Source organism: Microcaecilia unicolor, chromosome 10, assembly GCF_901765095.1.
Source record: "Microcaecilia unicolor chromosome 10, aMicUni1.1, whole genome shotgun sequence".
Classification (NCBI taxonomy): domain Eukaryota; kingdom Metazoa; phylum Chordata; class Amphibia; order Gymnophiona; family Siphonopidae; genus Microcaecilia; species Microcaecilia unicolor.
In genome coordinates, this window is record NC_044040.1 from 22787915 (window position 1) to 23055111 (window position 267197).

Sequence of the window (267197 nt, forward strand, 5' to 3'; positions counted from 1 at the left end):
GCTGCCTGTGCCTGAAGTGGGAATCGAACTCATTTCCACCGCTGGGAACTATCTTTGTTATTTTGATTCTGAACCTTGCCATTTTTAACTTTGATCATTGCATTGGTCATTCCACATTATGCTAATAAGAAGACATACGTTATTGTGCAGTAGGTCAGTGGCTTTGAATAAAAAAAAATCTTGAAATAAAGAAGAAGGTGTAAGGACCTGATCATTTTGGGACTGATTCATTAAGGCGTCTTCCCCATTCTGTGGCTACAGAAAAAGTCCTTAATGAATCACATGTACGAACTGCCACACTAGTAATATTCCTCAAATCTAAACTTTAGAGGAAAAGAACGGGTTTGACGGGGAGAAAAAGAAGAGAAAGAAGCACACGCATGAGAGAGGGACATGAAAGCGACAGACGCACACTGTAACACTAGTGAGGCAGAATTAGGTTGTACAGGGCCAGTTTTTGCATGACGCTCAGAGTCTGCGCAGGGTAAGAGAAACATGCACAGACGCACGCACGCGCACACACACACATACAGACAAAGAGACAGAGACGCACGCACGCTGAAAGATAGCAAAGCAGGCGCAGCAGGCTTGTTTATGTGCTCAGAGCTGGTGCATGAGCAGAGAGAGAGCGAGAGAGAGAGCAGAGGATACACAGTATACCAGTACCTGATCGGCATTAGAAGGATGTCTCTGCCCACCAGCACCAGAGCAGGGCCACTATAACAACCAGTCCTATGAGGGGAAGGGAAAGAAGAGGGGGGTCAGAAACAGAGGGGATCTAAGAACAGGAAGAAGTGTGTCAAAAAAAGAGAGAGGCAGAATGACAAAGGGCATGCGGGAAGGAAATGTGCAGAGAGACAGAAACAAGGAGTGTGGAAACCCGAAGCAAGTCAAGATGCAAAAGTACACGGGGCAAGGAGGGAAGAACAGAGAAGGCAGCCCAGAGCATGGCAGGGCAGAGAAAGCCAGCCAGAAGAGACACAGAGGACAGAGATGCAGGACGGGTTGGGGAGGCATCGCGTGGAGGAAGCAGCAGAATAAGCAAAGGGAGGACAAGAATTATTAATAACGTGAGTAGTAATAATTCAGGGGGATTCGAGGAGGAAGCCAATGAAAAAACAGAAGCAGAGGAAAATGGGCAAAAAAGGAGACAAAAAAAGAGAAAGAGATTGTGGTTAAATAAGACTCCAAATGAAACCCACTTTCAGCATTTTGGTGTATTAAATGAAGACCATGTCCTGTGTACACTATGCAGTATTTCATAAGCATATCCAGCAGGCAACAATACTCCATTTTGGCATAATTTATGAATTCTGGGGGCAGGACCTAATGAAATGGAATCCAATTGGTTCATGCACTCATGACCTCATAGCAAGGGTAGACGGACCACTCTGATATGGTATGTGTATATGTAATGCAACTGGTGACTGTTTTGCTGTCATGGCTGCTCCTAGGCTGTAGGGGTCTCACAGTTTAAACATGTTAGAACTAAGGATTTCCCAGCAGTCTTTAACGGGTAGAAGATGGGTATTACTAGCTGTCATATATATAGGACACTGAGGGAGTCTTCTCTTTCCTGCTCTCCACTGTCACTGTCACTGTGCCTGCAGTTCCTGGGATAGTACACACAGGGGTTCAACTTTCTGCTTTCCCTGTTGGCACAGACACAAGACAGGTAGAGCTGCACCTTCCACATACTCTACTGGGGTTGAGGAGAAAACCAATGACTCTTCCACAGCCCCACGATTAGGGATTTTGCCTTCAGGTCATCCGCTTCCTGTTACATTTGAACTTCTGAATCTGGCCATTTTCGAAACCAAAAGTTGGACGTATTCTGGGTTGAAAATGGCCACGTTTGTTACTGGACTTTTGGCTGTTGTTCGCAAAAACATCCCAAATCAGATTTAGACATCATATCCAATGCTCCTTCATATGTGTATACATCTTGGACTTTGAGGAAAATCCCTTCCTCCCCATTGAAAAAAACACTACAGGAGGTGAGAATAAATGCTACTGAGTGAAGAGAAAAGACCGGAGAAAAGAAAATGAACCCAGGAAAGGGGGTTAACAATAATATAAATCATTTTACCATGTGCAAACTCATGTACATGAAAACAGAAATTCCTTAGGGGTCTTTTGTTTGTTTGTTTGTTTTATCAATTTCAAAATTTACAGTCACATTATTACAACTAATGAAATAAGTGAAAGCAGACAATATACCTTCAAATATCATGGAAATGTTGATCAGTCCACAATTATTAGGTAATGGAACCAAGAGTAACGAAATACATAACAGAGTAGATGCCACAATCAAGACTATCCTGAGCTGGCCTAACAATATTTCCATAAACTGCAAGAACTTTCAATTCCTCTTTAGGAACCACAAATTCTAACATTTGCTTAGGATCAGTAAAGATATAGGAATTATTCTGAAAAGTAAATCAGCAAGTACAAGGAAACTGAAGCAAAAACTGTATACTGAGAGCTGACGCCCTCGGAATTCCTGGCATCTCCTCTGGGTATTCTTCGATAAGTCAGGAAAAAAAAATCTGATCTTAGATCCCAAAGAATCTGAGCGAATTGGGCTTCTTCTAAATATTTGCCAAGTTCATATTATTTTTGTGTATATAAAAGTCTTGACTGAACAGAGTGGTGGTTTCGGTCTGTCCTGACCTGGGCAGACATCCATCCATGTATTTCCCACCTGTACGCACACCCAACCACTCACTATATCACATATGTGCGCACCAGGGGCGTAGCTACTATGGGGCCACGGGGGCCTCGGCCCCCGTAAATTTGGCTCAACTCCCCCTCCCACCGTCAACCCGCCGTCGCCGTCTGCTACCTTTGTTGGCGGGGGACCCCAACCCCCGCCAGCCAACGTCTTCTTCCTTCATTTGGTTTCTGAGTCTAACGTCCTGTACGTACAACGTGCAGGACGTCAGACTCACAGAAACAGAACGAAGCCCTGCAGATCGCAGGACATCAGACTCAGAAACTAAACGAAGGAAGAAGACTTCGGCTGGCGGGGGTTGGGGGTCCCCCGCCAGCAAAGGTAGGCGGCGGCGGGGGGGGGGGTCGAGAGGGTCGTCGGCGGGGGGGGGTCAAAGTTGTTGTTGGTGGTGCTGGCGGCGGCGGGGGGTGTCGGAAATGGCTGGGTCGGCAATGGTGCCGGGGGGGTCGGTGGCGCCGGGGGAGGGCTAAAATGTGCCCCCTCACCTCGGGCTCTGGACCCCCCTCCCGCCGAAGTCTGGCTATGCCCCTGGTGTGCACTGCCAACGTGTACATGCCTGACTGCACATCGCCCCACCTATATGTACACCATCAGTCGGCACATGCCTGACCACATTCTGCCCATCTGCACACACATCACCAACTTGTGCAAACAGCTGACTGCACACCACCCCATCTAAGCATGTGCTGAAATCTTGCGTGTGCACTTAACCATTCAGAAACCACTCACCTATGTGCATACCGCCAACATGTGTGCATACCAGGCTGCACACTGCTCTTCGACCAGCATGTATGCGCCACCTATGATAACACACCTGACTGTATCCCACCCAATCAACTTGCACACACAAACACACCAGGACACATACAATTATGCCACCATAAATACAAACACAATCCATAATAACATACACTCTAGTATTATCAGATGTAACTGACGTAAAAACAGTATCATGGCTGACATTCATGCTAAATTGGAGTTCAGTTAAATAGACTGTTACTGCAGAGGCTTAAATGTAGCACGTTGTAAACGTTTGCGAGACTAGAGATGTTGCAATGAATTTCTCAAACTTTAATTCTTTTTACTTTTACTGCAATGATCCTGGAAATTTGGAGGGAAGATTGCAGCAGTACCTGCCCCTCATGGAATTTCCGTACCTGCCGGAATCTTCACAAAGGACTCACAGCATGCAAAGAAAGATAAATGCCACCTATGGACATAAAGGACTAAGACATTGTTAGACACCACTTTTGATCCATGATGGTTTTCCTGTATATATGAGCACATATCTATTGAAATCTTGTTACATATATTTTTTTTTAATTTCAATACCCTTAGAAGTTAGCCGTATAGTGGAGCATATCTGACACCGTGGGTTATATATTTTTCCTGGGACATGTACTTTCTCTCCATTGTACTTTGAATAACCTTTACCCCAGTTTTGGTTTTGGTACTCCTATTCTTTGGTCAGAAAATTTCCTTATTTTTTTCTCCTTGTCCCTACGTCAATCTCTACTACTTCCACTGCAAGTTGGTCCCCTACATAGGGATTTTTATTTATTTTAGTTACATTTGTACCCCGCGCTTTCCCACTCATGGAAGGCTCGATGCGGCTCGACACGGAAGGAAGGAGTGGCCTGCCCTGCTGCTGCTTGCTGCGAAGGTGAAAGGAGGCGTTTAAGGTTAGTTCCGGGAGCGACGGAGGGCGGGCGGGCCAACCCCGATCCAACCCCAATGTTTCCCCGAAAAATAAGACAGCCCCTGAAAATAAGACCTAGTGCATTTTGGGGGGCAAAAATTAATATAAGACAGTGTCTTATTTTTGGGGAAACATGGTATTCCACTAGCAACATTCCATGTAGAAGTCGGCCCTTGCAGATCACCAATGTGGCCGCGCAGGCTTCTGCTTCTGTGAGTCTGACGTCCTGCACGTACGTGCAGGACATTAGACTCACAGAAACAGAAGCCTGTGCAGCCTTCTACATGGAATAGCAACATTCCATGTAGAATCTCCAATAGTATCTATTTTATTTTTGTTACATTTGTACCCTGCGCTTTCCCACTCATGGCAGGCTCAATGCGGCTTACATGGGGCAATGGAGGGTTAAGTGACTTGCCCAGAGTGACAAGGAGCTGCCTGTGCCTGAAGTGGGAATCGAACTCAGTTCCTCAGGACCAGAGTCCACCACCCTAACCACTAGGCCACCCTTCAACTATCCCTGTGCTTTCTGTCTCATTTCCCACAAACTTCTTGGCCCTCCCACTAGCCTTTCAGGCATCCTTTTGGACACCTGTTTACGTTCAGCAGTAGAATCAATTTCCCTCTCTGTATTCATCTGCTACAGCCCACAAGCCTGGCACCAAGGGGATTTGAGATTGACCGAGCATCAATTGCATTGGTCTGAGAGGAATTAGCGGCACTCTTATTCTTCTGCTGATTTCTCTACATATCATGAAATGCTTCACTTACACCGCTTGCAAGTGAAGTCTGCCGGCCAATGTTATTATACTGGGCTTATCTGCAATTGCAGACTGTACTAAGACATTATTCAATGTCTTATCTCATCTTTCCTCCCTTGGACTTCGCTGGCCCATCCCTCATTCATTGACAGTGACTACCTTTGCTACGTTTTTTGTGACAAATTGATATCTAGTAGGTTGATTCGTCTACCTCTCCTGCTACAGAATACGATCTTTTAGCTCTGTCTTGTGGGGTCCCTAAAGGGTCTATATTATCTCCCCTCCCTTTTAATATATTTTTATCTACACTGGTAGCCCTAATACAGGAGGCAGGGCATCCGATTTCATATTTATAAGTAATGCCATACTGGGAAAAGACCAAGGGTCCATCGAGCCCAGCATCCTGTCCACAACAGCGGCCAATCTAGGCCAAGGGCACCTGGCGAGCTTCCCAAATGTACAAACATTCTATACATGTTATTCCCGGAATTGTGCATTTTTCCCAAGTCCATTTAGTAGCGGTTTATGGACTTGTCCTTTAGGAAACCGTCTAACCCCCTTTTAAATTCTACCAAGCTAACCGCCTTCACCACGTTCTCCGGCAACGAATTCCAGAGTTTAATTACACGTTGAGTGAAGAAAAATTTTCTCCGATTTGTTTTAAATTTACTACACTGTAGTTTCATCGCATGCCCCCTAGTCCTAGTATTTTTGGAAAACGTGAACAGACGCTTCACATCCACCTGTTCCACTCCACTCATTATTTTATATACCTCTATCATGTCTCCCCTCAGCCGAAGATGACCTTCTGTTGGTCTCGACATAGGACCCCTACAGTTTGGCCCTTTCTGTTCTTCAGAGTTGTCTTAACTCAGTTGATCACTGGATTTCAACTAATTGGTTAAAGCTCCACCCTTCCAAATCTGTAGCACTATGGATAACTGGCCATGCCTTCCATCCTGCAGCTGTCCCCTCATTAAGGAGTGTTCCTGTTTCTTTGGTGGAATCTCTTAAATATTTGGGAGTCGTTCTTTATTCTCAGCTTTCTTTCTTGCCTCAAATTTCTTCTGTGGTGCGCTCCTGTTTTCTGTCCCTATGGATTATCCGTTCAGTTTGCTCATTTATTGATACTGAGGCTTGTGTCATTCTTCTCCATGCTTTTGTTATATCTAAACTTGATTACTGCAATATAGCCTATGCCGGTCTACCTCAGGCTCTTATCAAGAAGCTTCAATCAGTTCAAAATATGGTGGTTCGTGTTCTATCTGGGGCATGGCGCTTTGATCACGTCATACCATCTCTAATGCAGTTTCATTGGCTTCCGTTACCTTATCGTGTTCACTTTAGCACATAAGGCCCTCTATACAGGGACCCCATCTTATCTGGCTTCGCTCCTTATCCCCTATAGGCCTTTTTGCCTATTATGCTCTCTGCAAATCAGTTGTCCATCCCTCCTGCAGTATGCTCTAGGATTGAATTCGCAAGACGCATTCCATTTTTTTTCACTGCCTCATCGTTCTGGAATTCCCTTCCACCTGAGCTGCAGACTGAGTTCTTTTCCATGTTTTAAAGCCTCTCTCAAGATTAACTTAATTTCTTTGGCATTTGGGCATGTCACGTAGCTTGGCTGGCCTGTATCCAGTGATGCAGTGGTGCTCACCCCTTCCCCTCCCCCCTTTTTTTATTTCCCAGTCTTCACTCTTCGCTTTTCGTTAATTAATTGGGGTTCTTTTCATGCGCTCATGTTTTGCAACTGTTGTTTAATTTTTTTTAATTTTGTAAACTGCTCTGATTTATATTTTGTAGGGTGGGATATCAAATACTACTACTACTACTACTATTTAGCATTTCTATAGCGCTACAAAGCGTACGCAGCACTGCACAAACATAGAAGAAAGACAGTCCCTGCTCAAAGAGCTTACAATCTAATAGACAAAAATAAAGCAAGCAAATCAATTAATGTGTAGAGGAAAGAGGAGAGGAGGGTAGGTGGAGGCGAGTGGATACAAGTGGTTACGAGTCAAAAGCAATGTTAAAGAGGTGGGCTTTCAATCTAGATTTAAAGATGGTCAAGGATGGGGAAGACGTAGGGGTTCAGGAAGTCTATTCCAGGCATAGGGCGCAGCAAGACAGAAGGAGCAAAGTCTGGAGTTGGCAGTAGCGGAGAAGGAAACAGATAAGAAGGATTTATCCAGGGAACGGAGTGCACGGGAAGGGGTGTAGGGAAGGACGAGTGTGGAGAGATACTGGGGAGCAGCAGAGTGAGTACATTTATAGGTTAGTAGAAGAAGTTTGAACAGGATGCGAAAACGGATAGGGAGCCAGTGAAGCGACTTGAGGAGAGGGGTAGTATGATATCAAATGCCAATCGATTAAACTAAACTTACAAACAAGACTTTTTGATTTCTTATTCTTAAGTACTTTAAAACTATAGAGTATGTCGTGTAGATCAGTGAAACAAACTCCTAATTTAATTAATTTTTATCTGTATTTTTTGGACAGCACAATGTGCAAAATATACAAAGGTGTGAAACTTTGGAATACCGTGCATACTTTATGTCAGCTTCAGGGAAGACAGTTTTGAAACAGCCACTTTGCCCAGATAAAGGGCTTTAAGAATTGCTCTCTTGATGAATGAGGTACTGAAGACTGTATTATTACAGGTACTTAACTATGAATGTGAGTAATAATAGCCAGTCTCAATAGATCTGCTTTATATTTTAATCCTGACAGGATGGTGGTGGGAGAAGATTGATAAACCCTCATTAAGAACAGACTATCTTGCATGGTCCATATTTCTTCCATACTCATGTTGACTGTGCCTATTAAACAGAAATTAATTTTAAATCATGTTTTCTCCTCGTCTACCTCCAGTTAGGACTCTTAAAGAAGTTAATATTCTGGCTTGGGTTCTATCTTAAATCCATTCTCAGTGCAGTGCAGGACAGTAAACAAATGTGGGCCTGACATTCATAAGCAAATAACCATAAAGGAGGCAATTCTATAATTGAGCATCACAAATTAGGCCCCTAGATGCTCCTGCTTATGTTATTCCCAGTTCTAAAATGGCTGCCATGGGAAGTCCCGCCCACCATTTTGGAGTATGGAGCCAACGGGGACAGGAGCAACATGGGATGCTCCTGCCCTGAAGAAGCAACTAGACCACCAGGGCCTTTAGAAGGTAGGCCCAGGGAAGAGGAGGGAGAGTTGGTGGGTGGTCCAAGGAAGTGGGCTGGTGGTGGTAGGTCACGTTTTTGGTTCTGACTGAAAATGACGATTTTAAAGGCTGATAGAGGAGGGACTACTACTGTACAACCGACTACTCCGTATTTGCAAGAAGCAGCTCATCTATTAAGTGCTGTATTGACTTATCTAACTTTACAGGAGGATCCCCTACCTAAACTACAGGAGGAAATATTGTGAGTGATTGGAGAAGCATTTTGCAGAAATATACTCATTGCTAAAGAGATGACATTTCTTTATAAAAAAAATGTCCCTGCACCCCTCAAATTTATTTTGTCCCCAAGGTTCACAAAAATGTTAATAATCCACTGCGCCATATTGTGGCATATTGTACTAGAACCTTTAAGGAAATTTGTAGATTATGTTTTGGCTCCTCAAGCGAGATGGGTTCACTCTTATTTGCAAGACACTACTGATTTTTTTTTTTTTACTTTATCTTTATTAAGCTTTTTAACAAACATAATTTCACATTTATGAGTGATAATACACAACTTAGAAATAAATTATATAGACAAGCAAATATTTTTTAAGTTTCAAATAGTTATCGACCACAAGAATAAGAAATCAATCCAAGATGTAAGATTAATAATATAATCTAAAGGAAATAAACATACTTTTGTAAATTATAATAATGAAGCGTCACGTCCCGAGTGATTCACTCCAAGGCTGTTAAACAGTGTACATATGGGATTAAACCACTACATTAACCTCTTCCCTACTGATTAGAAATTCCTCTAGCTGTTTGGGGTCAAAAAATTGAAACTGTTTAGATTGAAACACTATTCTGCATACACAAGGAAATTTCAATAGGAAGGTAGCTCCTATTGCCACAGTTCTTGTGCGTAAAGCCAAAAAGGCTTTACGCCTCTTCTGAGTCTCTCTTGATAAGTCTGGGTATATTCTTATTTTTGACCCCAAAAAAACTGAATCCAGATGTCTTAAAGAAAGTCTCAGTACTGCATCCCGATCCATCTCCAAGGCAAATGAGACTAATAATGTTGCTCTTTTCGTTATAACATCTAATGATGACTCCAAAAAGGTAGTCAGATTCATCACTGCACCGCCTTGAGGAAATTTTTCTGATTCCATTCTAGAACCAGTTGGCAAATAAAACGCTCTAGTTATTGGTGGTAGTGAATTTTCTGGCATACCCAATATTTCCACAAGATATTTTTTTACCATTTGTACAGGGGCAATAAGAGGTGAACTAGGAAAATTTATTAGTCTCAGATTAAGTCTCTTAGACTGATTTTCCAGATATTCCAGCCTTCGGGAAGTAAAGTTCTTATCTTTAATCAATGTTTGACCCACAAGTTCCATTTTTTGAGTTCTTTCAGTAAGAGATTTTACTTCTATAGCTTGTTTTTCAGTCTTTTGCAATTGAATTAATGCAGTTTCTGATAAAGTCTTAATAATTGTAGCATTTTTTGTTACCACAGATTGTAGGGAGGAGTGTGCAGTAAAGGTTAAGTCCCATAGTGACTCTAATGTCACTACAGCTGGTTTTTCCATTTTCTCCAATGTTAATTCAGGAAGAGGTGCTTTGGCAGCATTTTCCAGAATACTCACTGTCTCTGAAAACAATACAGGAGCTGATGTCGCTTCTGGAGCTCCCAAGCTGTCGTCCCTCTGATCTCCCCTTGTCTCCAAAGGGCTCCCTCCCTGCAGACTCTGCTCTCGGCTAGGGGTTAGACCTGCAGGGCTCCTCTGGAGATGCTGACTTCCTGGTTGTGGAGGAGCTGCACGTTCGATGGGGCTGAGAGAAGCCCCTTCTACACTGTCGGCCGATGCAGAAGCCCCAGCCTCAGCTACAGGAGAAGAAATCTGCCCGGGACCCAGTGCGACTGCAAAATCTTCCATCTTAGCCTGCCGAAGTTTACTTGTCCCGTCAGGGAGAGAGGGAATCTCTCTGACTTTGCCTCTCCTTTTCCCCATTCCGGGGTTCAGGTAAGGAGCAACTTGCTGGCGTTTGCAAAGAAGAGTGAGACGCGTCTGGTAACACTTCTCATACCGTCGCCATCTTGGATCCTCCATAAAGTCCACTACTGATTTTTTAAGAACTATTTAGCACATGCAGTTGTCAGAAGACACATTACTAGTATCCCTGAATGTGACAGCTTTGTATACTCCTATTCCTCAGCAGGAAGTATTGGATATGATCCACAGAGTTTAAAGTGCTCAGGAAAATTCGCATAGAATACCTACTGGGTTTTGATGAAATTGGCAAAGCTAGTGATCCAATGTAATTGTTTTAGGTTTCATGGTCATTTTTATCTACCAGTTCGAGGAGTGGCGATGGGTGCCTCTTTGGCCCCTTCAGTAGCCACCCTTTATGTTGGGATGCTAGAAGATGAGTGGCTTTACACCTCTCATTGGTTCAGTTCCGTTAGTTTATGGAAGCACTTTCTTGATGATATTTTTTTCCTATGGGAAGGAAGAGAAGCATCTTTACATGATTTTCTACATTTTCTACATTGGTTGAATTCTATAAATAAAATCCTTAAGTTTACAATGATCTACAGTGAGGACCAATTGGATTTTCTTGGTGGCCATCTCATAATATAATGTAATTGAAAATAAATGGCTAAAAGAAACTTTATTGCATTTCCAAAGTTATCATCCATAACATTTACGATCGAACCTCCCTATCAGCCAGTTTTGAGAATCCGTAGGATTTGTTCAACTCAAGAAGCATTTGAAGTCCAAGCCACAGAGATGACATCATGTTTTTTGGCACACGGCTATCCAGAAAAATTATTTGTAAAGCATTGTTTGAGACCACATTTCGCACAAAGAGATTTATTGTTACAATACAAAGCGGAAACTGATTTGGAGAGAATAGTAGCTGTATTAACATTCACTCATATGAGTAATATTGTGGCCATCTTTGATACGGAAATGTTGGCAAGTGCTGATTGTTCACGCTTGTTTTCAAGAATATCCTAGGTCGCCTCCTAGAGGCTAAAGGTTTGCAGTCTTTTATATACGACGACGATGTGACTATTTATCTTCCTTTTCACACTCAAATTCAGGATATCCTCTCCAACATTCAATTAATCTTAGATCTCATGGAGAATTTGGCAACATCCTTCCATCTAAAATTAAATAAGGAGAAAACTAAATTTCTCATTATTTCTAGTCCTAACAACTTCACAATCCTATCAAACCAGAGTTACCATCAATCAGACAAACTATCCACTGGAACATAATTTGAAAATTCTTGGGATCATCATTGACCAAGACCAATTCCTATCGTGTGAAGATCAAGTTAATTCAGTAGTAACCAAAACCTTTAGAACTTTATGGAAGCTGAAAAGAATCAGATCTTTCTTCCCATTTTCTACTTTCCATTCCCTTGTGCAAACATTAGTCATTTCACAATTGGATTACTGCAACTCAGTCTATTTAGGGAATAAGGAATCTCTCATTAAAAAAAAAAAAACTTCAAACTATCCTAAATACTGCTGCTAGACTCCTATGCAAAGCTTCAAAATTTGATAGGGCATCCCCACTATTATCTAAATTACACTGGCTACCAATCAAAGCCAGAATCATCTTTAAAACATGCACATTCATCTACAAAATTATCTATGGCACGAGCCCAGATTACATAATAAAGCTGATAGATTTACCTACCTTCAATATGTCTACTAGATCTATCTCATACTACATTTTCCTAACTATAAAAACATCAGATATAAATCCATATTGAACAGAGATTTCTCACATACAAGTTCCAAATGGTGGAACTCCATCCTTAATGAGATGAAAAGGATTACCAGCTATCACAAATTTCTCAAGGCAATCTGCAGCCCCCCATTACCTCTCTACCCTCCTCTCCCCGTATGTTCCCACCCGTAACCTCCGCTCTCAGGACAAATCACTCCTATCTGTACCCTTCTCTACCACCGCTAACTCCAGACTCCGCCCCTTCTGCCTCGCATCACCTCATGCCTGGAACAGACTTCCCGAGCCCATACGCCATGCGCCCTCCCTGCCCATCTTCAAGTCCTTACTCAAAGCCCATCTCTTCTCCCTTGCCTTTGGCGCCTAACCACCTTCTCCATTCATGTTACCTACACTGACTACATAGTTTGTAACCTTTAGATTGTAACTGTCCTCCCCCATGTTAAACTTGTTCAGCGCTGCGTAACCCTGGCAGCGCTATAGAAATGCTAAGTAGTAGCATTCCTTTTAACAAATTTTTGCATTGTTAGACAATGAACTAAACAGCAAATGTTATGATATCTTCATTTGTTCGTTCTTTTCAAAATCTCACTGTTTGTTTTCTTCATATTTGTAAAAATATATTGCATGCATTTCTAGTCTTAATTATTGTAAGCCACGTAGAACTGACTAATTAACCTTCAGATTATGTGGGATATAAGCACCAAAAAATAAATAAATAAGTAAAACCACACTACTAAGACTCTTCTCTCATTCGTGGGTTTGTGTTGGAAGACTCATCCATCGACCTTACTGTTGCCTTATTCTATGGCATTCGTAAGGTACCCTCATCCTTCTGCTTCAATGGTTTTCTTCCCTTACAACTTCCTGGATAGTACCATTGAATATCCTTACCAACTGCCTCGGATAGTGCCGAGTTGGTGCATGACTGGAACAGCACATTATCCAAAGAATGGTGATATTCATACTGCTATCCAGATAAATATGACAGGTTTTTTTTTACTACAAATAAACAATCTGCAACGAGTGTGTAGTTATAACAAAGAAACTATCAAACACATCACTCCAATAAAGTGTCACACTGGGGATTCAGATCTGAAGGATAAAATATATTAAATTAAAAAAAAAAATAGCCTCAGTATAACAGGGAGCCTGACTTTTATGCTCCACTGTAAATATTACCATCACAGGCTTCCACCACCTTCCGGAAAAAAAAACCACAGAGAAAAACTCCCAGAGTATTTCAAAAATTGTAAAGAAGTGGCAGAAAAGTCTGTGTTTAAAAAAACAGAAGGGAGAGTAACACAATTTAACACAATACAGATCCAAATACCCACAACACTAAATCTCACTATGAATATAAATCACCCAAATAGACACTAATTAGCAATCCCTCACTAGACTAAACTCCTCATTCAAACAGAGAAGCCTTCCTGCAAGTAAAGAAAACTCAAAATAGAGCAAAAACTCTTATAACATTGCTAGAATTGCTTAAACTTCCATCCTTACTAATGAATGGATTCTAATTCTGACAAAAAGTAAACTTTACTTAGCTCAGAACATCCAAATTGTCCTGACAGAAGTGCAGCCTCATAGGATTTTCACAGTCTGTGGGGTTTCTCCAAAATTAAAGTGTCCAATTTATATTATCCTTCTGGCAAAAAATGTCCAATTTCCTTGTTTCTCGACAGTAGGAAATCCTTCTGTTTCGCTATCTTCATCAGGAGAAATACATAGCAGTGCATAAAAACTGCTTTACAAATTATTCATAGCAAACAATGTGCTCACAATGGCTAACGTTTGTATGGAGTGATGTGTTTGATAGGTTTTTTTTTTACTGTCATAAATTTATCCAACTAGCTATCCAGAAAGCAGTCTGAATGTTGCCACTCTCCGCTCGAACCAGATATTTGGCACTGCTTACTATCTGGCTACTGAATATCCATGATTTATTTAAATGCCACAGTTGGTGTCTAAAACACCATCGACTACAGAGTTTAAATATCAACACGAGCATTTTTATGAAGAAAATCTAGAGAAGGTGAGATTCTGCTAGAGGCAGCCAGTTCTGTGCTTGGTTCGCACTAAGAGTGTATTATTTGAGTAGGTGATTCCCTGCAACCGATTATAAATGCTGAGCAGTGAGTTACCTGTGAGCCGGAGCCCTTTAGTCTGTGGATCTCTTCCCTGCAGTGTTTCAGCTCCTCCTGCAGCTTCTCCTGTTCATCCCGGCTAATGCGATGCCGCAGCTGTAACTCCTGGAACTCATTCAGTAACCCCTCACACTGCAGGAAGAGTAACCAATTTAGTATATAATCCATCACATTGCAGGAGAATAGTGGCTACAACTATTCACTATCTTCCAAATTCTATAAATGGCACCACATGGCCAAATTGCGTGCACAAATTAATTGATTAACAAGCCAAGCCGGTGGTGGGAGGTGGGGCTGGTGTTTGGGAGGCAGGGATAGTGCTGGGCAGACTTATACGGTCTGTTCCCTGAAGAACACAGGTACAAATCAAAGTAAGGTATACACAAAATTAGCACATATGAGTTATCTTGTTGGGCAGACTGGATGGACCGTGCAGGTCTTTTTCTGCCGTCATCTACTATGATGATTGGTAGTTAACAACTGTCAAGAAACACCTAGCCACCTGCCTGGGGTTACTCTGCGGCCACTTAGAGGGTCTATCACCAGCACAGCTCAGGTCTGTCTGCACCTGCCGCTTGTGCTCTACACTAGCACCCTCCTCCCACTGGCTGGATCACAACCGCCTCTGGACAAGTCTCCTGCTCTCAAATTATCTCCAGTGATTTCTAGGTTACTGGATCCACAATCCCAGTGGTCCCACAGTTCCCAGAAAGCACTCACAGACCCAACATACAAACCACCAGGATTCTTTATCAGGCAGGGCGAACAAACAAATGCGTTTATTCTCAGAACTTCAACAGTGGACAGGAAATGTGCAATCAGCAAACAATAACAGGTAACTGAAAATGGATCAATTAGAAAACTAACTAAACATTTGTTTACTTTCTAAAAAGTAACTAGGAAGATCAGGGCATATAATTGTTCACTGAGCCTCAGCAAAGAGATCCTGCTCTCTTTTCTTCCTGGCTAAGACTGGAGGCAAAATCAGTACACTCTAAAGGAAATGAGTTCCTGGGCCAATCAGAGCCCAGTCAACAAGATTAAAAAGTATACTGCTGCTTGCTTCCTACGTGTGTTAAAGAAAAAGAATATTCAGTTCCCTGTAACAGCTTTACAGCAAAGAAGCACCACCTGCTGGCCAAATAGTGTAGAAATACACTTCAGGACATAATTAAGGCAGGAAAATATCCAATACATTTTACAGGCTTAAAACACACTGTTTCTTCACAACAACCAATTAGTGGCACTAATTGGCTTTAATTAGATTTCATGCACACAACTTTCTAGGCATAGTCTATAATGTGGTGTGTGTAAATTCTGATATGTGCAGCTGAAAAGGGGGTGTGGCCATGCGCATGGAATGGGTGGGTCATGGGCCTTTCAAAAACCTATGCACACTATTATAGAATACACCTGATCTGTGCTTAAATTAGGCGCAGGCATTTAGGCCTGGTTTTAGTGGCCTAAATGGATGCGCCTAAATTTTAATTACAAGAACAGCCACTAAGTATATTCTATAGATTACACCTAACTTTAGGCATAGTTTATTGAATCGCAAATAAGCGCATGGTTTTTCGGTGCCGATTTTTAAGGCGCCATTTATAGAATTTGGCACTGTATAACCCCTCTCCCTGCAGTAACAGTACAGTATAGAGCACACCCATTCACTACATAACCCCTCTCACTGACCCATTCACTATATAAACCCTTGCACCGCATGGACAACAGAGAGTACACCCATTCACTATGTAATTCTTCTCAGTGGAGGGAGAACAGAGTGCACACCCAACACATTCCATCTGAATATCCAATATTGTTCTTTTCCAAGCAGGGGCATAGCCAGGCTTCGGCGGGAGGGGGGTCCAGAGCCCAAAGTGAGGGGGCACATTTTAGCCCTCCCCCGGTGCCACCGACCCCCCCCCCCCCATTGCCGACTTTGCCCCCCTCCCGCCGCCGACCCTCTCGACCCCCCCCTCCCGCCGCCAACCCACCATCGCCTACCTTTGCTGGCGGGGGACCCCAACCCCCGCCAGCCGAGGTCCTCTTCTTCTCGCAAAAGGCTTCCTTCTGTTTCTGACGTACTGCACGTTGTACATTGTACGTTGTACATGCAGGACGTCAGAAACAGAAGGAAGCCTTTTGCGAGAAGAAGAGGACCTCGGCTGGCGGGGGTTGAGGTCCCCCACTAGCAAAGGCAGGCAACGGCGAGAGCGGGTTGGTGGGGGGGTCGGGGGGGTCGGGCGGGTCGGCGGCAGAGGGGTCCAGGGCCAAATCTACGGGGGCCCAGGCCCCCCCCAGGCCCCACGTAGCTACGCCACTGTTTCCAAGCAAAACACAAGAAACATTTGCACCTCGCTCCTGTCCTTTGTGCTCTGAGTTGGGGATGGCCACTAACCTACTCTTCTTTCTCCTTTACTGTTTATTATTCATGGAATTCCTTTCAGCTCTCTGATTATACAGGATGATGCAAAAAAAAAATAAGTAACCCCCTACAGTCTTTTGCTGTTTTCTCAGCAACTGCTTTGAATTTCAGTGAGAAATTTTATGTATTTAGTCATCATACTTACATATTACTATTAAATAACGTTTATTTACCTTAACCTATGTTGATGTTACTACTGACATTTTAGCATTACTACCTAGTGATTTTTGCTTGTTAAAAATGTCTGAGCAAAACCACAGTAAAATAACATCATTCAAATAACACAATTAACAATTTGTCAGAATTTCACATTCGCTGTGAATGCTGAAAGTGTCCACCCCCAACTTCAACACAGGCCTTCAGTTGCTTTGTGAAGTTCTAAACAGCCTTGTCAATCGGTCCCTGTGGCAGGCTGTCACAGATCATCTGCAACGCTTCCTCCAGTTCGAAGATCGTTTGCAGCTCTGGGTGGAGCTTGTGATAGACCTCTAACACAGTGGTGTAGCCACAGGTGGGCCTGGGTGGGCTGGGGCCAACCATTTAGTGCTCAGGCCCACCCAACAGTAGCACACATTTAGCGGTAGCTGATGGGGATCTCAAGCTCGGCCAGCTGAAGACTTCCCCCTGATGGTAACAAAAAACACACCTCTCCACGATACTGGCACCTGCACACGCTCCATTTTCAGCGCATGCCTGCTGCTTACTGTCAAGGTGGAAAGAAGCATTTTCCCGCCAGCTGAAATTTTTTTTGGTGGTGGTTGGGAGGGGGGAGAACACTTGGTGCCCACCCACTTCTTGCCTAGGCCCACCCAAAATTTGTTCTCTGGCTACGCCCCTGCTCTAACATTGCTCCTAGACATGGTAGTCCAAAGGGTTTAGGTCCAGCGAATTTGTTCACGAAAGTCTACCTCATTGTGACATCATTAACAGTAAGCTGGTACCCATTCCTCCCCCCCCAAATAATGGTAGTTTTATATTACAAACAACAACAACGGAGGTGACAAGAGTGGCTGGGGAGCTTTAACGGCAATTCATCAATATGACTCGACACAGCCATGTTTTGGCGATAGGCCCTGCGTCGGAAATCTGCTAATTTCACAGGAAAGATATAGGTTCAAAATTGCCTTTAAAGCTCTCCGGTCACTCTCGTCGCCTCTGACGTTGCTCTTTGCTGGTTGACATGGTGTGGAGTATGTACTCTTGTGAGTTTTACAGTGCAAATATTTTTGAACGTGCAAAAATCCCATTCCACTTGGCACATAAATATAGATAGTAACAACAAATAAAGCTATCATACAGTTTTTATTTTAACTACGTTTAGGTCAGTGTTCATTGTCAGCCAGGACCCTATTCTTTTTAACGTGAGCTGCAGCATTTTAAAAAATACGTATATTCAGCGTCACCATATGGATAGGCATAGCACTGATATTCAGCACCTATACATATAACGATATGGTTTAATTTGGGATAGCTTTTTTCTAACCTGAATTAAACTGCTTAGCTGTGCAGAAAGTGGCAGAATATACTGTAATTGGGTATTCCACCCTCACTCCACCCCAGGAGAGTCACTTAAAACCCATGAGAGTCACTAAACAGATAAATACTTTTGAATGCTGACGTATTTATGTATTACATTGGCAATCCCATATAATAATTTCTCAATCTGCGTCTCTGGACAGCTGGCTGGCTAGGTTCGTGACCATATGCAAATGAGCTACTACATAATTGGCTCGCCTCCAGTCTTCACTTTCCTTCCCTCTCAGTGTCCCGCCGTCACGGAAAGAGGAAATTACGTCAGAGGAGGGCGGGACACTGAGAGGGAAGGAAAGGAAAGGCTAGAGGCGAGCCAAGCCTGCCGCCGCTGCGATTTGAGGTAAAATAAAAGTTTTAAGGCAGGGTGGCAGGAAGGAAAGGAGGGCTGTTGTGGGAAAAGAGGGCGGACAGGTGAGGGCTTGGGTTGAACTGGAACTTGGGTGCTTAAAAGGGGGGCAGGTGGGGGCTGGGGCGAGTCACTGGACATAGATGGGAGGGGAAGGAAGGCAGAGGAGAATCGCTAGACATGGAGGGGAGGGGAGAATCGCTGGACATGGAGGAGAGGGCAGGGGAGAGAGGAGACATCGCTGGACATGGATGGGAGGGGGGCAGGGGATAATCGCTAGACATGGATGGGAGGGGAGGGGAGACAAGAAATCGCTGGACATGGATGGGAGGGCAGGGGAGAAAGTCGCTGGACACGGAGGGGAGGGCAAGGGAGAGAGGAGAATTGCTGGATATGGATGGAGGAGAAGGCAGGGAAGAGAGATTTAAAACATAATTGCGATTAGATGATAGCCTTGCTAGGGCCCGTTTCATTTTTCATGAAAAGGGCTTTTTTGCTTGTGTGTATATAATTTATAGTGTTATTAATCACATTTATAGGATCTGAATCTGAGGAAAGGGTAAGTTGCTCAGTATCCCTTCACACAGCAATAGAGGGAGAGGGTAAGTCGTTTACAGGCTTATTTTCAAAAGAGAAGGGTGCCCATCTTTCGACACAAATCGAGAGATGGGCGTCCTTCTCCCAGGGTCGCCGAATTGGCATAATCGAAAGCTGATTTTGGGCATCCCCAACTGCTTTCCGTTGCGGGGACGACCAAAGTTCACAGGGGCGTGTCAGAGGCGTAGCGAAGGTGGGACTTGGGCGTGCCTAACACATGGGCATCCTCGACCCATAATGGAAAAAAGAAGGCCGTCCCTGACGAGCACTTGGCCGACTTTACTTGGTCCCTTTTTTCTTAAGACCAAGCCTCAAAAAGGTGCCCGAACTGACCAGATGACCACTGGAGGGAATTGGGGATGACCTCCCCTGACTCCCCCAATGGTCACTAACCCCCCCCCCCCTCAAAAAACAACTTTAAAAATATTTTGTGCCAGCCTCAAATGTCATACTCAGGTCCATCGCAGCAGTATGCAGGTCCCTGGAGCAGTTTTAATGGGTGCAGTGCACTTCAGGCAGGTGGACCCAGGCCCATCCCCCCCCACACTACCTGTTACACTTGTGGTGGTAAATGTGAGCCCTTCAAAACCTTCCAGAAACCCACTGTACCCACATCTAGGTGCCCCCCTTCACCCCTAAGTGCTATGGTACTGGTGTACAGTTGTGGGTAGTGGGTTTTGGGGAGGGAGGGTTAGGGGGCTGAGCACACAAGGTAAGGGAGCTATGCACTTGGGAGCAATTTGTGAAGTCCACTGCAGTGCCCCCTAGGGTGCCCGGTTGATGTCCTGGCATGTCAGGGGGACCAGTGCACTACGAATGCTTGCTCCTCCCACAACCAAATGGCTTGGATTTGGTCGTTTCTGAGATGGGCGTCCTCGGTTTCCATTATCGCCGAAAATTAGAAACGACCAAGTCTAAGGACGACCATCTCTAAGGTCGACCTAAATTTCAGGATTTGGGCATTCCCGACCGTAATATCGAAACGAAAGATGGACGCCCATCTTGTTTCGATAATACGGGTTTCCCCGTCCCTTCACAGGGCCGTCCTGCGAGGACCTCCCCAGGAAAACTTGGGCGTCCCTTTCAATTATGCCCCTCTTAGTATCACTACACACAGCAATGAAGGGAGAGGGTAAGTCGCTCAGTATCCCTGCACACAGCAGTGAGGGAAGAAAGTTGCTTATTCAATCTCCCTTCACACAGCACAAATGAGAGATAGTAACCTGCTCAGAAAACCTTTGAAAAAGAAGCCAGAAGTTGTGTTTTGGCAAGTAAGCTATGGAAGTACTGGAGGGGTTGTTATTACTGTTATCGTACCTCACTTTGAGCTAGCTGAACCTTCTCCTCTGCACTCTGCAGCTGCTGCCGAAGACCCACATTTCCACCATTTTTCAGTGTCCTTGGACTCTCTTCGATTTGGCTGTTGCCGGCTGATGCCTCAAAGGCAGATGGAGGAACACCTTGCACTTTCCTCCCTCCCAAATTATGAAGGGGAACCATCTCCTCCAAAGGGAGGGGAGAGTCCTGCAGTCCCCTCAGGTCTTCCAATGGATCCTCTGCTTGTTCTACTCCGAGTACCGTTCTCTCCTCCGTAATCTCTTCAAGTTCCTCTGCTGTAGCTTCAGTCTTCTGAGAATGATCAGATGCCCTGTAAGCATAACTCACATCAAAATAGGAACTTAACAGCTTTGCCAGTGCAAAACTGCTTCAGCTCCCTAAAGCTGTGGAAGATGAAGCAGTGTTCGTTTCCACTGACTGGGGAGGTACACTGAGGCAGGGGCGTAGCCAGACCTCAAGGTGGGAGGGGTTCAGAGCCCAAGGTGGGGAGGGCACATTTTGGTCACCACCCCACCACCGCCCCCCCTACTCCGCCATCTCCCCCCCCACTACCTCGCCACCTCCCCCCTTTGCTACCTCCCCCCTCCACCACCCACTGCCACTGCTGTAACATCTTGGCTGGTGGGGGTCCCCAACCTCCGCCAGCTGAAGACTTCTTCCAGTGCCGGTCTCTGGCGCCACTGCATTGCCTGCCCTGCTCTCTCTTCCCCTCAAGTCCGGCATACTTCTTTTAATGCTCACTAAAAGGAGCGTGCCCGACGTGAGAGGAAGAGAGAGCAGGGCAGGCAATGCGGCGGTGCCACCCGCAGACCAGCGCTGGATGAAGTCTTCAGCTGGCGGGGGTTGGGGACCTCCGCCAGCCAACCAGGGGCCCAGAGCAAATTTAGGAGGGGGCCCAGGCCCTTGTGGCCCCACCTAGCTACGCCAAAGCACTGAGATCTGTGTCAGGTAACATATCCCATGTCAAACAAGTAGGTTTGACCTCAGTGGCTAGGGTTGAGGGGCTACTAAGATATTAACAGAAAAGCTTTGTGAACAGTATGGACATCCGTAGAGTCACATGTTGTAGATACAGATTTGTTTTAAGTCTGGTGTTGATCTCCACCCTCGCACCCCTGCTCTACCTCTCACTCCTCCCCATTTGTCTAGTCAGCTTTGGGGCCCAGCTGGAAACTGCAGCAAAAGCTAAACAAACCGCATAGAAAGCAAGAACAGAGAAGAAAATGTCAGAAAATCACAGATGTTTGAAACCTATATACAACCCATTTATATTCACCCAAAAATAACTTATTTTGCTTAATAAGTCAAATGAGGGAACATCATGCCAGACTGTATCTTTACACCCAATATCAAACATATAAACGGCGAGTGACCGTACTCACTCGCAAATGCGCAGTAGAGACTTCCCTGTCTGTCCCGCCCCCGCGTCAATACGTGATGACGGGGGAGGGCGGGACAGAGAGGGAAACTGCGCGAAGGGGAGGGAACCGCCGAGGTCGCCGCCACTGGTACCCCCCCCCCCGGAGTCGCCGCTGCCGCCACCCCTCCACCCAGCCCGTCTCTTCGCTATTCAACTTATATCTCGGCAGCAGGCAGAGATCAGCTGAGCTGCCGTTGGCCTTCCTTCCCTGCCTGTGTCCCGCCCTCGCTGACGTTACGTCACACGAGGGCGGGACACAGGCAGAGAAGGAAGGCCAACGGGAGCTCAGCTGATCTCTGCCTGCTGCGGAGATGTAAGTTGAATAGCGAAGAGACGGGCCGGGTAGAGGGGCGGCGGCGACCCACCAGCCCGTTTTAACGGGCTCAACGGCTAGTTTATATATATATTTTTTTTTAATGAAACCTCAATAGCCCAGGGATAAGTCACAGACTTTTTAACAAACCATACGCAGGGCTACGCTATCAGAGGTCTCAAATTGAAAACCGGAAAAAAAGAGAAGTGGAAAACAACTCCCAAAAACTCTTCTGCAGGAGAAAAAAAAACTGATTTAAAAAAAAAAAACAGAATCAGTTAAATCTACAATACAAGATTAGCATAATGTGCCCTCAAACTGACAAACCTACACTCGGCAATTTCTCCTTACAAAAGGTTTCAAATACTGTGCACAAGAAAAATAAAGAAATGCTCTCCACTACTTATCTGAACAAAGCAGGTAAAATATTTTCCACAGTGTTGGAAACATTCAAAGTCCCAGACGGTTTTCTTCCAAGACAAACTTGTGTCGCACAGAATTTTAATCCCATTTATATTACTCAACTCTAAGGCAGGGGTGTAGCTACATGGGGCCACGGGGGCATGGACCCCCACAGATTATGCCTGGCCCCCTCTACATTTGACCCCCGCCTGCCCTGCCGCTGCATCATCAGGTACCTTGTTTGCTGGCGGGGGTCCCCAATCCCCGCCAGCCGAAGAGTCTTCTTCAGAGCCGGTTGACTCCGGCGCCTTCGTTGTGTGATCATCTGTTTCTGACACCTTACGTCCTGCACGGGGCTACATGCACGGTGCAGGACGTAAGGCGTCAGAAACAGATGATCACAAAACGAAGGCGCCGGAGTCAACCGGCACTGAAGAAGACTCTTCGGCTGGCGGGGATTGGGGACCCCCGCCACAAACAAGGTACCTGATGCGGCAGCGGGGCAGGGGGCGGGTGGTGCGGTGACGGCAGGGGGGGTTGTGGTTGCAGCGGTGGGGAGGGTCCAAAGTGACGGGGGGGGCGGCGGCGGCGGGGGAAGGCGGCTGAACAGTGCCTCCCCACCTCTGGCCCCCCTCCCACCGAGGTCTGGCTACGCCCCTGCTCTAAGGGCCCTGTTTACTAAGCAGCATTATAGGCACGTTCATGTTTTTAACAAGCTTTAACCATGTACGCGCGTTAACCATGTACCTGCCTATAATATCCCTATAGGTGCCTACATGGTTAGAGTGCTCGCTAAGTGTAGGCATGCTAAAAACACTAACGCACCTTAGTAAACGGCCCTAAGTGAGGGACAGACTCCAAACAGAAATAATTCAAACACATGCAATGCAAGTAATAAAATCAACTTGAAATCAAATAAAACAAATCACAAAAAATAAAAATCCTATCACATACAGTGGTGGAAATAAGTATTTGATCCCTTGCTGATTTTGTAAGTTTGCCCACTGACAAAGACATGAGCAGCCCATAATTGAAGGGTAGGTTATTGGTAACAGTGAGAGATAGCACATCACAAATTAAATCCGGAAAATCACATTGTGGAAAGTATATGAATTTATTTGCATTCTGCAGAGGGAAATAAGTATTTAATCCCTCTGGCAAACAATACCTAATACTTGGTGGCAAAACCCTTGTTGGCAAGCACAGCGGTCAGACGTCTTCTGTAGTTGATGATGAGGTTTGCACACATGTCAGGAGGAATTTTGGTCCACTCCTCTTTGCAGATCATCTCTAAATCATTAAGAGTTCTGGGCTGTCGCTTGGCAACTCGCAGCTTCAGCTCCCTCCATAAGTTTTCAATGGGATTAAGGTCTGGTGACTGGCTAGGCCACTCCATGACCCTAATGTGCTTCTTCCTGAGCCACTCCTTTGTTGCCTTGGCTGTATGTTTTGGGTCATTGTCGTGCTGGAAGACCCAGCCACGACCCATTTTTAAGGCCCTGGCGGAGGGAAGGAGGTTGTCACTCAGAATTGTACGGTACAAGGCCCCATCCATTCTCCCATTGATGCGGTGAAGTAGTCCTGTGCCCTTAGCAGAGAAACACCCCCAAAACATAACATTTCCACCTCCATGCTTGACAGTGGGGACGGTGTTCTTTGGGTCATAGGCAGCATTTCTCTTCCTCCAAACACGGCGAGTTGAGTTCATGCCAAAGAGCTCAATTTTTGTCTCATCTGACCACAGCACCTTCTCCCAATCACTCTCGGCATCATCCAGGTGTTCACTGGCAAACTTCAGACGGGCCGTCACATGTGCCTTCCGGAGCAGGGGGACCTTGCGGGCACTGCAGGATTGCAATCCGTTATGTCGTAATGTGTTACCAATGGTTTTCGTGGTGACAGTGGTCCCAGCTGCCTTGAGATCATTGACAAGTTCCCCCCTTGTAGTTGTAGGCTGATTTCTAACCTTCCTCATGATCAAGGATACCCCACGAGGTGAGATTTTGCGTGGAGCCCCAGATCTTTGTCGATTGACAGTCATTTTGTACTTCTTCCATTTTCTTACTATGGCACCAACAGTTGTCTCCTTCTCGCCCAGCGTCTTACTGATGGTTTTGTAGCCCATTCCAGCCTTGTGCAGGTGTATGATCTTGTCCCTGACATCCTTAGACAGCTCCTTGCTCTTGGCCATTTTGTAGAGGTTAGAGTCTGACTGATTCACTGAGTCTGTGGACAGGTGTCTTTCATACAGGTGACCATTGCCGACAGCTGTCTGTCATGCAGGTAACGAGTTGATTTGGAGCATCTACCTGGTCTGTAGGGGCCAGATCTCTTACTGGTTGGTGGGGGATCAAATACTTATTTCCCTCTGCAGAATGCAAATAAATTCATATACTTTCCACAATGTGATTTTCCGGATTTAATTTGTGATGTGCTATCTCTCACTGTTACCAATAACCTACCCTTCAATTATGGGCTGCTCATGTCTTTGTCAGTGGGCAAACTTACAAAATCAGCAAGGGATCAAATACTTATTTCCACCACTGTATAACACAGTCTTGATTATCCGCTAATCTAACCATCCAGCATATCCAACAGACCCCCTACGATGACATCATCACGTTTATTTCTATTAAAAATCTTTGTTTTAGAACAAGCACAGGTACAGTAATTATGTTTTAGTGCTCCAACTGAGAACCCATACCTTTGTTTATGTATTGTTTGAGGGGTTACCATTGTTTTCCGTAATATCCGACTTTTCACTTATCTGATAACAGGTCAGTCTCGTTTACGTCACATAATCGAGACTGTACTATACTATATAAAGACAGGGGCTGATATTTAGCAGAAGATAACAGGGCAGGAGGGGGTCTTACCCAGTTATCTTCCACTGACCAGATCACACCCAGATATCCAGGGACAGCGTTGCAGAACTATCTGGTTAGTGCCAGAGCAGTCCAGAGCCAGAGCAGGAGTTACCCGGTTAGTGGCTATTTTCAGTCTGCTAACCAGGTAAGTCTTCAGATAAAGTCATAACAACAAAAATCTGTCCTGACTTTATCTGGATTGTTATCCAGGAACTGGTCTGAATGTCGGCCGACATCCGAATAACTTCCAGCGGCCGCTGATGACTCAATTATTCAATACTGGACTAGGCCCGGCATTGAAACTCCTGGTCATTTCCTGCCTGTGGTACTCAGCTTTGCTCACTGACTGCTATAGGCTCAATATCGGGCCCACAATATAATTATATAACTCTAAAAACTCCATAACTGTCCCTATTTCAGCTCACCCTCCAAACCAGTGCGCAAGGGGCACACTCTGCTTCAAAGCCGGTGCCCATCTAGCTGAGGAACACTGGATTATCAGGCCAAAATATATCAAAGGCAGATGCTCACAGGAATAAAACAGTCAGCAGTTAAAAACCTGCTCCAAAAGCCAGGCTTTCAAACATTTTTGAAAGGCCAAGAGATCCTGAGCACAGCTCATTTCTCTCAGACATTGATTCTAAAGAGAAAGGCCGATCAGAGAGAAAGCTCTATTGCGTGTATCGTATGAGGTTCCTAACCTTTTTAGGGATCTCTTTTCAAAATCCAATGGAGATCCCCATCCTGTCCCGATCCCTTCCCACGGCATCTCCTCTCTATTCTCCCTCTCACCTATACCAATATCTGTCTGTCTGTCTCAGGGGCGTAGCCAGGCAACAGATTTTGGGTGGGCCTAGGCAAGAAGTGAGTGGGCATCAAGTGTTCTCTCCCCACCCCCACCACCACCACCAGCACCAAAAATATATCTCAGCTGGCAGGAAAATGCTTCTTTCCACCTTGGCAGTCTGCAGCAGGCATGCGCTGAAAACTGAGCATACACAAGTGCCGGTATCATGGAAAGTAGCGTTTTCGTTACCACCAGGGGGAAGTCTTCAGCTAGCGGAGCTTGGAATCCCCACCAGCTACCGCTAAACGTGTGCTACTGTTGGGTGGGCCTGAGCTCTAAGTGGGTGGGCCCTGGCCCAGCCAGGCCCACCTGTGGCTACGCCACTGGTCTGTCTGTCTCTCTCTCTCTCTCTCTCCCAGCCCATCTCCACCAGTCTTTCCCCAGACTCATCTCTCCTCCATTCACTGGTCACTTACCTCTTCTTCTGTCCCTCCATCTGCATGAGCAGCTGCCCCTTCAGCAAGCTGTTACTCTCTTGAAGAATCTGACGCTCATCCGTCAGGTGGTGACACTGATCACGGAGACACTCCAGTTCATCTGGCAGAGAGGAAGAAGAAAGGTACCTGAATCCCCATGTTTACAGGGGTTAAGCTGGAACTCAACAGGGAAACTATGACAGCCTAGTCATGAAGAGAGAAGTGTGAGGGTAGGTGCGACTGCAGACCTCTGAAATATCTGATCACAGAGGGAACAGTGTGAAGCAAGGAGAGACTGTGATTCTCCGAAATATCTGACAAGAATAGCATGAGAGAAGGAAATACTTTTGTCTTTCATATTATCTTATCATAGAGGGAACTACACGAGGGAAGGAGAGACTCAGAAACCTGACCATAGCAGGAGCAACTTGAAGCAAGGAGAGACTGCTGGACCTTTTCTTTACCAAGTCACATAGAGACTAGTGTGAAGGACTGCTGACCTCCAAGACACCTTTCCACGGAAGGAGCAGTATGAGGAAGTCTGCTCATGCATCCTGATGTCCCACAGTTGTAGCATGCTAGCAGAAAGGGCTCACTGGAATCCAAGTTTACATTTCAGAGGCTCCCTGTGAAAACCTCAAGTGGCTACACTAAAGGGAAAGAATGGAGACCCAAAATATACTATCACAGCTAAAGGAAACCCTCCAATGGAGTAATCTCTCGCTCATCCCTGCTGCCTGCCAGCAGCAAGCCACAAGTGTGACAGTTCCAATAGCAGATCCTAAATGGAGAGAAGTTGCCAGTGCCACCCCTTCAAAGGAGTAATGGAGTACCAAAATTAAAGTATCGACTGAATAAATGGTTCTTCAGTACAAACAGGGTTAGATTTCGACTTCCACACACCTTCCTTTGCCCTGGCCTTCAGCTCCCTCTGAACTTTTTCTGGATTCCCTGACATCCAAAGACCCAGTGAGCTCCCAGATGCCCAGAACCCACCTTACACTCACTTGTCCTCCTCCAGTATCTACCAAACTCCCTATCAAACATCTGCTGGGAGTCTTTGCCCTTTTCACCATGCAGTAAATTTAACCCGGTCCTCTGGACTACCAGAAGAACCATCAAATGACTCTTTGGCGGGATCCTCCGCACCCATCACAGGGCACTACAGAGAAAATGACCTCTTAGCTCCAACTTCACACAGAGACAAGAGACTTCATTTCTCTTTCCTCAATCTTGGGAGCTTCAGGTGTCAAGTTTCACGTTTATTCAGAACTTTCTACCCCGCCTACGGGAAAAACCATTGAGGCAGCTTACAAGCTAATTTAAAAGGGAAAGTATTCTGTAGACAAAACGGTAAACAATAAGAAGGGGGTAGAACTACAATATAGATAGGAAAGAGTGGGGGGGTCAAAATAAGAAGGGGTGTTGCACTTGTATTCAGAGTCACAGCGGAACCAAAAGATCCCAAAAAACAAGTGGCATCCTTAAAAAGAAAAGTTTTTAAATCAGTTTGGGAGGAGTGGCCTAGTGGTTAGAGTACCAGTCTTGCACTCCAGAAGTGGCCGGTTCAAATCCCACTGCTGCTCCTTGTGATCTTGGGCAAGTCACTTAACCCTCCATTGCTTCAGCTACAAACTTAGATTGTGAGCCCTCCTGGGACAGAGAAATATCCAGTGTACCAGAATGTAACTCACCTTGAGCTACTACTGGAAAAGGTGTGAGCAAAATCCTAATAAATAAATATCTAAGGAGTGGAGTGGCATTGCCTTAAGTGAATGGGTAACAAGTTCTGGAGCTTGAACTGAAAATATGCTGTGTCTACTATGTTGATGTATTTCCCTGTAAGTAGGTACAATAAGATGATGCGTTGCTCTAAAGGGACACGAGGGAACCTACAGTACTAAGTAGAGTAGTAGATATAGTAGTTCATTGGAAGTACATGTTTTAAATACTAGCAGTAAAATTTATATGTAATGTGGTGTGTAATTGGTAACCAGTGGTCATTTTTCAAGGATGGTGTTATATGCATATTTTTTTAATTCCTTAATGATCTTGATAGGTGTATTTTTGATGACTTGTAATCGCTGACGATCTTTAACACGGAGATCATGTATAAAGAATTACAGTAATCTAATTGGCTTATGACCGACTTTCCAAGGCACTCCGCTGGAATCTCTCTACAAGATCCCATCTGGCACGTAATTCTCCAGTGCACCTCTTAAGACTCTCCCAGAATGCTGATCAAGTCTCCTCCTGGACAACATCCCAATCCATGTGGACCTGTCCATTGTGGTCACACTTGTGGGGCAGTACCATAGCAAAATGGTTCCATTCTTTCTTTCAACCAACTTTAATCATACAGCCTGGGGCTAAAGTAAGTATTTACATTTATTTACCCCTCTAAGGGTCTCAGAATAAAGCGGCAGCAATTCAAAACAACAAAAAACATGGCCACAAGCACAGCCAAAAGTTGGAAGGGAAGGCAGACAGCCTCGGGAGCCCTGGGGATTACGGCAGCACCTGTGGTGCAAGCATACAAATAGAGATAGGGTATGGCGCACGTCAGCTCATTTACAGTATTTGTTAGGCCATCAAAAAAGTACAATTGGCTAAAACACCAGGGCCAGATGGTTTAGGGCCAGAGTTTTATAACATTTTGCATGACACCATTGTTAATCCCTTGCAACAGCTGTTTATGTGTTTGCTGTCAGATTCAGATCATGATCCTATGTGCAACCAGGCACATGTAGTGTGATCTTACTGAAACATGGGATGGCACCAGACCAGCTGAGCTCATATCAGCCAATTTCCCTCCTCAACCAAGATAACAAATTACTGGCTTACCACATTCATCCAGATCAAGTAGATTTTGTTCCGGGCTGCTGTGCTTCCATGACTTTATTGAAAGTTCTGACCGTATTACAAACAAACTCCGGGGATAGAGCCTTGATAGCAAGCCTAGATGTTAAGAAGGCTTTTGATATGGTCTCATGGCACCATCTGTTCTGGATGGGAAAATTTGGAATCTCTGGAGGTTTTGTGTCCTGAATAAAGACTGTATACTAATCCTAGCACTCAACTTATAGTCAATGGATGTCTATCTGCTGCCTTTGATCTGCAAAGGGGCAGGAGACAGGACATCCTTTGTGTAGAGCTCCAAGTGCCAGCAAGCATTTGATGAACTGAAAAAAAAGAGGCTAACTAGTGCCCCTGTATTGTCATATCCTGATTTTGACTTGCTGTACTGACAACAGCATGACTGAGCTCAGGCCATTTTTTTTTTTAATTTGTAATTTTACTGAAAGTTTTATGAACCAACAGAAAAACGACCCATATACCCTCCTTCCTCTCTTTCCCCCCACACTACTACAGGTTTATACTGTATCCAGATAGTCTTGCTTCAGTCCCCACCACTCTTCAGACTGGTCCTTTTGGTTGTGTCAAAGGGCTTCATCAAGACCACACGATGCAGTCTTTGTCTCCTCTGTGGAATATTCGGCTTCAGATTGGATTTCCACAGCTCGGCAATCTTGCATTGTGCAGCTATAAAACAGTTGGCAATACTGTTTGATCAGAACGGTCTAGTTCAGAAACTCCCATGCTTAATATTCTATTATATTCTACAAAAGCTTTGTATACCAATTGAATTCACATCCTAAGAGCCTCCACAATACAGGAATATACAAACTCAGATCTCTAACATAAACGTACATTTGCATTTGAGCATCTCAATGTAAGTCAAAGAGGTAGGTTTTCAGCACTTTCCGAAAGCAATAATAAGAAGGTGAACATTTTATCTCCCATGGTAACCCATTCCAAACTCTTGCACCTTAAAGAGAGAAGGGACAATCATAAACAGGTTTGAAGCGAATACTCTTAAAAGAAGGAAAACCAATTTGCAACGTCTGAAAAAAACCACATAGAATGTCCTGATGAAGGGATCTGAAGCAATTCTTTAAGCCCTTCCGAGATCTGGCCGAATAAGAACTTGTACACCAGGCACGCTAATTTAAAGCTAATGCGTTTCTGAATTGGTAACCAATGGAGAATCCTCATATATGGGGTAACACTATCAAACCTCCCCAGCGAACTTCTAGCGAAAAAGAGCTCAGGCCATTTGAAGCCAGGAACAAGAAGGGCAAGATCATGTAATAGCCTTTGCTATCTGAGGGTTGAGGATATCTGAACATAATGACAATTATAGCCCTTTTAGACTGAACTTCTTGCCCTGAAGTGATAGATTACTGGAAAATTCAGAGACTACCTACTGTACAAACCATTTGTTGTAAGGACAGGTCACAATTCATTTAGGTAGCTGAACACTGCAAACATTCAAGCTATGATCCAGCTCTGCCTGGCACAGTTGGCTGAATTTGACATCAAAGTACAGTACAAGCCATGATGGATGACTATCAATGTGGACATCCTATCCCTTTTTACCAGTAGAGGCGAAATCTGAAGTACAACCTGAATGACTTTTTCCAAATCTGGAGCTCAGCTGCAGAGTCAAGGGCGGTAGCTACTCCAGAATAAAGCTTGCCACAAATCATATTGTTACAGTCCAAGAATCTGACTCCATATAATATGATCTGCCCTTGACCCTGACAGAGCTAAGATCATTACAAAGGCAAGATCCAATATTAGAGCCTATAATAACTGCCCTTCAAAAGGATGGAGGCCTGACCTAAACCACTACTCTGCAGAAAGTAAAAAATATTGAAATCAGTAGAATCCGCCCCAGTTGAGGGACAGGTTGCTATACCAATGCATTTAAGGTTCAAGGGATCTTGAGGAAACACAGCTACTAATAATACTTGCTAGTCTACAGTGAGAACTTAAATTGAAATGTATTATTTCTAACCTGCCCTTTTCAAGGGCGGGGTACAAAAGAAACACACATAATCAATAAAAAATCAAAGCATACATGTAGAATATAAAAAAGAACAATATACAATATAGAATTCCAGCAAGGAGTCCCATACATGTCCATCACTTTATCCTTCAAACAGAATTATGATAAGCCTGATATAACAAGAAGTCCCTCAAACCCTTCTTAAAGCTGGGCAAGGAGGTTTTGCTTTTGAGTCCCAAGGGCAGTCTGCTCCATTCAATGGGTCCATACACAGAAAACGTACCAGACCGTGTAACCTCCAATTGAATTGCTCGAAAGCAAGCATGACCATGGAGGTCTTCTGACAGAAGACAATGTCCTGAAAATGGCATATAGAGTCTATTACTGGCACAATATACAAAAAGGTGTCCATAACTGGATCCAGATATATACTAGGTATTTGCCATCCAAAGATGTATGGCCTAAAGAGAAGACAAAATCCAAAATATAGAACAGGAAAAGTTCTCTACGATGACGAATCACAGAAGGCAAAAGTAGAGACTAATAGACGATTCACCACTGGAGACGTGAGTCCAACAGTCTTTATTATATCAGAGATAACGACCCAACACAGGCCGTGTTTCGACGCTAAAAAGCGTCTGCATCAGGGGTCAATAAATACACCAAGTAATGAATGCAAAACGAAGAGTCCTACTTGTATATGTGTTGTCAACTCACTGATCACGTAGCACCAAACAGAATATGCTGGATACAAACTATCAGAGCAAGACACCATTAAAGTGTTTTCACACCTCATTTCCCTTGGAGGTGTTGGCTATAGGTTTTACAACAAGGGAATCAGAGTCTACCATGACTGATTTGTCCAAGGGTTTGATATTCAGCAGCATTATCCACAGATATTCAATACCAGGCCATTTCTGGGCACTGGCACTGAATATGCAGGTTTAAGTAGCCAGCTATCTCTTATGTGGTTAAGTGCAATATTCAGCCACCACATAAAGATAGGAATGACTTTTATGTAATCTGATTTAACCACAAAACTTTAGCGGTTAAGTGCTGAATATTGGCACTTAACCACATAAAGTGCCAACTCTGCCCTCAGACTACCCCCAGCTTTGAGTTTAGCACTCTGTGGTGATATTCAGTGGCACTAACTGGTTAAGTGTCACTGAATATCCGTGGATAGCCCCAAAGAACCATTTTAACTGGACAGCAGCCTTTTCTGGCCAGTTAAATCACTTTGAATATTGTTCCCAAAATATACTGTCGTAGTCTCTACCTGACATCATACAGCCAAAACCATGGTAAAAGCCATTTTCAAACACTGAATAGTGCCAGAGGAAAAACTTTGAATCTGAACTGATGAAAGAATTATGTCAACTCTGTGGTATCAAGAAAAGTTGAACAACTCCTTATCAGCCCCAGGGAATACTTAGTGTGAGCATTTTAATTCCACCCTTCGTGAAATGATATGGACTCTTATGCCCAAGAAGAAGAGACTGTGAGTTGACTACTTTCCTTAAATGATAATGGCAGCCTGCTTCCTAATGTTCAGAAGGGATCCATGGTTACCGTTTTGATCTCTCAAGTGTCCAGGGAGAAGATCTTGGAGCTTCAAATCTAGATGAATGGATACTATAGCATCAATAAAGATTAACACAGGCATTCACAGTTGCCAAGATGATATCTTAGCATGTGGGAAGGGTCTGCCAAAGAAATTATGATCCTCGTCCCTGAGTTATGTTGATCAAGGTCATAGCCCTGTGTTGCTTAACGTGGGGAGTTTCCACAACCATAATAAAATCGGAGACTTGTGAGAGTCAGATCCATCTATAGTAGATAGTATATTCCAGTATTAATACACTTGACCTGAAGTGGGAGGAATCCTTTTGTGGTACATTGAAACCATGTCAAACTCTCATTATTTCCTGTCATTCATCCTGAAGTGATTTCAAAGACTGAGGAATTGTTGAAGCACAAAGATACTCCAAATGGCAAAGTTAATGATACAGATATCCTGTATGAATGGTAAGAGTGTTCTACTGATGAAGAAATGCAGGACCCTGATATTATAGATCCAGTCATTGATGAGGTAGTAGATTCTGCCTCTATAGATTCATTGGAGATTGAACCTTATTCCCTCAAAAAGGCTTTTTGGAAGAATAAGAGAATCTGTCTGTCCAAATAACTGAGGGAGATCTACTACCTCTTTTGATGTTTCTTGTAATGTGTGAAGAGTGATTTCTATCAGGTTCTTCGCCAAATAACTAAAATGGTATGAGTAGATGTAATTTATAAAAGCCCAATGTGCATGACTGTCATAAAATATTGTATAATTTCCCCTATTATGGATGGGAAGCAGTTAAGTTTGGCCTAATGTGACTGTGTATTAAACAGTATCCCATATGACTGTGAACGATTGATTGAATATTGAGATCAACATCCATCTTTCAGTGAGCAGATGTAAATCCTGGGCCAAAGAAAGTAAATATTTAAATGTACTTATCCCTCTAGGAGTCCCAGAAGCAAGCAGCAGCAGCAAATTTAAAAAAAAACAACAACAATAGCAAAACGTAACTGCAAAGGCAGCCGCAAGCCACGGGGCAAGGCAAAGGAAAGCTGTGACTGGCAGCAGCTACAAGAGAAAGGACATACAGCAACGGGAGCCCAGTGAGGGGACAACAGGAGAAAGCAGCCAATGAAAACAGCCAAGTGGGTGGCAGAAGCATAGCCACTGCAGTCTGCAGCTGCCTGAAGCACCCAAATGGTTGCTGCAGAAGTTGCTAAAGGACAGAGCACAGCAGCAGCGGCATCAGAACCATGGGAGCCCCATAGGAAAAGGCAAGACCAGCAGGAACAGCAAGAAACCGGGGCTATGTAAGGAAACCTTACAGGAGCCAGACCCCACAGAGATAGATCCTGGCTGTGAAGGGGAATCCCTCCAGCATAGCCCTTGAAAAAGGCTGAAGAGACCTTTCCCTGGAGGCAAAGAATAATTGCAGGCTGCAGCATAGAAGACAGGGAGAGGAAAACAAATAGAATATCATGGAGCCTTCCTGCTGCTGAAGAAAAGCTCAAGGATCTGCATGCTGATGGTAAGAAGCCCACGGAGGAGGAGGAGTTAAACCAGAGGGCATAAGAGAAGGGCCCACAACAAATGGAAGTGGCAGTCACATAGGAGCTGTGGACCAGCGAGACTGCAGGAGAGGCTGTGCTGAACCCAAGATTCCCCCAGAGAAGCAGAGGAGGTGATCAGAGTCCAGTAGCAGCAGGAGAAGGCGACCAGAGCCAGCCGAGAGGACCAGTGGAGCAGAGTCATCAGGAGGAGCTGGAGCAGAGGCATTGCAGGAGACTGTGGTGACCCTGAGAGATGCTGCAAAGGGAACCAGAACCCAGCAGAAGTGAGAGGGGAAGATGAAGGAGAGATAAGAATGAGCCTGCTGATTGTGAGAGCTGCATGGAACCATGGTGAAGAGAATCCAGCTGGAGTGGAACAGAGCAGATACAGCCAAGAGAGCTGCAGACAGCAAAGCTGCTGGTAGAGCTGAGGGAAGCGGAGAAAGAGCGAAAAGTGAGTGTGAGCTGAGAAAAGATCTAAGGCAGAGCAGCTGTTTGTGAGAGACAGTGTGGAAAGAGCAAATCCTGAGGAGACCACAGGAGCAAATTTGAGTATTTTAAGACACTGTGGGAGTGACACTGCTGAAAGCATGCTGTCGGAGACTGAAAATTGGAACAGGGACCTGGAGCAAGAGAGAGAGAGAGAGACTGCCTGCTGAAGCTGAATACAGAGGAAGGAGTGCAGCCTTTAAAGCAGAGCCAATGTGAAGTCAGCCAAGCCAGGAGTGCTCAGATATCCTGAGGTGGCTCCTGAAAGTGGCAGCAGCTCCTGTGCAAGGAAAGCCATATGCATGTGAGTAGGTGTAACAAGTGTGCAAGTACCCTTTGCCCTTTTCTTTAGAAAGGAATCCCGAACTGTTGTTTTCTTTTACTAGTTAGGTTTCTATTGTCACTGGGGCTACACAGACATTCAGCCAGAGCCATGTCCTACACCTCCCCCCCTCCCCCCCACCCCCATTAGTAGGTTTCCTTCTCTTTTTATTAAATCAGGTTAGAGAGTCAAGAAACTCATGTCTAAAATTTGCCTGTTATCCTGATTTGATTTGAACTTAAACACCATATAGAATAAATGTGTTCTAATTCTTCCTTGGTCTATTTCTTGAATAAGCAACCTTTTTCTTTTCTGCCCTAGCCCCTCCTCCCTGCCAGGGCCGCCGAGAGGGGGGGCATGGGGGGACAAAATTCCCCGGGCCCGGGTCTCCAAGGGGGGCCTAGCGCCGGGATCAGGCCGCCGGTGCTGCAGTCCCCGGTCTCACCTGCCTGCCTCCACAGCTCCGGGCCCCCTGCATTCAAAGCTGCAGTCGCAGATCACCTCTCTTCTGGCCTTCCCTCCCTATTTCCCACCCTCGTGGAAACCGGAAGTTACATCTGACAAGGGCGGGACACAGGGAGGGAAGGCCAGAAGAGACGCGTTCTGTGACTGCCGCTTTGAATGAAGGGGGCCCGGAGCCGTGGAGGCAGGCAGGTGAGACCGCGGACTGCAGCGGTGGGGGGAGTGATGGGGGGCAGCAGCGGCAGGGGGGCGGAGGTGGATCGGCCTTGCCCCGGGCCCGGCCTAGTCTCTCGGCGGCCCTGCTCCCTGCCTCCAAAAGATGCTTTAACAGAGTAGATAGACTATACCCATTGTTTGAGTAACTTGGTTGGAGGGATAGGATTGTGGGGAAGAGAGGTAGGGTCTTCCCTATCAATTAATGTGGTGCTTCAGTTGACATGGGCACAACTTGGAACGGTACTGTGAAGCGGGAGTCTCCTATGCCCCTGGGGTGTTACATTGGTATGGAAGGAGGACAGACTCAGCGAAGGGAGCAAAGTCCCCTCACACTTAGAAAAACTTACACAGAAAAAAATCGGTGCCCAAAAAAAACCACACTAAGCACTATTCTATAGACCTCACCTAATGTGCACTATTCTATAAACCTCACCTAATGTTAAGCACGGTTTATAGAATGCATGTAGCGGCCGTCCCACAACTAAAATTTAGGTGCAGACATTTACACCAACTAAAACCTGGTGTAAATACCCATGCCTTAATTAGGTGCAGATCGGGCATATCCTGTAACAGTGCATGTAAATTTTTAGGAACGCCCATGGCCCGCCCATGGCTACATCCCCCTTTGTGATCCATGCATTAGAATTCATGTGCATAACTTTACATAATACGCTTAGAAAGTTGCGCATGCAAATTCTAATTAGTGGCAATTAATGCCGATAATTGCTTGTTAGTGGCCAATTCGGGGGATAACACATACAAATTGTTTGTGGATGTAAAAACACTCGTATAACACACACGTGAAAATACACTTCGTCTCCCCAGAGTCTTCCGCTGTGTTCTGCCAGTGTCTCCTCCTCTCCTCAGCTTTCCCGCATCTTCCTGCTTAGGCCAACAATGGGGTTGCTGCCTTCAGGCTCCCCCTTGCCCGGAGTCCTCCGTGCACCAGTGTATCTTCCTCCCCTCGGCTGCCTTCAGGCTCCCCCTTCCCCGGAGTCCTCTGTGCACCAGTGCATCTTCTTCCCCTCGGCTGCCTTCAGGCTCCCCCTTCCCTGGAGTTCTCCGTGCACCAGTGCCTCGTTATCCCCTTGGCTCCACTCCAGTAGGGACTCTCACAGGCAGTCTTGGGGCATCATCGGGGGCCTTTCCTCCTCTGACACAACTCATGTGTACGCGTCAGAGGAGGAAAGACCCCTGATGATGCCCATGACTGCCTGTAACAGTCCCTGCTGAAGTGGTTTACTGAAACAAGTAAGAAAGACTGCAGAGAGGAGAATGGACAGCAGGGAACCTGAAAGCAGCTAAGGGGAGGAGGAGATGCTGGCGCGCGAGGGACTCTGGGGAGGGGGGAGCGCGAGGGACTCTGGGGATGGGGGAGCGCGAAGGCAGCAGCTATGTCAAAAAAACTTTTGTATAGCGTGCTCATACATATAGTGTATGTATGAGGGCGCAGGTTGTAAAAACACATATAATGCGCGTTATACTTGTGAAAATACGGTAATCATTTTCCCACAAACATAATTTTAGGTGGTCTTTAAATTTGACTCTTGAAGTCTCTCCTTCAACAAAACTAGTAAAATCTGTTTCCTACAGCCTGAGCAGATCTCTCCTGTGGTGTGAAATGACGAGGTCCCCTGTGACATGCCTTTAGTGTCCAGTGATATATTGATACAGTATAATTAACACCACCACTCTCTGTGTAAATGGCTTGAGGCCTTTGAAAGGGGCGTAGGTATGTTTTTTTTTTTGTGTAAGGACAGTATCTATAAGAGTGGTAGTACAGGGTCATGTGTGAGCAAGGGCAGCGTTTGTGAGCGCTGAAATGGAAAGCAATGAATACAGCCATGTGTGGAGGCCCCGGCCTGGCTGCTCTCCGGCAGTACCTTGTAGCTGGGCCAATTCTACCGCCGTGCTCTCCTGGGTCCCCCAGCTCTTCATGTGGATCTCAGCTCGGAGGCTGGTAATCTCCAGTTCATACTCCTGCCTCATCTGCTCCAGCTTCAGCAGCTCAGCCCGCAGACGACACAGCTCCTCCTGCAGCGTAGCTATGTCATTCTCCCGCTCAGCCGCCACCTCCTCGGCTGCCTGCCGCAGTGCCTGCACCTCTTCCTGTGCTGAACGCAGCTCCTCCTCCACCTCCTGCAGCTCACTCTCCTTCTCCTCCTCCAGACTGTCAATCTCCTCCTGCACGGAGCGCAGCTGTGCTACAGCGGGCACACAGTCAATAAGAGAGCACTGGAAAGTGTTAGGCAAAGGCATGAACAGGCAGTTAGTGCATTCTCAGGAGCAGTGGCGGACTGACAGGATTCTGGGCCCCCCAGGCAGTAAGAGGGTCCTGGGCCCCTGAGTCCCATATCCCTCCCCCTCCACCCCTGGGTCCCACATCTCTCCTCCCTGCCCAGATCCGACATCTTTCTCCCCTCCCCCCAGGTGCAACATCTCTCCCTCTCATTCTTTCTCCCTCCCCTCGATACACCACCTCTGCCCCCTCCCTCCATTCCCCGGGGCCAATTTTTCTCCCCCTTCCTGCGGCCAATATCTCCCCCTCTCTCCTCTCTGTCCCTGGATCTGGCTCTCTCCCTTCGCTTTTACCTCAAAAGTCCCTTTCCCCCTTGCAGGGCCCTGGCTGTCTGCCGCTGACCAAAACCTTTCTGCCACAGCCCACCCTTGCAGAAGCAGAAAGTTACCTCAGAAAGTGGCAGAGACGTTTCAGTCAGCGGCAGACAGCCACAGCCCTATATGGAGAAAGGGACTTTTAAGGTAAATGGGGGGGGGGAGGGGGGGGGGAGGGAGGGTTGAGAGAAGGGGAGAGGAGAGAGATGTCAGATATGTGGGGGGGAGGTACTGGGCCCTCAGGCACTGCCTGGTTGCCCAAAGGGTCAGTCTGCCCCTGCTCAGGAGCAACCCATCCAAGGCATTATGGGGGCAATTCTATAAGCTGATGCCTCCTTTTAAGTCCCTTTGCTGTGCGGTGAAAGGCTGTCCCATAACAGCATCTGGGCACCCAGATTCCATTATAGATATTAGCATAACCCAGTATCGAACCACCTAACATTTAGTCACCCACAGTTACACCAGAATAGACCTGGAGGAATTGTGGCTCCTAAACGCAGCAAAGGCACACGTAACTTACCGCATTCTGTAAGCTGTGCGCACACGTAGCAGCCAGGGTCACCAAAAGACAGAGCAGAGCCACAGCAGCCACCACCCTTCCCCACCCCACCCCACTCAGGACGCAGCTGCTGCCACCGACCCTCACTAGCTTGCTTGGGCCACCACTGCCCCCACCCCCCTATCTTCCTGCATCAGTGCGTCTGCTCCATCCCAGCCTCCAAAGGGTCCAGGCGCCGGGGTCTGTCTGTCTCCTGCTCCTGTGTGCCGGGATCAGGTTATCGAATTGCCACAATCACCCATGTCCCGACAGGAGCAGGAGAGAGACAAACAACACCCCCCCACCCCCCTTGGAGGCCAGGCCCAGGAAATTTTGCCTCCCCTGCCCCCCCCTCTCGGCGGCCCAGCCCATGTCCCTCCCATTTTCTGCACTATGGTTCTTAATGTGCGTCCTTACAGAATAGCGCTTATGTGCATGTGTCGCTTTTTCTCCGCACTTACACATGCAAGTGGCGCATATCTGTAAGGGCCCTGTTATAGAAGTGCCCTTTAAGTGCCAGTAGTTGCCTTTTGGAGAAAAAGAAATAAGGAATAAGTTTTCTGAGAAATCACAATGTATATCTGCATCGGTCAATAAAATATCTCCTCCATATTTAACAGTTTCACATGTTAATGTGTTTTTTTCATATATATGGTCCTGTTAAAATAATTCTAATCTAAATTTGTGGCAGAATTTGTCTCTTTTATTGACTCTAGACCCTAAGGTGCATGGCTAAGGAAGCCCAAAAGGACACGGGCCTGAGAGGATTGAAGGTTCAGCAGTGCTTCACAGGTCAAGGGTCACCAGAGCCTGAGTAGTGCTGACACAGGCCTGAGAGAATCAAAGGTTCAGCAGTGTTGACACAGGCCAAGAGGCTCCAGTGCCTGAGCAGTGCTGACACAGGCCTGAGAGAACTGAAGGTTCAGCAGTGCAGGCACAGGCTGAGAGACGCCAGGGCCTGAGCAGTGCTGGCCTACTGAACTCAGGAATATTGGTCTCATTTTATGCATTGTCCAAGCCTTAGTGAAAACAGAGCTTCCAATGTGTTCAGCACAGGAGTGACATCACAGTACCAGCTTCATCACCCAATCATACTTTGAACTTTTACCCATCAGCCTATTCCTTGTTTCAATAGAAATTTGGGAATAGGTGCCACAGCAGCCCTGACTCTGTAATACCTAAATAAAGCCAAGCCAGAGCTCCCTCGGGCTCCCTCTCCATGCTGTACAGCAGGACACACTGACTGTGTTACCCATCCCCTCTCTTCAGGTTTCTGGATTTACCTTGCAGCCGCTGGATTTGTCGGGTGAAATTCTCCGCTTGCTGGGCACTGGCTAGTCTCTCGTCCTCCAACACACCTGCAAAAAAAGGTCAGATTTCTCACCAGAACAAATACTCAGAGTTGCAGCAGAGTTCTGGTCACTGTACCGCTCGCCAGGCTCCTTCCACTTCATTCTCTTCATGTTGCCCAATAGCTCTCTCTACATTGTAATGCGAGGAAAGGTGAGGGAAAAAAAACCCTGTGTCCCCAGAAACAATTCCTTCCTGATCCCAAATATGACGCTCCACTTAACTGTTTGAGGAAGCATTTGTCCCCCCAAAAATCTGTTTTCCTGACCTCAAAATGAAAGTGGTTTAAAATAACACAGTGCATGCTCGACTATCTCATCAAATACATCATACTTGATTCATACTTGCCCATCCACAAAGGCTCAATATAGTTTACACCTCTAGGGGGCAGCAAAGAGCAGGCTGCAGTCAAAGCAAAACAATTGGCCCTAACAATGTGTCTTTTTATCTGCAGGAAGAACGGGCAGGTGACAACTTTTGGAAATTGTCCTCAATGTGTACATACATAGAAATCAATGTTTAATATTTAAAATTATGATGTCCAATTAAATGGGTAAAGAATCATGGATTTGATATACCTCCTTTATGTGGTACAATCAAAGCAGTTCACATATGTTCAGTGCATTTTTTCTAGCAAAAAAGGTGCCGGTACTCAAATGTCAGGCTACCCTTCAGGGGTGGGGTGATCACTGAGGGACCCAACCCACAATAGCCAGTCCCCCCCCCCCCCCCCCCCCCCCCGCAACCAGTCACAAAATCTATGACAAGGCAGAATTGGTGTGTAGAGCCTGAGCTCTTTCATTAAAACTTGGGGTCCATGGGTCAATTTTAGCAGACAATGGAAAAGGTGTCAATACTCACTACCCCCAAGTACCCCCTCAAAAAAAGCCCTGCACATATTATATGCAGGTACACAATTATGTGTTTTTACAGGAATTGTTTTGGGAATGGTGATGTTGGGGTAATCATAGCTTAATTATCAAAGTCTTAGGGGGATATCTAAGAGTCTGAAAGTTAATTGAAGAGGGATGAAAGACTGGAGGTTCATCCAGAGCACCTAACACCATTCCACTGGCTCTGTGTAAAGCCCTGCACCTCAGACTTCATATTTTTATATATAAATTTGCTCATACAGTATAACCTCAGGAAGTTCTCCTCATGCTTCACAAAGAACTCCCTGGCCCTGGCCCTCAGAACTTCAAAAGGGTCCCAGGACCTATACTCTGACCTGCACTCCATGGCCTTACTGGGTCCCTAGCTCTCTATTTCTGAGACCCAGTAGGATTCCAAAGACCATCACCTGATCCAAAGCCATATCCTCACCAGTATGTTCTGTACCTCAGAACAACAGAGATTCCTCATACCCTGTAACTTATTCTCCTTATCCTCCAAAGCAAGCTTCCTAGTCCTGTAACTCAATGTACAAGCAGGGTACAAGGCCATAACCTTTGAATACCAGCAGAGTGCAACACACTGTACCTCAGGGCATCAGAAGATCCCTGTGGCTGTACCTCAGAGCCCTTGGAGAACCTAATGCCCTGCAAATCTGGAAAGTTCTTCTCATACTTCAAAGTGAGTTTCCAGGCCCTGTACCTCAGAGCTCTGGTGAGTTTCAAGGGACTATGCCTCAGAGCCCCATAGATTCTTCATACCCTGTAACTCCAGGAAGTTTTCCTCATGCTTCTGAGCAAGCTCCCGGGTCTCCTGAAGTTCTGCCAGCAGCTGTAGGACCTGTGATTTCAGAATGTTTGTGTCCTCACTCAAATGCAGGTCTCCTACTCTCTGAGGTGGAGAATCTGAGGTATCCACGCATGCCTCCTCTGAGTCCAGGGATGAAGGATTGACATCATATAAATCTAAAGAAATAGTATAAATGGCAATGTTTATCAGCTCAAGAACAACAATGGGAATTATCCAGTTCTTATACTGAAAAGGAGATTAATCCCCACATTGCTCATATATCATCCCATACCAGGGCTTAAATCCTGGGGGAATGGCCTGGAATACAGTCCTGTCACTTTTTTTGGACCCCAGAACAGTAGTAGTATTCTGATCCAGCCCCTCCCTTCCAGGCAGCCTACAGGGAAGAGAAGAGGAAGGGCTGAGCCTGGAGCACAGCAGAAAATAGACTCTGTACTTCCTAATCCAGCCCGTTTTCTTCTTCTGATCTACCTGTCCCCTCCCCTAGCTCCACAGCTCCACTTTCTTTTTGTCTACAAATTAATCCCTATCCCATACTCTCCAAAATGAATTTGTTATTCAGAAGGAACACCATATAGCAACTACAGCTGGGCCCTTCAACTCTGGGAACACAGGTGCTTATTTTTGTAGCTATTTTGTATTTGTGTTCCTCTTTGAAGCCTGTCCCCATGTGCTGACTCAAGTCCCCCTTCCCATCTTTCTCAACTGCCTGTTGCCACTGTTGCTTTGAAATGGCTTTCAAGATCTCCCAAGGCAGCTATATTGAGATTGGCACTGGCATAAGTGAGAGTGATCTCCAGTCTCAATATGGCTGTAGGGACCTCCCACAGCAGTCTCAGCAACCATTTCAAAGCGGTGGCGACAGCAATGGGCCAATCAGTGGGCAGGAAAGAGTGGGAGGTTTTCCTGCCCCCAAAGAGGCCACTAGACCACCAGGGCTTGTTAAATTAGGCCTGGGGAGGGCCTACTGATGCTAGGAGGGGCTCGGGGATGGAGGCGGGCAGGGATTCATTCTCTGGGAGGGACGCAGGGGGTTGTGTCTTCCACCAGGGGGGCGAGGGGGTAGGCACGACTTTTCAGTTTTGGTTTCGGTAAGAACCCAAACCACCGATTTCAGTTGGCCTCTAGTCCCATTTAATACAATGAGATCTAGCTACAAATAATGCGCTTCTAAGGCATCAGCACGTGGGATCTAGCTAGTAATAATGTTCTTCAGTGGCATCAGCACATGGGATTAAGCTATGGGATCTAGCTACTAATAATGCACTTCAGTGGCACTGTACATGGGATCTAGCTAGTAATAATGGGCATGTGGAATCTAGCTAGTAATAATGTGCTTCAGTGGCATCAGGACATGGGATCTAGCTACTAATAATGTTCTTCAGTGGTATCACCACATGGGATCTTGCTACTAATAATGGGCATGTGGAATCTAGCTAGTAATAATGTGCTTCAGTGGCATCAGAACATGGGATCTAGCTACTAATAATGCACTTCAATGGCACTGCACATGGGATCTAGCTACTAATAAAGCACTTCAATGGCATCAGAATGTGGAATCTAGCTAGTAATAATGCGCTTCAGTGGCATCAGCACATGGGATCTAGCTAGTAATAATGTTCTTCAGTGGCATCAGCACATAGGATCTAGCCATGAGATCTAGCTACTAATAATGCACTTCAGTGGCATCAGCACATGGGATCTAGCTACTAATAATGGGCATGTGGGATCTAGCTACTAATAATGTAATTCAGTGGCATCAGCACATTGGATCTAGCTACTAATAATGGGCACGTGGGATCTAGCTAGTAATAATGCGCTTCAGTGGCATCAGCACATGGGATCTAGCTACTAATAATGCACTTCAGTGGCACTGCACATGAGATCTAGCTACTAGTAAAGCACTTCAATGGCATCAGAATGTGGGATCTAGCTACAAATAATGCGCTTCGAAGGCATCAGCACGTGGGATCTAGCTAGTAATAATGTTCTTCAGTGGCATCAGCACATGGGATCTAGCCATGAGATCTAGCTACTAATAATGCACTTCAGTGGCATCAGCACATGGGATCTAGCTACTAATAATGGGCACGTGGGATCTAGCTACTAATAATGTAATTCAGTGGCATCAGCACATTGGATCTAGCTACTAATAATGGGCACGTGGGATCTAGCTAGTAATAATGCACTTCAGTGGCATCAGCACATGGGATCTAGCTACTAATAATGGGCATGTGGGATCTAGCTAGTAATAATGCGCTTCAGTGGCATCAGCACATGGGATCTAGCTACTAATAATGCACTTCAGTGGCACTGCACATGAGATCTAGCTACTAGTAAATGGCATCAGAATGTGGGATCTAGCTACAAATAATGCGCTTCGAAGGCATCAGCACGTGGGATCTAGCTAGTAATAATGTTCTTCAGTGGCATCAGCACATAGGATCTAGCCATGAGATCTAACTACTAATAATGCACTTCAGTGGCATCAGCACATGGGATCTAGCTACTAATAATGGGCACATGGGATCTAGCTAGTAATAATGTGCTTCAGTGGAATCAGCACATGGGATCTAGCTACTAATAATGTAATTCAGTGGCATCAGCACATTGGATCTAGCTACTAATAATGGGCATGTGGGATCTAGCTAGTAATAATGCGCATCATTGGCATCAGCACATGGGATCTAGCTACTAATAATGGGCATGTGGGATCTAGTTAGTAATAATGTGCTTCAGTGGCATCAGCACATGGGATCTAGCTACTAATAATGCACTTCAATGGCACTGCACATGGGATCTAGCTACTAGTAAAGCACTTCAATGGCATCAGAATGTGGGATCTAGCTACTAATAATGCACTTCAATGGCATCAGCACGTGGGATCTAGCTAGTAATAATGTTCTTCAGTGGCATCAGCACATGGGATCTAGCTAGTAATAATGAGCATGTGGGATCTAGCTAATAATAATGTTCTTCAGTGGCATCAGCACATGGGATCTAGCCATGAGATCTAGCTACTAATAATGCGCTTCAGTGGCATCAGCACATGATATCTAGCTACTAATAATGCGCTTCAGTGGCACTGCACATGGGAACTAGCTAGTAATAATGTTCTTCAGTGGCATCAGCACATGGGATCTAGCCATGAGATTTAGCTACTAATAATGCGCTTCAGTGGCATCAGCACATGATATCTAGCTAGTAACAATGTGCTTCAGTGGCATCAGCACATGGGATCTAGCTAGTAATAATGTTCTTCAGTGGCATCAGCACATGGTATCTAGCCATGGGATCTAACTACTAATGAACTTCAGTGGCATCATCATATAGGATCTAGCTACTATTAATGGGCACATGGGATCTAGCAAGTAAAAATGTGCTTCAGTGGCATCAGGACATGGGATCTAGCTACTAATAATGCACTTCAATGCCATCAGAATGTGGGATCTAAGTAGTAATAATGCGCTTCAGTGGCATCAGCACATGGGATCTAGCTACTAATAATGCACTTCAATGGCATCAGCACATGGGATCTAAGTAGTAATAATGCACTTCAGTGGCATCAGCACATGGGATCTAGCTAGTAATAATGTTCTTCAGTGGCATCAGCACATGGTATCTATCCATGGGATCTAGCTACTAATAATGTGCTTCAGTGGCATCAGCACATAGCATCTAGCTACTAATAATGGACACGTGGGATCTAGCTAGTAATAATGTGCTTCAGTGGCATCAGCACGTGGGATCTAGCTACTAATAATGCACTTCAGTGGCACTGCACATGGGATCTAGCTACTAATAAAGCACTTCAAGGGCATCAGAATGTGGAATCTAGCTAGTAACAATGTGCTTCAGTGGCATCAGAATATGGGATCTAGCCACGGGATCTAGCTACTAATAATGAGCATGTGGGATCTAGCTAGTAATAATGTTCTTCAGTGGCATCAGCACATGGTATCTAGCCATGGGATCTAACTACTAATGCACTTCAGTGGCATCATCATATAGGATCTAGCTACTAATAATGGGCACGTGGGATCTAGCAAGTAAAAATGTGCTTCAGTGGCATCAGGACATGGGATCTAGCTACTAATAATTAGCACGTGGGATCTAGCTAGTTATAATGCACTTCAGTGGCATCAGCACGTGAGATCTAGCTAGTAATAATGTGTTTTGGTAGCATCAGCACGTGGTAACTTCGACCATCATGGTAATTGGACTAAACTATTTTCCATCTTCAAGGAGGTGGCTAACAATATAAGGGCTAAAAAGGTAGCGTTCACAAAGTGCAAAGGATTACAGAAGGAGGAACATTGAGAAGAATATCAGGGAAAATTATGGGGCCCTTTTACTGAGCTGCATTAAACAACTAACAACAGATTTTACCACATCATAGTCATTAGAACAGGCCTACGCTAAGAAGCAGCCACTATGTTAGCTGCTTAACATAGGAGTGGGTGAGAGATGAGCGTGACATGGGCAGGCGGAGGAGTGCCCTGCTGTGACACAGGTTGGTACTGCCTGCGAGCTACCGCAACTGCCAATAGCACAGCTGAACTTATCGCCATCTCAGGAGGGCGTGGCAAGTGCAGTTTCACTACTGGCAGTTCTTTCCTTTTTCCATTCTTCCTCATCCCCCCCCCCCAACATAGTAAGCACAACCCTGAACCCCCTCCCCCCAAATCCCATACTGTGGTAAGCCCCTCCCACTCCTTACATATGCCCCTCCCAAATATTTCAAAGCAAGCCCACACCCCACCTATAGTGGCCTGGGACAGGAGCGATCCCCCTCCTTTCTCTCCCGGTCCAACTCCAGGAATCAGAATGTCTGCCATTACCTCCGGCAGCAGTCTCACAGTTTCATGATACTATCACTAGGGACATCCTTCTATGTAAGGAGATTGTCTTCTTCTATAGAAGGATGCCACTAGTGATAGTACCATGAAGCTACTAGGGGTCACTGTGGTCATTTTGATTCTCAGCGGCTAGAGTCAATAAAGAGACATCCATTGGAAGACACATGAGAAGAGACTGGAGGTTTTACAATATGTAGACCGTAGAGGAGAGGAGGGACATAGAGGGTATAATGCAGTCTAGAGAATGACATGGGGGGTGAGGACACATGGTTAACTGCAGGGACAAAGCCCATGGGAAAAGGACTGGGACAGAGCCTATGGGAAACAGAATGAGGACAGAGCCCGCGGGGACGATGACAAACGTTGTCCCTGTGTCATTCTCTAAAATCTTGAGACTAGCCTTAAACAGTAAAATGCTAGTATCAATATGTAAAAACTTAACACTTCTTAGACAACTGGCAACTGAATTCAATGTTTAAAAAAACTGGATTTAATTGAAGCACTGTTAAATGACATCATTTGTGTCTTGTCTGCCTCAGATGTGGCAACGAGAGTCTTGTCTGCTGATCAGACTCCTACCATCTGCAACGTCCTTCCATCACATGCCCAGTTGCTCAAACATCTTACTGTTATTGCAAGATTCATCCATAGTTGCTGGCATCAAAGAACATTTCCAACACATAATTGACTCTTATTTTCCTGTTCATCAACTACACAGTGTTGGTTTTCTTCTACACCCACGTCTGAAAGACAATCCAATTAACTTCCCAGATGATGTAAAAACACAGGCAACCAAATGTTTGAGAAGGTTGTACCAAAACCAAATTGAAATGGAAGGCTCCAGTCCATCGACATCAACAACTCAGGATCCTTCACATTCCCAGAAAGCATTACATCTGTGGAAGAGCCCCCACCCCACCCCCAAAAGATTAAAAATGGATGTTAGCAGTTATCTTAGCATATTTGATTGAACAATGCCTCCTTTGAAGGCTATTGTTAATGAATTGGACAGGTATTTCTGTATGAGTGATGCAGATGACGATGTTTTCATTTTTTAGAAAAACAAGCAAAAGTGCTGGCCAAAACTGGCAAAACTTGCACAGGGGAGCCTATGCATTCCTGCTACCAGCATGTCTTCTGAGAAGACATTTTCTATTGCAGGAAGGAAGACAAGAGAGCTAGACTGAATGCTGAGATTGTTGATGACTTATTATTCATCTACAGATTAACAAATCGTAATTGTGCTTCATAGGGCATATTTCTCCCCCACTAGGGCATAGAGAGCAGGTTGTATTTTATCCCCCTGGACATTTTAACAGGGTGGAGTAGGATTCCTCGGGGTGGTAGAAGTCAGATATTGTTGGGGTTGGAAGGGGAGAGGGTGCCGAGGGGGAGGGTTATTTCAGTTGCTCATTGTTTTCTATTTGTGATTTATAAACAACAGTTGTACAGAATAATATCCCTTTTTAAACTTTAATAAAAATATTTTAAATATGAAATCATAAGTGTTTGAGGCGTGTGCAGATGGGGACAGAGCCCAGGAGACGGGCAGAGCTGGAGACAAACTTTGTCCTCATGTCATTCTCTACTGCAGACCTACAAAAACTTGAATTACTGAACAAATAAGCCTTTTCCAAATGAGAAGACGCTCGTAGAACTTGAGGATATAATATGAAGCTACAGGGAAGTAGTTTTAGAAGCAACATCAGGAAATATTTTTGTCATGGAAAGAGTGATGGATGCCTGGAATGCCATCCCAAAAGAGGTGATGCAAGCAATAATGTTGCTGGAATTAAGAAAAAAATGGAATATGCACCGTTGGTCCCTAAAAGGCAAGAGGAAGTAAACCAAGTAATGAGTTTTGCCTTCTAAGATATCAAGGGGAAGTACCTTCAACTGCACAGCAACCTCCCTGGACAGAGTGGTCTTTCCCTACTGCCATTTACTATCCTGTCAGTATTTAGCCATTGGCTGAATTGGTCCCCAATATTCAGTTCTAGATATAATCCACCTTCCGGCATTGAATATCCCAGATTTTTGCAGCCACTGGAAGTTATCTGGGTCTCGCTGATTATTCAATGCCGGTATCCAGAAAACTATCTGAGCAAGTTAAAACTCTGCAGTCCTACTTGCCCGGGTAGTTAGTCCAGGCACTGGCGCTGAAAATTGGCCATGCCTGCATAACTTCTGACTCAGCCCCAACTCCCCTCCCCCCTTCTGACCACCATGGCACAAGCTGGAGAGTAGCGTGGCAGTCAGAACAGATAACTCGGCATTTTCCAATTAAGTGCACTGAATGTTGGCTCCTATGTAACAATGTTTTGGATTGTTTCAGAATGGTACTATAGTCCTTAGTTCTGACACATCTGGACTACTGCAACTATTATTCAGCTGAATATGAATATTCCCAGATTCTATATAGTGCAAATTGATTTGCGTTGTGCGCACAACTTAATTATCTTAACAAGGCAATCAGCCCTGATAATTGCCAATTAGCAAGCAATCGTTTACACTAATTGGCTTTAATTAGAATTTACACACACAAACTAGGAGTGGCCTAGTGGTTAGAGCACTGGTCTTGCAATCCAGAGGTGCCCGGTTCAGATCCCATTGCTGCTCCTTGTGATCTTGGGCAAGTCACTTAACCCTCCATTGCCTCAGGTACAGACTTAGATTGTGAGCCCTCCTGGGACAGAGAAATATCCAGAGTACCTGAATGTAACTCACCTTGAGCTACTACTGAAAAAGGTGTGAGCAAAATCTAAATAAATATTTGAGATTCTACATGGAATGTTGCTACTATTTGAGATTCTACATGGAATGTTGCTCTTCCACTAGCAACATTCCATATAGAAGCCTGCCCTTGCAGATCAGCAACGCGGCCGCGCAGGCTTCTGTTTCTGTGAGACTGACGTCCTGCAGGACGTCAGTCTCACAGAAACAGAAGCCTGCGCGGCCGCGTTGCTGATCTGCAAGGGCAGGCTTCTATATGGAATGTTGGCTTCTACATGGAATGTTGCTAGTGGAGGAGTAGCCCAGTGGTTAGTGCAGTGGAACATCGAACGTTGCTACTATTTGAGATTCTACATGGAATGTTGCTGAGTGGAGGAGTGGGCCTAGTGGTTAGCACACTGGTCTTGCAATCCAGAGGTGGCCAGTTCAAATCCCACTGCTGCTCCTTGTGATCTTGGGCAAGTCACTTAACCCTCCATTGCCTCAGGTACAGACTTAGATTGGGAGCCCTCCTGAGACAGAGAAATACCCTGAATGTAACTCACCTTTTGAGCAAAATCTAAATAAATAAATAAACTTGCTAAGCATATTCTATAGAATGACATACATACATTCTAATGTGTGCTGCTTAGAATGGGCAGATTGTGGGTGTTTTTATAAATTATGCACACTGTATAGAATGCATCCGTTTCATGCCTAACTTAGTCGCTGGCATTTGCACCAAATTTTACTAGATTTAGTCATGTGAACAAGCCCTAGGCATTTTCTATAAACCATGCCTAACTTTAGGCGTGTTTTTTTTTCAGGGCCGATTTTTAAGGGGCCATATATAGAATCTAGCCAATAATGGACATTGACCTTTAACATAACAAATGATAAAAGTAGCAATGAGAAATCCGAGATCACGTGCTCATTTCAGTAGGATTTAGCACAGTACTGCCCCAGATTATTTGTATTTGAATTTATTTAAATCACTATTCGGCTGAATACAAATAATGGATTTGTGGCGCTGTTCGGGGCCGAATCAAGTCGAATACGAATATTCAGTACAGCCCTACTATTTATATTGGCATTCCAGATCACTTTTTAAGTGTACTGCAGCCAGTACAGAATGCAGCAGCCAGGCAGCTGACCCGTGCTGCTCCATTTCATCTTACGACGCATTGCTTACCTATATGACGTATCTGTTGCTCGTTGACTAAATGAATAAATGACCCCAGCTGTACTGCAGGGATTTTGTTAATCTGGCTGCTTTTGTTCCATCATTGAGCTGAGATAACTCGGCATTTTCCAATTAAGTGCACTGAATGTTGGCTCCTATGTAACAATGTTTTGGATTGTTTCAGAATGGTACTATAGTCCTTAGTTCTGACACATCTGGACTACTGCAACTATTATTCAGCTGAATATGAATATTCCCAGATTCTATATAGTGCAAATTGTGCGCACAACTTAATTATCTTAACAAGGCAATCAGCCCTGATAATTGCCAATTAGCAAGCAATCGTTTACACTAATTGGCTTTAATTAGAATTTACACACACAAACTAGGAGTGGCCTAGTGGTTAGAGCACTGGTCTTGCAATCCAGAGGTGCCCGGTTCAGATCCCATTGCTGCTCCTTGTGATCTTGGGCAAGTCACTTAACCCTCCATTGCCTCAGGTACAGACTTAGATTGTGAGCCCTCCTGGGACAGAGAAATATCCAGAGTACCTGAATGTAACTCACCTTGAGCTACTACTGAAAAAGGTGTGAGCAAAATCTAAATAAATATTTGAGATTCTACATGGAATGTTGCTACTATTTGAGATTCTACATGGAATGTTGCTCTTCCACTAGCAACATTCCATATAGAAGCCTGCCCTTGCAGATCAGCAACGCGGCCGCGCAGGCTTCTGTTTCTGTGAGACTGACGTCCTGCAGGACGTCAGACTCACAGAAACAGAAGCCTGCGTGGCCGCGTTGCTGATCTGCAAGGGCAGGCTTCTACATGGAATGTTGGCTTCTACATGGAATGTTGCTAGTGGAGGAGTAGCCCAGTGGTTAGTGCAGTGGAACATCGAACGTTGCTACTATTTGAGATTCTACATGGAATGTTGCTGAGTGGAGGAGTGGCCTAGTGGTTAGCACACTGGTCTTGCAATCCAGAGGTGGCCAGTTCAAATCCCACTGCTGCTCCTTGTGATCTTGGGCAAGTCACTTAACCCTCCATTGCCTCAGGTACAGACTTAGATTGGGAGCCCTCCTGAGACAGAGAAATACCCTGAATGTAACTCACCTTTTGAGCAAAATCTAAATAAATAAATAAACTTGCTAAGCATATTCTATAGAATGACATACATACATTCTAATGTGTGCTGCTTAGAATGGGCAGATTGTGGGTGTTTTTATAAATTATGCACACTGTATAGAATGCATCCGTTTCATGCCTAACTTAGTCGCTGGCATTTGCACCAAATTTTACTAGATTTAGTCATGTGAACAAGCCCTAGGCATTTTCTATAAACCATGCCTAACTTTAGGCGTGTTTTTTTTTTCAGGGCCGATTTTTAAGGGGCCATATATAGAATCTAGCCAATAATGGACATTGACCTTTAACATAACAAATGATAAAAGTAGCAATGAGAAATCCGAGATCACGTGCTCATTTCAGTAGGATTTAGCACAGTACTGCCCCAGATTATTTGTATTTGAATTTATTTAAATCACTATTCGGCTGAATACAAATAATGGATTTGTGGCGCTGTTCGGGGCCGAATCAAGTCGAATACGAATATTCAGTACAGCCCTACTATTTATATTGGCATTCCAGATCACTTTTTAAGTGTACTGCAGCCAGTACAGAATGCAGCAGCCAGGCAGCTGACCCGTGCTGCTCCATTTCATCTTACGACGCATTGCTTACCTATATGACGTATCTGTTGCTCGTTGACTAAATGAATAAATGACCCCAGCTGTACTGCAGGGATTTTGTTAATCTGGCTGCTTTTGTTCCATCATTGAGCTGAGACTAGTATCTTTACAAATTCCAACTATAAACTGCGCTTGCTTATCATAGACCTGCAGCGATCGACTGGTCCTAGGCTGTGGATTTGTTTTTTTCAGTAGAAATGAAGACTGAGCTGAATTATTTAACATTTTGACAAAAATTGGATATTTTCCACTGCTATTTTCAGCGAGCCACTGATTCGTTTATATTTAATGTCTGACTTGTTGTATACATGTTAAATTGTGATCCTCTCTAAACTCAGGATTGTAAGAGAAGCAGAATATATGTTAAATACAAATAAAAAATACATACACTTTGAGTGTATTTATTTTCCTCTCCCAAACCTAATCACTCTCTGGGAATACTCTTCCTAATCTAAGTGCACCAGGCTCAGGAGGGTAATTGTCCGTCCCACAGCACAGTCTTTGGTTGCATTATGCCAAAATGACTTTGAAAATCTTCCCCATAGAGAGTTTATTTGAAACTCCTTTGGGGCTTGCAGTCTTGTGGATAAAATGTGAGCTCATTCTGAAAGGGAACCCCATGGGGAGGGTGGGTACCTTTTGAAAAGGGGGCTCCCACTTCAGAACATACATTTTGTATCTGCTCTGAAGTAGATACAGATATTCCCACTGAAAGTAGCACAGCCCACTGCATACCCTTCCTCTCCCTAATCTTATCCCTTTTAGCCGCACTGTGTGGGGGGGGGGCGGTAATTTTCAGGTAATCTCTTTCTATGGGTAAACAAACATCTGGAAAAAGCTTTGACACTTGCCCTCCTCATGTATAAAATAACAAGCATTCAGGTCCTGCAGTCTATCCCAAAGAAAAAAAAATGGGGGGGGGGGAGAAGAAAAGGACAGCCCCCGACAGACAGCAAGAGAGACAAAGACCCCTGTGCAGAGAAAGGCAGTCAGAGAGAGACCAAGGAAATAGACAGACAGGGAGGAAGAAAGACCAGACAGGAATAGAGACAAGCATCTGGGGATCAAGAGATGAAAGACAAAGACAGAGATAGCCACACAGCAATTCAGAGATGGACAGACAGATACAAGGCAAGAAAGAGGGAGGCTGATACAGAGTATGTCACAAAGCCAACCAGAGAAAAAGTGGGGAGAGGGACAGAAACAACCAAAGAGATACTAGGGGGGGAGACATAGAGACACACAGGGAAATGGCAGGAGGCCTGACTGACCTGCAAGCTGCTGTATTCTGGCTGCTGCCTGTCTCTCAGTCTCTTCCATGATTGCTAAGAGTTAGCAGCACTGCTGAGAGAAGCAAGGATGGGGGACAGGAGGAGGGAGGGAGGGACAGAAGAGAGGGAGCCAACCAAGAAGGAGTGATGCAGCTCAGAAAGGAGGGAGGAGATCTCTCTCTTTCAAGTGGAAGTCATTGCAGTAGGGCAGTGAGCAAGGACTAAGATGCCCTAATCCAGTGGATCAGCCCTGCTGCAGATAGATGAGCAGACAGACACAAAACAGATCTACATAACCACACACTGACAACAAGATTTAATCACACATGAGCAGATACAGAGAATCACCCACACTGATAACAGTTTCACATAGTCACTCTCACACACAAACATAGGCATACACAGAGAATCACAAAGACACAGACAGTAACACGTAGTCATACACATGCATGCATGCATACAAACAAGACAGACAAGCACAGGCAAACCAGAAAACCACATACAAAGACACAGACTGGCATGATAGACTTTCACATAGGCAGATGCATGCATACAGAGTCACACATACAGATAGCGAAGCTAGAGGAATGGACCAATATTTAGCAACTAAGGTTTAATCCCAAAAAATGCAGGGTCATGCACTTGGGTCGCAAAACTCCGAGGGAACAGTACAGTATAGGGGGTGTAGTGCTTCAGTGTGCAAAGGACGAGTGGGACTTGGGGGTGATTGTGTCTGACGACCTTAAAGCTTTCAAACAGGTAGAAAAAGCGATGGCCAAAGCAAGAAGGATGTTTGGGTGCATAAAGAGAGGAATGACCAGCAGGAAAATGGAGATGATAGTGCCGTTGTATAAGTCTCTGGTGAGGCCTCATTTGGAGTACTGCGTGCAGTTCTGGAGACCGCACCTACGGAAAGATATAAACAGGATGGAGTCGGTCCAGAGGGCGGCTACGAAATTAGTAAGCGGTCTTGAATGCAAAAATTATAAGGATAGGCTTATGAACCTCAACATGTATACGCTGGAAGAGAGGAGGGAGAGAGGAGACATGATAGAAACCTCTAAATATCTCAAGGGCAATTATGTACAGGAAGACAGCCTTTTTCAAATGAAGGAGAGCTCTGGAATGAGGGGGTATACGTCAAACGCATCTCTGGTATTACGTAAGCCACATTGAGTCTGCAAATAGGTGGGAAATTGTGGGATACAAATGTAACAAATAAATAAAGTTGAAGGAATAGGCTTAGGAGTAACCTAAGGAAGTATTATTTCACAAAAAGGGTGGTGGAGGCATGGAATGGCCTCCTGGCGGAGGTGGTGGAGTCAAGGATTGTTTCAGAATTTAAAAAGTCATGGGATAAGCATGTGGGATCACTTAAGAACAGGAAGAATAAGGGGTTACAGAGGATGGGCAGACTGGATGGGTCATATGGCCTTTATCTGCCATCATGTTTCTATGTTTGGGAGAAGAAGGGCGCGGCGTCCGAGGAGATGGTCTCTGAGAGTGGCGCTGAGCAGAGCGTTCCAGTGACCTTTCTTGAAACCATATGTCGATACGGACGCAGAGGGTGATCAGAACATCCAAAGCATTCGGAAGTTCCCGGCCTGCCAGTTCATCTTTGATCTGGTCGTTGAGTCCAAGGGCCTTTTGGTTCCATCTTACCTCTGAAGCTAGGGTTCGAAAGTGAACGGCATAGGCACCAACAAAACAATTGCCTTGTTGAATTCGTAGAAGTTCTGCGGCTGCAGAGGAGGGCCATCCTGGCGCATCAAAAACTAACCGGAAGCAGCGAAGAAATTCTCCAAGATCAGTGAGTAAAGGGTCCCGTTGCTCCCAGAGAGGAGAGTCCCAAGCCAAGGAGGATCCAGAAAGTAGAGAGATGATATAGGTTATCTTGAGTCTATCCGTAGAAAAGGCTGCTGGTTGCATTTCAAACAGCATAAGACATTGGTTGAGGAACCCTCGGCAAGCAGAAGGGGTGCCTCTGAACTGGGGAGGTTCAGGAAGCCGCAACCCTGGAGTAGGTAACACGGATCCGGACAATGCAGCAGGAGGCTGTCGTTGGGACTGAAGGGTTGACATCTGGGAACACACATCCTGTAGAACTCCGGACAAACGGTTTAGCTGGGCCTGTTGCTGCTGAAGAACCTGGGCCAACTTAGACAGGTCGGGTTTGTCCGGCGAACTCATGGCTTTGGCTTACTGTCAGACTTGTGAGTTCTTGTACCAAGTAGAGCACTGCTGAGCCCAGTACTCAGACCAAGTTCTGCTTGGACAACCCTGGGTTTCATCTGCGCTGACCGCTGTTCCCCAGAGGTTGAGCCCCTAGGTGCGGGCGGCCTGCAGGACTTACGAAACGGAACTGGAAGTGGGGTGGTGAACGTATCGGCCAGGCAGGCAGCAGGCAAGAGAGTGATCCAGGTACAGGCAAAGTCAATAGGCAGGCAGCAGGCAGGGGAGTAATCCAGGAACAGGCAATGTCAACGGGCAAGCAGCAGGCAGGGATGTAATCCAGGTACAGGCAATGTCAATAGGCAAACAATAGACAAGAGAGTAGGCCAGGTACAGGTAAAGTCAGTAGGAAGGCAGCAGGTCAAGAGAGTAATCCAGGTACAGGCAAAGTCAGTAGGCAGGCAGCAGGCAAGAGAGTGATCCAGGTACAGGCAAAGTCAACAACGAGAGACAAGTAGATAAGAAGCAAACTACTGAGCAAGTAACACCTACCAAAGTAGAAGCCGAAGCATGGAATACAGGAAGAGCTCAGTTGATAAAGTGCTGGTGTCTGACATCAGCAGGAATCAGCAAGGAGAAGGAGCACAGCCATTGAACAAGAGCAGGGGAAAGAGGAACTGGAAGACCAATAGGAGAGAAGCAAGGGAAGCCAGGCAGAGGGAGAGCAGACACAGGTGGGTGGAAACAAAGCAATCAAGGAGCCTGGAAGCCAGGCAGAGAGAGAGAGCAGACACAGGTGCATGGAAGCAAAGCAATTAAAGAGCCTGCAACCACCACTCTCTGAACAAACCCAGAGAAGAACTACAAACACATGGCTCAGGGCAGTGCCAGTCAAGTGTACGTGTTGACAGGACCCCACGCAGCCCGAGGATGCCGCTTGCATTGAGGTAGAGGACATGACACGGTCCCAGAACAGACCCCTGTGGAACCCCACTATTTACTCTTCTCCTTTGAGAATACTGATCATTTAACCCTACTCTCTGTTTTCTATCTTTTAATCAGTTCTTAATCCACAATAGGACATTATCTCCTATCCCATGGTAAAACATTTTGGAACAGCTGCTCCCAATGCCATCTTTGACTCTCATCCATGTACAATTTTATATTTAAATATTTGTGTGTAAGAATTGACAAGTGTCACAATTCTATTCTCTGTAGCTATCCAGCTTATTTTCGAAGAAGATCACTGGCCATCTTCTGACACAAATCAGGAGATGGCCGGCGATCTCCTGAAGTTCTGAACCCGGCCAAATCGGTATAATCGAAAGCAAATTTTGGCCGGCACCAACTGCTTTCCATCGCGGAGCCGGCCAAACTTCAAGGGGGTGTGTCAGTAGGGTAGCAAAGGCGGGACAGGGGCGTGCTCACGAGATGGCCGGCTTCGCCCAATAATGGAAAAAAGAAAGCCGGCCCTGACGAGTATTTCGCCGGCTTCACTTGGTCCTATTTTTTTCAGGACCAAGCTTCAAAAAGGTGCCCCAACTGACCAAATGACCACTGGAGGGAATCAAGGATGACTTCCCGTTACTCCCCCAGTGGTTATCAACCCCCTCCCACCCCAAAAAAATTTTTTTTTTTTTTTGCCAGCCTCTATGCCAGCCTCAAATGTCATACCCAGCTCCCTGACAGCAGTATTCAGGTCCCTGGAGCAGTTTTTAATGGGTGCAGTGCACTTCAGGCAGGTGGACCCAGGCTCACCCCCCCCTACCTGTTACACTTGTGGTGGTAATTGGGAGCCCTCCAAACCCCCCCAAACCCATTGTACCCACATGTAGGTGCCCCCCTTCATCCCTAAGGGCTATGGTAGTGTTGTACAGTTATGGGGAGTGGGTTTGGTGGGCTCAGCACACAAGGTAAGGGAACTATGCACCTGGGAGCTATTTTTGAAGTCCACTGTAGTGCCCGGTTGGTGTCCTGGCATGTCAGAGGGACCAGTGCACTACAAATGCTGGCTCCTCCCACGACCAAATGCCTTGGATTTGGCCGGGTTTCAGATCGCCGGCATTAGTTTCCATTATCAGCGAAAACCGATGCCGGCCATCTCAAACCCGGCCTTCTCTGACATTTGGCCGGCCCCAACCATATTATTGAAACGAAGGATGGACAGCCATCTTTTTCGACGCTGTTCGATTATGCCCCTCCACGTCTCCTGTACTGCAGTGATCACTGCTTTTATTTTTTTGTTTGCTGGGCACCGTGGGCAAAAAAAATCCAGATAGACAATGGCAGTATCCCGATAGTGGCCTCTCCTGAATAGTGCAGTGACGGTCTGGCACTATCCAGCTGCTATCTGGATAGATTTAGGACAGCTGGATCGCGCTGATGCAATCCATAAAGATATTCATTGGCATTGTTCTAATAGTTCCTCTGAATATTTGTCTCAATGAGACTTATCTAGGTGATAAATCCTTTTAAATATCAATCCCTAAGTTTTTACAATCATGGAAATACCAAATGCAGTTCATGTACCTAATGCAGCTCTTTGGGAATGTCTGGAGGATCTTAAAGCACAAGACACCGAGATCTTCACAGTATCTAATGCAGATGTCTAGAAATGTATTCAATTATTTGACTGTTTCACACATTAGCTGTTTGATTGCCTCATTATCGAAACACATATTTACATTAAGAGGTAGCTGGTTCAAAATTTAGAACCCCAAAATTAAGAAAGCCAGATGGAAACTGGAGAGTCATTGGATCGGAGGCAGTGTATTATTATGGATTAAGAGCTGGTTAAAAGACAGGAAGCAGAGAGTAGGGTTGAATGGTCAGTATTCTCGAAGGAGAAGGGTAGTTAGTGGGGTCCCTCAGGGGTCTGTGCTGGGACCGCTGCTTTTTAACATATTTATAAATGACCTTGAGATGGGAGTAACTAGTGAGGTAATTAAATTCGCAGATGGCATAAAGTTATCCAGGGTCGTCTCGTCGCGGGAGGAGTGTGAAAGATTACAAGAGGACCTTGTGAGACTGGGGGATTGGGCGTCCAAATGGCAGATGAAGTTCAACGTTGACAAGTGCAAAGTGATGCACGTGGGAAGGAGGAACCCGAATTACGGCTAAGTCATGCAAGGTTCCGTTTTAGGAGTTACGGACCGAGAAAGGGATCTGGGAGTCATCGTGGATAGAACGTTGAAATCTTCCGCTCAATGTGCTGCGGCGGCTAAGAAGGCGAACAGAATGTTGAGTATTATTAGAAAAAGGATGGAAAACAAGCATGAGGATGTTATAATGCCGTTATATCGCTCCATGGTGCGACCACACCTGGAGTATTGTGTTCAGTTCTGGTCACCTCAACTCAAAAAAGATATAAAGGAATTGGAGAAGGTGCAGAGAAGGGCAATGAAAATGATAAAAGGGATGGGACGACTACCTTATGAGGAGAGGTTAAGACGGCTAGGACTCTTTAGCCTGGAGAAAAGGCGGCTGAGGGGTGATATGATAGAGGTCTACAAAATAATGAGTGGGGTAGAGCGGACAGATGTGAAGTGTTTGTTTATGCTTTCTAACAATAATAGAACCAGGGGACACAAGATGAAATTAGAATGTGGTAGGTTTAAAACAAATTGGAGAAAGTTTTTCTTTAGACTCTGGAACTCATTGCCAGAGAAGGTAGTGACGGCAGCTGGCCTTGCTGAGTTCAAAGGGGGTCTGGACAGATTCCTGAAGGAAAAGTCCATTGATCGTTATTAAATTCTGGGTTTTTGCCAGGTTCTTGGGGCCTGGATTGGCCGCTGTCGGAGACAGAGTGCTGGGCTTGATGGACCTTTGGTCTTTTCCCAGCATGGCAGTGCTTATGTACTTATGGTGGCAGAAAGACCAAGGTGTGGGGAGCAGAGCAGAAAGACCACTTGAGAAATAACGACGAAGAGAGGCTAAAGGTGCACAAAGAGAAGTCTTATGCAATTTAACAGAGCTGGGTCTTAGGGAGCACATAGCACGGAGCTTGAAGGGACAGAAAGGCACTGCAGGAAAGCCTATGGAGGGAAAGATATGGACTGGCAGACTTGATAGGCTATATGGTCATTTTGCCATCAGTTTTATGAAAGCAGATCATAGGGGTGACATGTTTTATAAGAGGTGATGCCAGGTGAAGAATTGACGTAAGAACATACAAATAGCCACGCTGGGTCAGTCCAATGGTCCATCTAGCCCAGTATCCTGCTTCCAACAGTGGCCAATCCAGGTCACAAGTACAAGGCAGAAACCCAATTAGTAGCAACATTCCACGTAGAATCTCAAAGAATAGCAAGATTCCAGAATCCTAAAGAGTAACAAGATTCTGGAACCCCAAATAGTAGCAACATTCCATGCCACCAATCCCAGGGCAAGCAGTGGCTTCCCCCATGTCCATCTCAATAACAGACTATGGACTTTTCCTCCAGGAGCCTGTTCAAACCTTTTTTTAAACCCAGATATGCTAACCGTTGTTACCACATCTTCCGGCAACGAATTCCAGACCTTAACTATCCTTTTTTTCCTATTTGTTTTTAAAGTATTTCCATGTAATTTCATTGAGTGTTTCCTAGTCTTTGTACTTTTTGAAAGAGTGAAAAATCAATTCACTTCTACCCATTCTATACCACTAAGGATTTTATAGTCCTCAATCATATCCCCCTTCAACTGTCTCTTTTCCAAACTGAAGAGCCCTAACCTCTTTAGTCTTTCCTCATATTGGGGGGGGGGGGGGTCCAGCCCCTTTATCATTTTGGTAGCTGTTCTTTCAACCTTTTCTAATTCTGCTACATCTTTTTTGAGATACGGTGACCAGAATTGAACACAATACTCAAGGTGCGGTCGCACCATGAAGCAATACAGAGGCATTATAATATTCTTGGTCTTATCTTGCATCCCTTTCCTAATAATTCCTAGCATCCTGTTTGCTTTTTTGGCCGCCAATGCACACTGGACAGATTTCAACGTATTGTCTACATTGATACCTAGATCTTTTTCTTGAGTGCTGACTCCTAAAGTGGACCCTCGCATCAGGTAACTATGATTCGGATTATCTATCCCAAAGTGCTTCACTTTACATTTGTCCACATTTAATTTCATCTGCCATTTGGATGCTCTGTCTTCCAGTTTCCTAAGATCTTCCTGCAATTTTACAAAATCTGCATGTTTTTGGCAGCTCTGAATAGTTTTATGCCACCTGCAAATTTAATCACCTCACTCATCATTTATTTATTTATTTGTTACATTTGTATCCCACGTTTTCCCACCTATTTGCAGGCTCAATGTGGCTTACATAGTACCGTAAAGGCATTCGCCTAGTTCAGTAGGGAAACAAGTACAAGGTGATGTTGTGGTCGGATAAAGGTACATGTGTGTCAGGTACAATGGGGGTCGAAGAGAAGAAAGGTTGTATAGTGTCCATTACCAGCTTTGGTTTTGCTGAGTTGCAGAATGTAGGCATTTATGTTGGGTTGGTGGGGTATGCCTTTTTGAACAGATTGTTTATAAATATGTTAAATAGCCCCAGTCCCAGCTCAGATCCCTGTGGCACTCCACTATTCACCCTCCTCCATTAAGGAAACTTAGCTATTGAACCCTACTGTCTGTTTTTCACGGAGAGGGTGGTGGATGCTTGGAATGCCCTCCCGCGGGAGGTGGTGGAGATGAAAACGGTAACGGAATTCAAACATGCGTGGGATATGCATAAAGGAATCCTGTGCAGAAGGAATGGATCCTCAGAAGCTAGCTGAAATTGGGTGGCGGAGCAGTTGGGGGGAAGAGGGGGTGGTGGTTGGGAGGCGAGGATAGGGGAGGGCAGACTTATACGGTCTGTGCCAGAGCCGGTGATGGGAGGCGGGACTGGTGGTTGGGAGGCGGGGAATACTGCTGGGCAGACTTGTACGGTCTGTGCCCTGAAAAAGGCAGGTACAAATCAAGGTAAGGTATACACATATGAGTTTATCTTGTTGGGCAGACTGGATGGACCATGCAGGTCTTTTTCTGCCGTCATCTACTATGTTACTATGTTTTCTGTCCACTAACCAATTCCTAATCCACAGGAGGAGATTGCCTCCTATCCCATGACTTTTTAATTATCTCAGGCATCTCTCATGAGGAGCTTTCTCAAAAGCTTTCTGAAAATCTATGTACACCAGCTCAGATGAATTCAGTTTAAGCAACCTTTCCTATTATATTCCTCTGGACACCCTAAACTTCAAATGACTATTTAACCTCTAGAAGAAAAGATTTTCAGAAATAAATAATTTTCTTTTTGAAAATGTAGATACACTACAGCAACCAGTTCAGATTAATTCATCTTTAGCAACCTTTCCATTATATTCTTACAGGCACCCTAAACTTCAAAGGACTGTTTAACCTCTAGAAGAAAAGGTTTCCAGAAATAAATGGTACTTCAAAAAAACATAGAGGGCTCGTCCGGGATTTGAACCCGGGACCTCTCGCACCCTAAGCGAGAATCATACCCCTAGACCAACGAGCCAGATAAATATACTCTTTGGAGAACACTATCTGAAAATACAGATGTTGTCTTGCCTGCCACATCAGCAGGGAAGAAGAAGAAATACTGAATTACATTACACTGCCCTCTAGTCACTGTTGGCAGACTGTAAGCACAAACAGCAAAGTGCTTGCCTGTATCACTTACTTTTCCCTGTTACAGTTCACAGAAAGCCCATGAGAGCTGGGAAGTTTTTAGCCCTTTTGAGCACAGGATGCTGTCTGTGAAAACAGAAAGACTTTCAGTCTATAAAAGTAGCTGAAGGACAATTTTGGCAGAAGTGTACATGATATACCTGGTATATTTTGAGTCCTGGCTAACCGCAGAAGGGGGCCAAATACCACTTGGTAAGAATGCTGTCAGCTGAAACTGTGATGAGCACAGACTGCTCTAAATTTCAAACACAATCTGGAATGACTCCATTGCCCAGAATGACAAAGAAGAAAAACGAACTCTTGCACTAATGCGGACAGACGTTGAGATTCAACAGAGGTGTGAGCCCAGAGCTGTCTGTATCTCCAGTGAGAATCGTATCAGTAGACAAAAAAAAAAAAAAAAAAAAAAAAAGACACACCTCTATGTGGTTCTCTGGAAGTTCTTGGATGCTTCATCAAGGTTGAAAAAGTACGTGCTGTAAAAACACTTTCATAAATCTGGACATAGGAGTAGCAAAAACTGTAAATCCAAAACCTTGAGAAAGGGTTTTGGACACAAAGTTATCAAAGGGTGGGCTCACTTTGGATTCAAACCCTAGATCTCGCATACCCTAAGCGAGGGTCATTCCACTAGACCAACACGCCAGAATTTAACCACTCAATTAATTAAATAAGAAAGAAAGATACTCAAGATTTTCTCTAAGAGCATAGATTTTTTTCCCTGTCACCTTATATTTAGATACAAGTATATTGCTTTGCATTAATATCTGATAAGTTCTCCCAATTTTTAAATAAACCATTTGCATGGGGGCAATTTTATGAAGGATTCTTTACACATAAATCCTGCTATATGTGTGTAAAACACTAGAAGGCACATATTTTTAAATGGCCTGAGGTGACTAAAGTAGTGGATTAAATGCTGAGACTGTTTGATTTTTCTTGTCATGGGTCCACAAGCAGTCTGAAAAAGTTACATATTTGAACTTCTGTAACTTTTTAATTTTTTCTCATAAAAGGATGGAGTTTGGGCTGTTGTATTACAAATTGTTTGCTGTAACAGAATTAATTGAAACCATGGGCGTAGTTTGATTGTTTCATTTGGGGGGGGGGGCAAAGGATGGGGCGGAGCATATTAGCATATCATTTGCATATATACATATGCAAATAAATATGCTAATATGGAGGAAGGAAACATAGTAACATAGTAGATGACGGCAGAAAAAGACCTGCACAGTCCATCCAGTCTGCCCAACAAGACAACTCATGTGTACTACTTTTGTGTATACCCTACTTTGATTTGTACCTGTGCTCTTCAGGGCATAGACCATATAAGTCTGCCCAGCTCTAGCCCCGCCTCCCACCACCGGCTCTGGCACAGACCGTATAAGTCTGCCCAGCGCTATCCCTGCCTCCCAACCTCCAGTCCCACCTCCCACCACTGGCTCTGGCACAGACCGTATAAGTCTGCCCCGCACTATCCCCGCCTCCCAACCTCCAGCCCCGCCTCCCACTACCGGCTCTGCTATCCAATCTTGGTTAAGCTCCTGAGGATCCTTTCCTTCTGAACAGGATTCCTTTATGTTTATCCCACGCATGTTTGAATTCCGTTACCGTTTTCCTCTCCACCACCTAGAAGGGAAAAAGAGCTGACCACCTAGAATAAGCAAGAGTTTCCATCTGTCTCCCGCTCCCCCTATACAGCTCCTTTCCTTCACAATACAGAAAATATGCAATTCTACTATCCAGAAAGTGGGCAGCAGCTTTGCATGCTGGGAACTGCGAGTTCCCCTATTTCCTCCTGTAAGAGCTATCTGAACCTCTCACCTCTTAGGAGCTGTGGCGTCTCTTTACTTTCTCTGCATTTTGCAGCTCCCTTTGCACAAACGTCTGACCAAATGGCTTCCTTCCTTACAGTGGACTAGACAGGACTCAGAAGCCAGCACTTCCACTCCAGCGGTGAACGGATGGGCGGGCGAGCAAGCAGGGGTTGTAAAAGCAGCAAGCAGGCACGCTCGTCTCCGTCCACTTCCCTGCCCTTTCTGCGTCCCGTCTTCCTCTGATGTCATTTCCTTGCGGGCGGGACGCTGAGAGGGCAGGGAAGCGGACGGAGACGAGCGTGCCTACTTGTTGCTTTTACTACTGGCGCCCCGCCCGCCAGTTCACCGAAGCATCTTCGGGTAAGTCGTTGCCGTTTGGGGGGCACTGCCCCCCCTCGCGCCCCCCCCCCCCCAGTCTACGCCCATGATTGAAACCCGATTTCATGTTTCTGGTGAATTTTCCCAGAGATGGTCATATATAGGTAAGTACTTTTAGCCTTGATTTTGGCTGACTTTGTAATGCTATTTTGAGACACATGGAGGGGCATTTTCGAGAGAGACATCCACGTTTCGATTTGGACGTCCTTCCAAAACGTCCCGATCCAGGGGTGGGGAAACCCGTATTTTTGAAACAAGATGGACATCCATCTTTTGTTTCGAAAATTCCGTCAGGGACATACAAATCCTTAAATGTGGTCGTCCTTAGAGATGGATGTCCCTAGACATGGTCGTTTCTGATTTTCAGCGATTTTCGAAACCAAGGATATCCATCTCAAAAATGACCAAATGCAAGCCATTTGGTTGTAGGCAGCATTTCTAGTCCACTGGTCCCCCTGACATGCCAGGACACCAACCGGGCACCCTAGGGGGCACTGCAGTGGACTTCATAAATTGCTCCCAGGTACATAGCTCCCTTACCTTGTGTGCCGAGCCCCCCCAAAACCCACTACCCCCAACTGTACACCACTACCATAGCCCTTATGGGTGAAGGGGGGGCACCTAGATGTGGGTACAGTGGGTTTCTGGTGGGTTTTGGAGGGCTCGCGGTTTCCTCCACAAACATAACAGGTAGGGAGGATGGGCCTGGGTCCTCCTGTCTGAAGTGCACTCACCCACTAACACTGCTCCAGGAACCTGCATACTGCTGTCATGGACCTGAGTATGAAATCTGAGGCTGGCATAGAGGCTGGCACAACATATTTTGAAAGATGTTTTTTGAGGGTGGGAGGGGGTTAGTGACCACTGAGGGAGTAACAAGAGGTCATCCCCGATTCTCTCCGGTGGTCATCTGGTCAGTTCAGGCACCTTTTTGTGCCTTAATCGTAAGAAAAACAGGTCCGGGTGGAAAAAGTCCAAGTGTTCATCAGGGACGTCCTTTTTTTCGATTATGGGTCAAAGACGTCCAAGTGTTAGGCACGCCCAAATCCCACCTTTGCTACGCCTCCGACACACCCCCTTAAACTTTGGCCGTCCCTGCGACGGAGTGCAGTTGGGGACATCCAAAATTGGCTTTCGATTATACCGATTTGGACAACCCTAGGAGAAGGACGTCCATCTTCTGATTTATGTCGAACGATGGGCGTCCTTCTCTTTCGAAAATGAGCCCAATAGGCACAAAGTGGACCTGGTTTGGTGAGATGACTAGTAGTATCCTTTGTGCCAATATTAATGAGCAGCATCAGATAATAATCAGTAGGGTTGATGAGTCTCAGTAAACTCTCTGCAATGTCTTGGATTGTGGTCTTAGATTGTGGCAACAGGTATTCTGCACACCTCCTGCTGGGACATTTCCAGTCCTGCCCCAACACAAATAGAAAGTCTGTGTTGGATGGGGTGGGAGCAGATGGAGTACAGCATGCAGAGGTTCAGGGGCCCTGCACCACTCTGCTTTGTTTTTTGTTTTATTACCATTGCCACTTTTCGCTGAAGGTCCCAGGGAGATATGGCAGCAGCCCAACAGCAGTAATAGAGGGGTTGGGAAATTGGAAGCCACCACTGCAAAGGTCTTTGGGGGACATATTTGCTGCCTTCCCCCCCCCCCCCCCCCCCCAGCCCTACCATCCCCTACACAGCTAACATAGTAACATAGTAAATGACGGCAGATAAAGACCTGTACGGTCCATCCAGGCTGCCCAACAAGATAAACTCATTTTACATAGTATGTGATACTTTATACCCGAGTTTGATTGATTTGTCCTTACCATTCTCAGGGCACAGACCGTAGAAGTCTGCCCAGCACTTTTCTTGTACTAAGTTCTGAAGCTAACGTTGAAACTCCTTAAAATTTACACTCCAGCCCATCCATATCTATTCAATCACGATCAGGGGGTAGACCGTAGAAGTCTGCCCAGCACTGGTTTCACTTCCCAATTACCGGCATCGCCACCTAATCTCCGCTAAAATTTCGTAGATCCATTTCTTCTAAACAGAATTCCTTTGTGTTTATCCCATACACATTTGAATTCCATTACCGTTTTCATCTCCACCACCTCCCGTGGGAGGGCATGCCACATGTCCACCACCCTCTCTGTGAAAAAAATACTTCCTGGCATTACTCCTGAGTCTGTCCCCCTTCAACCTCAATTCATGTCCTCTAGTTCTACCGCCTTCCCGTCTCCGAAAAAGATTCGTGTGCAGATTAACACCTTACAAATATTTGAACGTCTGTATCATATTGCCCCTGTTTCTCCTTTCCTCCAAGGTATACATGTTCAGGTCGGCAAGTTGCTTTCCCATTGCTCTCGTGGGCTTAGATGGTGCAGTGTTCAAACTCCCATGTGAGTCTCATGCTCATGGGAACAGCATGGGAGTTCACACATTTTACAGCTCAAACTGAGATTGAAATAACTTTAATGCAATGAGAATTTTACATGGGTGCCAAAGTAATATATTTAGAGGTTAAGGTAAATGACATAATGCAGGAGGGGGATAATATACAAAAATCTAATAGTGAAGTAAAATTACAGTGTACAGAGGGGTCAATAATAAGGACAATTCCCCAGTTCTGACGCTGGCCCATATCACTCCTTTCCTTCCTCCAGGTGCATAGCCTACCACCCCCCCCCCCCCCCCCCCCCCCCCCAAGCATCTCTCCTTTATATTTCTCCAGGCTACATTTTTGCTTTGTGGCAGGATACAGCATTTTGCTTCTAAAACTGCTATAACATAGTAAATGATGGCAGATAAAGACCTGAACGGTCCATCCAGTCTGCCCAACAAGACAAACTCATTTTCCATGGTATGTAATACTTTATATGTATATCCGAGTTTGATTTCTCCTTGCCTTTCTCAGGGCACAGACCATAGAAGTCCGCCTTACACCGGTTTTATTCACCAAATACCAGCGTCACCACCCAATGTCCAGTAAGATTCTATAGATCCATTCCTTCTGAACAGGATTCCTTTGTGTTTATCCCACGCATGTTTGAATTCCATTACCGTTTTCATCTCCACATATCCACCACCCTCTCCGTGAAAAAATACTTCCTGACATTACTTCTGAGGCTGCCCACCTTCAACTTCAATTCATGTCCTCTAGTTCTACCACCTTCCCATCTCCGGAAAAGGTTGATATGCGGATTACTACCTTTCAAATATTTGAACGTCTGTATCTTGTCACCCCTGTTTCTCCTTTCCTCCAAGGTATACATGTTCAGGTCAGCAAGTCTCTCCTCGTACGGTTTGCAACACAAATCCCATACCATTTTTGTAGCTTTTCTTTGCACCGCTTCCAGTCTTTTTACATCTTTAGCCAGATACGGCCTCCAAAACTGAGCACAATACTCCAAGTGGGGCCTCACCAACAACTTGTAGAGGCAGGGCCGCTGAGAGGAGGGGGCAGGGGGAACAAAATTCCCCAGGCCCAGACCTCCAAGGGGGACCTGGCGCCGGGGTCAGGTCACCAGCGCTGTAGTCCCCGGTCTTACCTGCCTGCCCTTGGCTCTGTCGACAGCCCCCCTCTGTCCGCCACCGGGCCCCCTGCATTAAAATCGGCAGTGCCTCAGCTCCATTCGGAAAGGCAGATATATTAACCATATATCCCCCCCCCCCCCCCCCGTCTGACAAATGCACTGCTTCAAGATAAATTGAATTAATATATACAGTTTAAAACACAATAATATTTAACTTAACCTCTAGTGGCCTAGTGGTTAGAGCACAGATCTTGCAGTCCAAAGGTGGCTGGTTCAAATCTCACTGCTACAGGAAAGGAGCATTGGGAAGGGAAGGAAAGATGTTGGTCACTGAGGGGTAGGAAAGGGAGATGCTGGACACCTAGCAAGGGAAGGGGATATGCTGGACACCTGGAGTGGTAAGGGAAAAGAGGGGGAGATGCTGGACACTGTACAGGGGGAAGGGAAGAGGTGGCCAATTCACATCAAAAGTATTGAAAAGGATCCCACTATCACAAACCAAATCAGCAAAATCAAAACCTTGAACCTACTCAAGGTATGACTCCATTTTAGTTCCTCTTGCAAAACTTGTCCAAAGGTATCTATGCTTATTTATTTAATTGATTTTTTTTTTAATTTTTCAAAAATATATTTAAAATGTCTTCACATTTATACAGAGCAGGTATTTCAGTTCCATGCCTTCTCTCTTCTGACTGTCTGATCCTTCCAGTATAGATCTCTGTTTAATATGATTTTATCCCAGTGGTGGGACATATCATTGAACTAATGACAGCAGCAGTATTAAGGTGGAGTTTGTGCTTTAGGTGCAAATAAAGAAAGACTAAAGAGTCTGGCTTTGTGATGCCTCCTGTTCATTTTTCATTTTTTCTTTACACATTTTGTGGTCACTTATTTTGTATTTATTGAGGCTGTATTTGTGTTCTGTATATATGTGACTGAGGTTAGGTAGTCTGCTGACCTGTAGTTTGCTTAAAGAATCCTGCTTGTTCTGTTTTCCCAGTGAGGTGGTGTAATCCTGTAGCTGGTAGCAGGGGGTGTGGTACAGGGGGGGCAGGGCCACACAGCTACCCTGCCCCTAAGGTTGGCCGTGTGAGAGTGCTGGCACCTTTTATACTCTGGGCATGTTCTTTTGCACTGTGCAAAAGACAACATTTCAGAGATATATATTTCTGAAAGCCATGATGTGAGGAAGGCAACATGCTGTCTGGGAAATGAGCTTTAGGACACAATCCGGCCATAAACCCTATATGCAACTAACTAGCAAAACCTGGATGGTAAACAGTAGGACGATTATATGTTCCCATTGAAGTAACCTCATCCCTAGTTCATATTATGTTGTTCTGGCAAAGGGGCATTTGTTTTGAAAATTGTCACAAAGTTAAGCCAACAAAAATGTAGTATCTACAACTTGTTTGCTGCAAAGTTTTATTTCTGCTTTTAAAAAGAAAAAAAAAAAAAAGGAGGGCTCGTCCGGGATTTGAACCCGGGACCTCTCGCACCCAAAGCGAGAATCATACCCCTAGACCAACGAGCCAGTTGATTCAACAGCTTTAAAATGCCAACATAGCATTTCGCCAGCTCAAGTTACACAGCTTACTTGTAAATTTCTCTGAGGCACCAATTACACTGCTTCGTTTCACTTTAATGGTGAAAGCAAACCACATGTAAACGAGGCACGCTCTGTAATTTAAAAACTGATTGCTGAGGGGACACCACCTCTCCCTTCAACCCAAAAGCCCTTTCAGTTGCCAAACAGCAGGCAGGGTAAAGAAGCTGTTCAAAAGTCAGTAGAAAGCAGATCACTGGAACAAGACAGGAGCCTCTGCCCTGCAACGTCAGGCTGAGCAAATTCCTCATGCAGATCAAATAACATCACGGACCAAGGACCAGTAAGCAAAACAGAAAGATATTTAATTAAGCCAGAATGCGGCCTTGTCCAATGAGGAGCAATTATTCAAAATATTCAAAGACCCGCATTCAAATTCAAAGATGCATGCCTTAGAAAGAAAATGCAGAGCAGGAATTCAGTGTATAAAAGGTTAAGACGGAGAGGCCAGTGTATTATTCTTTACTCCACCAGTTTATTCAAGCTCTTCCCACTGTTACTACCGATGCATTTTCAACAGGTAAAGAACAACGTGGCCCCATGTAGACTACCAAGTAAAGTTGTAACTGCTGCTGCTCCGCGCCCCTTACCCTTTCTTTTAAGATTATAATTACCCCACCCCATGCTTTTTAGTAGCGTGTGAAAGGCACTTATTGTCCCTTTGAGTGGAAATAATGAGAAAGTCTTTAGTAAAACCACTGCACAGCGGGTATGCAAAAACTTGCTCCCGATGTCAATAAACCTGCACTAACGCCCTTGTCTCCCAACTTTAAAGATGTGCTTGGTGGATTCTGGGGAGGAATGGGGGGTGGGGAAGGATCCACTTAGGCCCCCAGGGTATTTTTGGTAGGGTTGGGGGTTCCACCAGCCAACACAGACATCTTTGCACTGGGGCGGGGGGGCTTTTGGGTCCCCGTTAATTTTTGTGGAGTATGGAGGGCAGGGCCGTTGAGGGGGGGGGGGCAGGGGGGACAAAATTCCCCAGGCCCCACGCTGCAGTCCCGTCCACCCGTCCACCACCGGGCCAGGCCCCCCTGCAATCAAATCATAGCACCTCACCTCGACCTCGCTCCGTGTGAAAGAAGCGCAGCAACGGCAGTGGGAGGCGGGGATAGTGCTGGACAGACTTGTACGGTCTGTGCCGGAGCCGGGGTTGGGAGGTGGGGTTTGGTGCTGGGCAGACTTGTGTGGTCTGTGCCGGAGCCGGTGGTTGGGAGGAGGGGCGGGTGGTTGGGAGGCGGGGATAATGCTGGGCAGACTTATACGGTCTGTGCCCTGAAGAGCACAGGTACAAATCAAAGTAGGGTATACACAAAAAGCAGCAAATATGAGTTATCTTGTTGGGCAGACTGGATGGACCGTGCAGGTCTTTTTCTGCCGTCATCTACTATGTTACTATGTTTGCAGATCGCCTCCCTTCGGGCCTTCCCTCCCTGTGTCCCGCCCTCATGCAAGTTACATCAGAAGAGGGCGGGACACAGGGAGGGAAGGCCCGAAGGGAGGCGATCTGCAGACTGCCGCTGCTGCGCTTCTTTCACACGGAGCGAGGTCTAGGTGAGGCGCTATGATTTGAATTCAGGGGGGCACGGCCCGGTGGTGGACGGAGGGGGGGCGGCGACGATGACAACTTCGGGGGGGGGGCAGGAGTGGCAGGGCCCAGCCCAGTCTCTCGGCGGCCCTGGTGGAGGGACTCAGGGCTGCCTACCAGGGAACAGAACTCGAGTGAGGAGGTCCAAGGATTTCAGTATATCACTCTTCCTGTCAAACGTATGAGCCAATCTCAGTGATCTGAGACAGGAAGGGAGATATTTTTACTCACATTGCAGCAAACTGCTACATCTTACTAAAGTGGTGTGCACTGTCTTTTTTTTTTTTCCAGATGGCGCACACTTTTTAATGTAGTAATTAATTTTCATGCTATTGGTTACAACATTGGGGGTAAAACTATGTCTCTATGTTTAAAACACTGCATATTTAGCATACACAACAGAGCCTGGAAATCATATAGAATCACCCAAATAGTATCTAAGACAGAATATATATAATAATTAAAATAATAAAAGATCATATTTTATCTCCAAGGAAAATAGCCTCTGCACACATGGACCTCAGCTAATGAAAACTGAACCTACAAAAGCCACAATGCTTTCACAGTGGCTGGCTATGCGCCACATTTGGATTGACAGCTGATGTCATATCTCCACAGCGAGGCTAATTCCTAAACAGCTTATCATCCCAAATTTAGACTTAAGGGGTCTTTTACTAAGGTGCACTAGTGCTTTAAGCTCGCACTAAAAAACAGCTACACCAAGAAGCCCATTATGTTCCCAGCCAGACTTCTGTCACGGAAGATCAAGGGTGTTGCTGGTGCATGCAAACCGGTGGAAGGGATAGGCGCTCCGCAAGACTGAATATAGCATCCTTGAGACCTGGAGGTAAGATGAGGTGTGGGTGGGAGGCACAGCCCAGGGCCAAGAGAATGCCAGTGAAAGAAAAAACATTTGCTCCCTAATGCCGTAAACAAGCTGTGTGCAAAAGAAAATGTATGCCAACATGGGAAAGAATGCTGGACATGTGACTGAGTCTGCTCTAGCAGTAGCTGTATTTTGAGCACAAAATAATTGTATTTAGCATACATCCGCAGAACGCACAGGAGAGGGGGCTGCAATACCAGCCATACTTATTCACACATGGAGTTGCATGTTGTACGAGAATGCTATTCCATGCATGACCTTAACCCTCCATTGCCTCAGGTACAAACGTATATTGTGGGCCCTCCAGGGACAGGGCAATACCCAGTGTACAAGAATGCAACTCACCTTGAGCTACTCCTGAAAAAGTGTGAGCAAAATCCAAGTGGCTTCAGTGTGACCATCCCACTCTTGGTTGTGTGCAGCAGGTACATAAGTAATGCCACACTGGGAAAAGACCAAGGGTCCATCGAGCCCAGCATCCTGTCCACGACAGCGGCCCATCCAGGCCAAGGGCACCTGGCAAGCTTCCCATACAAACATTCTATACATGTTATTCCTGGAATTGTGGATTTTTCCCAAGTACATTTAGTAGCGGTTTATGGACTTGTCCTTTAAGAAACCGTCTAACCCCTTTTTAAACTCTGCCAAGCTAACCGCCTTCACCACTTTCTCCGGCAACAAATTCCAGAGTTTAATTACGCGTTGGGTGAAGAAAAATTTTTTCTCCGATTTGTTTTAAATTTACTACACTGTAGTTTCATCGCATGCCCCCTAGTCCTAGTATTTTTGGAAAGCATGAACAGACGCTTCACATCCACCTGTTCCACTCCACTCATTATTTTATATACCTCTATCACGTCTCCCCTCAGCCGTCTTCTCCAAGCTGAAAAGCCCTAGCCTCCTTAGTCTTTCTTCATAGGGAAGTCGTCCCATCCCCGCTATCATTTTAGTCGCCCTTCGCAGTACCTTTTCCAATTCCACTATATCTTTCTTGAGATGCGGCGACCAGAATTGGACACAATACTCAAGGTGCGGTCGCACCATGGAGCGATATAACGGCATTATAACATCTGTTGCTGATGCTATGATAGCCCAGTGAATCAAAGCAAACAAGCTGATGATGTGAGACCCAGGGGGCAAGGGGAATGGCACAAAAAAAAGAGACATCAAATTTAAATCTTATCAACAGGGCTGTGTTGTGGCTCAGTGCTCCTTAGGTCATTTCCTGCTGGTATGGTTCTTTGCTCACAGAGTGGGTTTCTTACTCTTTTGATGCTTCGCATGTTGGGTGGGTTGCCTACTCGAGTCTTTTGGCATTTGAGTAGTTGTCCTTAGTTTTGATGCACTTTCCCCATTTCACTCTTTTCTTTAATATTCTGTTTCAGGTATGGTGCAGGACTCCAGTGCTCCTGTGGGCCTTAGTGGTACCCAGTGGGGACAAAGTATAAGAGTGAATATTATACCTGGTTTGTTCAAGAGTTTCTGGTACTCAGGGAGACAACCAAAGGTCAAATAAATATAAAAATTTGAACTCTTAGATTATTAAATTAATTCGAGTACTGTAAGAGTAATATTGATAAAAAAAATTCTGTCTAGCGTTGCTTTCAAAATCAATTTGAATGTTTAAAGTGATCATCATCCATATCTTTGTAAGCCACAGTTTAATATATATATATATTTTAAAATTTTTAAATACTTTTTTAGCATTGTTTTATATGCACTTGTATACTTTCAGTGAAGGCATCAAACGTTTCATGGATTTTATATATTATGTGTCTGTCCCTTCTCCATCTGTGGTTCACTTTAATAAGTGTCGCTTGCTTAAAAAAATACACTTCTATAAAGGACGTGCTATAAAGTGGTATGTGGCTATGTGTCGCGCTTCACAATATGACGCTGGTCGAAGTGTCACTTGCTCATCTGTTGTACAATCAATTTTAAATCAAATAATTTTATATACCTTAGAACATCTAGAACAAAACAACAGTATACTTTACTGCTGTGACCATATGACAACAGAAATGAACAGTAGACCAATACAAACTGCACCAGACTTACTTGAATGTAAACTGTTTTATTGAGAAATAAATCTGTTTGCCATACAGAATACAAAACTGTTTACACTCTTACCATTTCCTCCCCACCCCGAAAAACACAAACTATAGAAAGAAAAGGGAGCGGAGGCAGGTGGTATTCACGGAAGGCGGCTATGTGTACATACACGAGATGGCCTGTCTGCACTAAAGAAAAACAAAAAACTTGGATGGTATAAAAGGCCACCTCCAACACATCACCCCTCACCCCCACTACTCCATGTATCTGACTTTTCATTCTTCTTTGTAGTAAGTGCACCCAGACATACTTGCCTTGTCAATATCATGCCAGTATGTGAATATCTGAATGCTGAAGAAGATCCATAAAAAACTGATGAACACATCACAAAGAACCTTTTGTGGGTACAAATTCTACGGTGTTATTTAAGAAAATACATGAAAAAGGTGAGTGTCCTCAAGGACCAAACACCTAAAGGTGCCTGTCTACTAATGGATTTAGTGATTAAGGAAAAAAACAGATTACCCGTTTTCCTCAAACTACATAAGGCCTTGGCTCCATTACAGCCAAATAGCTAAGAGTTACACACATCACTTTAGCCAGCAAGACCTCATCAGGGCATCCAAAACCTGCCCTGATGATCCCAAAGCCAGCCAGGTTTTTAGGATATCCAAAATTAATAAAACATAATTTTTCATACACACTGGATCACCAATGTATGCAAATCTCTTTTATGTATATTCATTGTGAATAGCCTGAGAATCCAACTGGTATGGGATTCCCAGGGCAAGTCTATGACACTAATGCTTTAGGAAGCTGTTAGAAGTTCATTTTCTGTTGTCACAAATTAATCTATGTTTATTACAAAAACTGCAGTTACACAGCACACTTTACCATTTTACAGATTTGGCAATTAACCTGTATAACTTCTAAAAGGGAATGGGAAAGAAGCAACAAAAGTTACCATTATAGCTAAGAGGAGAGCTGAGGGGTAGAAAGGATAACGTTAACTTGCCCAATATGGCAGACTTGCACTGAAAGTACAATTTAAACTCAAGGATATTAAGTTCACACATCTAAGTCTCTAATCACACCTAACCCCTGGGCATCCCTATCCTGCTCAACTGTACACAGGTTAAAGTAAAAAATTTTGACTTTATACCTGTGGTTTTAATTTATTTAAAAGTCCCATCCTCAGTCATTCCCTTGATATCACATAAAACAGCCAGGGAACAGTGAGCTTGTGACATCTTAACAGATGTAAACCACTGACTGTACTTACAGAAAGGCTATATCACGTGTGGAACAAACAAATATGATATCATAAGCAGAGTCCACAGGTTGAGCCAACTCTGAAACCATGACATCAGTCGCTTCTCCCAGGTTGATTCAATCACGACAAGCCCAACACGTAATCTTTTCTGTGTTCTAGGTCAGTTCCCACCTGGACAATTCCCACCTAGGACAATTCCCACCACACGACGTGATACAAGAATGAAACAAAGGTAGAAAGAAAAAAAAGGATAGGGAGGGTGGGAAAGACCATGGGGGGGGGGGGGGGGGTAAGTCCTAGGTGGGAATTGTCTCCCTTAGGTGGGAAATGTCCAGGGAGGGAATTGGTGGGCGGGAACTGTCCAGGTGGCTACTTGCTAGATATCCTTTTCTGAGAGGGGTGTGAAGACCAAATGGCTTATTTTTATTTTAAATATGATTCCACAGTCATATATAGGTAAATAAAAAATACAGTTACAGTAAGTCAATCTTTCACTGAATGTCAGAGGAAAGTAAAATATAGACAATCCAGTAAACTGAGCATATGAGCTTGGAAAATCTCTCAATCACCAGGCCTCATTCACACAGATTTTACTAACAGGCTGTACTAGATAAAGTTTTCAAAATATGAGCTTTTCAAAATTGGCCACTACCACCTTTTTGAACCTTCTGTTAGGTTTAAATGGCCAGCCCCGGATACTAACTCTACTTTCTTGTTGTTCTGGAAGTCAACAGAATAAGATCGGTTTTGAAAAGAAAGAAATAATTTGTTCAAATCCATTTTTGTCACACTCTTGGTATTGTTTTGAGAGCCCTTTTTGTACAAGTTTTGGAAGCACATGAACTCTAAACAGGTTACTGCAAAGTCCTGATATACAGAGAAACACCAAACTTTCTCTCTTAATTGCAGCCAAAAGTGCTATTATAGCCAGGGTAATTTCAATATCTTCACTTGGAGATGGGCAGGAAAGCAAGATGTAGAAGCCTTGCATTGAGCAGCCTTAGAAGAGAGGGCTTAGTACATTTAGGCACAGCTTTTGTAGGGTCACCCATTTACTACTACTACTTCTTATCATTTCTGAAGCGCTACTAGATGTACGCAGCACTGTACACTTGAACATGAAGAGACAGTCCCTGCTCGACAGAGCTTACAATCTAATTAAGACGAACAGGACAAATAAGGGATAAGGACAAAGATTAGCAAGATTCCGGAATCCCAAAGAGTAGCAAGATTCCATGCAGAATCCTAAAGAGTAGCAAGATTCCAGAACCCCAAAGACTACTACAACTTATCACTTCTATAGCGCTACTAGACGTACGCAGCGCTGTACACTTGAACATGAAGAGACAGTCCCTGCTCGACAGAGCTTACAATCTAATTAAGACAAACAGGACGAATAAGGGATAAGGACAAAGAGTAGCAAGATTCCGGAATCCCAAGACTACTACTACTTATAATTTCTAAAGCGCTACTTGACGTACGCAGCGCTGTACACTTGAACATGAAGAGACAGTCCCTGCTCGACAGAGCTTACAATCTAATTAAGACGAACAGGACAAATAAGGGATAAGGACAAAGATTAGCAAGATTCCGGAATCCCAAAGAGTAGCAAGATTCCATGCAGAATCCTAAAGAGTAGCAAGATTCCAGAACCCCAAAGACTACTACAACTTATCACTTCTATAGCGCTACTAGACGTACGCAGCGCTGTACACTTGAACATGAAGAGACAGTCCCTGCTCGACAGAGCTTACAATCTAATTAAGACAAACAGGACGAATAAGGGATAAGGACAAAGAGTAGCAAGATTCCGGAATCCCAAGACTACTACTACTTATAATTTCTAAAGCGCTACTTGACGTACGCAGCGCTGTACACTTGAACATGAAGAGACAGTCCCTGCTCGACAGAGCTTACAATCTAATTACGACAGACATACAAGACAAACAAGAGATAAGGGAATATTAAAGTGAGGATGATAAAATAAGGGTTAGGAGTTAAAAGCAGCATCAAAAAGGTGGGCTTTTAGCTTAGATTTGAAGACGGCTAGAGATGGAGCTTGACGTACCGGCTCAGGAAGTCTATTCCAGGCATATGGTGCAGCAAGCTAAAAGGAACGGAGTCTGGAGTTAGCGGTGGAGGAGAAGAGTGCAGATAAGAGAGATTTACCCAGTGAACGGAGTTCCCGGGGAGGAATGTAGGGAGAGATGAGAGTGGAGAGGTACTGAGGAGCTGCAGAGTGAATGCACTTATAGGTCAATAAAAGGAGTTTGAACTGTATACGGAAACGGATAGGAAGCCAGTGAAGTGACTCGAGGAGAGGGCTAATATGAGCATAACGACACTTGCAGAATATTAGTTGTGCAGCAGAATTTTGAACAGATTGAAGAGAGAGATGGCTAAGTGGGAGACCTGTGAGAAGCAAGTTGCAATAGTCTAAGCGAGAGGTGATAAGAGTGTGGATGAGGGTTCTGGTACTGTGCTCAGAAAGGAAAGGGCGAATTTTGCAGATATTATAGAAAAAGAAACGACAGGTTTTAGCAGTCTGCTGAATATGTGCAGAGAAGGAGAGGGAGGAGCAAAAGATGACCCCAAGTTTACGAGCTGATGAGACAGGAAGGATGAGAGTGTTATCCACAGAAATAGAGAATGGGGGAGGAGAGGTTGGTTTAGCGGGAAAGATGAGAAGCTCAGTCTTGGTCATGTTTAGTTTCAGATGGCGCTGAGACATCCAGGCAGCAATGTCAGACAGGCAGGCTGATACTTTGGCCTGGATTCCTGCTAAGATTTCTGGTGTGGAGAGGTAGATCTGGGAGTCATCAGCGTAAAGATGATACTGAAAACCATGGGATGAGAACAGAGTACCAAGGGAAGAAGTATAGATGGAGAAAAGAAGAGGTCCCAGGACAGATCCCTGAGGTACATTAACTGACAGTGGGATAGAAGTAGAGGAGGATCCACTAGAGTATACGCTAAAGGTACACTGGGAGAGATAAGAAGAAAACCAGGAAAGCTCACAATTTCCACCACAAGGTAAGGAGGTATGGGTCTGGGTCCACCTGTATAAAGTGCACTGTACCCACTACTATGGGGACCTGCATGCTGCACTAATGGACCTGGCTATAACATCTGAGGCTGTCATACAGGCTGGGGAGTACTATTTTTATTCACATTTTTGGGGGGTGAGAAGGGGTCAGTGACCTCTGGGGAGTAAGCAGGGGTCATCCCTGATTCCCTCCAGTGGTCATCTGGTCATTTAGGTCATCTTTCTATGCCTTATTCGTTATAAAAACAGGTCTAGATCAAAACGTTGAAGTTTTCTTAGATGTTTTTGCTTTGTTCCATTATGATTGTAAAACGTCCAGGTGTTAGGCACGCCCTAATTTTGCCTTCAAAATGTCCCTGACACACCCCCTTGTGATTGGATGTATTGCAGACAAAATGCACAGATAAACATCTGTAAAACATAAGTACATAAGTAATGCCACACTGAGAAAAGACCAAGGGTCCATCGAGGCCAGCATCCTGTCCACGACAGCGGCCAATCCAGGCCAAGGGCACCTGGCGAGCTTCCCAAATGTACAAAACAGATTTTGAAAATATCGATTTGGACGTTTTGAGAAGAAATCCGTCCAAATGGTGCTTTTTGACACTTTTTGGATGTTTTTCTCTTTCGAAAATGAGCCCCAATATATACACTGAAAAACCTTCAACACACAATAACTGGCAGTTAAGTCCAGCCGGAACAACTGAGAGGTGTTAAATTGGAAGTTAACACTGTTACAATTATCAGCAATCAGGAGTTTGCCTTCCTACGGATCATTATACAAATTAGCTGTAACATTTTCAGATGGACTTATTTCTGATCACTATTCAAGCCAACCACTTATGTAACTCATTTTGGGGATATGCACACAATGTAACGTTTTTCCTGCAAAGCCATTTTTCAGCAAAGATAAAAGGGTCTCCTTTTCTGAGCAGTAAAGTTTCTGATGGCCAATCAGAGAGATGTGTGATTCCACACTTGCTGTTACCTTATTGTGTAGCTCTCTCTCCTCTGAATCTGACCGAGTCCATCTCTCCCATTAACTGTTACATCTGCATGCTTGTAGGTAAAGGCACTTTAATGAAATATAATAGGGAGAAAGGGAAATGGGACTTGATATACCGGCTTTCTGAGGTTTTTGCAACTACATTCAAAGCGGTTTACATATATTCAGGTACTTATTTTGTACCAGGGGCAATGGAGGGTTAAGTGACTTGCCCAGAGTCACAAGGAGCTGCAGTGGGAATCGAACTCAGTTCCCCAGGATCAAAGTCCACTGCACTAACCACTAGGCTACTCCTCCACTAGCAACATTCCATGTAGAATCTCAAATAGTAGCAACCACTAGGCTACTGTTCCACTCCTTGGGATTCCGGAATCTTGCTATGCTTTGGGGTTCTACACGGAATGTTGCCACTCTTTGAGATTCAGCATGGAATCTTGTTAATGGGACTTGTTATACTGCCTTTCTGAGGTTTTTGCAACTACATTCAAAGCGGTTTACATATATTCAGGTACTTATTTTGTACCAGGGGCAATGGAGGGTTAAGTGACTTGCCCAGAGTCACAAGGAGCTGCGGTGGGAATCGAACTCAGTTCCCCAGGATCAAAGTCCACTGCACTAAGCACTAGGCTAGAACCTGCTTGTGCCTGGTTTTGGCTCCCAGCAGTTTCTTAACTTCAATAACCAAGCAACCGCTGCCACACACATTACGACATAACAGCTATTCAAGACTACTGTAAAGATTATTTTTATGCAAAAAAAAAAAAAAAGAAATCAGGAAAGCACTACAGGGTATCCCCAGACATTGTAATCCTGGGCTGTGCATACTGGGGTCCTCCCTTCCTCATCATACTACCTTTTCCTGGACAGGCATGAGGAAAGTGACTGGCTGTCTTTAGATAGAGGCTACACACACAGCAAAAAACAGCAAACCGAGAGGCCCACATTGTGTTAACACCCAAAGGCAGCAGGCTCTCCTCTTTTGTGTGACTGCCAAACACCGATCTGAAATGAAAAACCTAAACTAATTAAATCCATAAATCTGTGCAATATACTACAGTACAACTTGTGTACTGAGAGCAGCACTGCATGCCAGGGATTATACCCTTTCACAGGGAAGAAAAGCATGCAAACAATATAACCAGGCTAAAAAAATAAAAAAAACCATGATGGTGACTAGATTACATAAGAGTCTCTTGCAGCCGACTCTCTACAGAGCACAGATTGTGTGTGAGCCGGCAGAAGTTTAACACACCCACACAGACAGCTCTGAAACTGCCTTCTCAACTTGATCCAACAATTCACAAGCTTGTCACGTCAAGCTACTAAAGTGTATGTAAAACTCAGCGATGGTCTGGTGGTTATTTATCGTTCTCCTACTTTATGAACATTCACTAAAATCATAATGTAAAAACAAACCAAAATATTGATGGGTCTATGAGATATAGTGTAATAATATGCATTCTCCAAATTACACTCAATTTTCTCTTTCCCCTCCCCCAAAACATATATATACAAAAATAAACAGACTTGTGATACACAACCCAAGTAAGGTAGCCCTAAAAATAATTCCACAACGGTTATCATGGCTGCATGATTTCTTTGCTGAAATGCTGCCAGCTCCTGGGCTCCCATGTGCAGGAAGAAAATGAATGTGATCCCCATCTTCCCTCCACAGGGCTGGGAACAGCAGTCTCGAGAGCAGTCTGGTGTTACAAGTAGAAGCTGTAAAAAAATAAATAAATGTTCCAAGGCAAGTGTGACACCTCAGAACTCATCATGCCGCACCAAGGCCTCGCCAAAGTCCGTGGCCTGGCTGCCCACAAACAGATCGTATTTGTCCACTATCTCCTCCCGTGTCAGTTTGCCATCCTTAAAAAGAACACAAAGAAAATTTTTAAAAACATTAGCATGGCCAGCTGAGCAACAAGAAAGAAGAGGTGATAAATGCTACTTTTGTACAACTTTGAGCCTGCAAATAGGTGGGAAAATGTGGGATACAAATGGTAAAAATAAATACAGATTTCAAATGAACCATTTCTTCTCTCAAGCCAGTCCATCTTGCCTCCTTATTCCTCTACAAATATTTCTATTTAATACTCCTCAGTGCCTTGCAGGGTTTTAAATTAGACTCTGGAATTCGTTGCCGGAGAACGTGGTACGGGCGGTTAGCTTGACGGAGTTTAAAAAGGGGTTAGATAGATTCCTAAAGGACAAGTCCATAGACCGCTATTAAATGGACTTGGAAAAATTCCGCATTTTTAGCTATAACTTGTCTGGAATGTTTTTACGTTGGGGAGCGTGCCAGGTGCCCTTGACCTGGATTGGCCACTGTCGGTGACAGGATGCTGGGCTAGATGGACCTTTGGTCTTTCCCAGTATGGCACTACTTATGTACTTATGTACTTATGTAACTCCTTCTCATGAAAAAGCACAAATTAGAGATGATAGTAAAGATCATTACATCCATAGTCACTGTATTATCAGTGAGCTTATTCAGATGTCACCTTCCCTTTCAGTGAAAGCATCTACAAGTCTGTCTCTCAAATAGCTGAGCCCAGCAGTTTTCTCCTGCTCCTTTGAGCTTTTAGCTAAATAGGTATCAGGGCCAACACTGATCTGTCATTTATAACTACTCAAGGCTTTCTCTATTTTATAACCCCATCCAGCTCATTTAAACACACACAATGCAACAACAATCCTTAGCTGGGGTCATGGGCCAGGTTACCAAGTCTGGTCAGCAAATGTTAACTTTGAACAATTGCTTCCTCCTCTTCAAAGGCTATAAATGCTGGATCTCCAACCCAACTATGGAACAGAAGACCTGACCCAGGAATCAATCCAGGAGCCTCTGAACACTGCACAGCATCAGGCTAACCCATTTTCTATGTTTGGATGATCTGTAAGAATATCATAATTTCTTACAAGTCTCATACTAGCTCATCTACCCCATGAAATCACTTGCATACTTTCTTCCTGTTCAGCTAGGGCTAGTCTCACACATCCACAGTATGGCTCTAACGAGAAGTGAACTGAGATTAGCTATTGGCTGGTGTGATAAAGTGTGACGAACAGCCTTACCTTGTTCTGGTCAGACTCATAGACGAGGTGGCGTGCTTCAGCCTCAGCATGATCATAGTCAGAGGGTAGAATCCAATCCTTGGTCTCCTCTTTATCCATTTTCCCATCACGATTTTTGTCTCGAAATTCAACAAACTGCTCTCGCTCTGTCTTCACCCACTCAGGTTCCTCGGAATCACCATCATGGCTATACATGTCACCTGCAAAACACCAGTAATCAATCTCATCTCTCTCAGGAGCCTGTCATACTGTACATACCAGCACCATGGGGAGAAACATCTCAAGAGATCAATACCTAAGGAGTTAGGCACCTACATCCTTGGGAATCAAACTTGCCTCAAATAGACCAGCAAAATATAGCTCTACAGTTTTACAAGGTTACAGCAGGTGTTCCTTGGAGGGGGCAGCAAGATTCAGAGGGAAACAATTTTTAATTATATGCACGTAGTTTCTTCCTGGAATCAGGGCCATCACGTGCAAAGTTCATGAATCCTTTAAACCCCTGTACCTTTAGCCAATTTTAAACATTAGTGAGAAGTACATGGTACAAGAGCACCTGCACCATTTTTGCACCATGCAACTTACTGAAATTTGTCCCTCCAATCTCAAATGCCTTTGGTGCCCCATCAGACTGTATACCCTACCTGCAGAATGTTACCACGGACCTCCAATGTCACAACTTTGCTTGGCACTGTTCCATATCTTTGTCCTTTGATGCACGCAAGTCCAAATGACTACCATTAAATACAACCCCTTCATCATTGTGGATTCAAGAACACTTAACCAGACAGGTCAACTGGGATTTTTACCTTCCTGAACTACAAAATTCAAACAGCTGACGTGCTGCAAGGAAAGAAAGGAGTTGCTTACCAATGTACTCTTCTAAGTCAATGACACCATCACCATTCTTGTCAATGTCTTCCATGGTTTCCTAAGGAAACAAAAAATACAAATATAAAACTGATTTATTACAAAGGAAAATTTAGCAGTCCATGGAAAGTTATATGGAGAAAGGGGAAGGAGTTGATCGTTGTGCAAATGACACACCTAGCAACTAATTTAACATTATGAGGTTCCTGAAGGAGCTCCGATGGGCAACCCTGGCTGAGAAATGTTACTACACATACAACATTAGACTCCTAAATAAATGTAGATAGCGTCAAATATGAATTATACTTTACTACTACTTAGCATTTCTATAGCGCTGCCAGGGTTACGCAGCGCTGTACAAGTTTAACATGGGGAAGGACCGTCCCTGCTCAAAACAGCTTACAATCTAAAGGTTACAAACTATGTAGTCAGTGTAGGTATCATGAGTGGGGAAGGTGGTTATGCGCCAAAAGCAAGGGAATTATACTTTAATTATAGAGGAAAAGTCTCAATCCTGGCAAGTGCTCCTTGTGTTGTTATACAACGTTAGGGAGCACTGCCTCAAAAACCTCTATTAAGTATCCCCCTTATATTCTCTTGTTTTAATCAAATTAAGGTTTCATGGGTACTTAGCTGGCTGCTAGAAACATTTCTGGGCAGTCTCACAAACGGAATACAGTCATATAAACCCCGTCCACGGGGGGAAAGATTTGACTGCCTATTGCTCTGTTGGGATTATCATGAGAAATGTTATTGCAATAGCTAAATTAACTGATTTGTTAGGGGATATAAAAACAGAGAAAAAAAAACCCCAATATCAGAGTAGCTATGAATAAAGAGTTATGATACATGACCCCAGATTTGATCTCATTAAGTTGGACACCCAAAAGAGGAGGAGGAAACTTCCATGCCAAAAAAGAAAATACAAGTGGGAAAAGCATGCGGAGCATGGATTATGGAATTATTTTCAACATGCGTGTGGCAAATTTGTATGTGCAAGACCAGGAAGGAAGGGGAAGTGATTGTTTGAATGAAGTGGTTCCCAAACATTCCTTTGAGGTGAAAAAATAGTATAAATGAAACCCATTATACAGCTAACCATTAAATGTCCCTTTAAAAGATTTCAAAGCATTCATTCTATAGCTGTACCACAGGGTGATGCTGTACCAGGGCAACAGGTAACACAGTGCATCTCCACCACTAGGAACCAGTAGCAAAATTTCATCCCAATCATTAGGTATCAAATTCGTAGAAACCATTTAAAAAAAGCTACACAATTCATTCACTAGGTGTCACAGTTGTCTTTAAAACAAAGAAAATCAAATATACTTTAGATGCACTAAGGGAGGTGTTTGCAAATGAGTATTATGTTTCATTGTTTTAGTCTGCAGCTGCTGAATTGCCTCTCCCACAGAAATGTACTAGGCCATTTGGGGGATGGGAGCTATTTTTCTGGAACCACCAGCCTGAAAAAAAGGTCGTTTTCAAACTTGATAGGTTATTTCTCTGGTTCATTTCCCATGCCAAATCTGCCACATTCTATTCATCCACTGTTTCTTTCTCCCTGAAAGGTTTTATTCTCATCTTTTTTTTCCTCCTCTTAATAATTTTATTTCCCTAACATTACAGGAATAAAGCTGAATACTCAGGGTCATGGGAGAGAGTAAAACTGGAAAACCCTCAAGTTACCACTGGCAGGGGCCATGCAAGGATCTGCGCTAGCACATCACGCCAATCACAAGCCATGTGGGCTCTGGCTCAGGAAGCAGGGGCGTAACCAGACTTCGGCAGGAGGGGGTTCCAGAGCCTGAGGTTAGGGGGCACACTTTAGCCCCCCCCCCACACACACTTTTGACGCCCCCCCCCCCACACACACTTTTGACGCCCCCCCACACACACTTTTGACACCCCCCCCCCGGCACCACTGCTCCTCCCCCGCCCCTTTCAACCCCCCTCCCACCACCGCTAATCCTCCCCCGCCACTGCCAGGTACCTTTGCTGGCGGAGGTTGAAGACCCCCGCCAGCCAAAGTCCCCTTCAACGCCAGTCTCCAAGTCCAGTGCGTTCGCTGATCTGGATTCTGTGAGTCCTGACATCCTGCACGTTCCTAAGTGCAGGAAGTCAGGACTCACGGAAACAGAATCGATCAGCAACGCGCCGGAGACCGGTGCTGAAGAGGACTTCAGCTTGCGGGGGGTTGGGGACCCCCGCCAGCAAAGGTACCTGACGGCGGGGGAGGGTTGGCGGTGGCGGGGTCGAATGTGGCGGGGGAGGGTTGGCGGTGACAGGAGGGGGGGTCAAATGTGGCGGGGGAGGGTCGACAGGGGGGATGAAAGCAGGGAGGCCAGGGCTAAATCTGTGGGGGGCCCGTGGCCCCACCTAGCTACGCCCATTTGGAAGAATGAACCTCTCCAGGCTCAATAAGGGGTAAGGACCATAATGCAAACCTTGGGAGGAACATTGGCCAAGGGATTTAATTGAATAGGATGCAGGCCATGGACTGCACTCCAGTCCAACTAATGCCATCTGCTGGAGGTAGAGAAAATACAAGAGATCTAGACTACACCAGCCCTTATACTGGTGAAGTCACTGGAAGAGTTCAGTATCTCCACTGCTGGTAAGGGGTCACAACCCATTAGTCTGACTGGTCTAACAGGATAAAACACTAAACATTCCTAGTCACCTTTCTTAGGCAAACTCTTGTTTTCTCCACTTTCAATCCAGTCTCCTCATCCACCTAGTATCCTACCTTCCATCAACAAGTCCAGCATGCTATCGTATCCCTATTTTTTTCCCTCCCACCTCTCCTCTAAATAGTTATTTCAAATCCTTCATCCATTTTCTCTTTCAGTCATCCCTAATTATCTGTTTGGTGTGTGCCTCCCACCCCTCCCCACCTCCTACACTGCCTGTTCCGTTAGTTCTATTCAGTATTTTATTCTGCCTCTTTCCTGCTCCCTACCATGCCCACCACTGCCCATTCTCAGTATTTCCCCAGCAAAGGCCTTCATCCTTAAAACTTAATGTGGTGCACATTTAAAAATTGAAGGCTGAAAGAATTAACAGCATACTTCGCATATATGTTCCCCTCCGCCAACACCAACTACCAATTTATGTATCCAAGTCAGTTCTCTACATGGTGTGGTGTGAAGGTATCAAAATGGTAGTGCTCATTTGCCCTCAAGATTTTGAGGTAATACCACCCACCAAGACCACAATATCCTTCATGTAATCAAACTCCTCTGGATGCAAGAAGGCTGTAAATTCTTCCTTTGAGGCAACATGGTTTCCATCCTTGTCAGCCATTTTAAATCTCCGTTCGTCCCTCATCATCATTTGCTTATAGTTAAATCCATCGTCAGGGTCAGGATCATCTGTATAGAACAGAAACGGGTTAAGAGTTATGCAAGACAATGCAAACAAAACCACAGTCTCTCAACAAGGAAGCTTATGCATGGGCTATGCTGGCAACATTGAACGTGTTCTCATACTGTCTTTTTAATCCAATGCTATAAGGTTAGAAAGTGGATATCTCCCTTTAGGTAGATTCTTCCTGCATGTCAGAAAGACCAACTGGCCCATCTAATCTTTCCATCTGCACTTGTGGCTGTCACAGATTCTACTTGGTCACCGGTCCCTTTCCACCCTTGTCCTCCCATACTGCTTCTTAATCCTCTCCTAGAGGAACACCTAGCCAGTCAGGTTGCTGGAATCTGAAAACAATGAATATGCATGAGACAAACCTGCATAACTCTAGACACCCAATATATGCAAATCTATTTCATGCATATTCATTGTGGTAATCCTGTAAACCTCACTGGCTACGTATGCTTCCAGGAAAGGGTTGAGAAGCACTGCTTTAAGTCCTTTTGTATCTTATACATGCTTGAATTTTCCCCCTTGTTTTGACTCCTCTAACCTTTGCCCATCACCATCTCAATAAAAAAATATTCTTCTATTTCAGTTTACAAACGGAGAGAATGTATCTGATGTCACAGTGGGAGACTATTTGGCATCTAGTGATCTCCGAATGGTGTGGTTCAATATTAAGACAGAGGAGAGGGCTTATTCGAGATTGAAGGTTCTGGATTTCAAAAGAACTAACTTGGCTGAGATGACAGAATTCCTCAAGAAAGAGTTAATAGGACGGAACAAATGAAGGAAATAGGACAGCAGTGGACAAGACTGAAAGGAGCTATTTTTTAAAGGCAACTAACCTTTATGTTAATAAATTACATAAAGAAAAGAGGAAAAGAAGGCCGCTCTGGTTCTCAAACGTAGTAGCCAAAAAGGTTAAGACAACGGAGGTTAGCCTTCACATGTTATAAGACGACTCAGAAAGAAGAGGCCACGCAAGAATACCTGGATAAGCTAAGAGAAGCTGGAAACGCTGTCAGGAAAGTGAAGAGGCAAATGGAAGAAAAGATAGCTAATATCAGTGGTGTGCTGGAACAGGCTCTCACAGGCTCGCAAGAGCCGGTTGTTAAGTTTTTAAGAATTTTGGGAGCCGGTTGTTAAAGTAGGGCCCTCCATGGCTACTTTAACAACTGGCTTCCAAAATGTGGGCTTGGGCCCCCTGCTGAATTCTCTTTTACTTTGCTGGTGGGGATGATGAGCCCTGCCAGCCAAGTAAATGGACTGCTGCTGCTCCCCGCTCCTTGTTTCCAGCTCTGAGCAGCAGGCTGGGACTTCTCCAGCATGTGTGAGAAGTTTCAGCATGCTGCTCAGAGCAAGACGTTGGGAGTGGTGGCAGTCCATTTATTGGCTGCCAGCAAAGATATGCCTAGCATGCCCGCACGAAGGGAGGGAGGAGAGAGAGGCAAGTGTTGCTCCCCCCCCCCCCCCCCCCCCCAGCCTTCCAACTGCAGAGCTGGCTCTGTCCGGAGAAAGAGCCTGTTAAAAATTTACCAGCACACCCCTGGCTAATATGGTAAAATTGGGTGATAAGACCGTTTCAGATGTGTAAGCGACAGGAAGAAGGACCCTAATAGCATTGTGAGGCTCAAAACTGAGGGGGAGGAATATGTGGAAGCTGATAAGGATAAAGCTGAAGTGCTTAACAACTATTTCTGTCCTGTATTCACAGACGAAAGGCCGGAGGTAGGACCGCAGAAAACAAAAGCAAATGGGGATGGATGTATAGTAGACCAAGATCTGTTCTCAGAAAACTGTGTTCGTGAGGAGCTAGCTAAAACAAAAACAGACAAAGTGATGAGGCCTGATGAGATATATCAGAGGGTGCTTATGGAGAAGTTCTGGTGGCTCCACTGATGGACCTCGTCAATGCTTCAGAGTCCGGAGTGGTCCCAGAGGACTGGAGAAGGGCGGATGTGGTCCCCTTTGCACAAGAGTGGAAGTAAGGAGGAGGTTGGGAATTACAGACCGGTCAGTCTGACCTTGGTGGTGAGTAAACTAATGGAAATGCTTTTAAAGCAGAGGACTGTGAGGTTTCTCAAACTGAATGGAATGCAGGACCCGAGGCAGCATGGCGTCACTAGAGGCAGGTCGTGTCAGACGAATCTGATTGATTTCTTTGACTGGGTGACCAAACAGTTGGACATGGGAGGGGCACTAGATATGGTGTACTTAGATTTCAGCAAAGGTTTCGACATGATTCCGCACACATGACTCATAAATAAACAGAGTACTCTTGGTATGGGACCTAGACTAACTGACTGGGTTAAAAATTGGTTTAATGGAAGGAGGCAGAGAGGAGTAGTGGTAAATGGAGCTTGCTCTGATGATAGGGATGTTATCAGTGGAGTACCGCAGGGATCAGTAACTAGGACTGTCTCTTTTTAAATATCTTTGTGAGCGATATTGCGGAAGGGCTGTCTGGTAAGGTTGGTCTCTTTGCGGATGATACCAAACTCTGCAACAGGGTGGACACCCCGGAAGGTATGAATGACACGAGGAAGGACCTAGTGAAGCTTGAAGAATGGTCCAATATTTGGCAACTAAGATTTCATGCTAAAAAATGCAGGGTCATGCACTTGGATCACAAGAATCCGAAGGAACGGTACAATATAGGGGGTGAAGCGCTTCTGTGTACAAAGGAAGAGTGGGACTTGGGGGTTATTGTGTCTGATGACCTTAAAGTTTCCAAACAGAAAGAAAAAGCGACGGTCATAGGCAGAAGGATGCTTGGGTGCATAAGGAGAGAGATGACCAGCAGGAATAAAGAGGTAATAGTGTCCTTGTATAAGTCCCTGGTGAGGCCCCATATAGAGTACTGTGTGCAATTCTGGAGATTGCACCTACAGAAAGATATAAACTGGATGGAGTCGGTCCGGAGGGCAGCTAGGAAAATTGGTAAGTGGTATTAGACATAAAAAAAACATATAGGGACAGGCTTATGAACCTCAACATGTATATGCTGGAAGAGAGGAGGGATGGATAAATTAGGTCTTACCTGATAGAGACGTTTAAATATCTCAGGGGCATTAATGTACAAGTGAGTCTTTTTCAAATGAAGGAAAACTCTGGAATGAGGGGGAATATGATGAAGTTAAGAGGAAATAGGCTTAGGAGAAATCTAAGAAAGTATTCATTCACAGGAAGGGTGGTGGAAGCATGGAATGGCCTCCCAGCGGAGGTCGTGGAGATAAGGACTGTGTCAGAATTTAAGAAAGCATGGGTCAGGCACATGGGAATCCTTAGGAAAAGGAAGAATTAGTGGTTATGGAGGATAGGTAGAATGGATGGGCCATTTGGCCTTTATCTGCCATCATGTTTCTAGGTTTTCCCCTTCAGAACTATATGGCAAGCTGTTGCCTCTGAGCTTTTCATTTGATAGAAAAAGCTTCCTTCTGGTACCTTATTAAAGCTAGCTCTTCCTTTCTTTTAGACAGCAAATCTCTAGGGCTATGTGAAACATAGCTTTTCATGGCACTCTTCTGAATTGCCACCACCACCTCATCAATGCCCTTTTGTAGATGATGTTTCCAGAACTGGGCAAAATACAATGCGGCATCTTCACATTTTCTTCTTTAGTAGGGATGGGCAAAAGCAAATAATTTTTACGTTTGTTTCTGGATTTTCAGACTTTTTCATTTCATTCATACACTTAAAAAAGTATAATGTGCACAAATCAAATCAACTGTATGCATGTTAAAATCAATTGTGTGCACTACATTTTTTAATGAAGCAAGTGCACACTAAGGCACATCTCTAGTCCTTATGTACCTGAACATCTGGTTAACCTTCCCCGACCACCCTGAAGTCAAAGATGCTACTGCTGACTCCCCCGTCTCTCCCTCCTGTTTAATGCCTATTAATCCTTCCACTCCCAAACAATACGTGAACATTGGATTTCTGAACCCTAAAATAAGGGAATCTGAATTAATCAGGATTAAACAAATAGTGTCCCTTGATTATTCTTTTTTTTGTCCTAGCTGTTTCCTCTTTTTCCTTTTGGCATCCCAGTTCAACTGGAAGAGAGGCTGGGATCTGGTGCTACGAGCTTTCTTTCACAGCTACCTAGGGATCTGGCCCTTATTTTATATCCCCTTCCTAGTTCCTTACCCGAGAAGCAATAATCTCAAGGATGGGAGACCATGCATCAGCACTTCCTTCCTGCATTCATAAACCCTAAATCCAGTCACTAGTCACTGGGCATCACTGCTGTGCAATCACTGAAACTTCTCCCTGGGCCCGCTGAGGCTGGGAGTATTCACAGCTCTTGAGGTGAAAAGATCTGATCAGGGAAAGAAACCAGGTTTGCTAGACATAGCACACAGCACTTGCCACTGAGCTGGACTCTTCCAATTTTCTATCCCCCTGCAGTGCTTGGCCCCCATGGAAGGCCTTTGATCAAAGAGACCCAGATTCCTCTTACAGGGCTTTTTTTACCAGCTGGATCAAACATTTGCAATTTTACAGGCAATGAGCTTCAGCCACCACAAAAAAAAAAAAAAGGACACTCATGGATCTCTGCCAGATGGCAAAATTTAAAAGCAGGAAAATCAAATAAGCTAGAACCAGTAGAGCACAATGATCTCGAAGGATCAAAGATCTTAAGAGAAGAACAAATGCTCAATGGCACATTCATTACAGAGCCTTATAAATGATCATCAAATCTTGAATCGCACTTTATAGGATTGAAACCAATACAATGCACGTTATCCCCCAGATTCTATATAGCATGACTTAAGTTGCATGTGCAAATCCAGCCACAACTACATTAAACAGAAATACATAGTAACATAGTAGATGACGGCAGAAAAAGACCTGCACGGTCCATCCAGTCTGCCCAACAAGATAACTCATATGTGCTACTTTTTGTGTATAGCTTACCTTGATTTGTATCTGTCTTTTTCAGGGCACAGACCGTATAAGTCTGCCCAGCACTAACCCCGCCTCCCAACCACGAGCGCCGCCTCTCTGCTTCCTATCTTTCAACCAGTTCCCAATCCACAGTAATACCCTACCTCCGATCTCATGACTCTCCAGTTTCCCCTGGAGTCCCCCATGAGGCACCCAGCCAAACACCCCCTGAAAGTCCAGACAAACAACATCCACCGGCTCCTGACTTCTGCAAATCAGGAAGTACAGACACAGAGAGGCTGGTGGAGATGCACACGAACCTATCACAATGAAGCAACTTTCCAGTGGCTTTTGACATTAGCTGAAGCATCTGTACTTAAGAGGGTTTTGCAGGCTCTCCCACACCATCAGGAAATTGGAGGTATGCTTGGGACAGATGTGGAGAGTAGTGGTGGGAAAAGGATTGAGGAAAGTTAAAATGCAGGAGGTGGGCACTGATGTCGGGCTGAAAATGGATGTCTACCAAAAGTGGATGGATCTCAACTGGGCAGACTGGATGCTCATTTTTGGTCTTTGCAGCTAGCACATGGCACGCACTAACCATCACTTCTGCAGTTAGCACCTCCTATTTATAGCTGCAGTAACTGCAAAATCTACTGCACTTTAGTAACTTATTCCATTACTCCTAAACATTCAAGTAAATCTGTTACAGAATGAATAAAGAGGAAACTTTGTGTTTTTGATTAGTCAAACCCTACTGAAATGTTTGGCAAGACCTGGAGTTATTCATGCAAGTAAATTTTCAACTGTCAAAGAGTTGGAACTTTTATTATTATTATTTTTACAAAAGATTAACCAGAATTCCATTTTCAATGATATGGGGAAAATCCACTGCTTATTTCTGGGACGAGCAGCATAAAATGTATTTTATGGGATCTTGCCAGGTATCTGTGACCTGGACAGGCCAATGTTGGAAACATGACGCTGAGCTTGATGGACCTTTGGTCTGTCCCAGTGTGGCAATACTTATGTACTTATGAGAAACTGATCAATAGTTACAGGAACCATTTAGTTGAAGTTACTGCTGCTCACGGAGGCATCACCAGTTGCTAAATAAAGGATCCACATATCCTTGTGTTAAAGTATTTATTCAACAAAAATTGGAAAAAAAATTAAAATGAATTATTTTTCTCCAAGTTATTCTGTCAGTGGAGTTATCTAATTATGTTTTGAGTATAAACTGTGCTAAAATGCAGACCACCTCAGCTCTGCATCTCACTAAATTCTATGGGAAGGGACTTACTGTTCCTAAATAATGCTGCAAACATTTGTTTCCTCTTAAATTAAGCAGAAGTCCTCCACCTACAGAGCTGCCATTAGGGGGTGCTGTTTCATTATCACATTTTCAATAGTGAGGGACAGACAAGCCCTGCAGGACTCCAGGGAACCTACCTCTCCCTGGTGATTGAAGTTGCCAGATGGGTGGTTTTCCCGGCCAACTGGGCGGCTTTCCACGACTTGCTGCGGCTTTTTCATGCCGTTTGCGGGTTGCGGTTTTTTGGGCGGCTTTCGTTTTGGCTGGGCGGGTTTTTTTTCTTGTCCGAGTGCGGTTTTTCGACCCGCAGAGGCAGGGTTGATGACGGCGGGGGCGAGGTGTGTGGTTTTGGGAGGGGAAAATTATTTAAATCTGGCAACCTTGGATTGAAACAGTGTTGAAGCACCACCCCTCACCACTGGTAGCAATGCAGTTGGAGGCCTCCCGATCAGCTTAGAGTGGCTGTAAGTCATCTTGTGCATTCTTTGTAAAGGTGATCTAAAGAACATTCATATAACTGGATTACAATTAATCACTGTCTGCCATTTGAAGCAACAACCCCTCACCTATGGAATGATTTGTAATCTGAGCAGAAATCCTCCAAGAAAAATTATAGACCAGCCTGAAAACACAAGTTATTTCACGTTGGCCTTTTCACTCTGGATGTCTTTTGTTAAGATGCCTGTTTCCTTATACAAAAAGGTTATCAATAGAAATCAAACAAAATAAAACATGGAAAAGAAAATAAGATGATACCTTTTTTATTGGACATAACTTAATACATTTCTTGATTAGCTTTCGAAGGTTGCCCTTCTTCGTCAGATCGGAAATAAGCAAATGTGCTAGCTGACAGTGTATATAAGTGAAAACATTCAAGCATTACTATGACAGTCTGACAGGGTGGGAGGGTGGGGGTGGGTAGGAGGTATGCATGGGGACATCAAAGCATATCATTGATATTCTAACAGGATGGGTGATCAACAGAGAATTACAGCTTTATGGTTTATAATGGGCTAGGAAACCCAAATCCTTGTTAAGTCCTTTCTGTTGGGTGTTAAAATATTCAATCATTCTGACTTCAAAGGTCTTACGTTCTTGTATGTTTTTCACTTATATACATTGTCAGCTAGCACATTTGCTTATTTCCGATCTGACGAAGAAGGGCAACCTTCGAAAGCTAATCAAGAAATGTATTAAGTTATGTCCAATAAAAAAAGGTATCATCTTATTTTCTTTTCCATGTTTTATTTTGTTTGATTTCTATTGATAACCTTAAGAGTGGACAAACACAGCTACCACACTCCTCTACTTATACAAAAAAAATCCTGTGCCCATCGCCCTTAGTAACTTCCTGCCTAGGACCCTTGTACATTCTGGTGTATCAGGTTGTAAGAAGCCCTGGGAACATGCAAACTATCTTGCTTATTTGTCTCCAAGTTACTCTATGATTGCCTATACATAATGTTTTTTTTTTTAATTTTTACTTTAATACTGTTCAATTATTTTACTTTCATGGCACTTTTCCCACTTATGAGATCAAAGGGGTTTAACCAAGCAGGAAAGGCTCCTGCCCAATTAAAACCCACCGAGCTGGCCGGCCACCGATATCCAAGTGGCACTTAACCAGGTAGTGCCACTGAATTTCAGCTCTACAGCCATTGAGAACCCGACTAAGTTGGGGGCGGAATTTGAGTGGAGCTGCTACTTAGCATCAGTATTCAATCCTAACGTTATTTAACTAAGTATTATTATTCAGTATTCAGCTAATTAAGCAGGACAGCAAAAAAACTGTCCTAACGTTACCCACTGAGTAACCGAGCACCAGTCTGAATATCAGTCGGCGCCTAGTTAACTTCTTGGTTGCCACAGTAACCCTGATAAAGCCACGAGGAGCTCAAACCACTTACTGCTAGGGGTTGAATAACAGGCCCTATATTTTTCATTTTTAAGCTGTTTAGAAAAAAGTATAAACGTCTCTCAAGAATGGAACAAGTGTGCTTTATTAGTGACCCTATACGGGTCGTGTTTCAGAGTAACAAAGGCCTGCCTCAGGGGTCAATTTAATTCCTCTGTTTTTCACCATAGACCCTGTGCGGGGTTCAGCTTCCACCAGTCCTTGCAGTTCAGTCCCTCCTACCTGTGAGAAGGCTTCTGTTCACAGGAAGGAGGGACTGAGCTGCAAGGGCTATGGTGGAACCTAAGCCCCACACAGGGTCTATGGCGAAAAACAGTGGAACACGGCCCATGTCGGGACACTAATAAAGCACACTTGTTCCATTCTTGACAGCCCTATACACTTTTTTTCTGGACTGCTTGTACCGTGTACTTTGACCCTCTCCGTTGTATACTAATTTAAGCAGTAAACTGCTAAGAAGGTTGTGATTGGTGGTATATAACCCACCTGGATAATATGACTGACCTACAGTATATCAAATAAACCTAAAACTTGGAAAATTTAATTAGTTTTTTTTTGTGGTTGTTGTTACATTTGTACCCCCGCGCTTTCCCACTCATGGCAGGCTCAATGCGGCTTACATGGGGCAATGGAGGGTTAAGTGACTTGCCCAGAGTCACAAGGAGCTGCCTGTGCCTGAAGTGGGAATCAGTTCCTCAGTTCCCCAGGACCAAAGTCCACCACCCTAACCACTAGGCCACTCCTCCACTGTTGCTACTATTTGAGATTCTACATGGAATGTTGCTATTCCACTAGCAACATTCCATGTAGAAGTCGGCCCTTGCAGATCACCAATGTGGACGCGCAGGCTTCTGCTTCTGTGAGTCTGACGTCCTGCACGTACTCACAGAAACAGAAGCCTGCGCAGCCTTCTACATGGAATGTTGCTAGTGGAATAGCAACATTCCATGTAGAATCTCCAATAGTAGCAACATTCCATGTAGAATCTCCAATAGTATCTATTTTATTTTTGTTACATTTGTACCCTGCGCTTTCCCACTCATGGCAGGCTCAATGCGGCTTACATGGGGCAATGGAGGGTTAAGTGACTTGCCCAGAGTCACAAGGAGCTGCCTGTGCCTGAAGTGGGAATTGAACTCAGTTCCTCAGTTCCCTAGGACCAAAGTCCACCACCCTAACCAGGCCACTCCTCCACTAGCCCTGAATTATTTGTAACATATGAGACCTTTTGCTAGATCAATATAGTACAAGCAGACCTTTTGCTAGATCAATATAGGACTTGTACAAGCAGAACTTGTGTCATCTAAAACTTAGGTACATTGCCATTTCTGGATAACAGCTTTTAAGATTGTAACAAGGGACCTGTACAATGAATTTATGTGATTTCAAAATCTCATCACAAATTATATATGTAACAAACTTGTCTAACAGAAAAAAAAATTCATCAACTTTGAGTTTCCATTTTGTTAAAATAGACACTGGCTGTTCTATGTCACCTCAGGCTTGCTAAATTTCATACAAGGCCATAAGGCTACCTCAACTCTCCCTTCTCCCTCATATAACCCGCACTACTGACTTGAAAGCACTGCTGTCTGTCAATCACCTCCCCCCTTACCCAGGTAAGTGCCATAGGTCACGTTTCTGTACTCATCCCAGGAGATGATGTCGTCTTGATTCAAGTCAAACTCGTGCCACTGGCGCGCCACATTGTCAAATATGTACTTCTTCTGGGCCTTCTTAATCCAGGCTTTCAGTTCCCCCTCCGTCACAAACCCATCCTTATCCGCGTCTATTTTACCTACAATCATTCTACAAAGACAAAACAGCAGGTTTCAAGGCACCGGAGGCACAGCAGGGACCTACCTAAGATGTAGCCGTAGGTGGCGTTTCTATACTCCTCCCAGGAGATGAGGCCGTCCTCATTGAGGTCGTGCCCCTTCCACTGGCGCTCTACGTCCTCATAAATCCAACGCTTTTGGGCATGTTTTATCCAGTCTCTCAGCTCCTCCACAGTTACATACCCGTCCTTGTCTTCATCTATTTTAATTACAATCTTTCTGTAGAAAATGCAGAAAATCCAGCAAAAGGTTAAAAGAAAAGAGCTCTACCACTAACATTTGGAGCTTGAGTATTCTCCCTATAGACAAGGTGGCTGCTTTATGGAGGAGTTTTCTAGGAAAAAAAATAAATGGGCCAAAACAACCCAAATGGTTATCAGAATGTAAAACAAATTTAGGTTTAGATTTTCCTCATTTGGCTCCACTACTGCCCTGCTAGATGCATCCATTCCACATTAGGTCAGGCCAACAGCTGGAGTTCAGTTAGAACTCCCCCTCCCCCCCCTCCCAAAAAGTGTGTGTAACATAGTAGATGACGGCAGAAAAAGACCTGCACGGTCCATCCAGTCTGCCCAACAAGACAACTCATGTGTGCTACTTTTTGTGTATACCCTACTTTGATTTGTACCTGTGCTCTTCAGGGCACAGACCGTATAAGTCTGCCCAGCACTATCCCCGCCTCCCAACCACCAGCCCCTCCTCCCATCACCGGCTCTGGCACAGACCGTATAAGTCTGCCCAGCACTATCCCCGCCTCCCATGTCCTATGTGCCTCTAAAGTGAAGCTGCAATAGCCTTAACACCCCTGCTTCCACTGGCAAAGCTCAGGAGCCACCCCAGGCAGTTTTTTAGAAGGAGCTGAACAAGCTGCAACCACCCTGCTTGGGGAGATAATACTGAAGAGGCAGTGGAGCTAGCTGGCCAAGAGCTACTATGGTTTTTGAGTGCTCTCTATCTCCCCCTGCTGGTTGATGGACACAACCCATTCGTAATGGCTTCATCTGCTTGATGACAAGGAAATATATATATACTAGTAAAAAAGCCCCGTTTCTGATGCAAATGAAACGGGGGCTAGCAAGGTTTTCTTCAGAGTGTGCATGTGGGAGTGTGTGTGTCCCTGCCCTCTGCCCTCTCTCTCTCCCCCTCCCCCCTTGGAGTCCAGTCCTTCAGTGTTAAGTTTCCTGCTGTTCTGTGTTACAGAGAGAGTGAGGGCATCTCTCTCCCCTCCCCCTCTGAGTCCTTCACTGTTACAGAGAGAGGGATTTCGTGCTGTGCTGTTTTCCTTCACTCATGGGGAAACCGGATATCTCTGGCGCTTCACACTTCCGGCTGGAGGCTTCAGAACGTTGGTCTTGCCTTTTATATATAGATATATATATATATATACATACATACACACACACACATACACATACACCCTTTAGAGGGATGGGATAGGGGAGGAAAAACTGCAAAAATACTAAGAGCCATGAATGACAGTTCCTTCAAGAGGAAGATACAATTTTGGGAGACAGATTTGACAATTATACTGGTTTATGTTCAATTTTATGTCATCTGTATGTTTTATATTGTTGTAACGTTCATTGATGCAATGGATGTTAAAGGCAGTATATAACATGTAATAAATGAAAATTAAACTACTAAATCTTGGTAAAATCTGGGGAGAGAAAATAAATCAACCTTGGGTTTTATTTCTAAGACTAAATTTCTGAAGTTGAAATCCTATACCCCATATAACAGCCTCCTTGCCTATAGTAGTCATGCTTGCCCTAAGCATTCTTTGCATTCACTGGTGCAATTATATTAAGAATACATAGAGGAAACTGTAAATCAATTTTAACCATCTCCTACCTATATTTGCATTTTTCAACTTTTGCCATTTTTAAAAAATTCCAAGCTGTTAAAATTAAGGACAGCATTACCCTTTATTTTGTGCTTTTTAAACACTGCACCAGTAAAGGCTTGCTAAGAGAAAATACTCATACCAAGCTGAGGCCAAGCAACAAAATGAAGACATAGCACAGCAAAATGAAATCTACTCCCAAAGAGCAGAGGAGGGGATTTTCAGGGAATAGCTTAAAGAAGGTGGGATTGTTCACCATCAGGGAAGTAAGACAGAAAATCACTTCCAAAAGTAGAAATTAGCAACAGCTTTTATCCCATCCTGATATCCCTTAGTAAAGCAATGGTCCTGAAGCCGTGAGGGAAAGCTGACTTAACAAAAGCATTGCTAAGATGAGACATCAGGGAGCCAGGCAGCAGTTATGCCATTCTTTATCTACTTTCTGTAAGATTTTTTTTTTTTTTTTTTTTTTGGGGGGGGGGGGGGGGGGGATGTTTCCCTCTCCCCCCACCCCATCCTTCAAAAGAACAACTAATTTTTCAAATCAATGACGGCATGAAAGAAAGAAATTCTTTTGAATATTTGTTCTTGGCTAAAATAGGCCTGGCATTGTGGCATCCATATTTTGGATCATCTCAGCAGTGATATGGTGCCTCTACATGGATGTAGAAAAAAAAAAAAAAAGTGAGGATGAACCAAGGAGGAATACCAAACAAATTTATTAAAGATTTTCAAAAAACGACCCGACTCGTTTTTTTAACGGACAATACTCCATTTTCTACGGAGAAGAGATTGAAGAAGGCACTGTATTGTTCAATAATTCAGCATATACTTTCCTTGGTGTATTTATTTTACACTGCTACACCCAAGATTGTTCAAGACCCCTGAGGCAGGCCTTTGGGCCGAAACATGGCCGTGTCGGGTCGTTTTTTGAAAATCTTTAATAAATTTGTTTGGTATTCCTCCTTGGTTCATCCTCACTTTTTTTTTCTACATCTCACGGTGCGTGAGGTCTTTCACCTCATTTTTTGCTGATTTTGAGCCTGTACATGGATGTCATTATAAAGCAATGCAAAAGTTAAAGAGCGAAGGGCAGGTAGACAGAAGCGGGAAAAAAAAGAGAAAGAGCATTATTTGAACATTTCTCTCCTTGAGTGCTACATGTGCAAATAAACATCTAGTTGTACATTATTCTCTGACACTCACTTATACCTTCAAGTTCTTGACCCGACCCCATGCCAGTAATGTAAACAATACAACAGAACTCTACAGTGAAGAGCAGGGCAATTACTATTACTACTACTTAGCATTTCTATAGCGCTGCCAGGGTTACGCAGCGCTGTACAACTTTAACATGGGAAAGGACCGTCCCTGCTCAAAAGAGCTTACAATCTAACAATACAATAATCAGATCAGGAAGGAAGGAAAGAGTAGCCACAAGAGAACACCTACCCCATGCAGCTGCAGCAATTCCAGTGAAGGGCCCCCAAACAACATACTGAAAAGGGTCCACAGAACTGGAGGGACCCACCTAAGAAGATATAGGAGCAACTACATGGGCTCCCCGCCTTCCCTGCAGGGACAGTTGTTCAATGGGCCATGCAGCTCTGAAAAGCAGTTGTGATAGCAGCCAAGTGCGATGAGGATTTCAGTGGAGGCTTTAACTTCCTGCTTACTGACAGTACCTTCATCTCCATTTTGGTTCGGTCATCATATACACACAGCAGCATGGGTCTTATGCTAACTCCATTTCACAGCCTTCCTTGCAACTCATGGTCACAGACGACGATTTGCTATTATCAGTGGCAGCACTACCATAAGGCCGAGGCAGGGGCCTCAGGCAGCACTCTTCAGGAAGTGGCATATTCCCCCACACCAGCCACAGTCTGGCATCTCCCCCCTTCCTTCTTCAATCCCCTTCCCCGAGCCTACCTTTGTTTATTAAAAGTCGGCGGTGGCAGCGATTACCATTGACTGCCCTATCGCCGGGCACTGGCCTCTTCTCTCTACTACAGCCCGATCCCCTGACATAAATTCCTGTTTCTTCAGAGACGGGCTGCAGTAGAGAGAAGAGGCCAGTGCTGGCGGCAGGGCAGCCCATGGAATTTGCTGCTTTTTGGAAAGCAAAGGTAAGCTGAAGGAAAGGGGTTGAAGAAGAAAGGAGGGAGATGCCAGACTGTGGCCGAGGGGGGGGGGGGGGAGGGCATCTCAGCCCTCGCCTCAGGCAGCCAATTGCCTTGGGCCACACCCCTGGCTATTACACCCCATTTTCTTAAATCATTTTACAGCAGAGTAATCAAGCCAGGCCTCAGGACACACCAAGCTAGTCTGGTTTTCAAGATATCCACAGTGAATAGCACTAGGTTGAGAGCCCCTGGTTTACAGTGGGCTTTACATGAGGATATGGCTGACTGGTGCCAGAACGTAACATCTTCCACAAGGGAAGCAACCCCAAATTGTGTTGTGGCACAGACCCCTGTTTCCAGTGACAGATTTTTCAATGTTCTGCAGCAATTGTGTGACAAACTTTTATAAATTTGTATATTATGTAATTTTTAAAAATGTTATAAAATGGTCATTCTTGGGTATTCCTTGTGCACCCAATTTATTTGGTCCATTACTGGAGTGAAAGGAAGAGAGGAAAGCCAGAGTGAACAGGAGAAGCAGATCTAGGGGATGGATCTGGATTTAACTTATGCCTTTTCAGCAGCAATTCAAAGCGAGTTACATCCTTGTATAGTAAAGACAAGAAGGGGGAAATTCTGTGGAAGGAAATGGAAAAGGAATCGTAGGCAGAGGGAGTGAGGGGATGAAGACGTATGGTAATGCTCAGGGAGATAAAATTACTAGATGTAATAAATGACTGCTTCTTGGAGCAACTGGTACAGGAACCAAAAAGAGGTGGAGCCATTTTAGATCTAGTCCTTAGAGGAATGCTGAGCATAGTATGAGAGGTTAACAGTGCTGGATCCGCTGGGAAACAGTGATCATAACACGATCAAGTTTGAGCTACTATCTGGTGTGAAGCCACAAAGGAAATGTACTGTAGCAGCATTTAATTTTCAAAAGGGCAATTTTGATAAAATAAGGAACATGGTTAAAAAGAAGCTAAAAGGATTGGCTGCAAAGGTTAGGACATTAAATCAGGCATGCACGTAGTTTAAAAATACCATCATGGAAGCCCAGACCAGATGCATTCCACATATTTACAAAAGGTGGAAAGAAGAGAAAATGACAGACAGCATGGTTAAAACGTGAAGTAAAAGAGGCTATTAAAGCCAAAAGAACATTCCTTCAAAGAATGGAAAAAGGACCCAAATAAAGAAAATAAGAAGCAACATAAACACTGGCAAGTTAGATTCAAAGCATTGATAAAGAAGGCTAAAAGAGAATATGAGGTCTACAAAATCAACGAGTAGAAGTGAATCAATTTTTTACTCTCTCAAACAGTAGAAAGACCAGGGGACACTCAATGAAGTTACACATAAATACTTTCAACACAAATAGGAGGAAATATTTTTTTCACTGAAAGAATAGTTAAGCTGTGGAACTCTTTGCCACAGAATGTAGTAACAGCAGTTAATGTATCTAGGAATGTCAATAAAATATCCTTAAAAAAAAAAGTTTGGACAAGTTCCTGAATGAAAAGTCCATAGTGTGCTATTGAGACAAACTATGGACTGCTTGCCCTGGGATTGGTAGCATGGAATGTTGCTACTATTTGGGTTTCTGCCAGGTACTTGTGACCTGGATTGGCCTCTGTAGCAAACAGGATACTGGGCTATATGGACCATTGGTCTGAACCAGTATGATTATTCTTATGTTCTTATGAAGTCGGGAGGAGCACAGCAAGGAATCACAGAAGGATAGAAGGGAAAGAGGGGATCCTGGAGAAGGAATGATCCCTTCAGACCTCACATTCTCCTACGATCACCTCATTCACACCCCAATGCCCCTCTGATCCCCTCTTCCCACTCCAACCTCAGATTCCTTCACTCACTCACTCCATCCACCCTCCCACACTCACTTTGATCCCTTCCTCCCTGCATCCCTCTTGAATTCTCCTTTTTACCTCTTCTTCATGCACTCTTGCCATGATATTCCCTCAGTCATTATCGCTTCACTCTGTCCACTCCCCAGTTACCTGTATGAAGACTCCTGCACCATGTCCACCACACTCACGTTACTCTAGATACTCTCTTTCCTCACCCCTCCCCTTTTCCTAACACCATCACAGATCTCTCCCACCTCCACAGTTTTGGTGCTAGAGGAGGGCAGTAGGTAGTACCAAAACAATGCAGCAGGCCAAGTTCTCCTCCTTTCCTGCTCAAATGTCAAACTTTATGTATGTGTACAAAGCACAATATTCAGGCCTTGGGCAGGCCAGGAGGATGTGGCATGAGAATATTGTGGCGAGGGAGGGGAGGGGAGTAGAAAAGAGAAAGAGGGTTGTCTTTGCTGTCAACCACCAATGCCGCTGTATTTTTGGCCCAGTCCCGAAAGATTCTGTAAGAGACTGGGCTAGTTCTGCAGCCCTACAATAGCATCACTGTAGACCAGGGGCCCAGTGTCGAGAGGCCTGTCAAGAAATGTTACCCAAAACATGGCCAGAGCAGGACTGGTGCTTCTGTCATTAGTTTACTATGATTTATTTGGTTTGGCTTCCTGTTCCTTTATACTTCCAACTCGAGTCAGGGCCATGGACCTTCTTTTCCAAATTAGATATATGGGTTTTACCCCTATTTTTATAGTTCATTTCCTTATCAGTTTAACCATCACAGGAACAGTGCTTAACCAAGAGACACAAATGGCATCTCACTCTAGAATCCAGCTGATCTGAACCCCAAGTCTGGCCACTAGTATCATCTTTGAGAATTGGCCAAGATTTCCTTTTTTTTCTGGAGGGCTCTGAACATTCTCTCTGCAGCATTCGTAGCCAGTGTAGAACACAGAAGGCCTCTCCACATGGCAGCACCTGCCATTGAGTCTGGAGGCCATCCCCTTCTGTCACAGGTCTTAATGGGCAGAAGAAGCTGTAAAGGTCAAATTCTTCATTCAAAAACTGGAAGAAATTGGAGGAACAGGTACAAACCATAAAAAAGTATTTATACAACCACATCCTTTGTGCCACAGTCCACCTGCTTGTTAGGGTTTTATTATTGCTTTATTATGGTCATTTGCCTATTTTCTTTACAACTAAACTTGATATTGAACCACACGCTGAGCGGGGGTGCTATATATATATTTTTTTAATTAACAAAGTACCCACACAACGAGCATTACTTTCCTAACACTCTACTGCACATTTTGAATGCACTAAAGCCTGGCAGACCAAAAATAACCATGGATAGATAGCAAACAGATTCCTGACGGTGCAGCCTTACCCCAGTCTCTCTTTACTCTCCTCAGGTGTCAGCTGGTCAAAGGTTTTTGCCTCTTCAGCACCAAGGAACGCATCATGATCATACTCAAAGTTCTGAGCATCATCATGAACCTTATTGCTGAGCTCAGGGTCGTGGTGCACTCGTTCTTTCTTTTCAGTCGGTTTGCTCAATGCACAGATTGTGCAAAGGGACATATACATAAGAAACTGCACAACATCCATGACCTAGATGAACCCTGAGAGAGAAACAAAGCAATAAGATTTATTCACAGCAACATTTGGTCATTTTGCATCCAGTAAAAGTCGTCTGCACATCTCAATGACTCAGGACTATACACCACAGTGCAGTCAGCATCCTACGATAAAACTCCTTAACATCACAAAAGGAAAACCCCCAAAATAATTATGCGGAATAAGTGCCCTTTAAGACTCAAAAGATTTGTTCTACTACACACAACTGTTTGCATTTCACTGGCTTTGCATTATACATATTCAAATTGCATCCCTTCTGACTGCCACTTGGCATCTGTTCCACTACTGAAATAGAGCAGGTGACAGTGCAGAGATCTGGCCACAGCACTGCTAGGAGAGGCTCAGGGGTTGATCGAGAAAGCCGCACATTCCAGCCACTGGCTATAAGGCTTCTACTGCAAGCTTTCAGCAAAAAGTTACCCATGGGATGCAGTATTCAATGAACATGCAAATTACTGTCACATTAAAAACACAGTAAGGGGGGGGGGGGTCATGTGACACGGCAGGAAGGAGCAGTAGCTAAATAGCAAAGCTCTTCCATGCCCCTGCTCTTATCAGCTACTAATCTGCTCCATACTTAGCTGTTCTGTCACCTGACGAGAGGATTAGCTATGGGAAGATACTCTTTTCAACTCAGCAGATGTTGGAATCGTTAACAGCTCTCCATGGCCTCTAAACTGGTGAAAAAGTTTGAGATAGGCGCCATCAACAGGAGGGCAAGATGGCGGCCCTGAGCTTCCCCCCTAGCCCCTGTGTTAGCTCTGCACAGACTTCTGAAATTACACCAGAGGTCACTGCAGTGGTGGAGGAGGTTTGGATAAGAAGCTCCAACAAATAAGAAGAAGCACCTGAACAAATTGATGCATTTGATTTAGAAATCGATACGCAGCTGCAGAAGCCTGGTGATTTGGAGGACGAAGACCAGGCCCAGACTTTAGCACAGACGCAATCTCAGCTAATGAAGCGGGCACAGAAATTGGATGACCCAGAGAATCGCTCTAGGAGAAATAATTTACAGCTCATTGGCCTCCTTGAGTCTATTCTGGAGAGAGATCTGCATACCTTGGCTAGAAGTGCAAAAAGCTATTCTGTTTTGTAATAGATTTTCTCAGCTTTCTAGAGATTTGCTCTTACATCCCTCCCGCCCCCTTCCTGTGTCAATACACTTTTGTGGGAAGGGCTGTAGAGAGAAAGGTGACCACAAAGCAGTGTATTGACTAGTCATCTGAATGCTTCACTCAACACATCCCAGTGACTAATGCCACAATTCTCCAAAGAAAGTCAAAAACATGGTAGAATAATCCAAAAAAAAGTATCATCTACAACTCAAAGAAAGAAAAAGCCAGCAAATCTGAGCTGAATTACAGCACACGTATGCAGACCAGTGGTTCCCAAACTTTTTCAGGTCACGGCACCCTTAGTGTCCGAGCTATTTTTTGCGGCTCCCTTCCCCCGGCCACATAGGTCTCCCTTTCCCTGCAGCCCCCTCCTCTCACTCCAGCACACCTCTCCTCCCTGAAAGTCCAGCACATCTCTCCATTCCCTTTAGCCTCCTCTTCCTAAAAGGTCCAGCACATCTCTCCCTTCCCTGCAGCCCCCCTCCTCCCATAAGTCCAGCACACCTCTGCCTTCCCCAAATCCAGTATCACTCGCTACCTTCCTTCCCGCAGGTCCACGCTTCTTTCTCCTTTCCCCACCGCCACTGCAGCTTACATTTTTGTGCTGTCTGCGATTCACACAGGCCCCCCCACCCCACCCCGGACCTTCCCTCTGCCACATCCGGCCCTCTCTGATGCAACTTCCTGTTGCAAGGGCCAGACACGGCAGAAGGAAGTCCCCGCAGTGTCTGTGTGAATCACGGACGGCCCGAAAATGTAAGCTACAAGCACTGCAACGACGGCAGGGGAAGGAGGAGGAAGCAGAAGATTCCGGACCTGCGGGAGGGGGGAAGTAGGGAGAGATGATGGATTGTGGGCAGTAGGAGGGAGGTCAGGATTTGCTGCGGCATCCCTGGTGCCGCGGAACACAGTTTGGGAACCGCTGATGTAGAGAATAAACAACTCATATTTTCTTGCACATATCCTCCTGGCTGTCTATAATTCTGTCAAAAGAATTCTTAATTCCATTGTAGGATAAGATCCAGCTGCCCTGAGTCATACAGCTACAATCCCAGCCAAGACCAATAGTTGTTCAACACCTGCCCTGAGGGGAGGGAAAAAAAATTTAAAGCTTCATGTAATCATGCTATTTATTCATTATTTGCATGCCCAGAGGATGCAAAGTTACATGTCATTGTGTCTTGGCTAATCTACATCACTACAATATAAATGAGGAAGAGAATCCCACATACCAACAAATAAACAAAAAGAAAAAGATTCTCAAATGATCAATATCGTAAGCAATAGAAGCATTTTTAGTAAGGAGGAAAAAACCTCAAGAAGCTCCCAGCTATAAGCTGGAACAGCGGGACTTCTTCATCATCGGCAAAAAACCTCTTTAATCTCAGTAGCTAGAGCATTAGACAGATTTATTCAAAATGCCAGCTTATAATACCACCATCACAACGTGCATGGTGCCGTAGCCAGGCCAAACAGCAAGGCCTGAAACTGAAAATGCTTGCCCAACACACAGAAACACATATCTACTGTGATGATCCACAATAGGGATATGGAGATAAGCCTCCATGAGGTCCAGGGAAGTCAGGAACTCCCCCAGCCTCACTGAGGCTATAACTGTGAGCTCTGCCAGAAGCATGGGCCCCAACACCCCGAGAGCGCACAGGTGCTGCAGAGTGGACGAGACAGCCTGTGGCTTCAGAGCTGAACCACAGGACAAAGCCATGAAGGCATCAGACAGGCTAACTCCAGCGAATACCCCATGCCGATCACCTCCAGGACCCACCGATGTGAAGTAATACAGGCCCACTCATGCCGGAAGACACACAGCCTGCCTCCCACTGGCTCCAAGGGGCCTGCCTCCTCAACTAATTTGGGACAAACATCACCTGATCCATGACCTTATCAAATCCCACTCCTTAGGGATCTTGTGCATAACAGAAACATGGCTTATCGATGCAGATTTAGTGTATATTAAGCCAGCTTTCCCACCAGGCTATTCATAATTCATCTGTAATAGGGGCCACCATGATGGTGGCAGTACAGCTATTCAGATAGGATGGGCTCCACCTTAACCAGGGTGGGGCCAGGCGGCATCAGCATTTAAAAGGAGATAGAGCAGCTTTTAAACTAGAAACTGGGGGAAGGCAGACAGTCGCTCAAAAGCGCATGGTTCGGAATAAGTTATCTTTCAAAGGTATCACCAAAACAGGGAAAACAGAGCATCCCGATAGCGAGATTGCAATAGAAAGCATAGTAGACCAGGTGTCTTTAAGTAAGGTAAAATTATGTCTTACCTGATAATTTTCTTTCCTTTAGCTGCAGCAGATGAACCCATCAACCGGTGGGTTGTATCCCTCTACCAGCAGGTGGCGATAGAGATCACTGACTTAAGTGAGTGGTATTGGATGACCAGCCCCTCCTACATGTCTCATCACAAAACAAAGGTAGCTCCAGACAAACAGGAAACCTTCCTCACCAGGAGAGAAACCACAACAGAACAAGAGTATAACAAGTTGTAGAAGAAACTCTTTCCAAATTTTGAAATTCGTGTTTTAAACTGTAAGAAACAAAACAACTGGAACAGAGAAGAACAACAAACACACAGAATGAATAGAGCAAAAAAGCGACGGTAAACTAGGAAGGGATGCTGGATTCATCTGCTGCAGCTAAAGGAAAGAAAATTATCAGGTAAGACATAATTTTACCTTCCTTAGCGCAGGCAGCAGATGAATTCATCAACTGGTGGGATGTACCAAAGCAGTCTCTAGATAGGGAGGGACACCGTTGCCCCTCTAGCCAAGACCGCAGTACCAAAAGAAGCATCGGATCTGGCTGCCATGTTCACGCTATAATGCTTGGAAAAAGAGTATACGGTGGCCCAAGTAGCCGCCCAACAAATTTCTTGTAAGAACAAGACTGTGCTCTAGTAGAATGTGCATGTAAAGGTTCTGGCGAGATCCAACCAGCCAACAAGTACGCCGAGGAAACTGCTTCTTTTAGCCATCTCGCAATAGTCGGTTTTGAAGCCGCTTGACCACGATGAGAACCTGTAAGCAACACAAATAAATTGTCTGTTTGTCAAAAGTCATTAGACATCGCCAAATAGCGGGGGAGGACGCGGCGCGCATCCAAAAGATGAAGTCTACGAAAAGTCCCGGGAAAATCCTCTTCTCGAAAGGAAGGAAGAAAAAGAGGCTGATTGAGATGAAAAGCCAATATGACCTTTGGCAAAAAAGAAGGCACAGTTCGCAGCGTGACCCCCGCTTCCGAGAACTGCAAAAAGGGATCCTGACATGAAAGGGCTTGAATCTCGGAGATTCTCCGCGCTGAAGCTATAGCCACCAAAAACACAGTCTTCAGGGTGAGATCTTTATCGGAAGCCCTATTTAATGGTTCAAAAGGAGGGCCCTGCAACGCCTTAAGAACCAAATTAAGGTTCCAAGACGGACAGGGCTGACGTAAAGGGGGATCGAGATGAAGTGCCCCACGCAAAAAACGAACCATGTCTGGATGCGCTGCCAAGGGGGAGCCTTACACTTTTCCCCGAAAACACACCAGGGCTGCCACCTGAACTCGAAGCGAGTTATAGGTCAAACCTTTCTGCAAACCGTCTTGCAAAAAAGCCAAGAGCTGAGCCACAGAAGCCTGAAAAGAAGACCATGCGCAGGCCTTACACCAGGCCACGAAAGTGCGCCCAACACAGGCATACGCTGTAGAAGTGTACCATTTACAAGCCTGCAATAGAGTAGATATCACAACATCAGAATAGCCCTTTTTCCTCAAACATGACCACTAAATAGCCAGGCCATAAGACCAAAGTGGTAGGGATCCTCCATGTTTACTGGTCCCTGATGGAGGTCGGGCAGGACTGGAAGCCGAAAGGGCGACTCCACTAGAAGTCGCACTAGGTCTGCATACCAGGGACGCTGAGGCCAATCTGGAGCCACCAGAATGACTCAGCCCGGTGACAACCCGCCCAATTAAGGGCCAAGGATGAAAAACATACAGAAGAGCGTTTTCCGACCACGGTTGAAGAAGAGCATCTAGTCCTGCAGACTTGGGTTCCTTTCTTCTGCTGAAGAACATGGATACCTTGGCGTTGCCCTGGGTCACCATGAGGTCCGACAGATCAACTGAAATGCCTCTGCCAACAACTCCCACTCCGCTGGATCTACGGTGTGTCGGTTAAGGAAATCTGCTTGCACATTGTTGATACCCACAATGTGAGCTGCCGACAGGCACTCCAGATGAGCCTCCGCCCACCGGAGGAGGCGATCCGCTTCTGTTGCCAAGGCTGAACTCCGAGTTCTGCCCTGACGATTGATATAAGCCACTGCAGTCGTGTTGTCCGAAAATACACGGACCTCCTTCCCCTCCAACAAGGACTGAAACTGTAGGAGGGCGTAGAACACTGCTCTGAGTTCCAGGCAGTTGATTGGCCAACTGGCCTCGCTCGCTGACCAAGTTCCCTGGGCATACCGTTGAAGACAAAGAGCCCCCACAACCCAACAGGCTGGCATCTGTGACTACTACTACCCACTGTGGAATCGCCAAAGATACACCCTCCCGCAAGTGGGGACCGTGAAGCCACCATGTCAGGCTGCGCCTCGCCCTGGGAAGCCAAGGGAGCCTGTGCTGATAATCCTGAGAAACCGGAGACCAACTGCACAGAAGCGAAGACTGAAGTGGCCTGGCCCAAGGAACAACCTCCAAGGTCGCTGCCATGGAACCCAGGACCTGAACATAGTCCCAAGCCCGGGGACTGGACAACAGGAGGTCGGAAATCTGAGAATGGAGTTTGAGCACACGCTCCTCTGGAAGGAAGACACGTCCCAGTGCTGTGTCGAAGCAAACTCCCAGGTAGTCTAACTGCTGAGACGGAATCAGATGACTCTTGGGTAAGCTGATTACCCAGCCCAACGACTACAACAGACAAATGACTCGGTCGGTAGCCTTGCGGCTCTCTAAAGCCAAGTCCGCTCGAATCAACCAGTCGTCAAGGTAGGGATGAACCCTGATCCCTTCTCCTTCCTCAGGAATGCTGCTACCACCACCATGACCTTGAAGAATGTCCGAGGAGCTGTAGCAAGGCCAAAGGGGAGCGCCCGGAACTGAAAATGACGTCCTAAAATGGCAGAGGAAACGCTGATGTTGCTGCCAAATGGGGATATGAAGATATGCCTCCTTGAGGTCCAGAGCCATGAGGAACTTTCATGGATGAACTGCTGTTACCACAGACCGCAAAGTTTCCATGCGAAAATGCCAAACCCTCAAGAACTGATTTATCTTGCGAAGATGGAGAATGAGCCAAAAAGAACCTCCTTTTCGAGGCACCATGAAATAAATGGAATAGTGACCCGTCCGGGTTTTGGAAGGCGGGACAGAAACTACTGCCCCGAGATCCATGCGGGAACGGATAGTAGCTTCGACTGCTACCCTCTTGGAGGTGGAGACACATCGGGATTCCAAAAACGCGTCGACCTTCTCTGATAATATCCAGAACTCATTGGTCTGAGGTAATGTTGGCCCACTCTCCGTGAAAAAGGGTCAGCCGACCGCAAATCTCGGGAACTGGACCTTCGCCCCATCATTGCGTAGGACGTCCTAAAGCACCAGGACATGAGGAGGCTGCGGAACGTTTATCATTGCGAAAGGAAGAACGCTGCTGAAAACGTTTTTGCTGGAAGTTAGCCGCAGGCCGACCCGGCCAATAACGCCGAACCTCTCTGAACCGAGGTCGAGAAGTAGTAGTTCTCGGAGTTGACCGAGCCCTGTCCTCTGGCAGGCGTTGACCCTTAAGAGTCACCTAAATCCTTGACAATCTTCTCTAAATCTTCTCCAAAGAGAAGCTTGCCTCGGAAAGGAAGCCGAGTGAGTTTCTGCTTCAAGGCCAAATCCGCCGTCCAATGGCGTAACCACAACAAGCGGCAAGAAGAAACCGCTAGGGCCATAAGCTTAGCTGACGAGCAAACCAAGTCATAAAGGGAGTCAGCTAAATAAGCTAAGCTTGATTCCAAAAGAGCAAAGACAGACTCCAAACGGAGACCCTCCTCCGGGTCATGCTCTTGCGCCTGATGAAGCCAACTAAGACATGCCCTGGCTGAATACGAGCTACAAATTGACGCCTGAAGAGTCAAAGCAGAAACTTCAAAAGAACGTTTCAGAGAAGCCTCAAGGCGACGGTCCTGCATGTCCTTTAGCGCAACCCCACCTTCTACCGGAAGGGTCGTCTTTTTGGTGACTGCAGTTACCAAAGCATCCACAGTAGGGAGAACATACTTGTCCGCCTGATACACTATCACCGGAAAAAGGCGAGACATTGCCTTGCCACTTTAAAAAGTCCCCTCAGGGTCGGACCACTGAGCTGAGATCAGCTCTTGAATAGCCTCATGAACTGGAAATGCCTTAGAAGGCTTCCGCGTACTGGTTTAAGAGTGACCAAAGAAAAAGACTGAGGCTCCGGATCTGCAATATCCAAAGCTGCCAACGCATTGGAAATAAGAGAAGCTCATCCTTATGGAAAACACGAACGCAGTAGGGTCATCAGGCTCTTCCTGCTTCAAATCACCCTCCTCAAAAATCCTCTGTTCTAGAAGGGCGGAGAGAATCCCCTGACAAAGCAGCAAGGGAAGGTAAAGGGGACCCGGACCCCAAAGATGCTCCCTCAGAAACAGTTCTTCTCCTCTTAGGAGGGAGAGAATCAGGAGCAGAGGAGAAAATGTGCTCAAACCCTGCTACCGAGGAGTTAACAGGCATTAAAGGACCCTGGAAAGAAGGCTGAGAGGCAGTCTTCTTTAAAAGATAAGCCTGGTGTAAAAAAAGAATAAATTCTGGGGAGAACGGATCCCCTGAGCCCCCAGGCACAGAAAGGGATTCCCCAGTCAGGCGCGCTGAAGCAGAAGAAAGGCGCTCTGACTCAGCCGCAGGCAATGGTTCCGAAACTGCCATCAGCCTTTTGCTGTTCCATATATTATCCCAGTTAAACCTGTTTTAAACCATGTTTTGACTAATAATTTAAGTTAGCTGGATGACAGTGACTCTCTTCTCCCTTTTCACAGACAAGCAGTAGTTCTAAAAATATTACAACTTTACTAGGTACTTTAATATCTCTTCCAAATTCTGGAAATCTCTCTGCAACACAAAAGTGCTCTCTCTAGCCTGGTCATTTGTTCTTTGATGGAGTAAAGATTCAAAAACTCTATCTTTCGATTGCATTTAGGGGTTTCTTTTTTGGGGGAAGGGGGGGGGGTTAATTCCTGCTTGCAGAGGATCCTTTTTGTGCCCTGTGTTTCCAGGTTAATGCCTCTAATAATAGATCTTTGGACACCGTTATAGCGATTTAGGACATGTCATCTATCTCTGACACTACAGATATTTATGGAGTATCATAGTTTTACAATGTAGTAAAAGATCTCAGAGGGGTATCTTTTCAAGAAGTGGGTGTCTGTGTCACAGATCATACTCTAGCACACAGCCTTCTATATCCCAGGAATAGATGGGCTGTTTTATTCTCTATAAGACTGGAGGTAAATTGTCTGGATACTATATAGGAAGGGAGGCTCACTTAATTGCAGCTAATTTGACTGCCCCTATCGGACTGACCGTTCACTTGTCTATTAGATTGTAAGCTCTTTGAGAAGGGACTGTCTCTCTTTGTTAAATTGTACAGTGCTGCGTAACCCTAGTAGCGCTCTAGAAATGTTTAGTAGTAGTAGTAATTTCCGAGAAGTCAAATTCTTTTTCAGAGCAGAGTTGGAGACAGATGAAGCTAGCTGTACTATAGAAAACAATCTGACCCAACTCAAAGAGGAATCAGTTGCTATTAAAAGGAGCCTCTCCCATTGTACAACATCTAAAGAAATTACCTCCACCCACACAGAATATAAAACATCCCAGGTTGAATTCCCCAGTTTCTTTCAAAATGTATAGAATGGGCTTTCTTGGACAGATAAGGGAACATCTTCCCAAGACTTCTCCCCAAATATAAATGTATTTAATATACTACTACTTAAAATTTCTAGAGCGCTACTAGGGTTACGCAGCGCTGTACAATTTAACAAAGAGAGACAGTCCCTGCTCAAAGAGCTTACAATCTAATCGACAAGTGAACGGTCGGTCCGATAGGGGCAGTCAAATTGGGGCAGTCTGGATTCACTGAACGGTAAGGGTTAGGTGCCGAACGCAGCATTGAAGAGGTGGGCTTTAAACAAAGACTTGAAGACGGGCAGGGAGGGGGCTTGGCGTAAGGGCTCAGGAAGGTTGTTCCAAGCATAGGGTGAGATGAGGCAGAATGAGCGGAGCCTGGAGTTGGCGGTGGTGGAGAAGGGTACTGAGAGGAGGGATTTATCCTGTGAACGGAGGTTACGGGCGGGAACGTAAGGGGAGATGAGGGTAGAAAGATAGTGAGGGGCAGCAGACTGAGTGCATTTGCAGGTAAGAAGGAGAAGCTTGAATTGAATGCGGTATCTGATCGGAAGCCAGTGAAGAGACCTGAGGAGAGGGGTGATATGAGTATATCGGTTCTGGCAGAATATGAGATGTGCAGCAGAGTTCTGAACAGATTGAAGGGGGGATTGATGGCTAAGTGGGAGGCCAGTGAGGAGTAAATTGCAGTAGTCCAGGAGAGAGGTAATGAGAGCGTGGCGAGAGTTCGGGTGGTGTGTTCAGAGAGGAAACGGCGAATTTTGCTGATGTTAAAGAGGAAGAAGCGACAGGTCTTGGCTATCTGCTGGATATGCGCAGAGAAGGAGAGAGAGGAGTCAAAGATGACTCCGAGGTTGCGGGCAGATGAGACGGGGAGGATGAGGGTGTTATCATCAACTGAGATAGAAAGTGGAGGAAGAGGAGAAGTGGCAAACTGTAGTTTGGCATTTTCTATGCCTCTTCCTTCCTCTGTTTCTTTACCTTCCTATTGTCTTAGGAAATTCAGTCTCTGATCCTATTTTCACCAACTGCACAAAGGGATAATGGAATTTCTAAGAACTTGAGGGAAATCTCGCCAAGAACTGTTCTTTAGGTCGGACAGAGTATAAAAAAAAGCAGAAAAAGTGCATGAAAGAGATAAGAGGAGACGCAGGTCTCCGCAAGTACCAAGAAGTAAGGAGAAGCCAGATTTTAATCTGAAGCCAGATACGGATTAATAAGAGATCGAGCAGAGCACAATCTACATTATGAGTTACTGGTTTCAAAACCCAACGCAGGAGCTGGAGAAACAAGTCCAAAGCAAGGCGGGAACCGATCAGAGCCTAGCTGTAAAGAGGGATCGAAGGTACAAAAAAGATGCTCCAATAAATGTACTCACTCTGCTGCTCCCCAGTATCTCTCCACACTCGTCCTTCCCTACACCCCTTCCCGTGCACTCTGCTCCATGGATAAATCCTTCTTATCTGTTCCCTTCTCCACTACTGCCAACTCCAGACTTCGCGCCTTCTGTCTCGCTGCACCCTACGCCTGGAATAAACTTCCTGAGCCCCTACGTCTTGCCCCATCCTTGGCCACCTTTAAATCTAGACTGAAAACCCACCTCTTTGACATTGCTTTTGACTCGTAACCACTTGTAACCACTCGCCTCCACCTACCCCCTCCTCTCTTCCTTCCCGTTCACATTAATTGATTTGATTTGCTTACTTTATTTATTTTTTGTCTATTAGATTGTAAGCTCCTTGAGCAGGGACTGTCTTTCTTCTATGTTTGTACAGCGCTGCGTATGCCTTGTAGCGCTATAGAAATGCTAAATAGTAGTAGTAGTAGTAGTACAATCAAGTCTCCTGAGGCCCATTACTTCCGAAGCGCAGAATAACAGACAATGAGCCCCGCGACCGTCTCACCCCGTTAGAAAGGAATTTACTCCACAGAGCCATAAGGCAGAAAGAAAGGAAGACAGAGCCGCACCCCCGTTACTTACCAGAGCCAACTCTTCTGTGCCGCACCCGAGTCCGTCCGACTACCTCACCGGCGGAAACTGCCGACAATACTACTAGTCCCGGGCGCGGAGAAAATACGCCACGCCTACCGCGACCAATGGACGGACAGTCCGCCGTACTCTCTGGCTCTCCATTGGCCCACAGTGCCTGGCGCTGATTGGGCTGCTTTACGCAGCCCGGCGGATGAGGTCGATTGGCTGGAAATCGCCACGTCCCCAGGAGCGCGCGCCGCGGTCGGCAGAAGTCTGCTGGGGGTCGTTGAAATTGGGCGCGAGACCTTTTCAGTCGTAGTGCTGTGTGTGCGGAACTTGTGCCTGTGCGCAGGCGTGCTGAGCTGATACTACCTGGAGAAGGGGTGATGATGGGCTGAGTGAACGTGTTGCCACTCGCCGGTACAATTCTTTTCTTTTTGGATCGTGACATTTTTTTATTAATTTATAATGATGCAGGGATATGAAATGCAAAATACTACTACTACTACTACTATTTAACATTTCTAGAGCGCTACAAAGTGTACGCAGCGCTGTACAAACACAGAAGAAAGACAGTCCCTGCTCAAAGAGCTTACAATCTAATAGACAAAAAGTAAAGCATTTAAATTTAAAATATTTAAGCAGTCAAGCACAAGAGAACAGTCACAGAAGGACAGAAGATGTTGAAGGGTGGTCAGTGTGATTAGGTGTAACTCTAATACAAGGAATGATCAAATAGTCAGATCAAAGAATATCAATATATAAGTAACAGAGGAGGGAAAGGGAGGGGAGCTTAGGGGAAAGCAAGTTATATTCAAAACAGAACTTGCAATTTACTATTATAAGCTCTAGAGCTACCGGCGCAGGGAGTTTACTGCTCCCTCGGTAATGCTCAGCTTCCTTTTCTCTACACTACAGAAATCTGATGAGAAGGTGGGAGGGCAACGGATAGGCCAAAGTACCAGTTGCAATTCTAGGTGTCGGTTCTCTCAGCTGTATGGTATGGAGCAGCCCTGAAAAGTATGAAATAAAAATAGTGATAAGTATAACAAAAAAAACATGAACTTGAGCCAAATATTGTGGTTGAAACGAGCGCAAAGGGATTTAATACGGACATTGCTTTTCTCTCCCATGATCAGATAGACATTGGTCCAGATGTGAAGTTTTACTGTCACTTCTATGAACCACCCCTTAAGGGTATGTACGAACCGCCTCATGCTGACTCTAATGTCGCTCCATTTATGGAGAAAGGAGTTTGTGGATTACCAGCAAAATTGCAAGTGGGATACGCCCTGTGAAGGTATTAAAGTGAACTGGAACTGTTCTGGTGACCTCCAAGCCTTTTTACAAACAAGCTAAAAGACTCATTTGGTAATTTTAAAGCATCTGGAATAATTTTGGGGGTGTTCCCCAGCATCTGCTCATGAAATTAAGGCAGAAAAAAAGTACATTTAATGCACATTAGTGGGGTAATTGTATAATCTAGGCACAAATATTTGCAATTATGCATGTAAATGTTTAGGTTAATGGTAAAATTCCACCAAAATACATGATAACTTACACAGTGCATATTGTGGCCTAAGGAAGATAGACTTTATGCTTGCAGATTGTTTTACTGCTTTTTCTTTTGAGTTTCTTAAACAAGAGTGATCTTGTATCTTAAGTAGTTAAAATAAACAATTAAAAAAAGGCATAACCAAACTCTACAAAATACTGCCCTTAGAATCATGTCCTGAGCTAGGACATACAATTGTGTAACTCCACTCATGATTGAACACCATTGGCTTCTGATTCAGTACCAGGGGCGTAGCCACGGGTGGGCCTGGACGGGCCCAGGCCCAGCCACTTTTGCTCCAGGGTTGACCAGCCTCTTCTGCCCGCTCTCCCCGTCCGCGTGGTCTGCTCACTTTTACTCCCCTGAAGCGCCGTTCTCCCTCCAGCACCAGCGATTCCCGTAGCCAGCCTTCTGCCAGCGTGCGTTCTCGGGGCCTCTTCTCAGGCACGTCCCGCCTACTCTGCAACTTCCTGCGTCTGGGCGTCCCACCTTTGTGGAAAACAGGAAGTTGCAGAGTAGGTGTGACGCGCCTGAGACGAGGCTCTGACGACGCGCGCTGGCAGAAGGCTGGCTATGGGAATTGCCAGTGCTGGAGGGAGAACTGCGCTTCAGGTCAGTAAAAATGACCAGAACTGACTGTGCAGGGGGCTGTCGTGGGGGGAGGGGGATAGCGGATGGAGAGGAAATGCGGCGGTGGGTGGGCCGGGGGGGGTGGTAGCGGGTGGAGAGGAAATGCGAGGCCTGGGCCCACCCAGTCCACCTCCAGGCCCATCTAAAAATTAAACTCTGGCTACGCTACTGTTCAGCACAAGATACAATTTAAGACACCCACATTATCCCATAAAGGGTTGGATTTTATATGTTATCTAAAATATAGGCATAAAGTGTGTGATACTATTCTGTAAACTGCATCTACAGTAAGACATGATTTATAGAATAGCATATAGGCTGGGGGAATTCATGTACATTTAGGCACAGACATTTACACCAGTGGTTCCCTCAAATTCTATAACAATGTGTGTAAATGTAACACCCCTGACATACCTATACTCCTTCTATGGCTGTGACCCCTTTTCAACTATGTGCCTTGGAATTTATGCACAGCGTTTTAAAGAATATACTTAAAAATAAGCATGTGTAAATTCCAATTATTGCTAATTGGCTTGTTACTCAATTGAGTAGCATGCATAAATTGGCCACACGCTGTGCCTTATGGGGAAACGTGCTAGGGCTCTATGCTTGCTACATGGTAGTCCTTTATTCCCCTGTTCTTTCATATTATTTTGGATTTCCTCACCTTTTTCAGTAGTAGCTCAACATAAATTACATTAAGGTATACTGGGTATTTCTCTGTCCCTGGAGGGCTCGCAATCTAATTTTGTACCTGAGGCAATGGAGGGTTAGGTGACTTGCCCAAGATCACAAGGAGCAGCAGTGGGATTTGAACTGGCCACCTCTGGATTGCAAGATCAGTTCTCTAACCACTAGGCTGCTCCTCTACTTCATACATGGCTAGGTTTGACTCATCAGAGTACCTTTTATTGTGCAGCACCATTACTTTGGAACACGCACAGAAGTTTTCTTTTTGTTACATTTGTACCCTGCGCTTTCCTACTCATGGCAGGCTCTATGTGGCTTACATGGGGCAATGGAGGGTTAAGTGACTTGCCCATAGTCACAAGGAGCTGCCTGTGCCTGAAGTGAGAATCGAACTCAGTTCCTCAGGACCAAAGTCCACCACCCTAACCACTAGGCCACTCCTCCACTGTTGCTACTATTTGAGATTCTATATGGAATGTTGCTATTCCACTAGCAACAATCCATGTAGAAGTTGGCCCTTGCAGATCACCAATGTGGCCGCGCAGGCTTCTGCGAGTACGTGCAGGATGTCAGACTCGCAGAAACAGAAGCCTGCGCAGCCTTCTACATGGAATGTTGCTAGTGGAATAGCAACATTCCATGTAGAATCTCCAATAGTAGCAACATTCCATGTAGAATCTCCAATAGTAGCAACAGAATCTCCAATAGTAGCAACATTCCGTGTAGAATCTCCAATAGTATCTATTTTATTTTTGTTACATTTGTACCCCGCGCTTTCCCACTCATGGCAGGCTCAATGCAGCTTACATGGGACAATGGAGGGTTAAGTGACTTGCCCAGAGTCACAAGGAGCTGCCTGTGCCTGAAGTGGGAATCGAACTCAGTTCCCCAGGACCAAAGTCCACCACCCTAACCACTAGGCCACTCCTCCACTGTTGCTACTATTTGAGATTCTACATGGAATGTTGCTATTCCACTAGCAACATTCCATGTAGAAGTCGGCCCTTGCAGATCACCAATGTGGCTGCGCAGGCTTCTGCTTCTGTGAGTCTGACGTCCTGCATGTATGTGCAGGACGTCAGACTCGCAGAAACAGAAGCCTGCGCAGCCTTCTACAAGGAATGTTGCTAGTGGAATAGCAACATTCCATGTAGAATCTCCAATAGTAGCAACATTCCGTATAGAATCTCCAATAGTATCTATTTTATTTTTGTTACATTTGTACCCTGCGCTTTCCCACTCATGGCAGGCTCAATGCGGCTTACATGGGGCAATGGAGGGTTAAGTGTCTTGCCCAGAGTCACAAGGAGTCAGTTTCCCTTTCTAAGTTCAAAACTGCTCTCAAAACTTGCCTCTTTAAACAAGCCTTTGGAGAGTTAAAGCTAGGATAAGCAGCTGCTGTGATGAGAGATTCTCTTTATTAGTGCCTATATCCCCCTTCCTTTTGTTCTTGCTGATGATCTGTGGCCTATAATTAATGGTGTTCCTTTCTGTTTTACTTTTTTCTGTAAACTGCCTTACTCTACTGATAACAAGAAGTGGTATATCAAGTGTAATAAACCACTGAACCACAATGAGAGAGCCTTTATCTCCAAATGGAATGTGGTTAATCTTTGAGTGGCCAGCCTGCCAAAATTACTCGGGCACAGCAACAATTCATCTGAGAAGTCAGAAAAGGTCCCAGAAGAACATTCAAAAAAAACTGCAGACCTCTATCAAACATATAAACGGCGAGTGACCGTACTCACTCGCAAATGCCCAGTAGAGACGTCCCTCTCTGCCCCGCCCCTGCGTCAATACGTGATGACGGGGGCGGGACAGAGAGGGAAGTCTCTACTGGCATGCTGCAGACGTCGGAACCGTTCCCCCTCCCCCGGAGTTGCCGCCGCCCCTCCACCCGGCCAGCACTGTAAACTTACATCAGCACGCAGCAGCAGGCACATCAGCAAAGCTGCCGTCGGGCTTCCTTTCTCTGCCTTTGTCCCGCCCTCGCCGACGTTACGTCACACGAGGGCGGGACACAGGCAGAGAAGGAAGCCCGCCCCGACAGCAGCTTTGCTGATGTAAGTTTACAGTGCTGCTCGGGCCGGGTGGAGGGGCGGCGCCGACCTCGGGGGGGGGGGGGGCTCGGAAACCCCCCCATTCCAAAAGTAGCCTGTTTTCACGGGCTCAACGGCTAGTAACCCTAAATAAGGACAGTGTTCATGTCTCCATAGTAAGAAAGAGATTGGTCAAAAGTAGGATCATAGGAGAACAGCAAGGTAGAAAGTGCCACTGTCCAAAAGTAACTTCAGTGCTCATCCCACATTTGCAGAAACACACCTGGATTATCTTCAAGCCTTTTGGGATCATGTTCTATGGACAGACGAGTCAAATGTTTTACGCAATGTGGAGACTGCGGCGCGTTAGGTTTTGTCTCACCAGAGAGCTCTTCCGCACACTTGTTCACTGGTTAGTTCTCTCTCACCTTGACTACTGCAGCGGGATTTATGCAGGCTGCCAGGAGCAACTACTGCGAAAGTTCCAGAACACTGCTGCAAGACTCATCCTAGGCAAATCGCGCATGGTTCCCGCGCAACCTCTACGTCTCAATCTGCACTGGCTCCCAGTTAGAGAGCAAATCGCTTTCAAGCTCTGCACCTTAACGCATAAAATTATCTACGGTCTAGCTCCGGAATACATGATTCCTCTAATAGACCTCCCACCTAGAAATGCCATCAACACAGCCCGCACCTATCTCCAACTTCATTATCCGTCTTGCCGGGGTGTCAAATACAAGCTTCTTTTTGCCTCTACTTTTCACTACTCCAGCCCGAAGACTTGATGCTTTACCTCTGAACCTAAGATCTCAATCTGATCATCACCTTTTCAAGAAGATGTTGAAAACGTTCCTTTTTGAAAAAACTTACTCCATTAGTAATTCTGCTTATTAGTCACCCTAATTGTTGTTAGTGTTCTCTCCTTATTCTGCTGTAAAATTCATGTGTTGTACTTCTCTACTTTTGTAATTCATGTAAGCCACATTGTGCCTGCAATTGTGGGAAACTGGGGGGTATAAATGAACCATAAATAAATAAATAAACTCTTTGGACAACACAGGTTCCATTATGTGTGGCAAATACAGCATTCCACAGTAAGAATATCATATCAACAGTCAAACATGGTAGTGGTAGTATGATGGAGTGGAGATGCTTTGCTTCCTCAGGACCTGGAAAAGTTGACATTATTGAAAGAACCATGAATTCTGTGTGGTACCAGAAAATTGCTAATGAGAATGTCCAGTCATCCGTCCATGAGAGGGAGCTGAAGAGTAACTGGGTTATGCAGCAAGACATTGACCCAAGCAAGTCTACATCTGAATGGCTGAGGAGAAACGAAATTCAGAATTGGCCTGGTCAAAGTCCTGACTTGACTCCAATAGAGATGCTGTGGAATGACCTAAATTGAGCAGTTCATGCGTGAAAACATAGGAATGTTAAAGCAGTTGTGCAAAGAGAATGGGCTAAGATTCGTCAACAACGATGTGATAGACTGATACCAAATTATAGGAAGCATTTGGTTGCAATTATTGCTGCAATCAGTTTTTAAGTTTAGGGGGCACTTTTTCATTTGGTTGTTGAACAACTTTGTTCTTTAAATAAATAATGTAAATAATTTAAAAACTGTGATGTGCTTACTCAGGTGGCTGGAGGGGAGGCAGGTGAGAGAGCAGGGTCGTTGGTCATGGGTGGCTGCAGGGGGGGCAGGGGAGAGGAGGATCGCTGGACATGGGTGGCTGCAGGGGGGGCAGGGGAGAGAGGAGGGTCGCTGGACACGGGTGGCTGCAGGGGAGAGGAGGGTCGCTGGACATGGATCACCTGTGAGGCATGGAATGTTTTGTTTTTTTTCTTTTTTCGCGGGTTCTGAAGTTCACAGCATAATTGCAACGGTGACGTCAGCCTGACTACGGAGCCTAGCTCAGCAACTCCGAAGGAGCCACGGACACAGGCAGCAAGATTAGAACATTGGAGGTGAGAATTATTATATAGGATTAGTATTTTTATGGTTAAACAGACTTTGGGGCTCATTTTCAAAGCACTTAGGGGTCTTTTACTAAGCCGCGGTAGTGTTTTTAGCTCGCAGTAGAAATCAGCTGGCGGTAAATGGCAAGACACCCATAGCAATATAATGGGCATCTCAGTGTTTACCGCTAAAACGCTACCATGGCTTAGTAAAAGACCCCCTTAGACTTACAAAGTTCCATAGGTTACTATGGGGTTCATTTTCAAAGCACTTAGTTCCATACAAAGAGAAAAACACACAAAAACAAGCCATTGGGATATATAGAAGGGGGCAGCATTCTTAGTAGACTGGCCACACAGACATCCCAGCAGAGCAGTGGGGCACCCTAGGGGGCACTGCTGTGGACTTCACATAAAAGGTCCCAGGTACACATCTCACCATTACCCCCTTAGATTTTATGGTGAGCCCTCCAAAACCCACCAAAAACCTACTGTACCCAGTTCTACACCACTACAATAGCCCTTATGGCTGCAGGTATCACCTATATGTGGGTACAGTAGGTTTTTGGTGGATTTTGGATGGCTCACCAGGAGCCTGCTTGCTGCTCTAATAGGCACGGCCGTAACATCTGAAGCTGTCATATGTACTGTTTTTATCATATCTTTGGGGGGTGGGAGGGGGTCAGTGACCACTGAGGCCTAAAGGGGGGGGGTCATGCCTTCATCCAGTGGTCATTTTGGGCACCTTTTTGTGACTTAATCATGATTGAAACAGGTCTAGACCAAACATCTAACTTTTAGACCTTTGTTCCATTATGGTAGAAAAACATCCAAGTTTTGGGAACGCCCAGTCCCCCCCCCCCCCCCCCCCGACATGCCCCCTTGTGATTTGGATGCACTGCATAGAAAATGTCATAAAATGGTTTTCAAAAGTGGTGAAGGCGGTTAGCTTAGCAGAGTTTAAAAAGGGGTTGGACGGTTTCCTAAAGGACAAGTCCATAAACCGCTACTAAATGGACTTGGGAAACATCCACAATTCCAAGAATAACATGTATAGAATGTTTGTACGTTTGGGAAGCTTGCCGGGTGCCCTTGGCCTGGATTGGCCGCTGTCGTGGACAGGATGCTGGGCTCGATGGACCCTTGGTCTTTTCCCAGTGTGGCATTACTTATGTACTATTGTCCTCTACTTGGCTCACTTTTATTACATAGAGCAGTGATTTAACCTATTGTGATGTCATAGTGGCTCATTCCACCAATAAGAGCCAACCTCATTAGTGATGTCACAATGGCTTGATTGTATAGAATGTTTGTACGTTTGGGAAGCTTGCCAGGTGCCCTTGGCCTGGATTGGCCGCTGTCATGGACAGGATGCTGGGCTCGATGGACTCTTGGTCTTTTCCCAGTGTGGCATTACTTATGTACTTATGTAAAAATAGTGATTTGGGGGGTTTTTTCAGGGGGGAGGTTGCAAAAAAAGAATCCATCTGCTTCTTTTTGGATGTTTTTCTTTTTTTGAAAATGAGCCCCATAATGAAATATACTTTCACTGCTAGTTGATTACTGACATTACAGGTCTTTTCAGGGCAACCCATATAAAAATATCTAGATGAATTAAGAAATATTACAGCAGTAGGGGAGCAGTTAATTAACTGTTTTTATTTGTACAGAATAACCACGGATCGGTGATGGTTGAAATAATTCCATTACATATCTTGAAACTGTTGTTCATGTACAAATCAGTAATTACTCTTTGGAAATGCAGGGCTACTCTGGTCTTGGTGTAGATTTGCTCTGCGTCATACGTTCCTTGGATTGTAAATGAGATGCTGACCTTGATGGCTAGCACCAGATCTAATTAATAAAAAAAATTATTCTGTTCCAATCCATGAATTGTGGGCGGTGACTGACTGCCCCACTGCCACCAGGCTGTTGAGCAGGGAGAGGGGCATCATCCCACTTGTGGTGTCTCGTAGCCAGATGCCATACCCAGCATCTTCTTCGTACCCAGCATCATCGGTCTCTGGCACAGCTGCTCGAATGGATGCTTTCTCTACCGGAGGAGTTGGGTCTACTGATACCTTTTTCTGGGAAAGGCAGAACTCACAGTCGTGGCAGGAGCAGGAGGACTTTTTGTGGTGAATTCCTGCATAAAATGAAATGGCGAGACTAGATCACTAGTTCTGTTTGGGTTTGTTTTTTGTTTTGTTTTCTTTTTTGCTGCTGGCCTTTCTCTAACCATAGGAAAGCACTGCTTGGTGTTCTCCCAGCCTTTTCCATTGCTCTGTTTATTGATCCCACTGAAATCTTAGCTGTCGTTCTTCCTGTTTTCATCCTTCCCTGGCTCTTCACACTCTTCGTTTTTGTTTTCTATTGTTTGTTCTTCCTCCCTCTACTTTTCACCTAATATGGGCCCCATTTACTAAGGCACGCTACCGGATTTAGGGGCCTGTTTACTAAGCTGTGCAATAGACACCCGTAGGAATATATGGGTGTCTCTGGCATTTGAAAACAACAAGAACGGAAGATGTACAGAAAGACCAAACTAAAATCACAGATGTAAAAAAGCCAAATTCATTTATTAAGACCCTACACGGTCCGTGTTTCGGCCAAGGAGGCCTTCTTCAGGGGTCTAAAACAAAACAAAAATACAACACATATATCATAAAAACATATATCATGCTTGATACAAAGGATAATATGCAAAAGCAAGATAAAAATTATTAGACCCCTGAAGAAGGCCTCCTTGGCCGAAACACGGACCGTGTAGGGTCTTAATAAATGAATTTGGCTTTTTTACATCTGTGATTTTAGTTTGGTCTTTCTGTACATCTTCCGTTCTTGTTGTTTTCTGGTGTTTTTTTATGGGAGATTTGGACTCTCTTTGTTGCTGTCTCTGGCATTTAGCACATGCTAAAAATGCAAGTGCACCTTAGTAAACAGAGCCCTTAGCATGATAAAAATTAGCGTGTGCACCTTAGTAAAAGGAGTCCTCTATGTTGCATATAAACTATTTCTTTTTTCTCTCCCCAACATACAGTCTCTCAGGGATCACCCATACACAAAACTCATGCCTCTTCTTACACTCACATTCCAAAATACGCAGCTCCTCTGAACAAATCAACTTCTAAATTTTTTTTTTCCTTATCTCTCTCTCTCACCACCTCCCCTATACAAACTCACACACCACTCCGCTTACACAGATATTTAATTTCCTACCCTAAAGTCCTAGGTATCAGTCCCTTATCCACTGGCAAGCAAGATGAACCAGCCACATAAGTAAGGTGATATTATATAAAGGCACTGACACGGAAAGGTGTGACAGCTCAGAAAAATCTAGAAGGTTTTTCTGGGCATGAGTGGGACTTCCCATGCAGCTGTTGCCTCTGAGTTCCATCAGTCTATTTTCCTCCTTGCTTTGCCCAAATATTATTTGAGTTCCCAGTAAAGGGGGAAAAAAAACTGATAGCCAGATTGAATTTGCTTTAAATGTGTTCTTCATGCTGGCAAGCTTCAAGCACTGACCTTATGTGCAAAAGGTGGTGGCTTTGGAAACCCACTGCACTGTGCATAATTGTGAATGATCCAGGATCATTAAAAAAAAAAACAACAACAACTCCAGTCATTGTCATCCAACTCTCCCTTATCACTTCAAGAAATGGAGGCTTGATCCCATAGCACCAGGAATCCTCAGCACAGACAGACACTGTCCAGCAAAAGCTGCTGGTGCAAAAGCTTACTCAGCCTACTGTCTTGGTGCTGAAAGTTCCATGCAGATGTCTCCCTCTGTGCTGAGTGAAACCGCTGTGCATTCATCAGTGCAGAATAGGACTCACTTTGAGCTGAGGAACTTCAGCGTTGCATAGAAGATGATTTCTGTGCAAGGAAGACTCTCAGTGCAGAAGCCAATGTCCTCAACACAAGAGCAGCTCTCTACACAGTACAAGTACTCTGAGCAGAAGTAGTTATTGCGATCATAGGAAGGAAAATGCTCCTTGCATAGAAAAGTACAAACAGTTGAGTCTGTACTCAGTACAAGGAAATGTTCCAGCACAGAAAGCAATATCATTCTCCTCTTCCATCCAGGCCTTTTTTCATCTACTAACATAATTATTATACTAAGGGGTCCTTTTACTAAGGTGCGCTGAAATATGGCCTGCAGTAGTGTAGGCGCGGGTTTTGGGCACGCGCAGAATCATTTTTTCAGTGCACCTGTAAACAAAGCCTTTTTAAACATTTTTGACGAAAAAGGATGTGCGGCAAAATCAAAATTGCCGTGCGCCCATTTCGGGTCTGAGACCTTACCGCCAGCCATTGACCTTGTGGTAAAGTCTCATGCGGTAACTGGGCGGTAATGACATACGCTCGCCAAATGCCACTTGGCGTGCATCCAATACGAGCGGCAGGAAATAACATTTATTTTTCAGATGAGCGGCAAAAATGAAATTACCGCAAGAGCCACGCAGTAGTCATGCGGTAGCTCCACTTTGGTGCGCATTAGGCGCACGATGCTTATACGGCTTAGAAAAAGGGCCCCTAAGTCAGGCCAAAGGTCCATTAAGCCCAATATCCTTTTTCAAACAGTGGCCAAACCACATCACAAGTACCTGGCAGGATTCCAAAAAGTAATTAGAATTCCATATTGCTTACTTCTATAGATATGCTGTTCTCCCTAAGTCTATCATTACTACAAGCTTTTGAAAATTCAGTTTCAGAATCATGCATTGAGGACTTGCTATCACCCTCTCTCGAGCAATGAGAGCCAACTCTGATGTTGAAAGTACTCCAATGCACATTTTCTCCTTTCAGGAGTTCAAATGTATGTCGCCAAATTACCACAGTGTATCCGCTGCATCAAAATGACATTCGTATAACTTGTATGGAATACAGTATTACGATAAACAGGAAAAAAAAAGGCCTCAAAGAGCTCACATATCTTATTGGAAGTGTACAAACTGAAACGGATCACAAGATCCTACCTTCATCATCGGCCAAAAACCTTTTAATGTATACATTTCCTGTTTACTGTAGCTAGTCACAACTCTACTGCTAAATCGAGTGACTGGTTCTTTAAGAAACTCTGGTAATTTATGAGCACTCTCACTTATCTTTCACGATGGCGCTCATGGACCACGTTTTGCCCAAGCCAATATTTTACTGTGCTCGCTCTCTGGACTCATGTGCCGAGCCGACGATGGCCAGCGTTTCGCAAGGCTGCTTCAGGGTCTCGGTGTCACACTAACCAGTAGGCTACTCGACAGCTCCTAAGAGTAAACAAGTGATTCGCGTCTACCCGTTCCACTCCACTCATTTTATAGACCTCTATCATATCTCGTCAGCCGTCTTTTCTCCAAGCTGAAGAGCCCTAGCCGCTTTAGCCTTTCCTCATAGGGAAGTCGTCCCATCCCCTTTAACATTTTCACAGCCCTTCTCTGTACCTTTTCTAATTCCACTATATCTTTTTTGAGATGCGGTGACCAGAATTGAACACAATATTTGAGATGCGGTCGCACCATGGAGCGATACAAAGACATTATAATGTCTTTATAACATCCTCATTTTTGTTTTCCATTCCTTTCCTAATAATACCTAACATTCTATTTGCTTTCTTAGCCGCCACCGCACACTGAGTTGAGGGTTTCAACGTATCATCAACGATGACACTTAGATCCCTTTCCTGACTCCTAGTGTGGAACCTTGCATTACATAACTATAATTCAGGTTTCTCTTTTCCACATGCATCACTCTGCACTTGCTTATATTAAACATCATCTGCTATTTAGATGCCCAGTCTCATAAGGTCTTCTTGTAATTTTTCACAATCCTCTTGTGATTTAACAACTTTGAATAACTTTGTGTCATCAGTAAATTTAATTACCTCACTAGTTACTCCCATCTCTAGATCATTTATAAATATTTTAAAAAGTGGTGGTCCCCGCACAGACCCCCGGGGAACCCCACTATCTACCCTTCTCCATTGAGAATACTGACCATTTAACCCTGCTCTCTGTTTTCTATCTTTTAACCAGTTTTTAATCCACATTAGGACACTACCTCCTATCCCATGACTCTCCAATTTCTTCTGGAGTCTTTCATGAGGTACTTTGTCAAACGCCTTTTGAAAATCCAGATACACAATATCAACTGGCTCACCTTTAGCCACATTTTGTTCATCCCTTCAATCTTCTGGAGCCATGCTCGATTTTAAAGATAAATTACATATTACTAACAATAGCTCCACAAGTTCATTTCTCAATTCTATTAGTACTCGGGGATGAATACCATCTGGTCCAGGAGATTTGCTACTCTTCAATTTGTCAAATTGCGCCATTACGTCCTCCAGGTTTTTAGAGATTTCATTCAGTTTCTCTGACTCGTCAGTGTATTCATAAAGTTCAAACCTTCTTAGAATTCCCCTGTTAAGAAATATCTGGTCTGATAACCTGGTAATTTTATAGAGTTTTTTTCCACATGTGAAGCCTGCTCTACATGCAGAAAAAGGCTTTTATAAAATAGCATGACAGCACACATGCATAAAAAGTAGGTGTGAAGGTGGTGTTGTGATGTATGAAGAACTGGTACATAGCTTTGGAAGTGGAACAGGTGAACATATCCCAGGAACATGAGAAAACAAAGATGATAAATCTCAAAGTTGCTGGATAAGGGGTCAATGAAGGGTAGTGGTGGTTGACGATTCCTTTCTGAGGGACAGAGGTGCCCATCTGCTGACCAGATACGATGTCCAGCTGTCAGCTTGGTGCCGAGATGTTACAGAAAAGTTTGATAGGACTCATTAAGCCTATTGATTATGATCCCATACTGCTCATCCATGTTAGCACAAATGTTACTGCTAGATATCCCACCGAATGTATCACAAGTGACTTCATAGTGTTGGGAGTGAGGGTGAAGCAGATAGGTGCACAGGTGCTGTTATCGTCAATCCTCCCTGTCAAGGGAAAAGGCCAAATCAGAGAAACTCACATCCTGGAGATAAATACATAGCTGTGTGGATGGTGTCATTAAGAACATTTCAGCTTCCTCTACATTTGGGTCGTCTTCTTTCCTTTCTTTCTTCCTCTTCAATTGACGTCTTATCTTGTTTTTCATTGATCTCATTCTCTTGCAGTTTTGGATCTCCTCTTTCTATCACTACCTAATACTTCCTGTCACTAGTTCTTTCTGAACCTCTTATTTCTCTCTTATCAACCTTTGTCCCGATGTTACTTTCCAGATCCCTTCTTCCTCTCTCTGCCTCAGCCTTCTACTTGTACTCCGTCTAGATCCCCTTCTTCCCCCTCTGCATCAGCCTTTATATCCTGGGTGACAAGTGATCAGTATACTTCTTTTTTTCTTTTTCCAACCAATTGTAGTATCACCTTGCTGAGATTCAGTATAGATGTTATTTAAAAATGTTATTGAGGAGAACACTTTAATGTCTCCCCCTCAGAGATGCTCAGCAATCTACTATCTGCTACCTTCGCTGAATTATATGCTGTATTCCCTTTTGGCCCTCTGCTGTACCAAGGTTTTTGATAAAGCAAAACATCATCTTTGGCCCACTCAGTTTTGGTGCTCCTCAGCCACATAGCAACCACAGTTTATGTGACTTCTTATCTATGCCTTCATATGTGCAAAGAAAAGCTACGAGGATGGTATGGGATTTGCATTACAAGACGTATGAGGAGAGACTTGCGGACCTGAACATGTATACCCTGGAGGAAAGGAGGAACAGGGGTGATATGATACAGACGTTCAAATATTTGAAAGGTATTAATCCGCAAACAAACCTTTTCCAGAGATGGGAAGGCGGTAGAACGAGAGGGCATGAAATGAGATTGAAGGGGGGCAGACTCAAGAAGAATGTCAGGAAGTATGTTTTCACAGAGAGGGTGGTGGATGCTTGGAATGCCCTCCCACAGGAGGTGGTGGAGATGAAAAAGGTAACGGAATTCAAACATGCATGGGATAAACATAAAGGAATCCTGTGCAGAAGGAAGGGATCCTCAGGAGCTTAGCCTAGAATGGGTGGCAGAGCTGGTGGTTGGGAGGCGGGACTAGTGCTGGGCAGACTTATACAGTCTGTGCCGGGGCTGGTGGTTGGGCGGCGGGGATAGTGCTGGGCAGACTTATACAGTCTGTGCCAGAGCCGGTGGTGGGAGGCAGGGATAGTGCTGGGCAGACTTATACGGTCTGTGCCAGAGCTGGTGGTGGGAGGCGGGACTGGTAGTTGGGAGGCGAGGATAGTGCTGGGCAGACTTATACGGTCTGTGCCCTGAAGAGGACAGTACAAATAAAAAAGTAGCACATATGAATTTATCTTCTTGGGCAAACTGGATGGACCGTGCAGGTCTTTTTCTGCCGTCATCTACTATTATCATTTGCAATGGTCCTTCAGGTTTCACCAACTGACCCAACTGCTGTCTTGACAAATAACCAAAGGGGTCATCAGGGGCAATGGAATTTCCTTTTGGCTGCAGAGGCCAAATAAACCAATTTTCAGCCCTGCCCCCAAACTCTCTAATTGCTGATGCTATGTATGGCAAAATATTGGTGGGGTTATGGATCCTGTGGCCCATCACTCTCTAAAATAGTGAAAGGAAAATGTGGTGTGGGGCTTCCAGTTCATAAATTGCAACATGTGGTGTTAACCATGAGCACTTCAACCATGGGGTGGGGCATGCATATAGCCTCCTTCAGCAAACAAGGTTCTTTGATGACAAAAAAAATTAGAACTATGAACAATTTTCAGTGCCCTTAGAGCATTTGCCAATTATCTTAAACTAGAAAGGCAACCAAGTTGCTTACATAAACAAGGAGAATTGATTCACACATCCTCTGCAGGAAAGCTCCAAGGATCTGAAACTGGATGCTCAGCACTCATTTGTGACTTCTTTTTAACTCTCCCGATAGGTAGTAGAGATCAACTAGAAAGAAATCCACTATGAAATACTACCATTTCAAATGGAGATTTTCCTTGTGGTATATTCTGGAGAAACTGAATCCTTTAACCCAGTAGCGTAGCCACAGGTGGGCCAGGGCCCATCCACTTAGGGCTCAGGCCCACCCAACAGTAGTACACGTTTAGCGGTAGCTGGTGGGGATCCCAAGCTCTGCCAGCTGAAGACTTCCCCCTGCTGGTAACGAAAATGCTGCTCTCCACGATACTAGTACCTGCGAATGCTCAGTTTTCAGCACATGCCTGCTGCAGATTGCCAAGGTGGAGCGAAGCATTTGCCCACCAGCTGAGATATTTTTTTGGTGGTGGTTTGGGGAGGGAGGGAGAACACCTGGTGCCCACCCACTTCTTGCCTAGGCCCACCCAAAATCTGCTGTCTGGCTACGCCCCTGCTTTAACCTACATTCTAAGAAGCTTACTACATTATGTGTTCCATCTGTCATCGAGTACAGGCCTAGGCCCATACACTATGAAGCTAAATCTGAGTTATGTGAGAGCAGCCTATTAAAGTCCTAAATTAAAACTCAGTTTAACTTCTTCCATCAGTCTCCTTTTTATGAGGGGGCTGTGGGGCATATGATACTCCCAACCACTACCAGTTTCGTGGGACCTTAATATAATTCTGGTTCATCTTATGAAGTCATCTTTCAAGCTCATGAAATCAGAAAATCTGAATGACCTAACTTGGAAAATAATTTTCTTAATGGTGGTAACATCAGCTTGGAGAGCAACAGAAACAGAGAAAATGATGGCAGATAGAGACCTCTCCAGTCTGCCCATCTCTCTATATAAAAGGCAACCCCAACGTTCTGAAGCCTCCACGGAAGTTGAGGCGCCCGAGATATCCGGTGTGCCCTGGAGTGTCTGCACCGCCCTCGCGTCAAAACGTCATGACGTCGAGGGCGGAGCTATGACACTCGAGGCCCGAAACCGAAACGCCACAGCGAACTAACAAGGCAAGTAGCTCGGAGGGAGGGAGCCCCTTGCTAGCGCCCATTTCATTGCCCTCAGAAACGGGCATTTTTTCCTAGTCTACAATAAATACTAAATTTTACAAATCACTTCAGTACAAATCAGTGCAAATTCCAAGTTCCTGTTAACCCTGTATGCTTTTCACATTAATCAATAAAAATTACCTTCCTCTCCCGCCCCCCCGCCCCCAAAGGAGTACAGATCCTATGCACTCTGGACTGCAAATGTGCACTAACTCAGTACATAAGAAGAACATAGCCATACAAGTGGTCCAATCAGCTATTTATATTCTTCAATCCAAACAAATTAGGAACTAAATGATCTAAAAGAAATATATTAAATTTATATAGGTTTATGTATGCTCAGTCTCCCATACTTGAGGACTACGTAATAAGGAAAATGTTTCTTCCTATGGGTTTTCCATAATAATTTGTATATTTCTTTGAAATGTCTTATATTTCTGGACAAAGTTCGCTTTGGGTATGTAAATTGTAAAAGTTATAAATAAAGAATTAAATTGATTAGCAGACTCTAGGAGGATTGCAACTAACTGATAACATAAAAGTGCATTAAGTCAGAGCCTAGGTACTACTGTTAGAAATATGCAATCTGTCCCTAAAATCGAGTGTAATACCGGAAGACTGGAGGGTAGCCAATGTTACTCCGATTTTTAAGAAAGGTTCCAGAGGAGATCCGGGAAATTATAGACCGGTGAGTCTGACGTCGGTGCCGGGCAAGATGGTGGAGGCTATTATTAAGAATAAAATTGCAGAGCATATACAAAAACATGGACTGATGAGACAAAGTCAGCACGGATTTAGTGAAGGGAAGTCTTGCCTCACCAATCTAATGCATTTTTTTGAGGGGGTAAGCAAACATGTGGACAATGGGGAGCCGGTTGATATTGTATATCTGGATTTTCAGAAGGCGTTTGACAAAGTGCCGCACGAAAGACTCCTGAAGAAATTGCAGAGTCATGGAATCGGAGGTAGGGTATTATTATGGATTAAGAACTGGTTGAAAGATAGGAAGCAGAGAGTAGGATTGCGTGGCCAGTATTCTCAGTGGAGGAGGGTAGTTAGTGGGGTCCCGCAGGGGTCTGTGCTGGGTCCGTTGCTTTTTAATGTATTTATAAATGACCTAGAGATGGGAATAACTAGTGAGGTAATTAAATTCGCCGATGACACAAAATTATTCAGGGTCGTCAAGTCGCAGGAGGAATGTGAACGATTACAGGAGGACCTTGCGAGACTGGGAGAATGGGCGTGCAAGTGGCAGATGAAGTTCAATGTTGACAAGTGCAAAGTGATGCATGTGGGTAAGAGGAACCCGAATTATAGCTACGTCTTGCAAGGTTCCGCGTTAGGAGTTACGGATCAAGAAAGGGATCTGGGTGTCGTCGTCGATGATACGCTGAAACCTTCTGCTCAGTGTGCTGCTGCGGCTAGGAAAGCGAATAGAATGTTGGGTGTTATTAAGAAGGGTATGGAGTCCAGGTGTGCGGATGTTATAATGCCGTTGTATCGCTCCATGGTGCGACCGCACCTGGAGTATTGTGTTCAGTACTGGTCTCCGTATCTCAAAAAAGATATAGTAGAATTGGAAAAGGTACAGCGAAGGGCGACGAAAATGATAGTGGGGATGGGACGACTTTCCTATGAAGAGAGGCTGAGAAGGCTAGGGCTTTTCAGCTTGGAGAAGAGACGGCTGAGGGGAGATATGATAGAAGTGTATAAAATAATGAGTGGAATGGATCGGGTGGATGTGAAGCGACTGTTCACGCTATCCAAAAATACTAGGACTAGAGGGCATGAGTTGAAGCTACAGTGTGGTAAATTTAAAACGAATCGGAGAAAATTTTCTTCACCCAACGTGTAATTAGACTCTGGAATTCATTGCCGGAGAACGTGGTACGGGCGGTTAGCTTGACGGAGTTTAAAAAGGGGTTAGATAGATTCCTAAAGGACAAGTCCATAGACCGCTATTAAATGGACTGGAAAAATTCCTCATTTTTAGGTATAACTTGTCTGGAATGTTTTTACGTTTGGGGAGCGTGCCAGGTGCCCTTGACCTGGATTGGCCACTGTCGGTGACAGGATGCTGGGCTAGATGGACCTTTGGTCTTTCCCAGTATGGCACTACTTATGTACTTATGTACTTATGTACCAGTTTCCCATCTAGGCTCCTTTTCCATTGAAGAGATCTAGGTAGGTCAGCGACCCAGTGGTTCACTCACATCTTGACAAATGAAAAATATGTCTGGAAGAGGCAGCACATTAAGACAACAGTTCTGCAAGGACTTTTCCCAAACAAGATTCAACTCTTTCCCCCCCCCCCCCCCCCCCCCTCCCAGCAATGTCTGGGATTCTTTGCTAAATCTCAGATCAGACCATGAGCAGGGCAGCCCTTGGCAATGTGATTCCCCAGTTTTGTGGCGGATTCTTCATGTTTCTCAGAGAAAGCCAAGCTTACAGGTTTATTTGGGATTTACTATCCTGCCCATAAAACTGAATATCTAAGCGGCTTAGAAACTAATAAAGAGGGTAGGAGCTATAAATCAACAAGACAAAAAACAGGTAAGGGAAGCTGATGGAACTGCAACTGAGGGGAGGATAGCAAAGAGGGATATACACTTTAGGAAGAAACTGAGCAAACCAGGCCGGCCACTGACAAGTTCAAGTGGGTGGTGAGGGGGGCACAACTAGGTGTACGCAATGGAAAAAAGGTCAGTTTTGAAATCAGCAAAGTTTTGTACCTGTAATAGCAGTCCTCTATAGGCAACAGGATAAATCAAACACACATTCCCACTCAGCTTCCCAGGGAGCTGACCTCTACGCTCTGTAATAGGGTTAGAGTCTCAGAGGTAGCAGCTGTGGCACTGAGAGAGTTCTGAAGGTCGGTGCTGTCAGATGACATCACTCCACATGTACATCTGATTTATCCTGCTACATGTATATAGTTCACCTTCTGAACTTGATACACAGATACATGCATTCCAGCCCTTTTGACTACACTAGGTACACGTACTTTATCACTAACTACTGGTCAAAGTGCATTTCATAAAACTTTATGTCCCTACTATTTATTTGGTATCTGTCATGAAATGTCTAGCCACCCGCCTGGGGTTACCCCGCGGCTACTTAGAGGGTCTATCCCCAGCATAGCTCAGGTTCACCTGCACCTGCGCTTGTGCTCTACACTAGCACCCTCCTCCCACCAACTGGGTCACAACCACTTCTGGGCGAGTCTCCTGCTCTCAAATTATCCCCAGTGATTTCTAGGTTACTGGGGCCACACTCCCAGTGGTCCCACAGGTCCTAGAAAGCACTCACAGACCCAACACACAAACCACCAGGATTCTTTATCAGTCCAGACAAGCAGGGCAAACAAATAATTATGTTTATTCTCAGAACTTGAACAGCGGACATAAAAAGTGCAATCAGCAAACAATAACAGGTAACTGAAATATGGATCAATTATAACACTAGCTAAACATTTGCTTACTTTCAAGTGCCCGGGGAGATCAGGAAATACACTGCTCACAGATTATTAAATGTAACTGTTTACAGGTCTTTAGCAAAGAGATCTGTCTCTCTCTTCTCCCAGACTAAGACCGAAGCAACAGCCAGCAACTGCTGGGTAATTTCAAACTCCAGGCCAATCAGAGCCCAGAACAACAACATTAAAAAAAAGCTGGTTACATCACTACAGGCATTTCCTTTATCTGTGTTAACTAAAGAAGGGAAAAGTTAGTTCTTTGTTTCAGCTTAAAACATAACATGCACCGCCTGCTGGCCAAACTAGAGAAATGCACTTCAAAACATAATTAAGGCAAGAAAATATCCAATACATTTTACAGGTTTAAAACACACTGTTTTTTCACAGTATCATTACCATGTTCTGAGTCCTTTGCTCTGGTACTGCTGGTCTCTCCTGTTTCTCGGTCAAAACTGTTAAAGAGACATTAAGAGAAAACTTTAAGATTCTTAGAAAGCTGCAATCTAAAGATTTATCCAACATATAGTTTGGACAGATTCCTGAGGGAAAAGTCCATTGAACATTATTTTTTTTTGGGGGGGGGGGCGGGGGGGGGGTTGCCTGGATTGGCTGCTGTCGGAGACAGGATGCTGGGCTTGAGGGACCCTTGGTGTTTCCCAGTATGGCGGTACTTATGTACTTGTAATGTATACTACCTAATCTTTCCTCTCCTTGATCCACATTGTAACTGAAACACATGTTCCTTATTCAACCAGAATACCACCTGTATTTGTTTCATTACCAGACTTGGTGAACGCCTACGGTACTATGTAAGCCACATTGAGCCTGCAAATAGGTGGGAAAATGTGGGATACAAATGTAACAAATAAATATAACGCCAAACTGGGTAGACCAAAGACTAATATATATAAGGCCAGATATGTAGATTTTATAAGTCTAGAATAAAAGTGATATAGAGCTATATCTAGTGATAATGCACAGAATCAGCAAATGTCAGTGTTAGAAGATATTCTCTCCGAGCTCATTCGGAACCAATATCCCAGTGTAGTGTTACAGCAGAGTTATGCTAATTCCAACCCACAAGAGTTGTCATCTGGCCCAGAGCAGAGAGAGCATGACACTTCCAGTTGCAGGTGGATATCAGCCCTGAAGTGATGCCATCGGGCCTTCACAGAAGAGCTTCCACACATCTTTCAGATTTTGAAAGGGGCTCTCCCCCTCTGCTCCTTAGATCCCTAGGGAAACAGTACACCCTGTTCTAGACCCTCATTGCTCCTACCTCCCCAGCAGGATGAGGCCTACCCTGTGTTAGGAGCATTTTTCCAGCTGAGCCACAACTGATCAAATGCCCCAGCATGGTATTTGGGAGCATTCTTTCCACTGAGTCAACACTGAACCAATCCCCAACACGATGAAAAGGGGCAGTCTTCTCTCAGTCAGTTTCCCCAGTGCCTCTAGCATGGCTTTAGGAAGTACTCTTCTCTATGTTTCAAACCTTCTCCAGAAAAAGCAGCTCTAAACATTAAACGGTAATATAGGCTCACCTTGAGCATATTCTGGGAAGGTAAGTATGAAATTGAAATTTTACAACCATGTATATATTTATTTCTATAATCTGTGGCGTAGTCTAGGATTTCCCGCAAGGATGACAACTGGTGCCACATGGTGAGGATGGAATCTGGGGATGGTGCAGACACCTATCTATTGAAAACTAAAGTGAGACCACCAACTCGCTTCACATAAACCTGAGGAAATATTTCTACACAGAAAGGGTGGTGAGTTTATGAAATGTCCTCCCAATGGAGGTGGTAGAGACAAAGACTATCTGAATTCAGGCAACTCGGGACAAGTATATAGGATCTCTAAAGGAGTGAAAGGGAGAGTAGATGGCATGGATGAGTAGACTCGATAAACCATATGGTCTTTAGCTGCCTTCATTTTTATATCTCTCTATATAAAAGGCACCACCAACGTTCTAAATGAAGCCTCCAGCCGGAAGTGTGAAGGGGGAGAGATATCCGGTTTCCCCATGAGTGTCTGCCCTGCCCTCGCTCTCTCTGTAACACAAACAGTGAAGGAAAACACAGCAAAGCAGGAAATCAAATCGCTCTCTCTGTAACAGTGAAGGACTCAGAGGGTGGAGGGGAGAGAGGGCAGAAGCCCTCACTATCTCTGTAACACAAACACAGCAGGAAACTTAACACTGAAGGACTCGACTCCGAGGGGGGAGGGGACAGAGAGCACAGGGGAAGGGAGAGAGGGCAGAGGGCAGGGACACACACACTCCCACATGCACACAGAAGAAAACCTTGCTAGCCCCCATTTCATTTGCATCAGAAACGGGGCTTTTTTTTTTACTAGTGTTTCTATGTAATCCAACAATGGACTATATTAGATGGTATTGTAATTGCTTGAAATCATATCACTACAGACTCTAGCTCTGAAGCCCTTAATTAATCTCCTGAGCCATCTAGTCTCCCTCTCTCTTGGAAAATAAGAGTTGTCAAAAATATTGCCTTGCAACTGAAGCAGAGGCAATGCGGGCAGTCCAGTGTTTCAAGAACTAAAGGCAAAACTAATTGCCCTTTGTGCTGTGCTTTGGAGGTGACGAAGTAGGTCTTCTCAGTACGCACAGAAGTGTGTGAGAGATAGTGGTACTGCCTACTCACCTGACTTGACTCTTATAAATGTCTGCCTTGTGCACATCTCCTGCAGTCGTAGACGGCGAAAAATGCAAATGCAATGATGAAGAAAGTGACGCTTTCTTTTTCCTGCTTGGAAGTTCTTCAGAAGAATCCTCCTGCCCAGAAAGGTTAACAAGTTAGTCACTTCTTAGGCCCAATGCAGGAGACGTAAGTTCTGTACCTGGACACAGCTTCTGCTTCTCATGCTAAGAAGAGCTGTGGAGGCAGTGCTGCTGAAACAAGGTGGTTAGATTGAGAACAGGAGACGGTGCGAGGCTATCTAGCCCATTATATGGGTTGAAGCCAGTAGGCAGAGCTTGCTGGCAGTAGGTAGAGATTGTCACCACACTGGTTCATCCAAAACAGTTGCAAATGCTATTGAAAACAATAGTAAAAATTATTAGAAATAACGAACTGCCTATGCCTGGTACATCTGTAAAAAGTCAAAAGATGTTCCAGTTGGATAAGCAGTTCCTTAAAAGGTAGAGAACAAAAGATTTTTTTAAAAACCTATTTGATAGCTTTTTAATTTATTTGAAAGCTTCCCATATCCTATATAATAATTCTCACCAACGTGGGACTGCCAGTGTCCGTGGCTCCTGGAGTTGCTGAGCTAGGCTCCGTAGTCAGGATGACGTCACTAACAGCTGATTCCCAGGCAGGGGGAGCAGTAGGGAAACCTAGGAATCAGCTGTCAGTGCGCCGCTCCCTGCCACTTCGGAGCAAGTGGCAGGGAACAGCGCATCAAAAAACTACAAGCGCAGCACCACAGAACCCCCCCCCCCCCCCTCGGCTCATCACCCAATCCCCCCCCCCCCCGGCACATCAAACACCCCCTCCCCCCACAAGCACATCAAACACACCCCTCCCCCCACCCGAAGCACATCAAACACCCCCCTGCCCCGGCGCATCAAACCCCATCACCACCCGCAGATGCCAGTAGTAACGCTGTTCGGCCACTGCTGCTTCTCCTGTTGAGCAGCAGCGGCCGCTACAAAAAGAAAAGAAGCGATAAATGTTTTTAAACCCAGCCCAAATCATTCACAAATGCCCGAGTCTTACAACGCAGTCTCTGCAGCCGCTCCTCCTCTCGCCTCCACGTCACTGCCCCTGGAGTAAGACCCCAGAGGAGTGCAGTGATGTGACAAGAGGAGGAGCGGCTGCAGAGACTGCGTTGTAAGACTCGGGCATTTGTGAATGATTTGGGCTGGGTTTAAAAACATTTATCGCTTCTTTTCTTTTTGTAGCGGCCGCTGCTGATCTACAGGGGAAGCAGCAATGGCCAGACAGCGTTATCACTGGCAGCTGCGGGTGGCGAGGGGGGTTTGATGCGCCGGGGGGGAGGGGAGGGTCGTTGGACATGGGTAGCTGCAGTGGGGGAGGGGAGGGTCACTGGACATGGATGGCTGGAGGCGGGACAGGGGAGAGGGAGGTGGGGGGTCCTGAGACCAGAGAGGTGGGGGTGGGAAGGTTGGCCCTGCGAGAGGGGAGGTGGGGGCTCACACTCACTCCCTGTCTCACATACACTCTCTATGACACACTCCCTGTCTATCACACTATCTCTCTGTCACACACACAGACACTCTGTCTCTCACACACTCTCTCTCACGCAAACACACACACTCTCTGAAACATACACACTCCGAGGAAAACCTTGCTAGCGCCTGTTTCATTTGTGTCAGAAACGGGCCTTTTTTTACTAGTGTACATATAAATATCATGAAATAAAAACTGAATATCACTATAACAGCTTCAAAAATTATTGTAGCTAGTGGAGAAACAGCACTAATAAAAGTTGTATTTTGTGCTAATTTTTCTACACTGTTCTATACAATACATGGCCAAATTTCAGTGTGGATATCCTGTTTACTGATGGGTTCACCTTAACTGTTGTTGTAATCTGCCTTGGGAAGCCTGGTGTTATAACGACTGGAAGTAAAATTAAACTCTCCTTTCATTGGGGCACATGGAATCACATCTTCACCTCATCTCTTTTGTACAAGTGGATTATTCTGAGCATGTTTCAGGGAAAAGTGATTTTCATAAGTCAAAATAATAAAAATAAATATTTTCTTTCATGCAGATCTCTCATTTGTTTAAACATAACTAAATGAGCTATAAGACCCTAATGCAGACCATTGGTTTTCTTATATTTTGTCCTTGTGAATACTTATACTGTGCCAAAACTGGAAATACAGTGAGACAGAATAATAGAATTCAGTAACATCCAAAACTTATTAATTAACATTATAATTGTGTTTGCATTTGGGTAATAACTGAGAAAATGCTGTTATCAAATCATATTAGGAAGCTTGAGGTCGACTTGGTTAACCTCTGCTGAATATCAACCAGGCAATAATTTTAAGGCTAGATTTTGTTTGCTGAACTCGTTCTGACTCATTTTCCCTCCACCAGATTTGTTCCTCCTTGGTTAATTTTAAGCAAAAAGCTAAGAAATGATTTACTGTGGTCTTACAACAAGGACATCACATCAAGCTACACATCACCATTTGGAAAACATAAATGTCATTCAGCTCCACCTGTTCTACTGCTGCTTTCCCTTAGCCAACATTATTCCCGGGACTCATCTATATACAAACATACAGCCCCCTCCAAAAAAAAAAAAAAGAAAAATGCCTTTTACAACCAAACAGACTTGAACATGAAATAAATGAATATATCACAGAACTGGAAAATGTTGGCACATTTAGACTGACTCTGGATGTCTGCATGAAGGTAGCTCTGCCCTCATTATTGAATATCTCTCTTTTGAATAGTAGTAATAATAAACAATATAAGTGCATTTTTATAACATACCACTGCATTCCACAGAACAAAAGGAGCAAGTTCACAGAAACCATATTTCTCTTTTGATCTAGGCACAGGGGGGAAAACAGATTTTAAATGCTCCCAGGTTTCAAGCTAATTCATATTTAATGAGGCATATAAATGTCATAAACAAGTAAATAAATAGATAGAAACTCTGAATGTTGAGCACCTGATTCTCATAACATGATGTCTATTTTAGTGTCCCTTTACCAGGAGAAAAAAATCTGCATGAATATAACACATGCTGGGTGTCCTTATAACCAGTCCCTCCAAATGACACACTGATTACAATTTATAGCAAACTAGTAAAAAAAGGCCTGTTTCTGACACAAATGAAACGGGCGCTAGCAAGGTTTTCCTCGGAGTGTGTATGTTTGAGAGAGAGAGAGAGAGAATATGTGTGAGAGATGGAGTGTGTGTGTCATAGAGAGAATGAGAGAGAGACAGCGTGTGTTTGTGTGAGAAAGTGTGTGAAAGACAGAGTGTCTGTGTGTGTGACAGAGAGAGAGTGTGATAGACAGGGAATGTGTCATAGAGAGTGTATGTGAGAGACAGTGAGTGTGAGCCCCCAACCCCCCTCTCGCAGGACCCCCTCCCCACCCCCACCTCTCTGGTCTCAGGACCCCCCAACTCCCTCTCCCCTGCAACGCCTCCAGCCATCCATGTCCAGCGACTCTCCTCTCCCCCTGCCCCCTCTGCAGCCATCCATGTCCAGCGACCCTCCCCATCCCCCCCGGCGCATCAAACCCCCCTCGCCACCCGCAGCTGCCAGTGGTAACGCTGTCTGGCCACTGCTGCTTCCCCTGTAGAGCAACAGTGGCCGCTACAAAAAGAAAGAAGCAATAAATGTTTTTAAACCCAGCCCAAATCATTCGCAAATGCCCGAGTCTTACAACGCAGTCTCTGCAGCCGCTCCTCCTCTTGTCACGTCACTACGCTCCTCCGGGGTCTTACTCCAGGGGCAGTGACGTGGAGGCGAGAGGAGGAGCGGCTGCAGAAACTGCGTTGTAAGACTCGGGCATTTGTGAATGATTTGGGCTGGGTTTAAAAACATTTATCGCTTCTTTTCTTTTTGTAGCGGCTGCTGCTGCTCAACAGGAGAAGCAGCAGTGGCCGAACAGCGTTACTACTGGCATCTGCGGGTGGTGATGGGGTTTGATGCGCCGGGGCAGGGGGGTTGTTGATGTGCTTTGGGGGGGGAGGGGGTGTTTGATGTGCCAGGGGGTGGGATTGGGTGATGTGCTGGGGGGGGGTTCTGTGGTGCCGCGCTTGTAGTTTTTTGATGCGCCGCTCCCTGCCACTTGCTCCGAAGTGGCAGGGAGCGGCGCACTGACAGCTGATTCCCAGGCAGGGGGAGGAGTAGGGAAACACACGGGAGCGTGTTTCCCTACTCCTCCCCCTGCCAGGGAATCAGCTGTTAGTAACGCCATCCTGGCTATGGAGCCTAGCTCAGCAACTCCAGGAGCCACGGACACAGGCAGTCCCACATTAGAACGTTCGTGGTGAGAATTATTATATAGGATTACTACTCTACCTATGAAAAGTTATTCCATTATTATACTTCCTCTGTGTATATTATGCTGCACAAGCTGGCATGTTTGAAAATATAAGTGAGATTAAATAAAAAGGCTACCTACAATAAAGAACGACAATGTGGTTGCAGCAGCTCATAGGTTTGATTGCTTGTTTTGAGTGTATGTGGAATGACGGCTGCGCGGGGAAGAGAAAATAGAGACTAACCTAATTGGCTTCAACTTTTTGATTTCATGCCGTCTCCTGTTCTCAATCAACCCTCCTTGTGCTGAAAGTCAGGGTGGGGGGAGGGAGGAGGAAAGGGAGAGAAGAGGGAGAGAGTGTCAGTCATTGCAGAACAGCACCACCTATAGATGGGATTTAGAGTACATGCAAACAAAATTCCAATAGTCCATGGCTTGATTAAAAGGGGAGGGTGGCACTAAACTGCAAGAACACCTCTTCGTAAATCATTGTGTCTCAGCTTCGGACCCTCCAGACTATACCTTGTGAATGGAGTTAGAAGCTCAGGTGTTAAGGAAAGTGAAGAAGTTGAAAAAATATATATATTTTTTATTGCTGTAAAATCAGTCAACAAAACAATATTGCCTAAATCTGCTGACATGACTATACAGTATTTTATTTATTTATTTATTTATTTATTTTATTGCATTTGTATCCCACATTTTCCCACCTTTTTGCAGTATACCAAAAAGGAACATACTTGGCACCAACAAAGCAGATCTGTTGAAGAAGTGTACATTGCATCCCTCTCAGGTCTGTCTGTACCGCCTCCCGGGACTGTGCAACTCGCCTTTCTGTTCCCTTTTATAATCATTTCTCTTTTTCTATGCCTACACTACTTACCCCTCTCTCTCCACATTCCTCATTTTTGGCTAGTAAAAAAATGATCCTCTTCCTTGCCCCCTACGTATTATCTAACACACTCAGATCTTTGACCTCATCACCTCTGCCTATCCCTCATCCCCATTCACTGAGCTGTACTAACATGCAACCTAAAACCTAGATGAGTTAATACCATTTAAACACAGTCTAGCTGCATTGTTTCCTCATTGACCTGATCAAAGTTAGTCCAGTAAAAAGGTATCACCTATAACTTGGTTGTTGTCCCTTATTTTCTGCAGGTACAAAATGAGAAGAAGAACCCTTCGTATCTCAGGTCTAACACAATATGAGCTTGCTGGCGCTTGTTGAGGCTGTTTGCAAGGGGTGGATAAGAGGGGTAACTGCCCTTGAGACCAAACAGGAGGGAACATCATATCACTGTAGTGAGTGCCTGTGAATGCTCGTGTATGGAGCTCAAAAAAGGAGAGAGGTGCCAAAAGCAACCCTTGTTGATGTTAGGAGTGGAGGAGTGGCCTAGTGGTTAGGGTGGTGGACTTTGGTCCTGAGGAACTGAGTTCGATTCCCACTTCAGGCACAGGCAGCTCCTTGTGACTCTGGGCAAGTCACTTAACCCTCCATTGCCCCATGTAAGCCGCATTGAGCCTGCCATGAGTGGGAAAGCGCAGGGTACAAATGTAACAAAAATAAAATAGATACTATTGGAGATTCTACATGGAATGTTGCTACTATTGGAGATTCTATTCCACTAGCAACATTCCATGTAGAAGGCTGTGCAGGCTTCTGTTTCTGTGAGTCTGACGTCCTGCACATATGTGCCAGGACGTCAGACTCACAGAAGCAGAAGCCTGCGCGGCCACATTGGGGATCTGCAAGGGCCGACTTCTACATGGAATGTTGCTAGTGGAATAGCAACATTCCATGTAGAATCTCAAATAGTAGCAACAGTGGAGGAGTGGCCGAGTGTTAGGGTGGTGGACTTTGGTCCTGGGGAACTGAGGAACTGAGTTCAATTCCCACTTCAGGCACAGGCAGCTCCTTGTGACTCTGGGCAAGTCACTTAACCCTCCATTGCCCCATGTAAGCCGCATTGAGCCTGCCATGAGTGGGAAAGCGTGGGGTACAAATGTAACGAAAATAAATAAATACGTTTTCCCAGCAGCTGTCTGGTGCTTGTGTGTGGCTATCTGGCTGACTTCTGGGATCAGTACCACAACATTTGCAAATACATGCTTTGTCACACATCAGTTCAGAATCTGGTAGTCTGAAATTTTGGGATAAGCATCATAGCTGGGCTCACTAGTATAAATTTACTTTGACAGATGTGGAAGAGGAACATTACCCAAAAATCCTCTGTGCTGGAGTCTGATGTGCATTCATCATCTGATATATGTATTAAATTGTAGAGTATGTTGATGCTGGGGTCCTTGCAGGTGATGGAGAGCCCAGAATGCAGAATGTGTACCATTCGTGTCCACAGCTGGAAGACCTGGTCAGAGTATTTCTGGCGCAGCTGAAGGTAATACTTCTTCTGGCTCACTGTCCGGAGCTTCAGGAGCCGGTGCCCCTTGTTGTGAATGGTTAGTTTTACATATCTCAAAGGGAGAAGCCTGGGACAAGAGAGCACAAAGGCTTATTATATAGGAGAATCTTACATACTATGGAATTTGTGAAATCAATGCATCATTTGCCAAATTAGTGAACTGCAAAGCTCCATTAAAAAAAAAAAAAACAACCTGTAGACTCCTAGGGGTCCTTTTACTAAGGCCTGCAGAAATGTAGACGCGTGTTTTGGGCACGCGCAGAATTATTTTTCAGCGCACCTACAAAAAAATGCCTTTTAAAATTTTTTGCCAAAAAATGGACATGCGGCAAAATGAAAATTGCCACGCATCCATTTTGGGTCCGAGACCTTACCGCGAGCCACAGACCTAGTGGTAAACTCTCACACGGTAACCGGTGGCAATGACCTACGTGCACCAAATGCCTCTTAGTGCGCGTCTAATAATGTGCAGCAGAAAATAAAAATTATTTTTTGGATGCACATATTGGATGCGCGCCAAAAATGAAATTACCGCAAGAGCCCCGCGGTAGCCGTGTGGTAACTCCATTTTGGCACACGTTGGGCGCGTGTAGACACGCAGCTTAGTAAAGGGCCCCCCCTAGTTCCAACAGCCAAGTATCTTCTACTTGGTGCAGATTGTGGTAATTTTAAACTACCAAACAGATTAGTTTTGACATTTGTGGAGCTACCCAATAGACAGTTAAGGAGTGCAGTGAATGCGTAGGGTTCCACCACTGGCTGTACTACTTGACAAAGAAGCACAAATTTAGCACATGGATACCAACTGCTCGGAAGCAAGAACTCTGCCACTGACTGAGCAGAGTAATGATAAAATGCAGAAACTGATTTACCTTTTTAGCACTGAGTGTAGGAGTGGCATTTTAAGGCACATGAAATATCACACTGGGGGGGGGGGGGTTTCCTCAGTGCCGTAGCGAGGGCTAATGGCATCCGGGGCGGGTTGCTGCTGCGCACCCCCCCCCCCCCCCCCAAGCGCATTCTTACCTGCGGGAGGGCCGATCCGCCCCGAGTGCACGTCACTCGGAGCTGCGTCGGCCCCGCTGGTTCCCTGCTCTCTCTGCCCCGGAAGTTCCGGGGCACAGAGGGAGCAGGGAACCAGCGGGGCCGGCACCCCCCGAGCGCGTGCACCCGGGGCGGACCGCCCCCCTTCCTACGCCACTGGGTTTCCTACTGTCCTCCAGCGGCAGGTCTCTCTAATGCTGTTGAGATTGAGAAGCTGGGGAAGAGGGATGAGGAGTGTTGGGACAGGCAGGCAAGTTGGACAAGGGACTGGGGGAACACCAGGATATCATGCTGCTGGGGTGGAATTAAGCTTCAGGGTAGATGCATCATAAAAGCAGGACTTCTATCCTCCACAGCCAGATCCTTTCCCACTTGCTGCACAAGGTACTACAGTATGTAGGCTGGGTATGGCCCCCGGGGCAGGGGAGTACTGGACTTTCTGCCTTGCTGTGCATGCCTATATGCACAGACTGCAGCAGCTCCTGCCCCACTGATGCTCACTAGAAAGGGGAAGTAATGTTAGGTATTGGGATCAGGACCATCACTACCTTCCCCCAAAGACTGGCTCCTCCCAAGGATGGTCCTGCCCAGGGTTCATAGTGGAACTAGACTTAAACCAACTTATAACATATTTTATAATCATAAGGATTTTTGTGGCTATTTAGAAAAAGAAGCACGCATATGACTTGCTCTGCAGATCCAGGCTGAAGATTGTGGAACAGTCCTGGATTTCTGACCTCTCCATCCTGATGCATTATGGGACTTGCAGCACTGATTTCAATGGGCAGGATCAGGCATTACAAACCACTGCTTTGTAAAACCAGTGGACAGCGTTTGATGGAGAGACTGCTGTTCTTGCTTTGAGAGTTCAGTGTGTGTTTTGTTCTGATTTTACACACCATTGGAGATTTGGCTGCAATCCAGCTGTTCTAGGAATATACATTGTCTTACAAATTCCTAGACCCCTGAAGCAGGCCGGTAGGGCCGAAACACGACTCGTGTCGGGTCACGTATTTTATCGTTTTGAATAAAGACTTCAATTGTGGACACCATCTGAGAGAGGTTATTTTTTTTTTGCTCTACTCTTTTTGCTCGGCATTTTAAGCCTTTACTTCCCCCCAGGGAACGAAATTTGAAGGAATAATTTATTTGTAGATGCCAAATGTCAAAGGTTTCTCAAGGGGATTTTGACTGAGATACAGGAGAGTGGAAGAAAGCTTAGTTTTGCACGGGGAAAGAGAAAGGATCATCATTTAAGCCAAAAAAAAAGAGGAAAGGTTGACTGGCCTGCAACTGTACCAACGTATGACTTTCAGTGTGGCAGCCCAGCAGTCCTGTCAAGGGTCCATTACATCTGCAGAATGCTTTCAGCAGCTCTAGCCTTACCTTTTGAGTTCCATGGCATGGACTGACTGGGCCTTGGCAGTTGACCTCTCACAGATCACCTTTGTCCTGGCAATCAATAGCAGGTTTGGAAGGGGTAGACATGGCACAGATGAGGTGATCCCAAGAGTCACATATGTGGGTGTGTTTTGTATGTGCACCATGGCACCACTCTGTGTCACCTGGAAAAAACATAGACGCCACATGCCATGTTACTTCTGTGGGAGCACACGTACCGGAATCCATTCTCTTACTGTAATTGGTTTACCACATCGTGAACTCTATGCTACACTATCACAGGATTGCGCAATACATACACTGCACAAGTATATAATCTACTTTAACAAGCCGTAAAGCCCGTTACAACGGGCGAAATTTCTGTTGTATGTAATGAAATAGCAAAATGGGCAAGATTTTTTTATTTGTGAAATGTAATTTAATAGTTGATGAACGTAATGTCAGTTGATGTGTATAGTACAGGTTTATATACTATGTTCTTTGTGTAAACAGCATTAGATCCTTCAGAATTTGAACCTTGTTATTGTTTGACTTATGTGATTTCCCATATCACTTATTGTTCAGAGAGAGAGAGAGAGCGCGTCTTTCTGAGAGAGAGGGAGAGAGCATCTGTCTGAGAGCGCGTCTGTCTGAAAGAGAGAGCGTCTGTCTGAGTGAGAGAGAGCGTCTGTCAGAGAGAAAGAGTCTGTCTGAGAGAGAGAGCGTCTGTCTGAGAGAGAGAGTCTGAGAGAGAGAGGGTGTTTCTGAGAGCGTCTTTCTGAAAGAGAGAGCGTCTTTCTGAAAGAGAGAGCGTCTGTGTTAGAGAGCATCTTTCTGAGAGAGAGAGAGCATCTGTCAGAGAGAGCGTCTGAGAGAGAGAGAGCGTCTGTCTGAGAGAGAGAGTGGACCCCGTGGATCAAAACAGTACGACCTTAAGTACCCGAACCCCCTTATCTCTGTCCCTCGCTGATGACACCAGCTCACCCCCTCTCCACCACCACACTAACCCCTCACTGACAAATGAGACCACCCGTAGTAACAGTGAAACCACCTTATCCTGGGTTCGGGTAAAACATGGATTCTATGGACCCCGTGGATCTAAACCGTACGACCTTAAGTACACGAACCCCTTATCCCTCTCCCTGATGACACGAGCTCACCCCCTCTCCACCATCACACTAACCCCTCACTGACAAATGATGGCGATTGAAAGCGGGTCCCAGGAGTGAACGACCGATCGGGGAAGGCATTGGGAAGACTCACCGGAGAGACGGAGGCAAAATGTCAGACTCGGATAGTCTGTGTGAAAGCGAGCAGCGGGAAGGGCGGTTAATGAGCGAGTCACACCGTGGAAAAAAAAAAAAAAGAACAAAAGCGCCAAGAGCGGTTACCATATGGCTCCAGAAAAAGGAGGAGGGATTGAGCCAGCCGGGTTTTACTTCCATTGCTTTGAAAGCAATGGAAGTAAAACCCGGCTGGCTCAATCCGTCCTACTTTTTCTGGAGCAATATGGTAACCCTACAAGAGCAGCACTCCCTGCCCCCAGGGAAAGGAGGCGGCCTGCCAGGTGTGTGAGGGGGGGTTAGAAAGAGCGGAGGGAAAACAGTAGGATATTTCAGGGGAGGGGACACAGTAAGTGAGCAATTTAAACTTGTAGTACTGCAACTGAGGAAAATTGGTTAAAAAGCAGCCGATCACCACGTCTTCCCTCCTTCGGCTGACTTGTGCAATTGTGAGCGATGTGGTTGGGAGGCTCGCTGGAGGGGGCATCGTCGGGAGAGACCTGTGACGTAACACTCTTTATTTATATAGTAGGATAGGATATGAAGTTATACAGTTCAAAATAGTATTTCCTGCAATCATTGCTCTTTATTTATCATAGGGCCATATGGACTCCAAGAAAATTTCACTTGGCTAAATTAACTTCGTACAATTGTTGGAACTGTACTTCTCAAGTGGGTACCTTTCACACACATGTTGTTTGAATGTAGATTAATTAATATCTTTGGACAGACATTTTTTTTTTTTTTAGTTACATTTGTACCTTGCACTTTCCTACTCATGGCAGGCTCAATGTGGTTTATATGGGGCAATGGAGGGTTAAGTGACTTGCACAGAGACAGAAGGAGCTGCCTGTGCCTGAAGTGGGAATTGAACTCAGTTCCTCAGGACCAGAGTCCACCACCCTAACCACTAGGCCACACCTCCACTGTTGCTACTCTTTGAGATTCTACATGGAATGTTGCTAGTGGAATAGCAACATTCCATGTAGAATCTCCAATAGTATCTATTTTATTTTTGTTACATTTGTACCCCGCGCTTTCCCACTCATGGCAGGCTCGATGCAGCTTACATGGGACAATGGAGGGTTAAGTGACTTGCCCAGAGTCACAAGGAGCTGGGAATCGAACTCAGTTCCTCAGGACCATAGTCCACCACCCTAACCACTAGGCCACTCCTCCACTACATATGGTTGGTCATGACAAAAGCTTTTAACCTTAATATCGCCATCTCACGCCCCATAGTCATTTTTAAATCTCATTCTATACCTCATCTATTATTGGATACACACCAAAAGACTTTTTGATATACTAACTACTGTTACTCAAAAATTCATACTCACCAACTGGAAATCTTCCTCTAATCTAAGCACCCATTTTTGGTGGCAAACTATGCTATTTTATCGTAAACTTAATTTAGCCTCTGCTGAACTAATGGGTATGATAGTGGGGAAAAAAAATCTAGTCTGGCCACCCCCAGAAGTGTATCTGCAGTCACAACAACATGTGAAATTCACATTTGAAACTTAAGTACTATTTTATCTGTTCACACAGATTATTACCTCTTTCTCTTCTTGTAATCTCCACCACCGCCAACTCCAGGCTCCGCTCATTCTGCCTCGCCTCACCCTATGCTTGGAACAACCTTCCTGAGCCCTTACGCCAAGCCCCCTCCCTGCCCGTCTTCAAGTCTTTGCTTAAAGCCCACCTCTTCAATGCTGCGTTCGGCACCTAACCCTTACCGTTCAGTGAATCCAGACTGCCCCAATTGGACTGCCCCTATCGGACCGATCGTTCACTTGTCTATTAGATTGTAAGCTCTTTGAGCAGAGACTGTCTCTCTTTGTTAAATTGTACAGCGCTGCGTAACCCTAGTAGCGCTCTAGAAATGTTAAGTAGTAGTAGTAATCGCTTTGCTATGATATCATCCATATTTATGTATATAGTTGTCTCTGAAGTGACTTTTTTCACTTGTTACTTTTATCACCATTACTCCAGTCCATATATTGTAAGTCTTCATTTAATTCATAACTTACACACGTGTTTTTTCTTGTATTTCCTTTTGTATTTCTAAAAATTATAATAAAATATCATGGGGAAAAAGTATATCTAATATCCTATTGAATAAAATCCAGTGTCTGCCAAGTTCCTACAGGACAATTGAAACTAAGGGGGTTATTAAGCCTGTGGGTAACAGCTGAGGCCAAGGGAAGAAAGTGAGGGAATGAGGAGGGCGGTCAAGGTTGTTAGAACTCCAAAATTAAAACTGAGTAGGAATGACTAAGGCTGAAAAGAGTTCTGGAGAGACACTGGGGAGGGGGGGTTGGATCAAACAAGAATGAGGGGGTGAGTGGGATGGGAAGAGAAGACTGAATATTTGAAGATCAATTGAAGATCATATAAAGGTCAATCCTATAATCTAAGCATCACATTTATCCACCCCTTGTTCAAGTAAGAAGAAGCTGGTAAAAGAATCAGTTAGGCTGCTAGAGGACAGAGGGTTAAAAGGGGCATTCAGGGAAGACAAGGCCATAGCGAGATTGAAGGAATTCTTTCCTTCGGTCTTCACTGAGGAAGATGTGGGAGAGATACCGGTGATAAAACAAAAAGGAGGTAAAGATATAAAAACAAAAAGTGAGGAGAGTGGACGAGGATACCAATTAGTTTGTTTATTCACATAAAAAATAACGTGATTAACATTAATGTTAATCACGTTATTTTTTATGTGGATAAACAAACTAATTGGAGAGATACCAGTGCCAGAAATGGTATTCAGTGCTGATGAGTCAGAGAAACTGAAACAAGATGTAAGGGACAGTTTGACAAATTGAAGAGTAGCAAATTGCCTGGACCGGATGGTATTCATCCCAGAGTACTGATAGAATTGAAAAATGAACTTGCAGAGCTATTGTTAGTAATATGTAATTTATCTTTAAAATCCAGCATCTTACTGGAAGATTGGCCAATGTAACGCCGATTTTTTAAAAGGGTTCCAGAGGTGACCCAGGAAATTATAGACCGGTGAGCCTGACATCAGTGCCAGGCAAAGTGGTAGAGACACTTATAAAGAACAAAATTACAGAGCATATACATAAGCATGAATTAATGAGACAAAGCCAACATGAATTTAGTCAAGGGAAATGTTGCCTCACCAAGGGATGAACAAACATATGGATAAAGGTGAACCGGTCGATATTGTGTATCTGGATTTTTAAAAGGCATTTTTAAAAGTACCTCATGAAAGACTCCTGAGAAAATTAGAAAGCCATAGGATAGGAGGTAATGTCCTATTGTCAATTAAGAACTGATTACAAGATAGAAAACAGAGTTAGTATTCTGAATGGAGAAGGGTAGATAGTGGGGTTCCCCAAGGGTCTGTGCTGGGACTGCTGCTTTTTAAACATATTTATAAATAACATAGTAACATAGTAGATGACGGCAGAAAAAGACCTGCATGGTCCATCCAGTCTGCCCAAGACAAACTCATATGTGTATACCTTACCTTGAAATTGTACCTGTCCTTTTCAGGGCACAGACCATATAAGTCTGCCCAGCAGTATTTCCCGCCTCCTAACCACCTGTCCCGCCTCCCATCACCGGCTCTGGTACAGACCGTACAAGTCTGCCCTCCACTATCCTCGCCTCCCAACCACCAACCCCTCTTCCCCCCACCTGCTCCGCCACTCAATTTCAGCTAAGCTTCTGAGGATCCATTCCTTCTGCACAGGATTCCTCTATGCATATCCCACGCATGTTTGAACTCCGTTACCGTTTTCATCTCCACCATAAATGAACTAGAGATGGAAATAAATAGTGAGGTAGTTGTTAAATCTCAATAGGATTGTGAAAAATTGCAAGAGGACCTTACAAGACTGGAAGACTGGGCATCCAAATGGCAGATGATGTTTAATGTGAGCAAGTGCCAAGTGATGCATGGAGGAAAGTGGAACCCAAACTATAGCCATGTGATGCAAGGTTCCACATTAGGAATCACCAACCAGGAAAAGGATCTAGGTGTCATCGATGATGATATGTTGAAACCCTCTGCTCAGTGTGCAGTGGCGACTGAGAAAGCAAATAGAATGTTAGGAATTATTAGGAAAGGAATGGAAAACAAAAATGAGAATATTATAATGCCTTTCTATTGCTCCATGGTGCAACAGGACCTCGAATACTGTGTGAAATCCTGGTCACCACATCTCAAAAAAGATATAGCAGAATTAAAAAAGGTACAGGGAAGGGCAACAAAAATGGTAAAGGAGATGGGACAACTTCCCTATGAGGAAAGGCTAGCAACTAAGGCTCTTCAGCTTGGAGAAGAGACAGATGAGGAAAGATAGAATAGAGGTCTATAAAATACTGAGTGGAGTTGGATGTGAATCTCTTGTTTTTCCAAAAATACTAGGACTAGGGGGCACGCAATGAAGCTACTAAAGTAGTAAATGTAAAACAAACGAGAAAATATTTCTTCACTTAACATGTAATTAAGCTCTGGAATTCATTGCCAGAGAATATGGTGAAAACAGTTGGATTAGCAGGGTTTAAAAAAGGTTTGAACAATTTCCTGAAAGAAAAGTCCATAAGCCATTAAGACAGACTTGGGAAAATCCACTGCTTATTTCTAGGATAAGCAGCATAAAATTTGTTTTACTCTTTTGGGATCTTGCCAGGCACTTCTGACCTGGATTGGCCACTGTTAGAAACAGGATACTGGGTTTCATGGACATTCTGTCTGGTCCAGTATGGCAACGCCTATATTCTTATGGGCCCAGAGGGCATGGGGTAGGAGGAGACTCTGTTTCCAGGGTCATATCCTCTCAGATCCACAAACTTCCACAGCACCTCAGTCCTTGATGGGTGGAGTTCTCTAAAAAAAATCTCCATAGCACACACTAGCATGTAACTGAAACTCCACTTTACTGCACAAAACCAAACAATATTCACAAATTTCTCAGACTAATGAGGTAGATATTTTACTCCTGCTTCTTCCGAGGGAACTTCTACATAGTGACACATTGTGGGCCCCATTCCCACACTTGGAATTCTGCTGGTTCTCTTTCTGTTTTTCTCCTGTGTCTTCCTTTCTTCCAAGACTCTTAGACAATGCCTCTTTCTATGAACCTTCACAGTGTTAGTAAATCATCAAGTCACACTATATGGGCGCCTTCTTCAGCATGTCTGCAGTTTTATACCTCTGGACTACTCATTGTACTGGTTGGCTCAGTTCATCTTCCAAGTTCATCAAGATTTCTTTCAGTTCCTCCACATCACCATCCTGAAAACCATTTCCAATATAGGTAGATCTCTTACATCTTTTTCCGTAAAGACAGAACCAAAGAATTCATTCACTCTCTCCGCTATGTCCTTAGCCTCCCTAACTGCTCCTTTTCACTCTTTCATGATCTAACGGTCCCACAGATTCCTTCACAGGCTTCTTGCTTCTGATATACCTGAAAAAAAAGTGTTACTATGAGTTTTCTTTTTTTTTTTTTCCCTTTATTAATCATTTAATGATTCACACAGCTATGTGATTATACAATTCACATTGAAATAACAAAAGAGATTCTTTACAAAAAGTAATATAAGGAAACAATAAACACTTTTTTTTTTTTCCGTCCACAACTAAAGAAAAGCGATTCCAAGAAAAGGAAAAGAAAAAGAAAAAAGCATTAAGTTATTATTACACACTTACTACCTCTAAATTCAGACTCCAGCCTGCTGTGTAGGAGGGCATGTAACAGTCACTTCAACTCTAGCATCTAAAAAGTCTTTAAGCTGTTTAGGGTCTACAAATTGAAATTGTTTGCCCTCAAGCAGAACAGTACATATACAGGGAAAACGTAAAACAAAATTAGCTTTCAAGGCTTCTACTCTGGGACGGAGTTCCAAAAAGGCCCTCCGTCTCACTTGTGTCGGCCTAGAAAGATCAGGAAAAATCCTAACCTTGGAGCCCATAAACAGTTCATCTAAATGCCTCAGGGAAAGTCTTAACACTGCATTCCGATCCGGCTCCAGCACAAAAGTGACTAACATTGTAGTCCTGTAGGTAATCACATCCAATGAACTTTCTAGGAAGGAAGTAAGGTTCATTTCTTCACCCATTTCTCGTCTAGGGGGGTCTCCTAATGCCCCCCTAGTATTCCAGATGTAATGGGCCCGAGTTATGGGAGGCAATGAGTCTTTGTCCATTCCCAGAATGTCAATCATATATTTTTTCACCATCTCTATTGAAGGAATTAGAGGAGACTTGGGGAAATTGAGAAACCGAAGGTTAAGTCTCCGAGACTGATTTTCAAGGTATTCCAAACGTTTATGTAGGAAAGTATTGTCCTTAACCAAAGCGGATTCCAAAGACCCCATTTCTTGAATCTTAGTATCTACTTTTTCAATCTTAGAGGACTGCTGTGCTGTCACCTGTGCCTGAATCAGAACTGCTTCTGAGAGAGTTTTAATATCATTAGTATTTTCTTTTAGCATACTTTGCATAGAGGAGTGAGTATTATATACCATATCCCACAGTGACTCAAGTGTCACAATAGAGGGTTTACTTATTCCACCTGATGACAAAAGGGAGTGTGGTGGGGTCTCGGTACGAGAAAGTCTATTGATAATAGCTTGTGGCAGTACCTTTGAGGCCAAATCGGCCGAAAACGCAGGGTCCGTGGTCCCACTCAAGTTCGCCGCTGTCCTCCCCTCTGGCAGCTCCGAATTTACCCCTTCGGTATCGGATACTGTCTGGGCTGCGGCGAACAGTTCACTTCCTGGTTGTGGAGGTTCCCTGCGGTCTTCGGGGCTCAGGGAAACCCCGTCTCCGCTTCCCATCGACGTCGGCACGTCGACAGTGGCAGAAGGAGTCGATGTACATAGAGGTCCCGGCGGCGTCCTGGGAAACTGCAAAATCGATTGCCTCAATGCCGACGAAGGTCCAGGAGCTGAGGGAAGCTCCCTCACCTTCCCCCTCCGCTTTCCCATCGCGAACGACGAGACGAGGGAACCGCAAGAGGCAACAGTCCACAGCGTCCTCAGGGAGCTCACTCAGGTGCGTGTGTGCAAAGCGCCATCTTGGAATCGTTACTATGAGTTTTCATCTCTGTGGCAAGCTTTCTTCATATTCTCTTTTAGTCTAGTCTTCTTTATCAATGTTTTGCATCTAGCTTGACAGTGTTTCTGTTGCTTCTTATTTTCTTCATTCACATCATTTTTCCATTTTGTTAAGGATGCTATTTTGACTCTAATAGCCTCTTTCACCTCACCTTTTAATCATGCTGGCTGTCAGTTGCTCTTTTTCCCCACCTTTGTTAACACGTGGAATACATCTAGTCTGGACTTCCATGATGGTATTTTTAAACATCCACACCTGATTTAAAGTCCTAACCTTTGTGGCTTTCGGCATGAAAACGGTAACGGAATTCAAACATGCGTGGGATAAACATAAAGGAATCCTGTGCATAAGGAAGGGATCCTCAGGAGCTTAGCCTAGAATGGGTGGCAGAGCTGGTGGTTGGGAGGCGGGGCTAGTGCTGGGCAGACTTATACGGTCTGTGCCGGGGCTGGTGGTTGGGCGGCGGGGATAGTGCTGGGCAGACTTATAGGGTCTGTGCCAGAGCTGGTGGTGGGAGGCGGGGTTGGTGGTTGGGAGGCGGGGCTAGGGCTGGACAGACTTATACGGTCTGTGCTGGGGTTGGTGGTTGGGAGGTGGAACTAGTGCTGGGCAGACTTATACGGTCTGTGCCGGGGCTGGTGGTTGGGAGGCGGGGATAGTGCTGGGCAGACTTATACGGTCTGTGCCAGAGCTGGTGGTGTGAGGCGGGGTTGGTGGTTGGGAGGCGGGGATAGGGCTGGACAGACTTATACGGTCTGTGCCCTGAAGAGGACAGTACAAATAAAAAAAGTAGCACATATGAATTTATCTTCTTGGGCAGACTGGATGGACCGTGCAGGTCTTTTTCTGCCGTCATCTACTTTGTTACTATGTTTTAACCATTTTCCTCATTTTATCATAGTCGACCTTTTGAAAATTAAAAGCCGCTGTAGTAGATTTCCTTAGTGACTTCACTCCAGATATCAGCTCAAATTTGATCATGCTATTACTGTTTCCCAGCAGATCCAACACCGTTACCTCTCATACTGTGCCCTGCATTCCACTAAGGATTAGATCCAAAATAGCTCCCCCTCTTGTTGGTTCCTGAACCAGTTGCTGCAAGAAGCAGTCATTTATTACATCTTGAAATTTTACCTCCCTAACACTCCCTGATGTAACGTTTATCCAGTCAATATTAGGACATTGAAATCACCCATTATTATACTGTTGCTCAATTTTCCAGCTTTCCAAATTTCTGTAAACATTTGTTCATCTGTCTGTTCATTCTGTCCTGGTGGACAGTAGTACAGCCCTACCACTATAATCCTTGCCTTCACACCTGGAATTGCAATATAATTTGTACCCTGCTAACACAGTGTCCCATTGATTGTCCTCCTTCCACCAGCTCTCTGAAATGCCTATCATATCTACCTCTTCGTTTAGTGCTATATACTCCAATTCTCCTATCTTATTTCTAATGTGTCTAGCATTTGTATATAGACACTTCAAATTGTTTTTTTCCCCTTGCATCTACAGGCTGTTTTGATGTTAACAGGGCTAATTTGCATCCTTTCACCATTATTGAAAACTCTCTATGGGGATTCCCTAAAGATCCTGTTTCAATAATATCCTTCAAAAAAAAACTGGACACCGAACTATGCGCTCCTGGGCAACTGCCACCTTCCCCCCCCCCCCCCCCCCCCCACCACCACCATTTTAGTTTAAAAGCTGCTCTATCTCCTTTTTAAATGTTAGCACCAGCAACTTGGTTCCATCCTGGTTAAAGTAGAGCCCATTATTTTGGAACAGGCTCCCCCTTCCCCAGAATCTTCGTGCCTTATTACCATGCTCATAATGGTGTTGTTTTAGCTTTCTAAGCTGAAACTCATTGTCTCCAACTGCAATTAACTGCAGAGCTGGTGGTTGGGAGGCGGAGCTAGTGTGGGCAGACATATACGGTCTGTGCTGGGGCTGGTGGTTGGGAGGGGGGACTAGTGCTGGGCAGACTTATACAGTCTGTGCCAGAGCCGGTGGTGGGAGGCGGGGCTGGTGGTTGGGAGGCGGGGATAGTGCTGGGCAGACTTATACGGTCTGTGCCAGAGCTGGTGGTGGGTGGCAGGGATAGTGCTGGGCAGACTTATACGGTCTGTGCCAGAGCTGGTGGTTGGGAGGCGGGGATAGGGCTGGCCAGACTTATACGGTCTGTGCACTGAAGAGGACAGTACAAATAAAAAAAGTAGCACATATGAATTTATCTTCTTGGGCAGACTGGATGGACTGTGCAGGTCTTTTTCTGCCGTCATCTACTATGTTACTATGTTACCCCACGCTTTCCCACTCATAGCAGGTTCAATGCGGCTTACATATTATATACAAGTACTTATTTGTACCTGGGGCAATGGAGGGTTAAGTGACTTGCCCAGAGTCACAAGGAGTTGCCTGTGCCTGTAGTGGGAATCGAACCCAGTTCCCCAGGACCAAAGTCCACCACTCTAACCACTAGGCCACTCCTCCACTTTTCACTCTCGCTCTCTGCAGACAGCATTAAGGGCTTATAAAGTAAAATCGTTCTAAAGCAGCCAGCTGCTGCTATAATGCCTGCTCTTTAACCGGCTTTTCCTTTTTCTTTCTGGCCCCCCCACTTGATGAATACACCCCTCAACACCACTTTGAGACTCTTCCACAACATGAGCTGTACTCTGCTACTTTCCCATCTTTGCTATTGTCATTCCCCCTTTCCACTGTTGTCTTCATCCCTCTTTCCTCCTCTGTACTTTTTTCACAGTCCCTCCTCATTCCTCTCTGCTCTCCCTCTGTTGTGTCAGGAGTAGCTTCAACACATGGCTGCTATCTCGCTTCATTCTTCTGATCACAGTGAAACTACTACCCCACTGTACATGTATGTAACTCACCTGATCTCAAATCTGGAAAGATAAGTTATCAAATCTAAACTCCAAATCCAACCAATCAGCTGTGGGATGCAGAAGATAAGTAGCACACATCAAGGTTTAACCCCCACATATTACAGTCAGTGGTCTCTGCAACATTAAAGATGTATTTTAAATCTTCCTATCTTAAATCTGTATTTTAAATCTTCCTATGTGTTAAAGAATAAGGAAGGCCCTTATAGACCAAAATATACTGTTTAGAGTAACAAGTCCAGAATGTGCTGAGAACTGGAGCTCTTAGAACCAGATTGCATTGGATAAACAGAAATACCAGACCCAGAATGCACAGTGTGCACACAATAGTCATACCTGGAGAAAATCACTCTCCAACATAGCAGAATTGCTAAAGAGGTTGTAGTCTTGAGTTCTGAGGAGTTGATAGAGGTCCCCATTTTCCACCCCAAGCTCCACACCAATGCTCCCTTCTTCAGGTGAGATCCCTGTTTCGTTGAACTTAGGATCTAGCTTGAACCCATAGAACCGTGCCATTCCACACAAGGCATGGCCAATTCAGGGTTCCATAGCACACTGCTTTGCTCTTATACAAGGATGCTCAAGGCTGGCATGGACCCAAGGCTTTTGGGAAGAACCCCACTTGTAGGCACAAATTGCTGTGATTCATTTCCTGTCAGACTCTGATGTCATAAGACCTAGGTCATGTCACAAGGACAAGGTAATGCCCACACCAGTATAAACAGAAAGCCTAGGAAACCATGGGCAACAGTTTATGAAGAGCAGCAAAGTTCTGGTAGCTGCAGAAGAACTCAAGAGTTGAAATGGAAAGAGGTGGTGTAATTCATTTGAGAAAGTTCTGTATTTCTATTGTAGCTTCTATTTCTTCACTATGGTTTTGCACTGGAAAACAAACACATTGTACTGGACAAACCTACCCTAGGCTCCACATGACCCAACCCTACTACTACTACTACTACTTAACATTTCTAGAGTGCTACTAGGGTTACGCAGCGCTGTACAAAATAAACAAAGAAGGACGGTCCCTGCTCAAAGGAGCTTACAATCTAAGGAACGAAATGTCAAGTCTAGGTTTCCTGGGCAGAGGTGTAGAGGTTAGGTGCCGAAGGCGACATTGAAGAGGTGGGCTTTAAGCAGAGATTTGAAGATGGGCAGGGAGGGGGCCTGTCGTATGGGCTTGGGGAGTTTGTTCCACACGTGGGGTGAGGCGAGGCAAAAAGGGCAGAGTCTGGAGTTGGCGGTGGTGAAGGGTACGGAAAGGAGGGATTTGTCTTGAGAGCGGAGGGTACGGGTAGGAACGTAAGGGGAGATGAGGGTTGAGAGGCAACCCCTACAAATGGGCAGTCCCCTATTCCGATCCTCCATCAGGCCCTAACCTGGACCTACTAGTAGGTCCCCTAGACCTACATTTCAACTCCCTGCTGTTCCAAGGGTCATCAGGGCAGGAGAGAGCCCACTCACTCCTGCCCATTGCATATGAATATGGCAAAATAGATGCCATATCCTCTAGCAGAAGTCTTTCATGGATACTGCTAGAGGTCATGGCAGTCATTTTACTGAAGAACCCATGATGGGCAATAGCAAGTGGGCACTGCTTATGTCCAAATGACCCTGGACCACCAGGGAGTTGAAAGGTAGGACTGAGGGGCCTACTAGGGGGTGAGGATGTCCAGGGTAGGGTTTGCCTGTTGAGGGGCAGGGTAGAGGGGAGGAGGTGGGAGGGAAGGGGAATCAGCATCAGGCCACAGTTTGGTAGTTATGCAGGTGCTGGCTGATATTCAGTGCCAGCACCCTCATCACTAACTGGACAAGGTTAAGATTGCTATTTATGCAGTCCTACATGCCCAGTTAGCTATACAGGCTACAGCCCTGAATACTGCCAGAACCTGCATAACTCCTGGCTCCTCCCTTGTAAGCCCCTCTCCAGTTTTTAGATGGCCCGTTAGTGCCAATATTCAGAAGCACCACCCCGTTATGTGCCGCTGAATATCAGCAGCTGGCCAGCTGAGTGCATTTTAAACAGCAGGATCCTCTCCTGCTCACTTAAGTTGCTTTGAATACTAGGACCATTTACTCCAGCCTCATACTCTCTCTTCCTATATAAGAGGCAAGTGGCTAGATTAGAGAGTGGCTCTTCCACTCTAGCTTTAAATCCATGTTCTCCTGTTCCCTACACATTGCCTAGCAGGGGAACAGCTGGAGCAGAGAGCAACAAGTGTGTGTGTGTGGGGGGGGGGGGGGGGGGGGGGGGGGGGGGGGGGAGGGGTTGTTTATGCTGTTTAGAAACAAGCTTTTGGTGCCTAGATTGCCTAAAGGGAAGAACCAATCCTGAGAGCTTTCCTGCTATGTTTTGAAAGATGCTTGGGGAAATCCTTCCTGCTGAACTATCTGTGCCTTGAGGCGAGAGGGATTGCTCCCACTGAGATAATTCACTTGTGAAATAGAGGAACCAGGATAGGTTAAACACAGGATGTGCTTACATCTGCTGGGTAGTTGTTAGAGATGGTCACTAGGCCTGAGAGATGTGTTACCTAGGAGGTGGAAGGGGCACCAGCTCAGAAATCAAGCATGGTACCGGATGACTGGAGGGTGGCCAATGTAATGCCGATTTTTTAAAAAGGTTCCAGAGGTGATCCGGGAAATTATAGACCAGTGAGCCTGACATCAGTGCCAGGCAAAATGGTAGACACTATTATAAAGAACAAAATTACAGAGCATATTCAAAAACATGGATTAAAGCCAACATGGATTTAGTGAAAGGAAATCTTACCTCACCAATCTACATTTCTTTGAAGGGTTGAACAAACATGGGATAAAGGTGAGCCGGTCGATATTGTGTATCTGGATTTTCAAAAGGCATTTGACAGAGTACCTCATGAAGATGCCAGAGGAAATTAGAGTCATGGGATAGGAGGCAGTGTCCTATTGTGGATTAAAAACTGATTAAAAGATACAAGAGTAGGGTTAAATGGTCAGTATTTTCAAAGGAGAAGGGTAGATATTGGGGCTCCCCAGGGGTCTGTGCTGGGACTGTTGCTTTTTAACATATTTATAAAATGATCCAGAGATGGGCATAACTAGTGAGGTAATTAAATTTGCTAATGACACAAAGTTATTCAAAGTTGTTTAATCGTAAGAGGATTGTGAAAAATTACAAGAGGACCTTACAAGACTGGGAGACTGGGCGACTAAATGGCAGATGGCATTTAATGTGAGCAAGTGCAAAGTGATGCATCTGGGAACGAGGAACCCGAAACATAACTACGTAATGCAAGGTTCCACATTAGGAGTCATCGACCAGGAAAGGGATCTAGGTCATGATACGTTGAAACCCTCTGCTCAGTGTGCAGTGGCAGCTAGAAAGCAAATAGAATGTTAGATATTATTAGGAAAGGAATGGAAAACAAAATGAGGACGTTATAATGCCATTGTAGCGCTCCATGGTGTGATCGCACCTCAAATATTGTGTGCAGTTCTGGTCACCGCATTTCAAAAAAGATATAGTGGAATTAGAAAAGGGTGACGAAAATGATAAAGGGGATGGGACGACAGGAAAGGCTAAAGCGGCTAGGGCTCTTCAGCTTGGAGAAGAGACGGCTGAGGCGAGGGAAAGGGAAATGGGACTTGATATACCGCCTTTCTGAGGTTTCTGCAGCTAGAAAGCAAATAGAATGTTAGATATTATTAGGAAAGGAATGGAAACAAAAATGAGGACGTTATAATGCCTTTGTAGCGCTCCATGGTGTGATCGCACCTCAAATATTGTGTGCAGTTCTGGTCACCGCATTTCAAAAAAGATATGGTGGAATTAGAAAATGGTGACGAAAATGATAAAGGGGATGGGATGACAGGAAAGGCTAAAGGGGCTAGGGCTCTTCAGCTTGGAGAAGAGACGGCTGAGGCGAGGGAAAGAGGGAAAGGGAAATGGGACTTGATATACCGCCTTTCTGAGGTTTCTGCAACTACATTCAAAGCGGTTTACATACATTCAGGTACTTATTTTGTACCAGGGGCAATGGAGGGTTAAGTGACTTGAGATATGATAGAGGTATATAAAATACTGAGTGGAATTGACTGGGTAGACATGAATCGATTGTTTACGCTTTCAAAAAATACTAGAACTAGGGGGCACGCAATGAAGCTACAAAGTAGTACATTTAAAACAAATCAGAGAAAATATTTCTTCACTCAATGTGTAATTAAACTCTGGAATTAGTTGCCAGAGGATGTAGTAAAAGCAGTTAGCTTAGTGGGGTTTAAAAAAGGTTTGGCTAGCTTCCTAAAAGAAAAGTCCATAAGCCATTATTAAAATGGACAGGGAAAATCTACTGCTTATTTCTAGGATAAGCAGCATAAAATGTATTGTACTTTTTTGGGATCTTGCCAGGTATTTGTGATCTGGATTGGCCACCGTTGGAAACAGGATGCTGGGTTTGATGGACCTTTGGTCTGGCCCAGTATGGCAATACTTATGTACTTATCCAGTGGCAGAGACTCCCAGGACCAGTCAGCCAACAGGCCCAAGCAATGGCCTCAGTAACCAGCACTTTCCTTCATGCTCCCTCCTCTCTTACTTCATTTTCTCTTTTCTAATAAACATGTTCTAATCTGCTGCCATTTATTTGAATTACAGTATATCAAGTCTGTGAATAAATGGTGAGAGAATGAAAAAATGCACAGGAGGGAATGAAAACAAAACATGTCCATTAGTAGGGAAGTAAGGTCAGTAATGGATGGTGTTCTACAGTCTGTGTCCCAAGTATGGCAAAACAGGGCAGACTTTTACAGTGTGTGTCCTGATTATGGAAATACAAATTTGGGTGGGCTGGAGTAGGCTTCGATAGCAACTCCAGTGATTGGGAAGTAGGACCAGGGCCGGCAGACCTGTGACCCGAGAACAGCAGGAATAGATCAAGAATAAGTGTACGTTTTTTTGTGTCGGATTCATATCACATGCTATGAGTGTATCTGAGGGAAAGGAGAGGCAACTTAAGGGTGATAGCAAGTAAAATAATGTCAGTTTCCACCATTGTTGGATTGCTAGTTTAATCAAGTATTGACAATGAATGACTATGCCGCAACCAAAATGATAAAACTACTCTTCCACGATTTCGTGACTGGCCTAGTTGTGGTACCGGTATTTGATCTTGACAGAGCGTAACTGGCACGGAATGGCAGGTACGGCTCTAGCCACCATATTGGGTGAACTAGATAGACCATCTGGGTCTTTATCTGCCGTCATATACTATGTTGCTCTGGAAACTATAACATGCTGGTAACTGCTATTGACCCCAACACTTCGGTGAATGCTCCAGTTTGCTTCTCCCCCGCTGCATATTCTCACTATATACAATCACCTGGAATCTTTTGCAGGTGTGTATATGGTGGTAGTAATTTCACTTCACTTGTGTGTGTGTTAAACATAGGAGTGGAACACATATGAAAAAACATGCACATTTATTCTTCCTTGCAGATTAGAATACCATTTATTACATCACAAAGAATAATCCAAAGAGGCAGGGCTGGCTCAAGGGTGTATGACACACTAGGTGAGCCTTCAACCTTGTGCACCTGCCAGAGACAGCTCTAGCGCCCCCCCCCAATATCCAGCATCCTCCCTTTTTCTAATAGCCCAAGTGTGCAGCATCCACCTTTCCTCCCTGAAGCGCCCAGCATTGCCCCTTCTCTACCTGGAGCTGTGTTGCTGCTGCCACCACTGACACCCTCCACCAGGCCAGCCCGTGGACCATGAGCCAATGTGTGTGCTGAAGACCTGAAGAATCCCACCCCCTCCAAGATACCGTGTTCAGAGGGCATGGGATGCGACAGGCCTGCAGCTGCTGAGTGCCACACCATGCTGGCCTCAGTTTTGTACCACCCTGAGAAGACACCTATTGTAGGGCTGGCCCTATAGAGAGGATTCAGTATGTTATTTACTTATTAGGATTTATTAACCATCTTTATGAAGGTGAACTTTCCAGACCATGTGGTCCCTTTTTCCTGCCAGCCGAAGTCATCCATGTAGTTTCAAAGGATCATGTAATGCAATAGAATTGGGTGAATCCTTTATCCAATTCATTCACCACAATTCACAGAGAATCTAAACTTTTGTAGAAGACCAAAACACCTTGGTCTGCTGCCGCTAGGACGTATGTAATTCTGTAGCTGGACAGTGAGGATAAGGGAAGCATGCACTGCTGCTGTCACCTGTGCCATGCATACACTGTGCTGCAGCATTTTGTGCATGCGAGGGATATTTGCAAAAATATTGCAAATACATCCTGTTATTAACTCAGAGGAGGGTCTTTGCCTTGCCTCAAAATGACAAGTGGAGCAGGCCTTGAAGCCAAATACTGGGAGAACGAGGACAAAGTGTAATTCAGGGGCAGATGCTCAAAAGTCCCCGTTAAAAACTGTGTCCGTTTAGATCCTCAGTAGAAGTTACCGATTTTGAAAATAGCAAGCAATGCTCAAAGGAAATCGCATGCAAATGAGATTCACATAAATTTAGCAAGCAGCTCGGCAGGGAAATCACCTAGGACCAGTGGCGTACCAAGGAGGGGGGGCGGTCCGCCTCAGGTGCGCGCCGCTGGGGGGGGGGGGTGCTGCGGCGCGCGCCTGCTCCGAGTTCACTAAACGTCGTCGCTCGTTCGCTGCAGCTCCCTCTGCCCCGAAACAGGTTACTTCCTGTTCCAAGGCAGAGAGAGCTGAAGCGAAGTTTAGCGAACTTGGAGTAGGCACGCGCCGCGGGCCCCCCCCCCCCAGCAGCGTGCACCCGGGGGGGGGGGTGTCATTTCGCCTGAGGGGGGGAAGGTGTCATTTAGCGGGGGGGGGGGGGGGGGGGGGGCACACCGGCGCTCCACCCCGGGTGTCATCAAGGCCAGGAATGCCACTGCCTAGGAAATAAGCAGCACGGTAAGTGCCCATGTTCTGCGCATGACCAGGCATCCCGCAGCTGTACTCTCTCCTTTCCCTGCAGTATTTGCTGGCTCCACTGTGCCCGTCTCCTTTCCCCTGCAGTTCTCTGATTCTGGCTGAACCTTCCTCCTGCAGGTTACTTGCCTTCCCCTCAGGCTGCCCCCCCCCCCCCCCCCCGCCGATTCTCATTTGGGAATCGCCTCCTTGCTGAATGCCCCCCTCTCAGCTGACATCATAGGGGCTTTCCCCAGCCAAGTGGCTGTCTGCTGGTTTCTCCGCCCCCAGCTGACCTCACAGATGCTTTTCCCCAGCCAATTGGCTAATTGTTTCTCCGCCCCCTCCATCTGCCCCTACAATGTCAGCTGGTAGGGGGGGCAGAGAAACAAGCAGACAGCCAATCAGCTGGAGGAAAGCCCCTATGATGTCAGCTGGGTGGGTGGGGGGGGGCAGCTTTCAGCAAGGGAGAGATTTCCAAGCAAAATCATAGGAGGCAGCCTGAGGGAAGGCAAGTAAGTTGCAGGAGGAAGGTGGAGCCAGCATCAGAACAATTTGCTATTGAAAAAAAATCTCCTCCTTGCCGAAAGACACCCCCCCCCCCCCCCCCCACTCTGTTTAGTTTCTTCACCCCTCTAAGCTGTTCTCTGCTCTTGCATAAGTTTTGCTATTGAAAAATGCAAGCAGGTTGCTTCTCCCATAAGTCACATAACGACAGCTCCAGACCTCAAGGAAATTTTGCACGTTAAAAGGTAGACACTCCTTTCTGTGCATTGCTCGGAATGCTCATTTTAATACTAATCAGCTCGCTGTAATACATTTGCATAGGACTACCATTGCCTGCTACTACAATCGATAAAGATGGACACAGAACCCCTTTGTGCATTACTCACTAAATAACATGCCCGCTAAACTGGATAGAACCAGTCAAAAATCGGATGTTCCTAGCATTGTAAGCTTTGTGCATCGGCCCCTCAGAGCAGTAGTAATGCACGACAGCAGCATTCAGACTGGTAGAAATGATTCTTATCTGCAGAAGAGCCAGAAATGATTTTAAGCAGTATATTTACAAAGAAGGAAGGATGAAAAGGCTGGGACAAAAGTTGTGTTTAAGTTAAATAAGTGGAGTGATAGGCAGGAGCATCCACACCCTTGCTGCTGTTTGATTCCTATACTATTAGCATGGGAACCTCACGGTGGCTGTGACAGTGTCATACCAGCCCAATTCAAGCCTTCACATGTGGCAAACAAGGGAACTGGAGGGTGTTAGGATTGGGACTTGCAGAGGAACACAGGCTAGCCATCATTCCCAGTCTCAATACAACAGAAGCACAGCGCAAGGTAGCAGCCGGCCGGCAAGCAGGCTATGTTTATTCTACAAACTAAACTAGATTGCTTAAATTTTAAGAGGGCACGGACTAATCACCAAGCAGATTCTGTTATCTTCTAAGCTTCAAGACATCCCACCACAGCGAGTCTTCGGACATGCGGCGAGAGCGCAGAAAACACAGTCTGCAAAGAATCACAGACCTACCACAGGGTAAGCCCAGCATAAAGCAGCAGTGCCCAACATCCACCAGGCCTGTATGCCTTTTCTTTTCAAGTATTATATTTCTCAACATACAGAGCCAGCTGTTCACACTAAGCATAAACAGACAAATCTCCTCCTACACAAACATTAAAAACGCACACATATTCTCCCTCCCCTCCCACCCACCCCACCTCCACTGAAGCAGAATCCAATTTCAAGGGACCCAGTGGCACCAGAGCCTGGAGGGTCTAAAAGCCATGTGTAAAAGAAGTGCCATCATCTGCTCAACAAGAGGACTCATCCAGAGCCAAACTTACTAAACCAAACCCACCCAGAGCTCCTTCCCACCCCACCCTCTCAGCACAAAACCATTCTATGAACAGGGGGGGGGAAAAAAAATCAGGGAGTGTTTGTTAGGAGTAAACAGATCACCCACAGACTTTGAAGTTCAGATACAGTGTCCTTGCTGTGAGCCTCTGGCTGAGAAATACTGTCCCTGCTTTCTCCTTGTCCTCCTCCGCTGCTGCAGTGCTACTGAGTCAAAGCCAGGGGCTGCCCTGGCTGCAGGAGGCAGAAGTAAATGCCAGTAAGATACTTGGGGAGTTTCCAGTTCTACCAGTTACGATAATCCAGATGAGGCCAAAGTTGAAAACAAATTATAGATATATTCTGTGTAAGAGTGCTGCTGGTCTCTCTAACGCTTGGAGAGCTCATAAGATAGCCAGTCCAGACCTTCATAAAGGCCGGTGCCCTGGGTTGCACAGGTTGCCTGGACGAACCACTGTAAGATAAGAAATTACGGTCAGAAGCTGTTAACCAGGACAGGCAGGAAGGAGGGGAAATGGGATGCGAGAGGAGTCTGGCAGAAGCAGCACTCCCACTGCTGATTAGAGTTGGATAGAAGGAGTGGGTAGGGAAATGTTCTAAGCAACAAAGGTGACACGTACAGTACGACTGCGAAGGCTCTGTAGTCCCAGCTTGTCTGTCAGCTCACTGACCGCCATTGCATTGGGTAAATCCTGCTTGTTGGCAAAGATGAGTAGCACAGCATCACGCAATTCATCTTCTTGCAACTGAAAGAGGAAAGACAGGAAACCTAGTGTTAGAGCTGATCATCAGATGCGAGAGCCTGCACGTTGGCCTAGATATGCAAATTTATATATTCAGTTCAGCTAAAGACCTCCCACTGGTGGCCATGCCCACGACAAACAGGAAAACCCTACCCTCCCAAGCCCCAGATCTGGCACTGCTCCTGGCCCAGGAGCCTCACGGACGTACGAACAGTACAAAAGGAGTGAGGGTCCTTGATGGGCTGATATTGATGACTGTATTAAAGGTCCTACATAGTAACATCCTGGAATCCTCTGGGTTTTTTTTTTTTTTTTGGGGGGGGGGGGGGGGGTTCCTTGGGTTGGTTTTTTTTGTTGCCTCTCTCCTTTGGGCTACTCCTGCTCACCAATGAATGTCCAAAGTCCCCTTACATTTCTCTGCATATCCCTCATCCAAAAAACCTGAGAGTATTGGACCAGACTCTGTTGTCTGAGCCTGAATCCCCTCACCATCTTCTGCAGCTCCTCCGCTGACTCTTGTACTCGCTCACGGTCATTGCTGTCCACCACAAAAATCAGTCCCTGGAAAGGAAGTTTACATATTACAACAGAGCACACAACACAAACAAGACCAAGCCCCATGGAGGAAGGCAAAAGAACCCCACAGAGAAAGAAGATTATATTTGTATTTTACACAGACACTCTTCAATGCTCTTATTTCTGGGTGTTATGTAGTAATTCTAGTGTTCACCAAGACCCCTCAGTCGCTTACACCTATGATGCCCTGTCTACCCTAAAAGCCCTTAACCGCTTGCATACCTGAGTATTTTGGAAGTAATGTCTCCACAAAGGCCGGATTTTGTCCTGGCCACCTACATCCCATACTGTAAAGCATATGTTTTTATATTCAACCGTCTCCACATTGAAACCTGAAAAAAAAAGCAAGAGACAGATTTTTTAAGACACAATTGTGCAGTTGTTAGAATTATCCTGAACACAGGGTGAGCAACCAGAGGCGACAGCTTTCCTCACAGCTGTGCTCCTCCGCCAGTTAAACTGTGCTTCAATGGTGACATTGCTCAGAGCAATGAATCCCAGACAACATCTTCCAGCTAAGTGCAAAATTGTTGTGCGTGATGAGACACCAGTGCAGGAGCACAGGCCTCGTCTTCACCCTGGATCCCTCATTGGCTTCTTGCTTTGCATGATAGAACTTATGCATGCCTGGGGCAGATACAGAGGGTAGCAGTAAAAGCATGGATGGAAAACTGGTAGTGTCAAAGAAATGGTGGACCTGCATGTTTGTATAGGTATGGAAATGTATGCACTCTACTCAGAAGCAAAGACCAAAAAACATGAGAATGCCAACTTGCAATTTGTGGTAAGACTTTGGTACATTCTCAGATAAAAATCAAGGGAGTTGGCAAGCTTATAAGCATGGACTGCAGGAGATTATGGTGATCAGATTTGATATAAGCTCTGGGGTAAGTTCATATAGGAAATCCAATACGTTAGCATTTAACTTTCAAAAAGGAGACTATGATAAAATGAAAAGAATGGTGAAAAAAGAAACAAAACTTAGAGGAGCAGCTGCAAAGGTCAAAATTTTACATTGCGCAAGGATGCTGTTCAAAAATACCATCCTGGAAGCCCAGGTCAAATATATTCCATGTATTAAAAAAGGAGGAAGGAAGACCAAACGACAGCCAGCTTGGTTAAAATGTGAGGTGAAGGAAGCTATTAGAGCTGAAAGAAAATCCTTCAGAACACGGAAGAAGGATCTGACTAAAAATAATAGGAAACAGCATAAAGAATGGCAAGTCAAATGCAAAGTGCTGATAAGGAAGGCAACGAGAGACTTTGAAAAGAAGATTGCGTTGGAGGCAAAAATGCATAGTAAATATTTTTTAAGGTATATTGAAAGCAAGAAGCCGGCAAAAGAATCTGTTGGACTGCTAGTTGACCAAGGGGTAAAAGGGGCACTCAGGGAAGGCATGGTCATAGCAGAGAGATTAAATGAATTCTTTACTTCGGTCTTCACTGAGGAAACTTTGGGAGATACACCGGTGCCAGAAATGGTATTCAGTGCTGACGAGTTAGAGAAACTGAATCAAATCTCTGTAAACCTGGAAGATGTAATGGGGCAATTTGACAAATTGAAGAGTAGCAAATCACCAGGATTGGATGGTATACATCCCAGAGTATTGATAGAATTGAAAAATGAATTTGTGGAACTATTGTTAGTAATATGTAATTTATCTTTAAAATCAAGCATGGTGCCGGAAGATTGGAGGGTAGCCAACGTAACACCGATTTTTAAAAAACGTTCCAGAGATGATTCGCGAAATTACAGATGGGTGAGCCTGACGTCTGTGTCGGGCAAAATGGTAGAGACTATTATAAAGAACAAAATTACTGAGCATATACATAAGCATGGATTAATGAGATAAAGCCAATATGGATTTAGTGAAGGGAAATCTTGCCTCACCAATCTACTACATTTCTTTGAAGGGGTGAACAAACATGTGGATAAAGGTGAGCTGGTCAATATTGTGTATCTGGATTTTCAAAAGGCATTTTACAAAGTACCTCATGAAAGACTCCAGAGGAAATTGGAAAGTCATGGGATGGGAGGTAGTATTCTAATGTGGATTAAAAACAGAGTAGGGTTAAATGGTCAGTATTCTCAATGGAGAAGGGTAGATAGTGCAGGGGTCTGTGCTGGGACCGCTGCGTTTTAACATATTTATAAATGAGCTAGATATGGGAATAACTAGTGAGGGGCAGGACTGTTCATGGACGAAGTCCTTGTGCAGGTTGCAGGCAGCTGCCCAGGTGAATACTACAGCAGACAGGGATTTAAGGTACTGGGGGGGTGGGGGGGAGAAAATGCATCCCTGTAAAAAAAAAAAAAATTGGCACCCCCAATCATTTTGAAAAGTTGGCTCCTATGCCCATGCCAAAGATGTGTAATAATTCAGCCTGCAATACTAGGGTGGTCAGTGTCTGGACATATGACATCCTGGGTCCCCTGCAGAACCTACCAGACGCACATGGTTATGTAAGGACCTGCGTTTCCTTCAGTACCTTCAGCTTGTCAGACAGATCCAGTTGCTAGCTGATGTTACTACTTAAGCCTACTCTACAAACCCTGCCATGTGATACTCTGTTTCCATTAGGACTTCTAGCATTTCACATTAAACTTTGACATTCATTCTGGCAGCCACAACACTCACTGCTTAATTTTCCAACAAGAAAACACTTAGCAAGTGACAACAGTTCAAGGTGTTTTGGCTCTGGAAACATGTAGATTTGTTGTGGATTGTGATACTTTTTATTGGATGAAAGAATAATCCAACCATATTGTACTATACGAACTTTTGAAATCACATGGATGGCTTCTTCAGAAAGCAGAAAAAAGGACACCCATGAGGTCTGGAAAGCTCATATACTGGAAGCAGGCAGGCAAGAAGAAGCTCACCGGTGCTGGGCTTTCCCTTGGAGGCCGGGCCAAGAGGATTTTGCCCCTCCCCCCTCTCAGCGGCCCTGATCAAGTGGATGCTGTTTAACTGGGATGGCAGTGGACTGAAGCCCAGCTAGAGCACAGTGGAGGAAGCCTGTGAGGGCTGGATTTAATTACCCTTCTTTACAAATCCATAATTAAAAGAGTTACGTACAGATAAAACAGGTATTCTAAGAGGGCTTAGTTTATATTTAAATCTTTTTATTAAATCGATACATAGCAACAATAACAAAGCAAAGTGAAAAATACATGGTATAGTAGAGAACTCCCCTTACGTTCATACCCGTAACCTCCGCTCTCAAGACAAATCCCTCCTTTCAGTACCCTTCTCCACCACCACCAACTCCAGGCTCCGCCCTTTCTGCTTCGCCCCACCCCATGCTTGGAATAAACTCCCTGAGACCATTCGCCAGGCCCCCTCCCTGCCCATCTTCAAAGCCCATCTCTTCAATGTTGCCTTCGGCACCTAACCACTACACCTCTATTCAGGAAATCTAGACTGCCCCAATTTGACATTTCGTCCTTTAGATTGTAAGCTCCTTCGAGCAGGGACTGTCCTTCTTTGTTAAACTGTACAGCGCTGCCTAACCCTAGTAGAGCTCTAGAAATGTTAAGTAGTAGTAGTACTGCTGCATCCTCAATGGCTTATCCTTCATCATCTAATAAATGGTATTCTAGCCTCCAAGAAAAATCTCACCTGTATGTTTTTCATGTATGTTGCATACATTGGGTGGCAGAGCCGGTGGCGGGAGGCGGGGATAGTGCTGGGCAGACTTATACAGTCTGTGCCAGAGCCGGTGGTGGGAGGCGGGGCTGGTGGTTAGAAGGCGGGGATAGTGCTGGGCAGACTTATACAGTCTGTGCCCTGAAGAGCACAGGTACAAATCAAAGTAGGGTATACAGAAAAAGTAGCACATATGAGTTTATCTTGTTGGGCAGACTGGATGGACCATGCAGGTCTTTTTCTGCCATCATTTACTATGTTACCTGTTTTAAACAAACACGTAAGTGAAATTACTACTACCATGTTCACACCTGCAAAGAATTCCAAGTGAGTTTTATATAATTTCTGCCTGTTACATACTAAATATTAATATGCAGACACGAGTGAGCCTCTTTCCACTTATCAGTGCTGGTTGTATTTGAAAATCTATGGTGCCTGGATTCGTATTTTAAATTTCACTACTCACCTTTCCAAATCCATGTAGAAATAATCTAGTTTGTACTTGAGATACTAGAAAGTGAAGTGACAAGGAGAGTGAGAGGAGGAGGAGTCTAGCCCTTGCCTCCCTATTTCTCAGCCAATTATTCTAACCACTAGGCTACTTCTCCATCCCTCCTGTATACTTAACTGCAAATGAAAGTTAGTAAAACAGAGTAATCAGAACCTCATGGAATTCAAAGTCAGACTATAGGTGAAGAGTTACTCTTCCCTATACCCCCACACAGCTAGACTTTCACTTACCAATGGTGGGAATTGTGGTAACTATCTCGCCCAACTTCAATTTGTACAGGATCGTGGTCTTACCAGCAGCATCAAGTCCAACTGAAAGGGGAGAAAAAGTGCACGTTAGGGAAGGGAAAGAGCAGCCAAGTAAGATGGACTTGGGAAAATCCACTGCTTATTTATAGAATAAGCATTATAAAGGAGGTCATATATTGCTAAAGATGTAAAAGACTTGACGGGGTCCAGAGAAAGGTGACAAAAATGGTATGAGACAAGACGAAGACCTGAATATGTATACCCTAGAGAGGAGAGACAGGGGAGATATGATACAGACATTTTAATACTTGAAAGGTATCAATACAGAACCAAATATTTTCCAGACAAAGGAAAACAGTAAAACTAGAGAACGTGAATTGAGGTTGCGGAGTGGCAGACTTACAAGTAATGTTGAGAAATTTTTTTTCACAGAGAGAATGGCTGCTGCCTAGACGTGAAGTCAGGTTGAAGAGTGGTAGACTTACGAGTAAGGTTAGGAAGTTCTTTTTCACGGAGACGGTGGTCGATGCCCAGAATGCCCTCATGAGGGAGGTGGTGGAGAAAAAAACGGTGAAGGAATTCAAAAAGAAATGGGATGAACACAGAGGATCTCTAATTAAAAATGAATGGTATTTTATAACCATATTGTCAGTGATCCAAAGGTTGTTGGCTCTTTCGTTGAAGCTAAAATTGTGGTTCTGCCGAAACCTGGCAAAGATTGAGTTTATGTAGCCAATTTTAGGCCTATGGACAGTAAGATATATGCTAAAATTATAGCCTTAAGACTTTGCTCCGTACTTCCCTCATTAATTCACCCGGATCAGCATGCATTCATGGCTACTAGGTCCATCACTGATAATTCCAGACTTCTATGTAATTTACTTTCTCTAACCCAGTCCTCTTCCCAATCGTTAGTTGCCTTGTTCCTGGATGCAAAGAAAGCATTTGACAGAGCAGAATGGTCCTATTTATTTAGAGTACTATCCTGGTTTGGCTTTGGTCAGGATTTTATTCATATGATACGAATTTTATATCTAAACCCATCTGCCTTCTCTGTATCTGGGTCATGTGACAGGACTCCCCCTTATTCAATTTGACAATCAAACCCCTGGCCATTGCCTTATGACAACACCCTCTAAGTGAAGGTTTTAAACTTCCATACTCAGAAGTTAAAATTATCCCTTTATGCAGACAACTTGCTGCTTTATACTACCGCCCAATCTATACCACACATACTTAATTTAATAGAATCATTCTCACACATATATCCGGCTACAAGACAAATTGGAATAAGACAGAATGTCTTCCACTTAATAATTTGGTTAACTTACCAGCTCTCTCCCCTTTTCCCTTTAAAATTCAGGCCTAAGGTATCAATCTGCATACGAACCTTTTCTGGAGAGACTTGCTGACCTGAACATGTATTCCCCAGAGGAAAGGAGAAACAGGGGTGATATGATACAGACGTTCAAATATCTGAAAGGTATTAATCCGCAAACGAACCTTTTCCGGAGATGGGAAGATGGTAGAATGAGAAGACATGAAATGAGATTGAAGGGGGGGCAGACTCAAGAAAAATGTCAGGAAGTATTTTTTCACGGAGAGAATAGTGGATGCTTGGAATGCCCTCCCGCGAGAGGTGGTGGAAATGAAAACGGTAACGGAATTCAAACATGCGTGGGATAAGCATAAAAGAATCCTGTGCTGAAGGAATGGATCCTCAGGAGCTCAGTCAAGATCGGGAAGCGGGACTGGTGGTTGGGAGGCGGGGATAGTGCTAGACAGACTTGTACGGTCTGTGCCAGAGCCGGTGGTTGGGAGGCAGGGCTGGTGGTTGGGAGGCGAGGATAGTGCGGGGGGGGGGGGGGGGCGCATAGGCGATCCGCCCCAGGTGCCATCCAGGCAAGGAACGCCACTGCGCTGGCAGGTCAGGTTTTCAGGATATCCACAATGAATATGCAGGAGATAGATTTGCATACCATGGAGGCAGTGCTTGCAGATCTATCTCCTGCATATTCATTGTGGATATCCTGAAAACCTGCCTGCGGCTCTCGAGGACCGGAGTTACCTACCCCTGCACTAAGGGTCGCACTGGGGTCAATTGCTCCCAAGTTCAAATCAAGTCTTAGCACTACTAATAAAACCCTCAGCGGTCGGTGCTCAGTGACCTCTTTTATCACATTATCAGCTCGAGATAAAACAGAACAAAAGCCAGCACCAGAGAGCAGAACAGGAAGGAAAGCGCTAGGGATATAGTGGACCAGGAAGGAGAAGCAGCCCCAGGTCTGAGGAACTCACCCATAAGAATCCGCATCTGCTTCTTGCCAAAGAGACGGGTGAAAATAGAAGAGATGGTGAGACCCATGGCTGCTCGCGCTCGCTCTCTCTTCCGTCCCACCTTCCGCTTCCGGCTCCAGCTGTGTCCCACCCACACTGTCGCCGACCAACAGGAGCGAAGGACGTCAGCCCCAAAGGGTACTCGCCGCCTCGAAGGAATCAATTCACATTCGCAGGCGCAGCTCATTAGCATAGCCCCGCCCCCTTCCGTAACTGTTGCCATTGTTGGGCCCAAGAGTTTCAGCTAACCTCTTTGGTTAGGGCGAAGGCTGCCGCTGCACTTGTGACCCGGAAGCAGAAGTGAAACCAGACAAGGAGGAGGGAGGGCATTGGTGCCATGCCAGCCTGGACCTGAGTGCAAACGTGTGGTTGACCGATAGCTGCGGATCCTCGTGGGTAAGAGATTAGCTGCCTTGCCCGTCAATCTTCTGCTACTTTCCCTTTTCCCCCAATTCTGTGGTTTCAGGCACCCCCCCCCCCCAATCTGATGCATTATGGGACCCGCAGCACTCGATGTTAATGGGTTAATCAGGGATTACACTATTTTGGGACGTAAATTCAAATCCTGAACTGGCCAAAACGTCTCTCTTATGGAATTGGACAAAATAGTGTGAATGTTATGTTAGTCATAAATAGACTACCCTACCCATCTTCAAATCCTTGCTCAAAGCCCACCTCTTCAATGTTGCTTTCCGCACCTAACCTTTATACCTTTCAGGAAATCTAGACTACTACTACTACTTAACATTTCTAGAGTGCTACTAGGGTTACGCAGCGCTGTACAATTTAACAAAGAGAGACAGTCCCTGCTCAAAGAGCATACAATCTAATAGACAAGTGAACGGTCGGTCCGATAGGGGCAGTCAAATTGGGGCAGTCTAGATTCACTGAACAGTAAGGGTTAGGTGCTGAACGTAACATTGAAGAGGTGGGCTTTAAGCAAAGACTTGAAGACGGGCAGGGAGGGGGCTTGGCGTAAGGGCTCAGGAAGGTTGTTCCAAGCATAGGGTGAGGCGAGGCAGAATGAGCGGAGCCTGGAGTTGGCGGTGGTCAGGGTTGCCAGGTGGAAAAAATTTTTCCCACCCAATCGAGCCCAAATCCAGCCCAAAACCCGCCCAAAGTCAACCCCCGCCCCTGACACCCCCACCCCCGCGTCATCATCCCCGCCGTCATCAACCCCGCCCCGCCGTCATCAACCCCGCCTCCCCCGTCATCGGCCCCACCCGAAACATCACTAACCCCGCCCCCCACGGCCGAAAAAAAACGCTTTTAAAACCGCCCAAATGACCCAAAAGGAGCCCAAAAAACCGCAACCCGCCGCGGGCAAAAATTTCCCGCGGCAGGTCGCGGAAAACCGCCCAATTGGGTGGTAAAACCGCCCACCTGGCAACACTGGCGGTGGTGGAGAAGGGTACTGAGAGGAGGGATTTATCCTGTGTACGGAGGTTACGGGCGGGAACGTAAGGGGAGATGAGGGTAGAAAGATAGTGAGGGGCAGCAGACCGAGTGCATTTGTAGGTAAGAAGGAGAAGCTTGAATTGAATGCGGTATCTGATCGGAAGCCAGTGGAGTGACCTGAGGAGAGGGGTGATATGAGTATATCGGTTCTGGCAGAATATGAGACGTGCAGCAGAGTTCTGAACAGATTGAAGGGGGGATAGATGGCTAAGTGGGAGACTGCCCCTATTTGACTGACTGTACATTTGTCCTTTAGATTGTAAGCTCCTTTGAGCAGGGACTGTCCTTCTATGTTAAATTGTACAGTGCTGCGTAACCCTAGTAGCGCTTTAGAAATGTCTAGTAGTAGTAGACATAAAAACAAAGCAAGTGGGGAAAGCGTGTGGAGTAGTATAGCGTATGGATTTTTCCCCATCCCTCTACGTGTAAATTATGTGTTCTTGTTGGGGGGGGGCACTTTATGTGTGTGTGTGTGTATGCATGCATGCATGTGTTCTCATGTGTGTTTGTGTTCTACGTGTCTGTGATCAGGAGATGAGGGGAAGGCAGTGAGATGCAATTCCTGAACATGTTACAGTGAATCACTGTATGTATATTGCAGCTACTGGAGCTGTCTTTCCGGTATAAATATATTGTGGCAATTTTTGTTGGAGGTTCACTTATTTTCCGCTTCCCACTAGATGCAGAAACGTCCCTTATACAGCAGATATTCTCCTTCCAGTTCTGCTCCCACTGCCTTCCCATTTGGCTGGATTCTACCTACAGTCTACTGCCAGTTACAGTGGACAGGCCAGGGCAACCTCACAGAAATGGGAGTGGGGAAACTAGAGAACTGCAGATAGGTAATATGTATGAATATTTTTCTAAGTTTAAAATTTCTGTAGTTCTGTGTTTTTGGCCATTAATGTACAATTAAAAACCAGGCAGTTGCCAATCCTATCTTCCTGATTCCTCAGCACATCACAGACATTCCCCCCCCCCCCCACCCCAAACATACAGAGGCAAAGTTGGCAATATATATATAGAAAAATAAGCAATAAGGAAATATTAACATTCCTTATGTATGCATCGGTGGGGTCTACATTGCTTTTGACTTGTAACCATTCGCCCCCACCTACCCTCCTCTCCTCTTTCCTCTACACATTAATTGATTTGCTTGCTTTATTTTTTGTCTATTAGATTGTAAGCTCTTTGAGCAGGGACTGTCATTCTTCTATGTTTGTGCAGCGCTGCGTACCCTTTGTAGCGCTATAGAAATGCTAAATAGTAGTAGTAGTATTTTGTTGGACATTTGTTGTGTCTGTCGGTGAGGTAGCTAAATTTTTTTTTGGGGGGGGGAAGGGAACACTCGTGGGTAAGGGAGGGGGAGGGGTAGTTTGGATCTTGTATGGATAATTGTGGGGCACTAGTTTTGGGAGTGAGTAGTTTGTAGGGTGAGTAGGGTATTTTTTTTGAGTATGGCGTAGTTGTGGAGATAGTTTTGGGGTGGGTCAGTTGTAAGGTAGGTTTTTTTTTTTTTTTTTTGAGTGGGTCAGTTTTCAGGAATTAGCATTGAGTAGGTTCAGTGGGGAGGTAGGGGGTGCTTTTGTTTTCTTGGTAGAGGTTGCCAAGTAGGATCTATGTTAATGACCCCTATCTTTGTTGTAACCCGGGGTTTGAGGGTAGGAAAGGGGTATTTGAGGGTTGGGAGTTGTGTCTGGAGTTAAATCAGCGTTGTGTATATTCTGTGTGGGTTGGTGGCCCTTCCTCCTAGAGCTCGAAGTGCCTTGTTGAACATGTGAAGGTTGCTCCTGGTGTGTCGGACATGCAGTGCTGTGTTGGGGGTGGGTGTTGGTTTGAGTAGGTTCAGTGGGGAGGTAGGGGGTGCTTTTGTTTTCTTGGTAGAGGTTGCCAAGTAGGATCTATGTTAATGACCCCTATCTTTGTTGTAACCCGGGGTTTGAGGGTAGGAAAGGGGTATTTGAGGGTTGGGAGTTGTGTCTGGAGTTAAATCAGCGTTGTGTATATTATACTGTCTGGTCCTTTTAAAAAAAACATCCTCTTAGTATTCTGACAATAAGGTCATTGATGCAGTGCTGATTCCAAAAAATGCTTACCCACAGAGGTGCTTTGTGGTGTCTGTGTGAGTGGATTCTTGTCTTCGGCATTTGGTCCATTTCCCCAATGTAGCACCTTCACAGTTTTTGCCTTGAATGCTATACATTATGTTTGAGCATGAGTAGAATCCAACACATACCAAAGGATCCCACAGTTACCCACATCTCTCTATATAAAAGGCAACACCAATGTTCTATGAAGCCTCCAGCCGGAAGTGTGAAGGGGGAGAGATATCCGGTTTCCCCATGAGTGTCTGCCCCGTCCTCTCTGTAACACAAACAGTCAGTGAAGGAAAACACAGCAAAGCAGTGAAGGACTCAGAGGGGGGAGGGGAGAGAGGGCAGAGGGCAGGGACACACACACTCCCACATGCACACAGAAGAAAACCTTGCTAGCCCCCGTTTCATTTGCATCAGAAATGGGGCTTTTTTACTAGTGGGAAAATATTCAACACGAAGGGATCCAACTGATGTAATTATCAGTGCGTACATCATCAATCAAAAATTAAAGTACATGGTGAAGTGCCTCTGTTTGCCCTTCCTGAGGTCTGTTTGTCTTGCTGTGTCACTCCCATCTGTACACACTGCAGTAAATTAGAGAAATGAACACTTGGCATGGGACAGGAGACACCATCATCAGGCAATGTACAGAGGGGTAAAAGTGACATTCTGTTTCATCTGGAAACCTTGTGAGGTGAGTTTTATTAGTCAGAAAGCCCACGCTGCCATTACTCTGCACCCAAAACGCAAAAGAGAGAGAAAACTGAGCAGCCCTTTGTTCTTAAAGAGCACAAACATATCATTCCATCCAAAATCTCTCTATATAAAAGGCAACACCAACGTTCTATGAAGCCTCCAGCCGGAAGTGTGAAGGGGGCGAGATATCCGGTTACCCTATGAGTGTCTGCCCCGCCCTCTCTGTAACACAGTCAGTGAAGGAAAACAGCAGAGCACGAAATCAAATCGCTGGCTCTGTAACAGTGAAGGACTCAGAGGGGGGAGGGGAGAGAGGCCAGAGGGCAGGGACACACACACTCCCACATGCACACAGAAGAAAACATTGCTAGCCCCCCCCCCCCCCCCCCCCCCGTTTCGTTTGCATCAGAAACGGGGCTTTTTTACTAGTAAATTAATAAATGCCTGGATTGTAGGACTTGATTTTGCTTTTTACCTTTATGTATGCTCTGCTTTTCTAATCAGTGTATGCTCAGAACATATCTTTTAAGATTATTTTCCTCAATACCATTTGTCACCTGATATTAATGCTCCTAGGTTTAAGAATGGAGCTGTCTCTTCAAACATTTAAAAAGGCATACCCTACCAATCCAACATAAATGCCTGATCTCTGCAACACAACAAAACTAAAGTACGTAATGGACATAACACAACTCTTCTGTTGTATGATTCCCTAATGTGGCTGTGCCACGTGAACTTTATCTTACCACAACATCACTTTGTATTTGTTTATACCGGAGCCTGCAAAGGCCTCTCCGGTACTATGTAAGCCACATTGAGCCTACAAATAGGTGGGAAAATGTGGGACACAAATGTAACAAATAAACATTTAAATCAGGCCTTAAAACTTGTTTCTTTGCTAAGACGTTTGCTTCATAAAGCAGCCTTAATTATTGTCATCTAGCAACACCTTAGTGAGGACTAAGGTTCTGGGATTTAAGGCAGCAAATTCTTTGGCTATACTTCTGTCTTTCCTGTTGATTGTAGCTCCTTTTCGCAGGTGTTTTTTTTTTGGGGGGGGGGGGGGGAGATTTGCTTTTTTTGGATTTTCCTTCTCCCTCTCCCGTTAATAACTCCTGTCCTAGAAAATAATTGTCTTCAGAATGAGACGGCTTTGGAGTGGAGGAGTGGCCTAGTGGTTAGAGTGGTGGACTTTGGTCCTGGGGAACTGGGTTCGATTCCCACTGCAGGGGCACAGGCAGTTCCTTGTGACTCTGGGCAAGTCACTTAACCCTCCATTGCCCCATGTAAGCCGCATTGAGCCTGCCATGAGTGGGAAAGCGCGGGGTACAAATGTAACAAAAATAAAATAATCAGATCATTCTTTGACCAAAAAGCCTTTGCACTGTTAGTTCAAATGTTAGTCCTACCGCACCTCGATTACTGTAATATCTTAGTTCTTGGTTTTTAGTGTCAATATCAGAATAAAATTGCAAATTATACAGAACACAGCTGCTAGACTAATTTTCAATCTGAATAGATATACTAGCGTATCATCGTACATGATCAAACTGCACTGGCTTCCCATAACAGAAAGAATTAGCCTATTCAGCCAAGGCGAAGCAGTCTTTAGAAAGACGCACAAGGTAATACGGTGCTTTTCAGAGGTGAAACCGCCCCTTTCTAAAGACTGCTTCACCTTGGCCTTGTAGGCCTAATGATACAGTAGTTGACCAATCCACACACGCATTTCTGATGAGACTCCTGAGACAGGCTTTCATGCCGAAACACGGTACCATGTCGAGTCTTCAAATATATACGAGTGCATCTACTACAAATAAAGACTGTACTCTATAAACTGGTGGTTCCATGGTTTGTCTTTGAAGAGCCTTCCTTCGTTCTCCACTCCCTGTCGGCGTTTTTCTCTGTTCCTGTGGGGATTTTTTGTGTTCCTCCACTTCAGTGGCTACCCTCTGTGTATTATTTTTGTAAACCACATACAGGTTTTTTTTTCTAATGGGCAGCGTATCAATTAAATTTGATAGTGCAACTGTAATATCCAGAACAAATAATTTTTGAAATTATTAGAAATAAACTGAGTTATGTTGCAAATTGGCGTGTGATCCACTTGTGCCCGTCTGACCAGCCGTGCTAATTATTTTTTTCTTTTCTGTTTCAGGCAGTGCTGGCAGGAGCGCTTAAGTGTTAACTCTGCTGCAATGGAGAAGTTTGGCATGAGCTTTGGTGGGGGACCGAGCAAGAAAGAACTGCTTGAGACCATTGAGGGGCAGCGGAAGCAACTGATTCAGTACCAAGCCCGCCTGAAAGATGTGGTCCGTGCATATAAGAGCCTCCTTAAAGAGAAAGAGGCTTTGGAGGCTAGCTTAAAAGTGTTGTCCGTGTCCCAGGAAGCTGACACTGCACAGGAGAATGTTGATGCAGTAGGTATTGCTGTTGCCCGGGTGGAGCCAATGGACGACCTATGCTCAGTACATAGCGAGGACAGTATTGGCACAAGCACCAGCATGGACACTGGCACCAGTTTGACCAGTGCCAAAGGGGAAATACCTGAGGAAGACATACCGGTTGTTGATGCGGCCACTGTAACTGGTGCCCCTCGGTCAGAGGAGGCCAGTGGTTCCGAGAGTGGCGTCAGCACTGGAAGTTGCGAGGGCACAGTAGCCGCTGCCACCAGTGCTGATACTGAGAAAAAGGTTCTTCACTTAAAGGCGCAGTTAGCAACCTTGACCAGTTCCCTGGCAACTGTGACGCAAGAGAAGTCACGAATGGAAGCCTCCTATCAGGCTGACAAGAAACTGATGAAGCAGGAGATGGAGGAGCTGACCAAGAAGCTAGAGGCAGAGAAGAGCAGCTTGGAGGTAGAACAGAAGGCCTTGCAGGAGCAGTTGGCGGAAACCAAGGCCCGTCTGATAACCCAGCAGCATGAGCGTGCTCAGGAGCAGAATGACCATGCCCTCATGCTGCGTGAGTTGCAGAAGCTGCTGCAGGAGGAGCGGGACCTGCGGCAAGACTGCGAGCTCAAGCTAGAGGAGACCCGGGAGGTGCTGGCTAGCAGGGTAGACGTGGCTGAGCGTGTGGAAGGTTACGAGGCCCGGGCCCAGCAGCTGAGCAAGGTTCTGGAGGAGTTACGTAGTGAACTGCAGGCTGTGCAGGAAGAGAAACATAGTCCTGATCCGCGCTTGCAGGAGCTCCAAGAGGAGATGTCCAGTATGAAAAACCACTTTCAGATGCAGCTGCTGCAGGAGATGAGGAAGGTAGGGAAAGCAGTCAATAAGATTGTACCTGTCATCCAAACAGGATTATAACATGCTGTACAGTTCATTTCTACAAAGCCGTTCATTTCAAGTGGATATGGCCTTCACTTTGAGCTGCTTGTTGGCATGCTGGGCAGATATAGATTGAACATGGCAATAAGAACAGAAGAATACAGACCCTCGCAGTATAACAGAAAAGTCAAACACAGCGAGGGCGACAAAAAGACTGAACAGCAGACGATGTCTAATATATTGAAGGTTTATTTACAACATCCAGGACTTACACAAATTGTGTTTCGGCCAAAAGTGGCCTGCCTCATGAGTCCTTTTGGATGCATGGACTTCCTAGCTAGCCTTTTTGATAATACATATAAAGTTGTATACGTATTGAAAACTGTGTCAACTTACTACTGATTCTCCATGACCAAACGCCGACGCTGGACCTCTCAAGAGTACAAGCTGAATAAAAGCTTCAATGTATAGAACATAGTCTGCTGTTCAGTCTTTTTGTCACCCTCACTGTGTTTGATTTGGGTATAGGTTGAAATCCCAACTTTATAAATATAGTGCCACAACCAAAGTGTTTGCCCCCAAGAGCTTACATCACATTATGAGCACAGGGAGAATAAGTGACATGTGAGAGAATCCCACAGTGAGTGGTTGAAGTGGGACTGGAAACTGTATTGACGATTTTTACGGTGCCCTACTTTGACCGTTTGTTTACTCTGTTCACACTGAAGTTCTCCAAATTGAGAAACGGTGAACCTTTTGAAGGAGATCTGACCTGCTGTCCCCTGCTTCCTTGTGCTGAGGCACTGTGCTTGACACATGACTTTGTCGTGCCTGTGTCTTGTCCATATTTCTTTCCTGTCTGCACTGAATCTCTGGCATTGTGACATATGACGTTGTTTTGACCAGTATGTCTCTTTCCTACAGGCAGCTCTGGCAGATGAGCAGCTTCGCCAGCACTCCCAGATGGAGGAGCAGCGAGTTGCCAGCCTGGAAGCTCGGATCTCGGAAGTCTCTGAACTCTTAGGCACCTATGAGAAAGCCAAACAGAAGGATCAGATGACCATTCAGAAGCTGAAGGAACGGATAGTACAGTTGGACATGGAGAACAAGACCCTGGCCATTGCCGCATCCAGCAGGTCCTTGGCAGACTTGAACGTGGAAGAGACTAACTTGGACATTAACGTGCTAAAGGATAAAATGGAAAAGCTGAAGAAGATGCTGCAGCTGGCAGCTAAGAGAAGCCCCCATTCCCTAGACATTGAGAAGCTCTGTGAGATGGAACTAGCTGGTCACACAGAGGCAGCAGATGGAGAGAAGGCCACAGCCCTGTACTACCAGCAAGAATTGAAGCAACTTAAGGAAGAGTTTGAGCGGTACAAGATGAGGGCTCAAGTGGTCCTCAAGAACAAGACCACAAAAGATGGGAACCTGGCCAAAGAGCTGGAGGACACACAGGAGCAACTGGCAGAGTTGAAGGAAAAGTACATTTCTCTACGGCTGTCCTTTGAGGAGACTGAGAAGCAGCATGCACAGGAGATGGAAGGCAAGAAGCAAGAGATTGCCCAGCTGCTGCTAAGCCACAAACAGGAGCTGGAGAAATGCCAAACAGATTACAGAGAGAAGACGCTGAGACTGGAAGAGGAGATGCACAAACAGAGGGACCGAGCCTTGGCTATCTTGGCAGAAAAAGACCAAGAGCTGGAACAGATAAGATCCATGCCCCCACCCTATGGGCTTCAGATACCCAAGAATTACATGACAGCAGGGACCGAAGCCAGCTCTAACCATTCAGAAGGAGGTTTCTCACAGGATAATCTCACACAGGCTCTGCAGCTGAACTCTACTTGCGAGCCCACCTTCTTTCTGTATGTGGAGCAGCTGTCACGCAAAGAGGTGGAGATTGGGGCCCTGAGGAAACAAAAGCACCAGCTGGAGATAGAGGTGCACCAGCTTCAGGAGAGGCTCCTGACTGACGGGGAGCAGCACAAAGAAGAACTGTCCTTCCTGAAGGACCAGATTCAGAAGAACGTTCGGGACAAGAGCCGGGAAGGAGCCAATCTGGAGTATCTGAAGAACATAGTATACCGGTTCCTGACTTTGCCAGATTCACTGGGGCGCCAACAGACCCTCACTGCTATCCTGACTATACTGCACTTCAGCCCAGAGGAGAAGCAGGTTGTGATGAGACACACAGTCAGTGGCAGCTGGTGGCTGTCGGGCAAAAGATGAGACAATGCCTGCCACCTGGCATTATTACCCTGCCCTTACCAAGAGGGAAGCTCACTTCACATGGAGGTGAGCATGCACCTGCTGTACTGAGTCAGATTTGATACAGACTTTTTTTTTTTTTTATCAGGTGGAACCAATAGCTGGGGCCCGTCAACTCCAGCACTGAACAGTTTTATAGAGGGGAGGAAAGAGATTTGGGGAGCATGTGAGTGGAAGGTGGACTGTCTCTTATTGAGCTATTCCTAATACTCTCTGCCCTATTCAGGGACATCATCTCTCCATCGGTGTGATGGAAAGGTTCCATGGGCAAACATTCATCTCCTGGGGTGAGGGAGGCTTACACCCCACCCAAATGCATTCTATTCTCTTCCTGAGAATTTTCTTAGATATCTTCTTGAGAATCCCCAAGTTCCCCTGCTCCTTGGGTAGTATTCCCATAATGCACCACAACTTGTATATTTGCATATTTGCACAGCACATTTTGGGACTAAGCTCAGCTTTAGCCTGCGTGTGCTTTCACCGCCACAGCACCTGCAGACAGCTGCCAGTGGGCTCCTGTCTCAGAGGCATTCTCTGGTTTTGTTCCTAAGATGCAACAGGCATGAAGTCTAGGTTTACCAGGGTATTGGTGGCCCATGCCATCTCAGGTTATGATATAGAGGACACGTCGGTTCTATTGCAGCTGTATCAGGCCACGCCTGGCAGTATCGGGAACCCTCTGTGCTGGCCAGTGTTTCTTTAGCTCTTAAAATGTGCCCACCACTCATTTTGCTTCATAATACTGGAGCTAAATATGTTTTATCTTAAAATGACTCTTAGCAGCAGTAAAGTGATGTAAAGATGTCTTTTTATGCTACCTTTTGAAGGCAAAAAAAAGGATTGTGAAATTATGTGCGTGTGAACATGTTCTTAATAACTTTCTAGGCTGCTGTTTGAAAGATCTAAGTGCCTAAATTTTAAAGTGTCAGACTTCAATGTCTTCCAAAATAAACATTCTCCTCTGCTATTTGCTTACATTTAGGTGCTTAAAAAGTGGGCAGGGCCGGATTGGGCCATAAAAGTATTTGTCCAAAAATATTTTTGTCTGGATGGATTACAATAACATGGAATTGACATCAATTAAAAACAAACCAAAATTTGACATCAAATCCATATTTGAACAAAAAGGAACACTGTGCAGCAGTGCGTCCGAGCGTACCTTTAAGTGGATATTCAGGGAGAGAGGCAATTATCTGGGTGCTAGTGGATGTCACAGATTAAATTTTGCATATCTTAAGCCTGCTGTGTCAGGATCAGAAGGTTATTATTATTAGCATTTGTATAGCGCTACCAGACGCACACAGCGCTGAACACATGACACAAAGAGACAGTCCGTGCTCAAAAGAGCTTACAATCTAAATAATACAGACAGACAAGACAGTTCCGGGTGAGGGAAGTAATGAGTGAGAAGGAAGGAAGGGACAGCAGATCGCCAAGACCTGTCGTTTCTTTCTGTACAACATCCGTAAAATCCGCCCCTTTCTTTCTGAGCACTCTACCAAAACCCTCGTTCACACCCTTGTCACCTCTCGTTTAGACTACTGCAATCTGCTTCTTGCTGGCCTCCCACTTAGTCACCTCTCCCCTCTCCAGTCCGTTCAAAACTCTGCCTCCCGTCTCGTCTTCCGCCAGGGTCGCTTTACTCATACTACCCCTCTCAAGTCGCTTCACTGGCTCCCTATCCGTTTTCGTATCCTGTTCAAACTTGTTCTACTAACCTATAAATGTACTCACTCTGCTGCTCCCCAGTATCTCTTCACACTCGTCCTTCCCTACACCCCTTCCAGTGCACTCCGCTCCATGGATAAATCCTTCTTATCTGTTCCCTTCTCCACTACTGCCAACTCCAGACTTCGCGCCTTCTGTCTCGCTGCACCCTACGCCTGGAATAAACTTCCTGAGCCCCTACGTCTTGCCCCATCCTTGGCCACCTTTAAATCTAGACTGAAAGCCCACCTCTTTAACATTGCTTTTGACTCGTAACCACTTGTAACCACTCGCCTCCACCTACCCTCTTCTCCTCCTTCCTGTACACATTAATTGATTTGATTTGCTTACTTTATTTCTTGTCTATTAGATTGTAAGCTCTTTGAGCAGGGACTGTCTTTCCTCTATGTTTGTGCAGCGCTTCGTACGCCTTGTAGCGCTATAGAAATGCTAAATAGTAGTAGTAGTGGCTAGGAGCTGAAAGCAGCAGTGAAAAAGGTGGGTTTTCAGCATGGATTTGAAAACAGGTAGAGATGGAGCTAGACGTATAGGTCCAGGAAGTCTATTCCAGGCATAAGGTGCCGCGAGAGAAAAGGAACAAAGCCTGGAGTTAGCAGTGGAGGAGAAGGTGGCTGAATATCACTGATATCTGGTTAGCACCGAGTCCCTCAACTAAAATACCTCCAATCTCTCCCAATTTAAAGTGCTTAATTTTTAGCTAGACATCAATTTATCCCACCAAAAGTGTTTGATCTTTAGGGCCAAATTAAAAACAGTTTGTCTAGGTTAACTCCCAAAGTTACCATTTTAAGTATCAACCCAAGGAAAACCAACAGGTACTGATTTACAGTATCGAATGCCTATCTGTGCAAATGAATAGTTGTTTAGCTGTCATAAATTTAGTCTTCCAGAGGTCAGATCTCATTAGTGTGGGATACTATAAGGTGAAATCAGGGATTCTCAATCCATTCCTTGGAACATCCTGTCAGTCTGTCTTTGAATGAAGATGTTCACCATGAATATGCACGAGACAAATTTGCTTGCACTGCCTCCATTGGATGCAGATCTACCTCATGCAAATTCATTGTGGGTATCCTGAAAAGCCAGCTGGCTGGGTATGTCCTGGATTGGGTTTGAGAACCTCTGGATTAGGCGAATGACGGTCCTTTTCATTTAAGTCAGATCACTAAAAATGCATTGATAAAAGTAACAGAAAAGTAACGTGTTCAGTGGTAGTCTCACAACCACACTATTGTCCATGCACCACGCGGCTGAAAAGTGAAAAATTCTCTGTTTAACTTTATCCCTGCTATTTGTGTGTTCCAAGCCGGAGAGAGAATTTATCCATCTACTTGGTGAATATTCTAGATCGTTAATTTTTTGGCCTGGTCCTGGAAATGCCTCTAACCCACCTCTGACAGAGCATCACAATTTTGGCCAGATACCCCCTCATTCTGTAATCTCGTGTGCACATTTTTATGCTTACGCACAAAATTACATGTGCAGGTTATAGAATAGTGCCAGTTATGCACGTAACTTAATTGGCAAATTAGCTGCTAATTAGCACTAAGAACAATAATTGGAGTTAATTGGCACTAATTTGCAGTTACACACTTGGGCCCAATACCGCCAGAATAGCGTAGGGAGTGAACTCTATTGATCAACACGAATGACGTGCAAATACAACTGTGGTCGTAGCATTGATCATGAGGGAGTTTTTAGAGTGTTAAGGGGAGGATTGTGCCTGGGTATGCGCTCAAGAGCATGCCCAGGCACAATCCTCCCGCAGAAGAGGTTAGGTCCAGAGAAAAGCCCCGACTTGTCAAAAGCTCTGGTGGGACGGTGGACTCCCAGACTCCCTCCCCAATACCACCCCAAAACATGTAAATCCCACCCTCCCTGAAAATCAAATCCCTCGTGGTCCAGTGGGACCCTTAGCCAGGACCATGACCGACCTCCCTCCCCCCACCCCAAAGGCTAGCCCTGGTGGTCCCCTCCCCTCCTACCTTGAAGAGAGAGGACAAAGGCTCCCTCCCTCCTGGGTACCTCCTCGAAATGGCGGCCCCCTGCTCAGTGCATCCTTGGATGCACTGGGCGGGGCTTAACTACCATGTAAGGGCTTTTGTTGGCAGGGCTTTGGGAGTCTCTCCATTCCTCTCCAATGCCCCGGCAAACTAACACCAGCTCTGAGCTGGCATAGGGTTTGCCGAAGGAAAGGTACCCTTGTTTGCCGCACTGACCACTGAGCATTGGGAAGGAATAAGTAATGACCCGTTTACCATGCATTTGCGTGCTCATTGCGTTTAGAGCAGGCAAGCTCATTATTTCACACGCTCGCCAGCTCTGAACATGCAGCAGTAATAAATGCGGGCACTAGTACGGTACTTATGGCCTGTAGCGCCCACATTTGTTTCTGTGCATTGGGGCCTTAGGTTTCTAGAATAGCAATTAGTACAGTAAACCTATAGCATGTAACTGCAAGGGGAGTGTGCATGTGGGAGGGGCATGGGGAGGTCAGGGGCGTGGCCAGCACATACATGCTAAGATTCTAGAATACTGATAGTTACACACAAAACTGCAACTTTTAGTTGTGGTCTTTTATAGCAGCTATTGACATGTTAGTGCGTAAACGACCACTTACGCCAATATGCTGTATCAGCAGTACATAAGTAATGCCACACTGGGAAAAGACCAAGGGTCCATCGAGCCCAGCATCCTCTCCACGACAGCGGCCAATCCAGGCCAAGGGCACCTGGCAAGCTTCACAAACGTACAAACATTCTGTACGTGTTATTCCCGGAATTGTGGATTTTTCCCAAGTCCGTTTAGTAGTGGTTTACGGACTTGTCCTTTAGGAATCCGTGTAACCCCTTTTTAAACTCTGCCAAGCTAACCGCCTTCACCAATTATAGAATTTGCACTTAGCACACACCATATTATCACCTAAATTTCAGCAACCTTTTCAGATTTACCCCCACAATGACTTCAATGGCCAAAATTTAGCGGTTACTTCCCCTCCCTCCCTTCCCTCCCCATTTTTGAAAAGCCTTTATGTGGTTAATACTGTTCTGACCACTTAAGGGCTTTTAAATGTTGGCCCCTTAAAGTTTTTAAGTGCCTAATTTCATACTAAAACTTAGGTTTTTATTATGAACCAAATTTCAGGACATAATGGGTGAGAGAAATTTCCGTTTCAACGCCAGATCATGGATGTGCGCACTCTTCTCTTAGAAAGTCAGGTTCTGTAGTTCTGGGTAGAAGTTCTTGTTAGTGTCTCTAGTGAGATAGAAGTTTTGCTAGAGATACCTTACTAGTATTATAAGAGGCCTCTTTTTAGAAAAAAAGAAAAACACCTTCACTGTTAAGCAAGACAAACAAAAGAGAGTGAAGATGTAAGCAACCAGATCTATACCACAGCTTTATTCACAGGCATGAGGACCGACAACGGCCATGTCTTCAAATCATTGCTCAAAACCCACCTCTTCAATGTCGCTTTCGGCACCTAACCACAACACCTCTACTCAGGAAATCTAGACTACCCAACTTGACATTTCGTCCTATAGATTGTAAGCTCTTCTGAGCAGGGACCGTCCTTAGTTATTCATTTGTACAGCGCTGCGTAACCCTAGTAGCGCTCTAGAAATGTTAAGTAGTAGTTTTGGTAGTGATGCCTGTGTCGGGGGTTATACGTAGACACAAATGCCAACTCGCCAGCAAAAGCAGAACAGGGTGGTATCAATATGGTATTTAATCTTGCTGTTTGTCATGAATTCCTATGGACAAGTCATATTGGATACGTAAGAGATGTGCCTCAGGTTTCACCGTTTTTGCTGAGTTTCTTTAACGTTTAATTTGTTCCGCTTTTGCTGGTGAGTTGATATTTCATGTCTCTGATTGACACCCCACCCCCCACAATGCAGGCATCGCTGCCGAAACACAACTGTTGTCAGTCTCATTCCTGTGAATAAAGCTGTACCGTAGATCTGGTTGCTTCATCTTTGCTGCTGGCCTCTTGTTTGTCTTCCTGTGTTTAGCACAAGCTTTGGTAAAGCTAAATATGGACTCTTGGAATGGGTGTTGAGCACGGTAAAAGGAACAATCTCTGGGGTCTCTTGAAAAATCATAATGTATGCAATCGGACGAGTGTGAGTGGCCTAGTGGTTAGGGCGGTGGACTTTGGTCCTGGGGAACTGAGGAAGTGAGTTCGATTCCCACTTCAGGCACAGGCAGCTCCTTGTGACTGGGCAAGTCACTTAACCCTCCATTGCCCCATGTAAGCCGCATTGAGCCTGCCATGAGTGGGAAAGCGAAGGGTACAAATGTAACAAAAATAAAATAGATACTATTGGAGATTCTACATGGAATGTTGCTATTCCACTAGCAATATTCCATGTAGAAGGCTGCGCAGGCTTCTGTTTCTGTGAGTCTGACATCCTGCACGTACGTGCAGGACGTCAGACTCACAGAAGCAGAAGCCTGCGCGGCCACATTGGTGATCTGCAAGGGCCGACTTCTACATGGAATGTTGCTAGTGGAATAGCAACATTCCATGTAGAATCTCAAATAGTAGCAACAGTGGAGGAGTGGCCTAGTGGTTAGGGTGGTGGACTTTGGTCCTGAGGAACTGAGTTTGATTCCCACTTCAGGCACAGGCAGCTCCTTGTGACTCTGGGCAAGTCACTTAACCCTCCATTGCCCCATGTAAGCCGCATTGAGCCTGCCATGAGTGGGAAAGCGCAGGGTACAAATGTAACAAAAATAAAATAGATACTATTGCAGATTCTACATGGAATGTTGCTACTCTTGAGATTCTACATGGAATGTTGCTATTCCACTAGCAACATTCCATGTAGAAGCCTGCGCGGCCACATTGGTGATCTGCAAGGGCCGACTTCTACATGGAATGTTGCTAGTGGAATAGCAACATTCCATGTAGAATCTCAAATAGTAGCAACAGTGGAGGAGTGGCCTAGGGGTTAGGGTGGTGGACTTTGGTCCTGGGGAACTGAGGAACTGAGTTCGATTCCCACTTCAGGCACAGGCAGCTCCTTGTGACTCTGGGCAAGTCACTTAACCCTCCATTGCCCCATGTAAGCCGCATTGAGCCTGCCATGAGTGGGAAAGTGCGGGGTACAAATGTAACAAAAAGAATATTTATAATGCACTTTGGTATTTTTTTGACAAAGAGGTGCGGTATTGGAGTGGCCTTCTGAAACCCTGGAATGGTAGCAGAATTAGTCTGCCTCTGGGCAAGAGTCAGAAGATGTTGCAGAAGCTCAGAAACTGCAGGAAGAACTATGACTGCTGGGAAGATGCAGTAAGCTCCAGTGAAACTCTATTCTCAATTGCCCAGCTGACTCCCAGATTAATGAAACATGGCCCAACATTACTTCCTTTCCTAGGTACTATGCTGAATACCCTTCTACTGTTCCTTTTCTTTGTCTATCAGCTACTAATGCTACTGCTGGCCCCTGTAATTATACATTAGTCAGTTCTTCCACATGGCACATTTGTACAGGTTCTCTGTATGTCAACACTTCCGATAATGGTTCTCTAGAATTCCTATCTTCTCCTACTGTATATCCTTCCCACATCTCTATATATAAAAGGCAACACCAACGTTCTATGAAGCCTCCAGCCGGAAGTGTGAAGGGGGAGAGATATCCGGTTTCCCCATGAGTGTCTGCCCCGCCCTCGCTCTCTCTCTAACACAAACACTGAAGGAAAAAACACAGCAAAGCACGAAATCAAATCGCTCTCTCTGTAACAGTGAAGGACTCAGAGGGGGGAGGGGAGAGAGGGCAGAAGCCCTCACTATCTCTGTAACACAAACACAGCAGGAAACTTAACACTGAAGGACTCGACTCCGAGGGGGGAGGGGACAGAGAGCACAGGGGAAGGGAGAGAGGGCAGAGGGCAGGGACACACACACTCCCACATGCACACAGAAGAAAACCTTGCTAGTCCCCGTTTCATTTGCATCAGAAACGGGGCTTTTTTACTAGTCTTTTAATATCACAGTTGGTTTGTGCAGTAGTAGAAATACTTTTACCATCCCTTATTGTTCTGTAACCATTAATAGTTATTCCGTTCTCCCTGTTTTCAATGCTATTTTTACAAATCTGTCTCTGCCCCGTCTAGGTGAATGTTGGTTATGTGATAACCGGTTATATTGTGTTTTACGTAAGACAGCCATTCAAACACACAGCCACACAAAATGGAACTGATTGTGGAGCTGAGAAAAATGAGGGATAGAGGGAGCTCAAAATCCAGGAGCGAGGATGTGGCTGTATTTACATCCAGGGACAAGCACAGAGCAGCACCTTCTTCTGTGCTTATGGATCATTGGAGTGGGGAAATGGGACTTGATATACCGCCTTTCTGTGGTATTTTGCAACTACATTCAAAGCGGTTTACATATATACAGGTACTTATTTTGTACCTGGGGCAATGGAGGGTTAAGTGACTTGCCCACAGTCACAAGGAGCTGCCTTTGAGCTTCTTCCATCTTTTACCCTCACATTGCTTTGATTGATTTCTTGGAGAAAAAAAAGAGAAAAGTGGGGGAAAATAGGCTCTTTCCAATCAATAGGGGAGACGTATATTATAATAAACTGTAATCCTACTATATAAATGAAGAGTGACCGACATGCCGCACATGCGCAGAACAGCACACCTGTTCTGCGCATGCACGTCACGTCACACCTCTCTCCCGTGCCTCCATACCTGCTGCGGGGATATGTGGGGAAAGTACGAGCAGTTCTTACAGCTCTCTCCCGACTACACCCACTTCGCTGCCGCTGATAAAATGCACCCAGAACCTCTGACGCTGGCACGCTGTTCTGCGCCCCGGTGAAGCGTTGCTCCCACTGCGGCAAGCGGAAGAATGCAGCGGGAGTGTGTGGCGTGAGTTGCTTTGATGTGTGGCGGCTTCGGCAAGCCCGGAACTTTCCCTCGCATCGGAGCTCAGCAGCACCGTTGTTTGATGCATTGGGTGACGCGAGGCTCTCGGTCCCTTTAGAGAGTGAGGGCATAAGAGGGAGGGAAGGAGGGAGGGGTCCTGACACCAGAGAAAGCGAGGGGGGGGTCCTGACACCTGAGAGGTAGGGGGGATGGGGGAGTCCTGACACCAGAGAAGGAGGTCCTGACACCAGAGAGGGAGGGGGGAGGGGGGTCCTGACACCAGAGAGGGAGTGGGGAGAGGGAGGTCCTCACACCAGAGGGGGAGGTATCTGTCACACACACACTCTCTCTCACAGTCAGTCTCTTTCTCTCTCACACTGTCTCACATTGTACCACATTCACTCTCTGTGTCACAGTCACTCACACACTCTCTCATACACACTCGGTCTGACAGAGAGTCTGTGTATCACACACATACTCTCACACTCTGTCACACACACTGTATCTGTGTGAAACACACTATCTCTCACACTCACTGAGTCTCACATACGCACTTGCACACACTCATTCTCACACACACATTGTCTCACAAACACACTCGCACCCAGTCTCACTCTCTCTGTCACACACACACTTGCACATTCACTCTCTCTCTCACACACTCTCAAACATACACACTCCGAGGAACTCGCATTTCTTGCTTTGGCTATTTCATTACATTTTCCACAACAAAAATGTCGCCCTTTTTAACGGCCTTTACGACTAGTACTTATTATAACAGGTTTGACTCAACGCAGCTGTGTTCCCACGCCGTAACACCTTCTTCAGGAGTCTACAAAATCAAATGAAAATCTATGGGGGATGGGGACTGAAGGTACTATCTCCCATAGATTTTCAGGGATGCAAACTCTTCTTAAAAATACAACTACAAATGGGTTTAGGCCTAGAGTAGACACCCTGGGGTAGACTCAAATGGCACCTAAAATTAAAACATCTAAGAGGAACAACCATTTAATGAACACCAGGTGACAAAGCCTCAGTAGACCAAGACCAACTTAATACCAGTCACTTAAGTGTGATGAAGGCAAAACTGTGCTTTCACTAACCAAGTACTGAGTACATTAGAGGACTGTAGTTGCAAATGGATTGCCACCAGGAGAGACCTTGAAGCAGCTAGGATTACACTGCCTGGAGCGGAAGGCTTGAAGGTGTTGTTGTGCCATTGTGAGCTGACTAGGTCTAGTCAATATGTTTCTTTGAATGGACTGGTTAAAAATAAGTATATTTTGAGAGTTATAGAGTTTAGTGCAGGCACTTGCACCTGGGAAGGCCATGACGAGCAGATTTGAACTGAAACCTGTAGATTTAGCAACAGCTAGAGGGAGGGCGATTCAGGCACAAAAGAGCCAGGTTCTAAGGAAAACCTGAATGAGGAAACTCGGGTTCCAGATTCAGGGGTGAAGATAAGTAGCTGAATAAACACATCTATTGCACTGGTTTAAAACAAGTTTGTACACCGAATGGAGTGCAGTTGGGACCACAAGTAGAAATGGAGACAAAAGTATTTATTTTGATGATCAAAACACAATTGATGACCAAGACTGGACATGAATTGTGTTCTGGTCATTAGTGTGATTTGTTTCCATTTGTGCTTCTGGGCCCAGTTGCACTCCACTTGACGTTGACGTACTACTTTATCTCTGTGCTGGTCTTCCCCTCTGCTCTGTCACACATAAGAGTGGACATTTGCCTCTAAATTCTGTAATCTTGACGCACAATTTTATACTTAATATGCACAATTGAATTTGCAGGTTATAGAATACCTAGTTAATGTGGGGCTTTATTCCAGTGGTAGTTTGCCTCCAATAGGAATCTCTTTCTGTCATTACCTCACTGGTCAAGAGAGCCCTCCCTGGGGGTTATTTACAAGTCAAAAGTCTCACTAGAGGTGTCTGAAACCACACAGAGGTCTTGTAACAACCAGTTCTTGGCACTGAAAAATTTAGACCTGCTTCAGTGGATTGTGACAAAGTACAATAATTTGCTAAAGCGGAATCTAATAGCTCTAAAACGATTGGCAGATCCAGTCTAAATTTATGCAAATATTCCCTCTTTATGTTTTAGCTTTTCCTGTCCTGAAATTTGCACTAGTTTAGGGGTCGCGGTGTTCGGAGGAATGTTAACCGCAATTCATTTCTTGGCTGCCTGTCAAAACTTTTGGTATGTCATATCTTGCTCGTACTGAGTTTGAGCAATGACTGCAAACCAAATATTGCTAAAGAGAGCACAAAGTATTTAAAAAAATCTTCAGGTAATTAAAGGGTGGGGTGAAATTTATTTTGTGTCTAGGTTCATTGGAGCTGACTCTGTAGGTACTGTGGGTGCTTGAGCACCCCCAATATTGAGAAAATTGCTTGTAGGGGTCCAGTGAGGGGTTGTTTCCATTGGGCTTAGCACCCCCAATAATTTTGAAACGTTGGCTCCTATGTCTAGGTTAAATAAGTGATTTGACCTTTTCTGGCAGTAAATCGCAGTTGGGAATCAATTTTAGAGGGATCTTTTGAAGAAGCTAGGGCCCTTTTGTGCCGGGTGGTCTAAATGCTGAATCTACAGGTTGATTATTTCACAACATAACCAGAGAAAAATCCCTGTGTTTCTGGACAGCTGTGAGGCAGCCAAATAGTGTTTTCCTTAGAAAAACTTGCACTAACTCCTGATGTACCAAGTTTGTTTTTCCTTTTCACAGGACTGCACTACCAGTTACTACTGGCTAGCCAGACTTGAGCCAGCTTAATGCTACACATTCTGATTCAGGTGTACTGCCCAGCAATTAAAGGAACATGTTGGTTTCTAGGCTTGGATACATCTTGAAATATGTTTATTGGTTGCTCACGGCATTAGAGGAGTACAAACAGGGCAATTACCCTGGATCTCTATAGGGGTGGGCCAAAAATGTAGTCTCTGGCCTCCCCCTCTTGGTGCCCCCCCCCCCCAAGATAAACAAAACATCTGTGCGGGCGGGGATCCCCAAGCCCCACCAGCTGAAGACCTCCTCCCCACCGACGAAACTTACATTTTGGGCAACTGCTGGCAGTAGCCCCAAGCTACTACTGCCAGCCACTAGCCTCCATGTATGCTCAGTTTCATACATGTGCGAAAACTGAGCATGTTTAACTCTACAACGGTTAAAGACAAATTGACTCTTCATAGAAAAATTGAGCAGATAGAGAACTATAATAGGCGTTTGAATCTGCGCCTCTTGAATTTCCCAAAAGTACCGGGGTCTTTACCTATTGACTTATTTAAAAGGTATTTGCTCGAAAATTTGGAAATACCTCAAGATGCTATTCCCCCGATCAATAAGATTTCTTATCTTCCTAAAAAGCCTGGGAAAAATGAAGGGGACTTCAGCGGTGGGGGAGAAACTATTGATCTGAATAATATATCTGCTATTCTGGAGCAATCGATAGAAAACGCTATGGAGAGAGCCACATTACTAGTCTCCTTTACATTCGAACAAGACGACAATGCTATTCTAAGACTCTATTTTAAACACTCCAAAGAACCTGTTGAGGGTGAAAAAATGTGGGTTTATCCAGACGTTACTAAAACAACTCAAGAAAGGAGAAAGATTTTCTTGTCTATGAAGTATTGGAACTCGGGGGTACATGTAAATGTTTGACACGATTTGGAGAGACAAAGTATATATTTTATACACCTGAAAGCATTTCTAGATTTGAGAAGGTTAAAATAATGTTGGATAAAGAAAAACTAGAGGCACCACACGTAGCCTTTAAAGTTATTGAACTTTTCCTATTATACTCCTACGTTATTTTCTATTTCACGTCCCCCCACTATATGTGGTCTAAGGAAGCTGATGTAATTTAATTTTTGTGATAATAATTTTTTCTTACTGATATTTTTCTTACAGCTGTCTTTCTGTTAACAAGTAAATAACTTGTAAAAATGATGTTAAAAACTACTATAAATATTAAAAAAAAAAAAACTGAGCATGTACAGGGAGGTGCTGGTGACTGTCAGCAGCAGCAGCTCAGGGACACTGCCACTCTCCATCCACTATGTAAGTTTCTTCAGCGGAGAGGAAGTCTTTGCCTGGCAGGGCTTAGGGATATCCACCAGCCACAGTAATCAGATGCAAACACAGGTGCTAGAGGCTGTTAGCACCATACTAGCGCCTGCGTTTGCTACTGCCCCATGATCAGAGCCCCCAAGCACGTGAAACAACGCGCTCTCGGGCTCTGAATGCAACTAGCGTACAAATGTATGCAAAACAGGGCTCTTAGTGCAAGTAGCAGGCAAATGCGTGGTAAGCCTATTCAACCCCAATGATCAGTGACCAGCGTGCCAAAGATTGGCTCGTTGGTCACGGCAAACCCTACGCCAACTCGGAACTGGCATGTGAAGCCCCGCCCAATGCATCCCAGGATGCACTGGGCACCGACATTTTCGAGGCAGCGCCGATGGAAGAGGAGGGATGGGTTAGGAATGTGGGGGGGGGGGGGTGACTGTAGGTCCATCAGACCTCCATCCCCGTTTCGCTTGGTTCAGGGTGGGGGTAGTTGGGGTCTGGTGGTCCCAGCCCCCTGTGTTTGACAGGTCTGGACTTTTGAGGATTGTTCCTGGGCACATGCTAAGGCACAATCCTCCCGCACGTCTACCTTATGATCAGAGAGAATAGCGTGCTTAAATTTGCATGCAATTATCTCTGATCATAGAGGGGGTAAAGCCCTGTGCCGTTTAAGTGCTATTTTTAGAGCGCTGTTTGGAACAGCGCAGGGCTTTTGATCATCTGCCCATGAAGGAGAACAAATTTTAGATGGACCTGAGCCCAAAATGGGTGGTCCTTGGCCCACCAGTGGCTACTTCACTGGGCTGAAGGAGATAAAAGCATGCTGATAGGTTTTGGGCACCCTCCTAAAGTTTTGCCCAGAGCACCAGAAATTTTAACACCAGACCTGGTTGCTCCAGTAAAGCTTTCTGTCTTTCATTTTTAAGATCTTTAGCATGTGTCCGTACATAAGATATTATATGATTTAAGGTGTCCTTGAAATATCAGCGTAAATCAATCTGAAACACAGACTGCTCATCTGGATTATGCACAGGTGTGAGATTAGTGACCTTAACTTGTGCAGTGCTCTCTGTACCAGCACTGTCAACATTTATCAGCTTTCAGCTCTTCCACTTGCACAGTACCGATTAAACATTTATCCAATTCAGATTCACCCTTGTTGACCATTTGGATGTCTGATATAATTGGTAGACAGTTCCAATAAAGTGAAATTTGTACTAATGATTATCAGAACCTCATGATCAGCAAAGAGGATGTGAAGTATGATGTCACAGCAGGTTCCCAATCTACGGAAGAATGAAGCCTATGATCAGGGAGAGGCAGGGTTTAAGGTTTATAAACAGCTTTAAAAAGGGATGTGACTATGGCCATAGAAAGGAGGTGGAACCAACTCGATGAGGCAGTTCTAGGCATAGGTGAAAAGCAGGAAGTCCGGAGTTGGTTATGGAGGAGCAGAAGTGGCTTGCTCAATAGGAGGAGATAAGGAGGGAAAGGTGATCAAGATATACAGACTGAAGAGGTTTGTTGGTGGGTAGGAGAGGCTTGAGCTCTGGTGGATGGGGAGTTATAGTCTAGCCATGAGAAATTCATTAGAGTGTCCTTGGCATAGAACACACAGTTAATGTGTAACTCCCACTCTCTCCCTTCTGATTCAATAAAAGTATTTTCCAGAGTTGCAGAATGGGAGAAAATAAGGTCCACAGTGTTCAGAGTTTCCTAAGCACACTACATTATACTTTTTAGAGAGAATGTAGTCCGCATTCCACTTTTTGTATGCTGACAAGGGCCTTTTGCACCTTTGGGCAATGTCTTCAGTGGTTAGGAGAATACAGTCAAGTACGGTGGGTCTCAAAACCACTCATGCAGGCACAGTTAACCGTTTGGCCTGAATGATCTGGGCATGTGCATTTGTCCGAGCGCAATGTGTGTCTCTGAGAGTCTGCAATTGATAGAAACCAGTGTAGAACAGGGCAAAAGTTCTACTTTGTAGTTCCCCATGTTGAAACAGAAATGAGTAAAATAATATATGTTGAATTGCCAGTGGAGGCAGTGCATGCAAATCTCTCTCATGAATATTCATTGTGGATATCCTGAAAACCTGGCTGGGTGCTTCCGGGACCAGGTTTGGGAACCACTGCTGTATTCTTTAATTCCATGCGCAACTCTTTAGAACACCCCTGGTACGCCCGTTGCCGTGCCCCCTTTTGAGGTAGCGCTAGTAGAGTTAAGCGTCAAGTTTTACAGAATAATGTGCAGATTTTAATGACTGCCAATTACTATCAGTAATTGGTTTTAACACGCAATTATTGATGTTACTTAGCTCATTACTCAATTTGTGCACGCATTTCTGGACACTATATAGAATCCAGGGGACTATATAGAACAGTGCCTAGCACTCTTGTAACTGCCAGTTATTGGCGCCAAACCTGTAAGCGTTACTATGCTATAAACTGAGCATATTATTGACACCAGCCTATAGAATTGCCTTTCACAAATGCTTTACTTTGCAGGTGTGAGAGAGCCACTGCTTCTCCCTTGGAGTCAGCAGTAAAGAACGGACCTACTTCTTGGGCCTCTTCCAGACACTTGTGACCTGGTTTGCCCCTGTTGGAGACAGGATGCTGGGCTTGAGGAACCTTTGATCTGAACCAGTCTGGCACATCTTATAATCTCTGTTATGTGCAGGGCCAGCTTAACCATTAGGTAGACTACATGGTCACCTAGGGTTGCAGCTTCTGTGGGGGGGGGGGGGGGGGGTGGAAAAGAGCAGTTGCAGTTGAAGTAAAACAGGTCCAGTCATGCTAACTCAAAGAGAAAAGAACCACCACAAAGGTGGAGGTACACTGAGTTCCTACGCAAAGAAATGCACAAAGCAGGGAGTAGGAAAAGTAGGCTCTTCCAAGAGGAGTGGAGTGGAGGAGTGGCCTAGTGGTTAGGGTGGTGGACTGGGGAACTGAGGAACTGAGTTCGATTCCCACTTCAGGCACAGGCAGCTCCTTGTGACTCTGGGCAAGTCACTTAACCCTCCATTGCCCCATGTAAGCTGCATTGAGCCTGCCATGAGTGGGAAAGCGCAGGGTACAAATGTAACAAAAATAAAATAGATACTATTGGAGATTCTACATGGAATGTTGCTATTCCACTAGAAACATTCCATGTAGAAGGCTGCGCAGGCTTCTGTTTCTGTGAGTCTGACATCCTGCACATATGTGCAGAACGTCAGACTCGCAGAAGCCTGCGCGGCCACATTGGTGATCTGTAAGGGCCGACTTCTACATGGAATGTTGCTAGTGGAATAGCAACATTCCATGTAGAATCTCAAATAGTAGCAACAGTGGAGGAGTGGCCTAGTGGTTAGGGTGGTGGACTTTGGTCCTGGGGAACTGAGGAACTGAGTTCAATTCCCACTTCAGGCACAGGCAGCTCCTTGTGACTCTGGGCAAGTCACTAAGTCACTTAACCCTCCATTGCCCCATGTAAGCCACATTGAGCCTGCCATGAGTGGGAAAAGCACAGGGTACAAACAGGGCCACCGGGGCTGGGCCCGAGACAAGACGACCCCCGTGCCCCCCCACCCGAAGTCACTGGGCCCCCCTCCACCCGAGGTCGCATCGCACCCCTCCCCACCCGAAGTCGCCGGGCCCCCCCCCCTCCACCCGCTGCCAGGCCCTCCGAACTAACCTGAAGCGCCTTCACGTTCCCATCGCAGCAAGCATCAGCAGGGCAGACCTCTCCTTCCTTCCATGCCCCGCCCTCGCGGACGTTACGTCAGGCGAGGGCAGGACACGGAAGGAAGGAGTGGCCTGCCTTGCTGCTGCTTGCTGCGATGGGAACGTGAAGGCGCTTCAGGTTAGTTCCGGGAGCTATGGAGGGCGGGCGGGGCCCCCCCCCCCCCCCCCACGGAGGCCTGGGCCCGGGGACTTTTGTCCCACCTGTCCCCCCCTCTCGGCGGCCCTGGGTACAAATGTAAAAAAACAAAAAAACAGAGAAGACATATGTAGTAAATCAAATCTTTATTCCAAGGAAAACAGTTTACTCTGATTCGACACAGCTATGTTTCGGCACCAAAGCACACCTTCATCAGGCGTCTATAAAATGAAATGTACTATTAAAAAAAATAATAAAATAATTAACACAAATATACAAAAATATCGCATATATAAAAAAGTCACATATGTTGCAGGTGCTAGTGTCCTATGCCCCCTTCCCCCCATTAAGTAGGCAAGCTATAGTGATTCATATGGACTGAAAGTTATGTGGGGGTGGAGCACCTAATATCCTTTAACCGGCACTGGTTATATCGGGGCTGCCGAGGTGCTGATCCAGGCCCAGGGCAGAGCCGCTGCTGGGGCAGGGTCACTGCCCCCCTCCCTCAGGATAACCGTTGCCGCCCCTTATCTGGGAGGTTCTTTCTAACCCAGATATTAAGAGGGTGCGGCTGCAGTATTCTGATTTAAGATTGCTGCCTTTGCTGATGGATCTGCTAGTTCACCCCCAAGCTTCTTTGACGGCCTTGTTGGAGAGTATCCACGAGTATGGGGAATTTTCTGGTTTTCAGTTAAATTTGCTGAAGTCTGAAGCCTTGCCCACTGCCATATCGGTGAAGCAAGAGTGGGGAGGTATTTTTCCCCTCTGATGGGCAACGGATTCCTTTAAATTTCTGGGCATTTATTTAACTGCAGATGCCACCAAAATATATAATCTTAATATTGCCAAATTATTTGGCAGCTCCAAGGCCTTACTTCATCAATGGCAAAATTTGCTGATCTCCCTATCGGGGCACTTCAGCTTATATAAAATGTCTTTTCCCCAAATGGTTATATGTGTTGCAGCTGCTTCCCCTCTACTTAAAAAAAGATCTTCAGCTCCTCGCTCTTTTTTTTGGCAGGGAAAGAAACCTAATTTGAAGCTTCTGCTAATGTATGGCGGGGGGGGGGGAGGGCTCAGCCTATCAGATTTGGGTAAATATAGTATTGCATGTTTGCTTGGCCATGTCCGGGACTGGGTTTTTGGCACACATGATTATACTCCCCTTGCATATGAACAAGAATTCTTGGCATTTCAGTTCTCTTTGACATGCTCCCATTAAGTCCTTGCCGCCACTTTTTTACCCAGATCCTGATTTTTACAAACTTTGTGGGTGGTTTGGAAAGTCATTGCGTGCTTGTGGGGCCAGGATTCTCACAGTTTGGATTTGCTCCCTATCGGAGGGAATGTTGATTTTCCCCTGGGTCGAGACTTAGTCGTATTTCTTTGCTGGGAGCGAGGGGGAGTGTATTGTTTAGGTCAGGTTTTGGCTGAGGGAAGGACTCTTTTGACCTTTCCAGAATTGCTCCGGACCACCTGGGCCAAACCCACTGATGGCTTTGCTTACTGCCAACTACAACATTTCTAGCGTTTGGCAATTAAAATTCAATGCGAAGAAATGCAAAGTGATGCACTTAGGGAGTAGAAATCCAAGGGAGACGTATGTGTTAGGCGGGGAGAGTCTGATAGGCACGGAAGGGGAGAGGGATCTTGGGGTGATAGTATCTGAGGACCTGAAGGCGACGAAACAGTGCGACAAGGCGGTTGCCGTAGCTAGAAGATTGCTAGGCTGTATAGAGAGAGGAGTGACCAGCAGAAGAAAGGAGGTTTTAATGCCCCTGTATAAGACATTGGTGAGGCCCCACCTGGAGTATTGTGTTCAGTTTTGGAGGCCGTATCTTGCGAAGGATGTTAAAAAAATGGAAGCGGTGCAAAGAAAAGCTACAAGGATGGTATGGGATTTACGTTCCAAGACGTATGAAGAGAGGCTTGCTGACCTGAACATGTACACCCTGGAGGAAAGGAGGAACAGGGGTGATATGATACAGACGTTCAAATATTTGAATGGTATTAATCCGCAAACAAATCTTTTCCGGAGATGGGAAGGCGGTAGAACGAGAGGACATGAAATGAGATTGAAGGGGGGCAGACTCAGGAAAGATGTCAGGAAGTATTTTTTCACGGAGAGGGTGGTGAACGCTTGGAATGCCCTCCCGCGGGAGGTGGTGGAGATGAAAACGGTAACAGAGTTCAAACATGCGTGGGATATGCATAGAGGAATCCTGTGCAGAAGGAATGGATCCTCAGAAGCTTAGCTGAAATTGGGTGGCGGAGCAGGTGGGGGGAAGAGGAGGTGGTGGTTGGGAAGCAAGGATAGGGGAGGGCAGACTTATACGGTCTGTACCAGAGCCGGTGATGGGAGGCGGGACTGGTGGTTGGGAGGCGGGAAATACTGCTGGGCAGACTTATATGGTCTGTGCCCTGAAAAGGACAGGTACAAATTCAATTCAAGGTAAGGTATACACATATGAGTTTGTCTTGGGCAGACTGGATGGACCATGCAGGTCTTTTTCTGCCGTCATCTACTATGTTACTATGTTACTATTACGTTAATTCTCTCTCTCTCGGGAGGGTTTGTCCACTCACTTTTGTAGAACCCTACGCACATAGCTGGAATCTCCTACAGGAGATAGGATATCAATATCTGACTTACACTGCCGGTTACTTCAACGAAGTGAGTAGATAGATTAGACATGGGGTGGGCGCTTGCTGCTGTTCCATCCATTGCATAATCTGCTGATCTGCGGGAATGCAAGTTTCTAATACTATTGCAAGAGTATGTCTGTGCAAAATGCCAGGATCCACAGATCACAGTTTTACATGCGGTGTGGATTTGTGCTCCCAAAGACCGTAATGGACATATCCTAACTCTACCTCTCCCTCCCTAAGTTCTCCCCAATTGTCTTTACCATACATGTACCTCATTCTACTATAATATCACCTTGACATTGTTCGCACCTTGTATTTGTTCACACCGGAATCAGTTAACACCGTTTACGGTACTGTGTAAGTCACGTTGAGGCTGCAAAGAGGTGGGAAAATGGGGGATACAAATGCGACAAATAAATAAACACTCTACGCCCCCTTGGGTGCTATTATAGATCAGGGTATGGCTTTCAATATTGTGGGGGGCATGCAAGAGGCTTTTGATCCATAAGGCCTGCCTCATTGGTAAGAAACATGGCCTTCAACACTAGGTGGGTCAGGCTTCTCCTTCCTATTGGCAATGGCAGATACAGTTCCATCATTTGCTAATGTTGGAATTGGGAGATGCCAATCCAACTTTCAAGAGACGGAAACACTTTCTGTGCATGTGGATGGATTATATCCAAGTGTTGAATCCTAGAACACGAGGTTTTGTGTTGAACAGACTGCATTTGACGTGAATATCGGGATTTCACTATGTCCTGTTTTTCTGTTTTGTGCATTGTCAGAGGATATAAGAAACAATACCCTTACTTACTCCAATATTGTTCAACAGGCAGGTTACTCCTGTACCTTTCTTTAAATATTTAGGGGTAATCATTGACTCTGCCCTTTCCTTTAGATGAAGAAATCTTTCTATTTTCTACAACAGTTACATTTGGTAAGAAACTTGCTAGATCAAAACTCATTATGTACTTTATCTTATGCCTATGTCACTACATGGTACAATTACTGCAATATCATTTATTTTATTTTTATTACATTTGTACCCCGCGCTTTCCCACTCATGGCAGGCTCAATGCAGCTTACATGGGGCAATGGAGGGTTAAGAGACTTGCCCAGAGTCACAAGGAGCTGCCTGTGCCTGAAGTGGGAATCGAACTCAGTTCCTCAGGACCAAAGTCCACCACCCTAACCACTAGGCCACTCCTCCACTGTTGCTACTATTTGAGATTCTACATGGAATGTTGCTATTCCACTAGCAACATTTCATGTAGAAGTCGGCCCTTGCAGATCACCAATGTGGCCGCGCAGGCTTCTGGTTCTGTGAGTCTGACGTCAGACTCACAGAAACAGAAGCCTGCGCAGCCTCCTACATGGAATGTTGCTAGTGGAGTGTAGAATCTCCAATAGTATCTATTTTATTTTTGTTACATTTGTACCCTGCGCTTTCCCACTCATGGCAGGCTCAATGCGGCTTACGTGGGGCAATGGAGGGTTAAGTGACTTGCCCAGAGTCACAAGGAGCTGCCTGTGCCTGAAGTGGGAATCGAACTCAGTTCCTTTATGGTGGTATAACCAAATCCAACTTGAAATGCTTACAAAACTATTCAGAACACTGCAGCCCCCGTCATCTGTTGGGCATCTAGATACGATAGGTCCACCTCTCTTTTGGAACACCTTCATTGGATTTTCATTGAATTTAGAATAAAGTTTAAAATCCTTACACTGACCCATAAAGCACTTCATACTGCCACCCCATCCTATCTTGCAGCCTTGACTATCCTTTACACACCTGCCTGTACTCTCCGTTCATTAACCAATAATAGACTGGTCTTGCCCCCGCCTTCTAAGGCAAGATGGGAATCCACTCACTGTTGGTCTTTTTATTTTCTACCTCCAGCATTATGGAATTCGTTGGCTAAGCCTATTAGATTGGAGGAATCATATTCTAGTTTTTGGGTAGCGCTTAAAACACACTACTACACTGCAGCAATATTTGGAATCAAATCCTGTTGGGTAGAATCAAATCCTGTTGGGTAGTCATCTGGGCACAACCGCCTGATCCCCTTTTCCCCTTTCTTCATTTTCCCCTTTGTCCTTTGTTTATTTTTTCCTCCAAGTTATCATTTATTTTTATGCCTCTTCCATTTTTTAATACCAGTTGTATACTTAATTCGATCTTATGATCTATACTACTATTGTAATTCTCTGTTTGTTATCTTATGGTTCTTTTTGTGGAATGGCTACTACTACTACTACTACTATTTAGCATTTCTATAGCGCTACAAGGCATACGCAGCGCTGCACAAACATAGAAGAAAGACAGTCCCTGCTCAAAGAGCTTACAATCTAATAGACAAAAAATAAGTAAAGTAAGCAAATCAAATCAATTAATGTGAACGGGAAGGAAGAGAGGAGGGTAGGTGGAGGCAAGTGGTTACAAGTGGTTATGAGTCAAAAGCAATGTTAAAGAGGTGGGCTTTCAGTCTAGATTTAAAGGTGGCCAAGGATGGGGCAAGACGTAGGGGCTCAGGAAGTTTATTCCAGGCGTAGGGTGCAGCGAGACAGAAGGCGCGAAGTCTGGAGTTGGCAGTAGTGGAGAAGGGAACAGATAAGAAGGATTTATCCATGGAGCGGAGTGCACGGGAAGGGGTGTAGGGAAGGACGAGTGTGGAGAGATACTGGGGAGCAGCAGAGTGAATACATTTATAGGTTAGTAGAAGAAGTTTGAACAGGATGCGAAAATGGATAGGGAGCCAGTGAAGGGTCTTGAGGAGAGGGGTAGTATGAGTAAAGCGACCCTGGTGGAAGATGAGACGGGAGGCAGAGTTTTGAACTGATTGGAGAGGGGAGAGGTGACTAAGTGGGAGGCCAGCAAGAAGCAGATTGCAGTAGTCTAAACGAGAGGTGACAAGGGTGTGGATGAGGGTTTTGGTAGAGTGCTCGGAAAGAAAGGGGCGGATTTTACGGATGTTGTAAAGAAAGAAACGACAGGTCTTGGCGGTCTGCTGGATATGAGCAGAGAAGGAGAGAGAAGAGTCAAAGATGACCCCAAGGTTTCGAGCTGAAGAGACAGGGAGAATGAGAGAGCCATCAACAGAAATAGAAAACGGGGGGAGCGGGGAGGTGGGTTTGGGGGGGAAAATGAGAAGCTCGGTTTTGGTCATATTTAATTTCAGGTGGCGTTGAGACATCCAGGCAGCAATGTCAGACAAGCACGCTGAAACTTTGGTTTGGATGCAAGGTGAGATATCAGGGCCAGAAAGGTAGATTTGGGAGTCATCAGCATAGAGATGGTAGGAAAAGCCATGGGATGAGATTAATGAACCAAGGGAAGAAGTGTAGATAGAAAAGAGGAGGGGACCAAGAACAGAACCCTGAGGTACGCCGACAGGCAGAGGGATAGAAGTAGAAGAGGATCCACCAGAGTGAACACTAAAGGTGCGGAGGGAGAGGTAGGAAGAGAACCAGGAAAGGACAGAGCCCTGGAATCCAAGTGAGGACAGGGTATCGAGAAGTATGCTGTGATCGACAGTGTCAAAAGCAGCGGAAAGATCAAGAAGAATGAGGATGGAATATTGACCTCTGGATTTAGCCAGTAATAGGTCATTGGAGACTTTGTGCTTTGTAATGCATTTGGATGGATGTCACACTTAAAACTAATAAAAATAATTGAAACACCAAAGGGAAGGTGCAACAAAAAAAAAAAAAAAACCACACTACTACCTATCAATTTTCATGACTGACTGAGTTTTTGACAGGTCTTTAGTAGTTTTTAATTGCTGGTGTCGTTATTTGATGTGTGTCTGTTGTTTAAGTTGATTTATTTTTGTTACATTTGCACCCCACACTTTCCCACTCATGGCAGGCTCAATGCGGCTTACATGGGGCAATGGAGGGTTAAGTGACTTGCCCAGAGTCACAAGAAGCTGCCTGTGCTGGGAATTGAACTCAGTTCCTCAGGACCAAAGTCCACCACCCTAACCACTAGGCCACTCCTCCACTGTTGCTGCTATTGGAGATTCTACATGGAATGTTGCTATTCCACTAGCAACATTCCATGTAGAGGTCGGCCCTTGCAGATCACCAATGTGGCCACGCAGGCTCAGGATGTCAGACTCACAGAAACAGAAGCCTGCGCAGCCTTCTACATGGAATGTTGCTAGTGGAATAGCAACATTCCATGTAGAATCTCCAATAGTATCTATTTTATTTTTGTTACATTTGTACCCTGCGCTTTCCCACTCATGGCAGGCTCAATGCGGCTTACATGGGGCAATGGAGGGTTAAGTGACTTGCCCAGAGTCACAAGGAGCTGCCTGTGCCGGGAATCAAACTCAGTTCCTCAGTTCCCCAGGACCAAAGTCCACCATCCTAACCACTAGGCCACTCCTCTTTTAGTTTGAAAGTTTTGTCTGTCTTCTATCCTATTTTAAATGGAGTTCTAAATAGTTTTAATGTATGTGTTTTTTATTGTATTAACATGTAAACCGTTCTGATTTGCCAAGCAATAAGTGACGGTATAGTAACATAAATAAACGATAATCTCCTGGAGATAACACTGATCATTCTGGGGGTGGGTAGGATTTGGGGGGGGAGTGGGGATGGGGGGGTTTCATTTACTTGTAAGGTTCTTTACTCATCAGGTTGTTCTTTTCTGTTGTATTTTTCTTGAATAAAATGTTGTTGAACATAAAAATAAATAAACCATAGATGTTACTAATGGAACTCAAAACTTCAGATGCAGAGGAGCAAACAGAAGGGCTGGAACTTGGAAGCGGTTCATGTCAGGGCTGAGCAATGTGGACTGTGTGTACATAAACAGAGACCGGTCGGATCAGAGCTCCTGAATCCTGCAGCAGAGGGGTGAGAAAACGGGGTGCTCAAGGACTTTAGGAAAACTGACAATAACAGGAAGAGACTCCTCCCTGTCCTGCAGCAGCAAGTGCCCAGCCCAGCCAGTTCCTCAAGCTGCTGCCCTTTCAGTGCCACCCCCTGAGAAAGGTGAGCAGAGAGTGCTGTGCTACAGGCAAAAAGTTAGCATTCTGCTCTGCAATCTGCCAAGAGAAGGAATGTTCCGTGTTTGCCTGGCACAAAGACAGACCTACCGATAACATGGATGCCCAGGACAGAGAGAACAGCAGCACCTCAGGAGCACTGTGTAATGAAGAGGTTTGTGCAGACATGTATACATGTGTAGGGAAACCCCTGCAGAGAGAGAGAGATACAGAACATGTAAAGAGATACAAGGGCATACACATAGATTAAACACACAGACTCACATGAACACATAGAAAAAGAAAATCGGACATAGTGGTAAAAGAGAAGAAACTCCAGAACGGCATTGATTATTTATTAGGATTTATTTACCGCCTTTTTCAAGGAATTCACTGAAGGCGGTATACAGTAAGAATAGATCAAACATGAGCAGTAGACAATTGCAGCAGTAAAAATATTCAAAAACAATACAAAGTATGGCTTGGTATACTATTTACAATAGTATTTACTATTTACAATGTCAACACAATATGTAATAGAACATTATAAGTGATAGCGAAGGGTATAGCAAAGATATAACATATAGATAGGTAAGAAAGTAGTTAGAAATTAAGGTGATTGATTTAAAGAAAGTTGTACATTATTGGGATGCCAGTTCTCAGCGACTACTCCGTTAATCATGTTGAGAGAAAGAGAAACTCCTCAAGTACCAAGAAAATGTGGCAGAACGATACAGAAATATTTCCTTACTTTTTGGGTGTCACAGGCTTGATCAAAAAAGAATTTCCAAACACCTGGATAAAGTGCCTAAACGTGTAACATTTCACATTGCAAGTACTACAGCAAGCGATAGCGGTAAATTTGATGGACTGAAATCATACTCCAGGTACCCTGACTTAGGAGCGAGGTTCATTCCTGTCACTGTATGTGCAAAACTAACCCACTGAAGCAGCTCAAAGTGTAATTAAACTCTGGAATTTGTTGCCAGAGAATGTGCTAAAAGCAGTTAGCTTAGCAGAGTTTAAAAAAGGTTTGGATAACTTCCTAAATGAAAAGTCTATAAGCCATTATTAAGATGGACTTGGGAAAATCCACTGCTTATTTCTAGGATAAGTAGCATAAAATCTGTTTTACTGTTCTGGGATCTTGCCAGGTACTTGTGACCTGGATTGGCCACTGTTGGAAACAGGATACTGGGCTTGTTTGACCTTCAGTCTTTCCCAGTATGGCAACTTTTACGTTCTTATGTAAATTGCCTCTGGCACATAAAGAAACAGCTACTGCTTACTGAAGTACTACTACTTATCTGAAGGGATCTGGGCTAGACGTAACATCGCCTGCAAACTACCGTCCAGTGACAAGCATAAGTACCTGTATATAATATGTAAGCCGCATTAAGCCTGCTATGAGTGGGAAAGCTCAGGGTACAAATGTAACAAAACTAAAATAGATACTATTGGAGATTCTACATGGAATGTTGCTACTATTGGAGATTCTACATGGAATGTTGCTATTCCACTAGCATACACAAACCAGGACTCTTAGCCACCAACTTCAAGAAAGTGCTAGCAAAACAGTTCACACCAGTATAATGTGGCAGATCTATAATTTATATGTATAGAGTACCCTCAGATATAAACCACTGTAACTGCAGTCAATAATGCTGCTAAAAAGTGGCATAGCACTTCTTTCATTGGGTAACTCTGACAATTTTTTGGGAAGAGCAACATATGCTCATTTTTTTATGCATCCCAAACACCACAGTGCTATAAAATCACTTGTAACTTTTAAAATAGTATATACTAGGTGAAAACTGTGCACTTATCTTTTGAGTTCTTGCCTCCCAGGCAGAACTATCTTGCCTTGTTAAAACATTTATCAGTAAATTTGATGGACTGAAATCATACTCCAGGTACCCTGACTTAGGAGCGAGGTTCATTCCTGTCACTGTATGTGCAAAACTAACCCACTGAAGCAGCTCAAAGTGTAATTAAACTCTGGAATTTGTTGCCCCAGGGAAAGGCAACTGATAAATGTTTTAACAAGGCAAGATAGTTCTGCCTGGGAGGCAAGAACTCAAAAGATAAGTGCACAGTTTTCACCTAGTATATACTATTTTAAAAGTTACAAGTGATTTTATAGCACTGTGGTGTTTGGGATGCATAAAAAAATGAGCATATGTTGCTCTTCCCAAAAAATTGTCAGAGTTACCCAATGAAAGAAGTGCTATGCCACTTTTTAGCAGCATTATTGACTGCAGTTACAGTGGTTTATATCTGAGGGTACTCTATACATATAAATTATAGATCTGCCACATTATACTGGTGTGAACTGTTTTGCTAGCACTTTCTTGAAGTTGGTGGCTAAGAGTCCTGGTTTGTGTATACAAGTGGTTGAATGTTACCAGAGACATTGATATTGTAAATACGTTTGCTATTCCACTAGCAACATTCCATGTAGTACCTGCTGCTGAGCTAGTCACTGGAGCCCTGAACTTCCCCTGGGATTCCCTGGGGATCGAAAATTCCCCCTTCCCAGTGCCTGATATTTGGGGGCTGGACCTGCATCTCGCTGTCCCCTGGTCCCGCAGCCTCTGCCTACGTGTCCTATTTGCCCACAGCTCCAACACTAGAACTGTGAGAAATCTGGTTTCTGTGTGTAGTCTGTCCTCACTGTACCTTGCTGAATCTGTCTGTGCCCCACTATATTTGTTAGTCTTGGTACATTCTATCCACAATTTCAAAGCTGTTAGAATTTCTTTGTCAAAACTGCCTGACTGAGGCCAATTAATGCTCAGATTTTTAGTTCCATTAACCCATTTCTGGTGGCACTTTAAAATTTCATTTCTATAAGCTGGCACTGCCGTGGAGACCTGTTCCAATGCAGTCTGCTTAACTACAACTAAACAGATTCTAATCTAAAGTCTTAGAATGAAAGAGAGAGAGAGAGAGAGAAAGCACAAATAAAAGAATACAAAGACAATCCCCACAAAGTGAAATGAAGTACTTACCACGCTGTCTTCTCACCTCACCTCCAGTTCCCATCCCAGGAGTCAAACCCAGGCCGCGGCGGTGGGAACCAGGAATCCTGACCATTCGCCTATCCTGGTCGCCGGTCACTTTTGTTTCTTAAGATCCAAACACTTTCATCCTTTGGTCAGTTGCCTTGTCGAGGCTCACTCTCTGGACATTGGCCGATGCAACACATGCACTTGTTAGCAGACGGCTGACTCTGGTCCAGCGATGTCGGGCGGTAAGGAGTGAACAGCAGCCTCAAAAGGTGAAGACTGCCAGAGCTAGAGCTTGATGTATTGACTCAGGAAGTCTATTCCAGGCATATGTGGAAGCAAGATAAAAGGAATGGAGTCTGGAGTTGGCAGTGAAGGTGAATGGTACAGATAACTAAGAGAGATTTATGAACTGAGTTCCCATGGAGGAGTGTAGGGAGAGAGAAGAATGGAGAGGTGCTGAGGAGCTGCAGATTGAATGCACTTGTAAGTCTATAAAAGGAGTTTGAACTGTGTATGCAGAAACAGGGAGCCAATGAAGTGACTTGTGGAGAGAGCTAATATGAGCATAGCGACACTAGCGGAATATAAGTCAAGCAGCAGAATTTTGAACAGATTGAAGGGATGAGACTTGGCTTAGTGGGAGGCCTGTGAGAAACAGGTTACAGTAGTCTAAGCATGAGGTAATAAGGGTTTTGGTAGCCTGCTCAGAAAGGAAGGGACAAATTTTATCCACTCCTACCCTAGCTGAGATAATATTTAACCATCTCTCTGACCTCATGTGCACCTTTCATTAAATTGGTCACCTTATTTTCTAACTCCTCTTACTCTCTTACCTACCTATATGTTCCATCTTTGCATAGACGGTCGGTAGCCCAACTGTTTGGGGAGGCTAAAGGGGGCGGAGGCTACCTCCATATGCTCCGTGACAGCAACGTCAATGAAGAAAAAGACACTACAGGCTCGCCGCCAGCTTCTCCCTTCTCTCTGCACACAGTGGCCCGCCCTCGTGGAAACAGGAAATGCATCACCGCAGAAAGTGGGACACTGTGTGCAGAGAGAAGGGAGACGCTGGCGGCGAGCCTGTAGTCTTTTTCTTCATTGACGTCGCTGCCACGGAAATAAAAGGTCAAAACGCATGGGGCAGGGGGCGGGCTGCATCGCAAACGGAAGCCTCTTATACGGGGCGCCTATGCATCTTTGCTTCTACCGTTCACTGTCAATTAAAATGTTCTATTACGTATTGTGTTGACATTGTAAGTAGTATAATATGACATACTTTGTATTGTTATTTGAATATTTTTACTGCTGTAATTGCTTATTGCTCATGTTTGGTATATACAATGACAGAGACAACACATACAGACACAACAACAAAGCACAACACATTGAGATACACATTCAGAAAAACAAAAAAAGACAGGTACATCCATTCATATAAACAACCAGAGGTACAGAGAAGGACAGAGAAAGATAGACAACACACCTGAACACATGAACTGACAGCATATTAAGATACCTTAGAACAGGGCTTCCCAAACTGTGACTCAGGACTCCAAATAGGGTCAGAGAACCTGTTTTGGTGTCATAACCTAAGTAGGCTATCTAGAGGTGCATCATTATTCTGCATCTCTAGAGGGACAAAAAGATTAGGAAGGATTGCCTTAGAAACAGCTGGAAAATAGACACCCCAAAACTACCGAGACTGCATATCTGTTACTTAGATGCTTACAAATTCTGCAATCTCTACTAATGTTTCAGGTCCCTAAACATGAGTTCCATTGGCGGATTTATATTGTTTTGACTGTCTTTAGTTATTTCTGATGCTTTAATGGCTTTTCTACTGTTGGGCTGGGCATCCAATATGCCTATGGATATCGATCTGCCTTTTCAGCATAACTTTACCCAGTATTTCCTATTTTAAGAAACTCATGATCATAAAGGTATCTTTCCTGTCCTGCTTTGTTGAAATGCGCATGTTGATGTAATGTTTGCTTTTCAAGGCACAGTGGCAAATAAACAATTTTATTGCTTAACATAATTCTACCGAATGGAAAATGTGGCCAAGGAAGCCCTTTCTCCCAGGGAACACCAGTAAAGTCACTGTTAATTATTAGATTTGCTAGCGATGCCAAAGCCTGGCTAAAACATTCACCTTAATAGCTGAATCTGACCAAACCAGGACATACTCTGTTCTCCCATTTATGCAGGTCTGCAAAGATCCTGTGATATGAAGGGGGGGAGGGAATAATTCAGATCCTACAGCTGTGGCACATCTCTGGTAACCCTAGTACCTAAATGCTTCCCCCCCCCCCCGATTCTAAAAATGGTGCCCAAAGATAAGTGCACAACTGGACATGTGATTATAGATTAGGATCCCTTGCATGCGTAACCAAATTGGCTCAATTGGCACTTAAATGGAAATAACTATTAATAATTGATCTTAATAAGCATTAGATAGACTAATTAGGAGTTATGCGCATAATTGATCTATGTCCCTAGTCTATAAACAGCGCACCGAGGGGCCCTTTTACTAAGGCAGACCGAAAAATGGCCTGCGCTGCTGTAGGTGCATGTATTGGACCCGCGCAGGTCCATTTTTTGGCCGAAAATGGACGTGCGGCAAAAAAAAAAAATCAGCACGCATCCATTTTGCACCCGAGACCTTACTGCCACTCATTGACTTAGCAGTAAGGTCTCACGTGTTAATCGGGCAGTAATCGTCAGCTTGCGTACACTGGCGATCACTACCCGGTTAGCACCTCACTGTAGAAAATGGAAATTATTTTCTGCTGCGCATTTTGGACGCGCTTCAAAATGAGAATTACCACCCGGGTAATTTGATGCGCGTTGTACGTTTCTTAGTAAAAGGGCCCCCTAATTCCTGTAGCATGCATATCCTAGGGGGCGTGGCCGTGGGAGGGGCAGGCATGGGGCAGGGACATGACCAGCATTTAGATGCAGTTTTATAGAATTTAGCAGTTTTAGCATTTAGGGCTAAATTCAGTAAATGGGGGCGCTAGTCGCTATTCTATAAATGAGTTGGTTGTTGTTGTTTACAGATCCTTGTGGCACTCCAGCTCACCTTCCTCCAATGAGAGAATTGGCCATTTAACCCAATTCTCTGACTTCTTTCTTTTAACCATCTTTTGGACATAAAGAACATCTTCTGATTGTCTATTTGGTACCAGCAAACTCCGGTATAGCCAAAGAGGCCTTCCAGAATCTGGATATGTGCATACAAGACTGATAAGGCCAGAACAAATGTCTTCAAAGGAGCCTGCTAGAAAATGAGGCTTTACTTTGGCTTCTGTGCTTTGGCTACTGCCCTAGGAATTTGCTATTGATATGCTGTCTGAAATTTGTGCTCTTCCCTATGCTCCTTGTGTGCCAAGGTCCAGATTCTATATATGGCACTGAAAAAAAATGCGCTTAGCAGTATTCTATAAACCTTGTCTAAAGTTAGGTGTGGTTTATAGACTATACATAGCGGCCATCCTGCAACTAAATTTTAGGTGCAGCCATTTACGTCAACTAAAACCTGGTGTAAATTGCCATGTCTTATTTATGAGTGGATTGGGCATGCTCTGTAACAGTGCATTTAATTTTCAGGAATGCACACAACCCGCCCATGGCCACACCCCCTTTTGTGACCCTTGCATTACAATTTATGTGGACCACTTAACATAGTAACATAGTAGATGACGGCAGAAAAAGACCTGCACGGTCCATCCAGTCTGCCCAAGAAGATAAATTCATATGTGCTACTTTTTTATTTGTACTGTCCTCTTCAGTGCACAGACCGTATAAGTTTGGCCAGCCCTATCCCCGCCTCCCAACCACCAACCCCGCCTCCCAACCACCAGCTCTGGCACAGACCCTATAAGTCTGCCCAGCACTATCCCTGCCACCCACCACCGGCTCTGGCACAGACTGTATAAGTCTGCCCAGCACTATCCCCGCCTCCCAACTACCAGTCCCGCCTCCCACCACCAACTCTGGCACAGACCGTATAAGTCTGCCCAGCACTATCCCCGCCTCCCAACCACCAACCCCGCCTCCCACCACCAGCTCTGGCACAGACTGTATAAGTCTGCCCAGCACTATCCCTGCCTCCCACCACCGGCTCTGGTACAGACCGTATAAGTCTGCCCAGCACTATCCCTGCTGCCCAACCACCAGCCCCGGCACAGACCGTATAAGTCTGCCCAGCACTAGTCCCGCCTCCCAACCACCAGCCCCGGCACAGACCGTATAAGTCTGCCCAGCACTAGCCCCACCTCCCAACCACCAGCTCTGCCACCCATTCTAGGCTAAGCTCCTGAGGATCCATTCCTTCTGCACAGGATTCCTTTATGTTTATCCCACGCATGTTTAACAGAATATGCTTAGAAAGTTGCACATGTAAATTCTAATTATTGCTGATAATTGGCTGTTATTGGCTAATTATTGGCACTGATTAGCTTGTTAATTAAGTTGGGCGTGCACATTAGCCATGTGTGCAGATTTGCATGTGCAACTTTAGTCACCGTTTATAGAATCTGGAGGGAACTGTGTAAGTCTTCTCCTAGATTCTGGCTGATTCACAGATTCCCAAGAACAGGGTTAAAAAGTGCTAGAGGTTAGCCCTAGTAAATAAGTGCATTCACTCTGCAGCTCCTCAGTACCTCTCCACTCTCATCTCTCCGTACATTCCTCCCCGGGAACTCCGTTCACTGGGTAAATCTCTCTTATCTGCACCCTTCTCCTCCACTGCTAACTCCATTCCTTTTATCTTGCTGCACCATATGCCTGGAATAGACTTCCTGAGCCGGTACGTCAAGCTCTATCTCTGGCCGTCTTCAAATCTAAGCTAAAAACCCACCTTTTTGATGCTTCTTTTAACTCCTAACCCTTATTCACTTGTTCAGAACCCTTATTTTATCATCCTCAATTTAATATTCCCTTATCGCTTGTTTGTCCTGTTTGTCTGTCCTAATTAGATTGTAAGCTCTGTCGGGCAGGGACTGTCTCTTCATGTTCAAGCGTACATCTAGTAGCGCTATAGAAATGATAAGTAGTAGTAGTAGTAAATAGTAAACATAGTAGATGACGGCAGAAAAAGACCTGCACGGTCCATCCAGTCTGCCCAAGAAGATAAATTCATATGTGCTACTTTTTTATTTGTACTGTCCTCTTCAGGGCACAGACCGTATAAGTCTGGCCAGCCCTATCCCCGCCTCCCAACCACCAACCCCGCCTCCCACCACCAGCTCTGGCATCTTGCTGTTGCCCACTTGAAGTTGGACCAATGATTGGTACTCTATCATTTCCCTGAGAGACCTGCTCCTAACAGACTGTATTAATGTACTCTTTAGTTGTGGGGTTAGTCAGGGATCCATTTAGTTCTACACCAAGGAGGAAAATTCTATATATGGCGCCTTAAAAATTGGCGCCGTAAAACCACATGGTTAGTGTGATTCTATAAACTGCACCTAAAGTTAGGCGTAGTTTATAGAATACACTCACGCACCATTCTTGCATCTAAAATTTAGGCACACCCATTTAGGTCACCTAAAACTAGGCATAAATACTTGCACCTAAGTTAGGCGCAGATCGGTTGCATTCTATAATAGAGCACTGAAGGGCCCTTTTACTAAGACATGGCAAAAAATGGCCCACGCTGGTGTAGGCGTGTGTATTGGACGTGCACACTTGCAAAAAAGGCCCTTTTTAGCTGAAAATGGACATGCAGCAAAATAAAAATCAGCGCGCGCCCATTTTGGGCCTGAGACCTTACCGCCATTCATTGATTTAGTGGTAAGGTCTCGCGCATTAACCGGGCGGTAATTGTCATCATAGAAATTATTTTCTGTTGCGCATTTTGGATGCACATCAAAATTAGAATAACCATCTGGGGCCCGCGGTAGCCGGGCGGTAGTTCTAATTTGATGCTCATTGTATGCGTGTAGGCACCTACACGTCTTAGTGAAAGGATCCCATCATTTTTTGAAATGCCCACAACTCGCCCATGCCCACACCCCCCTTTTGACTATCCAGCTTATTTTTGAAAGAGAAAAACGCCTATAGTGTGATCTAAATCGGGAGATAGACATTTGTCTCGCAAAGGCGCCCAAATCGGTATAATCGAAAGCCGATTTTGGGCGTTTCCAACTGCACTCCGTCGCGGAAACGAATAAAGTTGATGGGGGCGTGTTGGAGGCGTGTTGGAGGCGGAACTGGGGCGTGGTTATCAGCCGAGGAGAGATGGGCGTCTTTAGCTGATAATCGAAAAAAAAAGGCATTTTTACCGTGATTTTGGGTCACTTTTTTGGACCCTTTTTTTTCACGAACAAGTCCCAAAAAAGTGCTCCAACTGCCCAGATGACCACTGGAGGGAATCGGGGATGACCTCCCCGGACTCCCCCAGTGGTCACTAACCCCCTCCCACCAAAAAAAACCCCACTTTACAAACTTTTTTTCCAGCCTCTATGCCAGCCTCAAATGCCGTACCCACCTCCATGACAACAGAATGTGTTCGATCCTGTCACAGCCTTTCCCTGGGTCAGATGTGGTTCTCGGGTGCAGTACAGGGTCACATCAGCATTGCATTGTGGTGGGTGTAGGGTATTGGGCTCCGTGATTTCATTAGCTTGTGTTACAGTCTCATGATGTTGGTAGTTGGTAGGCTCTTCTCCCATGGTGCTTTTCCCCCTGCCTACTGGGTCAGAGTGTGCCCTGTTGTGTTTCCTGTTGTAGTCCATGCGGTAGTGGCCATTTTTGTAAGCCAGTTTTAGTTCCCTTTCCTGTGTTAGCCACGTTAGACAACTTAGTTCTTCCCTTGAATGTGGCTGAAAGAGGGCATTGTACAGCATTCTGCGAGCTCTGACCTCTCAGTACCAGGGAGACTCGTTGCCAGTGGGGCACAACCTCTGATCTGCAGTTAACTGTGAGTAAAGGCGGTTATTCCAATAAAGGACGTTTTCGGAGAGATTAGTCTTCAGGTGTCAACTGGTGTGCCAATGTTATATAGCAGCAACCAGTCCTAGAGGCCTGCGTGTATGCAGGTCCCTGGAGCACTTTTAGTGGGTACTGTAGTGCACTTCAGCCAGGTGGCCCCAGGCCCATCCCTCCCCCACCTGTAACACTTGTGCTGGTAAATGGGAGGCCTCCAAAACCCACTGTACCCACATGTAGGTGCCCCCTTCACCCCTAAGAGCTATGGTAGTGTTGTACATTTGTGGGTAGTGGGTTTTGGGGGAGGGGGGTTGGGAGCTCAGCACCCGTGGTAAGGGAGCTATGCATGTGGGAGCTTTTTCTGAAGTCCACCGCACTGACCTAGGGTGCCCAGTTGGTGTCCTGGCATATCAGGGGGGCCAGTGTACTACCAATCCTGGCCCCTCCCACGACCAAATGGCTCGGATGAGGACGTTTTTGAGCTGGGCGTTTGTTTTTTTTTTAGCGATAATGGAAACTAAAAACGCCCAGCTCAAAACGTCCATTTTTTTCGAAAATTCGGTTCGGCCCACCCCTTCACGGACCCGTTCTCGGAGATAAACGCCCATGGAGATAGGCGTTTCCGTTCGATTATGCCCCTCCACGTGCACTAGAATTTACGTGTACCACATTATAGAATGCTACTAGAAAGTTTTGCATGTAAATTCTAATTAAAGCCAATTAGTGCCTCTAATTGGTTGTTAAGTACCATTTATCGGCACCAATTGGCTTGTTAATCAGTTAAGTTTTGCACGCAATTTGGCCTTGTGGCTTAATTAGTGCACACAACTTAAAGTGCCATATATAAAATTTGGGGACAAGTGGCAGAGTGGCATTTATTAACTTCTCCACATAAATAGATTTTTCTAATGCAATCAGCTGTTTTCCTGAAACTACAACTAACAATAACATCCTTTATTCTATACATTGTCATTTGCATTTTGTCATAATAAACCTTTTTACTCAGAGAACTTGGAAGGTAATTAGGAAGTCTTCTATGCAGTGTCTTGATTGCGATGTTAGGCCTCTGCTGAGCTCCTCTAAGGTAGTGAAGTGGATTAAAAATTGGTTGACTGAGATGACAAAAAGGTAGTGATAAAGCTGAGTTGTGGAGGACTTCAAGGATCAGTCGTGTTAATATCTTTGTAAGCCATATTGCTAAAGGCGTAAAAGGAAACGCTTGCCTTTTGAGGATGATGCATCGGCAACAAAGTGGGCACCCTGGAGGGAGCAGACAACATGCAAAAACTGGAAGGTTGGCCGAACGCTTGGCAATTAAATTTAAGATGAAGAAAAGAAAAAAGGGGTAGCTTAACTGTATATTAGATTTTTAATTTGTACTGATTTTATTATGTAGTTTATTCTGGTTGCTGTGCTTTCCTGTCATGAATGGAATTCCTATGTTTGTTTATTTGTATACACTAATTGTTTTTATACATATGTAAACCGTTCTGTTTTGCAGCTGCAATAAGACACGGTATATAAATTAACATAAATAAATAAATAGTGATGGATATGGGGTGCAGAAATCCAAAGGAACTGTACAGGTTAGGTGGTGAGAGGCTGAATGCATGGCTCAGGATACACACTTTGGAGTGATAGGGTTTGATGAGCTCAGGTAGTGAAACACTGATAAGGCAGTGGCCAAAGCCAGAGGGAGGTTGGATTAGCAGCAGACAGGAGATAATAACGCCCTGTGCAGATCTCAATGTGGTCTCTGTTGCATAAACCTTGGAGCTGGGACCCGTTCTACCAGGCATGTCCCCACATCCCCCCCCCCCCCCCCCCCCCCCCCCGTACGCTTTCACTCAATAACTCTCTGCACACAATTGTGGAATAACCATAGGCCGCAGCTTGATTTATTAACATTTAAACTTCCAATTAACATCCGTATAGGATAACCCCCACCCCCGAGCTACAGTTGTCATAACAAAAGCACCCACAGTTGCCCCCTCCGCCGCTCGCCATGATAGCAAAGCAGCAACTTCCACTTCCGGCTGTCACCGCAACTCTTCACCCTTTCGACTCCGCCTTCACAGCAAGAGGCCTGGCCCGTGTGGACCTCCACACATTATTCCGGGTCACCTGACCCATCTTAATGACCTGGCTCAGCCCCCCCATGAGCCATTGCTTCTGTAGCTCGGCTTTTTTGCTGCTGCAACAAACTCCAATGCCATTCCTGAAAAACATCTACAACACCACACAGATAAGCCTCCTCACATCCAGTACATGAGAGGGTGGGAGGGAGGGAAAACTGCCTCCGAGGATCAGACACCCTGAGCCTCGGAGGAAGCAGAGCCCCTCTTCCCACAGCCCCGCCCCCCAGCAACCTATCCTCCAATCAGCTGCCTGTGTTGCTTCTGTGCTGTCAGCTTCTGTTGATCTGACCAATCCCAGCTGCCCACGTGCTCATCAGCCGAACACAACCCCCCACCCCCCCCCATAACCACATGCTCTTCACCCCACTGCCCTCAGAGCCTTCTCGAACGGGCCCAGCCCTCGTTTAACTGGGCCCGTCGAGACAAGCTCTCGGGCCTTTCATTACTGTGTTCAAGTTTAAAGGTCGTTATCTCGAAGCAGTCTAGAGAAAAAACAACCAAAACAGTGCAAGATCTGCATCAGAAGACATGTGAGGAGACATTTGAGAATCTACTTATCCATACCCTAGAGGAGAGGAGAGACAGAGCAAATACGGACCGATGTTGAAATACTTAAAAGAAACAAAGCTATAGAACTAGGGGACATGATTTAAAACTGCAGGAAGGTAGAGGAGCAACATCAGGAAAAAAATGTTCATGGAAACGGTGATGGATGCCTGGAATTCACTCCTGCGTGGAGACAAAACAGTGGTGGAATTAAAAAAAAAGTGGGATGAATACAGACGGATTCCTAAATAGCAGAAGATGAGGGGTGTGCAGCATGAAACGTTTTGTGACATGCCATTTTCCATGTCATTTCTGGGAATGTTCATTTTCTTCAGGGTTTTTTTTTTTCCTTTTCATTTTGTCATCATGGGAGCAATGTTGTTAAGAGGGAATGTTCTTTTGGAAGGATCACACACTCTTTCCTGATTGTGCACACATATGCAATGGTTTGCACAGGCACTAACCATACATGCACAATAATTCATGCATGCACACACTATTCACACACGCACAAGGACCATGTATGCATGCACTATTCATGTATGCACATCTGTTCACTCATGCATGCACTCTTCACACGTGCTTGCACTAATCATGCATGTACAGTGGTTCATGCATGTACTATTCATGTATGCATTATTCATGCGTGCACTATTCACACATGCAGAGCAGTTTGAGCATGCATGCATTGTTCACACATGCACACCAGTTCATGCATGCATGCATTATTCATACTTGCACAAAGTTTCACGTATGCATGCACTATTCACACATGCACAATGGTTCACACATTCATGCACTAAGACCGCACATTCTTTGTGAATGGTGCACACTATTGACGGCACACAGTAAGACATTATATACTTTGTGTTTTCTGCTTGTCTTTGATGGCAATGACATGAAACAACACTGTTCAAATGGTCATATTCATAAAAGTGCTTGTGCAACAGATCATAATGACTTTGATGGAACATCCGCGAGGACGTCAAGAGCAGCATGGGCTTCTTGGTCTAGAGAGATGATTCTCATTCAGGATGCAGGCAGCTCTGGACTCATATTTACCAGCATCAGTATAATAATGCCAGATGTTTACATTTATGAGCATTTTCATCTGGCATTCCCTGCCAAGTGTCATTCCGTCCCCAGAGAGAGCTAGTTAGACTCAAAATATACTTTCTACACTTCATCCACTTTTACGCACGTTTTGGCCATGGTTCACATCTATTACATGGCAAGTGGAAGGATGCCTTGAAATCTTTCCTGATCGTGCAAAAAGCAGGCGTTCAGAATTAAGAAATGTCCAGCTCTCACTGACGTTCTATGACTTTACATGCAAGACAATGAATCATATTGTCTCTGCACTGTGAGGTCATAATAGGAAAGGCCATAATTCTTGACTCCGAAACAGTGAACTTCATTATCTGTCAGTTTTGAGATCACACATAGGAACACCCTGAACTGGAATCAGACACAATGGAGAATGTCACCTTTTGTACTGAAAAATCATAGTTGGAGAATCCATAATTGTGCATTTGAAATACTGAGAATTCTGAAGTAGTAGTGACTATAGAGAGGATATAATGAATGTTGCATTTTTTTAAACAATTGATTTACAGATAGAAAGTCTACACTACAGTATTGAGTCTGTCGGTCTCTGAAGTGTTCAAAATACCTTTGCACGGGAAGCCCTATAATTTCAGTACATGTAACTTTAGATGAACCATGGATGACTAAAAGCAGAACGAATTCCAATTTTGTACAAAAGAATTCTTAATAGGTAAATATTAGTTTTAAGCAGCCCATCTCAGTTTTTCATAGACACCATGATTATCTTACACGTAGAACTGTAGTACAGTAACACGATAAAGAGATTTTCAATCTACCTGATCCCGGGGAAAGACTTGGGAGCTAAAGTGTCTAGAAATGCAAGTGATGATGTCTGGAATTCTTGGAAGCATATTCCTGAAGGACTGTGTGCTCGCATACGCACAGTGGATAGAGGGCAGTGCAATATAGTTACTTTACTTAGTATGTGCTGATGTGGCAGGCAAAACAACATCTGTATTTTAGGATATTCTTTTGGAAAAGGTGCTTTATATCTGGCTCGTTGGTCTAGGGGTATGATTCTCGCTTAGGGTGCGAGAGGTCCCGGGTTCAAATCCCGGACGAGCCCTGTTTTTAAACATTTATTTTGTGAGCAGACAGTCCTATTTTTAAACATTTATTTTGTAAGTGAAAATGTGTGCTCTTCTGAAATTTGTCATTCCAACAAAAGAGAAATTTAAACTTTTGAATGCTACAGCATGTTACAACTTCACCATGTTTCTCACTTCTAAACATAGAAGAGAGGGCACCTGGTCTACCATGGACTAAGAACTGAGGGGTTGATGCTCAAAGCAAAAGGGCTTGTGATCAGGTTTTAGCCAGTCTAAATTAATCTTTATTTTGCTGCTAATGCAGAGGCTTTTGGTGACTACTTTACCGTGCACCAAAGCAGTGACCAAAATTCTTATGCTAATGAGCTCACTAGTATTAAAATGAACTCATTAGCAGATTCCCTCCAATGCACAGAAAACCATCTCACAAAAAAAACCCTTGCCCTAATGACTGTAACTTTCCTGTCAATGCCTGCGCTCAGGAAAGTCAAAATGGCAGGACACCTTGGCCCCTTACACCGAAACCCTTCCCTGAGCCCAAGCCTCCCCCCCCCCCCCAAAAAAAAAATCCTTGGTGATCCAGTAGACCCCTCCTGACCCTCCAAAGTAAAAAAAAGACCTAGTGATCCGGTGAGCCCTCCTGACCCCCCCCCCCAAAAAAAATAGCCTAGTGGTCCAGCAGGCCCACAGACCCGACCCGGCGGGCCAGTGGCCAAGCCAGGCTGGGCCGGGCCCAACCCCCTGGTCACCACTGGCCCTGGTGATCTAGTACCTCCCACCCCCCAGACCCCTCCACATGCCTTCTATGGTACTTAGGCCCCTCCCAGTACATCCCAGGATGCACTGGGCAAGGGCAGGGCACCACCATTTTGAAGAGAGTGGGCCCAGAGGCAGGAGGGAGTAGGCAGCATCCCTCTTTCCTCCTACCAAAGGAATATGGAGGGGTCTGGGGGATGTGATTCCACTAGATCACCATGGCCAGTGGTGACTAGGGGGTTGGGCTCAGCCCAGCCCAGCTGGGGGCCCACCGGATCAGGTCGGAGAGCTCGCTGGACCACTGGGCTATTTTGGGGTGGGGTGGGAAGGGTCCACTATGCCACTGGGGATTTCTTTTAGGTTTGAGGGGGTCAGGAGGGGTCCACTGGACCGCCAGGTAATGATTGGGAGCACATCCCCCCCCCTCGCTGAACAAAACACAAGAGCTGTGCTTACTGCACTGCTCTTGTGGGTATGTGGCAGGAATGTTCAGACCACATTACCGACCAATGCTCAACAGCAACAGCATGCATCTAATTTGCATGCTGTTAGTGTTGAGCATCAGTTGCTATTTGTTTCTCGCTGTATTTTCCAGTGCTGTGGGGAATTGTTTGTTTTGTTTGTTTTTTCAAATTATGACATTCTTATCCCACATTATCCCAAACAGAGTTCAGGTTCAATGTGACTTACAATCCAATTATAAGCAGGTACTATCTCTGTTCCTAGAGGGCTCATAATCTTGGTTTTTGTAACTGAGGCAATGGAGGGTTAAGTGCCCGGGGTCACAAGTTGCTGCAGTGGGACTCAAATCCAGCAACATGGGATCAAAGCCCACTGCACTAACCATTGGACCACAACTCCACTCAAGGGCTGTCTCTTCCGATTTTGTGTTTTTTTTAAGGGAACAAACAGAATCCTGTGCATCTCCTCTTGAGAGATCTGGGTTCAAGTCCTGCTCCTTTCACTGACTTTCAGGGCATTTAGCAAATTGCTTTACTTCCCATTGCCTTGAGTACCCATTTAGATTATCATACACGTATTTTTAACTTCTTTTACTGTCATTGTCCACACAATTCCTAGAGCGGCTAGGGCTCTTCAGCTTGGAGAAAAGGCGGCTGAGGGGAGATATGATAGAGGTCTATAAAATAATGAGTGCAGTTGAACGGGTAGATTTGAAGCGTCTGTTTACGCTTTCCAAACATACTAGGACTAGGGGGCATGCGATGAAGCTACAATGTAGGAAATTTAAAATGAATCGGAGAAAAAATTTTTCTTCACTCAACGTGTAATTAAACTCTGGAATTTGTTGCCAAAGAATGTGGTAAAGGCGGTTAGCTTAGCGGAGTTTAAAAAAAGGTTTGGATGGCTTCCTAAAGGAAATGTCCATAGACAGTTATTAAATGGACTTGGGGAAAATCCACTATTTCTGGGATAAGCAGTATAAAATGTTTTGTACTTTTTTGGGATCTTGCCGGGTATTTGTGATCTGGATTGGCCACTGTTGGAAACAGGATGCTGGGCTTGATGGACTTTTGGTCTTTCCCAGTATGGCAATACTTATGTACTTACGTACTTATGTAACTAAACAACAATTTTTTTTTTGTTTCTCTGTTCAGATCTACACACTCAGCTATATTTATGTAGCAGTCTTATCACTCAGGTGGGTCTCTAAAGTGCACATGCACCAGTCTTATTACTCAAGGGGGAGGGAGGGAGATCAGAACCTGCTGGGGAGCCCAGGATATAAGACCCCTTATGCATATCCCAGACAATATATCATCCTGGTCTCCTGGACTCACATAAAAGCCAGCAGCCAGCATATGCCTGGTCATACCTGGAACCCAGCCGTGTCCCTGCACTGACTATGTGGGTCTAATTTAGTTTGCAACAGTCAGCTCTTAAAAATATTACTGACTGCTGAATATTGACAGGTACATTTTTACAGAGACTTACTCTGAGGGTGTTTGACAAGCTGTACGGCTGAGGCCTGGCAGACCTGAGACACTCAGCAGCTATTTTCCTTCCTCTTTTTAATCTGTACAAAATTGTATTTCCTTTCTTGACTTGCTTGGGAGATTATTTGTTTGTTTTGTTGCTACTATTTGAGATTCTACATGGAATGTTGCTATTCCACTAGCAACATTCCATGTAGAAGTCGGCCCTTGCAGATCACCAATGTGGCCGCGCAGGCTTCTGCTTCTGTGAGTCTGACGTCCTGCACGTACAGAAACAGAAGCCTGCGCAGCCTTCTACATGGAATGTTGCTAGTGGAATAGCAACATTCCATGTAGAATCTCCAAAAGTAGCAACATTCCATGTAGAATCTCCAATAGTATCTATTTTATTTGTTACATTTGTATCCTGCACTTTCCCACTCATGGCAGGCTCAATGCAGCCTACATGGAGGGTTGCCTGAAGTGGGAATCAAACTCAGTTCCTCAGGACCAAAGTCCACCACCCTAACCACTAGGCCACTCCTCCACTGTTGTTACTATTTGAGATTCTACATGGAATGTTGCTATTCCACTAGCACATTCCATGTAGAAGTCGGCCCTTGCAGATCACCAATGTGGCCGCGCAGGCTTCTACATGGAATGTTGCTAGTGGAATAGCAACATTCCATGTAGAATCTCCAATAGTAGCAACATTCCATGTAGAATCTCCAATAGTATCTATTTTATTTGTTACATTTGTACCCTGCACTTTCCCACTCATGGCAGGCTCAATGCAGCTTACATGGAGGGTTAAGTGAAGTGCCGGAAGTGGGAATCAAACTCAGTTCCCCAGGACCAAAGTCCACCACCCTAACCACTAGGCCACTCCTCCACTGTTGCTACTATTTGAGATTCTACATGGAATGTTGCTATTCCACTAGCACATTCCATGTAGAAGTCGGCCCTTGCAGATCACCAATGTGGCTGCGCAGGCTTCTGCGAGTCTAACGTCCTGCATTAGCAACATTCCATGTAGAATCTCCAACAGTATCTATTTTATTTTTGTTACATTTGTACCCCGCGCTTTCCCACTCATGGCAGGCTCAATGCGGTTTACTTGGGGCAATGGAGGGTTAAGTGACTTGCCCAGAATCACAAGGAGCTGCCTGTGCCTGAAGTGGGAATCGAACTTAATTCCTCAGTTCCCCAGGACCAAAGTCCACCACCCTAACCACTAGGCCACTCCTCCACTCTATTTGTAAGCTGCCGTGCCCGTGACGGAACTCAGATTTTGAATAAACTGTAAACTGAATAGATATGTGTCTGCTTGCGAAAGATAGCCTATATCAGGTAAATCTCTGGCATATGTGTGTCATTCTCATTACTGAGGAGAACTTGGGATTTGAGTGTCAGTCTCTTTATATATCCAATGTTATTACACATACATAAAGATACGTGTATGCCATGATGCTTGTGTATATCACTGCATGTGACTATAAAGCGGTGGGAGTGTATGACAGAGTGCTTTTCAGTTGAGTTGCGTTGAGTTGGTGCTGCTGTCTGATCTGGTGCACGTCCCTGGTCACACTCTGCTATTTTTCTTCCAGTTTGATTGGCAGTGCCTCAGTAATCGTTGCATCCCTACTCAAGAAAAGATGTTTCACTGACCCAGTAAGTGTTGTGAGGAAGAACGAAGGCGAGGCCTTCACAAGAACATGCATTCAGTTCGTTTGTGTACCTAAACAAAAAGTCTAGTATGGACAAATTGGGTTGTATTCCTTATTCTTTATTTCAGCTTACTATATATCACTCCAAACTGACAGGCAGTAATTGTGCGCTTTACAGACTAATTTCATAGAAAGAAAAGTGATGTGGTAGCCGTGTTAGTCCACTTTTAAAGGTAATAAATAGAAATAAAATAAAACAGAGAAGAGAAAATAAGATGATACCTTTTTTTATTGGACTAACTTAATACATTTTTGATTAACTTTTGAAAGTAACCCTTCTTCAGATCAGAAATGAACAAATTTATTTATTTATTTGTTGTACATTTATACCCCACATTTTACCACTAAAGCAAGCAGAATGTGGCTTACAATGTTACAAAAGGTTACAATGCAAGGAGGGTAAGGACACGACAGGTCAGAAAGACAGGAAAGAACAGTAGGATTAGATAAGGATGCTTGACTAGATTGAAGTAGCAACGGGCATAGTCTATTTGAGGTAGGTGGGGATTAAGCGTTAGTTAGTAGGATAAGCTTTCTCAAATAAAAATGTTTTTAAGGATTTCTTGAATAGTTGGTGGTCGTCAATATCCTTTAGATGCCTTGGTAGAACGTTCCAGGACTTTGGACTGATGTAGGAGAAAGATGATGAAAAAAGTAGCTTATACTTAACAGACTTGCAGCTTGGATAGTTCAGATTAAGGTAGGATCGAGCAGTTACCGAAGGATTTCCAGATGGTAGATCTATTAAATGAAGCATGTAAGCAGGGGCTTCCCCATATATTATTTTGTGAGTCAATGAGCAGATTTTGAAGGTAATATGGTCTATAATGGTTAGCCAGTGTAGATTAAAACGAAGAGGCTGTGCATGGTCAAAGCGTGATTTGCCTAATATTAGCCTTGCGGATGTGTTTTGAGCAGTCTGTAACTTTTTCAGAATGAAATTTTGGCAACCAGCATAAATTCCACTGCAGTAGTCAATATGCGAGAGGACCAACCAGTGAATAAGGGTTCGGAAGAGCTCCCTTGAGAGGAATTGCCTGAGACGCCTCAATCTCCACATGGAGTGGAACATTCTTTTTGTTATGAGTTTTGCTTGGCTGTCCAGTAACAAGTGATTCTCCAACAAGACACCAAGGATTTTCAGAATTGGTGAGATCTGGAGCGCGAAATCCTTAGTGGTGAGTGAAGTCGGGATGAAAGGATTAGACACTGCGTTTTGTCTTTATTGAGTTTGAACTGAAACGCTGTAGCCCAAGATTCCATGATGGAAAAACTAGCAGCTATTGTGTCAGAGATTTCGGCTAGTGTGGATTTGAAAGGGATATAGATGGTCACATCCCCCACATAGATGAATGGGTTCAGGCCAAGTGTGGATAAGGTTTTCACTAGAGGAATCAGCATGATGTTGAAAAGAGTAGGGGAAATGGGGGAGCCCTGAGGTACTCCACAGGAAGCTTTCCTTGGCGTAGAGATGATAGATTTGGATTTGGCATGGTACGTTCTCATTGACAGAAAATGTTGACAAATATCAAAATATATAAGTGAAACACAAAAACATTCCAATGACAGTCTCAGGGAAGAGGGTAGGGTAGGTTAGGTGAGAAACAGAGAGAGCCGGGTGGGTAAGAGACAGGGAGAAATGGATGGCTGGTAAGAGGGTTGTGCGAACTGAGCATGTGTGAGGAGGCCTGGCATCAGCAGCTGGAGGCACATCGACGACTTCCTGTTTCCAGAAGCTGCTGGCAGCGAATTCTTTGGCTGACGAGGCCTCTGCATCTCTGCCAGCAAAGGCACGTTTAATGCGCGGGGGAGGGAATGCATTGCTCCCCCAAAATTGGAGGGCTGGCAATGCCCTGCCCTGGGCAATTGTTTTGTGTGCATAAAAAAAAGTTCTAACATGCATATTATACAAATTTGCATATTAAAAATCATTGTGTGAGATGAACTGAAAAAAACCCCCCACCCCAAAATCATGAAAAATTCAGAAAATACATGGACAAACCAAATTGTTTTTGGGGGTGGGTCCTGTGGCATCCCTAACACACTAGAGGAACTCAAGCACTGGGGGAACCAAATCAAGGGATTATGATTGTCCAGTCGGTGGCGTAGCTAGGTGGGGTGCCAGGAGAGCGGCCACTCCCCCAAATGGAGTTCTGCTGGCTCCTATTTTTTTTCTCGTCGTGTTTCATTGAAAATGTGCACCAGCGCCGGCGGAAGTCCGCTCTCGTGCTGCTTTCGCTCCCCCTGCGCCGTCAACCTGGCTCTGCCACTGTGTCCAGTATAATTACCGATTCCAGACTGAAAGGACAGTCATTTTGCCCACAGTTTGGTGAATGCTATTTTGCCACAGATATCAAACATCAGTATGCCAAATTCAGCTACATGTGCCGTGCCAGAGAGGAGTGAGGTGCAATGAATTATAGACAAGGCAATTTAATTAATTCTGTTCGGTTATAAATAGAAATAAAACAAAACACAGAAAAGAAAGGCAAACTTCTACGGTCTGTGCTCTGATCGTGACTGAATAGATATGGATGGGCCGGAGTGTACATTTTAAGGGGCTTCGACATTAGCTTCAGAACTTTTAGTACAAGAACAGTGCTGGGCAGACTTCTACGGTCTGTGCCCTGAGAAAGGCAGGGACAATCAAACTCGGGTATACATATAAAGTATCACATACCATGTAAAATGAGTTTATCTTGTTGGGCAGACTGGATGGACCGTAAGGTCTTTATCTGCCGTCATTTACTATGTTACTATGTTACCCTTTGGGGTTCTACATGGAATGTTGCTACTAATTGGGATTCCGGAATCTTGTAACTCTTTAGGATTCTACAATCTTAAGAACTTTTAGTACAAGAACAGTGCTGGGCAGACTTCTACGGTTTGTGCCCTAAGAATCCGGTCTACGCCCTGATCGTGACTGAATAGCTATGGATAGGCTGGAGTGTAAATTTAAGGGGCTTCGACGTTAGCTTCAGAACTTTTGGTACAAGAACAGTGCTGGGCAGACTTCTACAGTCTGTGCCCTGAGAAAGGCAAGGACAAATCAAACTCTGGTATACATATAAAGTATCCCATACCATGTAAAATGAGTTTATCTTGTTGGGCAGACTGGATGGACCGTACAGGTCTTTATCTGCCGTCATTTACTATGTAAGAAGATGATACCTTTCTATTTGGACTAACTTAATATATAAGGTATCATCTTCTTTTCTTTTCTTTTCTTTGTTTTGTTTTATTTCTATTTATTACCTCTACAGGCGGACTAACACGGCTACCGTATCATTTTATCCATTCATTCTATGCCAGAGAATTCGGATATTTGTACTCACATTGCCAGGATCCCAGTGACTACAGACCCACTGGCCATTTTAGGCCACAGCAGGTCTCACAGTTGTGCTCTCTTTCTGCTCTCTCTGACACAACGTCCTCTCTCTCCCACACACTGCTTCCTTTTTGCTGTCTCTCACACTCTGTGTTCTGTCTTTTCTTTTCTCAGGTGCGTGCTGTCTTTCTCTTGTCTTTGGCAGATTTTTTAGCAGCTGCTATTCTCATCAGCACAGGGATCATCCAGCTTCTGCCTGCAGCCCTTTTCATCTTGGTGTATGAGATCTGTCCCTACGGATTACTGCTTGCTATGGTAAGTTTTTCACCCTTCATGCCAGCAGCACTCTCTGTTTATCCATGCTGTGTGTCTCTGTTTGTCTTTCAGTGACTGTGTTTATATTACTACTACTTATCATTTCTATAGCGCTACTAGACGTATGCAGCACTGTACACTTGAATATGAAGAGACAGTCCCTGCTCGACAGAGCTTACAATCTAAGTAGGACATACAAACAGGACAAATAAGAGATAAGGGAATATTAAAGTGAGGATGATAAAATAAGGGTTCTGAACAAGTGAATAAGGGTTAGGAGTTAAAAGCAGCATCAAAAAGGTGAGCTTTTAGCTTAGATTTGAAGACGGCCAGAGATGGAGCTTGACGGACTGGCTCAGGAAGTCTATTCCAGGCATATGGTGCAGCAAGATAAAAGGAACTGAGTCTGGAGTTAGCAGTGGAAGAGAAGGGTGCAGATAAGAGAGATTTACCCAGTGAACGGAGTTCCCGGGGAGGAATGTAGGGAGAGGTGAGAGTGGAGAGGTACTGAGGAGCTGCAGAGTGAATGCACTTATAGGTCAATAAGAGGAGTTTGAACTGTATGCGGAAATGGATAGGAAGCCAATGAGGGCTAATATGAGCATAATGACACTGGCAGAATATTAGTCATGCAGCAGAATTTTAGACAGATTGAAGAGGAAAGAGAAGGCTAAGTGGGAGACCTGTGAGAAGCAAATTGCAGTAGTCTGGATAAGAGTGTGGATGAGGGTTCTGGTAGTGTGCTTAGAAAGGAAAGGGCAAATTTTGGTGATATTATACAGAAAGAAACGACAGGTTTTAGCAGTCTGCTGAATATGTGCAGAGAAGGAGAGGGATGAGTCGAAGCTGACCCCAAAGGTTACGAGCTGATGAGATAGGAAGGATGAGAGTGTTATCCTCAGAAATAGAGAATGGGGGAGGAGGAGAGGTTGGTTTAGCGGGAAAGATGAGAAGCTCAGTCTTGGTCATGTTTAGTTTCAGATGGCGCTGAGACATCCAGGCAGCAATGTCAGACAGGCAGCCTGATACTTTGGCCTGGATTTCGGCTGAGATTTCTGGTGTGAAGAGGTAGATCTGGGAGTCATCAGCATAAAGATGATACTGAAAACCATGGGATGAGATCAGAGTACCAAGGGAAGAAGTATAGATGGAGAAAAGAAGAGGTCCCAGGACAGATCCCTGAGGTACACCAACTGACAGTGGGATAGAAGTAGAGGAGGATCCACTAGAGTATACACTAAAGGTACACTGGGAGAGATAAGAAGAAAACCAGGAAAGAACAGAGCCCTGAAATCCAAGTGAAGACAGCGTATCAAGGAGTAGGCATAGTAACATAGTAACATAGTAGATGACGGCAGAAAAAGACCTGCACGGTCCATCTAGTCTGCCCAAGATAAACTCATATGTGTATACCTTACCTTGATTTGTACCTGTCTTTTTCAGGGCACAGACCGTATAAGTCTGTCCAGCAGTATTTCCCGCCTCCCAACCACCAGTCCCGCCTCCCATCACCGGCTCTGGCACAGACCCCGTATAAGTCTGCCCTCCTCTATCCTAGCCTCTCAACCACCAACCCCTCTTCCCCCCGCCACCCAATTTCAGCTAAGCTTCTGTGGATCCATTCCTTCTGCACAGAATTCCTTTATGCCTATCCCACGCATGTTTGAATTCCGCTAGGCTGTGATCAACAGTGTCAAAAGCAGCATGTCTGGATGTAAAAGAGAGGATTAGGCAGGCCAGGTGATTGCCTAGAGCACCAAAATTTGGGTGTTGTGGCTAAACCCCTAGAAACCTCTGAGTGTCGCTTGCCCAGTTTTAAGGAAGTCACAGCGCTGACTTGTATGTTTTACAAATCTGCAGCCAGCGCTTCCTGATTACTGATCTGATTTATTTATTGAGATTTATTAACTGCCTTTCTAAAGAGAATCACCCAAGGTTCAGTTTAACATAAAAGCTACAATTTTGTTAATAGCATAACAATAGTAAAATAACCAAGAATAAACATAAATACAATAAATGAGGTAAACTTGAAAACAGTAAATTGTAACGTAATCATAGAACTACCATGAAACAGTATTTATTTATTGCATTTGTATCCCACATTTTCCCACCTATTTGCAGGCTCAATGTGGCTTACATAGTTTTATTATCATACACATTTAACATCAGTGGAATTTAAATCCCCAGAGATATAATACAATCCTGCTTATAATCGAAAGACAAAAACGCCTATATTGCGACCCAAATCGGGAGATAGACGTTTATCTCACAAAAACGAATAAAGCGGTATAATCGAAAGCCGAATTTGGACGTTTTCAACTGCACTCCGTCGCGGATACGGACAAAGTTGATGGGGGCGTGTCAAAGGTGTGGTGAAGGCGGAACTGGGGCGTGGTTATCGGCCGATCAGAGATGGGCGCCTTTTGCCGATAATGGAAAAAAATATGCGTTTTTAACGAGAATTTAGGGCACTTTTCCTGGACCCTGTTTTTCCACGAATAGGGCCCAAAAAAGTGCCCTAAATGACCAGATGACCACTGGAGGGAGTCGGGGATGACCTCCCCTGACTCCCCCAGTGGTCACAAACCCCCTCCCACCGCAAAAATATGCCGTTTCACAACTTTTTATGTTCACCCTCAAATGTCATACCCACCTCCCTGGCAGCAGTATGCAGGTCACTGGAGCAGTTATTAGGGGGTGCAGTGGACGTCAGGCAGGTAGACCCAGGCCCATCCCCCCCACCTGTTACACTTGTGCTGGTAAATGGGAGCCCTCCACACCGCCCCCCAAACCCACTGTACCCACATGTAGGTGCCCCCCTTCACCCCTTAGGGCTATAGTAATGGTGTAGACTTGTGGGTGGTGGGTTTTGAGGGGGATTTGGGGGGCTCAACACCCAAGGGAAGGGTGCTATGCACCTGGGAGCTCTTTTACCTTTTTTTTTTTTTTTTTTTTTTTAAAGTGCCCCCTAGGGTGCACGGTTGGTGTCCTGGCATGTGAGGGGGACCAGTGCACTATGAATCCTGGCCCCTCCCACGAACAAATGCCTTGGATTTATTCGTTTTTGAGCTGGGCGCTTTCATTTTCCATTATCGCTGAAAAACAAAAACGCCCAGCTCACAAATTGTCGAATAAAACATGGACGTCTATTTTTTCCCAAAATACGGTTCGGTCCGCCCCTTCACGGACCCGTTCTCGGAGATAAACGCCCATGGAGATAGACGTTTTCATTCGATTATGCCCCTCAATGTTAGCATAATACTAATGATACACCTAATAAGCATTAGAACATTCAACTAACATAGATATGATGCTAAAGATTTTCTACAATACGGCTTACCATATAGCTGAGGGACCAAGAGCAGATATATGATGGGAACAAGATGCATGGTACAGAGTCAGTCGAGATAATTTGATGGTTAGTTAAACTTAAGGCAAGTTCTTTGTATAGTTAAACAAGAGACAAGGAAATGATTTAAGTTACAGTGTGTCTAGCAAGCTAGTCCAGGTTCAAAATGTGTGCATAGTCAGTCACCCTATGTATTAAAGGCTTGGAAGAAGAGCCAGGCTTTCACCCAGAGGCGTAGCTAGAAAACAGGTTTTGGGTGGGCCTAGGCAAGAAGTGGGTGGGCACCAAATGTTCTCCCCCCCCCCCCCCCCCCCCCCCACCAAAAAATATCTCAGCTGGCGGGAAAACGCTTCTTTCCACCTTGGCAGTCTGCAGCAGGCATGTGCTGAAAACTGAGCATGCACAGGCTGGTATCGTGGAGAATTGCGTTTTCATTATCATCAGGGGGAGGTCTTCAGCTGGCAGAGCTTGGGATCCCCACCAGCTTCCGCTAAACGTGTGCTACTGTTGGGTGGGCCTGAGCCCTAAGTGGGTGGGCCCTGGCCCACCCAGGCCCACTTGTGGCTACGCCACTGCTTTCACCTGCTTCCTGAAGTGGAGGTGGTCTGGAAGTACATGTAGCCTGAGGAAAAGTCTTGTCACTTATCTTTGTATCTCTACCCATATTTTTCTTCCACCTGTGTCGGTGGAGAAACGAGGATATTTGCAGGGGAGGTAGACAAGGAAGAGGGGTGGTGCAGAGGCAGGAGTGAGTGGACATTGTTTTCTTCAAGATAACGTTGGGGGTTGAGGATTGCAGGGCTGGGACGTCCACTAGACCACCAGAGATATTTGGGGGGGATTGGAGCTGGGGGGGGTCATCTTGGAGGTCGGGGTCATATTGGGGACTGGGGGATCAGAGGACTAAGGGGTCATCTTGGAGGATGAAGGATTAAAGCATCAGGGGATTTGTGGGGTTTTTTTGGAGCAGGAGTGGAGGCAGCTCCTTCATAGGGCAGCAGTCTTTTCTTTAAATGTCTCTCTTCCTGTCAGCAGTGGCGTAGCCACAGGTGGGCCTGGGTGGGCCGGGGCCCACCCACTTAGGGCTCAGGCCCACCCAACAGTAGCACACGTTTAGCGGTAGCTGGTGGGGATCCCAAGCTCAGACAGATGGTAACGAAAACGCTACTCACCACGATATCGGCACCTGCCTATGTTCAGTTTTCAGCGCATGCCTGCTGCAGACTGCCAAGGTGGAAAGAAGCGTTTTCCCACCAGCGGAGATATTTTTTGGGTGGTGGTTGGGGGGTGGGGGAGAACAATCGGTGCCCACCCACTACTTCCCTAGGCCCACCTAAGATCTGTTGTCTGGCTACGCCCCTGCCTGTCAGTGTGTGAGGCAATCACTATTTAAGCTCTCACAGGACGGGAGACATTTTTTTTTTTTGCTACTACCGCTGTGGTGTATGCTGTTTTTTAACGACAGTACACACACTGGTGGTAATTTGAATGCCAAAAGGATTGTTGTTTTATGATAGAGATGTTTAAATACCTCTATGGCATAAATCCACAGGAGGTGAGTCTCTTTCAGTTGAAAGGAAGCTCTGGAATGAAAGGACATAGGATGAAGGTGAAAGGGGACAGACTCAGGAGCAGTGACGATCCTAGGTCAGCTGCCACCCGGGGTGGATCGCCGATGCGCACCCCCCCCCCCCCCCCGGGTGCAGCACGACACCTCCCCTGGTACAATGACCCCCTTCCCCAGTGCATCAACCCCCCCCCCCCCCCCCCGAGTGCATTCTTGGCTGCTGGGAGCAGCCTCGCGGCTTTCGGCTCTGCTGGTCCCTGCTCCCTCTGCCCCGTCACAGGAAGTAACCTGTTCTGGGGCAGAGGGAGCAGGGAAACAGCAGAGCCAACAGGCGTGCAGCTGCTCTCTGCACCCCTCCAGCGGCATGCACCCGGGGTGGACCGCCCCCACTGCTCCGCCCTTGCTACGCCGCTGCTCAGGAGTAACCAAAGGAAATACTTCTTTATGGAAAGGGTGGTGAATAAATGGAACAGCCTCCTGGTGGAGGTGGTGGAGATTGTGTCTGAATTTAGGAAAGTGTGGGAATCCTATGTGAAAGGATTCCTAAGAGAGTGGAAAAGGTAGTAGATGGCATGGATCCTTTATCTGCTATTATTTTCTCTGCTTTGGCTCCTGAATGTGACCTGAGGACTGGGTCATTCGCTAGAGAATGTTGTGGGCAGGACTCCTAGAAATTTTCAGGAGGGGATATGTATATGCCAGACACTAAATATGCAGTAAAGGACTTGAGAACTAAAATATGTTTATCCAGTTGAGTGAAAAGAGCTAAATAAAAACCTGCATTCATGTCATGGTATAAGAGTCTGTAATACTTGCTTCCAGTTTTGATGAGATGTTACTGTATCTTAACGCTCTGTTCTCAACATTTTGCCTACAGTGACTAAGCTTCTTCTGATTTGTACTGCATAATGCTAATCAGTTTTCTCTCCGACTCCTTTCTTCTCCTCTCCCTTTTTCATTCTTGTTTTTCCTTGATCTCCTCACATTCCCCCATCCATCCCTTCTTCCCTGCTTTCCTCCTCTTTCTATTCTTCTTTTATCTGCTCTTTCTGTCTTTCCTCTCTCCTCTTCCACCTGTCTTCTCCACTCTTTCATTTATCCACCTTTTTCTCCAGATGTTTTATTCTATCTCCTTCCTGATGGCTATTGTCTATGCTTTTGAGACTCATCTGATGGTGAAAGGCTGGAGATGTTCCCGTGCATCAGATCTACAGGTACAAGCCCCCCTTCCTCTGACCCCCCGCCTCTCCATCCATGTATCTCCTCTCTTGCCAGTGTGACTGTGTCAGGCTGGAGATGTTCCTGTGTATCAGAACTGCAGGTACAGGGCCCCCTTCCTCGTCCGCTCCCACCTCTTCCTCCATGTATCTCCTTTCTTGCCAGTGTGACTGTGTCAGGCTGGAGATGTTCCTGTGTATCAGAACTGCAGGTACAGGGCCCCCTTCCTCGTCCGCTCCCACCTCTTCCTCCATGTATCTCCTTTCTTGCCAGTGTGACTGTGTCAGGCTGGAGATGTTCCTGTGTATCAGAACTGCAGGTACAGGGCCCCCTTCCTCGTCCGCTCCCACCTCTTCCTCCATGTATCTCCTTTCTTGCCAGTGTGACTGTGTCAGGCTGGAGATGTTCCTGTGTATCAGAACTGCAGGTACAGGGCCCCCTTCCTCGTCCGCTCCCACCTCTTCCTCCATGTATCTCCTCTCTTGCTAGTGTGATTGTATAGTGTTAAGCTCCAGATGTGATTACTCCTTTCTCCATCCATGTATCTCCTCTCTTGCCAGTGTGATTAGACTGTGTCAAGCTGGAGATGTTCCTGTGTATCAGAACTGCAGGTACAGGGCCCCCTTTTTCGTCCGCTCCCAAATCTTCCTCCATGTATCTCCCCTCTCGCCAGTGTGGTTACATTGTGTCAAGCTCCAGATGTGATTACACATCTCCCTCCATGTATCTCCTCACTTATTTTATTTATTTGTAGCATTTGTATCCCACATTTTCCCACCTATTTGCAGGCTCAATGTGGCTTACATTATGCCGTGATGGCGATCGCCATTCCGGGTACAGAATTTCAGATGGTAATACATTTAGGTGCATACATTCATGGTACGGGAGAGTACATTTTAGTAATGCATACAAATAATTTTGCATTAAAGTGCATACATACATGGTACAGAGTAATGCATTATGACATTGCATAGAGGTTTCTAAGTGATAAAGTGAGTTGTAGCATAAGTTAGGTCATCGACTATAGAGATGTCGTTATCAATTTAGGGAAAAGGTTGGTTGTGCATATTGTGTAGCTTTCTTGCCAGTATGATTAGACTGTGTCAGGCTCCAGCTGTTCCTGTGCATCAGATCTGCAGGTACAAGCCCCCTTCCTCCGCTCCCATCTCTCCCCTCCATGTATCTCCTCTCTTGCCAGTATGATCACACAGTGTCACACTCCAGATGTGATTACACATCTCCCTCCATGTATCTCATCACTTGCCAGTGTGATTAGACTGTGTCAGGCTCCAGCTGTTCCTGTGCATCAGATCTGCAGGTACATGGTTCTTCCTCCACCCCTATCCTGCTCTCTGTTGGAGTCCCTCAGGGTTCTGTCCTTGGACCCCTTCTTTTCTCTATCTACACCTCTTCCCTGGGCTCCCTGATCTCGTCTCATGGCTTCCAGTATCATCTCTATGCTGACGACACCCAGCTTTATCTCTCCACACCTGACATCACTGCAGAAACCCAGGCCAAAGTATCGGCCTGCTTATCCGACATTGCTGCCTGGATGTCCAACCGCCACCTGAAACTGAACATGGCCAAGACCGAACTTCTTGTCTTCCCACCCAAACCCACTTCCCCTCTACCTCCACTCTCTATTTCGGTTGATAACACCCTCATCGTCCCCGTCTCATCTGCCCGCAACCTCGGTGTCATCTTCGACTCCTCCCTCTCCTTCTCTGCGCATATCCAGCAGATAGCTAAGACCTGTCGCTTCTTCCTCTATAACATTAGCAAAATCCGCCCTTTCCTCTCTGAGCACACCACCCGAACTCTCATCCACTCTCTCATTACCTCTCGCCTTGACTACTGCAACCTACTCCTCACTGGTCTCCCACTTAGCCACCTATCCCCCCTTCAGTCCATTCAGAACTCTGCTGCACGTCTTATCTTCCGCCTGAACCGATACACTCATATCACCCCTCTCCTCAAGTCACTTCATTGGCTTCCGATCAGTTACCGCATTCAATTCAAGCTTCTGCTACTAACCTACAAATGTACTCGATCTGCAGCCCCTCCTTACCTCTCAACCCTCATATCCCCTTACGTTCCTACCCGTAACCTCCGCTCTCAAGACAAATCCCTCCTTTCAGTACCCTTCTCCACCACCGCCAACTCCAGGCTCCGCCCTTTCTGCCTCGCCTCACCCCACGCGTGGAACAAACTCCCCGAGCCCATACGCCAGGCCCCCTCCCTGCCCATCTTCAAATCTCTGCTTAAAGCCCACCTCTTCAACGTCGCCTTCGGCACCTAACCTCTACACCTCTACCCAGGAAATCTAGACTGCCCAACTTGACATTTCGTTCTTTAGATTGTAAGCTCCTTTGCGCAGGGACCGTCCTTCTTTGTTTATTTTGTACAGCGCTGCGTAACCCTAGTAGCGCTCTAGAAATGTTAAGTAGTAGTAGTAGTAGTAGTAGTAGTAGTAGTAGTACAAGCTCCCTTCCTCTGCTCCCATCTCTCCCCTCCACGTATCTCCTCTCTTGCCAGTATGATCACACAGTGTCACACTCCAGATGTGATTACACATCTCCCGCCATCTCTTTCCACTATGATTACACGGTCAGGTTCTGGCTGTTCCTGTGTATCAGATTTGCAGGTTTCACGTCCCCTTTCCTCCACTCTCACCTCTCCAGAGCAGAGAGCTTCCCTCCATGTATTTCCTCTCTTTGCCAGCATAAATACACAGTGTTAAGTTCAGATGTATACAGTAGGTTCAGGCCTGCTCCCCACGCCACTGTACACTCTGACTGTGTGAGTTTGTTTTTGTAGCTGCAGGGCTGGTGCAAGGTGCTGTAGGCAAAACTTCAGCCTTGCACCCCATCTCAATTACATCTATACTCTAAGCAACCCCCCTCCCCAAAGAATTGAATAATTAAACTCAAGAACCATGATCATATCAACACCATTGCTCCCAGAACAGTCTTTTAAATATTAAACTTTGTTGTATATACATGTACATGGGTCCTGGCAATTGCCTTGTTATATGTAAGAGCAAATGGGCTATTTGAAAATTGGCTACTTTTTCTGCAGGTAAAACCATGAGCTAATGAGTCTTTGTGTGGCTTTCAGAAGTTGGGCAGAAGAATTCTACCCTGTCCCACAAGTGATTTGATCTCTCCCTCTCTCGCCTGCATGCCATATGGACTCTCTAACACCCCCCTCCCCCACATACCTTTTAAATAGCCAATTTTCACTGGCAGCAAGCAGCAACTAATACACACTGCTCATGTTGGCCCCACAGCCTTCCCTCTGATGCAACTTCCTGTTTCCGCATAGGCGGGAATACATCAGAGGAAAGGCTGTGGGGCTGGTGCGAGCAGTATGTATCAGTCTCTGCTCACTGCAGGCGAAGATCTGCTATTTACAAGGTATGCAGGAGGGACAGTTGTTGGGAGTTTTCAGCTGGCGGGGCTTAGGGATCCCTGCCAGCCACATCACAGGTGTGCTGCTACTGGGTGGGCCTGAGCCCAAAGTGGGGCCCATCCAGGGCCATGCCAAGGGTCTCTGGTGCCCCCCTGCAGACTAACAGTTGGTGCCCCCCCCCCCCATCTCGCTTCTTCATTAGATGTTTCTCCATTGCTACCTGTCTTTCCTTTAGACTGAAAACTACAGGCCCAGCCAGACCTGACAAAAGGGTCTACCACACCCTTCAATGTCAAGCATATACTAGAAAACTGTAAATTAGCTTACACAGGAAAGCAGTTTAAAAAAATAAACACAAATCCTGCTGTTTCTTAATACTGCTCTCCAGAGAAAGCACTGCCTTTATAAAGAGGCTTTTCAGTGGAACTTAGCCTATTAAAAACTATTAGCATAATTAGGAATGGCCAGCCCTTGTAACTGCAGAGACCTAAGCTTTGATTATGCATGTGCCTGTCTTTGTTACAGTGGGGGGGGGGGGGGGTCTCTTCATCTCATTTACACAGTCTGACCTCCCTGGCTCACTGGGAGCCCAGTCTCTTGGAGACTGCTATACATTGCAAAATAAGATAGCAGATGTAAATTCTCAAAGTGGACATATTCCAAACACTAAAATGAAAATAAAAGGATTTTTTTCTACCTTTGTTGGCTGGTGACTTTCTTTTTCTGATCATGCTGGCCCAGTATCTGATTCTGTTGCTGGTATCTGTCCTCTTAACTCTGTTTCCAGGGCTTCCTTTCCACTGTATGTATCCCTCATTGATAAGTCTCTGACTCTAAAGTTTAGCAATTTCATTAAAGCAAAATGTATTTTCAAATATCACAAACTCTCCCTATCCAAGCAGAATGTTTTATATAAAAACAAACACACAAAAAAAGCAATCAGATTTTTACTTACCAGCTATTCTACACTATACGTCAGCTAAACTTCCTCTTTGAACCTCAGCCAATTAAATGGATTTTAGCTGTAGCTATGATAATTATGTACACATCATTGCAGTCATGCCCTCTTCTCAGTGTACATGCTCAAAAAACAAAAACTTTGAACCACTTACAGATAACAATTACACTATTTACTTTTTATTTCTCCCCAGTCTCACTTGCACACCTGCCTCCAAACCTGTTCTCTTTAATTTGAATGTTGTTCCAGCTCACCCTGAATGAAAGTTGTTCACACACCAAAGCCATAAATAGCTGCTGGTTGTACTCTTTGAAGCAGCTTTAGCAGAGCAGCGTGTCTGTATGCGGGAAGGGCAGGGGAGAGAGGAGAATCACAACTTCAGGTAAAAGATTTTGCAAGTGAGTGGCGCCCTATAGAGGTCAGCGCCCCCCTGCGTTGCTTACCTCGCTTACCGTGTCAGCACGGCCCTGGGCCCATCCTTGGCTACGCCACTGCCTCATAGCCAAACTTGCACACAGTGACATCCTAAAGCAGTGACACATTAGCAGCAATACCTGTTTAACATTAACTTCAAACCTGGAGAACGTGGAATCAGAGGTACATATTCACCCTCACAGCAATGATAGATCCTCACATGTTTACAAGGTGCACTCATGCTTTACATAATTCCTCCTGCACCTCAGCCAGGGGTGTAGCCACCCTGGGCCCACCCACTTTGGGTTCAGGCCCACCCAGTAGCAGCACACCTATGATGTGGCTGGCAGGGATCTCCAAGCCCCACCAGCCGAAAACTCCCAACAACTGTCCTTCCTGCATACCAGCCTTCCCTCTGATGTATTCCCGCCTATGCGGAAACAGGAAGTTGCATCAGAAGGAAGGCTGTGGGGCCAACTTGAGCAGTGTGTATTAGTTGCTGCTCGCTGCCGGTGAAAATCTGCTGTTTAAAAGGTATGCGGGGGATGGGGGATGTTTGAGAGACCATATGGCATGCAGGCAAGAGAGGGAGAGACCAATCACTTGTGGGATAGGGCAGAGTTCTTCTGCCCACCCATCTTGGGCCCAGGCCCACTCAAAATTGGGGGTCTGACTACACCCCTGACCTCAGCATGCCTGTAATACCCCTTCACATCTTTTATCACACACCAAAATGATGACCTGTAGAGAAGGAAGCAGCTGGGGCAGAGCTGATTTTGGAGTCACAGAGTTCTCCCAGAATTAGGAGAAAATTCTTTCTGATCACCATTATTTATGTCTGCCAGCTCAGAGTCAGTATTTTTCTGGTTTACCTTTTCCAACAGGATGGAAATAGAAAGAGAACCAAACTATATTTATCTTACGGCCTGGCATGGTAAGGATTTATCTTATTAAACATCTTGATATACTGCCTTTCCAAAGGAAAATGAAAGTGGTTCTCATTTCTCAAAATAACAGCAAACACAGAAAAAGAACTACAATGTCGCTAGGAAAGTAACGATAAAAAGAACACAGGGCTCACAGGTGAATTTATGGGCTGATGTGATATTGCATAAGGATTTTATTACATGGGTTAGTGGACAAGTCTTCACTGTATGAAACTGCATGATAAAGATTTCGGGCTGGTAAATGGTGCTGAAAAATAGGTGAGAGGAAAAATTCAGTTGTTACCCCCCCGATTCTATATAGCACTCCTAGAGTTTCACGCCGAAATCCAAGTGTATTCTGTAACTACATGTGTAACTTAATTGGTTTACTTAACAAACAATAATGAGCACTAATTGGCAATAATTAGAATTTACACACATAACTTGCTAAGCATATTCTGTAACACATTGTGCCTAAATTTTAATGCATGCAGGCAAAAAGGGAGCATGGTTATAGGAGCAATGGGCGTTTTGTGGGCGTTCCAAAATGTGCATGCATTGTTATAGAATATGGTCCTCTGCACCTAAATCTGTGTGCCAGGATTGACACCATGTTTTCACTGGTGTAAATGGAGGCATGTAGTTTTAAGTGCTAGTATATCAACTTTGTCCTTCCTGATGGCTATTGCCTATGTTTTTGAGACTCATCTGATGGTGAAAGGCTGGAGATGTTCCCGTGTATCAGATCTACAGGTACAAGCCCCCCTTCCTCCACCCCCACCTCCCCCTCCATGTATCTCCTCTCTTGCTAGTGTGATTGTACAGTGCCAAGCTCCAGATATGATTACACCTCTCCATCCATGTATCTTCTCTCTTGCCAGTGTGATTAGGCTGTGTCAGGCTCCAGCTGTTCCTGTGCATCAGATCTGCAGATACAAGCCCCTTTCCTCTGCTCCCATCTCTCCATCCATGTATCTCCTTTCTTGCCAGTGTGATTAGACTGTGTCAGGCCGGAGATTTTCCTGTGTATCAGAACTGCAGGTACAGGGCCCCCTTCCTCATCCGCTCCCACCTCTTCCTCCATGTATCTCCTCTCTTTCCAGTGTGGTTCTATATTCTATATATCATGCCTAAATCTAGGCGCTGCTTATAGAATACGCTTAGGCGAAAATGTTTTCCATGCGTATTTTTTAGGCGCCATCCCTCCCTTAGTGTATTCTATAAAGGGTGCTCTGGGATGAGCATTCTTTGTAGAATAGCAACCAGCAGGAATTCCCGTACCCGCGGACTTATGCCGGTGAAACCTGGTGTAAATCCTGGCACATAAGTTGGGTGCAGATCCCTGGAATTCTAGAACACTCCACACATGTTTTGAGAACGCCCATGACCTGCCCATGCACCTCCCATGGCCACGCCTCCTTTTGGGGTTGCACGCTATGGGATGTGTGTGCCTTGATTTACAGAATAGGGTGCAGCCAGATGCGTGCACAACCCTTCATTGGTGCCAATTAACATCAATAATTGATTGTTAGCAACCATAGCGGTGTGTAACTCCAGAAATACCCAGCGTGATGACACTTACCTTATTCACTATCCATGAGCACCAGAGTTGTGGCTTCCCTTTCATTCTCTGGTCCTCCGCAGGGGTGTGCTGGTAAATTGTTAACAGGGGGCTCTCTCTCGCCAGCAAAGTAAAAGAGAATTCAGGAGGGGCCCAAGCCCACATTTTGGGATCCATTTGTTAAAGTAGCCATGGAGAACCGGCTCCCAAAATTCTTAAAAACTTAACAAACGGCTCTTGAGAGCCTGTGAGAGCCTGCTCCAGCACACCACATGGGGCCTGTAAGACTGCAAAAGAGACGTAAGGTTATTTCTGTATTTCTTGCCTTTGAAGAATACTTAGAGTAAGGGATTGCTCACTCTTCCAGTGGTTCAGATTTCTTGTTCCTTCTGGTCTAGTGACTGGTTGTAGGACCTCCAGGATGGTCACCAAGCAGAGTTGCACCTAGCGTTCTAATGTATGGGATATTTGCCATCCTTTTTGTCTTTTTAAATTTTGTTTTTTGTTTTTGGAAGGCTGGTTCCTCTCTTGTTGTTTCTAGTTCAGCTGATCTCAAGAGGATGGACTATGAAAGACGTAGCACCACTTCACATCGACACTAAGTGGCCATGGAGTACAAACCAGTCAGAAGGAAACTATGGTCTGTTTTGTTCCAGGTAAGTGCATTTTCTTAACAGGCACCAGGAGTTCATGACCACTTAGGTGCCCTTTAAACACCGAGGGCTACATGAATGTCAGTACTACTCATAGCGGACCTCAACATTACCTAATGTTGGAACTGGAAATGCAGAGCGCTCCATAAACCTTCTGCGCTAAGTAAAAATTGAACTCAAAATGACGGAAACAAACTGCTACAGTGTCTGTTCTGAAAATATTTGTGAAATACAGTATTTAAAATGGTCAAAACTAGGGTTAATTACATTTTACAGCATGAAATACAAATAGTTCCTCACGCACTTTCTTAAACCTCCACTACCCTAACTGTAAGGGACTTAAATACAAATCATTATATGCATCCAACTTCTCCTACATCTGCGCGCAACGTTGGAATGCACTACCAAATTCCTTAAAAACAACGCACGATCTGTCAGTCTTCCGGAGATTACTGAAAAGTAAATTATTCAACTAGACTTACAACAAGAATCCTTCATAAGAGACTCACTACCACATCTGTATTAGAACTAATCAACATTAATCTCTTAATTTGGTTACTTAATCACATTGTTATTATCTAACACTATATTCTACCTACGTTTTGCATATCCGATATGTATTAATTATTTCCTTCATTTCTAATTTTCTTGATATCTAAAATACCTTATTGTAATGGTACTTTGTTCTTCTCTTACCGTGTATGACGATTGTCATTGCGGCATAATGTAAGCCACATTGAGCCTGCAAAGAGGTGGGAAAAAGTGGGATACAAATGCAGCAAATAAATAAATAAAATTTCCCTGTATACTTCCCATGGTCTCGCAGGCTGCATAAAATTCAGTGGTGGACCACAGGTTGTCCCCAGGATGAAAATGACTGGTGATAAGAGGAATCACCGCGCTGGCCGCTTATCTCATTATTGTTTTGATACATGATTTTGTAAAGCATCTACAGTGGGGGAAATAAGTATTTGATCCCTTGCTGATTTTGTAAGTTTGCCCACTGACAAAGACATGAGCAGCCCATAATTGAAGGGTAGGTTACTGGTAACAGTGAGAGATAGCACATCACAAATTAAATCCGGAAAATCACATTGTGGAAAGTATATGAATTTATTTGCATTCTGCAGAGGGAAATAAGTATTTGATCCCCCACCAACTAGTAAGAGATCTGGCCCCTACAGACCAGGTAGATGCTCCAAATCAACTCGTTACCTGCATGACAGACAGCTGTCGGCAATGGTCACCTGTATGAAAGACACCTGTCCACAGACTCAGTGAATCAGTCAGACTCTAACCTCTACAAAATGGCCAAGAGCAAGGAGCTGTCTAAGGATGTCAGGGACAAGATCATACACCTGCACAAGGCTGGAATGGGCTACAAAACCATCAGTAAGACGCTGGGCGAGAAGGAGACAACTGTTGGTGCCATAGTAAGAAAATGGAAGAAGTACAAAATGACTGTCAATCGACAAAGATCTGGGGCTCCACGCAAAATCTCACCTCGTGGGGTATCCTTGATCATGAGGAAGGTTAGAAATCAGCCTACAACTACAAGGGGGGAACTTGTCAATGATCTCAAGGCAGCTGGGACCACTGTCACCACGAAAACCATTGGTAACACATTACGACATAACGGATTGCAATCCTGCAGTGCCCGCAAGGTCCCCCTGCTCCGGAAGGCACATGTGACGGCCCGTCTGAAGTTTGCCAGTGAACACCTGGATGATGCCGAGAGTGATTGGGAGAAGGTGCTGTGGTCAGATGAGACAAAAATTGAGCTCTTTGGCATGAACTCAACTCGCCGTGTTTGGAGGAAGAGAAATGCTGCCTATGACCCAAAGAACACCGTCCCCACTGTCAAGCATGGAGGTGGAAATGTTATGTTTTGGGGGTGTTTCTCTGCTAAGGGCACAGGACTACTTCACCGCATCAATGGGAGAATGGATGGGGCCATGTACCGTACAATTCTGAGTGACAACCTCCTTCCCTCCGCCAGGGCCTTAAAAATGGGTCGTGGCTGGGTCTTCCAGCACGACAATGACCCAAAACATACAGCCAAGGCAACAAAGGAGTGGCTCAGGAAGAAGCACATTAGGGTCATGGAGTGGCCTAGCCAGTCACCAGACCTTAATCCCATTGAAAACTTATGGAGGGAGCTGAAGCTGCGAGTTGCCAAGCGACAGCCCAGAACTCTTAATGATTTAGAGATGATCTGCAAAGAGGAGTGGACCAAAATTCCTCCTGACATGTGTGCAAACCTCATCATCAACTACAGAAGACGTCTGACCGCTGTGCTTGCCAACAAGGGTTTTGCCACCAAGTATTAGGTCTTGTTTGCCAGAGGGATTAAATACTTATTTCCCTCTGCAGAATGCAAATAAATTCATATACTTTCCACAATGTGATTTTCCGGATTTAATTTGTGATGTGCTATCTCTCACTGTTACCAATAACCTACCCTTCAATTATGGGCTGCTCATGTCTTTGTCAGTGGGCAAACTTACAAAATCAGCAAGGGATCAAATACTTATTTCCCCCACTGTATATGAAGACCATTCACCACTAAAGAAGGAAATACACAAGAGATGGAACATTCTCAACCTTGTAAATGAGAGATTTCCGTGTCCACTGTCACTTCCTCTTATTCCCTTTCTGTTTTACGTCCCATCTCCGAGCAGTCTGGGGCACGGAGTCCTGTTTCTCAATAGGTCAGTTAGGAACAAGGATTCTAGGATGTGTACTTAGTTACAGCACTTAAGAAAAATAACAACTCTGGATGACCAGAAACGTTCTGGCATTTTTCTTATCAGGTCTATGTAAAACCTTTTCAATAATCCTCTCCATACAGGGAAGCAGGAATGCAGCTTGTTCTCAGCCTAATATTATTTTTTGTTTATATTACAGGTGTATCATTCTCATTCACAAATCCCAGGATTTCTGTTATAAGGTAATCAATAGAAATAAATCAAAACAGAGAAAAGAAAATATGGTGATACCGTTTTTTATTGGACTAACTTAATACATCTTTTGATTAGCTTTCGAGAAGAAATAATTAAATGTTGACAAATATCAGAATATAAAGGGAAAGGGAAATGGGACTTGATATACTGCCTTTCTGAGGTTTTTGCAACTATGTTCAAGGCAGTTTACATATATTCAGGTACTTATTTTGTACCAGGGGCAATGGAGTGCCCAGGGTCACAAGGAGCTGCAGTGGGAATTGAACCCAGTTCCCCAGCATCAAAGTCCACTGCACTAACCACTAGGCTACTCCTTTCTTCCCCATTTTGTGCCTTCCTTCTCCACCTTCCTGCTGTTCCTTCAACCACATTATACTCAATGGATTCCCTGGTTAGTAAAACACCTCTCCAATGTGACCCTTCAGTCTGCCCTTCACACATCTTCTAAGAGGAAAAGCATAACTCTTCAGTTAGAAAACCAAGCCAGAAGTGCTATGTACCTAATGTGATATAGGTATGGCATTGAGGGAGGCCTGGGACAGATTAATGGATTATGTAGTTGTGACTGCATGTACAGATGAGATGATGAGTGACTTGTTGGTTGAATGAACAGAGGACCGGTGATGGAAGGACTGATTAATGATGCTATAACGGTGGGACCAGACAGGGACAATAGATGACAGAAGGATGGATGAAAAAGTTGATGAATAAACAGATGACTTGATGAGTATGAATTGTACATCAGTAATGATTGCTAAGGTGGATGGTGGATGGCAGCACAGGTGATGAGATAAACAGAGGAAAGGCGGATGACAAGTTAAATAAATGGAAAAGCAGATGATGGATCAAGTGATTAACTCCTGAGACTTGTAGTTAACTGAGGACACAGTGTGATTTGATTTGCAAGAGATTAATGGCCGGTAGCAGTTTTCTGTTCACACTAGAATGAAAAAAAAATATTTATATACCGCCTAGACCTAAGCGGTTAACAATTTTCCTTTCAGGTACTGGTAAGCTCTTTTGAGCAGGGACTGTCTCTCTGTGTCAGTTGTTGAGCGCTGCGTGCGTCTGGTAGCGCTATACAAATGCTAATAATAATAATAATAATACTGTCCCTAATGGGCTCACAATCTAGTATTATATTGTACCTGGGGTAATTGAGGGCTAAGGGCCTCTTTTACAAAGCTGTGCTACTGATTCTCAGAGATGCAAATGAGAGGAAGCCCGTTCAATTCCATTGGGCTTCCTCTCATTCGCCACGTGGGAATCACTAGTACGGCTTTGTAAAAGAAGCCCTAAGTGACTTGCCCAGGGTCACCTGGAGCAACATGTACGGAAAGGAGTGAATGTAAAGACAAGTAACAAGATAGACTTCAAAGCAAGGCAGACGGAAGGACAGATATAAGCGTGGCTGGCGGATGTCCTCAGGTTGGGAGTGGGACGATGCAGACCAGAGGCCTTACTGCATACTTTTCCTCTCTTCTCTTTCAGTTTATGGATAATAAAAACGTGAATCTAGATGAGAAAATTGCCTTCTTCGTGTATTTGCTGCTGGTGTTCATCTGTTGCACAGTGAGTCACTTTGAGGGCCTCGGGATTCCTAAGGCTTAAATGAACATAGAATCAGGCTGTCCAGTACTTACATAGTAACATAACATAGTAACATAGTAGATGACGGCAGAAAAAGACCTGCACGGTCCATCTAGTCTGCCCAACAAGATAAACTCATATGTGCTACTTCTTGTGTATACCTTACCTTGATTTGTATCTGCCATTTTCAGGGCACAGACTGTAGAAGTCTTGCCCAGCACTAGCCCCACCTCCCAAACACCAGCCCCGCCTCCCAATCTTGGCTAAGCTGCTAAAGTGGTGCTTCCTTCCATATTCATGTTCAAACATGCCTCTGACGATCCCATTTGACAACTATAAGGGCCACTAGTTTACAACAATGATTAGAGCAAAAAGCTGGAGAGCCCCTATGGTTAAACTTAAGTCCTTTGGAGTTAGGGGCATTACCATGTAATTCATCTCACATAGTCTCTTAGATTCCTGTGCAGGAAATGCAGGTTTGGTTCCCAGACATCTCCTGCTTGTCAAGCAGACCAGGGCTGGGACTATTGGGGAGGCAGTGTTCAGGGCGAGGAAGGGGGTTCTAGCAAATACACTTCAGGCCAGAATGCACCTAGACCAGGCTCTGCATGGAACCAGCCTGCTGCCACTGCTGCATCCAGGAAAAGGGTGCAAGAGGGAAACACCCAGACACTGATGGTGAATGGAGTTCTAGCCCCAGGTGCGCTGGTGGGGGGAGGGGCGGTTGTTCGAAGCAATCAAACGGGCATTAGAGAGGAGAAATCTTTATAAAGAGGATTTAAGTCCCCATATTCAGACTACAGTATTACATACAAAATATAAGCACGTTAGGTGTCCAGCAAAACCTCCTAACTCAGAGGCAGATGCATCAACCAAACGTTAAAAAATCTAAATCGTTAAAGTCCCTAACGATTTTTAAAAAACGAAGAATGCACCAAAAAAAAAAGTCACACATGCTCAGATCGGTATTGAAACGTACAATGTATCAAAGAATCACAATACACGTCGGTAATTGGCCCCTAAATCATGCGCAGAGCAGCCAAGCATTTTGCTGTAGGTTACTTACGTCAGAAGGAGGCGGGGCCTAGGCCAGGGAAGAAGAGACGTCATGGAGACTCTGCGACCAACACAACAGATCTTCCTGCCCGTGCAGCGCTTCAGAAAGAGGTGAGAGGCGCTGCTCGGGTCGGTAATAGGGAGGGGGGTCTCGGTGGAGGGGGGGAGCGGCGTAGTCGACCTCAGGGGGGGCAGCGGGGGCGGGGCACGGGGCGGAAGAATGACGGGAGGCGGAGTTAGCTTTTGCAAAGCAGAAGAACAGGAAGGGAGGGGGACCGGGGCTGCTAGAATTTCGCTTTCTCGTGTGTGTGTGGGGGGGGGGAAGTGGCGGACAGTGGGGAGCAACGGGGGGGGGGGGGGAGGCATGGCCGTCCATACAGGACACTCCTGATGAGCGCTCTTGCCCCCTCCCGATCCTTTTTTTATTTTTTTTATTTGATGTGTTTTCTGACACGTTTTCTTTAAGCTTAAACACAGCTCTTTTGGACATATGTAATGCTACGTCCTTTGGACCAATCACAGCGCTTTTAGCTCTGCTAATGCGCTGGGATTGGCTCAAAGTTTGTTTATTTTTTCACTTTACGATTTTTCCTGGCACAGAGCTGTCCTAACGAGAGGTCCAGACCTCTCGTTAGATTTCCTGCCTTTTTCCTGCGTAAAGGCAATCGGAAAAGGTTAGTGCATCTCGTTTCAATGGGGTTTTTACACTAATTGCTCATCTCTATTACATTTTCGTTAGCTGCTAGCTTCCTCGGTAAAAGCCCTTTGATGCATGCAACGGATCAAAATTTCCTCCTTGGAGGGTCATTAAAGGCTCATTAAGCTTTAGTGCATCTGCCTCCAAGTCCAGTAACATACTCTACCTCTTCCCATCACTCACATCCAAAGCCCCATTCATTTCATTCATTCTCAGCCAAGAAGAAACATGTAATATTCAATCCCATTTTCAGTTTGGAACCTAAACCAAAATGACCTCTAACCTCTTTACTAATTTCCAAAATGATTTTTCCTATCAAAGAAACCTGTTGAATTTCATATTCCCACCGCCCCTGTTCTTTCTCTGCAAAGATTCGGGATTGGCTTTGAAACTGGTCTCTTCTTAGTTTCTGTATTCAGTGCACTAATATGTACCTTATAGAGCTACAGGGATGGACAAGTCTTATTCTGCCCCATGTTGAGGGGTCAGATGTATAATTAGGTGGATGGGAATTGTGTTGATGACTCTTCACAGTTCTGCCTGAAAGCATTTGGATAGGAGATTGGGTCAGAGAGAGATGATAGTGCATAAGGGAAGAAGAGTGGCTGCTTGGGATGCGTCCCTCGCTCCTGGATTTCCTCCTTTTTATTGTTCTCTCCTTTTCCCTCTACCTTGTCAGTTCCTGTACTGCCGGGTGAAACTCTGGTGCCGGCAGCATGAAGCCAGCCCCCAGCTGAAGCTGGAGAACGACGGATTTGACAGAAGGAATATCCGAAGTGTTTCTAAATCGGTTCACCTCATTCAGCTGGTCTTCTTAGTGTGCTGGACACCAGGTCAGGAGAATTCAGGGTTGCAGGGATTGTGTAACAGGGAGCTTGGAACAGACTGCAAAAAAGCACCACTCAATTTTATATAGCACCTTTGTCACGGTGTCGTCCCCCGCCCCCCCCCCCCAGGTTCCCTTACCTCCACGTCAGGGCCGCATGTAACATGCGCCACTGCTCCCTCCGGCCTGTCAACTGCTGTGCGTACTCATTTGGGAAAGGCTGGATTTGGGGTTGACGCTGCTTGGGCCCGCCCCTTGCTGACATCATCACCCTGGGCCTTCTTCTGCAGTCGCTACTCTCTGCCTCTTTGCCTTGCAACAGGTCATCCTGGTTCCAGCTCTGGCTCCAGCTTCCAGCTTCCAGCTTAGCTTCTGGTTCCAGCTTCCAGTTCAGCTTCAGCTTCCAGTCCTGGTTCCAGCTTCCAGTTCAGCTTCCAGTCCTGGTTCCAGCTTCCAGCTCCACTCCTGCTTCCAGTCTTGCTTCCAGCTCCAGCACAGCTCCTGTTTCCAGTCCTGGTTCCAGCTTCAACACATCTGCTCCCAGCACAGCTTCAGCTTCCAGTTCTGGGTACACCTTCCTGCTTCCTTTGACGCTTCTACTGGAGCAATCCCTTCTGCAGGGACTCACCTGCTGTTTGCTTGCTACAGTCTGTCCCCTTGGGCAGGCAGGCAGTACTGTTCCACCGCGGTCCAAGGGTTCACTCATTCTGAAACATGACAACCTTTCATTCAAATGTTTCCAATAAATACAGTGCACAGTAATAAGTTTAGCAATCATGGAGCAAGGAGAAGAACTGAGAGAGGTTGATCCTACAGCGGAAGTAGTGGTAGAGGCAAATCAGCCAGTCTGTGGTTGGACGCAGGGCCGCCGAGAGACTGGGCCGGGCCCCACCCCTGCCAACCTCACCGCTGCCGCTCCCCCCTCCTCCACCCCCCCCCCCCCCCCGAGGTCGCCAACAGGCCGGGCCCCCTGCATTGAAATCCCTTCGGCCCTCCTTCCCTCCTTGTGTCCCGCCCTCGCGGAAGTTACGTCAGATGAGGGCGGGACACAGGGAGGGAAGGAGGCCCGAAAGGAGGCGCTCTGCTGCCTGCAGCGCTGTTTTCACGGAGGTCAGACTGCGATTTCAATGCAGGGGGCAGATGGTCGACGACGGAGGGCAGGTGGGACTGTGGCACCGGGCCCGGGGAATTTTGCCCCCCCTGCCCCCCCTCTCGGCGGCTATGGTTAGATGCAGTGGGTCAGAGAGAAAGGACAGGGAGAGGAAGATGCATAAAGAGACAGGTTTATCATTTCAATTAGCACTTCCACTGTTGAGCAGGGCTAGCGTAGCGCCAGTGAATATACATCAGACTGGCACATGCGTTGTCTGTTTAAAACTTAAGTCTGATGTGAAAACCTTTGCATAAGCCTGGAATATCACAGAACACCAAGTCCTTTTCTGCTCTCTTTCTTTCTAGCCTTTCTGCTAAGCGTTCTTTCCTTCACGAGTGTGACACCCAGCTCAGTATATGGGCTTTTCGTTATTCAGGTAAGCCATTATTTTCCATTAATGTAGTCTAACAATCAGCATGAAACCAAGGGGCCGATGCACAAAGGTCTCCGTTAAATACGCAGCCGCGGGTGAACTTACCGAGTCACAAACAGCGACCGATGCACAAAGGGGATGGCATAAATTGAGATGCGTGGAAATTTAATGGCAACCTTTGTGCATCGGCTGTACACGTGCAGAACAGGACATGGGGGAGGGGGAGGGGGAGGGGGCGGGGAAGGAGGAGAGCTTCTGCACTCATGAAACTTTATCTTCAAGACAGAACTCCTGCAGCTGCCTGTGGGGAGCTGACTCTGTGGGTGCTGTAGGTGCTTCAGCACCCCCAATATTGAGAGAAAATTCCTTAGATGTGTCCAGGGAGGGGTTATTTCCACTGCGCTTAGCACCCCCAGTAATTTTGAAAAGTTGGCGCCTATGCCTGTGGTGTTGGTGGGGGGAGGGATCTGCATAGCCAGTTTGTAAAGACAGTGGCGGGGGGGGGGGGGCTTGAGTGCATGAAACTGAAGCTGAACAAGGTCAGCAGAGTGCTGGAATGAGTAGAGGGCTCTTTGCACTAGGCTGGGGGGGTGATCAGGAAACAGAGGCTGAAGGGAGAAGGGAACTGGACAGGGGGTAAGTCACAGAGTTGCAGGCGTGGATGAAGGAGGGCTTCTCTCCGACAGCTCCTGAGCTGCCATAAAATCCAGCACGTTAAAGGCAGGCGCTCATCTCTGTGCATCGTACAAAATGCTCATTTTAATACTGATGAGCTTGTTGTAATATATTTGCGTACGGTTATCGGTAGCTGCAACGGTGAACGGTAAAAGGGACGCAGAGCACCTTTGTGCATTAGATGCTAAATAACTAGGGCTGCACATTTAACACGTTAATAACGCACAGGGAAGCAGAACCAGAGATAGGGAGCAAGATGATTGGAAAGATAAAATCACCAGACAATGGTAAGATAAATTATTGTATTTTTAGTTTAGTAATGGAAATATATCAGTTTTGAGAATTTACATCTGCTATCTATGTATTGCACTGTACAGGAGGAAATGCGAGGGGGCCGCTATATGTGATTAATCATGCAATTAAAATTTTTAATTGATGGGCCGCCCGGTTTACAACATTGCAAGCACAGTAAGCTTTGGGCATCAGCCCTCAAGGGAGGTTGAAACACTGGGCTGACAAGAGTTCAAATCCCACTGCTGCTCCTTCTGATCTTAGGCAAGTCACTTAACCCTCCATTTATAAATATAAACTCCCCCAGAGGTTAGCCATAGAAGTCTGACTGCTTGTATGACATTGCTACTTATCCAAGTCAGTTTTTGTTTTATTCTTCATTTCTCCACCATTCTGTGTAGGAAAGTCTACAAGCTGTAGCCTGAATTAAACCATGTTTTTCTTTTAATTCACTTTGAGGTTGGTGAAGGGATGAGTGGGAAATCAAATTAAAATAACTCTCTAGCTGATACTCAACTGGCAGCAGTCAGAGTTTCTTTAAACGCTATCGCTGGCTAAATTAGCTCCGGATATTCGGTGATGGGCCACGTCTGGGCACCAGAACTGAACATCCAGGGCAGGGGCGTAGCCAGACAACGGATTTTGGGTGGGCCTAGGCAAGAATTGGGTGGACACTATGTGTTCTGCCCCCCTCCAAAAAAAAAAATTATCTCAGCTGGTGGGAAAATGCTTCTTTCCACCTTGGCAGCAGGCATGCACTGAAAACTGAGCATGCGCAGGTGTCGTGGAGAGTAGCGTTTTCGTTACCATCAGGGGAAAATCAGCTGGCGGAGCTTGGGATTCCCACCAGTTACCACTAAACATGTGCTACTGTTGGGTGGGCCTGAGCCATAAATGGGTGGGCCCTGGCCCACCCAAGCCCACCTGTGGCTACGCCACTGATCCAGGGGCTACGGAGATGATTGGGCAGCCCTATATTTCCTTGGAGAGGGGGATCACGAGGGGGGTCCACCAGATGATATTTACGTTTAACCAGACACCAGCTGATATTCAGACCGGTGCCCAGTTGAACTCAGCGCATAAAAGGCATCTTTATTAAACTGTGATTCCTGGCACAGCAATGCCAACAAAGCCCATTCACTTTAAATGGGCTTTGTCGACATTGCCAGGCGGCAATCGCTAGCACGGTTTGATAAAAGAGGCCAAAAGTTAGGACAGGTTTTTTGACTGTCCTAAGTTTATGTGCTTACCTTGAAGTTTAGCGGTCTGAACATCGCTGCTAAACAACTAGGGACATGCTCCGCCCACTCTCTGCCCCCAGCCCACCCCTAACCTTGCTGGCAAGAGGTTGGCCATTTAGTGGCAATATTTAGCAGCACTGTCCTGTTACGTGCCACGGAATACTACCATTAGCCTTGACCAGGCGATTTAAGTGGCCAGGAGTTCAAATCATTTTGAATATTGGGGTCTAAGATCTTAAATTTAATCCAACACCCCGCCCTTCCCAAGCTTTGCCACTATAAAATAGCTACCAAACCACAGGGAACCAAGATGGTGCTGGAGGCAGACGTGGGCATCTGGGCTCCTCTTACTTCCCAGATTGTCCTGCAGTTTGGGAAACTCCCACCATTCTTTGTTCACGGTGAAGAGGAAGGCGAAAGCTAGGGGAGTCCCTCCAAGCCCCAGCGGAGGCCTTACCCAGAAGCAAGCCACCTTGGAGAAATTTGGAATTCAGCCGCAGGAGGGTCTTACCACCCGCTTCAATTGGGCCTTTGGGAACAACTTTAGACTGCAGTACGGAGGGAGCATCTCTGAGCCCTCCACTGAACACTGCACCTCCTAGACCTGGAAGTGTTTTGGCAGCAGTGGGAACGCCAGCGTTAGAGATGCCGAAAGGCTATCTAAGCCTCTGGTAGTAAAGGAGGGACCGGCAGCTGCTTCTTCCCCGGTGGTGTCATCTTTCGAGGCGAGGCAGAGTGAGATGCAGCCTCTCTCTTGGCTTGAGGGAATATTCTTCTTGGGTCCAGGAGAATGGAAGAAACCTGCAGTCGTGACTTTGGAGTCCTTGTGGGATGCCATTTTGGGTGTACAAGCTTCTCTCCTTTAAGTATCTGCTTCCTTTGGGAATGAGGTACATTTATTGAAAGAAAATTGCTCAGTTCTATCCAAGGACCTGGGGCAACAAGCCATCAGAGTGGGCTCCTTAGAGAATGAGGTGAAACAATTGCTGGAATTTGTTGTTTCTAAAGAAGGAATTGGGTGTACACCGGTTAAGGGTCCTGCTTGATGTAACATGCTGTAAGGTTGGCTGCGGATGCTAATTTCTCCATTTGTCTTATAATTGTTATTATTTTGTTTTTCCTAATATCTTGGTTCCCAGGTGTTGTTGTCTACATTGGAATTATTTATTTTTTCCCTTTAAATATTGAAGAAATATTTTAAATTTCCCTTTTATTTTTTCTGTATCATTCATAAATTTACTCTGTGGATGTATGGTTTAAATGCATATAAAAATGAAAACAAAAATAGCTGCCAAACCTAGTAAGGCTGTTCACCAGATACGCAGCCTCCCAGAACCCCTTACGAGAGACTGTTTGGATACTATCAACCTGCTGGTACTAATCTGGCCAGGACATCAGCCTACCCAGTCTGCTTAATTCAGCCTCTGGCTCGATGCCATGGACTCCAGCCGCTCTCTGGCTTTACTTCCTTGGCATCAGACATCTTCTGCTATATCTTTTCCTGTTTGGAAGGAATTCTGTTACTATGTTTATCTCTAGCACATCCACTGGAAGTCCATTCAATAGTATCTGTGACCCTTATTGGTGATTTTCAGTCAAGGCACACCAGGCCACCAACCCAGAATCTTCAGTGGAAGGTGAAGGCAATCATTGACCCTGACCCGGCACCCACCACTGACGATTCTCTCTGTGAAAAAATATGTTCTGATATTGCTTCTCTATCTACCCTCGTAGTGCCTGACCCCATGAGCTTTTATTCTAGGGCATGCTGTTTTGTGAAAAAGGTTTATATATTTGTTCTTGATTTATACCTTAGAGGTAGTTGAAAGTCTCTATCATATCCCTGTGCTCCTCTGGGACAAGGGTCCCCACACTAAGGCCCAAGCATGCTCTTTTTTTTTTTTTTTTCTAACCCACCATACTTTGCTTTCCCACAGCTGGACCCAGCCCACAAAGGAAGCTTCCCACCAGTAGAAGACTGATTTATTTTGTTATTATTATTTAATATTTAACTTTGATAATTGTAGATTTAGCTTACACATTTTCAGTGGTGACTCAAAGCAAGTTACATACAGGTACTACTAATATGTAGTATTAGTAGTATGTAGGTTGTAATATGTAGCATGTAGGATCTATTAGTAAGTAGATCAAGCTTAAGAAAATCAATTTAATTCTTTTCACTTTTTGTATTGTTGTAACCACTTTGGAACTATATGGCTGGGGATAAGGCAGTCTATAAATGCTGAGACTAGATTAAATTAGATTAAGAAAGTTTGGTAGGACTTTCCAGGACCAGGCAGTGGAAAATCAACACCGGGGGGGGGGGGGGGGGTCCAGGAGGAGGAGCAGGCAGGAGCTGCATGAATAGAAAGATGCTGCTGGGGAGGCCAAACCACACCTGCAAAACAGCAAGAATCACAGAAGAGAGAGCAAGTGAAAATAAGCATGAAAAAAGGAAGAGGAGAGGACAGAATAAGAGGGAATGGAAGGGGGGGGGGTTGAGAAAATAGAGAAAGGTAGGCAATGATTGAGAGGGGAGGGAAGTAGAAAGGGAAATACATGACAAGGAAAATAGAGGGGAGAAGGCAGTGCATCCCATACACATCACAGGGTAAATGCAGGGGAAGGGAAAGGTGGGGCAGGGTTGCCAGAGATATGGCATGGTTGCCAAGTTCCAAGAAATATTATTTGAATTCTTTCTAATCTATCACAACCTCTTTACCCCTGTGCCTCCTTTCTCCTCCCCCCCCCCCCCCCCCATTCCAAATCATCAAAAGGAACACGGGCATGTTTTCCCATGTAGCTGACTCTAAGGAGAATGCTCTAAACCTTGTAGTGATTTGAACTGCCCTTTGTAGCCCTTTCCCTGAAAAGGTCAGGAGCCTCTGTTGCTGGGGACACAGAGGTAAATAAATGAGTCTCATGGGGGAAGGAAATCTATTGTGTATTCATTTCTGTGGCACATCCATGGATGCATTTGTATAGTATTTACATTTTTCTATCCTGCAGGCCCTGACTATTTCACTTCAAGGATTCCTGGACAGCTTGGTCTACGGCTGGCTCCGTCAGAACTTTCGGCAAGAAGCAATAGGGGAGAGAATGCCACTGTGTCTTAATCAGTCCACAGCTTTTTATGATGACTCCTTCAGCCTAACCTAGGATGAATCCTTCAGTCTAAACAAGACTGTGGCCTACTTTGAGATCAACGAGGATGCAGGGCTTCTCCAGTGTGTCCTCAAGTGACCTTCACTGCTACAGTGGGTGCTATTTCAACTAGAAGCTTTCATATAGTGCTACCTTACATAAGTATCATCATACTGGGACAGACCAAAGGTCCATCAAGTGCAACATCCTGTTTCCAACAGTGGTCAAGCCAGATCACCAGTACCTGGCTATCCCAAGAGAGTGAAACAGATAAGCAATGAAGCATTTTACTGAAGAAACTTCACAGCGGACTGCAGCGCGCATTTGTGAAAGGAGTATCTCAGCTATAATTCTCCAACTAATTTATTTCTCCAGGACAAATTGCACCGTTCTGTAACATGGGGAGGCCTCTACCATTGAATTTCATACCAGGGGCTTAGCCAGACACCCAATTTTGGGTGGGCCTGGACCCAAGATGGGTGGGCAGAAGAACCCCACTCCCATCCCACAGGTGATTTGGTCTCTCCTTCTCTCACCTGCATGCCATATGGTCTCTCAAACATCCCTCCTCCCCCGCATACCTTTTAAACAGCAGATTTTCACCGGCAGCGAGCAGCAACTAATACACACTGCTCATGTTGGCCCCCATAGCCTTCTGATGCAGCTTCCTGTTTCTGTATAGGCGGGAATACATCAGAGGGAAGGATGTGGGGCTGGTTCGAGCAGTATGTATCAGTCGCTTCTTGCTGCAGGTGAAGATCTGCTATTTACAAGGTATGCAGAAGGGACAGTTGTTGGGAGATTTCGGCTGGTGAGGTTTGGGAATCCCTGCCAGCCACATCATAGGTATGCTGCTACTGGGTGGTCCTGAGCCTAAAGTGGGTGGGCCTGGGCCCACCCTTGGCTACGCCACTGTTTCATACTGATCACAGCCTTGGGTCATCACCATCTAAATCGCTCATGAGCTTTTATACAAGACATACAATACTATTACGCACGATGCAAATTGAAGTCGAATTTTTCAAATGATAGTGTTCAAATCCCACTGCTGCACCTTATGATGTTGGACAAGCCACTCAGGGGCCCTTTTCTTAAAGCTCAGCACACCCTAATGGAATTAATGTGCACTAAATGCTATAATGCTTAATTGGCAACGTATGTACATTATTCAGCCCTCGCAAACCAAGCTGATAAACACAAACCTATCTGCATAATTTATTTGAAGTTTATATTGTTATACAGATAAAAAATTTGAATATATTTATGATGTTGTTTAAATAGAGTAGGAAGATACATTTTTGAAGATGAAATCTACCTGTATAGTTTCTAGGGCTGTGGAGTTGGTAGACCAATCAAACCTTCAACTCCAACTCCTCAATTTTTACTACTGTGACTCTGATGCCTACTGCTTTCATTTTTTTGTTCTGATCTAAAGTACTGGTAAATATAGAAACCAGGGGCGTAGCCAGACACCCAATTTTGGGTGGGCCTGGGCCCAAGATGTGTGGGCAGAAGAACCCCGCCTCATCCCACAGATGATGTGGTCTCTCCTTTTCTCACCTGCATGCCATATGGTCTCTCAAATATCCTCCCTCTCTCGCATACCTTTTAAATAGCAGATTTTCACCGGCAACGGGCAGCAACTAATACACACTGCTGACATTGGCTCCATACCCTTCCCTCTGATGCAACTTCCTGTTTCCGCCTAGGCAAGAATACATCAGAGCGAAGGCTGTGGGGCTGGTGTGAGCAGTATGCATCAGTCACTGCTCACTGCAGGCGAAGATCTGCTATTTACAAGGTATGCAGGAGGGACAGTTTTTGGGAGTTTTCGGCTGGTGGGGCATGGGGATCCCTGCCAGCCACATTATAACTATGCTGGTACTGGGTGGGCCTGAGCCCACCCTTGGCTACGCCACTGATAGAAACATAGAAAAATGAAGGCAAGTAAAGACCATGTGGCCTATCCTGTCTGCCCATCCATACAATCAGCTATCCCTTCTTCCTTAAGAGATCCTAAACATAAACGTTTTATTTATCAGTACTTTAGATCCAGGACAAATATATATAAGTGTAGCATGATAAATTTACCATATATTGTAATGTAAGTTTTTATTCTGAAGCTAAAGTCTGAGTTGGTACATTTTTCTTGACTCTGACGCCAACCAAAATGGCTGCCGACCAACTCCACAGTCCTGATAGTTTCTACACCGCCATCTCTGAATCCCTTGTGGAACTTTTTTTTTTAAATGCAGTCAAAACTACATGCATTGTAAAACTGTGTGTATCCTTTTAGGCAGTTGAAAATCCATGTGTCACAGAACACCTATCACCCACCTAGGGTTATCCCTGCAGCCACTTAGGGGGTCTGCCCTCAGCATTGCTCAGGTCCACCTGCACCTGGGCATGTGCTGTACACTAGCTCCTCCTCCCCCCCCCCCCCCCCCCCCCAACTGGGTCCCAACCGCTTCTGGCCAAGTTTCCCGCTCTCAAGTTATCCCCGGTGTTTTCTAGATTACTGAGGCCACATTCCCAGTGGTCCCACAGTTCCTACAAAACACTCACAGACCCAAACACAAACCACCAGGATTCTTAGTCAGTCCAGACAAGCACAGTCAATAAACAAAAAAAGGTTTATTGTCATAAAAATATTTAACAGTGAACCATAAGAACAGATGGAACAAAAACAGCACACAATAACAGGTAACTGAATATGGATCAATATTACAACTATGTAAACATTTAGTCACTACCTGGATAGTGTCTGGGGAGTAAAGGAAATATAGCTGCTCACAGGTTATAGAATATAACTGCTGACAGGGTCTTAGTGAAGAGATCTTTCTCTCTCCTCTCCCTGGCCGAGACTGAAGAAAAATCCAGTTTTTCCAGACTGGATTTAAAATCCTGGGCCAATCAGAGCCCAGAACAGCACATTTATACTGCAGGCACTTCCTCTGTGTGCTAAACTAAAGAAAGAACAATCACTTTCTGCCACAACTTTACAACAAGAAAACACCATCTGCTGGCCAACAGGAGAAATACACTTCAAGAAATAATTAATACATTTTACAGGCTTAAAAACCCTCTGTTTTGTCATACCATGTATCTAAATGTTGACTTTGAAAGCTTGCTATTAAGAGTTTCCAAGAGTACTCAGATCCAACCTCATAAACTGCATAATTAAAAAAAAATAAATTAGACAAAAAAAATCTACTTCAGAAACCAAGTCCACCAGAAAGTGAGGATAATTTTATAACAAGCTGCCTAGGTGGGAACTCCAAATAGTGCTTATTTTGGGGCTTTTCTAAAGGTGTCTATATGCTTTCTAAAACAGCTTCACAAAACTTGCCACACTTGTGGATAAATGCACCTGTATATATTTACACCTGCTTAAGATTCAATGAAAATCCACGTCTTTTATGAAATATCCATATACTTCACCATTCTGCTTAAACTCCTCCCCTGAATATGCCTACCCTCAGAGGTCATATAAGAGTAGGCTTGAACATTCTCTGCACCTGTAACCCCTGCAGTACATTTACAAAAGCCCTTTTCTATTAGTAAAACAGGGTTTCCATTACGTAGCTTCCCACTGTTCCAGAACCTGTGGGATAGTTGAGTTCATCAACCAGCAGGTGGAAATACAGAACTGAAAACTGAGAAGTGAAACATCACTTTTGATAAGCAATCCAGTCCAACTCCTCAGTATTTTCTATCTCCACCAGGTGGATGGACATTTTTCAGCTTCTGGTCCAGTTGGTCAACTGGTCCCCAGCTGAACTTTGTGGGTGGCTTGAGGTTGCAGGGTGATATCTGGAAGTCTTCAGATCCCTGTCTGTGGTGTCCCACAAATTTCTTTCTTTCTTTCTTTCCTTCCTTTACCTCTCCCCTGTTTCCTGTGGAGCTTGCCTTTTCCAGCACAACCTTAAAAAAAAAGAAAGGAGAAAGAAAGAGGTCTTCTGGAGAGCGTGGGACAGAGTATCAGTCCTGAGCCTTTCTCATCTGCAGTAAGACCTGTGGAGACTGTGAGCTTAAGGAAAGTAGCCGGCAGTGGTAAGTCCAACTAAAATTTGACTCGGAACCGCTTGGAGGGCTGCAAGTTCTACTTGGTGCAGGGGAGGGATCCTGACTCACCACTTGGGACACATTGTGCTGTATTGGTGACAACTGGGGTGAATGGTGACTCCCACGGAGGCAGTTACGCAGTGTTCCCACAGTGGGACCCCCCAGCTGGCTTCAGAGTGTTGCAGTGCCTGCAAACCGGGAATCCCACGGGACGCAGAGGAAACAGTCAACAGCAGCGCATCTTCAGATTTGGCACTGCATCTGAATATGCCGGTGTCTGGGCTCTCCATCAGAACCGATGCAGGAGAGTGCAGAAATGGTCGCCATTTTATCGTCATTGACTGGCAGTGAGAAGCAGTCTCTGGCTGATTATGTGTGGAGCACAACTACCATTTTATAGCCGCAGGGCCCGACAGAGCATTCAGATGCATCAGGAGTTGCTGCAAGATGCTTCAGTTTCTCGCCCTGCTGCCCCTCCGGATCCTAAGGGATCTTGTTTAGACCTACAGGAGTGGGCAGATGAGGCTATCTGTTTCTCCCTCCTTATCTAATGTGGCCTAGGTCTATTCAGAGGAGCCATCGTCGAAGGAGCCATTAGAGAAGGGAGAGCTCCCTCCGGAAGAGGGGGATAATAAAGAGGAGCACACGACTCTTATTTCAGAGGCACTGATGGTGCTTTCCATTGAGCAGCCTTCTGCTTTGGCATCAGGAGTTCCATCTATGTTGATCATGAGGGAGCTTAGAGGCCCTTCTAAGGTCTTCTTGATGCATCCAGATATTCAGGGCCTGATTGCAGCAAAATGGGTCTCTCCGGATATAAGGCTCAGTGTGGGAAGAGCCATGGCTCACTTCTACCCATTAGCTCCAGCGGAGAAAGATAAATTGCAGTTTCCCAGTGACTAAGGAGACCACTGTGCTGAAGCAAGCCTTTGAAGTGGCCTGTTTGGGCCTTCACGCGACAGTGTGTAGCTCGTACGTGGCAAGAGTATGACTGAAGTAGCATCAGCAGTCAGCAACACAAGATGGGTGCCATAACGCCCAGCTGAAAGTGGGGTTGGCCTACTCGGCGGAAGCTATTTATGACGTTACAGGTTACAACCCCCAATATGTCTTTGGCTGTCACGGCACATTAGCAACGCTGGTTGCGGCATTGGGCAGCAGATGCAGCGTCAAAGCCATGTCTAGTTAAACTGTCCTTTCGGGGCAAGTTCTATTTAGAGAAGATCTTGATAACTTGTGGAAAGAACTGGGGGAAACTAAGCCAGAGCAATTGCCAAAGGATCTGGCCGTCCGTCTTCGGGGGACTCTCAATCTCGAGACAGCAGACGATACCGGCTTAGTCGTCAGCAATATGGTCAGAAGACCTGCTTTTAAGCATGCCAATCTTCCTTTCAGTCAGCTAGAGTGCCCAATGCCTTCTGAGCTTTGCAATGATTCGAGTGTCAGAAAATGAAAATATACCTTTTTGTCTTCACCAATAAGATTTAATGCGTTATCACAGTACAGCAAAGTCAATATATGCAAAATAGGCCACGACCCTGACACATTCACAGAGCACAAGTTTATACTCAATATACAAAGACAGTATGTGCCCCTAATACACATCACACAAGTGATATATATCTGCAATGTTATGTGATTCAGAAATTGAATTTAAATACATACAGGTAGGAAGTGGATTGGCAGAAACAAAACAAAGGCTTATTCTGTCCATATGAAGCGACAGAGAGGATACTTAACACATATACACAGTTTCTATATACAAGTAATATACACATAGGATGTGTCTCTAACCCACTCATTGTTAGTAAGAACGAACCCCTAATTCTGCAAAGGTTTACACTCTGTCCATGTATAGGCGAGATATGCAGATAGGGTACAGTACAGGTAACATATACAGATGGAAAGTGTGCCTGAAACACA

General features: G+C 45.2%; 6 protein-coding genes, 1 long non-coding RNA gene and 3 other non-coding genes across 14 annotated transcripts; 3 read left to right on the forward strand and 7 right to left on the reverse strand.

Annotated features, from left to right (window-relative positions):
* Window positions 1-676: 676 nt before the first annotated feature.
* On the reverse strand, window positions 677-54263 carry CCDC136 (coiled-coil domain containing 136). Its single transcript, XM_030216730.1, has 8 exons — window positions 54215-54263; window positions 42390-42593; window positions 40671-40745; window positions 38120-38440; window positions 26779-26899; window positions 20493-20823; window positions 14275-14409; window positions 677-778 (listed from the first exon to the last, which is right to left on the reverse strand). Exons 1-8 carry the CDS (start codon window positions 54261-54263, stop codon window positions 677-679), a joined length of 1338 nt encoding a protein of 445 aa, XP_030072590.1.
* Window positions 54264-62825: 8562 nt separating this feature from the next.
* Window positions 62826-62897, reverse strand: TRNAP-AGG. The gene has a single exon. It is a non-coding gene; the product is annotated as a tRNA-Pro (tRNA).
* A 7363-nt stretch (window positions 62898-70260) lies between these two features.
* On the reverse strand, window positions 70261-70332 carry TRNAP-UGG. The gene has a single exon. It is a non-coding gene; the product is annotated as a tRNA-Pro (tRNA).
* Window positions 70333-76304: 5972 nt separating this feature from the next.
* On the reverse strand, window positions 76305-80418 carry LOC115478484. Its single transcript, XR_003943532.1, has 2 exons — window positions 79918-80418; window positions 76305-77258 (listed from the first exon to the last, which is right to left on the reverse strand). It is a non-coding gene; the product is annotated as an uncharacterized LOC115478484 (long non-coding RNA).
* A 393-nt stretch (window positions 80419-80811) lies between these two features.
* CALU (calumenin) lies at window positions 80812-116119 on the reverse strand. 2 transcript variants are annotated; one of them, XM_030215852.1, is made up of 7 exons: window positions 116037-116119; window positions 104764-104998; window positions 97314-97507; window positions 87411-87577; window positions 84204-84264; window positions 83334-83533; window positions 80812-82124 (listed from the first exon to the last, which is right to left on the reverse strand). In XM_030215852.1, exons 2-7 carry the CDS (start codon window positions 104982-104984, stop codon window positions 82020-82022), a joined length of 948 nt encoding a protein of 315 aa, XP_030071712.1. In that variant the 5' UTR covers window positions 104985-104998; window positions 116037-116119; the 3' UTR covers window positions 80812-82019. The 2 variants fall into 2 exon arrangements, with proteins under 2 accessions (XP_030071712.1, XP_030071711.1); XM_030215851.1 differs by lacking the exon at window positions 97314-97507 and adding an exon at window positions 97562-97755.
* Window positions 116120-124673: 8554 nt separating this feature from the next.
* Window positions 124674-159989, reverse strand: LOC115479021 (protein FAM71F1-like; the record flags this gene model as incomplete). The annotated part of the gene is made up of 6 exons (XM_030216731.1): window positions 124674-125049; window positions 136726-136781; window positions 138999-139129; window positions 145561-145828; window positions 148192-148370; window positions 159804-159989. Coding segments are annotated over 6 exons (1095 nt in total), but the record flags the coding sequence as incomplete, so codon positions are not given.
* Window positions 159990-166992: 7003 nt separating this feature from the next.
* LOC115478621 (ADP-ribosylation factor 5) lies at window positions 166993-176416 on the reverse strand. Its single transcript, XM_030216103.1, has 6 exons — window positions 176264-176416; window positions 173948-174028; window positions 169779-169888; window positions 169470-169541; window positions 168858-168983; window positions 166993-168691 (listed from the first exon to the last, which is right to left on the reverse strand). Exons 1-6 carry the CDS (start codon window positions 176328-176330, stop codon window positions 168605-168607), a joined length of 543 nt encoding a protein of 180 aa, XP_030071963.1. The 5' UTR covers window positions 176331-176416; the 3' UTR covers window positions 166993-168604.
* Window positions 176417-176570: 154 nt separating this feature from the next.
* Window positions 176571-187050, forward strand: LOC115479074 (GRIP and coiled-coil domain-containing protein 1-like). Of its 3 annotated transcripts, XM_030216813.1 has the most exons (4): window positions 176571-176698; window positions 178441-178602; window positions 182711-183806; window positions 184743-187050. In XM_030216813.1, exons 3-4 carry the CDS (start codon window positions 182751-182753, stop codon window positions 186045-186047), a joined length of 2361 nt encoding a protein of 786 aa, XP_030072673.1. In that variant the 5' UTR covers window positions 176571-176698; window positions 178441-178602; window positions 182711-182750; the 3' UTR covers window positions 186048-187050. The 3 variants fall into 3 exon arrangements, with proteins under 3 accessions (XP_030072673.1, XP_030072672.1, XP_030072674.1); XM_030216812.1 differs by lacking the exon at window positions 178441-178602; XM_030216814.1 differs by lacking the exons at window positions 176571-176698; window positions 178441-178602 and adding an exon at window positions 180493-180550.
* A 23262-nt stretch (window positions 187051-210312) lies between these two features.
* Window positions 210313-261711, forward strand: LOC115478990 (transmembrane protein 116-like). 2 transcript variants are annotated; one of them, XM_030216693.1, is made up of 12 exons: window positions 210313-210474; window positions 227456-227499; window positions 229381-229444; window positions 233003-233143; window positions 239175-239273; window positions 244945-244994; window positions 247063-247203; window positions 250108-250150; window positions 251655-251735; window positions 254186-254339; window positions 255791-255861; window positions 261075-261711. In XM_030216693.1, exons 1-12 carry the CDS (start codon window positions 210418-210420, stop codon window positions 261222-261224), a joined length of 1095 nt encoding a protein of 364 aa, XP_030072553.1. In that variant the 5' UTR covers window positions 210313-210417; the 3' UTR covers window positions 261225-261711. The 2 variants fall into 2 exon arrangements, with proteins under 2 accessions (XP_030072553.1, XP_030072554.1); XM_030216694.1 differs by lacking the exon at window positions 227456-227499.
* TRNAP-AGG lies at window positions 225029-225100 on the forward strand. Its single transcript has one exon. It is a non-coding gene; the product is annotated as a tRNA-Pro (tRNA).
* Window positions 261712-267197: the final 5486 nt, after the last annotated feature.

Bases quoted from the DNA above. Each gene is read 5' to 3' on its own strand.
- CCDC136 (XM_030216730.1), bottom strand. From the start codon at position 54,263: ATGGAAGAGACTGAGAGACAGGCAGCAGCCAGAATACAGCAGCTTGCA. The intron at 20,824-26,778 runs GTAAGTGACCAG...TTATGCTTACAG, and splicing joins ATGGAGGGACAGAAGAAGAG to GGCATCTGATCATTCTCAGA. The intron at 14,410-20,492 runs GTACGATAACAG...CTCTTCCTGCAG, and splicing joins TTCAGCTAGCTCAAAGTGAG to TGTGAGGGGTTACTGAATGA.
- LOC115479074 (XM_030216813.1), top strand. From the start codon at position 182,751: ATGGAGAAGTTTGGCATGAGCTTTGGTGGGGGACCGAGCAAGAAAGAA. The intron at 183,807-184,742 runs GTAGGGAAAGCA...TCTTTCCTACAG, and splicing joins TGCTGCAGGAGATGAGGAAG to GCAGCTCTGGCAGATGAGCA.
- LOC115478621 (XM_030216103.1), bottom strand. From the start codon at position 176,330: ATGGGTCTCACCATCTCTTCTATTTTCACCCGTCTCTTTGGCAAGAAG. The intron at 168,984-169,469 runs GTGAGGGGATTC...TTCCTCTTTCAG, and splicing joins CGGAGGAGCTGCAGAAGATG to TTGCAAGAAGATGAATTGCG. The intron at 168,692-168,857 runs GTACGTGTCACC...CTTATCTTACAG, and splicing joins AGAGCCTTCGCAGTCGTACT to TGGTTCGTCCAGGCAACCTG.
- CALU (XM_030215852.1), bottom strand. From the start codon at position 104,984: ATGGATGTTGTGCAGTTTCTTATGTATATGTCCCTTTGCACAATCTGT. The intron at 87,578-97,313 runs GTAAGGGGGGAG...TGTTCTATACAG, and splicing joins GACCTATGGCACTTACCTGG to ATGATCCTGACCCTGACGAT. The intron at 83,534-84,203 runs GTAAGCAACTCC...GGTGTTTTGCAG, and splicing joins TGACTTAGAAGAGTACATTG to GTGACATGTATAGCCATGAT.
- LOC115478990 (XM_030216693.1), top strand. From the start codon at position 210,418: ATGGATGCCCAGGACAGAGAGAACAGCAGCACCTCAGGAGCACTGTGT. The intron at 239,274-244,944 runs GTACAAGCCCCC...CTTTTCCAACAG, and splicing joins CCCGTGCATCAGATCTACAG to GATGGAAATAGAAAGAGAAC. The intron at 255,862-261,074 runs GTAAGCCATTAT...TCTATCCTGCAG, and splicing joins ATGGGCTTTTCGTTATTCAG to GCCCTGACTATTTCACTTCA.